Consider the following 239120-nt stretch of genomic DNA (forward strand, 5'->3'; position numbering starts at 1 on the left):
TCCTCCCCCGAAAAAAAAAGAAAAAAGAAAAAAAACTACAAATCCCCTGCTTTCCTGGGCAGAGTCATCTTACTGACTGATCACCTTCTTCCTCTTGGTGTGAGAGTCTTCTGGAAACTACCTCAAGCACAAAAGCTGGGATCTGGAGCAGGGGAGGGGGCGGGTAGGAGGCTGGAAGCGGGGAGACCAGCACCCCTTTTCCTCAGGTCTTGCCTGCCTCACCAGGCACCCCTCACCCAGGTCACAGGCTGTCGGCCACACCACCAGGAGCGACACTCACAATTTGTCAGCTAACTCCTGCATTCCTCGTGGGGTTCCTTCGATCTGGTGACAAATGGGAGGACAGAGGCGGTGACACCGGGCTGGCGCCGCGGCTCCGATAACCCAGGGGGCCCGCACGCGGAGACTTCACACAGGGCTGCAGCAGCAGGAAGGCCCCTTTTAACTTCAGACACTGGCCACCAGCACAAATGCAGGGGGGTGGGGTGGGGGGAAGATGATGTATTTTGGGAAGGGGATCGGCTGCAATCCCTAAGCTTCCTTCAGTTCCAAACAAAGTTCCACATACGACTTCAATTACCACCAATCATTTCTAGATCCCCTCCCCCAACACAAACTAACACACAACCCCGAGGAAGAGTTCCAACTTTCTCCCTTGTCCCAAAGACAACCAACCAGGGGTGGTAAGGCCCCCGCGGTCCGTCTGCCCATCATGCCCTCCCCCCAGCCCCCACTCCAGCCATTCAGTCTAAAATTGCAAGAACTCAAAAAAAAAAAAAAAAGCTGGGAACCTTCCTGCACCCCACCCCCAACCCAGGAAGCCAGGGGGAGACAGAGGAGGTGATGTGGTTTGGTTAAACTAATAAAACATTACAACCCCGTTAAATACAATTAAAGGGCTAGATCTCTGGAAGATAATTAAATGCACTTTATTACGATGATTATTAGCTTTTAATTTGCACTATCGTCAAGAAACAGGAGAGGGTGAAAATTGAGTTTTCTGGCGGACTTGATTCCACCCCACCCTCCTTGGTCTTCAAATCAATCCTTTGGAATTAAAATTCTAAAATATTCCAAATAGTTGAGGGAAGTGATGTGTACTGGAAAGCGGAATTCTCATACCAGCGTCAAAGATACTTTAAGAAAAGTCCTCGCTTTTATTTGTGGGGGGTAGGATGAAGATAAGAAACATCTGTTATAAACATTCTATCAATCTTGTGATATAGAATGTCATGTAAACACTCAACCCCACCCCCACAGCCACAAAGAGGCTGCCCAGAGCCTCTTCCATTTCCCCCACCCCTTTCTGGACAAGTTTGAAAAGGAACCAGTCTTTTGTCAGAGGAAAAAGAAAAAAAAAAATTCCACCAGCCCATCCCTGCCCTCCTTTCCCCCCCAATCCATTTTTATTGCTTTTTGAAAATAAACCCAAACAGCAAGAGCCCACATGTAACACACAAACCAGCCCGCAAACTACAAACCTGAAGACCACCTACATTATTTGGTTAGGGACCCCAACCTGGGGCAGACGCCAGGGGAAAGAAGGGAGGGGCGGGGGAGGCCCCGGGCATTTCCAAACCCCAACTCTGTGAATAAATATGCAAAGGCTAGTGCTCCCCCTAAAAATGAAGGCAGCGAGGATCAGGGTTCAAGGTAAGATGGCATGGCATGGCGGGCAAGGGTGCAAAGCACACTTCCCCAGGACTTTCTGCCCCCTCGCCCGGGGAGTGAGTTGAGTAGGGGAATGGACAGAAGTTTGGGACTGTTTCCCCGCAAGCTCCCCCGCCCCCGCCCTTCTCCCAATCCCAGGTCGAGGATGGTGGTTTTTAATCTTGCGTTTTCCAGTCCTCATCTCAGTTGGGAGGTTCAGAGATCTAATATTGGAGGCAGGACAGGCAGGGAAAGAAACTGGGAAAGGGGAAGAAAACCAACAACAAGAAAATCAATCTTGCCCCAAACCCTGGCAGCTTACAGGCCCCAGCCATAGATTTGGCTTCAGATGTGGCACCCCACGACCCTCCTGGCCCTCCCAGCCAGCTCTTCCAAAGGGCGTAGCCCTGCCCAGTCACCCCAAATTTCCAACTAGGGGGCCACCAAAGCCCAGAGAGCCCCACGGCTACCCATCCTTCTTCGGCCCTGGGGACTCTCTAGGTTTTCCCCGGTTTTTCTTTTCTAAATAGAAAATAAATCATTAAATTTACAAAGACTATTTACAGTTTTAATTACAAACCTGATGGGGGTGTGTTTGTGTGTGTGTGTGTGTGTGTGCAGAGTTCCCTTTAGAAAGCAACCTTAAAAAAAAAAGAAATGGTTTCGATTGTTCTTTATTTAAAAAAATAAAAGAGTCTGTTGGAGCCCCCCATCCCGGGCAGGGGGCGCCCCTCGCTCACACCGTGGTCTCGCCGTGCCGACTGTTGGTGAGGCGCGTGTAGAACTTACGCCACGAGTGCAGCGTCTTGCCGGACCAGATCCAGAAGCCCGACGTGATGCCCACGATGAGCGTCATGAGGTATTTGATCATGTAGACGGTGAAGTCGGGCGACATGCGCGGCGTGTAGTGTGCCGGGCAGGGGATGGCCAGGCTCTTGCAGTGCTGACTCACCCACGAGCGCTCCCAGTGCTCGCGGAAGGCCTGCTCGTAGAAGTAGCAGGCGATGACGATGGTGGCGGGCACCGTGTAGAGCACCGAGAAGACGCCGATGCGCACCATCAGCCGCTCCAGCTTCTCCGTCTTGGTGCCGTCGTGCTTCATGATGGTGCGGATGCGGAAGAGCGACACGAAGCCGGCCAGCAGGAAGGACGTGCCGATGAACAGGTAGACGAACAGCGGCGCCAGCACGAAGCCCCGCAGCGGGTCCAGGCTGTTGAGGCCCACGAAGCACACGCCACTCAGCAGGTCGCCGTCGATCTGGCCCATGGCCAGGATGGTGATGGTCTTGACGGCCGGCACGGCCCAGGCCGCCAGGTGGAAGTACTGCGAGTTGGCCTCGATGGCCTCGTGGCCCCACTTCATGCCGGCTGCCAGGAACCAGGTGAGCGACAGGATGACCCACCAGATGGAGCTGGCCATGCTGAAGAAGTAGAGCATCATGAAGAGGATGGTGCAGCCCTCCTTCTTGGTGCCCTGCACCACCGTGCGGTAGCCGTCCTCGGAGAAGCGCTCGTTGCACACCACGCGCTCCTGGAGCACGAAGCCGGCGATGTAAGCCACCGACACCATGGTGTAGCAGCCCGACAGGAAGATGATGGGCCGCTCGGGGTAGCGGAAGCGCTGCATGTCCACCAGATACGTGGTGACGGTGAAGAAGGTGGAGGCGCAGCACAGCACCGACCAGGTGAGGATCCACAGGCGCGCAAAGCGCGTCTCCTCCTGCGAGAAGAACATGGAGCCGTCGGGGCGCGCTGGCTCGCAGGGCGCCGCGCAATCGCGCTCGCCCAGGAACTTGTAGCTGAGATAGGACGGCACCTTGAGCACGCGCGGGCAGTGGAACGGGTGCTCCAGCGTGGCGTAGCGCGGGGGCGAGCCGCCGCCGCCACCGCCGCCGCCCGGGCCGCCCGGCGTGCCCCCGGCCCCCGGCTGCAGGCCCGGCGGCGGCGCGGTGGTGAGCAGCGCGGGCGCGCCGTCCTCCGAGTGGTTCTGACCCACGCAGATCTGCTCGGCGCCGTGGCGCGGGAAGTGCTCGCAGCGCAGGCGCTCGGGCCACTGGAAGCCGAACTTGTTCATGAGCGCCTCGCAGCCCTGGCGCGCGCGCTCGCAGATGGAGCGGCACGGCGGGATGGCCTGCTCCAGCACGGTGCACACGGGCGCGTACATGGAGCACAAGAAGAAGCGCAGCTCGGGCGAGCACTGCACCTTCACCAGCGGGTAGAACTGGTGCACCTCCAGGCCCGCGTCCTCCTGGTTCGTGTGCCCCAAAAGGTTGGGCATGATGGTCTGGTTGTAGGCGATGTCCGTGCACAGCGGGATGGAGATGGGCTGGCAGAAGCCGTGGTCCGGGATGGAGATGCCCTTCTCCCCGTGGAACTGGGCCGGCCCGGCGGCGGGCAGCAGCAGCAGCGGCAGCAGCAGGCGGGGCAGGGCGCTACGGGGCCGCATGCTGGCCGCCGCCCCCCACCCGGCTCCCGGGCGCCCCCCCGCCCCCGCCCCCAACCCCCAGCCCCCAGCCCCGAGACCGCGCGCCTTCCCCCGCTGCCGCCTCGCCGCGGCCGCCGCCACCCGCGCCGCTTTGCAAACTTTGCTCGCCGCCTCGGAGTCCGGGAGGCCGGGCGGGGGAGGGGGCGGCGCGCGGGCCGCTCGCTCGCTGCAGTCGGACTGAGCCGCCGGAGTGGCCGCGCGCCGCGGGCCCTCGCTCCTCTTCCTCCTCCTCTCGCCTCTCCCCTCCCTTCTCCTCCCAGCGACTCCTTTGTGCCTTCCTCCAGCCCTCACCTCGGCCTCTCCGATCCCAATTAGTCGGTTTCAAGGGGGCCCCCGCCGGTGGCCCCGCCCACTCCTCAGCCCCCCAAAAAAGGGATCCTTGAAACCTCCCCGTCGAGCTCTAAGCACCGGCCCCAAAATGTGCTCGCGGCCAATCAGATTTGAACTCGGGGACCAGCCCCGAGAGCGGGATTGGTCGGCCGCAGCATAATGAGATCAGAAACCCGATGCCAACAGGACTTTCCCCGCCTCCTTTTGCTTTTTAAAGAGACAAGCTGCTATTATGTTAAGGGCTGCCGTCCCCTCGCTGCGTTTTGCCCGGGCCGTGCGGCCACACCCGGAGACACACTTTCCCCAGCGACTCAGTCCCGGTCACTCTTCTTCTGGGGTCCAAGATGGGCCTCTTCAAATCTTCGCCTCCGCCCTGCTCCTCGAACCCCTTCTAGTCCAGTACGATCTCTCAGTTGAAGTGGAAACTCACAAGTTGAACGATTTTAAAAGAGACTTTAAAAAAAAAAAGTTTTCTAAGACTTTGTTTTCTCAGCCCCCTTCCCGGAGGTCGGACAAGTTTCTTTTCCCCCCTCTAAGTCGACCCCTTAGGAGTTGGCCCCGCCCCTCCCCCTACACATTCCCTTCAAGAACCCTCTGAAAAATGAAAGCCTGTCTCTTTAAGAGGCTCTTAAAGGGGCCGGGACTCCGGGGCGTAATTGCCCCGTAGCGAGCACAAAGGAGCCCATTATGGTGCTTTGTGTTCGGTGGCACCTCAAAGTGCGAAAACTCAGGAACTCGGAGGCCCAGGGCTGGAGAGTTAGGGCGGGGGTAGGAGGGGGCGAGGTGAAGGAGAATGGCCTGAAGCTGCGGCTTCTCCCTCCCACTTTCTTCCGAGGCAAATCTTAATTATGCAAAGTATAGTTGCCGTAACGAGGAGGTCTTAATCGAAGGTTAATGGTGGGGGGTGGGGGTGGTGAGCGGCTGGGGTGGAGAGGAGACTCTCTTAGGCTGTTCGCGGGAAGGTCCCTCCTCTCCCCACCTCGGCTTCAGCCTTCTGAAAGCTTCCAGACGGGGTCGAGAGAGAGAGTGGAGTTTTCCCCAAACTTAAGTGATTCCACGGCAGAGGGTGGGGGGAGAGGGGAGGCTGGGGGATTGTGGAGTGGCGCCCTCCCCCCAGTCCTCCCCGCTCCCCTTACCTGGCTGCGGGTGGGCGGCTGTGCCCGCCACGCGAGAAAGGTTTTCCCTCGCCGGTTTCCCCTTCTAGGAGTTTACGTTTTGAGCGGGGCTTCTGGGACAGTGAGGGAGAACGAGCATTTAAATCCCCTGGGCCTGGCTGGTACTGGATGACGGATCAATTATTTCTGTTGTCTCTCTGGAGGGAAGGGGCATAAGAAGAGGAAAAATGAAATTTAGAAAGCGCCTTGGCTTCTTGGTATGAACTACATCTTCCCAGCCTGCGGCCCTTTTTCCTGCGCCCAGTTCGAAAACGATTGTTTGCAAAGTGATACCAGCACCAGAAAGAAATATAGAAAGAAGAAAAAAACGTGTGTGGGGGAGGTAGGGGGGAAATAAAATTGTAAAGGGACAGTGAACAGTGAATTGGGCTGTCCAGGTGGGGCAGGTCTCTGGAGTATGTTTCCGGAATGAATGAAAGACTTTCATATTATTAGCAACTTAAAATGTGTTACGGGTGTCTTGGAGAAGTTGTTTTTCACAGCTTTAGCCCTCAGACTTCTTCCCGGGCTGATTCTTTACCCTTCTATAACTTCCCACCCCAAGTCAAGGCTGGGAGAATGGGGGCGGGAAGAGGGGAGGCTGGAGGTGGGCAAATCAATCGGGGTGTGCTACCAGGATTTCTTACCTTAATTAAGCCTCAAGTGCTACTGCTCTTGGGGGCCCCTCCTAGTCAGCCCAGGGGGGGGGCTTTAGAACTGGCACCCAGACTTGACTCAGGACTGAACTCTGCAAACAAATGAGTGAAATGGGCGCCTCCTAGCCTCTGGGAAGTTCACAGTCCCATCAATCTGCAATGGAGAGCCAATTTCTCTTGCAAATGCTGCATTTTCAGTTTCCTTCCACGATACTGATTCCTTCCCTACCCACCCCAAGGCAGAGAAAGAGCTGGAACTGGGGGAATATTCAAGACATTCTCCCATTTCCTCCGTCTCCTTTTCTTCCTTCAATACACTTTTTGCTCACTCTTGTCATCCCTGGCCTATGCTGGAGTCGGGCAATCAGTGAGGGAAGCGGCAGCACCCCTGCCCTTTGGGGTTGAGGTTCCCCCACTTCCAGAGGGGTTCTAGGAAGCTTTTATTTTTGCGATCTCCTGGAAGTCATGGAAATGGATTTCTTCTCTGCAGACAGTAGAGTGCTGGCTTGCAAAGGTGAAACTAATTCGAATCCCCAGTCCCAGCACTGCCCACAGACCCACGACTCAAGTGTGTGATCCCTGGCAAGCAGGCGTGCAAGCTCCCAGCTAATGTGACCTCTATTATTGCAACAGGAGGAGGAGGGAAGGGAGAGCTAGTACTGGAGGAGGTAAGGCTCTTGCAGGCAGCTGACCCTCTGACCCTGGTTAGATCCCCAGCACCACATATGGTCCCCTGAGCACGTGACCAGAGGTCACTCCTGAGCACTGCAGGGTATGATACACTCCCTAAGGAAAGGGAAGGAAACCCCTCCGAGGCAGAACTCGGCCAGTCTTTGGCCTGCCAGCCCTCAGTGCCCACCCCTCTTTCTACTGCCAGAGATGCTCTGTGACGTCACCTGATAAAGCACTTGGCTGTGATTTTGTTTGCTTCAGGGCCATACCTGGTGGTGATGATGCCCTGTCCACACACTGTGCTCGGAGGTTCCCCTACAGCAATGCTTGGGGTTCTAACCAGTCCCTTCCAGCACCTGGAATTCTCTCTCCTCTTTTTTTTTGGGGCGGGATCACACCTGGCAATGCACAGGGGTTACTCCTGGCTCTGCACTCAGGAGCTCAGGGGACCATATGGGGTGCTGGGAATCGAACCGGGGTCAGCCGCATGCAAGGCAAATGCCCTATCTGCTGTGCTATCATTCCAGCCCCAATATCTCTCCTCTTTTTTTTTTTCTTTGCTTTTTTGGGTCACACCCGGCGATGCTCAGGGATTATTTCTGGCTCATGCACTCAGGAATTACTCCTGGTGGTGCTCGGGGGACCATATGGGATGCTGGGAATCGAACCCAGGTCAGCTGCGTGCAAGGCAAATGCCCTACTCGCTGTGCTATAGCTCCAGCCCCCTCTCCTCTTTTTTTTTTTAAAAAAAAATATATATATTGTTTAGGTTTTGACCCATACCCCCACAGTACTGGGGGTTGCTCCCAGCGGGGTGCTCAGGGGGTCAGTGGTATCAGGGATCTAACCCAGGCCACTGACATGCAGAGTGTGTGTTCACCCCTTTGAGGTTCGAGCTGTGTGCTTTGATTTAACAATATCGCTGTCAGACAGATGGTACAGGGGGTAGGTGCAGCCAACCCTAGCTTGACGACAGAAGCACCACCAGGGCTCGCTCCTGAGCCCAGAGCCAGGAATAACTCCTGAGAACCTCCAGGTGTGACCCCCCCAAACCACACCCAGTTCCTTTGGGGCAGCCCTGTGGCAGACACTCATGTCCCATAGTCACTTGAAGGGATAGAAAATGGCCAGAGGGGCTGGAGCGATAGCATAGCGGGTAGGCCGTTTGCCTTGCACGCAGCCGACCCAGGTTCGAATCCTAGCATCCCATATGGTCCCCTGAGCACCGCCAGGGGTGATTCCTGAGTGCATGAGCCAGGAGTGACCCCTGTGCATCGCCAGGTGTGACCCAAAAAGAAAAAAAAATGGCCAGAGAAGTTAGTGTTCGGCAGGGACGGTCCAGGCGCTGGGAGCGCCTGACGGGCAGGAAGGCGAGAGGGTGGGCAGCGGCGACCCAAGTCGGGGAAAGTCAGGAGAGGCCTCTGGGATCAGCTCTGGAGGCTATGACGACCTTGTGTAGGTGCTGGGAGCAGAAACAGGAACCCCACAACCTCGCAGGGGAACCAGACATGTGAGCAGGCCTGGAGAGAGCACCCAGACAGGAGGACCAGGGTGCCCTGCAGGGTGCTGAGTCCAGGGAGCACCCGGCAAGTGTTTGGGTGACCGATGGTGGAGGAGGAGTCACAGCAGCCTGGCAGCCAGATGCCTGCTGGCTCCCTGTGGGATGGGGCTGGTCACAGCGACACCTTCAGTTGGGGCATCTGCACAGCTGTGAAGAGCGTAGCTGGGCAGGAGTCAGAGATCTCTGTGAGGAATGGATGGTAAGAGACCAGGAGAGACATGGTGAGGGCATGGTCCCAGCTCAGGGCGATGCGATGAAGAGCGGAGAGTAAGTGACAGGGGAAACCCAAGTGTCTAACCTCAGTGCCCTAATGAGCCTAACAGGAACCGTCAGGAGAGGGTGGAGAATGAGCCCAGGCAAAGCAGGGTGGACCGATGCTCCATCCAAGGGAAGAATCCAGGAAAAAGAGGTGGATTTTCTTTTCTAACGGGATATTCAGGCAAGAGTTAGATCTGGCACCCTTAGGCCAGGGCCGGAGCTGTGGGACTGGCCTGCGGGGTCGCCCAAGGATACGTGGAAGCTTCAGGGATGCTCTGGTTAAGGAGCAGGGGTGAGGAGTGCTGGGCAGAAACTGGGGAAAGCAAAAGATGAGGAGGGGAGGGGAGGGGAGGGGAGGGGAGGGCAGGAAGGTTGCCTGAGGCTCCACCCCCCCAGCCCTTTCCCCTTCCCGCACTTGGCTTCCCTGTCTGTATGGGGGAACACAGAGGCCCAGAGGATGGATGGTGGAGGCTGGCTCCTGACTGACTCCACCGTCTACCCAGGGAGAGGGGCTTCACAGGGTGGGAGACGGGCAGGGAGCCCCTTCCTTCCGGTTGGTTCCCAGCTTGGGGTGAGGCTCCTCTGCCAGGGTTCTCACTCTCCTTTTGTTTGTTTTGTTTTTGTGCTACATCCAGAGTAAGCTCAGGGCTTACTCCTGGCTCTGTGTGCAGGGATTACTCCTGGCAGGGCTCAGGGGACAGTCCTGGCTGGGTTCAGGGGACTCTGTATGGGGTCCTGGGCATCAAACCCGGGTCGGCCATGTGCAAAGCAAGCACCTTCCCGCTGTACTGTCTTTCCTGCCCTGGGTCTCCATCTTGCACAAAACCCCTCTGATCTTTCACTGCACCATGGGAGGAGGTCAGGGGTGTCCTGTGTCCTATCTCCTCCCCAGGCTGGTTCCCGATCATGCCTGATGAGATGCCCCTCCAGGGAAGCCTTTTTTCCCAAGGAGCCCCAGGAGAGGTCCAGCTCACCATTTTGCTCCGTTGGTCTCAGCAGGTCCTCCCCTGCCATTGCCCCTTGGTGGGAGGTTCAGATTCAGGTGTATCTGTCTCTGTGGAGGCAGATGAAGAAGAGGTCATTCTTTTTTTTGGTCACAGCCGGCAATGCACAGGGGTTACTCCTGGTGGTGCTCAGGGGACCGTATGGGATGCTGGAAATCGAACCTGGGTCAGCAGCGCGTGCAAGGCAAACCTGCTGTGCACAGGGGTTACTTCTGGCTCTGCACTCAGGAATTACCCCTGGCGGTGCTCAGGGGACCATACAGGATGCTGGGAATCGAACCCTGGTCGGCTGTGTGCAAGACAAACTCCCTACCCGCTGTGTTATTGCTCCAGCACCCCCCATCCCCGCCCCAGGCTGTTCTGTTTGTTCTTAAGGCCATTCTCATTTTGGAGCTTTTGAGGTCTTTTTTTTTGGGGGGGAGGGGAGTTGGGTGGTGCTCAGAGCTTACTCCTGGCTCTCTGCTTGGGGGACTCGATGAGGTATTGGGGATCGAACCTAGGTTGCTCGCGTGCAAGGCAAGCGCCCTACCTGCTGTACTATTGCTCCGGCCCCAGCTTTGAGGTCTTGATTACCTAAGGACAAACACTTTAAATGGGCAGGTCCCGAGCCCTGGGGAATGTTTTGAGCCTTCAGAGAGCCGGCTTGGCTTCTTGCTTTCCTGTCCACAAGGAAACCTCTACTTGGGGAGAGTCTCTTTCCCTGAGTCCCTGCCACCAAAACCCCGAATCCCGCGCTAGGGGATTCCCTCTCCTTGCCCTGTAGTGCTAAGGGATCCACCCTTAGACACAGAGCTGAGCTGGGGCTCAGGGGTACACACGTGCCTTGCGTGTGTGAGGCCCTGGGCCCATCCCCTGCAAGGAAAGACATTGTTGTTGTTGTTGTTTTAATGTAGAAATAAATCGTCAGCAGAATAATCAGGGGGTCTAGGACTCCTGAATCCCCTGCTTTCTGCCCACTTGGAGGCCCCCTGCAGACCCTCCTGCCAAATTCCAAGACTGGCTTTGAGGACAGAGGAGGGGCCTTGGCGGGGGAGAGCTGTTATCTCTGCGGCAGCCTACCCCTAGGTGTCTGGCTGGCAAAACGGGCCGTAAAAGGATTAAGCAGCTACAACAGATGATGTGTTCATTAAGGTCCTTGATTCCCTCGGGCCTGCGAGGTGTGGGCTGCCCAGAACAGACCCAAGGAAGCCAACCTGAGTTTGATTAGTGAGGTTCTCGGGGCTGATTCTGATTTCATGGCCCAGAGGGGGAGAAAAAAAGAAAACAACATCTTTGGGAATGAATGAGTCAGATGTTTTGTCTCCAGGAATCTTCTAGAACCTAATGCCAAGAGGCGAGAGGAGTGGGAGAGTCTGAATCATAGACGCAGAGACATGGAGGGCTCGTCCAGGGTGGTGTGAGAGGTGCTCCCCGGGGGAATGCTCCCCTACATTCCCGGCTGCACCCCCACCGCCTAACGTGCCCTTGGGTTTCCCTCTTTCTTTCCAGTCTGCCGGGTCCCCTTCGCTTCTCCCAGAATTTCTCTCCTCTCCTCCAGGCTGGCCCACCCCCCACCCCCCCTTTCCTGTAACTTAAGCTGTTGTTGGGAGTTGGAGGCGCAGGGCTGGTTTGAAAGGAGGCCCCTCTGTCGTGGAGGGACGGATTGAAACCAGGGAGCCGGGGTGAGGGGAGGCCGAGGGGGAGGGGGCCGCCGGCCACTGCAGCTCCATCTGGAACTAGCTTTGATTTACTAGCAAGGACCCTGCTCCCAGCCCTGCCCGCTCCCCACCCCCTCACCCTCCCCTTCCCTGGACTGTGCTTTGTGCTAGCAGATAACTGGGGAACTGGGGTTGGGGCTGGCCGGGAGAACCAGCTCACCAGAGGGCCTGGAGCGCCAGCTGAGCGGACTGCAAATGCTTCCAGAGGGCCCCCCACCACCCGGGGCCGAGTAGAAGGGGGAGCCCTTAGAAGGAAGAGCTTTGCGTAGGACTGGCAGTCTGGCTTCACCAGCTTGGCTAGATTTGCTGCCACAGCTTCCAGAGAGAGTCCCTGGCAGGCTAGGCTGGGGGTGCCGGTGGCGGAGGCCAGGATTGGGGGGTGCCCAAGGAGTGCTCAGGGCTGGGGCCACAGATGGAGGCCAGGACTTTTTCAGCTACCTTTGGCTTTTTCCTGGGAACTGGTGGGGTTGGGGTAGAAAAGCCAAGCAGAGGACTCAATAATAGAAGGAAATCTTTAATTTTTTTTGCCCCTGGGGGGTGGGGTGGGGAGGTTGGGGCTCAGCCTCCTCCAGGTCCAGTACTCAGGACTTCTCCTGGCTCTGCTCAGTGGTCACTCCTGGTGGTGCTCAAGGGACCATAGTTTGGCCATGGGCAAGGCAAACACCTTGACTCCTTTATTATCTCCAGCCCAGCCCAGTATAAAGGAACTCTTTATGTTTTTATTCATTTATTTTTGGTGTTTGGGCCACACCCGGCGGTGCTCAGGGCTTACTCCTGGCTCTGCGCTGAGGGATCACTCCTGGTGAGGCCTCGAGAACCATCTGGGGTACAAAGGATCGAATCCGGGTCGGCTGCTTATAAGGCAAGCTCCCTACTCACTGTGCTAGTGCTCTGGCCCAGGAAAAGGAAAAACTCGAACTTGAAGTTAAAATAACACCTGAATTCGACCCTTTGACATCTGTCTCTCTCTCTTTTTTTTTATTTTTTTATTTTTTGGGTCACACCCAGCGATGCACAAGGATTACCCCTAGCTCGGGGGACCATATGGGATGCTGGGATTCAAACCCGGGTTGGCTGCATGCAAGGCAAACACCCTACCCGCTGTGCTATCGCTCCAGCCCCTGTCTCGTATTTTAGACTGATACTTTGTTCAATGGCTAGAGCGATAGCACAGCAGGTAGGGTGTTTGCCTTGCACACGGCCAACTCACGTTTGATTCCTCCGTCCCTCTTGGAGAGCCCGGCAAGCTACCGAGAGTATCCCACCCCCATGGCAGAGCCTGGCAAGCTACCCATGGCGTATCTGATATGCCAAAAACAGTAACAAGTCTCACAATGGAGACGTTACTGGTGCCCGCTCAAGTAAACCGATGAACAATGGGATGACAGTGCTACAGAAGTTTGTTGTGGAGGGAGACGGATATGGGGATTCTGGGGTGTCAGTGTGGTTCCAGTGACTTCCAGTGCATTCTGGATGGCATCACCACTTCTGCCCTCCCTTGGTCACCATCCCCTGTTTGGGCTTCCCCTTGTCCCTTCTCTGTCAAACCCTTGAACGCCTCCTCCAGGTCAAAGTGCTCGCTGATGGAGCTGGGTGAAGAATGGGGTCCCCAAGTATTGTGGCAGCCAGAGCCACAGCTGGAGGCCACGCAGTGCACATCATGACACACACAAGGCCCTCAGCACGCATGTGCAGGCCCTTCCAGGGTTCCTAGCAGGGCCCCCTCTCCTCTAGCATTTTTCAGGGTTCAAGTGTTTGACCTCAGGACTTGCTCTCAGGAAGGAGGGGAAGGGGCTGCTTCAGCAGTGTTCCCCAACTCAAACCTCAGCTCGCACTGCACTGTACTGTCCCCCAGGGGGTGTCACCGAAGCTCCTGCCCTAGGATAATGGCCTGAACGCCTCATGCCCACATGCATCCGAGGCCAGGGGCTCACCTCCTAGGAATCCTGATTCCTGGGCCCGCCTACTATTGAGAGCTATAATCCCCAGGTGATTCTCATGTGGGCTCTGGAGCTTTCTGCTTTGCAGACCCCCACTCTGAGCTTTCTCAGAGCTGGGGTCCACCATGGCAGCTGCCCAGTCCTGCTCCATGTCCCAGCCCCTCATTCATTCAACCCCTCTCCAGAGGCTGACCCCCGTGATTCTTCCCAGCAGGCACCTTCCTCATTGTGGTAGATGGGGGGGTTGACGCCCGGCACCCATTCTCATCACTCTCTTGAGTCTTCCTGATCTCAGTCTAATACTTTCCTGGCCTGCAGAGATTGGAACCAAAACCTCATCTCCTGATCTCTCTGGTAGCTGGAGTTTTGGGTGCAAAACACCTTCATCTGAGACCTGAAAGGTGAATTCTGCTCCTCCCGTAGCTTCTCAGCTGGCCAGCAAGGTCCTGAAGCTGGGTTTGCCCTCCGACTGCCCCCAGGACCGTCTTTGACCACCCCGCCAGCCTGGTACTGCTTCCTACGGGCTGTGGAACTTTGAGGTGGCATCCTTGAACATGGTGCAGCCTCCTGGTTCTTTAGACTCGATTGTGACAGCGAGGGAAGAACACTTCTGTGACTTCATTGCCAAACTTGCTTCGCCAGCCTGCCCAGCAAGTTTGCAAGCACCCGCTTCCCCATTGTCTGGGTCTGCTCGGCTGGGCTGATATAACAACACTATAGTCCAAAGAGAAGAGAAAGAGACGAAAACACAAACATACAAAAATACGCTAGACCATAAGTTGAAGCAGCGGGAATGTATGGTCTCAGCTCTGGGGGCTGGAAAGCCAAGAGCAAGGTGCCAGGAAGGCGGGGTTCTGGCAAGGGCTCCCTTCCGGGCTCCCACACGGTCGCCTCCTCCCTGTGGACTCACAGCCCTCCTTTGGTGCCTGCATGTAGGAGAAGAGAGAAACTTCGGGGCTGGAGCGAGAGTACAGCAGGTAGGGCGTTTGCCTTGCACGCCGACCCGGGTTCAGTCTCTGGCATCCCATATGGTCCCCCACCAGGAGTAACCCCTGAGCATCGCTGGGTGTGGCCCAAAAAGAAAGAGAGAGAGAGAGAGAGAGAGGAAACTTCTTTCTGTTTTCTTTGAAGATCTACCCTTGGGCTGCAGAGATTGCAGAGATTGTACAGGAGGTGAGGTGCTTGCCTTGCATGTAGTCGATTCATCCATCCCTGACACAGCATATGGTCTGTGAGGCCCCAGAGCATTACCAGTAGTTGCTCCTGAATCCAAAGGTAGGAATAGCCCCTGAGCATCACCAGGTATGGCACCTCCCTCCTCTACACACACACACACACACATACACACACACACGCGCGCGCACATGCACGGACGCACACGCACATACACACAAGACCCACTTTTGGGACCTAATTTCACATTCATAGACACCCCTCTTTTTTGGGGGGGCTTTTGGGTCACACCCAGTTGTGCTTAGGACTTACTCCTGGCTCTGTGCTCAGGGATCATTCCTGGTGTGCTCTGGGGACACTATGGGGTGCAGGGGAACAAAACCAGGTAAGCCATGTGCAAGTCAAGCGTCCCATCCGCTGTCTATCACTCCGCCCTAACCTTTGTATCCTTTGAAAAACTCTGTCTCCAAATAGATTTACACTCGGATCAAAGCTTTAACTTGCAGATTTGGGGCAGGGGACACAATTTAGTCCAAGTCTATAAGATATAAAGTAGCCAGGATTGGGGGGGGGGGTGGCCAGGATTGTAGAACACAAAGGCAGCCTCTGTCACTGCGCTGAGTATCCTTCTGCACTGAGCAGAACTAAATGGAGCAGAGCTTGGGTCTCAGTGCTCCCAGCCCTTGCCCTGAAGGGTTTGTTTCAGAGGCTCTAGCAACACTGCAAAACCTCTAGGCTCTTTGCTCTGGCGCTTCCCTGAAACTATTCTCACACTCCTTTCTCTGCCTTCAGGCTTATCTTACACTGATCATTTGATTTTTTCCCCCATTTGTTTTTGGGCTTGAGGGCAGGGCCACACTCAGTGATGTTCGGGTTATTCCTGGCTCTGTTCTTGGGAGTAAGTTCTCACAGTGCTCAGGGTGCTGGGTTCAAACCAGGCTCTGAGTCCCTGCAGCCCCGAGGCAAGGCAAAGGCCTTCAGAGTGTGGCATCGTAGCCATCCAATGAATCTTCATTCTCAACGAGATGGTCCTGAGGCAGGGGGTGCCTCCCTGTTTGTGCACACTCCAGGGCTTGTGGTCCATACTAGGGCCACCGGGTAAGTAAACCACAGCCTCCCGGGACTAGGACAGAGCCTGACCACCTTCCCTGGACCCCACCCCCACCCCACTGTCATATCCTGCGGGCTTTGTGTGCCCCTCTAGAACCCACACTTAGGAATAGGAAAGGCTGTTTCTTTTTTTTGGGGGGAGCACACCTAGCAGTGCTCAGGAACCACTTCTGGTGGGCTCAGTGGGTGAGGGACCAAATGGGATGCCAGGAATCAAACCCAGATCAGCCTCATGCAAGGCAAATGCCCTAGGCGCCGTGCTGTGGCCCCAGGGCTAAACTCCTTCCCCTGCATCCAGGTTATTCCCATCTCCAGGGTGCTCGGGTCTCTGCAGCCTCCCAGTAATCCAGTTCCTTACAGTTCTGGACCCCAATCTGAGAAGAGAAAGGAGAAAACAACTTTTTTTTAAAAATTAATTAATTTTTTTATTGAATCACCATGAAAAAAGTTACAAAGCTTTCAAGTTTAAGTTTCAATCATACAATGATCAAACCCCAATCCCTTCACCAGTGCACATGTTCCACCACCAAGAACCCCAGTTCTTTTCCTCTTTTAAATCTTATTTATTTATTTATTTATTTATTTTTTAATTAGTGAATCACCATGAGGGTACAGTTAACAGATTTATACATTTTTGTGCTCATGTTTCCCTCATACAATGTTCGAGAACCCATCCCTTCACCAGTGCCCATTCTTTACCACCAATAAACCCAGCATCCCTCCCACCCCCCGAGAAAACAACTATTTTTTTTTTTGCTTTTTGGGTCATACCCGGTGATGCACAAGGGTTACTCCTGGCTCTGCACTCAGGAATCACTCCTGGCGGTGCTCAGGGGACCCTATGGGATGCTGGGAATCCAACCCGGGTCGGCTGTGTGCAAGGCAAACGCCCTACCCGCTGTGCTATTGCTCCAGCCCCGAGAAAACAACTTTTGACATCCTGGAAGTAGACCCAGAAGACTCAAGTGCTCAGGCCTGGGCACTGTATCACCGTGGTTCTCTCTGACCTTTCATGCGTCCTTTTGCTCTGCGCCGGTTTCTCCATCCATCGACAGGATGGACGCAGTAAACTCTGCGGGTCCAATCTTGTTCCTTTCCAGGTGAAAGCAGGTTTAATGTGCCCCTTGTGCAGATGGGCAGAGTAAAGGATTGAGAAAGCCGATAGATACACTTGTGTTGAGAAGGGAGGCCCGTGGGGGGGGGGCGGGGGGCATGACTCTGCGGCCTGGCCTGAAGAGGAAGCCCCACCCAGGTTGGCACCCAGGCTGGCACCCAGGCTGGCGAGGCGGAGAATGGCTCACTCTCTGCTTCCTGCTGTGCCCAGGTAGATGGGAAGGAGGAGAGCGGCTCCTGGCCTCACTGAACCCATGTACCCCACTTCTGTTAGGGCCATATTTGCTTCTCCTCCTCTCCCGGATCAGGCAGAGGAGGTTTGCCAGGAAACCTCGGGCAGGTGTCAGCTGTTTAAGAGCAAGGGGTGTCAGACTGATGGTCCCCCAGCCCAGGCCACAGTGCTTAACCCTGGAGGAATCCTGTGGCGGGGGCGGGCTGCATAGATAGATCTGCCAATGCAGGCGGTTCAAGCCCACATCCACAGGGGCCTTGAGCTGGGGGGACAGGAGCAGGCCACTCACTCCCTGGTGACCCCCTCTTTGGACACCCTGCTTTCTCAGCCCCCGTGAGCACCATAAAGGGATAGCTACAGCTCAATGGGGAGCAGAGGGCTGGAGCAATAGCACAGCGGGTAGGACGTTTGCCTTGTACCCAGCCGACCTGGGTTCGATTCCCAGCATCCCATATGGTCCCCTGAGCACTGCCAGGAGTAATTCCTGAGTGCAGAGCCAGGAGTAATCCCTGTGCATCACTGGGTGTGACTCAAAAAAGCAATAAATAAATAAATAAATAAATAAGGGAGCAGAGAGCTCAGGGAGGCCCTTCACAGGCACCTCCTTTCGCTGGAAGGTTCTCTAAGGTAAGGCAGCTCCTGGGGGGACCCCAAGGATGGAAAGGGGGACAGGCGGCTCCTACCTTGTGTCTGGGAGGAAGAGGAAAGCCCGCACCTCTCATCTCTCCAGGAAGCTTTCCTTCCCTGCAGCTGGTGCCCCAAGACCCCCCCACCACGTCCCCCAATCCCAGGCCTTTCCCTTAGAGGGAGCCTGCTGGGCCTGGAATGAGAAGAATCTGAACTACAAACAGACCTCCCAGCGGCCCCCAGCTCGCTGAACCCTCCGGGGCGGGGCAGAGTGAGGGGCTGAGCCGGTCTGGGGCTCCCCACCCGGCTCAGGGGCCAGGCTGGGGGAGATGAGGAAGGCGGGCAGGGGTGGGCCCAGGCCGTACCCGGCTCTCCCAAGCCCCGAACCAGGCAGAGTATCTGCACAGGGGCCGGGGACTGGAGTTTGCAATCCAGCCCGACCTAGAAACATCTTAACTGTGAGTTCCCCCTGCCCCCAGGAGAGGATTTACCACCCCGCAAATACAACCCAGAGCGACAGTACAGCAGGGAGGCCGCTAGCCTTGCACGCAGCACCCAGGTTTGATCACCAGCATCCCATATGGTCCTCCCCGCTGCCTGCCCTCTCCTTTGGGTACATGGGGTCTTAGAGTTCTGCCTCCATACCCCGCCCAGGCCCCTGACCTGGGTAGGTCCCTTCTGAAAAGACTGTGACCACGGGGTGGGGGGGCCTGGAATGAGAAAGGTGAAATCAGCCAAAGGAAGAGGGGAGGGGAGCAGAGCGCCACCAGAGACTCCTGGCCCCACCGCCGGCCACGCTTCCCCGTGGCCTCCCTCTCCGGTCCGCCAGCCCACTGCACCCCTGCTGGCCCCAGCGGAGGCTCTGTAGTGAGCTGACCAGCACTGTCTGCGCCAGGGTGCCCCGGCAGTGTTTCGGGGCGGGCAGGCTCAGGGCAGGACCAGGCCGGAGAGGCAGCGAGCTGGAAGCCGCCCTGGGTGCCGTGACCTCTTGGCGGGGGCCACTCTCCCCAGCTTGTAGAACACAGCTCCTGCCAAGGGTGGTATAGAAAGGCTCAGCGCCCGCAGCAGGCTGGGGAGGCTGCTGAAAAGGCAGCTTAAGGGCTTCCTGCTGCGTGAGATGGATTAGGCGGTTGTGGGGAGGGAGCCGGGAGGAAGGCCGGGCCCGCAGCCAGAGCCCCCGGGCCCCGAGTCTGACCGCCCGGGTCACCCTCCACCTGGCCGAGGGGCTGCGAGACCAGCCAGGGCAGCAGCACACCGGGAGGGGAAGACCCCGTGCAGTCCCCCAAATAGACGGGAGGGAAGGACGGAAGGACGCGTTCCTGGAGGCTTCAGGGGGCTTAGAGGAGGAAAAGGGGGAGGAAGGAAGCGAGTTAGCGGGGTTCACCCGTGTCTCCAGCTGCCTCCCAGACCAGAGTGTGCAAGGTGCTTCTCAGGATGCTCTCAGCCAGCCCAAATTGGAAACCAAGGAAAGGAACAGCCCCCCCTCCTCCCCCCAACCCCACGGTCTTAATTTAACATTTGAAAGGGAGCATTAGTTCAAGGGATGGGTTCAGGTGACTACCAGGACGTGAGATGCAGCTGAGGAAGCCAGGTGTGTCAGAGGAGGGGGCCACCCGAGGGGGGCTGGGGGCCCGGCGCCATCATCAGAGGCGTGAGAGGGTGGCGAGAGGGTGGCCTGAGCTCTGGGCGACAACCCCTGGGGATCACATCTGGGGAAAACCAGCAGGGGGTACCTCATGACCACTGAGCAGCACGCATGTATGAGCAGACATGAATGTGTCCAAGGACAGGCATTGGTGGGGGGAGGGAACACGCGAGAATAAGGCACACCTGCGTCCCCTTCAGGACCGCTCACGCTGAGAAAGGGAGAACCAAGAGGTTAGGGACTTCTTGTCTGAGTCGAGAGATTTTTTTCTTCAATTTATTTATTTAATTAACTTATTTGGGTTGGGGGGGCCAGACCCGGCGGTGCTCAGGAGCCACACCCGGGAGAGCTCCGGGAACCATACGGTGCTGGGGTCAAACCTGCGACTCCTACATGCAAAGCCTCTGCCTCAGCCCCTCGAGCCGTCACTTTGGTCCCAAGTTGACAGATGTTTTTAAAAATGGAGCATCTGGGGGGCTGGAACAATAGCACAGCGGGTAGAGCATTTGCCTTGCACGCGGCCGACCCGGGTTCAATTCCCAACATCCCATATGATCCCCTGAGCACTGCCTGGGGTGATTCCTGAGTGCAGAGCCAGGAGTAACCCCTGTGTATCGCCAGGTGTGACTCAAAAAAGCAAAAAAAAAAAAAAAAAGCATCTGGGGCCGAGAGAGAGAGAGAGAGAGAGAGAGAGAGAGAGAGAGAGAGAGAGAGAGAGTACCCTGGGTATATATGCTTTGCTTTGTACGTAGCCGACCAGGGTTTGAATCCCTGGCACCCCAGAGGATCCCCCTGTACTGCCAGGAGTGATTCCTGAGTGCAGAGCCAGGAGTAACCTCTGAGCATCGCCCAGTGTGACCCGGAAACAAAACAAAATAAAATAAATAAATAAGACGGAGCATCTGATAGTAGTTCAGGGTTGACCCTCGCCTGCACACGTGGGGCACCGTTTATGGTTGGTTCCCCCCAGCAGCACCGCACTGCCAGGGGTCACTCCGGAGCACAGCAGCCCCTGAGCACCATGAGGTCCCTGCCCCCCCCCACCCCATAAGAGGAAAAATCACCGAGAATCTGAATTAGAAGGCAAGGCTCTGAAGTCCTTTCAAGTTTCTGTGGCTCGAGGTTCTGGCCGCCTTCTCCTCTCCTCTTCCGCGCTGGCGGGCTGGCGGGTCCGGGAGGGAAGGGAGCTCCCTCTCTCAACACTGCCACCCTCCCGAGTTCCAGCTGCGCCGGGGGTTGGCATCGTGGAAAAGGGCACCTACTAAGCGCTCCGGGTAAGCCCCGCGCCCCGCGGGGACCGTGTCTGCGGGAGGGGAGGCGGCAGGGGTGGGTGCTCGCGGCTCGGGGACCCTTGGAGCGGCGCCACCGGCTCCCAGCTCGGCAGGGCCAGCCCCGGCTTTGTGCCTGGTTTTTTCCCACAGCCCCGCCAGGGGGGGTGGCGCGCTGGGATCCCAGGCTCCCCCTCCCACTGGGCAGCACCCTATCAAGTCCCACCATAAAAAGCTGGAGCGTGGAGGAGGAGGGGGCTGTCCTCACTCCCAGGAGGCCTCGGCACCCTTCTTCCTTTCTGGGGAACAAGAAGCTTGCTAAGGGCTTGGGCCCCTTCCCCAGCCCCTGGCCCCAGCTTCGGCTCCCCCAGACAAAAAAGCTGCTTTACATGAGAAGAGCTGGCTGGCCCGGCCTTACCCCGCGCTCAAAGAGGCGGTCGGAGGCGGTACCCCCGCCGCAGCCCCCCCCCCCACCCTACCCGCAGCCCCGCGCCTCCCCCTCCCCCACGCCGGGGCCTCGTTTAGTTGCAATTAACGATTCTTTGCAACCCACGGGGCTGAGGGGGACCAGCGCCCGGCCTCCAGCCCCCGCCAGCCCCCTCCTTCCGCCTCTCCCCCACCCCCACGGCCTCCATGCCTCCTTGCAGTTCCCAAATGAAGGAAGGACCCAGAGGGGCCAACCCCCCCCCACCCCCGCCGCTGGAGGTCTGGGAGGGAGGGGAGGCCAGGGGCCGTCCAGGCTGGAGGAACCGGCCACTTCACTCCCCCGTGTTTATTTATTTATTCATTTATTCCTGTTTGTGGGGCCACAACCGGTGGTGCTCAGGGCTCAAGGTCACTTTTGGAGAAGCGGGTCCCAGGACCTAGGCTTCGTGAAAGGCAAGCACCCTCCCCACGGTACTGGACGTCCTCTCTGCCCCCAGCTCCCCGGGCCCCCCTTACTGGCCACCTCCACACTTCTCCAAGCAGGCTTTGGGGGCCTTAGGACGGGTGAGAGAGGGGGAGGCTTTAGGGTGAAGGATGGGGAAGGACAGGGGGAGTTGGTGGTTGGGGCACAGGGCAGGGAGGAAGCTCCATCACTATTTTTTTGCTTTTTTTTTGGGTCACACCCAGGGACGTACAGGGGTTACTCCTGGCTCTGCACTCAGGAATTAAGTCCTGGCGGTGCTCAGGGGACCATATGGGATGCTGGGGATTGATCCGAGTCGGCCACGTGCAAGGCAAACACCCTACCCGCTGTGCTGTCGCTCCAGCCCTTCCATCCCATTTTAAGTTGGGGGCTCACCCCTTCTCCCCTGGCAGGCCTGACCTTTAATGCCATAACCTGAGTCACCTTTGGGGTCTAGAGACTGATGCTCTGCCAGCCAGGCAGTGGGGGTGGGGCGCAGATTGCAGAAAGGGACGACAGAATTCCTGAGCCCCTTTTCTGCCCACATAAAGCCCCCCTCTTGTGTCTGATCCCCTTTCCACCCCCCCCCCCCACCGCCCGCAAGGGTGAGTTGGAGGTCCCGGGTCGAGAGGAGGAGAGGCGGGGCGGAGGGTCTGGCCCCACGCCCTTCCACCCCAAGGCAGGCGTTTCCCGCCGCCGCTAGAGGGCGCCCTCGCCACAAGGGAGGTGGGCGCAGGCAGGGATGAGGGCTCCAGGGGTCTGCGCCTGCTTCCACCCCGGCTGAGACTGAGCAGCTCTGGAAGTGAAGCCCGCTTCCTGTAGACGAACTGTGCCCTGACTTGGAAAGATGGGGGGGTGGGGGCGGGAGAGATAGCACAGGACCAGGCTCTGCATCCCATAGGTTCCCCCAGGCCCCCGAGGAGTGGTCCCCGCAGGCAGAGCCAGAAGGAAGCCCAGGGCACGGCCTGGTGAAGCCCCCCAGCCCCCAGTGAAAGCAGAAAAATCAAAGTAAAGGCCTGTGGGCGTGCATGAGGCGTCAAAGCTGATCCAGCAACTTGGTTGTAATAAAGGGCCGCCTTCCTGCCTTCCCCCACCTTTACAGCTTCCTTCGGGGACAGGACACAGGGATTCCTGGTGGGTAGGATGGTGATGGGTAAACGTCCTGGGGGGGGGGTCCCCAGGGTTTTTGAGAAGAACAGGACAGACCTGGACAAGGGGGATGCTGCACCAGAGTAAAAAACTCACAATCTGGGGCTGGAGCAATAGCACAGCGGGTAGGGCGTTTGCCTTGCACGCGGCCAACCCGGGTTTGACTCCCAGCATCCCATATGGTCCCCTGAGCACCGCCAGGAGTGATTCCTGAGTGCAGAGCCAGGAGTAACCCCTGTGCATCGCTGGGTGTGACTCAAAAAGCAAAAAAAAAAAAAAAAAAAAAAAAAAAAACTCACAATGAAGCCGAGATGAACTCGCTGCCTTGGGGATGTCTGCTCCCATTTCATATTAAATGTAAAAATAAATGTTTATATTTTATTAAAAAAATAAATAGAAAATCAAACATCAAATATATATGGTTTTGAGCCACACCCAGTGATTCTCAGGGCTTACTCCTGGCTCTGTGCTCAGGGATCACTCCAGGCCAGGTTCAGGGGGGAGCAAATGGAGTGCAGGGTGTGGGGAGCGGGGGTTCAAACCCACATCAGACACAAGCCAGGCAAGCGCCCTACCCACTGTACTCTCCGACCTGCCCCCTTTGTAATGTTGCTGTTACACTCGCCCTGCAGATAGGGTGGGTCTGGTTGGCCTTTGGGAGTGAGATGACCTGAATTCTTCACCCCCCCACCCCTTAAGTAGCTTCTTTGTTGACTGAGGGGTCGGGGTCCACGCACTGGGACAGAGGGGGTGGAGACTGAAGGACCCCCAGAGCTGGATCCTGCCCCCACGATGCTGAGCATCATCTCTGAATGAATTCCCATCCCTGGAGAAGCCGTGTGGCTTGGAGGGAGGTTCAAGCCGGGGTGAGGGAAGGAATCTTGGAATCTGTCCCTCGTCACCCCTCTGCTCCTCTCCCTTCAGAACCCCCTAAGCTGATGGGGGGGGGGGCAGAAACGAAGACAAGTAGAAAAAGAGTTCCTGTGCCTGCCAGCCACGCTTGTCCTGGGGACTCTGCCGGGGAGGCTCTGGGGAGGCCCCCCAGCCCCCCCATCTCCCCTGGGAGGAAGGCTTTTAATGGGGGTCAAGTGCTTGGAGCTAGGGCGGAAGCAGTTGTGAGCCAAAGGCAGGAAACGCTCCTGGGGCGTCCTCCCCCCTACCCCCCAGCTGGCGACCCCAGGGCTTGTTCACGCCTCCTCACTCCTCACGGCCCAGGAGCAGCGCTGCAGGGGGTGCGGGAGGCATGGTCTGAATGCCCCCAGCCTCGGTGTCTGAGCTCCTTCCTGCCACGAGCCTGGAGCCTTAGGCCCCACAGTTGGGGAGTTGGGGGGGGGGCGCAGGGAGCCTGGTCCCCCCTCCCCCTGCGGGCCCCCTGCGCCTCTCTGCAGGATCCCGCTCCACAGCAGCCTTGGTTCTCCTTTCTCAGAACCCAAACCACATGCCCGCGCCTGACATGGTCTTTTGTGCGTGTGTGTGTGTGTATGTGTGTGTGTGTGTGTGTTTTCTTTTTTGGGTCACACCCAGGGATGCTCAGGGGTTACTCCTGGCTCTGCACTCAGGAATTACTTCTGTCAGTGCTTGGGAGACCATATGCGATGTTGGGGGTTGAGAGCAGGTCAGCTGCTTGCAAGGCAAACGCCCTCCCCGCTGTACTGTCCCTCCGGCCCCGTCCATGACAGGGTCTTTCTCCCGAGCCGGCGCCTCTAAACTCCGTGCCGGTGGGAGGAACCAGCGGAACCCCAGCGGCCAGGTTAGGAAGAGTAGGAAAGAACCAGGTGAAACGGATTTGGACAATATTTGTTTGTTTGTTTCCTTTGGGGGCCGCCACCCAGTGGTGCTCAGGGGCTGTCCCAGGCTCTCAGCTTCAGGAGTCTAAACGTTGAGGGACCACATGTGGTGCCCCGGGATTAGAACCCAGAGCTGAATGCAAAGCAAGAGCTGAACTCCTTACTAGCTCTCTTCCCAAACAATGTGTTTTGTTGAATTCAGTATAGCCAAAGTAGTTTCACTTCCACATGTAATCAGTAGAGAAATTATGAATAATATTGTATAGTATGTGCTTCTCTCCCCAACACCCCTGCAACGAAATGGCGCTCCAGATTCCTCTTATAAGTCCTCTAGCATCTGAAGAAGCCCAGTTGTGGGGGGCAGAGCAATAGTACAGCGGTCAGGGTGTTTGCCTTGCATGCAGTCAACCCGGGTTCAATCCCCAGCATCCCCTAGGGTCCCTTGAGCACCACCGGGAGTAATTCCTGAGTGCAGAATGTTAGGGTGCGGATCAAGATCTCCCTATAACGACAAAGAGACTCCAGAAACTGCAAACAGCAAGCAGGGTTTATTGTAAGACTGGCTAGCCAGGGTCCAGCCGCCTATGCGGACACGCAGGTCCAGCAGGTTGGGCAAAGACCCCGAGCTTCTCCAAAGGAGATCTATATAGGCCTTCCCCGGCCGTTACAGCAGAGCCCGCGCATTTCATAGCCAATAGATTTGTAATATTACAAACTTTCTTAACCAATCCATTTAAAAGGACTTCACTCCTTAGCCTATGGCTTTAGAGATCAGTATTCGCGTCAATATTCAGGAATGTCCCAGTTCTGGGGGCAGTCCTGGGTCTTGTGATATGGGTCGTGTGATATGGGTCTGGTTATCTGCTCTGACCACCACCCTTCTTGCGACCCAGGGTGCCTGTATCCAAATTCCTTGCTCAGGGACAGATAGACAAGTTATTCTAGAATGCGGGCTCCTGTAAAAAGAGTCTTAAGAAAGCTAAATAGATTCCTGTGGTCTGTCCTGAGCCAGTTCCTCACACAGCACTGTAGCACTGTCGTCCCGTTGTTCATCGATTTGCTCGAGTGGGCACCAGTAATGTCTCCATTGTGAGACTTATTACTGTTTTTTGGGCATATCGAATACGCCACGGGTAGCTTGCCAGGCTCTGCCGTGCAGGTGGGATCCTCTCAGTAGCTTGCCAGGCTCTTTGAGATGGACGGAGGAATTGAACCCAGGTCGGCCACATGCAAGGCAAATGCCCTACCTGTTGTGCTATCGCTCCTGCCTGAGTGCAGAGCCAGGAGTAATCCCTTAGCATCCCCTGGTGTGAACCCCCAAAGAGCCAAAAACAAACAATAAAAAGAAGTCTGGTTGTTCGACACGAATTGCTCTGGTCTAGCCCAACCATTAGCTGCAGGATGTGTGTTCTTAGCCCCTCTGTGCCTTTACTGTGTCATCTGTAAAATGGGTTTTGCAGCGCCTCCCCCCAAGGGGGTTTTAGGGAGGAGCTGTTTAGACTGGCTGGCACACACCATGGGTGTTCCATAAAGCCTGGCTGCCTTTAGGCCTGTGCCAGGCTAAGCTTGGTCCCATCGGCAGCTGGCTAAAGGAGTGAATCAAAGCCGCCCGCAGCCTTGCAGCAGGCTGAGGCAGAAGGAAACCGGGTGGGGTGAGAACGTCTTGTCTGGGGAAGTTGGAACAGGAATGAAGAGTGAAAGGCTGTGGGTGGCTGGCAGAAGGCTCCTGCGAAGGCCAAACCGAGGTTTGCAGCTGTGCCGCGGCGGAATTTGGAAACAGTCACAGAGCCGCCTAAGACTGGGATGATTCATTGCTGAAATGAAGCCTCTGGGTTCAAAGAAGAGAGGGTCTGGCGCGCTGGAGCCTTCACAAAACGCTTCCCAGAGCTTGGAGACCAGCTGGCAGCGGGCGATCGCGTGTGCATGGCGAGAAAGGGTGTAGTGGGGACGCCCGGGCTGGTTGGAGTCCCACGGGGCGCTCGCTGCACGCAGGTATGCATCCTCCCAGCCCGCGCCCTGCAAGCCTCCGCATTTTGAGGCCACAGCGCCCTCTGCTGGACTCGGGGGAGCTGGGGCGGCAGCAAGAGTAAGTAACGGAGGAGGAGTTGAGATGGGGAGGCAGGGGCGGGACAAAATCCTGGGCAGGAGAAATTTAGGGTCCTTCCCAACCCCGAAGCTCGCGAGGGGTCATAAATATGGTCACATAATCAGAATCCCTTGACAAGATTAAAGAAAAATTCTGGGGTCAGAGAGATCGTACAGCAGGTTGGGCGTTTGCCTCGCACGCAGCGGGCGGAGTTTGATCCCCAGCAAAGCCTATTGTCGCCCACACATCACCAGGACTGATCCCTGACGGCCCATCCAAGAGTAAGCCATCAGCAGGCCAGGTGTGGCCCCAAAGCAGGAGACAAACATAGAAAACTCTTTTCTCCTTTCTGCACCGAATATAGGAAACTTCTGCAAAATAAGGGACCTCTGACATGTGGTTGCCTGTTTGCTCATCTTTATTTGCTTTGTTGGGATAGGAACTAAACTAAGTTTACCTCTCCTTTAGATGGATAGGGCGACAAACTGTAGCACTGTAGCGCTGTCGTCCCATTGTTCATCGATTTGCTCGAGCGGGCACCAGTAACATCTCCATTGAGAGACTTGTTACTGTTTTTGGCATATGGAATACGTCACGGGTAGCTTGCCCGGCTCTGCTGTGTGGGTGGGATACTCTTGGTAACTTGTCAGGCTCTCCGAGAGGGACGGAGGAATCAAACCTGGGTTGGCTGCGTGCAAGGCAAATGCCCTACCCGCTGTGCTATCGCTGGAGTCCAACATTTAAGGGTCCAACATTTAAGGCTACAAACTAGAATATAAATAATAATAGTAGTAGTAATGATAACAATAATAGTAATAAACCCTTCTATGGCCTACCACTTGCCATGTGCTACTCTGTTCTTTAGTCATTTTACATTTTATTCCAGATGAGGAAACCAAGGCACAGTGAAGCTTAAGTTCCTGCCCAGTGTGACAGCTGACAGATGGCAGAGAGGGGCTGCAATGGGCAATGTGGCTCCACCATGTATGACTGCCTGCTTCCTCCTGCTTCCCTGAAACCATCCAGACTTTTCCCTGTGAGGGGAGACTTGAGCCTGGGTGCCTTCATGTTTTACCTTTTGACTGTTTCTGATTTTCTGACCATTGTGCAAATTTGAGAACATCAGGGCTAACAAGTATTACTGCTTGTGCTTGAGATACAGACCAGCCTGGCACATGCTGAGTATCTTTTAAAAATCTTTTTGTCACACCCAGTGGTGCTCAAGAGTTACTCCTGGCTCTGAGCTCAGGAATCCCTCCTGGTGGCGCACAGGGGTTGAACCCTGGTTGGCTGCATGCAAGGCAAGTGTCATACCCGCTGTTTTCTCTCTCTCTCTGGCCCTGGATGTCTTTCTGGAGCCAAATGAGTTGACCACTCATTCCCAGGGGAGCGGCTATTCACTTCTGTTTCTGCGAATGGCCACAGACTTCACTGCGATGGCCAAAGACACTGCCCAGATAGTCGCTCACTGTGCTGTGGGTTGGTGAAGTCCAGGCCTGGTTTAGCCAGGTCTCTGGGGTCTCACGAGGCTGCCATCAGGGTGACGATGAGACTGCTCCCTCCCACAGCTCAACTGGGAAGGGTGTTTCCGAGCAGACTGTTGGCAAAGTCAACTTTCTGGACCATCTGGACCGAGAGGGTCAGCGCCTCCCTCCCGTTACTTGTGGGCTGATGGCAGTCCCATCCTCATGGGCTTGGTGTGTGAGAATGTGTTTATATGTGTGCATGCGAGCATATGTGTTTGTGTGTGTGTGAGTGGGTTTGTACATGTGTGTCTGTGGTATATGATAGTTTGCATTTTTGGCTTTGGGGCTGTATTTGGTGATGCTCAGGGCTTTCTCTTGTCTCTGCACTCAGGGATCACTCCTGGCAGGGCTTGGGGGACCATATGTGGTGCCGAGGATCAAACCTGGGCCAGCCATGTGCAAGGCAAGTACCCTACCAGCTGTGCTATCACTTGGGCCTGGAGGTTTGTATTTATACTTGTGTGTTGCTTGTGCATGTGTGTGAGTATGTTTGCATTTGGGCGTATGTTATGTGTATTTGTGTGTATTTGCGCATGAGTTTTGTGTGAAAGCGCATGTGTGTGCACACACACACGCGTATTTGTGTGTTTTGTACATATGAGTGTATGTGTGTCTATGTGTTTGTATGTTCGCACGTTTGTATGTGTGTGCCTGTATGTGCACGTGTGCTGACTAGTGTGAAATGCACATTGTAGGCTGGCACTGGAAACTCAGACAGGAGATGTTATGTCATTGTGAGGTAGATTTCTACTTTCTGCTTTAGGAAAACGTCCATTTGTTCTTTTGCTCTCTCTTTTTTCTTAATAGCAGGAACCACGCCCCATAGTGTTTAGAGGGGCGCCAGGGACACGCCCAACACCAGCAGCGCAGGTGGGGAGCATGTGGTACTGGGGATTGGATCTAGGGCCACACCCACTCTATCCCATAGGGCCTTATTGGTTTGTTTGGGGGTCAATGCAGTGGTGTTGGGGGCTACCCCGGCTCTGTATCAGGGGTCATTCTGGCAGCGCTCAGGGGACCATGGGGGACCAGAAATAGAACTTGGGCCTCCTGCTTGCAAAGCCCGTGCTGAGCCCTTGAGCTCTCTCCCTGCCCTCTCGGGCCTTCTGGTGACATGAACAGTGTCCACTGCATCACCAAGAATGATCTCCTTCCTTTAGAGTCAACTGATGATAAACATTAACGTCCACAAATCCCCCCAGAGCCATGCTATCTAAGGGCACGACTAGCTGAGTGTGCAGCCTGGCCAGGTTGGCATGCAGCGATCACCACTCTGAGTGTGGCCCCTTGCTTCACCAGGCCAGCCAGCAGCGTCGGCCAAGGGCTCTGGCTAGCAGGAAGGAGCCTCCCACAGCAGGGAGTGTGTGTGTGTGTGTGTGTGTGTGTGTGTGTGTGTGTGTGTGTGAGAGAGAGAGAGAGAGAGATACAGAGACAGAGACAGAGAGAAGAGAGACAGAGAGAAGAGAGACAGAGAGACAGAGAGAAGAGAGAGAGAGGAGAGAGAGACAGAGAGAAGGGAGACAAAGAGAGACAGAGACAGAGACAGAGAGAGAGAAGAGAGAGAGAAGAGAGAGACAGAGAGAGACAGAGAGAGAGAAGAGAGAGAGACAGAGAGAGACAGAGAGAGAGAGCTCATGCTTCCATCCCCTTTGCCATCTCCCACTGGCTGGCACCAAGCTGTGGTTTTGTCCCTGAGAGGATGCTAAGGAAGGGGATCACTCAGTGGTGTGAGCACCGGGAGGCGGGATGTCCTAGCCTATCCCCCACAGAGAAAAAGTTAAGGTTCCCAGAGGTTCGGAGGGGCCCAGGTTGGCACACTGGCTGGGCTTGTGGCTTGTTCCCGGCTAGGCGGCAAACTCCCTCTGCTGCCCCCTGTCGGTTCTGCTTCCAGGTGCCACCAAGGTTCCCATCTTTACCTCTGCCATCCTCTGGAACTTGGCCTCTCAAGGGTCACCTCCCCGCCTCCCACTCCAGACTGCCTGGACCCCTACTCCAGTGACTGCCAGTCACCAGCATAGGGTGGTCTCGGCCTGGCTCAGTCTGGGACCGCTGCTTCTCATGCTGACCCCTCTGCTCACCGCCCGGGTCCAGCCTCCCACTGTGCCCCTTCCCGCCCGCCCGCAGCAGCCTTGCTGTCCTTCATGGGGCTCCGTCCAGCCCTTCCGGTACCACTGAGGCAGCCACTACACCATCTTCCCCTGAGTACTGGGTAGTGACTTCCCAGCGTTCCTGACTCAAGAGAGACCCTGTGCGTCTGGGTTCTGCTCCATCTCAGCCTCCTCGCCTGGACTTCAGGCCTGGAAATGAATCCGAGCACCACGGGAGGGGGGCAGGGAGATCGGAGGCAGCACCCAGAAATCTGCCTGACCGCTGGAAGACGCCAACACAGGCTTGATGTGGAAGGGGGCCGAGTCGGGTCACCCAGGGGCTCCTACTGGGACCCCTGTCATCTCTGCTTCATTCTGTAACTGGGCCAAGGTGAGTGCCGTGAATAGCCTTCACTGGTTCCTAAATGGTCCTCTCTAGGCCTGGTGGCCATTTGATTTTTTGCTTCTTGCTTTTTGCTTTTTGGGCCACACCAGTGGTGCTCAGGGATTACTTTTGACTCTGGACTCAGAATTACTCCTGGCAGTGTTTGATGCCAGGATTGGACCAGGGCAATCACATTGAGGCAAGTTCCCTACCTGTTGTACTGTCACTCTGGCCCCCTGGTAGCCATTTTCATGCCTTTGTTTCTCTTCTTTTTGTTATTTATTTATTTTTATTTTTTAAAAAAATTATTGATTCATCATGAGATATAGTTACAAGCTTTCACATCTAAGTTAAAATCACATAATGATCAAACACCCATCCCTCCACCAGTGCACATTCCCCACCACCAATATCCCGGGAATACCCCCCTTTCCCACCCTACCCCTGCCTCTATGGCAGACAATATTCCCCATACTCTCTCTCTCTACTTTTGGGCATTATGGTTTTCAGTGCAGATACTGAGAGGTTATCATGTTTGGTCCTTTATCTACTTTCGGCACAGATCTCCAATACTGACCTATTCCTCCAACCATCTTTTTTTTTTTTTTTTGCTTTTTGGGTCACACCCGGTGATGCACAAGGGTTACTCCTGGCTCATGCACTCAGGAATTACTCCTGGCGGTGCTCAGGGGACCATATGGGATGCTGGCATTTGAACCCGGGTCGGCCGCGTGCAAGGCAAACACCCTACCCGCTGTGCTATCACTCCAGCCCCTCCAACCATCATTTTATTATCTTCTTTTTGTTATTATCCAACAATCAATACCCTTAGTTACATGAAGGCATATTATTTAGTCCATTTCTAGGAGCTACAAAGTTCCTCAAAGCTAAAGTTTCTAAATTCCTCTGCTTCCCTTTCTCCTGGATCATGCATAAGTTTGACTTTATGATTTTTCTCTTTTTAAATAGAATCCCCCCTTCACCCACCACTGTCTCTCTCTCTCTTTCTCTCTCTCTCTCTCTCATGGCTCACACCCAGGGTGCTCAGGGCTTAATTCTGGCACTGTAATCAGAGATTACTCATTGTGGGGCTTGGGGCACCATATGGGGTGCCAAGGATTTAACTGACTCAGCTGCATGCAAGGCAAGCTCCTTGCCTGCTATACTGTCTCTCAGACCCTGCTTAGTATATATCCCTCCTTCCCTGTCACCCCAAATTGGAACATCCTTGAGTTCTGGATGTTCCACTTTTTTTTTTCTCTTTGGGTCACACCCAGTGATGCGCAGGGGTTACTCCTGGCTCGGCACTCAGGAATAACTCCTGACAGTGCTTGGGGGACCATATGGGATGCCAGGGATTGAACCCAGGTTGGCTGCGTGCGAGGCAAACACACCCTACCTGTTGTACAATCGCTCCGGCCTCGCTGCCTCCACTTTTACCTCTCACACCACCCCTTCCGTCTTGCCCAGAACCAGAATTGATGATCTCCCCCTGAGTGACAGCACCTTGGAGCTTTTCTTGCATTATTTACTTATCAAATCATTTAGATTGATTTATTATCTCTTGTACTACATGATGAGCTCAGGGAAAGCCAGCCCAGCCCTGAGCGGTGGGGCATAAATCAATCCTGGCAAGCCTCAGCGATCAGCAGAACAAGGGAGATTCAAGTCTGGCAGGTTGGAGGCAGTTTTTGCTGTGTGGCCAGGCGTGGATTGCTCAGTGCTGCCCGGTCCCCGGACCGGCCCCAGCGGACCTGCTCACCCAGTGGACGCCACAACCAGAGGTTGCTTCTGGCCTGCAAACTCCACGGGGGCCTGGCCCCCGCCTCCCTGGGAGGGGCCTGGGGCCTGTGTACTGCCTCGACATGACGGTAGGGGGCAGCACACACATTCCCATTGCCCTGTGGCTGTTCCTGCACAAGTGTGGCCTCCCTCACTGACACTACCTACCTTTCAATCCCTTCTAACCAGTCCCAGCCCCAGCCCCGAAATGTCACCTGATTGTCGCTGAATTTCAAGCAGCCTCACCCAGTTCCTCTCTGTCTTACTGCCCTCTGGCATGTCTCCTGTAGTTCTCTTTGCAGCACTTGGCCTTCTCTGAAAAGATCTCCTCATTTGTTTACTTGGGTATCATCTCTCCCTCGCTCTTGCTCTTTCTCCGCCCCCCCCCCTTGTTCTCCCAAAGCTCACCCCCAGAACATAAATCTGATAAAGGAGTTTTCTTTTTTTTTTTTTTTGCTTTTTGGGTCACACCCAGCGATGCTCAGGGGTTACTCCTGGCTTTGCACTCAGGAATTACTCCTGGCAGTGCTTGGGGGACCATATGGGATGCCGGGGATCGAACCTGGGTCGGCCGCGTGCAAGGCAAATGCCCTACCCGCTGTGCTATTGCTCCGGCCCCCAAGGAGTTTTCTTACCATGCTCCCTGGACCACCTCCAGCTCCTATGGTGGCCTGCTCAGACCAGCCCTGCTAGGCAGTCCTCAAAGAGTAACACTGTGTTCGAAGAGGTCAAACAGTGAGTGAAGCCTCGCATGTACCATGTGATCTCTGAGTACCACCAGGAGTGATCCCTGAGCATAGAGACACGAATAAGTCTGGAGCATCACCAGACGGGCCCCCCAAAGAAGTCATAAGATGGTCAACACATAGATGAAGAAATGTTCTGCATCACTTACCCTCAGGGAAATACAAGTCAGAGCCCTGCGTTGTCACTCACACTAGAGACTGGACCGTGGGGCCACAGAGGTAGTTTATAGGGGTTGAGGTGTTTGCCTTACATGTGGCTAATCCTGGTTCAATCCCTGGTGACATGTATTTCCCTGAGTACTTTAGGGAGTGATCCCTGAGCACAGAGCTAGGAGTACTCTGTGAGTACTACTGGGTGTGGTCCAAGCTCCCCACAAATTAAAGGCTTCCCTGGCACTGCATTACCTCCTGAGCACTGCCAGGAACAACCCACAAGCCCAGAGCCAGGAGAAAGCTCCATGCATCTCCATGTGCGGCACAGTTCTTCCCCTACAAAGTAAAGGCCTGGCATTTGGTTCAAAAGCTTGGGGCGTATGCTTCACATCGGGGGTCTTGGGTGTGGCCCCAGCAGTGCAGGCTCTCCTGGGCTCCACCAACTGTGGCTCACCCTGTCCCCGCCAGTGAAAAGCACATCTCCTCTTGGGGCTAGAGCGATAGCACAGCAGGTAGGACGTTTGCCTTGCATGCAGCCAACCTGGGTTCAATTCCCAGCATCCTGTATGGTCCCCTGAGAACCGCCAGGAGTAATTCCTGAGTGCAAAGCCAGGAGTAACCCCTGTGTATTGCCATTTCACTCTTGGGAACATGTCCCATGGAAATCAGTGCTGGCGCCGGGGGAGCTGGGCACCAGGATCTTCATTAGATACAAGACACTTGTATCTATGGTTAGACACTAGGGACACTAGGGACAGTGAGTGCCCATCCGTTATGGGTGAAAGATAGCGGTACACAATGAGATTTTTCACTACTGGGAAAGGAGGGTGGGAGCTGTACCAGGTCTTGCAGGCATTTTCATGAGCTATTTCTGAGCAAGAGAAGCAAATGCACACAAATGTGAATAATATGTTTTGTAAAACTAAGACTGGCAAAAAAAATTTCATGCACATGTATGTGTGCATACAATTATATACAATTGGATGATCGTTTTAAACATCTGAGGAGCTGGAGAGGTAGTATAGCAGATAGTGTGCTTATGGTCAACCTGGGTTCGACTGATCACCAGCACCACATAAATCACTTATATCCCACCAGGAGTGACCCCTGAGCATAGCCAGCAGGAAGCCCTAAATACTGCCAGCGTGGCTCAAAAACAAAAACAGAAACAAAAAAAAAGATGACTACAAATTGCACTGTGGATGTATTACCCATTTGGGGGTGAAGAAGAAGGAAAGCCAAGTATGAAAGAAAAAAAGAACATTGCTTTGGGAGGTACATCTCGGAGAGCCCGGCAAGCTACTGAGAGTATCCCACCCGCACGGCAAAGCCTGGCAAGCTACCCGTGGCGTATTTGATATGCCAAAAACAGTAACAAGTCTCACAATGGAGATGTTACTGGTGCCCGCTCGAGCAAATTGATGAACTGGATGATAGTGCTACAGTACTACAGGGTTCTTGGCCGGGGGGAGGGTGGGGAGAGGGGGGGGTGAGGGGAAGGACTGGAGATACAGTATAGAAAGTAAGGCACTTGCCTGGCATGCAGCTGGCCTTGGTTCAAATTCCTGGCACTGCATGTGGTCCCCGAGTGCAGAGCCAGGAGGAGCCTCTGAGCTCTGCCAGGTGTGACCCAACCCAAATTTGATTCAGACTTCATTATCTTCTATTTTGTCGTTGTTGTTGTTGTTGGATTTGGGGGTTACACCCTTCTAGTCTCTGGGGCTATTCCTGGCTCTGTACTGGGTTTGAACATAATCACTGCCCACCACTTATACTATCTTTCCACCCCCTCCCACTTTTTCCATTTTTTACTGTTTCTACCCTACACATGTGTAGTAATGGAAGTAATGGATCGCTTGAAAATGTGAATAGGGGGACCAGAGTGTGGGCTTTGCATGCAGGAGATCTGAGTTCAGTCCTGGCAACCTACAGTACTCTGAGTAGCGCTGACTGAGAGTGACCTCTGGGCACCAGGGGCCAGGAGTAGCGCCTGAGCCTCTAGGCGAACAGCACCGCATTGCTGCTGATCAGTCACTCTTCCTTCAGGTGTACTAAGCTTACTTCTCTCCGCTGGGTCCCCCATTTTTCTCCTTTTATCTCTCCATTCTTTTCTCGAGTGTCCTTCAATCTCCTGCCAGAACTGCTCCAGAAGATGCAGGACGGATCCAACCAGGTGAAAAATGAAAATGTGGGCCCTTTGTTCAAAAATTGTGGGGATGAAGCGATAGTACAGTGGGTAGGGCATTTGCCTTGCATATGGCCGCCCGGGATTCAATCCCTAGCATCCCATATGGTCCCCCAAGCACCGCCAGGAGTAATTCCTGAGTGCAGAGCCAGGAGTAACCCCTGAGTATTGCTGGGTGTGACCTAAAACAAAAAGAAAAAATAATTGTGAAGAGGGTCCGGAGCAATGGTACAGAAAAAGGGAGGGCACTTGCCTTGCATGCAGTCAACCTGGGTTTGATTTCCGGCATCCCATATGGTTCTCCCAAGCACTACTAGGAGTGAATTCTGAGTGTAGAGCCAGGAATAACCCTTGAACAAGTCAGGTGTGGCCCCCAAACAAAAACCAAAAAAAAAAAATCATGAAGAATTTCAAGAAGTAGCATGCATGGAGTCCTTCTGAAAACAGGCCCTCCCATTAGCACTCTGTGTCTCCATCTGGAACTTTCTGCCCCAGTTTATAATATCCAGCTCTCAGTTCAAATGGCACCTTGTCGGGAGGTGTCACCTCATTGTCGCTGAATTTCAAGCAGCCTCACCCAGTTCCTCTCTGTCCTGTTGCCTTCTAGCCTGTCCCCTGTAATTCTCTTTGCAGCACTTGGCCTTCTCTGAAAGGATCTCATTTGTTTACTTGGGTATCATCTCTCCCTCGCTCTTGCTCTTTCTCCCTCCCCCTCTTGTCCTCCCAAAGCTCACCCCCAGAACATAAACCTGATAAAGGAGTTTTCTTACCAGGCTCCCTGGACCACCTCCAGCTCCTATGGTGGCCTGCTCAGACCAGCCCTGCCAGCTCTGTGAGGAGCTGAAAAATGAACACACTGACGGGCTGGTCCCTCACCTTCAACAGTGCAGTCCTAGGGCCAGCAGCATTTTCTTGGTTTCCATTTCAGTGCCCACAGCCAAATTCTGTCCCCACGCACACACCTGAGTTCCCCTCTTTCCTCTCCAGAAGCAGGAATGGAAGGCCACTTTGGAATCTTATTAGGTGTGTGACCAGGAATTCTTTGACCCACTGGAGTATTGTCTCATTGTTTGCCCAGGAAAATCATACTATAAGTTACTTGAATTATTTTGAAGCTAAATGAAGTGATACCCATACACTGTGTTTTAGTAAAAGGGTGTTTTGTGTGTGTTGGGGGAGGGGGGGCCCAGGGGGAGCCACACCCACTAGTTCTCAGCTTACTCCTGGCTCTGGGTTCATGGATCACTCCTGGCCAGGCCTGTATACGGTGCGGAACCCAGCCTGAGTCAGCCGTGTGCAAAGCAAGTGTCTGACCTGCTGTATGATTGCTTGCTCTGGCCCCTCGTCTATTTAGTTCAAGAGAGTTCCCTTCGAGGACCCAGTGTGATAGTACAGTGGGTTGGGCACTTGCCTTGCACGTGGCTGATCTGGGTCTGATCCCTGGCACCCTGTATGGTTCCCTGAGCCTGACCAGGAGTAAGCACTGAGCATAGACAGACAAGCGTGGCCCCGAAACAACAAAGAAAAGTTTCCTTTTTTGGTAATCGCTAGCTCTTTATTCATACCTGAACTCTGTGGCAGCTCTGAGCATCAGAACCTTCCTAAACGAAGGAACTCAGGGCCCCTACGTTGTGGTGGGGATTGAACCAGTGTCAGCCTCATACAGCACAAGCACTCTAGCCCTGTCCTAATTACCCTCGTTTCTTTACGATGTTTAAATTCCGTGTGTTTTGCCCCTCCTTAGCTAAAATACACTGTTCTCTTCACTGCCTGGAACTTCATTCTGCTTGAAACTGGGGGTCAGTGACGCAGAAGGTAACAAAATAGAAGGACCACAACCTTCCACCAAAAGAATCAGTTTTGAACCTCCCAGGGGTTGGGTTAGGACCATTTTCCGATTTGGCAGTGTCCCCCAGCCAAGGGACACTCTGGCTGGTAGGACCGATGTAGTTACAGGGGTGGAAGGTGCCCTCCCTGCAAAACTAGCTCCCAGGTCCCTGTCCACTTCTTAACAGAAGGATAGACTCGCGGGCCCTGCAGTATTTTATGTACTTTGGCCAAGGGAGCTGGAAGATTGGGTGGGGTCCTCAGGAAGGTCCTAGGATGGAAAAATATGATTCACGGCCCACACAAAATCAGCTCTGGGTAGGGGCATTGGAGATTACCGAGTTCAAGTTCCTTTACAAAGAGGAAACTGAAACCCAGAGAGTTTGGGCTGATAGGAATCAACTTTGGCCCTGTGAGCAATACTTCGTTCCAACTGCTCGGAAAATGCCAGGATCTTTTCTTTTTTTTTCCTTTTGATTATTGTTTTTGGCTCATACTCTGCGGTGCTGAATAGGGGGTGGGGTGGGTGTGGGTGTCCTCCCTGAGATGTTGGACCAGTAGGAACCAGGGCGAAGAACACCCCGTGTTCTCTCTTCTTCCTGAAAATGCCCAGTACTGGGCAATCACAAGACCTTTGGTCTCACCGGTCCGTTTTTCAAAGTTGCAGGTGCATGAGGGTTTCTGAGGTCAGGTCAGGTCATTTCAAAGGTCAATTTTTCCTCACCCCCTTTCAACTTTTATCTAACACTCGACTCCCACCATGGAAAAACCTCCAATGGGGGGCGGGGGGGGGCATTTTTCCACTCAGCCGCCGCTGAATGTGTGGGCGAAAGCAGCTATCAAAGCTTCGCGGGGTGGGGGGGGGAGGGAACTGGAGCGACAGCACAGTGGGTAGGGCGTTTGCCTTGCACACGGCCGACCCGCGTTCGATTCCCAGCATCCCATATGGTCCCCCGAGCACTGCCAGGAGTAATTCCTGAGTGCATGAGCCAGGAGTAACCCCTGTGCATCGCCGGGTGTGACCCAAAAACCAAAAAAAAAAAGCTGCGCGGCCTAACTCCACCACCCGCGCTGTTGTTTGCCTTTTTTTTTTTTTTCTTTTTTTTGCTTTTTGGGTCACACCCAGCGATGCTCAGGGGTTACTCCTGTGGGCTTTGCACTCAGGAACTACTCCTGGCGGTGCTTGGGGGACCATATGGGATGCCGGGGATCGAACCCAGGTCGGCCGCGTGCAAGGCAAACGCCCTACCCGCTGTGCTATCGCTCCGGCCCCCTGTTGTTTGCCTTTTTGTCTTGCTTTTCTTAGGCCACACCCAGCGATGCTCGGGCATACTCCGGACTCTGCGGTGGTCTCCGGGACGTCACGTTAGGGAGCTGGGGACCGAACCCCGCCGGACTAGCTCTCCGACATGCTACTTCCACGCGCGATACGATGCTGCCATTTGGCACATTTCAAACAGAGGCTAGGCCTCGGGGGGCCACGGGAACCTGGAGAAGGAAACAGGCCGGCGCGCTCACGAGGGCCGGCAGGTGCGCCAGGCGTCCCGCCAGCCTGGCGACCTTTGCCTCCGGAAGCGCTCGCCGCGCTCGGGCGCCCGTGCGCACGCGCGGCCGCCGGGGTCGCTCCGGGCCGCGGCGCTGAGCCCCGGCCGCGAGGGGGCGGCGCCGGCTTCCAGGGCCGCAGGGCGCGTGCGCGGGCCGCGCGCTCTCGCCCCCGCCCCCCCGCGCCGGCGCGCGCCGGGTGGGCGTGGGAGTGGGCGGGGACGCGGGGCGGGGAGCGAGGGGGCGGGTGTCGCGGGAGGGCCCGAGCGAACCCGAGCGCGTCGTCCTGAGAGGAGTGAAGGCGGCAAAATGGCGGACCGCTTCTCCCGCTTCAACGAGTACCGAGACTTTCAGGTAAACACGGGCGGCGCCGCGCCCGCCGCCCTCCCGCCCGCGGGGCCCCTCGGGCGGGGGGCCGAGGCCGCACCCGCGCCCCCTGCCGCCGCCCGCCGCCCCGTTCCCACTTGGCGCTTCGGGCCGCGCGTCCCGCGTCGCCCTTCGCGCCGCGGGTGTCGGGGCCCCGGACACGGCCGCTGCGTGTGGGGGTGGGGTGGGAGGGTGCGCGCCCCCCGTGGGGTCCGCCCGGCCCGGGGGGCACGGGCCCGCACCCGGTCCCCAAGCTCCCCCCACAACCCCCCGGGCCGAGGGCGGGCCTTCGGAAGCCCGGGGGTCTCGCCGGCCCCCGCGCGCTGTCAGACACAAACCCCTGCATTGTCTCGGCGCCCGCAGGGCCGGGGGCAGGGACCCGAGCCCGGGCCCGCCTTCCTCGGCCCCGGGGGGCTGCGGGCGCCGAGAGCCGAGCCCCCCGCCTCGCCTCGCCTCCCCGGCGGGTGTCTCGCGCGCGGCGGGGTGGTCGGGGGCGCTTTCCCGTGCCTGCTCCAGCCGCCGGGAGTGGGGCGGCTGGGGGCAGTGCTCGATCGTCCCTCTCCGGGCGCAGGATGTCGTCCGGGCGCACGGCCTGGCGACGGCCATCGCTCCCGGGCCCCGGAGGGCCGGCGCAGCTGCAGAGTCGCCCGTCCTTGGGCTCTCTTCCGGGCCGCCGCAGGCTCTGGAATGGGCCGGGGCCCGGCGGCGCTGGGGACGCGGTTTTCTCGGACCCGGTGCGCGCCCCGCCGCCAGCCCCCGCAGTGCCAGCGCTCCCCTGGCAGGGGCCATGCGCGCGGGGTGGGGGGTGGGGGCGGGGCGGGGGCGCCGCCCGGAGACCCGCATCCGAGCTCCTGACTGGCCCCTTGCGCGGGGCAGCGGCTGGGGGGCTTCTGGGTCCCGGGATTGTGAGGCAGTTGGTGTCCGGGCCGGGAGAGCGAGCAGTGCTGGCCCCGGCTGTGATGCGCAGGACGCCCCCGCATCTGGGATCTTGGGGCTGTTGAAAAGCCCTCGTGATCCCGCGTCTATTGTAGAGCCGCAGCCTAGCACAGGATCTCGGGATGTCTAAGAAGATAAATCCGGGGAAGTTTGGATCCGTTCGTGTTTGCCATTTGAGCCCGGAGAAGGTCTATTTTAGCGTGCACGAAGCGATTGCAAGCCGTGTGGGCTTTATGGCTATTTTTTTTCAGGGAAATCATGACACCCTCCCCCCCCCAAAAAAAATCCAAAAACCAAACAAACAAGAAACCAAAACCTCAAGGCTTGCCAGAGGAGAGAATTTCAAGGTGACCTAATAAAATTGAAAACAGAGCATGTGAATAATTAAGTTTTGAGGGAAAAGGATTCACAGCCACTGAAAATCAGTGGGCTATAATAGCATTTGCGGAGCCTTGAAAGAAGGTTTTGAACGTGGGTGAGCCGATATGAATGGTGTCCCTTGAAAAAATTGAGAAAGTTATCCTCTATCTTTTAAAGTAAGATGACCTTTCCAGTGTTTTAGCTGTTCATGTAGAACTACTTTGTGTTACTCGGTAGTCCGTTGGAAATACTACATATTTTATGCCTTTATTTTCTCGGCATCATATTGGAATAGCAAATTCCTGCTGCATTGGGCCAGCCAGGAAAATGTTTTTGTTCTTAAAAATTCAGCTGTTGGCCTGAGCGCATCACTGTGCTAAATGTTGAGTGTACAGAGGCAGGAAAAAAGTTGAAAACTATAGACCATAAATAAGGTGAAAACATTTCTCTTTATACTGGGATAGTGTGTAAAATCCAGAAAAGAATTAGAAATATAGGAGCTGTAGAGATAGTATTGTAGGTAAAGTGGCTGAACCCCCATATCCCAGGCACTGCCAGGAGTGCTTCCTGAGGGCAGTCAGGAGTAACCCCCCCAAGCATTGCTGAGTGTGACCCAAAGACCAAAAAAGTAAAAAAGAAATATAAGAGAGTAGTTTTTTAAAGCAGTGTTCCAAAGGATCTGTGAAATGTTACCATTTCTCACTAAAGTAGAAAGCTGTCTTAAGCAGATGTAAATTCTCTTTTTCTTTTCTTTCTTTTTTTTTTGTTTGGACCATACTCGGCAATGCTCATGGTTTTCTCCTGGCTCTGCACTCAGTAATTACTCTTGGTGGTGCTGGGGGGACCATATGAGATGCCAGGAATCAAACCTAGGTCAGTTGCATGCAAGGCAAATGCTCTACCTCCTGTACTGTCGTTCTGGCCTCAGATTTTTCTTTTCCTTTTTTTTCCCCCCAGTAAAGCGAGATAGTTTTTATCAAAAGAAACTTGCTTAGAAAGATTTGAGAGGAGAGAAAGAGAGAAAATACATGTTCAAGAGAGAACATGGGCTCTCCACAGTGAAAAATGCAGGCCGAGATGCAGAGACAAGCAAGCAGAAAACATGGGCTTGAAGAGCAAGTCAAAGATTTTTCTAAGGTTAACTAGGTTATGGTAGCAGGATACAGGAAGTCAATTACCAGAAAATAGCAGAGGTGAGGAGTATCTGAGTTTAAAAGGCCAAAAACAAACACAGTTTTTGGAAGACCATCCAGATATTCTGAACATTTTTTTTTCCTGACCATCCAAATATTCTGAACATTTTTTTGAGTTTTGGGCCATAGCCAACTGTGTTCAGGGCTTACTTCCGGCTCTGCACTTGGTGGTGGTCTCTCCTGGTGAGCTTGGGGGATCATATTGGAAGCCAGTGTTTGAACCTGGGTTGGCTGTGTGCAAGCCGTGCACCCCCACACTGTGCTATTGCTCCTGCCTCTGAACAATCTTAGTAAGCAAAAATGGTTCCCAGGAAAATAACATCCACAGTGGTACCTCTGATCTAAAAATTTTCCCTCATGGCTGAAAAGACCGACTCCAGTTTGAAACCGGCACCACGTAAGTTCCCTAGATGGCCAGTAGTGATCCCTTGTTGCTAGAGTCCTCAAACCCAAAATATAAAATGTAATTCAGTTAAACATCTGAAATAGATAAATACGGTATTTGGAATGAAAACCTTTTTATTAAGACTATTGAAAATTGTTGTTTCAGTATTTCTAAGAGGCATTCACTTAAAATTGTATGAATGATAGTACAACTGGTAGGGTGCTTCCCTTGCATTTAGCCAACCTGGGTTTGTTTTTTGGCATTTCCTATGATCCCTCGAGCCCCTCCAGGAGTGATCCCTGAGTACAAAGTGAGGAATAAACCCTGAGCACCCTGGGTGTGACCCAAAGACAAAAACAGAAACCAAAATAGGATAAAACAAAAGGTCATTTAAAAGCATTGGAGAGAAAATGTAATAGAATGTCAGTGTATCTCATACATTTTCAAGGTCTGGGTTAGGGAGATATAATACAGTAGGTAAGGTGCTTACTTGAAGAGCCAGGACTAACCCCTGAGCATCACCGGTGTGGACCCTCCGGAAAAAAAAGTTTTCTAGGTCAGGTATTCAGAATTAAATGTGACCTTGTTTTAAGTGATAAGTGGTGAAGCCAGAGAATACATCTGAAAACAAATCCAGTGTGGGCTTCCAAACACAGTACACTGATCCTGTTGCTTTAAACAGATCATATAGCTCTGGAAAGTTTTCTGCGCTGCTTCTCTTATTCTAGATGAATATTGTTTTGTCTCTGGTAGGTAGTTAGGAAATGTAAACTTTGACTTTTTGCCAATTTACCATGAAATACCAGTTTCAGAGAGCTTAAATGTTGTCTTGAACTTTTTACAGAGGCAGGTTCACTAATAGGTTTTGTGAAATTTTATTTATTTATTTATCTACTTATTTATTGGGGGGGGGGCACATCTGGTGATGCTCAGGATTACTCCAGGCTCTACACTCAGGAATTACTCCTGGTGGGGATGGGAGGACCATATGGGTTCCTGGGAATTGAATTCAGGTTGGCTGCTGTAAGGCCTTACCCACTGTATTATCTCTCTGACCCCTGAAATTTTACTAATTTTGTTTTTGGAGTCACACTCAGCAGTGCTCAGGGCTTACTATTGGATCTGCATGTAGGGGATTACCTCTGGTGGGGTCAGGCGACCATATGGGGTCCTGGGGATTGAACCTGGGTTGGCTGTGTGCAAGGCAAGTGTCTTTATTATCTCTCTAACTTTATTATTTCAGCCCCAAATAGCTGAAATTCTAAGCGCTTTTGTATAGTGTAGAGCAATGTTAACTGGTGTGTTATGTGAGGCTTTTAGAAATTATATAGAGTAATTTAATCATTGTTGTGGACATGTTAAATATATTTTAAAAACTTGATAACTGTAAGCAGGTATTCATCTATAGACTTTACGAGTATTGTCCAATAACTTTCACAATCCTTTGAGGTAGGTACTGTTTATTTCTTCCATATTCAGCTAGGGCATAGAGACTTAAACAACTCTGCCAAGTATACCCAGTTAACAGAGCCTGCCAGCTAATGCTAGAACCTGAGCCTGAATATAGACTCTGGCTTTTTGACTCCTGAACCTGTGTTCAGGACCATTATCATAACTTCAATTATGTATTTGATAGAACTGTAGTTGAGTCATTAAATATGGACTGGAGCGATAGCTCAGTGGGTAGGGTGTTTGCCTTGCATGAGGCCTACCTGGGTTCGATTCTTCGTCCCTCTTGGAGAGCCCAACAAGCTACCGAGAGTATCCTGCCCATACGGCAGAGCCTGGCAAGCTACCCGTGGTGTATTCGATATGCTGAAAACAGTAACAACAAATCTCACAGTGAAGACGTTACTGGTGCCCGATAGAGCAAATCAGTGAGCTAAGGGAAGACAGTGCCACAGTGACAGTGCTAATACAGATTACAAAGAATAACTGAAACTTTTAGAATGGTTATTGTATCATAAGTTTTATCCTACTTTTTTTGTCTTATGTGTTCTTGCCTTTAAGGTTATAGTTACATTGTATCATAGAGGATATAGTGTTAACTATTGTGTTAGCTTAGACTTTCTGTTTGTCTTTTGGGCCACACCCAGCTGCTGAGGGTTTACTCCTGACTGCTCTCAGGAATCATTCCTGGTGGTGTGTGAAGGACTGTAAGGGATCGACTATGTGGGATGCCACGGACCAAACTAAGGGAAGCATCCACCTGCTGTACTGTCTCTCCAGCCCCTAGTTTAGACATTCTTTTTCCTTTTTTTTTTTTTTTTTTTTTCTTTTTGGGTCACACCCAGCAATGCTCAGGGGTTACTCCTGGCTCTGCACTCAGGAATTGCTCCTGGCAGTGCTTGGGGGACCATATGGGATGCCAGGGATCGAATCCGGGTCGGCCGCGTGCAAGGCAAACGCCCTACCCTCTGTGCTATCGCTCCGGCCCCTAGTTTAGACATTCTTGAGTATAATTTTTTTCCCTGTGGGCCCTCCCCAGCAGTGCTGGGGGTGGGAGCAAATAACCACAATGTACTGGTTGTGTATCGTCTGTGTGCAAGGCAAGAGCTATACCTGCTGTACTATCTCTACAGCCCCTTTATTCTGCCAAGTATACCCAGATTTTTGGCTTTTTGGGTCACACCTGGCAATGATCGGGTTACTCCTCACTTTGCACTTCGGAATTACTCCTGGTGGTGCTCAGGGGACCATATGGAATGAATGCCGGGGATCGAACCCTGGTCAGCCATGTGCAAGGCATACCCTAACTGCTGTACTATCACTCTGGTCAGCCATGTGCAAGGCATACCCTAACTGCTGTACTATCACTCTGGCCCTCCTAAAATTTTTAAGGGGCTGGGGAGATAGTTCAAAGGTCTGGAGTGCATGCGGTCCATATGGGAGCTGAAAATTTGATTCCTGGCACCATATGGTTCCCTGAGTGTAGCCAGGAGTAACCTAGGAGCACTGCTAGCTGTAGCCCAGAAACAAACCAAAAATAAAGGAGGGATGGGAGACCCAGGAAAGACTAGAACACTTAGCCCTTGTGTAATCTCTGGGATACCTGCATAGAATGCACATTCTGCTATGTGTTACCACATAGAAAAGATGCTAATATGCTTTGTGATCTTGGTTTCATGACACTAGAAACATCTAACTTAAAAGTCTTCACCAAGATTTGAAGGTTGGGGCCTGAGCAATAGTATAGTGGGTAGAGTGCTTGCTTTGCATATGGCCAGCCTGGGTTCAATCCCCAGTATGCCATATGGTTTTCTGAGCCTGCAAGAGTGATCTCTGAGCAAAGAGCCCTTAGCATCGCTGGGTGTGACCCCCAAAACAGAAAAGAAAAAATTAATTATTTTAAGGTCATATCCTGGTATACATCAAATCCGAACAGGAATTTTACTGTTATTACAGTAAAATTTACTACATAAAAGTGAATACATGATTTGCTTCTGGCATTCACCATGATTATACATTATTACCGTTCACTTTTGTTTTATCACTTGTTCTAGTTATCTTAACTCCTCATAAGAAATTAAATGAAGGGGTTGGAGTCATAGCACAGCAGGTAGGGCATTTGCCTTGCATACGGCCAACTCGGGTTCGAGTCCCACCATCCCATATGGTCCCTTGAACACTGCCAGGAGTGGTTCCTGAGTGCAGAGCCAGGAGTAACCCCTGTGCATCGCCAGGTGTGACCCTGCCCCCCCAAAAAAAGAAAGCAAATGAAGGAGATTGGAGAGATGGTACAGCCTGTAGGGGGCTTGCCTATCACGTGGCCTATCCAGGTTTGCTCCCTGGAACCCCATATGGTCCCCTGTGCTTGCCAGGAATAATTTCTGAGCCCAGAGCCAGGAGTAAGTCCTGAGCACTGCTGGTTGTGGCCTAAAAACCTAAAAAAAAAAAAAAAAAAGAAAGAAAGAAAAAGAAATTGAGAATACCTTCAGAATAAGAAAGAATCAGGCTTGGGGCTGGAGTGATAGCACAGCGGGTAGGGCATTTGCCTTGCACGCGGCTGACCCGGGTTCGAATCCCAGCATCCCATATGGTCCCCTGAGCACCGCCAGGGGTGATTCCTGAGTGCATGAGCCAGGAGTGACCCCTGTGCATCACCGGATGTGACCCAAAAAGAAAAAAAAAAAAAGAAAGAAAGAATCAGGCTACTTTAAATCACCTGATTTAAAGTACACAAACTGAACATCCTTTCACTAGCGTTCAGTTGTAACACCTCTAATTACCACACCACCACTGATGCTATGCATTGTGTCTTAATACCTTACAGCTGTACATCACTATGCAAATAACTTTATTTAGTAAACCTGTAATTCAAAATGTTGAAGGCATCTAAATTATCTTTAGTTTGTATGACATTTCTACAGCATTTCTGTGCTGTAAGCTGGTCAGTGTAGGCAGAAAATAAATGTTTCATTCAGTTACTGAAGTTAGGTTTTTTTTTTTTTTTAATGGCTTTTGACTCAGGGAACACTCCTGATAGTACTCAGGGCCATATGGAATTCTGGGGATTGAACCCTGGTCAGCCACCTTGCAAGCCAAGTCCCCTATTCCTTTACAGCCCCTCTAGGTCCTCTCATTTAAGAGATGCCACTAGCTATCAGTGAAAATTATTGTCAGAGGTGTCTAGAGATACAATTGGGTTCTGGCCTCAGCACCACACATGGTTGTTCCCTGAGCACCCCAGACTCATCCTTGAGTGTAGAGCTAGGAGTAAGCCCACACACTGCTGGGTGTGACCTCAAAACAGAACAAAATTCAGTATCAGCTTTGCTTGGGATGCTGAAATGTATGGAAAAGCATTACTTGTTTTCCCCACATTATGTTACGATAGGTAGAAAGATTTGGAACCAAGATGTACACATTTCAACATATGAATGACATACTGACATTATTTTTTTCTCTCCCATTTTTATTGAGGTACTATGATTTTTTAAAATTTATTCTTTTATTAAATCACCATGTGGAAAGTTACAAAGCTTTCGGGTTTAAGTCTCAGTTATACAATGCTTGAACAGCCATCCCGTCACCAGTGCACATAATCCACAACCAAGAATCACAGTATACCTCCCCCACTCCCCCCCACCACCCCAGCCCCCCACCTTGCATGTGTAACTGGTAAATTTCACCTTACTTTCACTTTACTTTGATTACATTCAATATTTCAACAAAGAACTCACTATTATTGATTTGGAGTTTCTCCCCCCTAAAGTCAACCTGCTCAAATGAGGTACTATGATTTATACTACTGTTAATGATAGTTTTCTGTGCATACATGGTTCCAACACCACACCCACCACCAGAGTGTCTGCTTCCCACCAACCAATGTCCCAGATACCCTCCCCATTTATCCATTCCTCTAGACTGGCATTCTTTTTTTTTTTTGCCCTTTGGGTTACATTTGGCGATGCACTCAGGAATTACTCCTGGTGGTGCTCAGGGGACCATATGGGAATCTGGGAATTGGACCCAGGTCGGCTGCGTGCAAGGCAAATGACCTTCCTGCTGTGCTATTGCTTCAGCCCCTATAATGGCTTTTTTTTTTTTTTGCTTTATGGGTCACACCTGGCAATGTACAGGGGTTACTTCTGGCTCTGCACTCAGGAATCACCCCTGGCTGTGCTCAGAAGACCATATGGGATGCTGGGAATCGAACCCGGTTCGGCTGTGTGCAAGGCAAACGCTCTACCCGCTGTGCTATTGCTTCAGCCCCTATATTGGCATTCTTAATAGAGTATTTTTTTTTTTTTTAATTTTGGGCCATACCCAGCAGTACTCAGGGGTTACTGCTGGCACTCAGGAATTATTTCTCGTGGTGTTCAGGGGACCATATGGAATGCTGGGGAGTGAACCCAGATTGTCCTCTTGGAAGGCAAGTGCCCTCCCTGCTGTACCATCCAGAAAATAAAAAAGTCATTGATTAGGATTCTCACACCACTCCACCTGATGCTCAGGGCTTGCACCAAGCTCTGCCCTTAGGGATCACTTCTGGTACTATAAACGAGTGTTGGAGATCAAATTTGGGTTGGCCATGTGCAAGGCAAGCATCTTACCCGATCTACTCTCTCTCTCCAGCCCCAGGGGAGGGTGTGTGTGTGAGTGTGTGTGTGTCCCCTGGCTCTGTGCTCAGGAATCAAACCTGGTTAATATATTTGTGTGTGTGGCTCTGTGCTCAGGACTTCCTCCTGGGTCTGTGCTTAGAAATCAAAACTGGCAGTGCTAAGGGAGCTGTATGGAATGTTGGGGATTGAACCTTGATTGGCTGCGTGCAAGGCAGATATCCTTGCACTACACGTTGCTTTGCTCCCGTAGGATTATTATTTATTTATTTATTTGCTTTTTGGGTCACACCCGGAGTTGCACAGGGGTTACTCCTGGCTCATGCACTCAGGAAAAACTCCTGGCTGTGCTCAGAGGACCGTGTGGGATGCTGGGAATCAAACCCGGGTCGGCCATGTGCAAGGCAAACGCTCTACCTGCTGTGCTACCACTCCAGCCTCCCTCCTCCCCAGGATATTCTTATGGGATCTAGAGTGACCAAAGTAAGGTGGGCAGTAAGACTCCCTACTAGTGACTTGAAGGGCAAAGGATATATATATTTAAGGCAAAAGGCAGTTTAAATGCAGGGATATGCTAACGGGATAATATCTCAAAAACAATTACAAGTTACACTGGAGGGAGAATGGGTTGACATGAACTTTGATCATATGGCTCTTCTTAGAGGTTGTATACTCTTTTCAGTGTAAGCATGGGGATTAAGAAGAAACCCTTGGTCCAGAGAGAATATGACAGGGATTAAGGTGCCTACCTCATTTGTGTCTGATCCTGGTACTACTAAAGGTCCCCAAGCACTGCCAGGAATGACCCTTGTGCACCGAGCCAGAGTATTGAACTTAATATGGTGCCAGAGGCAGTTCATGGGCGTGACTGCCAGGCTTCCAAAAGAAAAGGGAGATGGAACACTGAGCTAGGGTAGCCCTGAGTATGACCCAGTGTGGACCCCCGCCCCCTCAATAAAAATCTCTGTATTACTGTCATCCTGTTGCTCATCGATTTGCTTGAGCTGGCACCAGTAATGTCTCCATTGTGAGACTTGCTGTTACTGTTTTTGTCATATCGAATATGCCATGGGTAGCTTGCCAGGCTCTGCCGTGCAGGCGAGATACTCTCAGTAGCTTGCCAGGCTCTCCAAGTATCAAACTGGGTTGGCTGCGTGCAAGGTTACATTGTTTTTTCTTTGGAATTTAACAACTGCATATATTTACATCTAATTAGGAGTGTATGAGAGAAGAAGTAGTTTAAGTTGTACATAGATTAACTGAAATTCTATAGTGTTTTAGTACGTACTATAGAATTGAAATTGGGTCCCAAAATGGGGAATTTTCATTTTTGTTACTGTTTTTTGTCTTTACTTTTTTTTTGTTTGTTTGTTTTGTCTTAGGTTTTTGGGTCACATCTGGCATAGCTCAGGAATTACTCCTGGCAGTCGTTGGGGGACCATATTTAACACTGGGGATTGAACCCTGGTTGGCCATATGCAAGGCAAGAGCCCTATCTGCTGTACTATGGCTCCTCCTTATCTCCTCTTTAATAGCTTCCTTGATTGCAGTTACAAATAACTTGTTTGTTTTGTTTTTGGACCACAACCAGTGGTGCTCAGGGCTTACTCCTGGTTCTGTGCTTAGGGGTCATTCCTGGTGGACTTGGGACCATATGTGGTGTCAGGGATGGAACCTGGTTTGGCTGTGTACAAGGCAAGCACCCTACCTGCTGTACTGTCTGTCTGGCTCCCTCAAATGTAGCTTTATACAGGCATATTTTATTTCTCTTGATGGATCATTGAGGAATAACTGCTTTTGGAATTCGATGTGAAGAATGCCTCATTGTGTTCTTTAATCCTTTGAAACTTGATTTAAAGTGGATTGATTTAATTATTGGTTTTAAATATTATGAGCACTGAACAATATTATAATAAAGTTTTTGTTTGCTTTTTATCATGAATTATCCTCTTTAGTGTAAAAATTTAATACAAGATTTTATGAGAAGTAAGCATAGTACAACTCATTGTTTTTAATGTTCTGAAGTCTTCCTAGGAAGATTTGCTTTCCCAAATGATTGATAATTTGTTTATTTTTTGGGACCACACCCTGTGTTCCTGATTTTGTGCTCTGGTATCACTGGAGGGGCTTGGGGGCCATATGGGTGCCAGGGGTGGAATCTGGACCTCTGCTGTGTGCAAGGAAATTGCCCTACTAGATGTATCATCACTCCAATTGTTGATAATGTTTTATAGTTCGCTTGTCAGAGGAAGAATTTACATTACTAAGCCTATGTTCTAGTAAATTGTTTCTATGGATTTTTAAAAATCTGAATTTGTGGCACAGTTTTGGTTGTTCATTGAAAAAAGAATGGAAAGAAAATAATAACCCCTAGTTTAGTTAGGTTATTAATAATTTCAGCATTCACTACTTTCGAAAAGTAATTGTGGGGCTGGAGTGATAGCATAGCGGGTAGAGCGTTTGCCTTGCACGTGGTGGAGCTAGGTTTGATTCTCAGCATCCCATATGGTCCCCTGAACACTGCCAGGAGTAATTCCTGAGTGCAGAGCCAGGAGTAACCCCTGTGCATCTCTGGGTGTGACCCAAAAAGCAAAAAAGAAAGAAAAGTAATTGTAATCTTGTTTTTACAGGGTAATCACTTTGATCAGTATGAAGAAGGACACTTGGAAATTGAACAAGCATCACTTGACAAGCCTATAGAATCGGTAAGATGATCAGTGCTTAATTTTGGGACACAGCTAGTTAGTTAGGTAGTGTTCGTGTGACACTTGATGTGAGTGAAGTTAAACTTATTAATAACTTAAAATACAGGTTAGAGATGTTTTCTTGCATGCACTACAGTAAAGGTTGGGATATAACCTAATACAGTTTGGGAAATCAGTTTTTTTCAAAAATTTAGAAACAGTTTAGAATTAAGTGGAAAATATGTTGGCCCTTACTGATGCTTTGTTAAAGATAGCAAGTAAAGTTTAGTGTTTTTGTAAATTGAAAAAGGGAGTAAAATGTATTTTGATCCTTTAAAAAAAACTTCTTGGCAACACAATTGCATTTGAAATGTTCCATAAGAACAATTAATGACTCACATTTATTTACCAGACTCTGGTGTGACATGGCAAATTTGATTTCTGTAGCTTCAGATATGTCTGGTTTTTGGTAAAAATTGATACTGTTTCTTCTTATGGCTAAGCTTTATATACTAATACAAACCAATAAAACAAGATTGTTTTCCTGACTTGATTTTTTTCAATCAAAATTTTATAACCTTATATTTTGGAGAGTCTTTCTTTGAAATACAGTTTATTATTAAAATGTCTAAACTTGTTGATATTGTCAGTATTAAATATTTGTGCTTAAATGTAAATATTCATCAAGGGTTTCAGTAAATTATTGGTAAATAAGTGAAAAACGATGTTAAGAGGGAATCTTAGTCTTTATAGCAAAGACCCTTCCCTACTTAAGAAACACTAGCTGTTTCTGTCTGTGGAAAAGAAGGCAGTTTAGAGAAGATAGATGTTGTAACTCTAGCCCTTATTTTAAAAAACTTAATATAGTAAAGGATCAACATATATTTATGTTCCTAATTAGGTTGGTGTTGTGTGTTTGTGTGTGTGTTTAGATGTTTACAGAAATTTACACAACTTGGGGTGTTCGACATTTTTCTTCCACAGCAGTTGGCCCATATTAGCTAAGCAGCCATGATCTGGTTTGTATTGCACGGTCTGCCTTTTTTTAATTTCTTCTCTAGGGTTTCTTTCTCCCTATTTCCCCTTCTTATTTCTGTTCTTCTGGTCCAGTGAACACTGCATATAGTACCTTCTGTCTTAATGTGCTGGCATGATGCTAGACTTAGGCATGGCAGTAATTGATGACGCATGTGATAATGCTGCAGAGGGAGAATTCACATCTTACCTTGTGCTAAAAGTCCAGTCTTGTTTTGTCACAAACACCAAGCCCATTTTTCTAAGTTAAAAATAACTGGGTTTTTCTCATGTTTTTTTTTTATAATTATTATTGGGAATTAAGTTATCACAAGGCAGGATTTTATAGTACGATCACTAGGCTAGATATTGTCAATATTTTGATGCTTGAAAAATTTTTTCAGTTTAAATGTTTCTTTGGGTTAGAACAGAACTGTCAGAGCAAGGTTCAAAGACCATAGTCTATGAGGTATGTTGGTTTTATTCTTACATAAGCTTTACTTCTACATGTACTCTGCCTCAGTAGCATGGGATTTAATCTAAATTTGCATCCCAAATTTTCATCATTACTATACTCAATTCAGATTTGGGAGCCAGGGATGTGGCTCACTGGTAGATCACATGCTTTGAGTGTATGAGGCCCTAGGTTTTACCCTCAGCCCTGGTAAATAAAATTTTAAGATGACAAATTAAATGAAGCTAAACTTTTTTTTTCTTTTTGGATCACACCCAGCGATGCCCAGGGGTTTACTCCTGGCTCTGCACTCAGGAATTTCTCTTGGCGTTGCTTGGGGGACCGTATGGGATGCCGGGGATCGAACCTGGGTCGGCTGCGTGCAAAGTAGTGCCCTACCTGCTGTGCTGCTCTGGCCCTGAAACTAAACATTTTTAAGATTTCTTTTAGAATTACATCTTAAGGTTTTGTATTTTTATAATTCATTTCTTTGGCATGTGAGACAAATAATACGATTTTAAATTCTCACAGTGTCCATGATTTCTTTCAGGACATGTAGATATAACACTATTAGAAGAAAGTTTGAGTAATCAACTATTTACAAATCTGTGGGTAAGAGTGGAATTGATACATGCCTTATTTATTTAAAAGTATTATCTTCTCCACTTAAAATAGTAAATGATACAGCACTCAGATATTATTTTTATAAATATGTGTACAGAGCTATGTATTTTTATAAATAAGTATATGTACAGAGCTATGTATTGATTATACTTCTAATGAAATTTACTCTTGAAATAATAAAATATTTACATTGTGATGTGGTAGTTTAGGTAGTGGTAGGAGCTTCATAATCTACATTTTGTTAGATTTTAAATGGGGTACATGAGATGGGAAGGATTTTATTTATGTTTTCTAATTATTTAGATAAGCATTTAAAGTTAAAAAAATTATAAGGAAATTCCTAAAATTGGCATCAGAGTAGATACTATACCCATCTCTATTAAATTCCCCCTGAAAAATTCACTGTCACTTAAGGAATTCCCAGCAAAATACATAAATGGTAGTTAAATGACTGGCTGTCTATATTGAACTATCTTGTTCTAAGGGGAAACTGGTGTTGCTTCTTAAACACATAGTCTCTGCTGAACTAAAATCTTTCTCTGCAGCAATATCTAATGAGAGGTGCTGACTGTTTTGCTACAGCATGCAACTCAAGTGGCTGGAAATAATGCAGCTTTGGGAGTCTACAGATCATTGCAGGAGCTAAAGGTTTAGTTTTTTGTTTTTTTGTTTTTAACAAAGGTAATCTGCAACAGCTGGTAATCCTTGGAAGTGTCTGCATAGGTTTGTGCCAAGAATATGCCTGTTTGAGGGTTATTGTGAGTATAGGATTAAGTCTTTTTATTTTTCAGTAGGGTTATTTTGTTGCAAACTGACAATATGGAAATGAGATGCAAAGATAGAATAATATATAAAACTTTTAGTAAACTTCAGAGGTAGGTGTAGATTAGTTAGGAGATGGTAAAAATATTTCTATTTCACTTAGCAAATGTTAACACGTTTAAGCATTTGTAAAATATTTTATAATTGTTATAAAATTTTATTTCCCTCTTCTTTCAACTAACCAAATAACTTTAAATTTCTGATTAAGAAAACACTGTTCAGGGGCCAGAAAGATAAGAGTATAGCGGGTAAGGCTCATTCAGATCCTACGCATCTCATGTGATTCTCTGAGCAACTGCCAGGAGTGATCCCTGAGCAACCCCAATACCGCCCTCAAAACAAAAACAAAGCACTGTTCTGGGACCAGAGAGACAGTGGGTAAGACACTTGCTTGCCTTGGAGGTGACTGACTTGGTACCCCGTATGAAGTGCCCTGAGCACAGAGCCAGGAGTATGCCCTGAGCACTGCTAGTGTCTGAAAAACCAGAAGGAAAAAAAAAAAAAACAGGGGCTGGAGCAATAGCACAGCGGGTAGTGCGTTTGCCTTGCACTCGGCCAACCCGGGTTCGATTCCCAGCATCCCATATGGTCCCCTGAGCACCGCCAGGAGTAACTCCTAAGTGCAAAGCCAGGAGGTAACCCCTGTGCATTGCCGGGTGTGACCCAAAAAGCAAAAAAAAAACCCAGATTTTTAAGAAAACTTTTATAAGAATTGCCAGGCAGTTTGACTACTGAATTCAAGAGGAGAAAACTTAAATTTTAAGTTACTGCTTTATGAGATTTTTAGGCCCTAGATTTTTTGTTGTGACCTTTCCATATATGTAAAGATAAAATATTTATCAAATGAGGGACCAGAGAGATAGTGCAGCAGGTAAAGTGTTTGTTCCCTGGAGCCTCTCCAGCAGTGATCTCTGTGTACAGAGCTGGAAGTAAGCCCTGAATAATGCTGGGTGTAACCTAAAAATCTAAAAACAGTGATCTGATCCAGACTAGTATTCTCTTATAGTTCCAAGAATGACATGTGATTTAGGATATATGATCATTTATGATCTTTACTGTAGGAAGACAAAAAAATCAGATGGGAGAGTAAACGATATTGAGGACAGATTCCTATATCATAGACTTAAAACATTTTGTCAGTGTTGCAGTTGGAAGTATAACTAACTACTCGTCAGTCCTTAGTTGTTCTTTGTTCTACCTGACTCATTAAAATCCTGCCTTTATAGTTGTCGGGTTGACTGAACTTTAAAAATTAAGCTTTCCAAACTTCAGTTGCTGATGTTTAGTTTTTACTCATTTAAGGATTTAAATATGTATGTATAATTGGGTTTTGTCACGTTGCATATCTGTTTAGATCTGTGGACTCCACTAGTTCCAAACTGTAACTGTTAAGACTGCTGATTTGACACTCCGCAGTGACCACATGTGTACTGCACTATAAATACTGTGCTTCTTGGAGCTGAATGGTGTAGCATTACTATGTGGCTTTTCTCTAGTCTTCATTGTGTCATCTGTAGTGAGCTTAGATTTTTGTTTTGGGAATTTTTACAACTTGTTTGCATGGGTTCACCTGGTAGCATTTGGTTTTTGCTTATCAAGTCTCTTAATACACAGTCAGCAAAGCTTACAATCCACTCAAGAGACTTAACATTTTTTCACTGTGGATATGGGTCAAATTAAGTGTGGCTGTCAGCTAAAAGAAAATTCCGTGTGGAATTCATATTAATCCAATTACTGGCATAAGTGTATCTTGTTTTCTCAACATGTTTTATTTCCTCGTATAAAAGCTTGAAATTGGTCCTAAGAGATAGTTCAATGGGCAGAGAGCATGCTTTGCATGTTAGATCCCTGGCACCACACATTCCCCCAGTTTTGACCAGGAGTGCCCTCGGACACAGAGCCAGGAGGAACCTCTTGGCACTATTGGGTATGGTCTAACGAGATAAAATAAGAAGCCCTATTCAATAAAGTAGATTTTTATCTATGTTTTGGCAGGCTCCAGTCTGTGTCTGAAATACAGGTTGATAGTGCTATTGCCAAAATGATACATTGTTACTGTGATAGAGCAAAGTTTCTGTGCAAGTTTACTACTGGATATTAATGAATAAAAACGTTGAGGCATTAAGCAATTTTTATGAAGTTTTTTTTTCATGATGATAATGTGCTTTCAGTATATTGATATTTGTTTATAAATACACATTTCTTATTTTTAAAGGTACTCCATTTATATTTTTACTTTTGGGGGTTGGGGATTGAACCCAGTGCCACAGCTGTTTGTTTATTTATTTACTTAAATGGAGGAGTACTGCTGTTTATTCAGCCATTGATTAAGCTGATTGAATTGGGCATGAACTCCACATTACTTTTTTTCTTAATTGGATATCCGTGAGATAGACCATTATAAAGTGCCACAGATGTTTAAAGCATGCACCCTCAGTCCCTCAAAGATTTTTTTCCAATTTGAAAATTATATCCTTTCTCACACATATAGTAGAGGGAAACAAAGGATAAAATGTGGTCCTTAAATTATCACTGAAGTTTAAACATAGGAAAAAAGGAACTACCATCTGAAGTAAAATAGTTGAAAAAAGTTTGGGTTTTCAGCTGTTTCATGGTTAACCAGAATTTCATGCTCAAAGAGAATGTCACACCATTTTAGACTCTAAAACAGTAGGTTGTGTTTTTGCTACCTTTCTTAGGCAAAGATTAATAGTTTTAGTAATTTTACTTATTTTTTATTTTGGGGTCACACTCAGTGGTGGTCAGGACTTACTCCAGGCCATGTGCTCAGGGATCACTCCTGGCAAGGCTCAGGAAACCATATGTGGTGCCAGGAATCAAACTGGGGTTGGACACGTGCAAGGCAAGCATCCTACCTGATGTACAATATCTCTAGCCCCTAATAATTATTTTAAAAATTAGTATTTTTATGTGCATTTAAACTATAGTCTCTATCATGCCTCCTTATTCATGAATCAAACTGGACAAAAGGGACTTTATCTAGGCCTCCCAAATAGTCCTTGGCTGTGTTTGGGGGCTCTGTGCCGTGCTGGGGGTTGAACTCAGTGCCTCATGCAAGCCGGGGATACATCCCAGCCTTTGAGCTATTTACCCAGCCCCCCTTTTTAACTATTTTTTTTGTTCTGTGAGATTATAAGCTCCATTTGTATGTTTTATTTAAAAATAAATTATTTTTTAGTCCTTAAAGTAGTTGTGAAGCAAGATAGGACTTTTTTGTCTTGGGGCCATACCTGGCATGCTCATGGGTTATTCCTGGCTCTCAGGAATTACTCCTGATGGTGCTTGGGGGGGCCATATGGAATGCTGGGGATTGAACCCAGCTTGGCTGTGCAAGGCAAGCACCCTTACCTGCTGCATTATTTCTCTGGCCCCATGGTAGTTTTTGTATTTTTTTTAAATGAAGCTTAGATGTGAGGGAAGAGGAAGAGAGAATGTACATGTTGAAGGGAGAATGCAGGCTTGAAAAACAAGCCAGTAGTTACTATTTTAAAAATAAATTTAATTTTTATTTCTTTCTATGTGGAGATTACCTGTTTAGTATATAAATTATGCCAATTCACTGCTTTCTAAATGATAGCCATAGAAAGAATTGGCAAAGTCACAGACCTACACAGAGAATATATTTCTTGAATGGGTTGGCTGTTTTGTATTTGTTCTTTCACAAGTCTAAGTTTAATAAAGTTTTTTTTTTTTATCATTTTAGAGTCAAAGGCTGCTTTCTTTCTTCTACTTACATGTTATAAGGTATTTTGGTGTGCCTTTCTTGTTGTGCCCATTATCCTTAAACCTTTTGGAATTTTGACCAGTGTTGATAAAATATTCTTTTTCCAGTAGGAAAGGGGAGCAGAGCACACTAGCTTTCTGCAGTCATCGCACTGCCTTTTCCCTTCCAGAACACGCTGTCTGAAATAATGGGGAAGGGCCACGTTTTCTGTATGAGTCATTCACATAATTTAGGAAGTTGGTGAGCAAAAGGGGTTCTAGAAAATACATCCTTTTTTTTAAAAAAAAAATAGAATGACAGGGACACAAAATGGCATTATTTTAATGTATGGATGGGGCTAGAGATAGAGTAAGGAGGTAAGGCCTTGCATGTGGCCCTGGTGACTGTGACCCTGGGTCAGAAAATCCTCAGCGCCACACTGACACTGCAGGCTGTGGCCTGAAGGCCCCACTCTCCACAACAACAATTTTAGTGTACTCTCTTTCATACTTGGAAATACATTCCCTACTCATACTTGGAAAAGTATATTTAAGGAATTATTTTCACCTTGGTTTTAGAGAACCAATGTTCACCATCACTTTGAATCAAAAGTATTTTTGCAGTGACAGCCGGCCATCTTGAGTGGTTTTGTAAAAGTGGTGCTAATGTGTATGATTCTGAAATTTTCTTTTCCTCCCTCTCCCTTTAACATTTGCTTTATCTTTCACTGTTGTCAGTCATAACACACTGCTCTTGAATCTCTCAGCTGGTCTTGACTCATGAATTTACTTATGCTTTCACTCTTCTTTAATAAATACATTAATTGCAAGCAGTGAATTGAAAACAAGACAAAAGAAATCGACCATTAGTGATTGGACAGTTTCTTACTTTGTGTTACATTTAACTGTTCTTTTGACAGCCCAGTTTTTAAAGCCAGGTTCGTATGGAAATGCTTCACTCCACTTGCACTGCTTTTGGAAATAGCGTACTGCTTCATCTGTCTGTTTATTTTAGTGCATTCATAATGTAACAGTCAGCATAATGTCTCATCTCCACTTAACCAAAGATTGAGTGTTAATCAAATTAAAGGGGGCAACAATTTTTGTCAGCATAGTGTACTGCCCCAAATCTGTGGCAAGTATACTCGTAACATTTGTCTATGAATAAAGATTATAAATAATAATTTACATATCTTAGAGTTATGCTGCTGTCCTTGTCCTTTCTCTAGTTATTTAGGTTGTAAGGAGTTTTAAGAATTTTATATACAGGTAAGTTAATTTTCTTAGTAGTATAATAAAGGCCTCTTTACTGTTTTGTTTTCTGTATATAAATACTGTAAATAACTAATGTTATTTGTATTAATACCGTAATTTAAAAAAATGAAACTTATGGCTAGGTACTAAGTTAAGACAATGCTTTTATGAGGGCCAGAGCGATAGAGTAGAAGGTAGGTTATTTGCTTTGCTTGCAGCCTACCTGGGTTCGATCTCCAGCAACCCTTATGGTTCGCTGAACCCACCAAAGTGATCCTCAAGCACTGCCAGATGTGGCCCCAGAACAAAACAAAAGATAATACTTTTACAGACCATGTAATTGGGAGAAAAAATTGGGAAGAAGAGCCAAAGTGGAGGGTGGTGTTTGTTTTTGTTGTTATTGTTGTTTTGGCTTTTTGGGTCACACCCAGCGATGCACAGGGGTCACTCCTGGCTTTGCACTTCTGGTGGTGCTCTGGGGACCATGTGGGATGCTGGGAATTGAACCTGGGTCGGCCGCGTGCAAGGCAAATGCCCTACCCGCTGTGCTATCACTCTAGCTCCAAGGTGGAGTTTTTGAGATACTGAAAGTCATAATAGAGGATCACACATAAGCATAGCCCTCTAATCCATTTTCTAGCAAAAAATAATTTCTACCGACCTATAACCGAAGTTCTGGTGCTATCTCTCCACCAAAACGACCCCTCTACTGTTCGCCTCTGTGTGTGTGTGTGTGTGTGTGTGTGTGTGTGTGTGTGTGTGTGAGAGAGAGAGAGAGAGAGAGAGAGAGAGAGAGAGAGAGAGAGAGAGAGAGAGAGAGAGAGAGAGAGAGAGAGAGTGTGAGAGAGTGTGAGAGTGTGTGTGTTAGTGAGGATCTAAAAGGGTGTGTGGTAGACTGTACCCTAGTCACATTTCCAGGGATTTCCTACCCTTTTTGTTTATTTTTGTTGTTGTTTTGGGGCCATACCTAGATATGCTCAAGGATGACTTATGGCTCTGCACTCACTCAGGAATCACTCCTGGCAGTGCTCGGGACCATCTAGAGTGCTGGGTACCAAACCTGGGTCAGCGGCGTACAGAGCAAGTGCCGTACCTGCTGTATTCTCTCTCTGGCCCCTCTCCCTACCCTGTTCAACTAAGCCAGAACATAGGAGACCTCTGACCTTACACTGTCAGAAAATAAACTTTTGGAGGCTGAGAGATAGCATAATGGGTAAAACCCTTGCCTTACACACAGCTGACCTTACACACAGCCAACCAGGATTCAATCCTCAGCATCCCATATGTTCACCAAGCACTACCAGGAGTGGTTCCTGAGTGCAGAGCCAAGAGTAAACCCTGAGCATCGCTGGATGTGGCTCCCAAACAAAACAACAGAAAAAATGTCAATTTTTTCTTTTTCTATAACTCCAAAGAGCATTTAAATATGGAACTGAAAGACAGATAGTTTAATTTTAGATAGTTTAATTCAGAGATTTATAGCTCTCTCTGAGTGTAACAAGATAGTTTTATTTAATGACTTAAGGGGAAAGAAAGGGAATATTGTGTGTTCAAGAGAGCACAGACTTCAGAGTGGGAAAAGCTAGCAGAGACAAATGAGCAAGCGAGATATGTGTTCAAGGGAGAGCGTGGGCTTGAAGAGCAACCTCTTTTTTTTTAAATAGATTTCAGCAGATAGATTTTGGTGGTGTCAGGCTAATACTATAAATTATGTTACAGTATCTGTAGAACACCTTGTTATAATTTTTAAATATTTTCCTTTGGACAGGAAATCATTTTATCTGATAATAGTTCTTTTAACTGTGTCTCAGTACTTCACAGCATTTGTAAACATCAAAGAACTGGACAAAGGTCTGCAGAGGCTTCTAAGATGCTGAACTTTTATAAAAAAGCTGACATTTAATTGTTGTCTCTGGTGTCTTTTCATACAACTTACATTGAATACCTTTTCCAATGTGCTCCTAGGAAGATGAGACATTATGTATATTGGTTTTTTCTTCCCTACATGCACTAATGGTTCTTTACTGTTAACTTATTGCTAGGCCTGTTTCATTCTAACATTTTAGCATTTTTGTTAGATTACATGTTGAAATGCATCACTCAGTCTGTGCTTGAGCTCATTTTATTTTTCTGTTTAATCAGTTTAATTTCTTGTTTTTACTAACCTCACTGTTTTTTCAGTTTAATATTGGCTGCATGCTAGTTAAATATTTTTATTATATATGTATATATTTTTTAAACCAATCAAGTCTAGCCTGGATTTTGCTCTGATTGTGTTTTCATTTGTAGGGGTGGGGGGAGCAATCTTACACTTATAACTTAATTTGTATCATGAAAACCTGACACATAAATAAGATAACACTATGTAGATTTTCTTTTTAAAAAATCTTTTAGTGCTGTCTAGGTGGTGATGATTGTATAAAAATCTTGATTTTATGCTTTTTAAACTTCATAAATGTATTCTACCCCCTTTCCCCTTAGTTTTTTTTCTTCTTTTAAAAGTGTTATATACAAAAGTTGCCCAGCACACCATCGGAAAGGGCCCTTTCACTCCCTTATAAAATGATAGCTAGCATTTCCTTTTACCTTAATGTCCCGTTTATTATTAGACACATTGACCCTATTGCACCTTTTGCATGCATATATGTAGAATTATCTCTTGTTCATCACATGTTTAAATGTCACTAGGAAGGGAAGAATATATTATTGGAATATTTTTGGTTTCTCTCTGTTCTGTCTGTCAGGATAATATTGGACATCGCTTACTCCAGAAACATGGGTGGAAGCTGGGCCAGGGATTGGGGAAATCTCTACAGGGTAAGTTTTTCACATGTTTCCCCCCCCCCAAAAAAAAAAAAGGAAAGAAAAAGAAAACTGTTTCTGATGAAGATCTTGTGCCTAAATGTTTGTTGTCTTTTTAAAAAAACCTGGTTTCCCCCTGCTTTCCCTACCCTACCCTAGAATAGTCTATTTTCCTATAACTGTATTTTAAATCACTCTTAAGCTAATAATTTGCAAGAGTAAGCTGCTGTGTGTGTCATCAAAACATATAACATGTGGGTCGACCTGTTTACATTTTTTTCATGGAGGTGAATGGTGGGTGGAATAAAAGAAATATATAGTATCAGGACATGCTTTCCTTGTCATTTCAGTATTACGAAGCGAATCATTCAATGGCAGAATTTAATTTTTGCCTTCCCAAATTCTCCTTTAACTTAGTGATTGTCTTACATTTTTCTCTGTAGTCAGAATCCATATAATACTAGAGAGAAAAATGAGCCCATCTGAAACATAATGGAAGCAGGGATTCCCTCCTGCTCACTGAGCAGAGACCATTTTCAGGTTCCGACCAGACTATGGAAAACGAATGGTTTAAGCTGTTCCTGCTGCATTTATTTTTTTTTATATTAATCATTTGCATAAAAGCAATTGCTAATACACCTGCTTTGTAATTCTTATTTGTTGGAAACCAGCCAACTCCATTCACCTTTTTGCTTCCTTGCATTCAAGAGCTACTGTTTTTTCTTTTGAAGATATTAACTCAGAAGTGGGAGCTTGTCTGCTTCTGGTCATGGACAGATCTTACCATATCCAGGGATCTTTGGGCAAGAATTGTTCTTTTATTGACTAGTTCTTTGAATTTTGGAAGAGGATTTCTACAATTTGGGAAATCCATTCATTCAAGTCAAATGTTTGTGTATGTTAAGGAACACAGATAGAACAAGAAGCAGGGTGTTTCAGTCTTTGAAATCTTTGCTTTTTAAAATTATACTTCTGTAATTGTATTCAGTGGTGACATAAGAAGGTGCCAAATGCATTTACTTCAGATTGATTATTACTAAGTATTAGTCTGTTCTTGGAGAGAGTTTGATTTGATTACATGTAAATTTGTTCTCTAGTGGCACAAAGAGTGAAACAACACAGAGACTATAATAATACAACAATTAAGAGCAGTTTGTTTTGTTTAGACCAGAGGTTGCCAGACATTTGACCTACTCCACCTTTTCAGAAAAGAAGTTGGTGTTCCTCAGTTATACCCAAGGCTACTACTATCTCCCTATCTTCAATAATTTATTTACACTGGAAACTTTAGACCTTAGATTTTATAGGTCCAGAAAAGAATTAGATAGGTACTCAGGACTGAAAAAGAATCTTGAGAGTTTGTTCCAGCAGTTTGTTTACATAGACATAAATGTTTGCTTGAAATGAAATGAAATGAAATGGAAGCGCTAGCTCAGAGGAAGGTCGAAAGCCTGGATCTGACCTTTGACTATGATCTGAAACATATCTCTGCTCAGACTCCAGGGGTCTATTGATCATCTCTTTGGTCCTTCACAGAAGGAAGTAAAACTTTAGGGCATTTTCTGCTTTTTTTTGGGGGGGTCACACCCGGCGATGCACAGGGGTCACTCCTGGCTCTGCACTCAGGAATTACCCCTGGCAGTGCTCAGGGGACCATATGGGATGCTGGGAATCCAACCCGGGTTGGCCGAGTGTAAGGGAATCCTACCCGCTCTGCTATCTCTCCAGCCCCTTTAGGGCATTTTCTAATGGCTAGAAAATGTATTTGAATCTAAGAAGTTTCCACTGTAAGCATGTGAGATGTTCAGATAAAGAGAGTGCCTATGTCTGCTTCAAAAAAGAGAGAAATGGATATGGAGTGATGGGACGTATTTTGGTCTGAGAATATTTAAGCATTTTAGGGTTTTGTTTTGTTTTTTTCATTTATTTGCCTTTTACCTACCCCTGTCCTCCTTGTGAAGAAGACTGGCTGCAGTGAGCAGTGGTCACACATACTTGCTGCGTGCCTGCATATTTTGGTGGCACTGCTTTCACACAATAAAGTGCACTGGAGACCACACATTCTTTTGGAGTACCGGGGATCCCAGGCGTCACTGGCATCTGTAGTCACAGTCTTGCATATGGGATGGTACAGGCACCTGACTTGGGGCCTCTCACTGGCAAAGCTGGTCCCCTTCTATCCGTGGGTCCTTAGACTATTGTCCTTTTAAATCTGAGATTCTTGAAAAGAGAAGACTCATAAATACATTATTTTAAATACAAGGGAAATTTGCGACCCAGTTCCAGCATCCATCCCCCACTTGATTTAAGTAAGAACATAAAAACACAGATCAACCATCTTAAAATTTATTTGGCTCCGTAAAAAAATTTTTTGTTTTTATATCACACCCAATTGTCTCAGGGGTAACTTTTAACTGAATTGGGCAAATGCCCTACCCGCTGTGCTATCACTCCAGCCCCTGTCCTTAATAACTTCTTTTGTTTGTCTGTTTGTTTGGATCACACCTGGCGATGCTCAGGGGCTTTTACTACTGGCTCTGTGTTCCGGAATTACTTTTGGTGGTGCTTGGGGATCATATGGGATGCTGGGGATCAAAAGTGGGTTAGCAGCTTGCAATATGTAATATACCATAGCTTCTGTATTATTGCCACAGTCCATTAACTGTGTGTGTGTGTGTTGTATTATTGCCACAGTCCATTAACTGTGTGTGTGTGTTGTATTATAGCCACAGTCCATTAACTGTGTGTGTGTGTATGTGTGCAGCAAGATAGGTTTTATTAAAACTTAAAATGATATGAGGGGAGAGAACACAGGCTTCTTTAGAGTGGAAATAGGCATGCAAAGAAACATCGAGAATCAAGAAATAGGTATTCAAGGAGAATACTGGCTTGAAGAGCAAGTCCCTAATTAACTATTTTTAAGTGTATAATTTAGTATTGTGCAAATCTTGCCTGTTTGAACTGCTAAGTACAGTTTGTTTTTAATTTAATCACTGTGATTGCTAAGTTAGTCATGATTGGATTTCAGGTTCCAACCAGCCCCATCCACCAGTGTCCACTTCCCCCTACCAATGACCCCAGTTTTCCCTCCTGCCCCCAGCCTACCTCTATATCAGGCACTTTTTTTTTCCCTCTTAAAAATAGGGTATCATACATATCATAATATCACTTTTCCTCCTTAGAGCACATAGTCCTCTGAGTAAGCCCTTCTTCTGTTGCAGTGGTACCTTCCCTGACCTCCTCTCGCCCCCACCACAGTGCCAAGATTCCTACTTATAACCAGTTGTCCTGATGTTCCTTTGTATTGTCATTGGGAATTAATTATTCCCCTACTATATTAATGTCCTGCATATGAGGGAGATCACTGGAAGTACAGTGTTTTTTATCTTTTTTTTTTTTTCCTTCTTTTTGGGTCACACCTGGATGCACAGGGGTTACTCCTGGCTCTGTACTCAGGAATTACCCCTGGCCATGTTCAGGGGACCATATGGGATGCTGGGATTTGAACCCGGGTCGGCCGCGTGCAAGGCAAACGCCCTACCCGCTGTGCTATCTCTCCAGCCCCAGTACAGTGTTTTTTAACCTTTACAAAGACGGGAACTTTATTGCCAAAGCCAACTTCAGTTGCCTTATAAATAGCTACTTTATTTTTTAGTTTCAGGTTCAACAGTGTGCCAGTGATATCCTGGTTTCTCTTAGATAGCTTTTTTCTTAATAACCACATAATTTGTCATAAATATAGTCACTTTTACGGCACAGAGATGTAATTCATAACATTTTTTTCATTGTACCAAACTTTTGCTATAAATAACCACTAAAGAATGCCCTAGTAAATGTTGTAACTACTCCTTGTATTGCGTAGATTAGTCACTACGTGCAGCTTCTGGCCTTTGTAAATTTTGTATTTGCTAGTTCATTCTTAACTTTCATTCCTTGATTATAGATTTATTTATTTTTTATTTTTTATTTATTTATTTTTTGCTTTTTGGGTCACACCCGGCGATGCACAGGGGTTACTCCTGGCTTTGCACTCAGGAATTACCCCTGGCCGTGCTCAGGGGACCATATGGGATGCTGGGATTTGAACCCGGGTCGACCGCGTGCAAGTCAAACGCCTTACCCGCTGTGCTATCTCTCCAGCCCCCCTTGATTATAGATTTAACATAAAAGTTAATCTTAATAGTCTCTTCCGGATTTTTGGTGGAAGTTTAAAATCTATTTTTGGTTCTTGCTAGATTTTTACAAATAGTGCCAGTCCTTGGGACTTTCACATATCTTTGTACTGGATAGATGAGGGAATAGGGCATCCTGATTCTGAAGCAGAATTGTCTTTGACAGAATATAACATTGTAAGGTAGGTTTATTTTTGTACTTGGATTTACTTAGTATTTTTAAAAATAGTTCAGAAGTTAAAAATATAGGGACTGGAGAGAGAGCAGACTGTGTGTGCATTTGCCTTTGCACTCAGCCATCCTAGTTTCATTCCCCAGCATCCCTTGGTAGTCCCCCAAGCACTACCAAGGGTGATCCCTGAATGCAGAGCCAGGAGTAAGTCCTGAGCACCACAAAGTACAGCCAAAACTAGTATGTTATTTATATGTGTATACATAATTTATGTATCTGTGTATAAATATGTGTATATATACATGTATGTATATGTATGACTTTTATTGTATGTGCAGATAAGTGACTTGATGTTTTTGAAAAAGAAAAAAATGGGGGCTGGAGTGATAGTACAGCAGGTAGACCATATACACGGCTCACCTGGGTTCAGTTCCCAGCACCTCATATGGAACCCCAGTACTGCCAGGAGTGATTCCTGAATGCAGGGCCAGGAATAACTCTTGAGCATCACAAAGTCTGACTCAAAGCCCTCCTTCCCTCTAAAAGTGACAAAAAATACAGTTCTGTGAAAATATATAGATGAGACAGGAAGGAAAACAAACTGGAAAAATAGCAGCAATAAAAGACCTATAGAAAAGATGGCTGACCAGGTCCCTGAAAAATATAAAGACAGGCCAGTAGATAAGAAATAGTGTGGACAGTTACTTGCTTTAGGGGCAGTCCATATACTGCACAGTGAATGAGAGTGGTGTTTTGTTTTGTTTTGGGGCCACACCTGGCAGTCTTCAGGGTTTACTCTTTTTTTTTTTTTGCTTTTTTGGGTCACACCCAGCGATGCTCAGGGGTTACTCCTGGCTTTGCACTCAGGAATTACTCCTGGCGGTGCTTGGGGGACCATATGGGATGCCGGGGATCGAACCCGGGTCGGCCGCGTGCAAGGCAAACGCCCTACCCGCTGTGCTATCGCTCCGGCCCCTTCAGGGTTTACTCTTGGCTGTGCACTCAGGGATCACTCTTGGTCAGGTTTGAAGGCCCATGTGGGGTACTGGGAATTTAACCCTTGTAGACCACATGCAAGGCAAGAGCTCTATCCTGTGTACTATCCTACCAAGGATTGTGCTCTTTTATGGCAATTGAATAAAACATCACTATCACTGTTACTGTCATCCTGTTGTTCGGGCACCAGTAACATCTCTATTCCTCCCAGCCCTGAGATTTTAGCAGCCTCTCCTTACACGTCTTTCCCAACGATTGGAGGCTCTTTCAGGGTCAGGGGAATGAGACCTATCATTACTGTTTTTGGCATATCAAATACGCCATGGGTAGCTTGCCAGGCTCTGCCCATGTGTGCAGGATATTCTCGGTAGCTTGCTGGGCTCTCCCAGAGAGGGTGTGTGTGTGTGTGTGTGTGTGTGTGTGTGTGTGTGTGTGTGTGTGTGTGTGTGTGTGTGTGTGTGTGTATACATATATATATATGTATATATATGTATATGTAAAACTCTGATTTGTTGCCTACTGTCTGAACTCCATCAAATATGGTGTGGTAATTATGGAAAATGGGTAGGAAGTGTCTTATAATGTGTTGTGCGGCTGAGAAGTGGCCTTGTAGTCTGGAAAGCAGCCTGGAGCTTGGTGGTGGTTGGGTAGTGGAGGTAGGCTTCCGGGGTTGGGTCCCTTGTGGCAGGGAGGGTTCTCACCTCACCCCCTCTGGGACATCCCGAGTGGAGTTAAATAAAACATACTTAAAGAAATTTTTTTGTAAATTAAAAAAATTTTTTTTTTAAGGGGCTGGGTCAATAGTACAGCAGGTAGGGTGTTTGCCTTGGATGCGACCGATCTGGGTTCAATTCCCAGCATCCCATATGGTCCCCCAAGCACCGCTAGGAGTGATTCCAGGAGTGCCTGAGCCAGGAGTGACCTCTGTGCATCGCCGGGTGTGACCCAAAACACCCCCACAAATTTTTTTTTTTAATGATTTTTTTTCTTTTTTATTTGGGTACCATACCTACTGGTGCTCAGGGACAACTCCTGGCATTGTACTTGTGGTCATTCCTGGCAGTGCTTGGGGGGGACCATGTATTGTCAGAATGAACCCAGAGCTCTAGAGCTTTTACTTCTCTCCCTTGCCATTTAAAATGGTTATAAGCGTTTGACAGCTTTGAAATGAAATTGACTGTAACCCAAAATCTGTTTTGCTATGGAATATATTTAGTCAGTAAGCATAGTCCAGAACTGGTCCCTGAGTTTTCGTTAATATAGTTTATGAGCTATTTGATTATTTGACAGATTTGATACGTTGCAAACAAAAGTTAAGCTCTGTGAAAAATGGAGTCTGATAACTGTTTAATATTTCACCCTATCTTTGAGGTTTAATCAGTAAGACAACCAGTAAATATTAATGTATCCTAATTATACCAGACACTGTATCACTGTCATCTCGTTGATCATCGATTTGCTTGAGCGGGCCCAGTAATGTCTCCATTCATCCTAGCCCTGAGATTTTTAGCAGCCTCTCTTTACTTGTTCTTCACAGTGGTGCTGCATTAGAGGCTCTTCAGGGTCAGGGGAATGAGCCCCATCATTGTTACTGTATTTGGCATATGAATACGCCATGGGGAGCTTGCCAGGCTCTCCCCCGTGCGGGCAGTAAACTCTTGGTAGCTTGCCAAGTTCTCCAAGAGGGAGAATTAGGCTATGCAGCCGTGTGGTGTGCTTCCGGGAGCTTGGTTTTATAGTCTCTGGATGTTGACTGTTGATGGGATTACACGGCTCTGGGGGCAGTTTCTGGGTGTGTCTGCCTAGCTACTGGAAATGGGGAATCTGGTAGAAGAGGCCCAGTCCCGATCCGAGTAGCCTTGGAGATCTCGGCCCCAGGTCCCGCACACCTGGGTTTCTCTGCCTGTTCCTTCATGCATGAGGCTTGTCTGAACGTGTGGAGAGTGGCCGTGAGCATGGCTGTGGCTGGGTTCCGGAGGTCTTCAACTGCCGGGGCTCTGCTTGGGACGAGGAGGAAAACTCAACCCACCCCCTCCAAGGGACCCCAGTGAAAACAGCCAGGCATGGGGGCAAGAGACTCTGCGTCTCTCTCTTCTGGACAGTAAATATAAAAATTGATTGGACATTGTTCTGTTAGTTAGGTATCTTTTCCAATCCCCAAAGCATTGTTTTTAAAATCAAAGAAAATACCTCAGACCTTGTAATTATTCCCCCTATGCCCTTTGTTGTCATATTTGTCATAGTGACTAGGAGTTGCACACACTTGATTTTGATGCTTGTGCGCACACACTTTTAGTGTTCATTAGGTGTTGCACATTTGGTTGGGGGGTATTAGTTGCACATCTTGCTTGTGGTGCTTAGTGCTGGGGCTCACTTAGTTGCAGAGCTCAAAAAGCAGTGTGACAGTGGGGCCAGAGAGATAGTACAGTTGGTAGGGCTCTTGATTGCACAGGTTCTACCTAGATTCCATCCCCGGCCTCTTGTAAGCCCCCCTGAGCCTGCCAGGAGTGATTCCTGAGCACAAAGCCAGGAGTGAGCCCTGAGCATTGCTGGGTATACCCCCAAAAACAAGCAAGCAGAGTAATATAACTAGCATTTGAAAACTTAAGGTTTGGGTTTGGCTTTACCACTTAGCCTTTGGAGCTTCTCAAGTAGTGCTCAGGGAGTGTGGGGACATTCCCAGTGATACATGGCCAATCATTCTGGATGGTTCAATGCAAGGGTTCGAGAAGCAGCAACCCTGAAAGCTACAAGGGCCACTTTAGTAGTACTTTGGGGGTGGGGGTGATATATGGTGCTGGGGTTGAACATGGGCCCTTCACCTCGGACTCCTGCGCTAGCTCTTTGTCCCCCTGCCACTTTAACTAAAGGGATGTATTACTGTCAGTGAATTGCTTGTCTCAGCAATAAATGGGAATTTAAATAACTCCCTATCTTTACATAGAATGTTCTGAAAGATGATAAGTTATATAATCGAAGCCATTTTATAAAACTGCAAAATACTATATAACAGATTATTGTCAACACCTCTGTTGTATGGCATATTTATAGGTATTTAGATGGGTTGGGGATAATCATCTTCAGGTCTTAATCAGAAACTTAAAGGCATAAAAATCAAATAGAGCTAGGTCAGAGAGTACAGGAGGTAAGGCTCTTCCCTCGACTGAAACTGACCTGTTTGAATCCCCAGCACTACATATGGTCCCTTGAGAACTGCCAGGTGTGGACCCAAAAAAAAAAAAAAACACAACACAAAAAATCAAATAGAGAAACCATTTCCTGGCCAATGTTTATTAGAATTTACAAGTTGAAGTGCCTAATATGTCTAATATGTGCTAGGTATCTGATGCCAAGATCTGGGCTTTTTTAAAATTTTTGTTTTCAATTAAAGATGTTTTTGGTTTTGTGTTTGAGGAAGGAATATTTGGCTCTGCGCTCAGAAATCACTCCTTGTGAGCTTGGAGGATCATATGGGATGCCGGGCATCAAACCCAGGTCAGCCACATGCAAGGCAAATGCACTACCCGCTGAACTGTCGCTCCAGTTCCACATTTCACCATTTGAAAGATCATTGTCTGGAACAGAGAGATAGGATGGTGGGTAAGATGGTCTAGCACCATGCGAGGAGCTGACCTGGGTTTGATCCCCAGCACCTCATTTAAGTCCTCTGAGCCTTTTCAAGAGTGATCCTGAGCTAGGTGCGGCCAACCCTCCCTCCCTGCAAGACCTCCCCCGAATATAAAAAATAATTTACCGACAAATTATTCAGAGATATAAACCAGTGTGACATATTGAAAGGATTCTTTTGTAGGGAATGCCTGCATATTTATATTTGTATTTGTATTTATTCTCTGATACAGACAATCATAAGGTAATTCTAAAGGCAGACTCCTTGTTTTGCTTTGAAGAGGGAGAGTGACTTGGTTTTGTATCACCTCTGACAGTGCTGGGGACGGGGGGCGTGCTACTCCAGCTGTGCTTGGAGGTCTCTACGGGCAGTTCTTGGGGTAGACCAAGAGGTACTGGGTTTTGAAACCAGGCACCTCCTCTATGCAAAAGCATGCGTTCTTGAGCTGTTTCTCAACTTCAGTCATAAAACATTTTATTGAAGGCCTGGAGAGAGAATACGGTGGGCAGGGTGCTTGCATTGGATGTGGCTGACACAGCACCCCATTTGGTCCCTGAGGCCCACCAGGAGTGATTACTGAGTGCAGAGCCAGGAGTAAGCCCTGAGCACCAACAATTGTGACCCCCCAAAATTTCCTGAATATCTTTTATTGGATATTTTGGAATATAACCAAGTATTTGTTTAAAACAATGAAGTGAAAGCCATCTAATTGATAATTGTATCCCAACATTCCCCTCCAATTTTACCCAAAACAAGTTAACTGCCTTAATGCATTAATATAAGGAGGTTCCATGGATCTGCACAAAATCACCAGAAAGAAGGCTTTCTTTTGGGCTTTGTTCTTTTAAACTTGAGGGATTAGGGAGATGGTTCAAAAGGCTAGAACAAGTACATTGCATGTGGGATGTCAGTGTTTGATCTGAAGTAACCCGTCGTGTTCCCCCCCCCCCCCCCCGCAGCATCACTGGGAGTGATCCCTGTGCACTTTCAGATGTGGCCCCTCTCCCACCCACTGTTCCTCTTCCCCCTCCCCCCCAAAAAAGAAAAAGGAATGAAAAGTGGGGCCAGAGAGACAGAACAGTGGGCAGGGCGCTGGCCTTGCATGCAGCTGACCCAGGTTTGATCCCTTGCACCCCATAGGGTCCCTGGAACCATGGCAAGATTGATCTCTGAGCAGAGTATAGCTGGCTTGCGCCTCCTCCCCCCAAAAAGAGTTTTGGTTAAAGAAATTAAACTTGCCTTTAATATTTTTTTGGTGGGGTGGGTCATACTGAACAGTGCTTGGGGAAGCTATTTCTGGCACTGCTTAGGAGACCAAGTGTGCTAGGTATCAGACTCATAGCTTTCCTTTATAATAGTGACATAGGTTTTTGTGGAGGAGGGGTTTGGCCACGCTTAGCTTTGGGAGACCGTATGTGTGGTGCAGGAGATAAAACCAGAGTTAATCACATGCAAGGTAAATGCCATAATCCCTGCATTCCTTTTCAACCCCATAGACACATTTTTGATATCTTATAACCTGCTTCTCCCTCTGGGAGAAACTGGCAAGCTACTGAGAGTTTCCTGCCCACATGGGAGAGCCTCGCAAGCTTCCCATGGTGTATTCATGTGCCAAAGCCAGTAACAAGCTGGGTCTCATTCCCCTGACCCTGAAAGAGCCTCCAATGCGGCATCGTTGGGAAGGCTGAGTAGAGAGAAGCTACTAAAATCTCAGGGATAGGACGAATGGAGAGATAGCTGATACAGCTCGAGGAATTTGACGATCAACGGGATGATGAATGAATGAATGAATGAATGAATGAATGAATGAATGAATGAATCCAGGGCTAAGTAGAGCAGGTAAGGCTGTTTGCTTTTCTCTTAGCTGACTTGGATTCAATCCTCAATATGCTGTATGGTTCCCTCGATTCCACCAAGAGTGGAATCCCTAAGCACAGGTCAGAAGTAAAGACTGAGTGGGACTAGAGAGATAGCACAGCGGGTAGGGCGTTTGCCTTGCATGTGGCCGACCCGGGTTCGATTCCCAGCATCCCATATGGCCCCCTGAGCACTGCCAGGAGTAATTCATGAGTGCAGAGCCAGGAGGAACCCCTCTGTGCAATGCCAGGTGTGACCCAAAAAGCAAAAAAAAAAAAAGTAAAGACTGAGCACTGCCAGGTATGACCCCCAAAACAAAAGGAAGTCATACCAAGTAGAATGTGAATTTTTGGAGGGGCCAGAAGGCTCCTTTTCAGAGGTGCTGGGGGCCACCAGCACTGTATTGGTGGTGCTTGAGAAGCATCTGGTTCTGTACCCTGTGAATACTGTGGATACAAGTGCATTTTTAAGAATTGTTTCAGGTGGTGGAGCAATAGTAGAGCAGGTTGGGAGCCTGCCTTACATGCAGCAGTCCTGGGTTTGCTTCCCAGCAGCCGATATGGTCCCCTGAGCACCACCAGGAGTGATCCCTAGGTGCAAAACCAGGAGTAACCCCTGAGCATCTCCAGGTGTGGCCCCAAGACAAAACCACCAAAATAATATTTTAGTACCTTTTATACTAAGAAAGAGTGAAGCAGTTATAGGAGTACATTGAATATTGTCAAGGTATAAATAAGAGTGAACAAATTATAGAAGCAAATTATGTTGTGAAGATTTAGATAACTTTTTTTTTTTTTTTTTTTTTTTTTTTTGCTTTTTTTTTTGGGTCACACCCAGCGATGCTCAGGGGTTACTCCTGGCTTTGCACTCAGGAATTACTCCTGGCGGTGCTTGGGGGACCATATGGGATGCCGGGGATCGAACCCGGGTCGGCCGCGTGCAAGGCAAACGCCCTACCCGCTGTGCTATCGCTCCGGCCCAGATTTAGATAACTTTTAAAAAGACTTCCAGAGTGCCAGGAAAGTGGCTTTAAATATGGAACTCATGCATTTCATGGGGAAGTCCTGAGTTCTGTCCCTGTTATCCAAGCACTGAGCCAGGAGTAGGCCCTGAGAACCACTGGTGTGGGCTCCTCCACCCCCACTCAAAAACGAGACCTTCACTTGGTGAAAAAACATACAAAGCTATTTGCACATTTGGTAAATTCTTAAATTTGAGGCCATGGCAAGAAATATATCACTGTATCACCATTGTCTTGTTGCTCATCGATTTGCTCGAGTGGGCATCAGTAACGTCTCCAAGTGAGACTTGTTACTGTTTTTGGCATATCGAATACGCCACCAGTAGATTGCCAGGCTCTGCCATGTGGGCGAGATACTGTCGGTAGCTTGAGATTATATAACATACTGCCCTTATTCTCATGGAGTTGTTGATTATTTGATACAGTGAGGTGAGAAGAACCTTGGAATATGTGTGATAAGGACTCAGAGAACGAATGACTAGGGAAGTCAAGTTTCTCCACTGTGAAGTCTTGAGGGAAAATAGGTGTTATTAAAGAGGGGTGGGTGTGGGGGCTGGAGCGATAGCACGGCGGGTAGGGCATTTGCCTTGCATGCGGCCGACCCGGGTTCGATTCCCAGCATCCTATAGGGTTCCCTGAGCACCACCAGGAGTAACTCCTGTGCATCACCAGGTGTGACCCAAAAAAGCAAAACAAAAAACAAAACAGAGGGGTGTGGGGGGGGTGTGCACGCGTGTGAGCAGTTATCAAAGATTTTAGTATTGAATCTTAGTATATAAAGGAGAGTGGGGGCCAGAAAGATAAATAGTACAGGGAGTAAGATGCTTGGGTTGGCTTCAGCATCATATCAGCACTGTCAGGAGTCAGTCTGTAGCACAGAGCCAGGAGTAACCTTTGAGCCCTGCCAGTTGTAGGCTGAAGAACAAAAAGTAAGTAGATAAAGGCAGACACAGTATTTATTGCATTATAGGTCTCTGGAAGCAGTTGGAAATCATAACTATGAGGAGTAAAGCAAATTTGGTTAGCATATGTATAAATTTAACAGTGAGCATTTATGGTAACACTAAACAAACGTCTCTCTTCTTTTGGGGGAGTGTCATACAGAGCAGTCTCAGGGCTTACTCTTGTACTCAGGAACCAGTCCTGGCAGTGCTCTGGGGATGATACATGGTGCCAGGGATCTAACCTGGGTCAACCTTGTACGCAAGGCAAGTGCCCTACCGCTTCGCCCTACCATTCCAGCCCCACAAATATCTTATTTTTTAATTAATTTTTACAGTTTTATTTTGGGGGGCCACTGTGTGGTATACAGGCCCTGGAAGTGCTGTTTGGGACCCTTGGACCTAGAACATTTGAGCATGTGTTCTACCACTTGAGCTACATCCTTGTCCCCTCATTTAATTCTTATAATAGAGCTATAAGACAGTAACATTTACTCCCATTTTGCAAAAGAAACCAAGGTTTCTTGTTTAGCAAGTTAGCAAGTTGCCCAAGAATAAACTGTCAGTAAATGAGTGTCACTATCCAAACCTTGATTTCCCTGCTGCCCCCCAAACCCTCAAAACTAGCACACGAAGTGAGGAAGCTTCAGTGCTGACTGCTTGCGAATGGGATCAGTGCTCCCTTGAGGAAGATAGGATTTCCGTTTTATAGGTAGACACAGTCAAGCTCCTTTCTTGTGTCTCATACTTCTTGGGCTTCAGCCCTGCTCATTGTGGCCAAGTAGGAATTCTCAGTGTAGCCAGAGCTTTTGATTTTTTTTTTTAAAGCAGATATTTAGGTGAATTTTTTTTTTTTTCTTTTTGGGTCACACCCAGCGATGCACAGGGGTTATTCTTGGCTCTGCACTCAGGAGTTACCCCTGGCCGTCCTCAGGGGACCATATGGGATGCTGGGATTCGAACCCGAGTCGGCCGTGTGCAAGGCAAACGCCGTACCTGCTGTGCTATCGCTCCAGCCCCCGTGTTGCTCAAAGTTTAAGATAATCTGGAATAAACAACAAAATGCAGGACCCACAGTTTTCCACTTTGTAACCTTATTTGAAAAGTGACACCTAGGTTTAAATTCAAGCTCCACAGCTAGAAATCACTACTTTGCTGTGACATAGCTCAGTATAACCATGATTTAAAAGGACTTGGGGGTTGTTTTGAGGATTCAGGTGATATGTAAGTTATTTTTTGTTTTTCGGTATTTGGCCATGCCTGGTGGTGCTCAGTTGGCTTATTCCTGGCTCTGTTCAGGCATCACTACTGGTGGGGCTCCGGGGATCCTTTGCAGTGCTAGGGATAGAACTGAGGTTGCCTGTGTGCAAGGCCAGCGCCTTAATCTCTGCACTACTTCTTTTGCCCTAGTAGTATGTGTATGATCTCGTTTCCTCTCTTACATAGAGTGGGAGATCAACCCACTTAATAAACAGAAGATGATTATCCATAGTTAAACTGCTAATAATAGGAACTGTATTAACAGCACAAGTCTGAACTCATAACTCTGAACTTTTTCTCTTTGTCCTGAGTTCTTAAACTGATGAGTAGTGGAATTTCCTTGTGTGCTTGTTAAAAATGTAGATTCTGGGGACCAGGTTTATGCCATTGGATAGCACCTACCTTGTAGGTATGTGTTCAATTCCCGGCACGACCCCATGCTGAGGGCGATCTCAATGGCACGGCCATTGGGTTCCCCAGTGGCCTGACAGAGTGTGTGATCTCTGGCACATCACAACCAAGTGTTGAGTGAATTCCACAACTGAATGTGTGGTGTCTGGCAAGCACCACAGCAAGGTATGGGGGAATCTGTGAGCGCTGTGACAAGTAGCTTTCTGGAATCATAACTATGTACATGACCACAGCATATACTGCGCCCAGACTGTGAGCAAATACCAACTGAAAAATACAGTCCTAAAGAGCATGTAACCAAGTGTGAGCTCTTTGAAAAAGTATGTGACTATTGTGTTGTTGGAACAGGGAAGGAAAAGAAGAAAGGATTCCCATTCAGCATGATTCAGCAGTAGGCGTGGGGTTTAGGAAATTACTCTATTTTGGGGTAGGGTACCAGGTTCTAACCCATGGAGGCCCTCACACATTTAAAAAAACATTTTCTATGACGTTGAGTTAACATAGGCTTCTAAGTAAATTGTTTTCATAAAACAAGTAGGATTGATAAGAGAGGTTCTTTCAGGGGCCAGAGAAATAGTGATAGTACAGTAATTAAGTCAATTCCTTGTGCGAGTTTGACCCAGGTTCTATACCTGATAGGGTCCCCTGAGCCCACCAGACTGGTTCCTGAGCACAGCAAGGTGTGGCCCCAAATTTGCTTCACCTCCTCTGGCCCTAGCTCCCAACCAGTATAAAATTTTAAACTAGGAAAAGCAGAGGCCCAAGGAGATAGCTTAGGGATCAGGGGTGCATTTGTTGCATACTCAGAGACCTGGGCTCATTCCCCAGGGTAGCTTGGCTCCATTAGCACTACCGGTATAACTGTTGGAGGCCCCATCCTGGTATTGTACTGGAAGCTCAGAAAACTACAGAGCAGGAGTCCTTGGTAGCTCTTAGAACCCCCGTGGTGCTGTTTCTAGCACTGAGCAGTTTGGCCATTGAGCAGTTTAGGCATTGTCAGGAATGGCTCAGGGGTCCCTTGAGCATTGCTTGGAAAGCCTCTTCCTCAAAAAAAAAAAAAAAGAAAAACCAAAAACAACAACAACAACAAAAAACTAGGAAACAAATAATTTCCCCTCTGATCTTCATATTCTTAAGTATTTTACCTTGAAATTACATTATTTTTTTTTTAATTTAAATTGATCAAAGCCAGAGAAATAGTACAGCAAGTAAGATACCCATATATCCCCTGAGCATAGGGTGAGGTGAGGTCCAGGACAGTTCTCTCCCCCAAACAAATAAATTCATATGGGCTCAGGGAGTTTACTCAAGTGATACAGGAATGCCTGACATGCTCACCCTGGGATTGACTCTCAGGTACTGCATGGCCTCCCTGAGCCTGCCAGAGCTGAACCACATTGCCAAGACCATCTCTAAGAATGGCTCTGGAATCCTTAACACTGCAGTTTTAGAGCCAATTAAAAAATTAATTTATCATAAAATAACAGATTGGTGCACATTGTTAGCATGTGATTTCCTTCCATGAGTCAGTAGTTGTGGTTTAAAAAAAAAGTTCTATTCAAGTGAGAGTATGATTTCCTTTGGGTGAATTAATTTTTTTCTGGTGCAGAAAGAACCTCATGAGCTCCCAAAGGCTTATCTAATACCGTCTTTGGGTGAGATCCTTTGAAGGCTTAACATTTTATTAAAGTCTTTATTTTTTTTGCCTCTTCTCTGTTCCTGTTTATTAATGTTAGGGTATAAAAATAAAGTATTTTATATTATATGGAAGTATGGAGAGTCTTTTATGTCATGTTTAAACTTTTGTGCTCTTAGGAAATAGTGAATTTAGGGGCCAGAGCAATAGTATAGCAGGTAAGGCTTGCCTTGCATGCAGTTGACCTGAGTTTGATCCCCCCACCCGTTATGGTCCCCCGAGCACTGCTCAGAGTGATCCTTTAGTATAGATCCAGAAATAAACCCTGAGCACTACAAGATGTGGCCCAAAAACAAAAGTTGTGAATTTAAATACTGAGTTAGTCTAACTATTGTACAGGTCATGAAACTGGTGACGAATATAGCTTATGGCTGTCATTTTTTTTTGTTTGTTTCGTGGTTTTTTTTTTTTTTTTGCTTTTTGGGTCACACCCAGCAATGCTCAGGGGTTACTCCTGGCTCTGCACTCAGGAATCACTCTTGGCGGTGCTCGGGAGACCATATGGGATGCTGGGAATCGAACCCAGATTGGCTGTGTGCAATGCAAACGCCCTACCTGCTGTGCTGTTGTTCCAGCCCCATGGCTGTCATATTAAGTGCTGCAATGAACAGAGATGTGCATATATACTTTCATATTAATGTTTTTTTGTTTGAGATATTGATGTTCAGAGTGTTATTGTTGGGGCTGGAGCAATAGTAGGTAGGGTGCTCACCTTGCATGTTACCCACCTGGGTTTGATCCCCAGTATCCCATAGGGTTCCCTGAGTCCCTACAGTAGTAAAGGAGTAATTCCTGAGAGCAGAGCCAGGAGTAGCCCCTGAGCATTGCTGGGTGTGTTCTCCCACCTCCCACCCCGGAAGTGATATCACTGGGTCATGTTGGAGATTACTAGTGTTTTTGGATTTTGGGGTCATACCGGATTGTGCTCAGGACTCCAGGGTCCAAGTTGGGTTCTGGGGATTGAACCCAGATTGGCTATGAGTAAGGCAGTCCCCCAACTCACTGTACTATTTCTCTGGCCCCTCTTCAGTATTTTGAGAGGTCCATTATTGCTTTCCAGAGAAGTTGAACTGATAACATTCCCACCGGCAGCAAATGAGGATTCCTTTCTCACTGCCCTTCTGCCAAACACTTGCCAGGCTATTCTCACTGGTGTGAGATGACAGCTGATTTTTACTTTGATCTGCATTTCCCTAATTATAAGTGATGAGTACCTTTTTGCATACCAATTGGCCATCTGTGTGTCTTACTTGGGCAAGTACCTGCTCATCTTCTTTTTTACCCATGTCAAACCATGGGTGACTGGGTCAAGAAGTTGTGGTACTATGCACAGTGGAGTACTATGCAGTTGTAAGAAAGGATAAAACCATGCAGTTTGCCACAACAAGGGTGGATCTACGAGGTATCATGCTAAGTGAATTTATAAGGGAAGGGATAGATACTGAATGCTCTTTCTGATTTAAAGATACACAATAAACCAGCACCAAATGGCCAGAGGTAACATAACTGGAGAATTGATTCACCAAACCAAGTTCAGTTTGGCAGGCAGGGTTAAAAGGGGAGGGGCCGGGGCTGGAGCGATAGCCCAGCAGGTAGGGCGTTTGCCTTGCACGCGGCCAACCTGGGTTCGATTCCCAGCATCCCATAGTGTCCCCTGAGCACCGGCAGGGGTAATTCCTGAGTGTAGAGCCAGGAGTGACCCCTTAGCATCGCTGGGTGTGACCCAAAAAGCAAAAAAAAAAGGGGGGGGAGGGCCTTTGGGATTCTGATGGAGAGACGTTGTTACTGCTGGTGGGTGTGATGTTGGAATGATTCATGAAACCATGATGAACAGTATTGTAGGGCACAATGCCTCAATTCAGATTTTTTTTTTTTAAAGAACATTGTTTTTGTAGCAATGAAGAATATGTATTTTATTTGGAGTAGGAAGTGCTTGTGGTTTTTAGAGGATTTGTTTGTGGCTACACCCAGTGATGCATGGGGGCCTGCTCCAGGGATCAAACCTGGGTTGGCTGCAGGCAAGGCGCTGTTATCTTTCTGATCTGTTTCTTTCTTTCTTTTTTTTTTAATCTTTTGTCTTCGGGTCACATCTTCTTGGCTCTGCATTCAGGAATCACTCCTGGAGATGCTCGAGAGACCATATGGGGTGCCAGGGATCAAACCCCGGTCAGCTGTGTGGTTGCTGCAAGCTCCCTGCCCACTGTACTATCTCCCCAGCCTTCTGATCTGGTTTTGGTTTTAACTCAGAAACTCTTTGTAGGAAATAAATAATATGCTTCATGTTGCCAGTTAGTGATTCTTGAGAGTAGTAAGCATATTTATAAGTTGGCAAGAATAACATCTAAATCATGCTGAAAGGAATCATTTTCAGTGATTTTATTTTACTGAAGACTCATTTTCAGGAGAACTTTGCACAACTGAACTTCTGGTTTGGAAATACTATGTACCAATTTTAACCAGTATTTCTAAAAGTTATGTGGTAATTTTTTAAATTAATTAATTTATTTATTTTGCTTTTTGGGTCACACCCAGCAATGCTCAGGGGTTACACCTTTGCACTCAGGAATTACTCCTGGCGGTGCTTGGGGGACCATATGGGATGCTGGGGATTGAACCCGGGTCAGCCGCGTGCAAGGTGAACGCCCTACCCGCTGTGCTATCTTTATTTTTTAATTCCCCACCCTTTCCCTTTTTGCTTTTTTGCTCTTTTGGTCAGTGTAGTCACACGAACACGTTGGTTGTGATGGTGGCATCTTTAGCTGTGGTGCTCTGCAGGAGCTGCTCACTTGGTTGAGGGTATACATGTCGTCAGCTGCAGTGCTCTCTGGGTTGCACTCCAGCGGTGTGGTACTGTGGTCTGCCTAGGATGTGCTGAAGATGGAATGCTTTGTTGGCGATCCTGGGGGCTGGGGTTGGACTCAGGCAGCAGAACTGCTAGAACTGTGCTCAGTACGCATGGGGCAGTGCGAAGGTTCGAACAGGAAGTCTCTTGCAGGGCAGGCATTTTGGCCACTGAGTCACCACTACTTTACTGTATATCAGACATCAGTGCCAGCCCTTTGAACCGCCTCCCCAACCCCTTTCCCTGTGTTGCTGTGGCAACTGGGGATAGCACATAGACCTGGTGGTGATGCTTACACACTTGGTGGTGGTGCTTTCTGGAGACTGTGCACTGGTTTGTGCTTGGACGTGTGCTCCCTGTGGGGCAGAGCTTTGGTTGTGGTACACCCACACCTGCCTATGATGTGCTGAAGATAGAATGCCTTGTTGGCCATGTTGGAGGGCAGGGTGCATCCAGATGACATGCTTTTGTGTTCCCTGGGGTCCCAGACAGTGTAGCTTCTGTAATTTTTCTGGGTGCAGGTCAGCAGCTCTAGGGGTCAAATCTGAGCAGGTGCTTTTGCCACTGAGCCATCCCCAGAGGACCCCCGCCCCAATGATTTAGTTCCATAACCCAAACAGCACCACATAGTCAGGCCCAAGCTAGAGCCATTTGGTCCCTACTATCAGACCAAGTATCACAGCAAATGGCTTTCAGGTGGCCCTGAGCCTTTAGGGAGGCATCTCCCCCAGAATGAACTGATAACATGAAACTAGTGATAAGTTTCAAATACATGATTTGCGTGTATGAGGCTGAGTCAGTCCTCTGCACTATATCTGCAACAAGCATTCTCAGGTATGGCACCAGTAACAGTTAAAAAAAAATTCAGGAGAGTTTGTTCTAAAAACTAAGGGTATATTTAGGCAATCAATTCCCTCTCCCCCCCCCATATTTCGCCTTACTCTTCAGTGATGGTAGCCATAGTATCTTCACATTTTATTATTTTTAAAATTGATTTTAGGCATCCTGGTTTATAATATTTTAACTTTTTTTTTTCTTTTTGGGTCACACCCAGTGGTGCCCAGGGGTTACTCCTGGCTCTGCACTCAGGAATTACTCTTGGCGGTGCTCGGGAGACTATACATGGGATGCTGGGAATCGAATCCAGGTCGGCTGCGTGCAAGGCAAATGCCCTACCCGCTGTGCTATCGCTCCAGCCCCAATATTTTATTTATTTTTCTAATACTTTAAGTGCTATGGTTTACAAAGTTGTTCAAAATATAGTTACAGGCTTTTGATATTTAAGCAGCAGCCCTCCCCCTCAGAGCTACCTTCCCTCCACCATTGTCCCCGTTTTTCCAGCCATCCCTGGCAAACCCTACCCTTCTCGCAGAGACACGGTAATTTGTTTTATATTGCTTGTTGCAACTAAATGATTAATGGAATTATCAAAAATAATTCAATAAAAGAAAATTTGTGAAAACTGTCTCATTATGGGGTTAAATCCTCGTCTGATGATGTCCTAAGTTGTTTGTTACTAGATGAGTCTTCTGTGTTACTATTTTTGTTGAGTTTAGTTGGTTTCTACTTTTTTTTTTTTTTTTTTTTTGGTTTCTACGTTTTTTTACCCATCTAATTTGGTCCACTCCTACTGGAATTTTAATATTGTGAAATTTGGACTTGTCAAACAGTCCTCGAACAGTCCAGAAACATCAGGATCTGTAGAGCTGTGTCAGTGAGTCAACACTGGAGGCTGGGGGAGCAGAGGGATGCTTACTATCCCCACTCCGAGAAGACACCAGAGTTCTCAACCTGAACACCAGAGTACCTGGAATTTCTGCTGTTGGGCATCTGCAGAGATTATTGGTGAAGCAGTGGAGTTGGACCATTGGTGTGGCTGCAGCTGCCAAGGTTTCAGCAGCCCAGGGACTTGGCCGGCTCCCCGCCCAGAGGGCGCCCCAGAGTTTCCATCCGGGAGACTTGTGTGTTCATGAATTTTAGCAGCTTGGCTTCCATCTCCCGGGAGATTTGGTCATGAATCTGAAGAGCAGGGCGAGTGGGTGAGTCGACATGGCAGCGGCTGTGGGAGATAGGCCAGGGCTTCTGGAATGGGGGAGAGAGATGTTCACGACTTTTATATGAGCATTTTAGCACATTTGTTGTTGTTGAGGTAAACATATCTTAGGTACAGAAAATCTAATGTAGTTCTTTAATATAACACTAGTGTTTTGATTTAGAAAGGACAGAATTCCCCCCCTATCACATAAATACATTGACACATTCCAGATGTTTCCTTTTCTCTATATTGCTAGGTTGTAGTGATGATTTATTTCAAGGAAAGGCTTATGATTTTGTTTTTGTTTTTGTTTTTGTTTTGGAGTAGGGGAGCCACTCCCATAAATGCTGGGGTTCAATAGAATTATTCTTGGTTGTGTTGAGACAGGGAGTGCTGGGGAGTGGACCCCAGTTCCTTGCACATGCAGGACATATATGGCCTCCCATTGAGCTACTTGACAGATCTGATAAAAGTATTTATGAGCTTTGGTTGAAGCTGCTCGTTTCTAATTGTGAAGTAAACAGTGGGGAGGTCCTTAATTTCATGGATTTCAGGAAATATTTGCCTCCTTTATAAGAAACCAAGGAACAGTGAGCCTGGATTTAGTTCAGTTTATTTTACAAAAATTAAACCTTCTTAGAAAATACATTAGCAAACACTGTTGCTTACCTTTGTTTTTAAAAAAAATTCACTGTAAGCGGTTATCCAGATTTTCTATAGTAGTGCTCTTTAATAGGACTTATCATTTGATGGCAAGTTAATACATTGAGGGGATTTCATAATGCTGCAGCCTTTTTATTATTGTTCGTTATTTTTCCATTGGGATTTTGGGAGTCTGGAGCCCCTTTAGTGGGAGGAAATTACTGCATAGCTAGCAGTTGTATCACCTTCAAGTTGCTTTGAAAACCAGAGTTCTGTGAGTTACCCTTTAGTAAACTAATTATAAATGTGACCCTTTTGATGTCACTTTGTTTGCAGTTAGTTCCTGGTCTCCTTCAAAGCTTGAGTTTGTTGTGGATAGAAGAAAAGATGTGGTGGGCCTGGGAAGACTTCATTAAAAGGAAACAAAGTTCTAAGGAAAGCTGTTACCAGTTTTATTTATTCATAACAAAACTTGAATGCAGTTTCCCAGTTACTGAAAATCTAAGATTATTTCCAAACCTTTTATTTGTTCTTTTTTTCTTTAATCAAGAATTTGAGGATTATTTTTATACCCAAATCCTCTTAGTTCTTTCATTAAAACATATGACTTGATCACTCTCCAGTTGATCTGCCTTTGATGTTACTTTTTCAAAGAAAAGTTCCACCTTGGACCCTGAATACTGATTTACTATAATGAATAGTTAAATGAGAAATTGGAAATTAGAACTTGTTTTCTCATTTTAAACTTTCCCCATAGTCCCCCAGCCTGGCGTTGTTAAAGAGGAGGTTGTTCACTTTCTTACGCAGTAACAAAAACATCTCAGGACTTGAACAGTACAATTTGAAAATAACCACTGTAGCACAGAGTGTCCTTCCTCTGTCCCCAGTTGAAATTGGGGGAGGGACAAAGCCCAGTTGTTACATTAACATCCCATCTGCCTGCTAGAAGGCCTGTTTCCTACCCTAATGGTTTCTGCCTAACAAATGGTGTTTCTTTTTTACAGCATTTTGATCCTGGACTTGTTGTGGTGATGGTAAACTTAGCAGTGGTAATTTTTTATTTTCAGACTGAATTACTCCTTTTGTCATCAGTGCACCAATATGTTAGGCTTACTTTCTCTGTTGTAGCCTTCATCCTTCTGCTTGGTCTTTTTCATTTTCCTTTCCTTTCCTTATGCAACTTGTCTGATCCTTGTTCATTAAAGGGTAATGTTAAGAAGGGATGTATCTGTTTATGTTAGAACTGCCAAAAAAAAAAATCAGTTAAAACATTAAATTCTAATACTGTCAAAAAACTTGATTTCCCCACAATGTAATGGGCACTAGCACTTGCTACTGCAATTTATAAATAAAACAAACTTTGACTGCCTTAGAAGGCAAAAGTACTAATGCAGAGTTTATGCACAGGGGTTTACAGAGGTAATGAATTTGTACCAAAACTTTAATGATTCTTGCAAAACAAAATCTGACATATCAAAAATGATACCAAAACAAAAATTTTTTTCTTTGATGTTTCTTTTCAATTATTTTATTGGGCCTTTTGTTTTTACCAGTAAATCCCTGACTGAGACGTTATGAAAGTGATATTGCACCTAGGAAGTCATTTTTATAACCTGTCTTTAATTTGGTCCTTTTGCTAAAGATTGCAGTCACTGCTTATTTATTATACCATTGGGCATAAGGTACTACTGCTTTTTTCATTTTCCTTAACTGGCAATCTTTGATAGTATATGTTAGAACAACTGTGTCAGAATTTTCCCCCCTTTTTTTTCTGGCATAAGATGTTCTTTATTTACTTAAGCGTTTTTCCACTGATTACTTTTAATTATTTCCTTATTGTTAAAAACAATAATGGGATATTGATATGTAGTTAAACTTGTAAATTTTTTACAACTTTTTTAAAAACAAAAGTTAATCCCATTTATTGAGCAACTGTATACACTGGTTTCTGGTTGCTTTGAAGTTTCCTTTTTCTTTAGGAGCTAACTGAAGTCATGATTGTGACTTTTTTTTTCTTCTTTTTTAATTGTTTTTTTGAAATACCTCAGATTTAGCCTAACAAAGCCCAGCTTCTAGCCCAAAGGTATAATATATATGTGTATATAACAACAACAAAAAACAATTGTTTACACCAGCCTGAGTGAAATGATGAGGGAAGTAAACATTGTGTTTTTTCACTAAAGGTGTACAACGGATAAGGTAAGTCCTCTTTCAGTGGGCTTACATCACAATAAACAGCGCAAGTTGTGATGTAAAACAGCTGTGGTAGTAAAGTGCTTGTCTGCCCCATTTTGCTTTGTTTGGCTGGTTATGAGTGGATTAAATATACATTTAAAAAAAATTCTCCAGCATAGATCAATTAGTTTAAAGTCAATTTTCTTCGCAACTAGTCCTTTTCACAGCTTACCAGTTGTCACAGCCAGTATTAAATCCATTCTGGAAAATGGGACCTTAGAGCACCAGTTTAAAAGTAAAAACTGTTATTTAAAATTCTTAAAAGTAATTAACTGCTAATTTTTTGTGTGTGTGAAATTTTTTATAGCCCCATTTAATTTTCAACCATGAAAACAAGATACTATTAAACATACAGAATTGCAGTAACACTTTTCCTGCATCATATTGTATGGAAACTTTTTTTCTGTTTAAACATGCCCATTTGAGATCTTTATTACCTGTTTCTAAAATGTCTGGAAAGATGTTAGTAAAAATGAAGTGATTCTTAATAGGTCACTTGGGGTCTTTCAAAAAATTAATTTCTAAAGCTTTTTTTCTCTTAACCTGCTGGTGCCAGTGTTTAGAAGTGCTTTGCATTATTTATGACTTTAGTTTTGTCGTAATTACCTGGAATTATCCCCAACTGGAAGATCAACCATGATGATAAGTTGGGTGTAAACTGGGAGAGGTAGGTTGGTTGTAAGCTGTGAGAATGGCTTGTGTTTGGTTCACTGTAGCTTTCTGGTCTCTGCACTCCAAGGCAAGATCTCTAACCACCCAAACCCAATGTGTAAAGTGAGCTGTTGGCTTAGCCCTGTCTCTTACCTTGGTAATGTGTTCCTGTTACAGGGAGAACAGATCCCATTCCAATTGTTGTCAAGTATGATGTCATGGGCATGGGCCGCATGGAAATGGAGGTAAATTGCTCTCTTAGATATTTATATTGATATTCCAAATTCAGATGCTAATGCAAAATATATTTCTATTGCATATGATTTTAATTTAAAGTAATTTTTTTTAAGAGAGAGCCCATGTTCAGAGAATGTGAGAACTTTTTTTTGTCGTTTTGTTTTGTTTTTTGGTTTTTAGGGGACACACAGTGATTCCCAGGGGTTACTCCTGGCTCTGCACTCAGCATTTATGAACTACTTCTGGCAGTGCTTGGGGGACCATATGGGATGCTGGGGGTCGAACTCAGGTTTGATGTTTGCAAGACAAATGCCTTACCCACCTATATCATTACTTCAGCCCTGGCTTTAATATTTTTCTTTGAAGATTAAAAAATAATTAGGGGACCTTGAACCCACCACCCTTGGTGATAATCAGCCAGCCGGGCAAGCAATTTGGTGCAAGGGTTGTCTGATACGTTTACTACTTGGGCTGCTGCAGTCCACCAAGGCTACATCTAATGATGCTCAGGATCCTCTAGGGCCTGGGAGATGCTTGGGAGACTGTGATGTCAGGGGTCAAAACTGGGTTGAGTTGGTACATGCTTTGCCTAAACTTGGATCATCTTGGCTTTAAAAAAAATGTTTTTTTACATTACCACTTAATGCTCCCTTTCAGAAAGATAGGCAGTAAATAATGCCATAGTTGACCCTGTATTCCCTGCATTCATTTTTGTAGGTAGTATTGTTTAGCTCTTAAAGTATTTGTTATGTGGGTCCTGGGAAATACCTTGGTTGGTGTGCACTGAGCCCTGAGTTTTATCCTCACTTGGCACTGTGGGTAGTGGCACCTAATGGTCAGGCCTAGCATGCAGGGCTGAGCATCATTGGGATGCGTCCCAAGCTCCTAAGTGCTACTGAGGAGACACTTACATGTAAGTATATATGCTGTGGTAGAAGTTCTGCCCTTGGAGATCTCTGCGTATTTGTCACCTGACACCTGCTTTTCAAGTCTAAAATATTTTATTCTAATTTATATAAATATAAATATTTATCTAAATATATCTAATTTGGGGGCATTGAATATAGAATAAAGTTCAGTATTTTCCTTTGAATATTAAACTAAAATGAACAAGCCCCAACAAGTACACCCATTAAAATCACGAGCACACAGCATATTTTGTAAATTGGTATTTTCCCCGTGGGTTGACAATAGAGCTACAGGGAGCTTAACAGACCACAATGTTTATTTTATTTCCATACAATATTTTAGTTGTGGGAATGAGTGTTTTTGTTTCTTTTTCCCCCTGTTTGGGGACATATCTGGCCGAGCTCAGGGTTTACTTCTGGTTCTGCACTTCTGGCAGTTGCTCAAGGGACCATATATGGGCCAGAGATGAAACCCAGGTCAATTGCATGCAAGGCAAGCACCTACCCATTGTTCTATTTCTCTGGCCCATGCAATTAGTTTTTAGGATTTTTTTTTAATAGCTACTTGGGTTTGCTTGGGAATTAAGACTAATTATATCTATTTTTGTTCAGCTCGATTATGCCGAAGATGCTACCGAACGGCGCCGTGTCCTAGAAGTGGAAAAAGAAGACACAGAAGAGTTGAGACAAAAGTACAAGGTACTCAGATCAAGTCACTCTTGCATGTGGGATATTTACACTGAAGGAGGGGCTTATTTTTATTTATTTATTTATTTTTTCCGCTTTTTGGGTCACACCCGGCGATGCACAGGGGTTACTCCTGGCTCTGCACTCAGGAATTACTCCTGGCGGTGCTCAGGGAACCATATGGGATGCTGGGAATTGAACCCGGGTCGGCCGTGTGCAAGGCAAATGCCCTACCCGCTGTGCTATCACTCCAGCCCCGGAGGGGTTTATTTTTGATAAAAAGTACTCTTTTGATGAAGGAATTTCTTTGACATTGGTGATGATATGTATATGATACGTATTTGATTTAGAATTTCTGTTAATGTTCCTATTTATTGCCTCTATAAAAGCAGTAGTGTTTATATTTCATAAATTTGTCAGCAAGATTAAATTCATATTTGAAAGTACAATGCTCGGGACAGAGTAGGTTTAACAATAAAGTTTTTATTCTTAGAGAGCTTGAGACCTATTGGATTCATTGGGGAGGGTGTTACTGGGAATAGTTTTTTTTCTCTTTTAAGAATTTAGGACAGAGGATTACTTAATGGGATGGAGTGCATATTTTATAGGCAGGAGGCCTGGGTTAAGTCCCCAGCACTGCGTCCTTCCCCAAGTACTGCCAGAAGCAGCCCCTGAGCACCAAGGCATAAGTACCTCTGAGCACTGAGTGTGGCATAACAAGAGGATCAAGGCTGGAGATAGTACAAGTGGATAAGACATTGGCCTTGCATGCAACTGACTTACGTTTGATACCCAGCACCGAATATTATGATTCCCCAAATATACCAGGAGTGATCCCTGAGTACAGAGCCAGGAATAAGCCCTGATTCTAGCTGTGTGCAAAATCACTCTGCCCCCTCCCCCATCCCCAAATGAAGTGAGAGGTTCTAACTACAGGGTGAGTTAGAGAAAAATTGTAATTCAGAACATGGTCTACATTAACCTTGAGAAATTACTAAGGAATATGGTTTTTGAAGATATTCCTATCTTTAACTCAAAATAGGTAAATTTGAAGATAATAAATTGGGATTAGTTAAGATTATATATTTTGTTGTTTTGTTTTGGGGCCACACTCGGCAGTACTCAGGCCTTCTGGCAGTGCTCTGGGGACCATATGGTGTGCCAGGCATCAAACCCAGGTTGACTGTGTGCAAGGCAAGTGCCCTTCTACTTGTACTATCTCTCCAGTCCCAGTTAAGATTATTTTAAGAAATTAACTTAGTTAAAAATCTTACTTTGCTCATGATACCAGTGATGACAGAAAAGGAATTTTTTTTTTTTCCCCAAATAGAAATCTGTTCTACTAGAGACAGACATAGTTACAGGGGTTAGAGCCAATCCTACCAATCCTGATTCAAGTCCTTACACCACATATGGTTCGCTGATTGTCACCAGAGATCACTTTTGTGCAGTCAGCAGTTGCACCAGCTCATCCCTGAATATGGACCAAAATCCTTCCCTCCCAAGTTAATTCTGCCCTGAATTATGCATAAAGTGGAAACTAGTAGAACTGCAAGGAGAGATGTTAAACCTGCCAGAGCATCTGCAGATACTAATGTACTCCAGAGGACTGATAGAAACAGCAGAGAAAAACAAATCAACACTACTTGGAAATTTTTTTTTTTTTTTTTTGCTTTTTGGGTCACACCCGGCGATGCACAGGGATCACTCCTGGCTCATGCACTCAGGAATCACCCCTGGCGGTGCTCAGGGGACCATATGGGATGCTGGGATTCGAACCCGGGTCGGCTGCGTGCAAGGCAAACGCCCTACCCGCTGTGCTATCGCTCCAGCCCCACTACTTGGAAATTTTGAACAACATTTTTTGTTTGCTTTTGGGTCACACCTGGTGGTGCTCAAGGGTTGCTCCTGCCTCTGCACTCAGGATCACTCCAGGGGCTCCGTGGACCATATGGGATGCCAGGGATTGAACCTGGGCTGGCCGCGTGCAAGGCCAGCACCCTACCTGCTATACTATTGCTGCAGCCCTTTGAATATAAACAAATCTCACCGAATGGTTTTATAGGACTCTGTACCTAAACATTTGTGGGATATTTAAACAAAAGATATTGCGATATCCTGGATTGTAAACCAGATATCAACATATTTAAGTGAAATAATTCAAAAGCAGCCTACGTACATCTTTTTGGGAGCTTGGGGGATATGCCTGGCAGTGCTTAAAGCTTTCTGGTTCTGTGCTCATGTGTGACCCCTGGTGGCTGTATTTGGTTCTAAAGATCGACCTGAATCTGGCTGCATGGCGACGCTCAAGGCAAGCACCTTAACTGCTGTACTCTCTCTCCAGAGGAGTCTGGAAAAAAGAAATCTTTTTGAGGGTTGGTGGGATAATAAAGGAATTAAGGCTATTTCCCTGCATGCAGCCATGAAACTTGATCCCCAGCACAACATAAGGGTCCTCAAGAACAACCAGATGTGGCGCAGAAACCAAGGGGAGAGGGTAAATAGCCACATTGTAGTCATACTTAATACTGAACAAGGGGCTGGAGCGATAGCACAGCAGGGAGGGCGTTTGCCTTGCACACGGCCAACCCGGGTTTGATTCCCAGCATCCCATATGGTCCCCTGAGCACATTGCCAGGAGTAATTCCTTAGTGCAGAGCCAGGAGTAACCCCTGTGCATAGCTAGGTGTGACCCAAAAAGAAAAAAAGTTGCATGCTTTCTTTTTTGAGGTTTGGAGACATAACAGGGACATCTGGTGCTTTTATTATTTTGCTGGCTATCCTAAGTAGAATAAGGTGATAAGCAGAAACATAGTGATATGAGATAAAACTTTCTGTAGGTATAATCATGTACATAGTATTAAATGTATAACAAGTTAGGGAGGATGCCAAATAGAAAGTCATAAATTTATATATTTCTTTTAGGAGGCATATGCCCAGTGGTGCTCAGGGCCCATTCCTGGTGCAGTATTCAGAGGACCGTGTCTTGCTCGAGATCAAATCCAAGACTCTTGAATGCGAAGCATATCTCTCCAACCCACTAAGCCATAGATTTAAATCTTTATATGTCAACAACAAAAGTTAGAAAATTAACCTCCCAGGGGCTGGAGCAGTAGTACATATGGGTCTGCTCCGTAGAAATTCATCTCCCCCTAAAGCCAGGATAAGAGAAACTTCCACAGAAAATAAAGAAATCAGGGGCCGGAAAGATAGTACAGCATCTAGGATATTTGCCTGTGTGCAGCCAACCTGATTTTGATCCCCAGTACCCTCACATGGTTCTTTACCTGTCAGGAGTGATCCCAGCTCCCAGAGCCAGGAGAAAACCCTAGCACCAGCACTGCCTGGGGTACCCAACCCCCCCCCAAAAAAAAACAACAACTAAGAAACCAAAAAAATATTAAAATGACTAAAAATTAAAACTGCAGAATACATAAGGAGACAGACCATTGAGAGAAGATTGGGAGAAGCCATAAACTATAAAAACATGTAAAGTTTTTGGGATGCTGGGAATCGAACCCAGGTCGGGTGCATGCAAGACAAACGCCCTACCTGCTGTGCCATCTCTCTAGCCCTCCCCCCTTTTTTAATGTTTTTGTTTTGGGGCTACACCCCATTGTGCTCAGTGCTTGCTCCTGGCTCTGCATTCAGGGATCACTCCTAGCAGGACTTGGGACCATCTGGGATTCCGAGCATCAAGCCCAGTCAGCTGTGTGCAAGCAAGCCCCCTACTCAAGTGTACTCTTTCCAGCCCCGTGACTGCTCATTTTTAGATATTTTTCCCCCTTTTTTTTAGACTTCACTTTCTTAGGTTCTTTTTTTCAAGCTTGCTACTTTTGTATAGATAACTTTGTTGACCCCATTTTTGACTTTGACCAGTTTTCACCCTTTCTGTCTACACACTATCCTTAAACATGGTAATAATGATGATACAGGGGCCAGAGTGATAGTATAGCGGGTAGGGCATTTAACTTGCATGCGGCCAACCCGGGTTCAATCCCCGGCATCCCATATGGTTCCTGAAACACGGCCAGGAGTAATCCCTGAATTCAGAGCCAGACATAACCCCTGAGCATTGCCAGATGTGACCCAAAAAGCAATAATAATTATTATTATGATACAAGATTTTACCCATTATGCCTTAGTTTAAATATTTCTCTCTCATTAGAAACCACCTTTCCTATTTTCCAGTTTAAATAAATATTGTATTTGTTTTAACTTTTGCCATACTCTTCAATAGAAATTTAAAGATTTGTATAAAGATTTATTTTAAAAAATACTATAAATTGTTCATCTGTCTGACTACGATAATGATAAAAAAGGAACCTTGAGGGAAGAAAGACTTTGTATTATTGTATTTAGCACATGCTTGGCACATAAAAACTCAGGAAGTATGAGTTGAGCACATCCTTAGAAGTAATGGGAAAAAACAGATTTAGTTGATAATACTGTGGAAATATCCTCTTGGAGCATGGAGGGAAGTGCTCATGATTGAAAACATATGAAGCGTGAACTCTGCCTCTCGATCTACATCTCTGACTCCTGGAAATAAAAACATTTAAAAGAATGCATTTTAATTCTTTTTCAAGTTAAAATTTACCATAGAATGACAAATTAAATGGCTAAACAATTTACAGCCTCATATGATTATATAACATTTTGAAGTTCTTTTCCCTCCCTGAAATTATATCCCATTTGAACGTTCTGATTTAGAACTTTCTATGGCCACCTGATCTCCTCCAGGAGTGATCCCTGAGTGCAGAGCCAGATGTCAGCCCTGAGCAAGTGTAGCACCTCCAAAAAGTCCTGTTTTAACAATGCTTACTGAAATAAGAAAAGCAATTACCAAAATGAAAATGTTAAGGTTAGAGAAAATACAAAAACATTTCATATAGTTTGCTTCTCAGTGACCACTGGGTTAATGACATTAAATCAGCATTTAATAATACTTGGAGATGGGGCACTTGCCTTGCTTGCAACTGACCAGGGTTCAATCCCCGGTACCCCATATGGTCCCCCCAGGAGTGATCCCTGAACGCAGAGCTAGTAGTAAGCCCTGACACTGCTTGGTTTGGGCCAAAATACAACAGCTATCAAAAGAGGGGCCAAAAAGATAGTTTAGGGCTGAGGATGCTTACCTTTCACGTGGTCAGCATCTTAGGTAGGATGTTTGCTTTGCACGTATGGTGTTTTTTTGTTTCTTCAGATCAAGTTTTGTAGAAAGGGTAGGGCCTTGCAAGGACCCTGAGGGGGCTGATTGCACAGTCAACCCTGCTGTGCTGGGGACCTCTAGGTAGGGCATGAGTCATCTCTCTGGTGTCTCATGTGGGTGCCAGAGCCATGACCAAGGTCAGTCATGTGCAGGGCATGCATCTTAACCCTTGTGCTTTTCTCTCTGTTCCCTAAGGTATTGGAAGCGTTTTGGTTTTGTTTCTTGGGTGTATGTGCGGGGGGTATACCAAGCAGTGCTCAGGGGTTACTCCTGGCTCTGCTCTCAGAATTTACTCCTGGTGTTGTTCGGGAGAGCATATGGGATGCCGGGGATTGAACCTGGGCCAGCCACATACAAGGAAATGTCCTACCCACTGTACTTTCTCTCTAGCCCCAGATCCCTAAGTTCTATACCTTATTAAATATGATCCTAAGAGCTTCATTTTCTAACTTTTGCGAGGTTTTTTTGGTTTGTTTTTGTTTGTGTTGGTGCCACACTTGGTGACAGGATTAATTCCTGGGTCTGTGATCAAGAGGTACTCCTGGTGGGACTTGGGGGGCCATATGGAAGCTGGGGATCACACCCAGGTTGGGTGTCTGCAAGGCGAGTGCCTTCCCTGCTGCACTCTTTCTGCTCCTAATTTTTGTGAGTTTTAGATATTGATCTTATATCCTAAGGTCTTTGCTAAACTTAATAGTGCAAATAATGTATAAGAATTCTTTAAGGTTTATTACATACATTATCAGTAAATAAAAAGTTTTTCATTCTGTATCTCTTCTGGGGGAGGGATTTGGTCCACACCCTTCCATGCTCTGCAGCTGCTCCTAGATGTATGCTTGGGTGGGCACCCCCATGCTCAAGGGACCGTGCAGTGCAGGAGATTAAACCTGGTCAGCCACATGGAAGGCAGCTTAATTCCCGTCTCCCCAAGACCCTTATCTCTATCTTTTTTTGGAGGGCAATACCCAGGGTGCACCCAGAATTAAATCTTACATTCTAGTCCTGTAACTCATCTCCTTAATCCCGTAACCTTTCTATTTTCCATCTAATCCCACAGACAAGAAGTAGAGTGTTGAATGGATGTGATGGGAAAAGAACCCTTATGCTAGAGTAGGGAAGACATCTGTTTGTTTTTTTTTCTCCCCTCTCCTCCCCTCCTTTTGGGAATCAAACCCAGAATGACATCTGTTTCAGATCTTAATGGGATAAGTTTTCAGGCTTGCTTTGTTGCCAGGGACTTGGGAGAGGGAGGAATGAGGAGTTAGTGTTTGTTATTGTTGTTTTGCCTGTAGTATCAGGAAGCCAGGAGTTGAATTTTGTTGTCACAGAGGTTCACACATATAAAGCACGTATTCTCAGGGCCAGAGCGATAGCACAGTGGAGAGGGTTACTGGAGTGACCAAGGAGTGGTCCTTAAGCACAGCCAGCTGGAACCCCCCCAAATCCTAAATGAATGAGAATATTCCTAGTGCAACATAACTGAAACCAAAGATTATACTGACTTTACTTGGTCTAATAGGAAGTGAGAAGAGGAAAGGATATTTTACATAGTGACAGATGACCTATGAAACTTTGGGGGAGAGGGGCGGGGGGGGGGTGGAGGTTTTGGCTACACTCAGCGATGCTCAGATATACTTCTGGCTTTGCACTCAGGAATTATTCCTGTGTTGCTTGGGGAACCAAGAGTACACTTAATGTTTGATCTCTGACACAGAGCCAAGTCTGTGCCAGCACCACCACTAAAGAGAGTGACCTCCAGCAAGCATGTGCACATATACTGCAACCAAATGTGTGACCCCAGATACTGCAACAGTAAAAAAGCAAAAAAGGGAGGGAGGGCGCAAAGTGATGAAATGACATATCTCAATTCATAAGATAGAACTGAAATGACAATGAAAAGAAAATTATAGTTTGCAATGATTGTTTTTTAAAAAGTGACAATGTGTTGACATTTAAGTATGTAACTTAAGAAATTAGAAAAAGGACCAGAGAGTTAGTACAGTGGGTAAGGCGCATGCCTTGCTGGAGGCTGACCCTGGGTTCAAACAGCATCCCATATGGTCCTCGCCACCCCCCAAGCACCACTAGGAGTAATTCCTGAGTGCAGAGCCAGGACTAACCCCTGAGCATCACTGAGTGTGACCCAAAAAGCCCCCCTCCACACACAAAAAGAGTGATTCCTAAGTGCAAAGCCAGGCATAACCCCTGAGCATCACCAAGAACTATCCCTGATTACCACCAGCTGGTTCTAACACACAGACACACACATGAAAAATAAATTAGGAGCCGGAGCAATCGTACAGCGGGTAGTACTGTGTTTGCCTTGCACACAGCTGACCCGGGTTTGATCCTTGGCATCCCATATGATCCCCCGAGCATCACCAGGATTAATTCCTGCATGCAGAGCCAGGAGTAACTCCTGAGCATCACTAGGTGTGGCCCCAAAAGCCAACCCCCCCAAAAAAAAATTAGAGGGGATCGGAGATAGTACAGCAGGTAGGGCATTTGCCTTGCACGCAGATGACTTGGGTTCTATCTCTGGCATCCCGTATGGTCCCCAGAGCACTGCCAGGAATGAGCCCTGAGTTCAGAGCCAGGAGGAATCTCTGAGCACTGCAAGGTGTGATCCAAAAAGCACAAAATTAAATAAATAAATTAGCAAAGAGAAAATAAAACAGTAAAAAGCAGTAATTAATAATGAAAACAAATTCAAAGAATAGGCTCAACCAAAAAAAGTTCTTTGAAAATAAAAATGAAAAATCTCATGGAGGGAAGGTATGAATGCAAAAACTTTTAGAAATAGAGGTGGAGTGATGCATAATAAAGTTAAAAGGTAAGGAAGCAATATGCAGTATTATGCTAATAAAATTTGCTAACTCACAAACATAATAAAACCAAGGTCTATAATTAATTCAATTTCTTGCATCTGGAGGCAACAAATTATTATATAAAATTTAAAAAAATACTTGTACGATGATGGAAGGGAATTTTAAAGACCTCCAACAAAAACTAATTCTGTATGTGTACAAATCATTGTACAGTTGAAAAAAGAAAAGAAATCGGATTAGAGAGGGGCCAAAGTGAAAGTATAGCATAGCAGGTAGGGTATGTGCCTTACTCTCAGCCGAGCAGGGTTTGATCATGGCATCCCATATGGTCTCCCAAGCACCAGCAGAAGTAATTCCTGAGCATTACCAGAACAAAACAAAACGAAAAAAAAAGCGGGGAAGTCAGCGAGAGATGGTAACAGTCTGTGAAGCCTTTCACATAGTCAATGTAGATTTAATCCCCACCACCACATTATGATTCCCTAGAGTACTAACAGGTATGGCCCAAAAACAAACAAAAAGGAAAGAGCACCAAATTTATTTTTAGCTACATGGCCATTGCTTAGGGTTTACTCCTGATTCTGTGCTCAGGGGAGGTATCAGGGATGGAGCTGTAAGGTAAGTGGCCACTGGCCACATGCAAGGCAAGTGCTTTACCCACTGGCCTATCTCTCCAGTCCCCTCCAGTGCAATACTGATATTAAAACCTGGCAAGAATTAAGTAGCAGGCACTCTAACTCATGAATATGAATTCAGGTCATGAACAAAATACTAATAATCAAAAGCAGAACAAATCACTTCAAACTGGTATTAAAACATGAATACAAGAATGATCTAATATTATAAAATGTATCAGTAAAATTTACCTAATGAGTAAAATTTACCTAAAGAGAAAAATTTACTGAGAAAAAGCAGTATGGTAACATTTAATCATTCGTTAACAATTCAACCCTACAATAGAACAAGTTACCTTAACTTGATTTAAGAAATATATATATATAACATATATATAGATATTAAATACATACACATACACACCCACACCCACAGTATAATGGATAGGACGTTTGTCTTGCATGCAGATCTGAGTTTGATCCCCAGCACCCTATACAGTTCCCTGGAGTGGTCATTCCTGGTGAGCCCACCCAAGAGTGATCTGAGTGCAGAGCCACAAGTAAAGCCATGAGTACTGCCAGGTGTGGACCCCCCCCAAAAAAAAATATATATATATATATGGGGGCTGGCCCTCTCGGAGAGCCCGGCAAGCTACCGAGAGTATCACGCCCGCACGGCAGAGCCTGGCAAGCTACCTGTGGCGTATTGGATATGCCAAAAGCAGTAACAATAAGTCTCACATTGAGAGACGTTAATGGTGCCCGCTGGAGCAGATCGATGAGCAACAGGATGACAGTGACAGTGACAGTGATGGGGGCTGGAGTGATAGCACAGCGGGTAGGGCATTTGCCTTGCACTCAGCCAACCCGAGTTCAAATCCCAGCATCCCATATTGTCCCCTGAGCACCGCCAGGGGTGATTCCTGAGTGCATGAGCCAGTAGTGACCCCTGTGCATCGCCGGGTGTGACCCAAAAGGCAAAAATACATATGTGTATGCATATATATATATGTATATATATATATACACACACACACATATATATATATGTACATATATCACTGTATCCCTGTCATCCATTTGCTCGAGCGGGCACCAGTAATGTCTCCATCGTGAGACTTGTTACTGTTTTTGGCATATTGAATACACCACAGGTAGCTTACCAGGATCTCCGAGAGGGGCAGAGGAATTGAACCCGGATCGGCCTCATACAAGGCAAATGCCCTACCTGCTTCAGCCCTCAAGGGGACTCTAACCCCCTGTATATTGGCCTTTACTTTGGCCTCTCTTGAGGGGACTCTAAGCCTCCATATATTGGTCAATTGGCTATATGACAGCACACACACACACATATATATATATGTTTTTAATATATATAAATTTCACAAAGCACACATGAGCATTCTCTCTGAGAACATGACATGGTTACTCATTAGACCTTTTGAAACTCAACATGAGAGGTATAACCAGCAGAGTAAAAGGAATGGAGATGAGAAGGGGAGGAGAGGGAGAAGGTGAGAGATAAGCTGCATGCTCAGGCATGGGAAGACCACAAGGGAAGCTGCCAAACTGGACCGCGATGCAGGACTTCACCCTAGAATTCCTGAACCTGAGTTACAACAGGTAACTGACAATAAAAAGAAAGGGCTCATGGCTCCAGGGTGCCTGTGATGCTGGCAGCTTATGTGGTTCCGAATTACTGTCCAGTTAACTCATTCACATGTACACAGTGTGAAGAAAGACCTAATGTCGAGGGCACACTCAGCCTTTCTGACTGATCTTTGCCTAGGACAAGTTCAGATCCCAACTGAAAATAACAACCCATGAAAGAATGGTTTGAAAAAAATCAAAAGCTGCAGCTGAGAAACCTTAATATTTGTATACCAGGAAATATAATTCTTTACAAAGTTCAGAAACATGTAAAACTAAGCAATATACTTTTAGGGATACAAAACACACTGTAAATCCATCACTCTTTTTGTTTTTGGGCCACATGCAGCAGTGCTTAGGGCTTACTCCTGGTTCTGTGCAGAGATAGCTTCTGGCGGAGCTGAGTGGACCACATAGTAGACCAGAGATCAAATCGAGTGAGCTGCGTGCAAGGCAAGCATCTTACCTTCTGTGCTATCTGTCGAGCCGCTGTAAAACCATTTGTAAAAAAGGAAAATAGGGGCTGGAGCAACAGTACAGTGGGTAGGGTACTTGCCTTGTGCACAGCCAACCTAGGTTCAATCACCTGGCATCTCATATGGCCCCTGAGCACTGCACTCAGAATAATTCCTGAGTGCAAAGTCAGGAGTGAGTCTGAACATGACTGGTTCAGGTTCCAAAATAAGAACAAATAAGCCCTTATAATAACAATAGGCAAAATAAAGGAGTAGACAGTACTAATTCATTCTGAGTCAAGTATCACCCTGGTACAAAGAAAAGAAAATTAGTCTCTCTTAAAATGCAAAAAAATCGGGAGATATCATTAACAAAATGTTAACTAATCAAAGCATGTAAAAGCAATGTAAAAACATAATCATGATTAAGCAGGAATTATCATTGGAATGAAAAATCCAGCATACAAAGATGAGTAGATGTAATGTCCAACATACAAAGATGAGTAGATGTAATGTGTGTGTAGAATAAAGGGTAAAGACCTACAAATTATCTTTTTCTTTTTTTGGCTTTTGAGTACCTGATGATGCTCTTGGGTTACTCCTGGCTCTACACTCAAGAATTATTCCTGGAGGTGCTCAGGGGACCATATGGGATGCCCAGGATTGATCTTGGGTTGGCCACATGCAAGGCAAACGCCCTGCCCGCTGCACTATTGCTCTAGCCACAGATAACAGATTTAAAACTAAACAAAAAGATTAGACAGTAATCGGGCTGGGGATGTAGATCAGTGAGAGAATGCACACTTTTTTTTTTTTTGGAGGGGGGGGGGCTTTTTGGGTCACTCAGCGCTGCTCAGGGGTTACTCCTGGATCTGCACTCAGGAATTACTCCTGGCAGTGCCTGGGGGGACCATATGGGATCCCGGGAATTGAACCCAGGTTGGCCGCTTGCAAGACAAATGCTCTACCTGCAGTACTCACTCCCGTCCCTATGAATCACTCTTTATTGTGCTCAGAGGACCATATGGAATACTGTTTGAAACCAGGGTCAGCCTCCAGCAAGGCAAGTGCCTTACCCACTGTACTAACTCTGTGGTCCTTTTTCTAATTTCTTGTTTCTTTTTTATTTTATTTTATTTTATTTTATTTTATTTTTTATTGAATCACCATGTGGAAAGTACAAAGTTCTCAGGCTTATGTCTCAGTTATACAATATTCGAACACCCATCCCTTCACCAGTGCCCATATTCCACCACCAAAAACCCCAGTATACCTCCCGCCCCCGCCTCCCCACCCCCAACTGCATAACTGATGAATTTCACTTCATTTTCTCTTTACTTTGATTACATTCCATATTTCAACACAAAACTCACTATTGTTGTTGGAGTTTCCCCCCAAGAAAGACAGCCCTACTACCAAGGAAGCATTTGATAATTAGTTTTCCATTGCTAAGAATGAAGAGATATGTAGACCCACTGCTCCAAGTACATAACTCTTTTTTATTTCTCTTTATCCTTTTCCTTTTTTGTTTTTTCCCCCCTCACCCCCTTCCCGCGCCTCATAGTGTGGTGGACGCCACGCCGCATTTCTTCCCGAAAATGGGAAACAACCGGGAAAGAGGGATATTTCCTCTTCTCGGCCAGCATGGGGCTGTTGCTTAGTTCACAGTCCAGAAAAATGGCTACTACTTTGATTACCTTCAATATTTCAACAAAAAACTCACTGTTATTATTTGGAGTTTCCCCCCCAAGTCAGACCTGCTAAAAAGTAATCGTTTCACATTGCTGACAATTAAGAGATGTTAAGTCGTGCGGATGCAGCAGCATCCGCACGGTTTTGGATTCTGTATAAAGTCCAGGGAAAATTCTGCCAGAAATTGCATAGCCCATCTCACAGTCCCAGTGCATTGCTGTAAGAAGTTGCGCTGGATGCCAAAATGTGTTAGAAGGTCTCTGGAATCAAAGTCTTTAGGCGCAGAGGGTCTGTTTTGCTCTCAGCAGCTCCAGATTTATCTGGGCCGAGGGCGTGCTGGTTACACCCACTTCCCATGATTCCCTAGGAACCCCAAGTGTAAAAACTGTATACCTCTAGGTTAGGAGTCTTAGAAGGTGGCTCCTGCCATGTGGAAGTTGCTGCCACCGCCATTTTACATGCAGAAAGACAGGGTGGAAAGGAAAGATCCATCCCCGGGCATCGTGAAGTTGTAACCCAGCTCACAGTCCCAGTGCATTGCTCTAAGAAGCTGCACTGGATGCCAAAATGTGTTAGAAGGTCTCTGGAATCAAAGTCTTTAGGCGCAGAGGGTCCCTTTTTCTAATTTCTTTTTTTTTTTTTTTTTTTGGTTTTTGGGTCACACCCGGAGATGCACAGGGGTTACTCCTGGCTCTTCACTCAGGAATTACCCCTGGCGGTGCTCAGGGGACCATATGGGATGCTGTTTGAACCCAGGGTCAGCCTCCAGCAAGGCATGCGCCTTACCCACTGTACTAACTCTCTGGTCCTTTTTCTAATTTCTTAAGTTACATACTTAAATGTCAACACATTGTCACTTTTTAAAAAACAATCATTGCAAACTATAATTTTCTTTTCATTGTCATTTCAGTTCTATCTTATGAATTGAGATATGTCATTTCATCACTTTGCGCCCTCCCTCCCTTTTTTGCTGCTGTTGCAATACCTGGGGTCACACATTTGGTTGCAGGGTATGTGCACATGCTTGCTGGAGGTCACCCTCTTTAATGGTGATGCTGGCACAGACTTGGCTCTGTGTCAGAGATCAAACATTAAGTGTATCCTTGGTTCCCCAAGCAACACAGGAGTAATTCCTGAGTGCAGAGCCAGAAGTATATCTGAGCATCGCTGAGTGTAGCCAAAACCTCCACCCCCCCCACCCTCTAACCCCACCCAAAGTTTCATAGGTCATCTGTCGCTATGTAAAATATCCTTTCCTCTTCTCACTTCCTATTAGACCAAGTAAAATCAATATAATCTTTGGTTTCATTTATGTTGCATTAGGAAGATTCTCATTTATTTAGGATTTGGGGGATCACAGTTGGCTGTGCTTAGGGATCACTCCTTGGTCACTCCAGTAGTTCTCTGGGGACCTTACATATTTCCAGGGGATCAAACCAGGATTGGCTCTGTGCAAGGCGAGAGCCTTAACCTCTGTACTATCTGTGTAGCCCAAAATACTCTTTTAGAAAATCTGTAAGTGGTAAACTCTTTACCTGGAAATGCCTTTTCATTTTTTCTGAAAAACATTTTATTATATATATGAGGGAAATTAATTTTCTCTTAACATTCTGTTTTTTTACCATTTTTAAATTTTATTTTTGGTGAAGCAGGGTGGACTGGAGCAATAACACAGCAGGTAGGGTGTTTGCCTTGCATGCGACTGACCCAGGTTCGATTCCTTCGTCCCTCTTGGAGAGCCCTGCAAGCTTCCAAGAGTATCCCCCCATGGCAGGCTCCCCGTGTCGTATTCGATGTGCCAAAAACAGTAACAACGAGTCTCACAATGGAGACATTACTGGTGCCTGCTCAAGCAAATCGATGAACAACGGGACAACAGTGCTACAGAGCAGGGTAGTTTTAATTGAAACGTAATTAGAAAGATGTGAGGAGAGAAAAAGGGAGAAGTACATGTTTGAGAGAATGCAGGTGTCTCTCGAGGGAAGTAAGCAAGCAAAGAAATGGAGAGACAAGCAAATGGAGACAGCGTGTTCAAGAGAGAAGCCAGATTTTATCTTCTATTGATTTAGTCTGGTAGTCTTGTCATAAATCTTTAATTATTTTCTAGAGAACTTTATTTCATTATCTCCAGTCTTTTGCAGAATTTATATAGGCACATTTCTATTTAGCCTCTGTAGTGTACTTTTTAATTTATCTATCTATCTATTTATTTATTTATTTATTTATTTTTAGTCACACCCAGCCATGCACAGGAGTCACTCCTGGCTCTGCAATCAGGAATTACTCCTGGCAGTGCTCAGGGAACCATATGGGATGCTGGGAATCGAACCCGGGTTGGCCGCATGCAAGGCTAACGCCCTACCCGCTGTGCTATCTCTCCAGCCCCTGTAGTGTACTTTGTAGCTCGTGTCTGTGAGTCATCATTTATCAGTTTGGCAAAATTCTTAGTCATTATATAAAAAATATCCTCCATCTCTATGTCACGTTGTAGTACAGCCATTGCTATCATTTAATTCTAGAAATTTTGGGTCAGTGTTTGAGAGGCATATGTGATGCAGGACATTTGAAACAGATCTTCTGCATGTTCTATCTCCAGCTCTGAATTCTAGAGCACTTTTGTCAATCTATTATGTATTTCTCTATAGTTATTGAACCCGTCCTCTGAACCATTGAATGTTTTACAATTTTTATTAGGATTTAAATTTTTCCTTTGTGAAAGTCTCACTTGAATCTGCAGTGACTAGGTTTTTTTGTTTTAAATAGCATTTTTGTGTTTGTTCAGTTTCATAACTCCCATTTTTTATTTCATTAGGGGGTGGGGACAACCAGTATTGCTCAGAGGGTACCTAGCTCAGGGCCACAGGGTCAGTCCCAGTGGTGCTCAGGAACTATGCAATCAATGCCAGGGATTGAACCAGAGCTTCCGAAAGCAAAGCATGCTTTTCAGCCCTTGGATGCCCAGCAAATGTTCCCTGAGCAACACTGGGAACTGCTCATTAAGCACTAAATAGAATTAGCCCCAAAACAAAATTAACAAAAAAATGTGTTTGGGGTAGGAGAGATAGTATACGGGGCTGAAGGCACTTGCTTTGCATGTGACCCCAATTCGATCCCCAGTACTGCATGGGTCCCTATGCATTGCCAAGTGCAGCCCTGCAGGCCCTTATGACCCTGTAGGCCCAGGATGACTCAGGTGGTCCCTGGCATAACTCATCCTCAGGTCTTCCATTGACCTGCCAACCCAGTGACCTGAGAATTCCTAGGAGGGACTTCTGGGTCTCCTGAATACTGCTGGGTGTCCCCAGCTTCCCTGATTTGTGTTTTAAGGCCAGAGCAATAGATAGCACAAGAGTTAGGTAGGGTGCTCACTTTGTACGTGGCCGAGCTCAGACACAAATATAGTTCCCTGAACACCACCAGGAGTGATCGCTGAGCACAAAGCCAAGGAGTAATCCTGAGTAGCACTGTATGTGGACCTCCACTCCCTCCCGCCCTTGAAAAAAAGTAAAACTCGATTGCTCTCTCTCTCTCTTTTTTTTTTTTAATAATTGTATTTTGTGGGGCTGGAGAGATAGCACAGCGGGTAGGGCGTTTGCCTTGCACGCGGCCGACCCGGGTTCAAATCCCAGCATCCCATATGGTCCCCTGAGCACGGCCAGGGGTAATTCCTGAGTGCAGAGCCAGGAGTAACCCCTGTGCATCGCCAGGTGTGACCCAAAAAGCAAAAAAAAAAAATTGTATTTTGTGTACCTGATTGGTTAGGGTTTGGTTCATTATTTTTTGACCAGAGATATCTATATCACCTAAAAAAATTAAACTCTAACTATGAATTTTCTTTTTATTTGATGACTAGCACAATCATATAAAGTTCTACCGAGGGGCTGGAGAGATAGCACAGCGGGTGGGGCGTTTGCCTTGCACGCGGCCGACCCGGGTTCAAATCCCAGCATCCCATATGGTCCCCTGAGCATGGCCAGGGGTAATTCCTGAGTACAGAGCCAGGAGTGACCCCTGTGCATCGCCGGGTGTGACCCAAAAAGCAAAAAAAAAAGTTCTACCGAGTCTGTTTTTTAAAAAGTTCTACCAAGCCCATCTCTAATTTCTATTTTGTATTTCTCACAGGATTATGTTGACAAGGAGAAGGCAATTGCCAAAGCATTAGAAGACCTCAGAGCGAACTTTTACTGTGAACTGTGTGATAAACAGTATCAGAAACATCAGGAATTTGACAACCATATCAACTCCTATGATCATGCACACAAACAGGTGAGGAATAGCTACTTGCTAACAAAGAACAAGTTGCTTGTTGTTATTTCTGTTAAGTTTTGTGAGTGTACCCAAAAAACTTGACTGTGGTTTCTTATACCTGCCTGTCTTTCTTTATCTGCTAACATCTGACTGAGTTGGTATTTACAGTGCCAAAGGTACTGACTAAGACTTCTCCCTGTAAGATTTGATGTAGAGTGAGTGGAGAATCGTGAACTTAATAAAACTTAAAAATTTTGTCTTTGAATGATTTTTTCCTGTTTGTTTTTTTTTCCCCTTTTAACTCTGTGCTAGGGTAGAACAGGCTACCTCAGTAAGATCTGAAGTTGGTCTGTTTCTATCACTGCTGTCACTTTAGCACAAACCTGGTTCCCCTCACATCTGCGACATACTGCAGTTAGTGATAGAGTTTGAGACTCGTGCTGAAAGATTTCTGAATTACTATTTAATTTGGTGGTTTGACTAAGGCTCACTAGAAGGTTGTTTGTTTTACTCCCTTTCTTAACATGCTGAACTTCAAAATAGTATTCCACACCGAGGACATTTCATCTTGTCTATATAATTTATTGCTTAATTGGCTGCTTTCTGTCATTGAATCATTTTGTTATCTATTATTTCCAAAACCTTGGAAAGGTAGGAAAATCTTAAGAAAAATATGAGAAGAGATTGTAACTTGAACAAAAACTTCTGGTACGGCATGTTGAAGAGCTTCCTTAAAAAAAAAAAACAAAACTGAATTACCTTTCTTCATTAGTTTGGAAAAGAAGCTTTTACCTAAGTAGCTACTGCTGTTTTGAAGCCCTTAACAATTCCCCAGGGAGGATTTTAGAAGAAAATTAGTTTGTAAATCTATAGAACAGATTTTGCTCACCAAGAATTTCAGGCCATTTGCTCTTGGATGACTTAGCAGAATTTACTAGATCTTCCCAGGCGGGGAGGGACAATGGCTTTATTTGTCAAATTTGTAAGATTTATGGGCATTACTGAAGTGCTCACTTGAGATGGATCTGTGGGACAACGTTTCTTTAATCTTTGCTTCATCTTCCCAGCAAGCCTTAAGATTTCAGAGCACAGGTAAAAGGCGTGTATTGACTAAATTTTACTTTTACTAACAAGGATTGTTTGTAAACTGGTTATGGTGTTATTCTTTTTGTAATAATCTCTTCCACATTTAACCACACCTAACCAATTTAGAGGTCAAGATAGCTTTTTAAAAATTTATTTATTTGTTTATTTATTTTTGGTGAAGCAAGATCTTTTTATTGAAACTTATTTAGAAAAATTTAAGTGGAGAGGAGGTATGTTCAAGAGAAATATGGACTTCTCAGGAGTGGAAATAAGCAAGCAAAGAAATGTAGAGACATGAGAAACATATTTAAAGAACCTTCTAAATCTATTTGAATATTGTTTATACTGTCAGCTCTATTTAATTTGGAAAAAAAATTAGACAGTATATGGACAAGAAGATGTATTGGTAATTACTCCTTCAAAGAGTAACTTGTCAAGAAAGAAAAATACAAAAGTTTATTGTATTATACTGCTTATCTAATAATTTTTCCACTTTTTTAAAAAAATAATTTCCCCTACTCAACTGTTTTAGTTTCATTTAATTTTTTTGGATTGGGCCACAAACAGCAGTTCTCAGGGCTTAGTCCTGTCTCTGTGCTCAGGTCATTCCTAGTGGGGCTTGGGGAACCATACGGGGTCTGGGGAATCAAACTTGGCTGCCACCTGCAAAGCAAATAAATGCCTTACCTGCCGTGCTCTCTCTCCAGTCTCGATCGTTCCACTCTTAAGAGTTTCATAGTTCTGTTACAGAATTAATTAATAAAGCTAAACAAAAACATTTACCATCCAAAAATACCCACCTTTTGGGGATATTAAGATTTTTTTTTTTTAAAGAATTACGTGTGGCAAGCCAGAGAGCTCTTTCCTTGCACACAGCCAACCCACATTCAGTCCCTTGTGCCACATACGGTTCCCTGAGCTCACCAGGAGTGATCCCTGACCACACTGCCAGCTGTTGATCCCCGCCGTGCACCCCAACCCACCAAAAAAGAATTGTCTATGGACTTGGGGGTGATTTTTTTTCTTTGATAGGGCTTAAGCATTTACTTTGTATGTAGGAAATGAGCACTGCATGGTCCTGTGGCCCTGAAACACAGAACCAGAAGTAGCCCCTAAGTGTGACTCCACCACCACCAAACATAAAATAAAATAAAATCATCTGCGGCAAATGACTCATTAAGAAACTTCAAGCACTAAAAACTTAGAATTTTAATACTTAGATTATTTAAAATACTGGGGCTGGAGCAATAGTGCAGTGGGTAGGGCGTTTGCTTTGCATGTAGCCAACCCAGGTTCGATTCCCAGCATCCCATATGGTCTCCTGAACACTGCCAGGAGTAATTCATGAGTGCATGAGCCAGGAGCAACCCCTCTGCATTGCTAGGTGTTACCCAAAAAAGCAAAAAAAAAAAATATATATATATATATACATATATATATATACATATATATTTATTTAAAATACTTAGAAAAGTTACCGTTTTATTTGATAACTTGTTTTTTGAGTAGAAAGAAATATAAAATGTATCTCAAGCTTGAATAATATATAATTCAGTGAGCATTTGGGGTAGTACCCAGAGATGTTCAGGGGCTGTTCCTGGTTCTGGGTTCAGAAGTGATCCCTGATGGTATTTGGGGGACCATGTGTGGTGTTGAGAATCAGACTAGGTTAAGCCTCATGCTACTGTGACCTCATATCTCTGTAATATCTTTCCAGCTTTTGAAAGGAAAAGGCTAACCCCAAAGTAGAAAAGATTTAGATAGTAAATCTGGGCAGAAGTCTAGAACCGAGATCCACATTGACAGCATTAATGTGATGGATAATAGAGTTTTCGCGTTCTCGGTGTTAGAGTGTGGCAGTTGTTACAGCTGTAATTCATTTAAGTTGGACCTATTTATTCCCCAGTGCCCTTGAGTCTCAGTTGGAAGTGACTTAGTCTCACCACTTTCCTCTGTTGTAGTGAGTGGTTTCTACCTGGAAAGATTTTCCCTTCCGGGGGACACTTGACAATGTGCAGTAACATTTTAAGTATGACAGCCAGAAGGATAGTGAGTGCTGCTGTCCTTCAGAGCACAGAAAAGGCCCTTGTAGCATAGCATTTTTGAACCAAAATCTCAAGAATGGGGCCAGAGAGATAGCACAGCATGTAGGGCTTTTGCCTTGAATGCAGCCGACCAGATTTGATTCCCCGCACTCCATATGGTCCCCTGAGCAGACCAGGAGTGACCCCTCAGCACAGAGACACAGTAGGTCCTGAGTACTACCAGGTGTCACCCACACCCCAGCCCCCAGAAAATGTCAATAATGTTGAGGTGGAGAGACCCTGTTCTATTAGAATACTGTAAAATTTTATTACATACAACATTGTGGTATTATTTAACTTCTGTTTAGTACAGCTTACTAGCTAACACTTAAGTTCGGATTATATTATAAACATTTATGAAGTATTCATTCAGATGATCCCAGGTGTTTATTACTTTTTTAGATTTCCGACAAGAAATTAAGAATTTCTTACAGAGCTCATTGTCCTGAACATGGAACGTAGCTGTAGGCTGGAGACATGGCTAAAGGGCTTATGGGATACCATCGCCGATAGCCTGGACAGCTCCCTGATGACAGAGCTGGAAGTAGCCCCAAGAACCACTAGGTGTGAACCCCCTTCTCCCCCACATTTTGTGTTTTTTTTTTTAAAGGAAGAAAGAATATATATCTATAATCCCTGATTAAGGGAAAAGAAATATCTTGCTGATGCTAATAGATGAATAATCGTATTATTCACCTTGATCCAAAATACATTTTCAGGGGCCAGAGCGATAGTACAGTGGGTGGGTGCGTTTGCTTTGCATGCAGCAGACCTGGGTTCGATCCCCAGCATCTCATACTGTCCCCTGTGCACAACAGGAGTGAAACACTGAGCCAGGAGTAAACCCTGCGTACTGCTAGGTGTAACCCCTCACCTCTCCTTCCAAAAATACATCTTCAGTATTAAGAAAAAAAAGAGATTGGGGCTGGAAAGAGATAGTACAGTGAAGTAGGGCACTTTTTTTTGGTGGAGTATCTTTTATTTGGTTGGATTGTAGGCTGTCTCTTATATGTATATCTCTTACATGGCTGTCCAAAAGTAAGTGATAGAATCTTGAGACAGAATACTTCTAGAAAATAAAAGAACACATAGTGGACCACAGTGGTAGTACAAAGTGCTTGCCTTGCACACAACTAACCTGGGATCCCCAGCATCCCATCTGGTCACCCCGAGCCCTGCTAAGTAATTCCTGTGTGCAGAGCCAGGAGTAACCCCTGAGCATTGCTGGGTGTGGGTCCCCCAAAATAAAAATACATAGCTAGCACTAAATACAAATACTTTATAGTTCAACTTCCCCAGAACTTCGATTTTCTTTTTTTTTTTTTTTAATTTGGGGCCAGGTGAGAACTTAGAACTTCTAAAGAACCTTTAATTGACCCTGATATAACACAGATAAATAACTCCCCAGTGGAGATGAAACCTGTTCTTCATCCCTCTCTGGACATGAACATATCATACAATCGGACCTTCCATCTTCCAAATTTATGTTCTAAAATCATAAAGAGACACCCTGTCTTGTCTTCCAGGAAGGCACATAGGATTATTATGAATCTGAGATAATAGGTAAGTACATTCAATCCTGCATTAGTAAGTCCTAGTTTGCATCTTCAGATTGTCACCACTAAAATTTTCCAGAAGAAATACTTATTATGTAGTGGTAAATTAGTATAGGTGAGCATAGGCAGGATTCAAAACATACCCTTATCTTTATTAAAATAAGTAATGTCTCAAAGAGAAGATACATATTACATATTCACCCTCATTTGTGTTCTTTTTTGTTTTTTTTTTTTTTTTTTGTATAGGTTTTTTGGGAGGGAGGTGTTACATGCCTCTCGCTGTTTGATCTTCAAAAATGAAAAAGCTAATTAGACATTTTGGCTCTTTCTGCAGATTAACCCTAGTTTATGGTAACTTCAGTACATTTTGAAATCTCCAAAGGTAGTCCTTGCCATTCCTCAAGAGGTAACCAAATCTATAATTTGCTTTTATGTAAGTTCTGATATGCCTGGGTGCTCAGTGAACATTAGTATCTACCTTCTTTTGTTGCTTTAGTTATAAGTTAAAGGTAAAATTGAAACTTAATTTTTTCCCATTATTAACTTTTTAATTTGTATCTCTTACTAAATTTTTTCTGCTAGTGGATATGACCTTGGAAATAATTTTCTTTAGCTTTCCAGGGAATCTAAAATTTTAAACTCAGAAGAACATGCTTTTCCCCAGAGGTAAATTTGTAGTCATATAAATTTGTGCACTTATTTTAGCCTTTTTTTTTTTTTTTGGTGCCTTCAAATTGATTCTTTTTTGTGTTTTGGGTGGTTTGATTTTGGGGGTTTTTTTGGGACAAATTTTTGTTTTGGTTTTTTTTTGATTAGGTTTTTGGACCACATCAGGCAGTGTTCCAGAAGTACTACTGGCTTGGCACTCATAGATAAATCCTGGTAGTGCTGGGGGAATCATATAGGGTGCCAAGGATTGAGCCCTGGTCTACCCACTATGCTATCTTCTCAGCCAACTCTGGGTTCTTCTAATCGATTTTATATATGGCAATAAGAATCCTTCACTAACCTGTAGTATGTAAAATAGATTATACAGATTGTGGTTCGAAAGATAGTATTTGCCTTGCATGAAGCTGATCCGGGCTTCTTTCCCTGATACTGTTTATAGTCCACTGAGCATAGGGTTAGAAGTAGGCCCTGAGTACCACTTGGTATGGCCCAGACTATGCCCCTCCCCCAGCCCAAGCCCACAAAAAAGGCAATTTGTGGGGCTGGAGAGATAGTACTGTGGGTAGGGTGCTTGCCTTGCATATGGCTGACCCAAGTTCAGTCCTCAGCACACTATATGGTCCCTCAAGCCCTGCCAGAAGTACGCCCTGAGCACCACTGGGTGCAGTCCTCATAAAAACAAAAGAACAGTCCCACAGATTTATTTTGTCTGACCTTCATGGTATTTTCCTCCCTTCAGTTTCACTTGTTTCCCAATTTCTTTTTCTTTTGCATATTTTTTTTTTCTTTTTGGGTCACACCCGGCCAGGCACAGGAATTACTCCTGGCGGTGCTCAGGGGACCATATGGGATGCTGGGAACTGAACCCAGGTCGGCCACGTGCAAGGCAAACGCCCTACCCACTGTGCTATCGCTCCAGCCCTTCCCAGTTTCTTTTTAAATGGGGAGATTTTAACATAACTCAGTCAGGCTTGCAAAATTGAAATATCTGAGAGAAAACTGGACTTCTTATTTTAACCTAATAATTCTCTAAAACTGAAGAGTTTCGAGTTTCGTAAAGAGTTTAGCTCCTTAGAAAGCTAAATATTCCTCAGCTGTGATCTCTGCTTCATATTGTCCCTTATACCCACTTTTCTGGTATATCTCCAAACCTGACTAAATATTTGCATTTGTAACCCAGTTAGAGCTCCCCCACAAACACACACACATCCTCACAGGTTCTGATTGACACTGAAGAAGTTGCTTAGTGATTAACAGCCTCATTATTCATTTAGTATTGGGCCCAACTTCTTGCAGTTTCAGAATTATCAGGGTAGTCTAATCCAGTTAGGAAAATCCGGTGCTGTAAAGCAGCTTTGTGAAACTTCTTTAATCTCTGTCTTGATTAGAGGAAAGAATAGTTTCAACCTGCCTCTTTCTTTTTCTAAAATAGTTCAGTATGAAATCCCCTGTAATTACAGGGGACCAGGGTTACTCACTGCCATACTGATCCCAGCAGTATGGACCTAAGAGCTACCCAGTAGTATGGACCTAAAGACTCAGGCTTGACCCAGCAGTGCTCAGGGATCACCAGTGCCACTTTTGGTGGCACTTAGGAGACTGTTCAATGCTCGGGATTGAACCTGGTGCCTCTGCTTGCCAGCCATGAATTCCAGCCTTTTGAGCTTCCCTTATCCCCATTTTTTATATTCTTGGAAACAATTAGAGCCTCATTTAATACCAAGGCCTGTGTAGTTGGGGAGATAACTGCAGTAGTCAGAAGTATCTGCCTGGTGTACAGTGGACCGTGCACTGGTCACGTGGCTTCCAAGCATCACCAGGTAGGTATAGCCCTGCTGGCACCCAGTGGGGTGGAATATCTGGCAAACCCTTTGCAGATTTTGACAGAAAACCAGTTAGGGTCCTTTTTCATTCTTCAGTACAGGAGATGTAAGCGAAAGTAGGCATGGTTCAGAGATGATTCTAGAACTGAATATGAATCTGGAAGGTTCTAAGTATAACCTTTCTAAGAAGTGAAATCACCACTATCAAATACCAATGAGGTCACTCCATAGTTATTCTTTATTTTGTGTGCTTTTAGGATGCTTACCCAAAGAAAACCATAAGTTGATTATTGTGCAGATGTGAAGTAGGCTTGGGAAATCATAGATTACTTATGAATCCCCAAACTTGGTAAATATAAAATGGCAGTTTCCTTTCAAAGAGATGATTCCTTAAGAGAAATAAAGCAGCTGTAAAGAGAAGAGTGTAGTGTTCAATAGAGTGAGGAAGCCCCTCAGGGGCAGAGAGGAGAGCTCAGGGGTTGGGGTGCGGGCCTTGAGTGCCCCCTACCTGGCTTGGAGCCGGAAACACAGCACGGGCCTGGACTGACTGTGCTGTTGGCTGTTTCACAAGAAACCTCTGAGCCCCTAGAACACTGGTAAAGAGGCTCTCCAAAAAAATAATGCATCTCGGACTTCAGCGTACTTTAGCTTTAGTAATCTCTAGCAGAGAGGGTTTTTTTTTTTTCTTTTTGGATTACACCCAGTGATGTTCAGGGGTTACTCCTGGCTCTGCACTCAGGACTTACTCCTGGTGGTGCTTGGGGAACCATATATGGGCTGCCGGGGATTTAACCTGGGTCAACTGCTTGCAAAGCAAATGCCCTACCCGCTGTACTATTGCTCCGGCCCTGAGAGGGGATTTTTTGTTTTATTTTTGGAGGGATTAACCCTGGCAGAGTTTGGGAGACCATATGGGGTGACAAAGATTGAGCCCAGGTCTGATATACTCGGGACAAATGCCCTACACTATGGTAAGGGAAATATTTATATTCAGAGATACCACTGTGAAAAGGAACCCCTGTTTCTGGGGGACATTTTTGCTTAATATGGCTATTCGGGGGCTGGAGCAATAGTTCAGGTATGGCCTAAAAAACAAAAAGAGAAAAAAAGATTGTTCAGAATATTTAGATGGTCTCTATACTCACCACTTCTACTCTTGTATCCAGCTTTCATAACTTAGTTAACCTTAGAAAAATCTTTGCCTTGCTCTTCAGGCCCATGTTCTCCCTCAAACACGGATCCTGCTTGCTTGTCTCTGCTTCTTTAAGAACTTGCATTTTTCACTCTGAAGAGTTCGAGTATGTTATTTAGAACATAGGATTTTTTTTCTTTATCTTCTGCATCTTTCTAAGCAAGTTGGTTTTTTTTGTTTGTTTGTTTTTGTTTTTAGCTTTTTGGGTCACACCTGGCGATGCACAGGGGTTACTCCTGGCTGTGCACTCAGGAATTACTCCTGGTGGTGCTCAGGGGACCATATGGGATGCTGGGATTCGAACCAGGGTTGGCCGCGTGCAAGGCAAACGCCCTACCCGCTGTGCTATCGCTCCAGCCCCTCTAAGCAAGTTTTATTCCATAAAAACTATGTTCACAAAAAAAGAAAAGGAAAAATCTACATCTGCTTAACGTAGCCTTCTGCTTTAGTGAGAAGTGGTGACCTTTAACAGATCCCTTGAGAACTAGCATTGCTTTAAAACCCTTCATTCTCTTTCATTTCTCTTTTTTCTTAGTTTTTTGGGCAGCGCTCAGCGATCCTCAGCAGGGGTTAGTTACTCCTGACTGCACACTCATGGATCTCTCCTGACAGTGCTCAGGGGGGCCATATGGGATGCCGGGGATTAAACCTGTGTCACCCCATGCAAGGTACCACCCTAGCACTTTACTCTCTCTCCAGCCCCTGTATTTCTAACTCTTTTGTTGATTTTATACACTGCCCCAGTATAAAGAGAAGTATTTTTACCTTATTTATGTTCTACAGTTTTCAGCTTGTTTTCTGCTTCTATACATTCGGCACAGAAATGCTCTGTGGTAGAGATTCTATAATGTAGCTGCTGTGATTTACTGTAGTTTGAAAAGACAGAGCAACCTAAGGAATAATGATACGTTGGTGAGTGACAGTACTGCAAGTTTTGTTCGAACCGGCATGTTCCTGGTTCCTTTGCATGTCCTAAGCATCTGTTATGAATTATGCTTCTTCATATTGAGCAGACTGGAGCGATAGCACAACAGGTAGGGCGTTTGCCTTGCACGTGGCTGACCCAGGTTCGATTCCTCCATTCCTCTTGGAGAGCCCGGCAAGCTACCGAGAGTATCCTGCCCGCATGGCAGAGCCTGGCAAGCTACCCGTGGTGTGTTCGATATGCCAAAAACAGTAACAACAAGTCTCACAATGGAGACGTTACTGGTGCTCGCTCAAGCAAATCAATGAACAATGGGACGACAGTGCTACATATTTATATAGCAAGCAAATCTTGCCTACAGATACCATCTGGGGGCTTTGAAGATATACTTAAAAACTCATTATCCTCGGTCAGAGCAGTAGTACAATGGGTAAGGTGTTTGTCTTGTGCGTGGCTTAACCCAGGTTTGATCCCCAACACCCCTTCTGGTTCCCCCCAGAACTGCCTGGAGTAATTTCAAAGTGCGGAGCCAGGAGTAAGCCCTGAATATCACTGGGTGTGACCTAAAACAAAAACAAAAAGCTTACTATCCTCAAAACCAGTGGCATATCATTTCACATCCTGTAAGGTGGCTAAAATAGTGAAAACAGTAGCAAATATTGGAGAGAATATGGGAAATTGGGATTATCCTGCATTAACTAAGGGAGTTATAAAATGGTAGAGCCTGTCTGGAAAAGGGAGCTGGTTGTTCCTCAGAATGTGAATTGTAGATTTACTATGTGGCCAGTTTCATTCCAAAAGATGAAAATATGTGTCCACCAAAAATTATACAAGATTAATCATAGAGGCAGGAGAGATAGTCCAGCAGATAAGGCACTTGCCTTGCACCAGCTGACTCGGATACAATCCCCACAACCATGCAAGCACTGCTAGGTGTGACCCAAAAACAAATTTTAAAAGATTATTCATAGCATTATTCATAATAAAAGTGGAAACAGCCCAAATTCCAGTCTGTTGATTGGATAACTGAAGTATGATACGTCTATTCAGTTGTATATTTGATACTATTAAGAAATGACTTATTGAAAAAATAAGCAAGAAATTTGAATACTAAAAAAAGGGAAGGAAATGTCTTTTTTTTTTTTCTTTTTGGGTCACACCCGGCGATGCACAGGGGTTACTCCTGGCTCTCCACTCAGGAATTACTCCTGGCAGTGCTCAGGGGACCATATGGGATGCTGGGAATCGAACAACCCGGGTCGGCTGCGTGCAAGGCAAACGCCCTACCCGCTGTGCTATCGATCCAGCCCCCAAGAAAGAAATGTCTTGCTGTGGCCGGAGAAATAGTACAGCAGGTAAGGCCCTTGCCTTGCACGCAGCCAGTCCAGTTTCGATTCCCAGCATCCCATACGGTGCCACAGGCACCTCCAGGTGTGATTCCTGAGTGCAGAGCCAGGAGTGACCCCTGAGCATAGTAGGGTGTGGCTCAAAAAAACACAAGAACAACAAATGACTTACTGATAGAGGCCTGCACTTGCCTGGCATGCAGCTGACCCAGGTTCAATTCCAGACATCTGGTATGGTCCTCCAGGCACTGCCAGGAGTAATTCTCAAGTAAAGAGCCAGGAGTAAACCCTGAGCATCACCAGGTATAGCCCCCAAACAAAGAAAATCTATGGTCTACTTTTACTGAATAAGATATATTTTTATCACTTATCAAGGCAGGTGCTAAACGTCTAATATCCAGTCACTTGGATGTCCTTAACCCATTCACCTCTAATCTTCTTTCCCTGGGTAGTTTAATCCTGAGGCTTTCTCTCCGATACAATATTTTTCCTCCCTTACCCATGATGATGTCTGGAATGGTCTCATCCAGAAGCAGCAAATAGCTAGAGCATGATCACTTCATTTCGGAAAGAGAGAAGCACACTAATGTTATTTTGTAAGACTGAGACAGGAGTGATCCCTGAGTGCAGAGCCAGGAGTAAGCCCAAGTACTGCCAGGTGTTGCTCCCCAAAAAAAGTGTTTTGTTTTTTTTTTTAAGAATTCATTTTCCTTTTCCTTGAATCAGATGTTTTCCAGCTAAAAATGTGTTGTGTTGTGTGTCTTAACTTAAAAATTAGTCATTCAGAAAATTAGTAAATGTATTAACACTTTTTAGAGAATAAAGACGTGGTCTTCTTGACATCAGCTTAAATGATTTACTAACACCACATACACTGCATCCCGTGTTGGAGTCTAACTTGAAGTTCTGTGTTCACTGAATTTGCTCAACCTTTGAAAAAGAGTTTTTGAATTCATGATAGATTCGTAATTTTTTTTTTTTTGTCTCCTTACATGATCTCTGTTTCTTCTCTTATACTACAGCCAGGTAGGTTGTTTCTCTCGTCTCACCTCGAGGAAATTATCTGAAGTTGTATTTTTCTTAAGCATTTAAGTGGCTTGGTAGTTTTTTGTATATCATAATCTGTCACTCATCTCGTTGCTCATCGATTTGCTCAAGCGGGCACCAGTAACATCTCATCGTGAGACTTGTTGTTACTGTTTTTGGCATATTGAATACACCACGGGTAGCTTGCCAGGCTCTGCCGTGCGGGCGGAAAACTCTCGGTAGTTTGCCGGGCTCTCCGAGAGGGCCGAAGGAATCAAACATGGGTTGGCTGCATGCAAGGCGAATGCCCTACCGCTGTGCTATAGCTCCAGCCCATATCATAATCTATTTTTTTTTTAAAAATCTGACTGAAAATAAAGCCTTAACCTCCTTGGGGGGCGAGGGGAACGTAGTGGTGTAGGCAGAAGCACACCGGGATCACTCTTGGTGGGTTCATAGGGCCATATGTGGTGCCAGTGACCAAACCTGGATCGGCTGCATGCCTACTCCCAGCGGTGCCGGGTCTTTGCTGCAGACTTGACAGTTCCGTGGTAGCCCAGTGACACTGTGCTCTTCAAGCCTGCGGTGCTGGGGCAGGGCCATGCCGTGTGGTACCGAGACTGAGCTCTGGGCCTCTTGCCTGAAAGCATGCACCCCACAGCCCCAAGGCCTTTATTAAAATTACTTTTTAGAGGGGCAGAAACAGGACAGGGGGTTAGGAGCTTGCCTTGCAAGCAGATGACCTGGGACCACATGATTTATGATTCCTTGAGCACACAGTCAGGAGTAATCCTTAGCATAGCTATGTGTGAGCCCCTCCCCTCCCCCCTTGTCTCTCTCTCTCTCTCTCTCTCTCTCTCTCTCTCTCTCTCTCTCTCTCTCTCTCTCTTTGAGCCAAAGAGATACCGCCAAGGTATGAGCTTAAGCTCATGGTTTGCATGTGGAGCAACTCACAGTCACTGTCACTGTCATCCCGTTGCTCATCGATTTGTTCGAGTGGGCACCAGTAACGTCTCTCATTGTGAGACTTATTTGTTACTGTTTTTGGCATATCCAATACGCCACGGGTAGCTTGCCAGACTCTGCCATGCTGGCTTCATACTCTCAGTAGCTTGCCGGGCTCTCCGAGAGGGGCGGAGGATTCAAACACGGGTCGGCCGCGTGAAAGTCGAACGCCCTACCGCTGTGTTATCGCTCCAGCCCTCTCACAGCAGCACCCGAGTATTGCTCAGCTTCCCTCAGAAACTAACTTTGGGACATGAAATTGATGGTCTGGTCAGTAACTTTTTTCTATTTGAATCAATTTGACCACAAGCAAGGGGCATAATAGTTTAGGCTTGGAGGCAGAGAAATAGTATCGTGGGTTAGGTGCTTGCCTTGTACACAGCTGATCCAGGTTCAATCTCTGGCACACATATGGTCCCCTGAACACAGAGCCAGGAATAAATAAGCCCTAGGCACCACTGAGTGTACTGAAAAGGGGAAAAAAGGAAGACCTAGACTTTGATTTTTTATTATTATTATTATTATTTTTTTTTTTTTGCTTCTTGGGTCACACCTGGCGATGCACAAGGGTTACTCCTGGCTCTACACTCAGGAATCAACCCTGTCAGTGCTCAGGAGACCATATGGGATGCTGGGAATCGAACCTGAGTCGGCCTCATACAAGGCAAACGCCCCACCCGCTATGCTATTGCTCTAGCCCTTAGACTTTAATTTTCTAAAAAATGGAACTTCTGGATCAGAGAGACAGTACAGGGTTAAGGCACTTGCCTTGCATGCACCCAGTCCCATTTCAGTCCCCAGCACTACGCAGGGTCCTCAGGCACTGCCAGGAGTGAGTGCTGAGCACAGCTAGGAATAACCCCTGAACACTGCCAGGTACGTCCTAAAAATCCAAATCAAGAAAGAAAAGCAATTTTCCCTTAGTATATAAGAGTATAAACTAGGAAAATCTTAAGTAAATGTGTGTGTGAGAAGATCCATTTTCTAAGCCAGATTTTTTACCAATGATGTTTCAGGCAACTTTATAGATTTAAATATAGCTCTGTGCTCTTGAGGTTTGATTATAGAAATAAGCCATAGCCCATCATGAACAGATTCATAACTGTGTATCTCACGTGATTCAGTTAAAAAGAAGAAGCCAAAGTTCCACCCCAAAAAGGGGAAGGAGAGTTGCTATTCAACAAAAGTGGTTTTCCAGGGGCTGGAGCAATAGCACAGCGGGTAGGGCGTTTGCCTTGCACGCAGTCGACCCAGCATCCCATATGATCCCCTGAGCATTGCCAGGAGTAACCCCTGTGCATCGTCCAGTGTGACCCCCCCAAAAAAAAGTGATTTTCCATTTATTTTGACACAATTTCATAAATATATTGTTTTTTTGGTTTTTTTTTTTTTTTTTTAGTGAGGTAACTGGAGCTCAAAATTTGGCTTAGCCTTCTAACTCTGGGACTTAGCACATACTCCCTTTCTGAAACACAGGAATAATTCAGTGGTAGTCCAATATGATTACTAGGAAAGAACTATGACAAAGTGAACTAGACAGTTCAAAAGAAGTTCATGGGGTCAGAGAGATAGTACAGAGGTTAAGGCACTTGCCTTGTCTCCTTTGCACCGCCAGGGGTCACTCCTGAACACAGCTCAACGTCACCCAAAACCTCTTTTTTTAAAAAAAAAAAAAAGAGAGAGAGAAAGAGAAGTTACTTCTTTTGAAGGGTACGCTGCTCTTTAGTTTGTTTTTGTTTTTTTTTTCGCTTTTTGGGTCACACCCAGCGATGCTCAGGGGTCACACCTGGCTCTGCACTCAGGAATTACCCCTGGCCGTGCTTAGGGGACCATATGGGATGCTGGGAATCGAACCCAGGTTGGCCTCGTGCCAGGCAAACGCCCTACCCACTGTGCTATCACTCCAGCTCCTGCTCTTTAGTTTTTTGAGGGGAAATTTAGTTTTGCGTTTAGGTCTTAAGAAGGTAAGACATGGACATGGAATTGGGGGTCCATCCTGGCTCCACTGAGTGATAAAACCCAGGTCGTTGGCATGCAAGGCCAGCATGTTACCCACTGTACTGTTATTACCCACTCTTCATATTAGAGACCTCAAGTACATGTTTTAGATTTTTAAAAGTGCCAGTCCCTGTCTCTTAAGGTTTGGGTTAGAATTTGGGGGTTTCCAGTTCTACTTTTGAGATCCAAGATTTGACTAAGTTTTTAAAGGTGATGCAGGAATGTGCCTCTGTGGTAACAGGGATGCTTGTCCTCTGGTGCCTAGACGAGATTATAATTCGGATGCATTGTTTCTAACATCACATTTTCTTTCCTCCTTCCCTCCAATTATATTAAGATAGGAATTTGAAATCTGATCTATTCAAGGTGAGGCAGACAAAATCCTTTTCCTTCAGCTTTAACCATGCACCAAGTTGCTTCGGAATTGGAGAAGCTTAATCTTCAACTCTACCTAACAGTTTTAGTAAAATTACTGTTTTGCACAGTGTTCGTATAGTTACAGGGTTGTCAGAGGAGATGAAATGACTGGACATGGAGAAATTTATTTGTTAGGGCTATGGATCAACTGAAAGTGATAAATAGCACTGAAGAGATAGTACTGTGGACAGCGTGCTTGCCTTGTGCGCTCAACAAAGTTGGGTTCTGCCCTTGGCACCGCATGTGATTCCTCAAACCCCATGAAAGGTGATCCCTGAGTGCAGGGCCAGGAGCAAACCCTGGGCACTGCCACTGCTGGGTATGTTGTTTTTGTTTTTGTTTTTAAATAGAATTAATTTTTGTTTTGTTTTGGGGCCACATTTGGCAATGCTCAGGGTTTTACTCCTGGCTCTGTACTCAGGAATTAACTCTTGGCAGCACTCAGGGGACCGTATGGGATGCCAGGAACTGAACCTGGGTCAGCCACATGCAAGACAAACGCCCTCCCCCACTGTACATTGGTCCGGCCCTATCATTCTCTCTCTTAAGCGGTTGATTGGGCCATCATTGTCCAGGGCACCTTTCAATCTCTTTGCTTGTGTCTTGCTCCCAGAAATGCTAGAGGATTTTATGATGCTAGAGATCAAATCCAGGCCTCCTTCATGCAGAACACATGCTCAGCCCGCTGAACTATCACCTTGAACTTCTATATTTATGTGTGTGTGTAATATATATAAAAATCTTAATTTGGGTATTCAACTACATCGGGGAAAAATTGTCAGCTGTTGGTTAGTTGAACTTTTCAAAATTAAAGGTAAATGAGAGGCTAACTGACTTGAGGCAGTCTTTCCTAAAGTTCTGGAATCATTTTTCCTGAAGAAATGAGTAATTCTATTTCTCTAGGAGTCTTACTGCGCTGTCAGTCTGTGTGTATGTACACATGTGTGTGTTGTACAGGTGCTGCCCTTCCCCCGCCCTCTTAGAGTTGATGGCTTTGTCCCTGACTGCTCAGTGTAATAGAGTCACTAAAAAGAGCTTGTGTAGTAATGCTTGCTTTATTTTTTTTCTCTTCCAATCTTGTTTTATTTTTTACTTTTTTTTTCTTTGTGGTGTGACATTTTCAGCTGATGTTTTGAAAGCAAATCCTTCTAAATTGGGAGCCCAGATCACAAGAGTGAGTTTTTCTTCTAGTGTCTTTAGCTGTATATCTTTTTTTTGTGTGTCTTTCCACCCTTTTCCCCCTCCCGTTCAAAATTACTCAAGTACATTTCATAAATATTAGATAAGAAAATTCCTCTGTCTGTGAACATCATGCCTTTTCACAAAGCAATGTCCACTTTATATTGGGTCAAATTCCTTTTCCCGGTGCTGTTGTAAACCCATAGGCTGGTATGTTTCATTGTATTTCTTTTGTTTATTTCTTATCAAGTGTGTTGACTATGAGATTTCAGTTTTGTCTTCATTGCCGATAGATATGTCTGAACTCTGTCCCCAGTGTGTCCGCGCACTGTTCTTTTTTTGTCATTGTTTTGTTCTAAGGAAAAATTAATAGCTTCTGAGAATAAAATACCCTTTCTTTTATCAGGATTTTCAGTCCTAAATTCTCTAACTTGTCTCTATTCTCCCTCCTCACTTCCTGGCTGTCCCTCTGAGGGCCGTGAAAAGTGAAATGCTGTACCTAAGTGCTCTTAATTCCAGCAGACTGGCCAGGTGAGGGGTCAGACTGGTGAGCTCTGAACGTGCCAGCACTGGAAGATGGTCTGTAGTTACAGGGAAAGTCACACCTTTTTATCGTGAAAGAAAAGGGCAATTTGTTAGTTCTGATTCAATAACTTTCCCATGTAAGCTGTACATTGCTTTTTAAAATCTTACACCTGGGTAATTTTTGTACTAGCTTAACCCTTTTCTGTTCTCTTTGACTTGTGCTATTAGAATTTATCTCATGTTCTGTTTGTCTAGTTTTGCATCCAGGAAGAGCAGATGGTTAAATAGTATTTTTTTTCTCCTGTTGTTCTAAAATTTACTTACTGCTTCTGAAATCATTTTATTTTGCCCAACAAAGCAAATGGTATGTTGTCCTAAATAAGTATGCAGATACTCCAAGTGTTTTATCCCAAATAATCAGCCATTGTGTTTTCAGTTAATCCTAAGAGTATAACAATATATTCTACACTAGCACTGTAACCATTAATTGAGGGTAAATACTCCAGAGGCCTTGCCTTTAGGATCCCTAAGTTACTCTAAATCACCCACCCTTGTTTCTTTTTCTTTTGCCTCAGAGATTGAAAGATCTCAAGCAGAGAGAGTTTGCTCGAAATGTTTCATCAAGATCCCGTAAAGATGAGAAGAAACAGGAAAAAGCCCTTCGACGACTTCATGAGTTGGCAGAGCAAAGAAAACAAGCTGAATGGTAAAGATACCTTCTCCCAGGGTTCTACAGATAATTATAATCCTTAGCATTAAATATTTTTAAGATTATAATTTTAAGATTCTAGACATGTAGTCCTTATATTTGTAATAGATCCTTCTTTCAAACAAAGTATATTTATACTTGGATTATAATATACTGATAACGATAGACAGATAAGGAGGGTAGATCCTACTCTCTCTATGACCTTAGCTAAACACTGTCTCAGTGTCCTTATCTTTAAGCTGAAGATGATAGTAACAATTGTTTTTCCTTTGTTTTGTTTTGGACCATACCCAAGTATGTTCAGGAGCTCCTTCTGGAGAGGTACCCAGACCTCCTACACACAAAGCAGAATACTCTGAACTCTCTCCCCAGCCCCAACAGTCATACATCTTACTGTAAATAAGTTAGTATGTCAAAAAAGCTGAGCTGGAGAGATGGTACCAGCAGGTAGATCACTTGCCTTACAAGTGATTAAACCCTAGATTCAATTCCTGGGCACTCCCTATGGTTCCTTGGGCCCCTCCAAAAGTGATCCCTGAATTCAGAGCCAGGAGTAAGTCCTGAGCATACCCTGGTTTGGTCCAAAAACAAACCAGAATAATGTAGCTAGGAAATAGAAGATACCCAATAAAGTACTCAACTATTATTACCTTTATTTCAGCATTTTTTTCTCCTGGCTCATGCACTCAGGAATTACTCCTGGCAGTGCTCGGGGGACCATATGGGATGCTGAGAATCAACTCGGGTCGGCTGCGTGCAAGGCAAACGCCCTCCCCGCTGTGCTGTTGCTCCAGCCCCTCTTTCAGTAGTCTTCTGTAGGAAAGCACATAGAGCATTTCAGAGCCAGAATCTACTGGAGCACAGGCTCTCATGACTTTTTGGGTGTTATTTGGCATTTCCAAGTAGCACTCAGGTTTTATGCATGCAAGGCATGAGCTTTTACCATTAAGCTATAATCTCCAGCCCCCAGATTTAAGTGTATTTTTGTGAGGGTTTTTTGGGGGAAGGGGGGCTTTGATTTCTGGTTTGGGGGCCACAGACAGCAGTGTTCAGGACTTGATCCTGGCTCTGGGTTCAGGGACTATTCCTAGTGACTAAACACAGTGCTGGGGATCACTTATTGGTGTACTTACCTGCTTTTTGTACTGTCCCCTGGGCCCCATACTCAGGCTTTTTGACTACCTTTTAAGTACTCTCCAGTTCTGAACAGTCTAAAACCCGGGGAATTCTGTTTCTCGGTTATGACCCTGATGTGGAGCCAGGGTGCTCCAAGTTTTTGGTTGGTTGTTATATTTTCTTTTTGTCTGTGTTAGTCTGGTGCTTTTTGGTCAGGAGACCCTGGCAGTGCTGGGGATGAAATCTGGGCCTCCTGCATGCAGCTCAAGCACTTCAGCCCATGGAGCCGCCCGCAGTCCTGCAATGTTCTTCTTAATACTCGTTCATAGTTCTTGCTGATCTGGGAGCTTGCTGCATCTAGGACTGACTTACAAGGCCACTAGACTTTGGGGACCTAATCTTTGAGCACCTCAGAAATCATGAGGTCAACACCTCACGTAGCTCAGGCACAAGAATATGGGCTCTCATGATTGTTTTTACATGGGCTAAAGAAACTAAAGGAACTTGACACAGAAAGAAGAAAAACTGATGATGACTTTGAAAAGTTTATCATTGAGTTGGGACCAGAGTTTTCAAGTTCCTGGACATAGTAGGTTTATTTTTGTCTGTGGATCCATACTTGTTTATCTACATATTTATTGTACTTCCAGGGACCAGCCACAGCTCCAGCTCCAGTGTGTCTCCTTTTTAATTTACTTTTCATGTGTTTTGGAGAAAGAAAAGGAGAAAACAGATCCCAGGATGTAGTTCAGCAGTAAAATGTGCATGTATGAGCCCTTGGTTTGATCCCCAGCACTGGCATCAGCCCTGAGTACTGCTAGGTGTGGGCCAAAAACAGAATGAGAAGTAAAGCCCTGAGCACCACAAGATATGACCCAAAACCAAACAAAACAAAAAACTCAAAAACTAAAGTACAGGGGCCAGAGCAATAGCACAGCAGGTAGGGCATTTGCCTTGCATGCGGCCAACCCAGATGCGATTCCTGGTATCCCATATGGTCCCCCAAGCACTGCCGGGAGTAACCCCTGAGCATTGCTGGGTGTGACCCAAAAAGCAAAAAAAAAAAAATTAAAGTACAAAGGACAGAGCCAAAGTACAGCGCAGGTAGGGCACTTGCTTTTTGTACACAGCCGACTTAGATCACCTGTACTCCATTGTCCCCTGAGCCTCACGAGGAGTAAGCCCTGATGTTGCCCAACAACAAAAAAGAGTAAGGAATAAGGGCTAGAGAAAGAATTTTTTTTTTCTTTTTGGGTCACACCCAGCAATGCACACAGGGGTCACTCCTGGCTAATGCACTCAGGAATCACCCCTGGCGGTGCTCAGGGGACCATATGGGATGCTGGGATTTGAACCCCGGTTGGCCGCGTGCAAGGCAAACGCCCTACCCGCTGTGCTATCACTCCAGCCCTAGAGAAAAAATTTAGTGGACTGTGAGCACATGTTTTTGCATGTAGGAGACTTGGGTTTCATCTCTTGGCACTTTCATGATCCTCCCAAGCATTGCTTATGTTCACTGTACTAGGAACAATAGTACAGTGGGGAGGGTGTTTACCTTGCATTCAGCCAACCCAGGTTTCATTCCTGGCATCCCTTATGGTCCACTGAGTGCTGCCAGGAATAAACCCTGAGCACTGCCACGTGTGAAAACCCTCCTCCCAAAAAAAGAGGGGGGTAAGAAATGAGAATGGATACAAAACTGACAGACTGTACTAGAGAGTAGTAATTATTTGAATTGCAAAATAAGTTTTTTTTTTTCTGGTTTGTTTTAGAATTTTGGGAGGGATTTTTTTTTTTTGGGGGGGTGCCACACTCTGCAATGTATATTCAGGGAATACTTCTGGCTCTGCATTTAGGAATTATTCCTGTTATTGCTCAGGAGACTATATGGGATGCTGGGGATCAAACCCAGGTCAGCTGTCTTTAAGGCAAATACCTACCCATTATACTATCACGCCAGCCCCTGTACTTTATTTTTGGGGTTTAGTTTGGTTTTGGGTCACATCCTGCAGTGCTCAGGGCTTATTTTTGGTTCTGCACAAAGGACCATATAGGGTGGTGGGGATTGAACCTAGGATGTCAATGTGCGTAGTAAGTACCTTACCTGCTGCACCCTCTAGCCCTTCACTTTTAAAAAAATTTTATTTTATTATTAATTTTTCCTTGGTTAAGGATTTTTTTTGAGGGCAGAGGTGGGCAGGGGCTGGTCAAATCCAATGGTGCTTAAGTGTTAGTTACTCCTGGCTCTGTGCTCAGGGATCATTTCTGGGGCCTATATGCAAGACAGGGGCCCTACCTGCTGTACTGTCTATTCTAGCCCCTCACTTTCATATTTTAGACATCATAGGAAGAAAAGCAGTAAGTGGCTAACCCTAGGAATTTAGCTAAGTATATTATTAACAGTAAAAAAGGCTTTTTCTAGCTGCCACTGAGGAATTCAGTATTTTGAATGATCATAAAAATAAAATATACCTATAAATTTGTGTTCTTTTTTTTTTTTTATCAATATCTAGTGCACCAGGAAGTGGGCCCATGTTCAGACCAACAACAGTGGCTGTAGATGAAGAAGGTGGAGAAGATGATAAAGATGAATCAGCTACGAACAGTGGTACAGGTGCCGCTGCCACTTGTGGTCTGGGATCTGAATTCTCCACAGATAAAGGAGGCCCTTTCACAGCAGTACAAGTCACTAATACCCCAGGACTGGCACCGGCTCCTGGCTTAGCCTCCCAGGGTATCAGCTTTGGCATTAAGAATAATCAAGGAACACCGCTGCAAAAGTTGGGAGTGTCATTTTCCTTTGCCAAGAAGGCGCCCGTCAAACTTGAATCAATAGCATCAGTTTTCAAAGACCATGCAGAGGAAGGAACCTCTGAAGATGGAACAAAAGCCGATGAGAAAGGTTCTGATCAAGGAGTGCAGAAGGTAGGAGATTCTGATGGAAGCAGTAATCTTGATGGAAAAAAAGAGGATGAAGATCCTCAGGATGGAGGGTCCCTTGCCTCAACATTATCTAAGTTAAAAAAAATGAAGCGAGAAGAAGGAGCTGGAGCTACAGAGCCAGAGTATTACCACTACATCCCTCCAGCTCACTGCAAGGTGAAGCCTAATTTCCCCTTCCTGCTTTTTATGAGAGCTAGCGAACAGATGGAAGGTGATAATGGTACACATCCAAAGAGTGCCCCAGAGAGCAAGAAAAGCAGTTCTCCCAAACCTAAAGGCTGCGGCAAGGTGGCCCCGAGCCAAGGAGCAGAGAAGGCGGTTAGTGAGGCCGCTGAGCAGCAGGCAGAAGCCAGTGTGGCTGAGCCTTCAGGGCCGGGGAGCAAAGGTGAGCCAGAGTCAGCAGAGCAGGTGCACGAGCACAGTTTGGAGAGTCAGACTCAGAAGGCTCCAGAAACCCCGGTGTGTGACTCAGACCCTTCTAAAGAAGCCCCTCAGGCCACCTCAGCAGGGAAAGAAAGCCAGGAGGGACCCAAACATCCCACCGGCCCCTTCTTCCCAGTTTTGAGCAAAGATGAAAGCACTGCCCTCCAGTGGCCGTCGGAACTGTTGATTTTCACCAAGGCAGAACCCTCCATTTCATACAGTTGTAACCCGTTGTATTTTGACTTTAAACTTTCAAGAAACAAAGATAACAGAGCAAAAGGGACAGAAAAGCCAAGAGATGTAGGCAGCTGTTCAAAGGACCATCTCCAAGGCCTTGACGCTGACCCTGGTGAGCCAAATACCAGCAAGGAGGGCGGCGAGAATGTGGAACACAGCTCAGGAGGCAAAGTGGATGCACCTGCTTCAGCATCTGCCTGTAGCATCCCGAGGAAGGAGGAGCCTGGGGGCAGCCACGGGTCCGAGACAGAGGACACCGGGAAAAGCCTTCCTGGCAAGAAGGAACGATCCGGCAAGTCTCACCGACACAAAAAGAAAAAGAAACACAAAAAATCCAGCAAACACAAACGGAAACACAAGGCTGACCCAGAGGAGAAAAGTTCGAAGGCAGAGTCTGGGGAGAAGTCTAAGAAGCGCAAAAAAAGAAAACGGAAGAAGAATAAGTCATCAGCCCCTGCAGATTCCGAACGGGGACCCAAACCAGAACCTCCTGGAAGTGGTAGCCCCGCACCCCCAAGGCGACGGCGAAGGGCCCAGGATGATTCGCAGCGGAGATCCCTCCCCGCTGACGACGGGAGCAGCGGCAAGAAGGAGGAGGGGGGTGGGGGCAGCTCGCAGGGTCACGGCGGGAGGAAGCACAAGGGTGAGCCTCCAGCTTCGTCCTGCCAGCGGAGAGTGAGCACCAGACGCGGCAGCAGATCCAGCCGCCGGAGTCGCCCGAGCAGTGGGGATGAGGATAGCGATGAGGCTTCCCTGCACCAGAAGTCTCCGTCCCAGTACAGTGAGGAAGAGGAGGAGGAAGACTCGGGGAGTGAGCAGTCCCGCAGCCGCTCCCGCTCTGCGCGGCGGCACCCCTCACACCGGTCCTCCCGGCGCTCCTACTCCAGCAGCTCCGACGCCTCCTCAGACCAGAGCTGCTACAGTAGAGAGCACAGCTACTCAGATGACAGTTACAGTGACTACAGCGACCGCTCACGGAGACACTCCAAGCGCTCCCATGATTCGGATGACTCCGACTACGCCAGCTCCAAGCACCGGTCCAAACGGCACAAATACTCGTCGTCCGAGGATGACTATAGCCTCAGTTGCAGTCAGTCCCGAAGCCGGTCTCGCAGCCACACCAGGGAGCGTTCAAGGTCCAGGGGCCGAAGCCGCAGCAGCAGCTGCAGTCGCAGCCGGAGCAAGCGGAGGAGTCGCAGCACCACTGCGCACAGCTGGCAGCGAGGCAGGAGCTACAGCAGGGACCGCAGCCGCAGCACCAGGAGTCCTTCCCAGAGGTCAGGCTCCAGAAAGGGGTCGTGGGGTCATGAGAGCCCCGAGGAGAGGCGTTCGGGTCGACGTGACTTCATCCGCTCGAAAATTTACCGTTCCCAGTCTCCCCACTACTTCCGATCAGGCCGGGGAGAAGGTTCTGGAAAGAAAGAAGATCTCAGAGGAGACGATGGTAAAGGGACCATCCTCCCCGCTCAGAACAACATTGGCGCAGGAAGGGCATTAGAAGGGGATTGCAGCCCTGAAGACAAGAACTCCATTACCGCCAAACTGCTGCTGGAGAAGATCCAGTCAAGGAAGGTAGAAAGGAAATCCAGCGTGAGTGAGGAGGTGCTGGCCACCCCTGGCAAAGCTGGGCTTAAGCTCAAGGACCCCCCACAAGGTTACTTTGGGCCCAAGCTCCCCCCTTCTCTCGGCAGTAAGCCTGTCCTGCCACTGATAGGGAAGCTGCCAGCTACCCGGAAGCCCAGCACCAAGAAATGTGAAGAGTCTGGCCTGGAGAGGGCGGAAGAGCAGGACCAGTCGGAGACGGAGGAAGGGCTGCCAGGGAACAGCGAGCCCCCGTTTGGCCATCAGTTCCCCTCAGAGGAAACAGTTGGCCCCTTATCAGACCCACCCCCAGAAGAGCCAAAGCCTGAAGACGCTACTGCTGAGCATCCTGTGGCTCCCCTTGGCACCCCCGTGCACTCTGACTGCTATTCTGGGGACCCAGTTATCTCCCATAACTACCTCCCTGACCCCAGTGACGGGGACACCCTGGAGTCCTTGGATAGTGGTAGTCAGCCGGGACCTGTGGAATCCAGCTTGCTGCCCCTCGCCCCAGACCTCGAACACTTCCCTGGTTACGCACCTCCCAGTGGGGAGCCGAGTATTGAGTCGGCGGACGGGGCCGAGGACGCGTCCCTGGCGCCCCTGGAGAGCCAGCCCATCACCTTCACTCCCGAGGAGATGGAGAAGTACAGCAAGCTGCAGCAGGCCGCGCAGCAGCACATCCAGCAGCAGCTCCTGGCCAAGCAGGTGAAGGTCTTCCCGGCCTCCGCCGCCCTGGCCCCGGCAGCCCCGGCCCTGCCGCCCCTCCACATTCAGCAGCCAGCCACCGCCTCCGCCACCTCCATCACGACGGTGCAGCATGCCATCCTGCAGCACCACGCGGCCGCCGCCGCCGCCGCCATCGGCATCCACCCCCACCCTCATCCCCAGCCGCTCGCCCAAGTGCATCACATCCCCCAGCCGCACCTGACCCCCATCTCCCTGTCCCACCTCACCCACTCCATCATCCCCGGCCACCCTGCCACCTTCCTGGCGAGCCATCCGATCCACATCATTCCCGCCTCCGCCATCCACCCGGGGCCCTTCACCTTCCACCCCGTGCCACATGCCGCGCTCTACCCAACTCTCCTGGCCCCGCGGCCCGCTGCAGCAGCTGCCACTGCTCTCCACCTTCACCCTCTGCTCCACCCCATCTTCTCAGGTCAGGACCTGCAGCACCCCCCTAGCCATGGCACATGAACCTGGGGGGCGGGAGCCCAGGTGGGGCCCATGAGATGGCCCGTACCTCCCCTTGAGGGGCGTGGGGCCATTGATACCAGCAGGTAGAAGCTGGACGGGCAGCGGCTGACAGCCAAAGAATCTCTGAGTTTTGGCTTGTGGCGGTGGATCAGATTTTGAGGTTTGCTTTCGGTTGATTATCAGGGATTTTTTTTTTCCCCCTCCCCCTTTCTCTCTGTCCCTCCCTCTCCTGGGTTTCTAAGCTTGGGTACATATCGGCAAGTGCTGCCCGCCCTCTGCAGCAACACCTCCAACCCCCCAGGTTAGATGCTCCCCGTCCTGCCTCCGCTTGGCCACCGTCCCCTTCCGTAAAGCTGAGCACGTCGGCCTTCTCCCTGGCTGGCAGGTTGTCCATCTGGTCCTGCCTTCTCGGTGTCTTTGACCGCCCCTTGGTGGAGCTTATGGGATCCCCGGTGAGGTGGAGAGGGAGGCAGGCCTGGATTCAGATGCTCCTCGGGCCATCAGCCAGTCGGCCCACTTCCCACAGAGAGCCACGCGTTGGCACTCTCGTCCCACGTCCCAGAAGAGACACGTGCATATCTCAGAGAAGATCTATCATGAATGGGAGCTGTGGGGCTGCCCGCGTGCTTCCCCGGGGAGGAGCTCATGTGTCTGAGGGTGTATTTTCTTCTGTCATGTTGTCGTTTTCCTTAATTTATAGGATTTTTTTAATGTAAAAAAAAAATTGCACTGAACTCTATAAACGTAAATGCTGCTTTTTGTAGCTCATATTAAAAAGTTGCATATTTGTAGTATACTGCAATAATATTTTTTACATCCAGCTCTTTAAGTGATCCTTGTTCTGGTGGCTTTGTGTAAATATGTTTGCCCTAGTTGAATTAAGAAACTTTAAAGGTTATAAAATAAAAACAAAAAATAAAAAGTATTTGTTTTCTGCTAGATGCAAAAATGACTAAGCATGTATATTTTATCAAGCTCATGTATTTTTGAAGTTATGAACTATAAAAATGTTAAAAAGAGAAATCCTGTTTAACATTTTTTTTTTTTTTGCTGGGACAAAATGTTTAATAATTTGCAGTAAGTGGAGCCCCCAGCACTGGGAACTTGGAACTAATGGGCAACAGTCAGCTGGGGTGTCAGAGGGATACTCAGTTCCCCGAGTCTCATGCATGTGTTTTGCTGTTTCACAGAGAAACAGGCGGGCCCCACAGAGGAGGGAGAGACCGGGAGTGTGGTTCTCTGGCAGCAGTGGGACGTGACGGTTAGGGAGTCCTGGGGTTCCGGGTGCCTTGCTCTGGGCAGTGTATTTGCCTACCTACTACTACTTAGTCCCCTCCAACAACTTTTTTTTTTTTAATGTGCCTTTTGGGTTGGCTAGAAACTGAAGATGAAAGTTGGAATAATTTTAAGTCCTATGAGTTCCTATGCTTCGTTGTTTCCATGCCTTCTGCCCACCTTTGTTTAAGCAGTGACTTTTTTTTTCCTCTCCCCTTTTCTCCCACGACACCTACCAGAGGAAGTATCACCTCAGTCCCTCCTCCTCGTCCTCACCTTTAGCCCAGGTCCTCAGTTCTAATACGCACAATGACCCAGAGGGAATAGAACATGACAGATCTCGCCTGTGCTCGGTTCCCCATGCAGCCTTTCCTTACCCATCCCTGTGGCTAGCCTGGGGCGGGGGGGGGGGGGGTCATCTGACAGCAAAAACAAACCCTGCTTACCTGGGCCAGGACTCTGCCTTCTCAGCTTCCCAAAAGACAAAGGTTCTGAGCTGGAGAGAAGCAAGTGCCGGACAGACGGACAGACGAGGCTCCGGCAGTTGGGAACGACACTTTGTAGATACTAGCACTGGAACAAGGAAACCAGCAGTTCAAAGTGAAGGGACTCCCCCCCCCCCTTTAGCTCATGTAAATATTTAAATAATACAGTATTAACATTTTTTGTGCTGCTTCCCATTAGCTTGCTAGATCGAGCCATACTCTGGCTGCCTCTCTGCCTCCTGGGCTCAGTTTTAATTACAGAATAGTGGTTTTAAAACCTTTTTTTTATTTAAAAAAAAAAAGGACAGCAAAATAACCTATCCTTACAAGCAAAACAGAGTGTATTTAACTTTATCACATATGATAGATATATATGCTGTAAAATTAGGAAAGGAACTTTCTAATAAACCAATGATTTGTGGAAACTTAGAGGAGTCTGTCATGATTATCCCCTCCACTCAGTTTGGTAAGGGGTGGAGCTAAGAGTTCAGTAACAACCTTGATTGGGAACCCAGAAGATATGTAATACATGAGTTAAGGGGCTTGCTTGCAGTGTGTGTGGCCCCAAAACCCAAATTTAAAAATAAGGCATCATTTGTTTGAAGTGATTAAATAATTCTGTGAACCAGTTGGTTTTGATCTTCGTAATTGTGTTTTCAAAGCCCAGGATACTTTCCCAAGTAGAAGGGAAAGAATATGTATGGCTCTGGGAGGAAATATTAAATTTATCTCCATCAAAAATATGTTTATGGGGCTGGAGCGATTGCACAACAGGTAGGGCGTTTGCCTTGTACGGAGCCGACCCAGGTTCGATTCCCAGCATCCCATATGGTCCTCTGAGCACCGTCAGAAGTAATTTCCTGAGTGCAAAGCCAGGAGTAACTCCTGTGTGTCGCTGGGTGTGACCCAAAAAGAAAAAAAAAAAACCAAAAGTGTAAGTTTTTAAGTATATACCTTCTTTCCATTCTCTCCCAAGAGACTGCTCTGTGTCTATCTTTTACATCGTGTGTGTGTGTGTGTGTGTGTGTGTGTGTGTGTGTGTACCTTTTACATCATCTGTGTGTTAACAGCCTGGCAAGCTACCCGTGGCATATTTGATATGCCAAAAAATTAACAAATCTCACAATTAAGACATTACTGGTGCCCGCTCAAGCAAATCTGAACAACGGAACAACAGTGCTATATACAGTATGTTAATAGAATGAATGGCACATAGTTCTCGATAAATGGAATTTCTAGCTTTGATTTTTAGGATACTGGATGAACCTCAGGGCAATGGGATTATAAGAGCCACAGTGGAATCCTTTATGCCGGAACCAATATTGAACTAGTCTCTGTAACTCCTTGTTATCTGGAGGTAGCGTGGGGGAGTTGCACCTAAATGCTGCTGGGCCAGTCTGTCCCAATGTTACGGCTCATAGCTGGGGCCACAGCAATGGTAGAGCGGGCAGTTGGCTTGCATTGAATGGAGCCAGTGCAGGGTCGATCCCTGGCACTCTGTATGGTGCCCCAAGTCCTGCCAGGAGTGATTGATCCTTGAGCGCAGAGCCGCCAGATATGGCCCAGCCCCCCAACCCCCAAAAAATAAGGATTTGAGGAGCCATGTGTTGCTGGGGATAGAACCATGTGCCTTCAGCTTCCTCCTGGGCCTTCTTAATCCTCTAATTCCTTCACAGTGATGCAGTCAATAATCACTACAATGCCCAGTAAAGGAAATAGGCCTTAACTGTTAGTGAGCTGATGAAACAAAAAAAGGGCAGGGAAAATTGAGTATTGAAGCTAATGATAGGTGTGGTCCAGAGGAATGGCTACACACGGCTTTGCATGCTGGAGGCCTGGGTTCAATCCCCAGCACAGCACAGTCCCCTAGGCATCGCCAGGAGCACAGCCAGGAGTAGCTCCCAAGCGTCTTCAGGTGTAGAACAACAAGTTAGATCTGTAGCACTAAGTGGGTTTCTTCCTTTCAGCCCTTCAAAGAGCTGTGAGGAGGCAGAGCAATAGCATAGTGGGGAGGGCGCTTGCCTTGCACACAACTGACCTGGGTTTGATTCCCAGAGCCCCATATGGTACCCTGAGCACTACCAGGAGTGTAGCACTACCTGGGTGCAGAGTTGTAAATGGGAGGACAGTCCGGCTGCATGTCTTGTCATCCCATTGATCACCAGAGTGATTTGGTTGATCCCGTGACTATCTGGGTACCCCTTTCCTCTGCCGTTCCATGTGCATCTCTCCCAAAGCTCAGCCGAAGAGACACAGCCCGTTGTATGAGCAGCTGTGCTCCCCTGCCAGAACCTCCAACCAAGTGCACAAGATAGTCAAACGCGGTAGTACAGTGGTCAGAGCACTTGCTTTGCACATAACCAACCCAGGTTCCATCCCTGAACCTCCATATGGTGCCCCAACCCCCACTAGGAGTGATTGCTGAGTACAGAGCCAGGAGTAAGTCCTGAGCTCCACTGGGCGTGACACAAAATAAAAAACAAAAAGACATGACCTGAGACAGAGAGTTATGCCAATATGGTTGACTGATGCCTAAGCCCTTAAGGAGGACATGGACGAAAGTGCCTTTCTCGAAGCGATATTGCAGCCTCGGGCCTTATCACAGAGTAGCAGTTTCCTTACTGCATCCTCCGCCTCTGACCAAGTCATAGTGTCAGCCGCTCCTCCAGATGGGCGAGGAGAGGCATCCAGACCCGTTAGCTCACGGCTGTCCCCAGTCACATTGGCCCAGACTAGCCAGGTGCGGTGGGAATGGGGAGAAGACAATGAAGCAGAACTAACAGAACCAGAGGATCTGGTGGCAAGTAACCCGAGGAAAAGGAAGTCCTGACAGTCACCAGTGTTCGTCCCCGTGGGGGCCTATCCCCTTCCTGGCAGCCCGAGAACCTGCCAGAGTCCAGGCCTTGTCACTCACTTCTGCGCCCACTGCTCAGCCCGTGGGTTTCAGTTTGATAAGACAGAACTTCCTGTGGCAGAAACTGAAAGGAAGAGCGGGCCCATTCTCGCCGGGAGACTGGGAGAAGGAAGATGGCCAGAACTTTGAGTCCCCTTCAGACCCCCTGGCTTCTGGCGTGCTTGCAGCTGCTCTTGGGACTCAGAGTAACGCCTCCAGCCTGGGCCTTGAACCTGGATGCAGGACGACTTACCATCTATACAGGCCCCAATGGCAGCCACTTTGGGTTTGCACTGGACTTCAACAAGGACAGCCATGGGCGGTGAGCTGGGGGGAGTTTGGGTGTTGGGAGATTGAAGGGTTCCCCTGTCATCACTGCTTCTGTGAACCTCGAGATCCAGTGGTGAAGCCAAGTGACCTCTAGGGCCTCTTGAAGGGGTGCTCTTGTTAAAAAGACTTGGGAAGGGCTGATTCAGCGAGAGCTGTGGGGAGGGCCCCATGGTGGGGATGGGAGGTGAACACTGAGACACCATCAAGAACAAGCGGGAGGGGCTGGAGCGATAGCACAGCGGGTAGGGCGTTTGCCTTGCACGCGGCCAACCCGGGTTCGAATCCCAGCATCCCATATGGTCCCCTGAGCACTGCCAAGGGTAATTCCTGAGTGCAGAGCCAGGAGTAACCCTTGTGCATTGCCGGATGTGACCCAAAAAGAAAAAAAAAAAAGCGGGAGACAAAAATCAAGGCTTTTTCCCCAAAGGTGAACTGTATAACCCACTCCACCTTTATTTCCTAGAAATAGGGAGGCGTGTGTGCCTTAAATTAATCCTCAAAATCTAAAATCAGGGGCTTGGGCAGAGAAATAGTACTGCTGGTAAGATGCTTGCCTTTAAAAAAAAAAAAGTATAAAAAGTTGGGGTTGGAGTGACAGTACAGCGGGAGGGCATTTGCCTTGCACATGGGCAACCCGGGTTCCATCTCTAGCATCCCATATGATCCCCAAGCACTGCCAGGGGTGATTCCTGAGTGCAGAGCTAGGGGTAACCCCTGAGCATTGCTGGGTGTCACCTGGGATTGGCATCAAAATTATATTTGAAAAGAAGCATATATATTTGAAAAGAAACTTGAAGCTTCTGGTGAGACTGATCAGGCTACAAAATTAGATGGCTGTTACTAGTCCTGGTTCTTTTTATTTGTTTTTGTTTTGGGGGGCCCACAACCGGCAATGCTCAGAGCTTACTCCTGGCTCTGTGCTCAGGAATCACTCCTGGTGGTGGTCAGGGGACTATATTTGGTGCCAGAGATCAAACTCAGGATGGCCATGTGCAAGGCAAACACCCTGCTCACTGTACTATCACTCTAGCCCCAGGGTGCTACTTTTAATAAACCTCCTGTGAGAGTAAACAACAACAAAACCATTTTTGAAACATCTGTTATATTTGGCTAGCACCATTAGCATCGCATTTCAATTTTTTGTTTTTATTTCTCCTGAGAGCACTGAAGGATTTGTATTGTCCCATTGTGATGGCAGAACTGGGATTTGAACCCAGGGTGTTTGAGATAACACTTCCTCCTGACATTAGAGATGTCCTCTAGCCCCCAGATTCTTCACATCAACTAGTTGTACAGGAGGGATCTGGTGACATTCGCTGTTGTCAGATAGTCCTTCTGGGGGCTTTGAGAGGTTGGAGGGGACCAAATACAGACGCTTTACAGAACTTAAGTGCTTTCAGCAAGATGCCGCACTCTCTGTCCCCTTGTATTCAAATCAAACCAGCCTGCTAGGGCCGGTCTTTACCCTTGCCTCACGGGTTGCCTTGCCCCTGTGCTGTCTCTTTCCGAGTCAGTTTCGACCATCCATCCCTGTGAGGTCTTGCTGGTCTGTGAGGTCTTGAGAAAAAGGGCATCCAAAGTACCCAAACCGGCGCTAGGACACAGGTACCCTGGAACTTTCCTCTGGTTCATTCTGCTTTCCTACTCAGTGTGACCATAGTGGTGGGTGCCCCGAGGACCTTGGGCCGCAACCAGGAGGAGATGGGTGGCGTGTTCCTGTGCCCTTGGAGGGCAGAGGGCGACCAGTGCACCTCGCTACACTTCGACCTAAGTGAGTCCCGCACAGAGGGGGAGAGAGGCCAAGGGGACCTGGGCCTTCCGACGTCATCACCTCACCCCTTCTGTGCTCCCAGATGATGAGACCCGGAAAGTCGGCTCCCAAACTTTCCAAACCTTCAAGGCCCAGCAAGGACTGGGGGCGACGATCGCCAGCTGGAGAGACAACGTTGTGGTGGGCGCCGCGGGACAGGGACGGGGGAGGAAGGAGACGCCTGGGGAGAGGTACCGATTTTCCCCTTCCCCACCTCCCGTGGCCCTGCTCCAGGCCTGCGCTCCCTGGCAGCACTGGAACGTACTAGACGGGGCCGACGAAGCCGAGAAGACGCCCGTGGGAGGCTGCTTCGTGGCGCAGCTCTGGAACAGCAGCCGCGCTGAGTACTCGCCCTGTCGAGCCAACACCATGAGCCGGGTTTACGTGAAAAACGAATTCAGTGAGCTCTGCAGGCCCTCTTACCCCGCCGACCCGCAGCCGCTTAGTTTGGTTCTTACCCAACCCTTCTCGCATCCTCCCAAGACCGGGCTTTCAATCTAGCATCTCTCAAGGTCCCCGCCTCCTAGCGGCCACGCACCTACAGGCCCGCCCACGCGTCATGCTCCCGCCCCGCCCCTCCTCACTGAGGCCCCGCCCCCACAAGACCACGACCCTGTCTGCGGCCCCGCCCCTAAAGGCGGCCCCCTCCCCAATTGGCCCTGCTCCCGCTCCTCCTATCCTCTCTGCGGCCCCGCCCCACGCGTCCCTGCTCCCTCTCCTCCCAGGCCACGCCCACGGTCTCTCCTGTCTCTCGCCCCCCAAAGGCCCCACCTCCAGATTGCTTCTGGCCCCGCCCCCACGGGTTCCCGCTCCGCCCCCTTCATGCTTCCTCGTCCCCACGTGGGTACGCCCCCACGGCCTCTCTTGCCCTGCCCCACGCCACCCCTCCGCGCCTCCTCGATGACCAGCTCACACGGGCCGGCCGCGGCCCCGCCCTTTGGAGCGCGGCCCTGGACGGACCCTGTGGCTGAGCCGCCTCCGTCCCCTGCAGACGGAGACAAGCGCTACTGCGAAGCCGGCTTCAGCGCGGTGGTCACTCAGGCGAGTAGCGGGCAGAAGCGACCGCGGTGGGAGGCGCTCTCCTACCCGGCCCCTCTCACCTCGCGCCTTTCCTCGCAGGCTGGAGAGTTGGTGCTCGGGGCCCCCGGCGGTTATTTTTTCTTAGGTACGTGCCCATCTTGCTCCCTTGGTCCAGGCGGCCTGGGAAGACCAGGGCGTCTCGCCCCCATAACCCACTGCTCCTCGCGCTCTAGGTCTTCTGACGCGTGTCCCAATTGCCAAAGTCGTCTCGAGTTACCGCCCGGGCACCCTGTTATGGCACGTGCCCAATCAACGTTTCACCTACGACTCCAGCAACCCGGAGCACTTCGACAGCTACCGGGGTAACCCTGGCACCCCGCGAGGCTTATCAGCACGCAGTCGCCGCCCAGCCGCGTGCCAGCCAGCCCCCGCGCCCAGCCCTGCACCACCCACCGCCCAATTCCCCGGCCGGGAGTAGCCCAAGAGGGCGTGGACAGAGCGGTTCCTGCGCCCCGCCTATTTGCCCCCTTCCTCCCAGAAGACTAATCAGTCCCGTACTTTCAGGGTACTCGGTGGCCGTCGGCGAGTTTGACGGGGATCCCAGCACTACAGGCAAGAAATATTTGAGTCTGGGGTGGTTAGTGGGAGAGAGCCGAGCCCTGGGGGAGCCCCTGCACGTCCCACCGCAGGGTCTCGGCGGGAGCAAGAACGCGGATGGGGTGGCGAGGGACTGGGCGGGCTGCAAGCCATTGTCCTCTGCCTCGGCTCTCCAGAGTATGTCTTCGGCGCCCCCACCTGGAGCTGGACGCGGGGAGCGGTGAGTGTCGCTGGACCCTAGCCGTCGGCCCGACGCCCCCCCCCCACGCTCCCCAAGCCTCCGGCCCACTCGCGTGGGTCTGGGTCTCGGTGCCCCCGGAGCAGGAATGACGCGCGCCCGGGCCTTGTGTGCAGGTGGAGATTTTCAGCATGCACTACCAGTCTCTGTACCAGCTGCGTGGAGAGCAGGTGGGCCCGCGCCGGGTGGGCGGCCACGGCGGGGCGACGGGCCGAGTCTGTTGGGGCAGAAGGTGGCAATTAGGGGGTTCCGGGTCTTCCTGCAGATGGCTTCGTATTTCGGACACTCGGTGGCTGTCACTGATGTCAACGGGGACGGGTGAGCAAGGGTGTGCCCCACTTGTGCCCGCTTGGGTCCCCACTTGCAACCCTTGGACTTCCCCTTTCCTAGCCCTCACTCCACGTGACTGTGGAGGGACGCGGGTGGGCCAGCGAGTGCACCTGGGAGAGATCTGGCCCTGGTCCACCCCGCACCACCGCGCATCTGGCCTGCAGGAGGGACGACCTGCTGGTGGGCGCGCCCCTGTACATGGAGAGCCGCGCTGGCCGCAAGCTGGCCGAGGTGGGGCGCGTGTACTTGTTCCTGCAGTCTCGGGGTACCCAAGCGCTCGGCGCCCCCAGCCTCCTGCTGACCGGCACGCAGCTCTACGGCCGGTTTGGTTCGGCCATTGCACCCCTGGGCGACCTCAACCGGGACGGCTACAATGGTGAGGAGGAGGCGCGCGTCCCCTGGCGGCAGGGCGGGTAACAGCAACAAAGAGGTGGGATTTGGTGGTGGGAACCAGGATTTTTGTTGTTTGTTTGTTTGTTATTGGGTCACACCCAGCGATGCACAGGGGTTACTCCTGGCTCTGCACTCAGGAATTACTCCTGGCGGTGCTCAGGGGACCATATGGGATGCTGGGATTTGAACCCGGGTCAGCCGTGTGCTATCGCTCCAGCCCCGGGAACCAGGATCTTTAACAGCCATAACCTCAATATCATCATCATCCCGTTGATTGTTGATTTTCTCGAGGGACCTCAGTAACGTCTCCATTCGTCCTAGCCCTGAGATTTTATTTATTTTTTTTTTTATTTTTTTTTTAAATTTATTTATTTTTAATTAGAGAATCACCGTGAGGGTACAGTTACAGATTTATACACTTTTGTGCTTATACTTCCCTCATACAAAGTTTGGAACCCATCCCTTCACCAGTGCCCATTCTCCACCACCCGTAAACCCAGTGTCCCTCCCACCCTCCCCAATCCCATCTCCCCCCCACCCCACCCTGCCACTGTGGCAAGGCATTCCCTTCTGTTTTCTCTCTCTAATTAGCTGTTGTGCTTTGCAATAAAGGTGTTGAGTGGCCGCTGTGCTCAGTCTCTAGCCCTCATTCAGCCCGCAACTCCCTTCCCCCACGTGGCCTTCGACTACAATGTAGTTGGTGATCGCTTCTCTGAGTTGACCTTTCCCCGGAACGTGAGGCCAGCCTCCAAGCCATGGAGTCAACCTCCTGGTACTTATTTCTACAGTTCTTGAGTGTTAGTCTCCCACTCTGTTATTCTATATACCATAGATGAGTGCAATCTTTCTATGTCTGTCTCTCTCTTTCTGACTCATTTCACTCAGCATGAAACTTTTCATGCCCATCCACTTGACTACAAAATTCTTGACCTCCTTTTTTCTAACAGCTGCATAGTATTCCATTGTATAGATGTACCAAAGTTTCCTCAACCAGTCATCCGTTCTGGGGCATTCGGGTTTTTTCCAGATTCTGGCTATTGTAAACAGTGCTGCGATGAACATACATGTGCAGATGTTGTTTCGATTGTACTTTTTTGCCTCTCTGGGATATATTCCCAGCAGTGGTATTGCTGGGTCAAATGGGAATTCAATATCTAATTTTTTGAGAGTCGTCCAAATTGTTTTCCAGAAGGGCTGAACCAGTCGGCATTCCCACCAGCAGTGAAGAAGGGTCCCTTTCTCCCCACATCCTCTCCAACAGCGGTTGCTTTTGTTCTTTTGGATGTGTAGCCCTGAGATTTTAGAAGGCTCTCTTCACTCGTTTTTCCCAATGGTGCCTCATTGAAGGCTCTTTCAGGGTCAGGGGCATGAGACCCATCATTATATGACCTCAATATAATGCGATTTAAGCCCTAGGTTGGAAAACGGGTGAGAGATGTTCAAGGAGGTCTCGTAGGGCTTATTTTCAGGAGTCCAGGCAGAAGGTGGGCGTGGATGTATGTGTGGGTCAGGGCATTAGAGATGAGGGCAAATTCACAGATAATTTTTTTTGGGGGGTCACACCAGGCGATGCACAGGGGTTACTCCTGGCTCATGCACTCAGGAATTACTCCTGGCAGCGCTCAGGGGACCATAAGGGATGCTGGGAATTGAACCCGGGTCGGCTGTGGGCAAGGCAAACACCCTACCTGCTGTGCTATTGCTCCAGCCCCTTCACAGATAATTTTTGCACCTGGACAATTAGGGCCAGGTGGCAGGCGTAGAGTGGGGTGAGTTGGGGAAAATCCCCATCAAGTTTGAAGGATTTGGGACATTAGATGGCTGGGTGAGCTTCCTTCACACCCTCCAGGGATCTGAGGGGAGATAGGGACATGGGTTAGAAACGCTCAGGCCCAGGAGGTGAAAAGAGTCCCGGGACAGCCCTGGGGAGCAGGAGCAGAGAGGGCTCACCCAGAGGAAGATTCGGGAAGCAGACAGGAGTGTCTAGCACAGAAGGGACCCAGGACTCAGCCAGGCTGAGCCGAGTGGGATGAAGAGAGGCCAGTGTCTCCAAGGGACCCAACAAGGGGCGAGACAAGGCCAGTCCCTGGGGCTGGAGAAGTGACCCCGGGCTCCAGCAAGGAGGCCAGAAATGACTGTGACATGAACCCACTTAGAACTGGGTGCGACAGAAGCCGGAAGGCTGTGACCATATGAGCCTAGAAGAACAACGGGGCACAGCTGTGTTGGCAGGTCTCGGGAACACTCCCCAGAGGGAGAGATGTCAGGAGAAGATCATCTTCATTTGGGAACTTGTGGATTAGGCTCCGCTTGGAGGAAAATAAGCTTGGGGCTGGGGTGAGCTGGAGGAGTCTGCAAGGCCTGGGAGCACGGAAAGGGCGACTGGAGTGAAAAGAGGTGGAGCAAGGGGGTGGTTTAATATTTCAGCAGTTGGGTTGCTTCCCTCTGTGGGGGTCTTTCTTGGGGGCTGGCAGCAGCCTGCAAGAGGAGATTGAGCAGGAGCTTAGAGGCTCGGGGCAGGCCTCCATGATGGACCATGAACTCGCCACAGGGCCAGAGGACTGAGGGTCAACCCTAACGTGACCAGTGGTCAGGAAGTGAGTGTGGGGACGAGAGAGCCACAGATCAGGAGACAGGGGTCCAAACTGTGGGTCTGAGAGATGGTGGTCACAGCGGTCTTTTTAGAAAGTTTCTTGTGTGACTCGATCAAGAAACTTAATAAAGGGGCTGGAGCGATAGCACAGCGGGTAGGGCGTTTGCCTTGCACGCGGCCGACCCGGGTTCGAATCCCAGCATCCCATATGGTCCCCTGAGCACCGCCAGGGGTAATTCCTGAGTGCAGAGCCAGGAGTCACCCCTGTGCATCGCCAGGTGTGACCCAAAAAGCAAAAAAAAAAAAGAAACTTAATAAAGATTTTGTTTTTGTTTTGTTTGGGAGCCATACTCGACGATGCTCAGGGGTACTACGCCTAGCTCTGTGCTCAGGACTCACTTCTGGCAGTGCTCAGGGAACCATATGGGATGCTGGGGATCGAACCCAGGTCATCCACATGATAGACAAGTGCCCTACCCACTGTACTGTCTCTCCAGCCCCAAAATCTAATAAAGTTTTTGAGGGTTGGCCAATAAAGGAGTTTTGGGGGGCACACCCAGTGCTGTTTGGAGGACCACGCAGTGCCAGTAATAGGACCCAGGCCTTGCGCGTGCAAAGCATGCACTCACCCCTCTGAGTCATCTGCCCAGCCCCTTTATAAAAATTTTCTTTTGGTTTGTTTTTGTGGGCCACACCCTGTGTGCTCAGGAGTGACCCCAGTGATACTTGAAGGACCATATATGGTGCCTGAGGCTCAGACTGGGGCAAGCCCTGTACAAGGGTTACCTCCTAGCCCCCCGCCCCCCAGTGCTGTTTTGGTTTTACTATCTCAGGGCTTACTAGCTATCCAGTAAAAATTTTTGAGAAAAAGGGGGCTGGAGCAATAGCACAGCGGGTAGGGCGTTTGTCTTGCACGCAGCCAACCCGGGTTCGATTTCCAGCATCCCATATGGTCCCCTGAGCACCGCCAGGAGTGATTCCTGAGTGCAGAGCCAGGAGTAACCCCTGTGCATTGCCAGATGTGACCCAGAAAGCAAAAAAAAAAAAAAAAAAAAAAAGTCTACTTCCTGGATCTCTCTCCTCTACCTCCACCTCTGAAGGCCGCAAGGCTGAGCCCCCCCCCCCCCCCCCGTCTGCTCCTGTCCCCTGCAGTCTGCCCAGAGGAGCTCAGGCAAGCTTGCCAAGAGCCCTGAGGAGACTGAGTGACCCACTGTCCTTCCCTTTCCCTTGCTCCCTCCAGATGTCGCCGTGGGGGCGCCCTACGGGGGTCTCAGCGGTCGGGGCCAAGTGCTGGTGTATCTGGGCGGGAGTGAGGGGCTTAGCTCCAGGCCCTCCCAGGTCCTGGACAGCCCCTTTCCCACGGGCTCTGCCTTCGGCTTCTCCCTGCGTGGTGCTGTGGACATCGACGACAATGGATATCCAGGTGCCCTGGGCTCCCCCGCCTGGGCCATGAGGGACTTTGGGCACGGCTGCAGTGCTGAGCTGGCCAAGAGCCTGGTCTGGTGTCCCACGGGGCCATGGGTGTTGGGGGGGGGAGGCTGGGCCATGAGGGGGGCCAGGTGAGACCTCCATCAGGGGCCATGTGAGGGGAACACCTTGGTGGATGAGGTGGGGACCCCCTAACCTCTCCAAGCGCCAGTTCTAACCCCCATCTCTGTGTCCCTAGACCTGCTAGTGGGAGCTTACGGGGACAGCAAGGTGGCTGTGTACAGGTGACTACTGGTTCCAGGGCTAGGGCTGGGGGTGGAGGTGGGGGCTCCCCCCGCACCCCCCCCACCAGAGGAGATTAGGCAGCAAAGTGACAGGTGCCCTGGGCCCCACCAGGGCTCAGCCGGTAGTGACAGCTGCCCTCCAGCTGCTGGTACAAGACTCACTGAACCCCGCTGTCAAGAACTGTGTCCTGAGCCAGACCAACACCCCAGTGAGCTGGTGAGGACGTGGACGGCACAGCCAGGCCACTCGGGGGGCCAGGGTGGGAGCAGGGGCCTGGCTCTGAGCACCCCCCCCCCTTCGCAGCTTCAACGTGCAGCTGTGTGTGAGCATCAGCGGGCACAACATGCCGCCCAAGCTGCGTGAGTGGCCTGGGGTGGGGCCCAGGGAGGGGGCGCCTGGGCTCCCCAGAGGCCCGCGGGGGACCCTGAGCTCCCTGCCTGCTTGCCCGGCCAGGCCTGGACGCCGAGCTGCAGCTGGACCGCCAGAAACCCCGCCAGGGCCGCCGTGCGCTGCTGCTGGACTCGCAGCAGGCGGGCACCACCCTGGGCCTGAACCTGGGCAGGGCGGACAGCCACGTGTGCCACTCCGTCACGGCCTTCCTCCGGGTATGTCCGGCTGTTGCTGGCCAGGGCTGGGGATGTGCCACTTGTTCCTGACACCCTGGGGTGGGCAGGAGCGGGTCAGCCTGACCAACCCTCTCGGCTGGGTTCTTGTCCCAGGATGAGGCCGACTTCCGGGACAAGCTGAGCCCCATCGTGCTGAGCTTCAACGTGTCCCTGCACCCTGAGAAGGATGGACGAGCCCCCGCGCTGGTGCTGCATGGGGACACCCACGTCCAGGAGCAGGTGGGGGCGGGCCTGGACCCCTGCCAGCAGTCAGGGTCAGGGTTAGGGTCCGAGTCATAACCCGAACACCAAAGCCGGGATGTCCTCTGGATATCGTCCACAGTGTCACTCTAAACCCAAAAGGAACCCCCAAATAGTCATATCCCTCAAGCACTGCCATCAACTCCGGTGCTGACATCACCTCTAAACTCTGCTATTAATCCATGAACTCCGACTGTCAACACTGAAACCCCAACTTTGGGTTTTTTTTGTTTTTTTTTTCTTTTTTGCTTTTTGGGTCACACCCGGCGATGCACAGGGGTTACTCCTGGCTCATGCACTCAGGAATTACTCCTGGCGGTGCTCAGGGGACCATATGGGATGCTGGGAATCGAACCTGGGTCAGCCGCGTGCAAGGCAAACACCCTACCCGCTGTGCTATTGCTCCAGCCTCGAAACCCCAACTTTGTCCCAAACCCTGGGGCCAGCCCCAAAGCCGTGGTAGAGTCTCCAACTTCCTGCTGCTCAGGCCCCCTCCCCGTCCTCCAGGCCCTGAGGTGACCCCGCGCCCCAGCTCACCCATTCCTCCTGCCTTGCCTTCTCTAGACCCAAATCATCCTGGACTGTGGCGACGATGACGTCTGTGTGCCCCAGCTTGAGGTCACGGCCAACGTGTGAGGCCCTATCCGCTCAGCCCCTGCCGGAGCCTCTCCCTGCTGCCAGGCCCCCAGCGTCACCGCCCTCTCCCCCTTACCCCCCCCCAGGACAACAGGCTCCCCGCTCCTGATCGGGGCTGACAACGTGCTGGAGCTGCAGTTGCAGGCAGCCAACAAGGGCGAGGGGGCCTACGAGGCAGAGCTGGCCGTGCACCTGCCCCCGGGTGCCCACTACATGCGGGCCCTCAGTAATATGAAGGTAAGTCCCCCGGAGGCGTCAGCGTCTTGATCCTCCGCTCACCCCAAGAGTTCCCCCTTCCATTATGCTTGGCTAAGCAACATTGTGATTTCCGTTTTGGTGTGTTTTTTTTGGGGGGAGGGCACACCCAGCGATGCTCAGGTGTTATTCCTGCCTCTGCACTCAGAAATTACTCCTGGTGGTGCTTGGGGGACCATATGGGATACCGGGGATCGAACCCAGGTCAGCTGCTTGCAAGGCAAACACCTCACCCACTATACTATCACTTCGGCCCCTTGGTGGGTTTTTGTTTTTTTCTTTTTTTTTTTGGCTTTTGGGTCACACCCGGTGATGCACAGGTTTTACTCCTGGCGGTGCTCGGGGGACCATATGGGATGCTGGGAATTGAACCTGGGTCAGCCGTGTGCAAGGCAAACTCCCTACCCGTTGTGCTATCGCTCCAGCCCCCTTGCTGTGTTTTTTTGAGGGATGGTACTTTACTTGTTTTGGGGGTCACACTGGCCATTCTCAGGGAGTACTCCTGGCTCTGTGCTCAGGAATTACTCCTGTTAATACTCGGGGGACAATATGTGATGCTGGAGATTGGATTCAGGTAGGCTACTTGCAAGGCGGTACCTTACCTGCTGTGCTACCTCTCCAGCACCTGTAATTTTCGGCAGGGGTTCTTTTAGTTTGTTTTTTGTTTTTGGCGATGTGCTCGGCTGTCTCCTGGCTCTGCACTTAGGAATCACTCCTGGTGGTGCTCAGTGTCACTCACACAGTGCAACACACCGTAGGGGATGCCAGGACAAGCACCCTATCTGCTGTACTATCGCTCCAGCCCCTAATTTAGTGTTTTGTTTTTGTTTTGTTTTGTTTTGTTTTTTTGCTTTTTGGGTCACACCCGGTGATGCTCAGGGGTTACTCCTGCCTCTGCATTCAGGAATTACTCCTGGCAGTGCTCAGGGGTACCATATGGATGCTGGGGATCGAACCCAGGTCAGCTACATGCAAGGCAAACGCCCTCTCCACTGTGCTATCACTCTGCCCCCCCCGCAATTTATTTTTTTAATTTGGAGAAGTCCTTGATAATGGCAAGAATCCATGAAAGCCACGCCCCAAATGTCTCATGGTCTAAAGGTTGCAGGACCTTCTGTTAATATTTGATGTTCTTCCTCATCTTTTCTCGAACTCAGTGACATGTCTCTATTTATTCTCCTCTTTTTGGATTATTTGGTATGTGTATTTGGGTTAGGGGTTTGCTTCTAGGTGGCATTCAAGAGGCCTAGAAACCCCCAGCGACTTGTGGCAGTGCTTAGGGGAAGTGCCCACAGTTCGGGGGGTGGAGAGTTTAGAGGACAGTGTGGTGCTATGGAATGAATGAACCTAGTGGCCACGGTCAAGCAACCCCTCACTGCTACTGCTCCGACTCCTAGAGTTCTTTTTTTATGTGCTGGGGGGGAGGCTATACCCAGTGCTGCTCAGGGATCACCCCTGGCTTTGCTGGGACTATATGTGGTGCCAGGGATTGAACCCAGGTCCGCCGCATTGCAAGGCAAGCACCCTATCCACTGTACTATCTCTCCAGCTCTGTTATTCTTTCCCTTTTTCCTCCTTGGTTTTGGGGCCACATCTAGCAGTGCTCAGGGCTTACTGCTGGCTCTGATCTCAGATCACTCCTGACAGTGTTTGGAGAACCATGTGCAGTGTCGGGGGTCAAACCCGAGTTGGCTGCGTACAAGGCAAGCACCTTATCCACGTGCTATCACTCCAGGCTCTCCTGGAAGTTACTCTTGTTGATGCCATGTTTATCAATAGGATCATACCTCATATAATGTTTATGGGCTTTAAAAAAACATTAATAATAATAATGAGTCCAGAAAGATAGTTCAGTGGACTGAGTGCACACTTTGCATGCTAGCAGCCTGGGTTCAATCCTGGTACCTCATGGTCCCTAGAACAATGCCAGAAGTTAGAGCAGGGAGCAGCCCCCAGCATCACCATTGTAGATCCAAAATGGAAAGTAAAAAAAACTGAAGCAATAACTAATAATAAGGGGCAGAGGAAGTGGCTCAGTGAGATAGTACATGCCTTATGCATGTGAGGGCCTGACTTCTATCTCTGGCTCCAGGACTGCAGGCTGTGGCCCTCAGGGGACCCCTAAGCACCACCAGGAGTGGTCCCTATAAAATAGGGATAGTAATTTAGGCTATCACGGCAGAGCCTGGCAAGCTCCCTGTGGCTTATTAATGTGCCAAAACCAGTAACAATGATGGGTCTCATTCCCCTGACCCTGAAAAAGCCTCCAATATGACACCGTTGGGAAGGACGAGTAAAGAGAGGCTGCCAAAATCTCAGGGCTGGATGAATGGAGATGTTACTGGTGCCCGCTTGATCAAATCGATGAACAACGGGATGACAGTGATACAGTGAATTTAGGCTAGAGAGCTAGTCCATCAGAGCGGGAGCTTGCCTTGCATGCAGCTGACCCTGGTTCAACCCCCAAAACTCCATATGCTCCCTAAGTCTCACCAGGAGTGATTCTTGAGCACAGACCCAGGAGTAAGCCCTGAGCACTGCCAGGTATGGTCCAGAAAATAGGAAAAAATAAATAAAATACAGTAGGGGCTGGAGTGATAGTACAGCAGTTAGGGCGTTTGCCTTGCACATGGCTGACCAGAGTTCAATCCCCGGCATCCCATCGGGTCCCCCAAGCACTGCCAGGAGTAATTCCTGAGTGCAGAGCCAGGAGTAACCCCTGAGCATCGCTGGGTGTCACCCCAAAAGCAAACAATTAAAAAATACAGTAGTAATAATAAAACGACACTGTGACATAACGTGCAACACGCTCAGCCTGAGGAATGCAGTGTCCACCCTGCGTAACTTTTTTCCTGACTGTCCAAGAGGCTTTAGGCACATAGAGAGGGGTCGGGGTGGGGAGGGGGCTGTCACTCTGTCACTGTCTCTCTCACATGGCCTCCTCAAAGGGCTCCGAGAGGCTTATCTGTAACCAGAAGAAGGAGAATGAGACCAAGGTGGTGCTGTGCGAGCTGGGCAACCCCATGAGGAAGAATGCCCAGGTGAGGTGCTGTTTCCTGGGGGCCAGGGCAGGGCAGCAGCTCGGGCGCGGGGAGGTGACTTGGCCTCCCCCTCTCTCAGGTAGGAATCATGATGCTGGTGAGTGTGGGTCACCTGGAAGAGGCCGGGGAGCACGTGTCCTTCCGGCTGCAGATCAGGAGGTACTGGGTTGGGCAACTTTCCCGCCCCCGTAGCCCCCCACCCCAGCTAAGGCTCCTCAGACTGTGGGGTCGTGAAGTTTGCCCCTGAAATCGGGACCCCCACCCCAGAAAGTCCCAAGGCTCACTGGACCAGTATCCCCTGCCTGCTTCTCCCCCTCCACCCCCCACCCCTGCAGCAAGAACAGCCAGAACCCCAAAAGCGCCGTGGAGCTGCTGGAGGTGCCAGTCCGGGCAGGTGCCCGCTTGGAGCTGCGAGGGTGAGAGGAGAGGAATGTCTGGAGTCCTGGGGGAAGCCCGCGTACACCCCTCCCCCCCATCCTCCCGCAAGCCAGGGCAGCACGCTCACCCTGGGGGCGGGGGAGGGGTCCCTACAGAAACTCCTTCCCAGCCTCGCTGGTGGTGGCCGCGGAAGAAGGCAGCAGGGACAACAGCTCCGACAGCTGGGGCCCCAAAGTGGAGCACACTTACGAGGTGGGGAGCAGCCTCTAGCCCCGGCTGGGTGCGAGGGGCACAGGAGCTGCGGCCCGGGTGGTACCCCCCTAACGCCCTGCCCGCCCTCGTCTCCCAGCTGTATAACAATGGTCCTGGGTCTGTAAGTGGCCTCCAGCTAGAACTCCAGCTCCCCGGCCAGTCGGGGCCCTCTGACCTGCTCTACATCCTCAACGTACAGCCGCACGGGGGGCTGCAGTGCTCCCCACAGCCTTCTCCCAACCCCCTGAAGGTGAGGGCGGGGGGGAGCAGGGAGCGTGGCTCTGAGGCCGTGACTCTGAGGTTGGGGAGACGGGCAGGGCAGGGCGTGGCGCTGAGGACCTGACTGAGGTTTGCTTCTTTCCTCTGCAGCTCGACTGGAGGCTGCCCACCCCCAGCCCTTCCCCCGTGCCCTCGGCCCATCACAAGCGGGAGCGCAGGAGCTTGCTCCAGGCCAAGCAGCCGTCCAAGCTTCAGGACCCTGCACTGGTGGTGAGCGGGCATTGCCAGCCTCCCAGGGGACAGAGGCCTGGGCCTGGCGGGGGCTGGCTGCTTGCTGCGGGCCTGGTGTGGGCCACTAGGGGGCCCCTGAGTTACTCCAGATGCCTCTGAGAGCTTGCGCTGGTTCTGGGCTGTTGGTCCCAGGCAGATGCGGGGCCTGGGACCGGGGACGTTTTGTCTTCTTGTGCTGCCACTGAGCCACCTCCTCGGCCCCCACCTGCATTCCAGGGTCTGTTAAAGAAAGTGGGTGGGGCTGGAGCAATAGCACAGCGGGGAGGGCGTTTGCCTTGCACAAGGCCGACCCAGGTTCAATTCCCAGCATCCCATATGATCCCCTGAGCACCGCCAGGAGTAAACCCTGTGCATCACCGGGTGTGACCCAAAAAGCAAAAAAAAAAAAAAAAAAAAAAAAAACCAACCAAAAACACCAAGGGGCCGAAGTGATAGTACAGTGGGTGAGGCGTTTGCCTTGCACGCAGCCAACCTGGGTTCGAATCCCAGCCTCGGTCCCCTGAGGACCGCCAGGGGTAAGTCCTGAGTGCAGAGCCAGGAGTAACCCGTGTGCATCGCCTGGTGTGACCCAAAAAGAAAAAAAAAAAAAAAGTAAACGCCGAAGCGGGGTCACAGAAATTCTGGGTATTGAAGTGATGAGTTCCCCGCGCTCTGCCTGTCCTTGTGCGTCTGTGTGCACGAAGAGGCCGCGAGGCTTGCCTGAGGCCCTTCCCCAGGGGAGACCCGAGCTCCGTGATGCGGGCCGTCCGGGTGAATGGGTGGAGGAGTCCGAGGGGCCGGGACTCCTGACGTGTCCCCGCAGAGCTGCGACTCGGTGGCGCCCTGTACAGTGGTGCAGTGTGAGCTGCAGGAGATGGCGCGAGGGCAGCGAGTCATGGTCACGGTGCTGGCGCTGCTGTGGTTGCCCAGCTTCCGGCAGGTGCGGCGGGGAAGGGGGTGTGGTGGTAGTGGTGGTGGGAATCAGGCTGTAAGTGGGCGTGGTTAACATGATGTGGGCGTGGTTGGGGCGGGGCCGCAGAGAGTACAGAGTAGGGCGCTGGTCTTGCAAGCGGTTTGCAGTCACCCATGAGATCTGGGTTCTACCCGCGGCATCCCATATGAACCCTCGAGCACCGCCAGGTGTAATTCCTGAGTTCGGAGCCAGGAATAAGCCCTGAGCATCGCTGGGTGTGATCCGCACAACAACAACAACAAAAAGAATCTGGGTGAAGCCAGGAGTCTGAGAGCAGGCCTCCTTGGCTGGGGGGCTCTTAGGCCTCCTGCAGGCCTCACCAGCATGGCTCTCACCCCACCCTCTCCAGAAGCCCCTAGAGCAGTTTGTGCTGCAGTCGCGCGCTTGGTTCAACGTGTCCTCCCTGCCCTACGCAGTGCCCGCTCTCAGCCTGCCCAGTGGGGAAGCTCGGGTGAGTAGGCAGCAGTGGTGGCCCGCAGAAGGTCTCCCCTGCATCCCTGTCCTGTGGGGCGGCGGCAGGGCCTACAAGGGTCTGTGGGGTGGGGCAGCCAGGGGCTCTGAGAGGGGGGTCCCCATGATGTAGGAGGCTGTGGGTTTGCACGCAGGTCGAGACACAGCTGCTGCGGGTCCTGGAGGAAAGGGACGTCCCCATCTGGTGGGTGCTGGTCGGCGGGCTGGGCGGCCTGCTGCTCCTCACTCTCCTCATCCTCGCCATGTGGAAGGTGAGGCACCAAGACTCAAGGGGGCCCTGTGTAAGCAGCGCCAGGGCCAGAGAGCACTGTGTCCCCTGTGACTGGGGGCTCCATGGTTCCCTATTAGAATAATCCTTCCTGGACCAGACCAATAGTGCAGCACGTAGGGTATTTGCCTTACATGTGGCCAACACGGGTTTGATTTCCGGTACCCCATATGGTCCCCCCAACTCTGCCAGGTGTAATCCCAGAGAGCAGAGCCAGGAGTAAGCCCTGAGCACCACTAGGTGCACTTCCCCCACCCCCCAACAAAAAGTCACCCTCCAGAGGTCCTTTTCTGGGCATCGACCCCAGGGGATGTTGGTAACCCCCAGGCCTTTAGGCGTTTTCTCTCTGCGAGGGAGGGTCCCAGGCATCGAGGCCTCCTTGGAGCTTGCCCTGCTCCGGGCTCTGTCCTTCCCTCTGAGGTTTGGGATCTAGCCTGCTCCAAGGGCTTGTTCCTTCTGAGGCCTGGCTGGGTCACTCTCCCCTCGGGACTTGGTTAAGTGCCCCCGGCTCTAGGGAAGCTGACACCAAGTCAGCCTCAAACCCATCCTCATGCCTTTGGGCCCTGTGGAGACATAAAAGTAGTTAAGAAAAGCTAAAGCCACAACAACTTATGGTACGTGCAGTGGGGGGGTCCCTGCTCTGTGGAGGAGGCCCGGGCTGGCTGCTTTTAGCCCGCTTCCTCCCTGGCTGCTCTGGGGCCAAAGGAGTAACCCTGAGACCTTCGCCCTGGGCACCCCCAGCTCGGTTTCTTCAAGCGTAACCGGCCACCCCTGGAAGAAGATGATGACGACGAGGAGTAATGGAGTGGCATGCCTCCCAGGAAGGGCGTTCTGTTCCTGCTTCTCCAATGAGTGCCCCCCAATAACCCTGCTCACCCCCAGAGTGTTCCATATATACCTCCTGATTGCCTGCCCTCCAACATGTCTGGGTAGCCCCCTAACATCCTGCTGCCTAATAAAGAGGCTGATCCCCACCTCCCACTCACAGCTTCCTTTGGAGGTCAGAGGAAGAGAAGGGACGGGGCGGAGATGAGCCAGGGGCCTTCCTGCACAAGTTGAAGTGACCGTGGGCATGGGTGGGGGTGGAATAAGCAACAAAGGGTGGTGGGGTCTCCAGGTGAGACCGGAGGAAGTTGGGGGGTAGTCTGAGGACAAAAAGGTGAGAAGGGGTTTGGGAACATCAGAGAAAGCATCCTGGATGCCCAAGGGCAGCTTTGAACAGTATTTTTTCCTTCATGATTACTGGAGGGTGAACTTCAGGATAACCTGAGCTCCCCATAAATAACTTGACAAATGAATCGGAGGCCTCCTGTGTTTGAGGAGGACCAGAGGGAGTCTGGCGGAGCCTTCAGCCTCCCCAAGTGTGTGTGGCAGCAGGCAGAAGGGAGTGAGCGGGCTCTGCTGCCCGGCTCCCCCGCTGCTCGTCCTTCTGCTCCACCAAGAAGAATCTCTGATCTGGAAAGAGGGCACTGAGCAGGGAGCTCACACCAGGGCTAGGAGTGGGAAAAGATCTCCCGCAGCTGAGACGGGAGAGAGGCAGGGGGCCCACCTGAAGTCTTGGGAGATTTGTTGATTCGTGTAGTTATATTTCTGGAGTGCCTCACCAGTGCCTGGGTCTGTCACTCAGAAAGGAAGGAAGGAGGGCCCAGAGAATCAAGACCTCCAGCCGTGCCTCATTTACATCTGCTAGTCTATTGGTCGGTCACATGCTCTTATTTGCATAGGGCATTTGTGACTTGGTTGGTCAGCGCCACACACCATCATTTACATAAAGGAGCAACCAATCGGAGAGCAAGGCGGGGAGCACTTTCTGTATGAGAGCAGATCTTTGGGCTTCTGGGTTGTTTTGGTTTATTTTCTGGCCTGTTCTGGTCTTCCTTCTGGGTCCTCTGGGGAAAAAGGTATGTGGTGTGGTTGCTATGGCCGCTGCCTCAGTTGTACTGCGTGTGAGCAGTAAAGAGCTGCTGCTCTGAGGATCTCTGACGCTAGTTGTGCTGATCTTACTCATCGTGCACGAGGACAAGAAGAAGTCAAGTCCTGGTCAACAATCCTATCCAGTGCTGGGATGGCACCTTGAACAAAACCCCAGGCACTTCACATTCAACCAGGAGCGAATGAAGGAAGAAATATACAGTCAGGGGGCCGGAGTGAGAGTACAGTGGGTAGGGCCTTTGCTTTGCACGCAACCCGGGTTGGATCCGCATCCCATATGATCCCCCGAGCACTGCCACGAGTAAATTCCTGAGTGCAGATCCAGGAATAAACTCTGAGCATCACTGGGTCTGACCTGATGATGATCAGAGGTTACAAAAAGAAAAGGAAGAGGAGGAGGAGGGGGAGGAGGAGAAGAAGAAAAAGAAGGAGGAGGAAGGAGGAGAGGAGGAGGAGGAGGCAGAGGAGGAGAAGAAGAAAAAGAAGGAGGAGGAAGGAGGAGAGGAGGAGGAGGAGGCGGAGAAGGAGAAGAATAAATATATAGTCAGGGCCAAAGTATGTGGGAGTCCTGGATTCAACCCCTAATTAACCCCTAAACACCGCCTGGAGTGACTCCCAAACACAGCCAGAAGTGGCCCCTGAACAGAGCAGAGTTTGGCCACACACACACACACACACACACACACACACACACTATTAAAGAAAATATATCGTCAGGGGCCAGAGTAATAATACAATGGGTAGGGCACTCATTTTGCATGTGGCCAGCCAGCCTGGGTTCAATTGTCAGTACCACATATGGTTCCCTGAGCACTTCCAGAAGAGACCCCTGAATGCAGAGCCAGAAATAATTTCTAAGGGAGGGAGATAGTGATGGGATGACAGGCTCCGAGGGTGCTGAGCGAGGGTTGGTGTCCTGGTGGAGCGGCCGGGGAAGGCCTCTCCCCTAAGCTGAGGTAATAGGCAGATGAACAGCCCGGGAAGAAAGTGCTGCAGACAGAAGAGTAGTGGGTGAAAGGTCTTAGGCCAGTGAGGGATGTGACGTATTTAAGTAAAAGCAAGAGGCCCAGTGCCTGAGGCAGGCATAGGAGGGGGCTTGGGGCAGTGGGGAGGTCAGGCAGCAGCTCTGGCCACAGGGAAGGCTTTGAGATTAACACAGAGAGTTGGGGAGACACCAATACTTGAACCTCACCCAGCTGCTGGCGACTCGACTGCCTTTGCTCAAAGAAGAGAACCATTTGATATCCATGCATGGCAAGTTCCAGAACAGGTTCCTTGTGTGGTGATTAGGAACATTTAGGAAAAGATTAACCTGTAATCCTAGAACACCAGCCAAATTCCTCCCCTCTCCTCTACCATTGCAGGTGGGTTGCATCAGAAAATCATCTTTTTTGTTGCTTTGTTTTCATTTGGGGGCCGCACTGGCAATGCTCAGGGATCGTTCCTCGTTGTGCTCAGGGGACCATATGTGGTGCTTGGGATCAAACTGGGGTCAGCCCCATTCAAGGCAAGTGCCCAACCTGTTTTACTAACTCTCCAGCCCCTCAAATTGTCTTTAGGGATATAACAATCTTTATTTATCTTTTTTCTTTTTTGAGTTTTTGGGTCACACCCGATAATGCACAGGGGTCACTCCTGGCTCTGCACCCAGGAATTACCCCTGGCGGTACTCAGGGGATGAACACATATAGGATGCTGGGAATTGAACCTGGGTCGGCTGCGTGCAAGGCAAACACCCTACCTGCTGTGCTATCGCTCAGCAAATAGTCTTTATCTTGATACAGCAAAGCACTTGGCATTTGTGTGCTAACAAAAGGTGTGTTGGATGATAGAGCTGCAGATTGGAACCTGCCCTGCCCAATTTGGATAAAGCTGAAGATCTCTGTGGGCATGGGGTAGTGTCCCAAAGCTCCAGCCTGGCCATCAGAAACCTGGTAGGATTATGGTCCCTTGAATGGAGGCAGAGGAAACTGCTCTTCAACCGGAGATGACAGTTACTGGCAGGAAACACCCTACAACGGGTGACAGAAGCAGATTCCCGGCAGCCTTAACAGATTGTAAAGTTGGGTTGAAACCAACAAGACAAAATTCACCAGGGAAGAGTGCTAAATCCTGTGATGAGGTTCCAAAATATGGTTACATAAGAACTGAACTGGGAAATCTAGTTAGATAGAAATTTTTAAGAAAGGAAAAAGAGAGGGATAGAGAGAAGGAAAGAGAGAGAGAAAGAGAGAAAAGGAAGAAAGGAAGGGAGAAAAAGAAAAGGAAGGAAGGAAAGGAAAGGAAGGAAGAAAGAAAGGAAAGAAGAAAGGAAAGGAAAGAGAAAAAAGGAAGGAAAGAAAGAAAGGAGAAGAAAGAGAGGACAGGGGCTGGAGCAATAGCACATCGGGTAGGGCGTTTGCCTTGCATGTGGCCGACCCGGGTTCAATTCCCAGCATCCCATATGGTCCCCCGAGCACTGCCATGAGTAATTCCTGAGTGCAGAGCCAGGAGTAACCCCTGAGCATCGCCGGGTGTGACCCAAAAAGCAAAAAAAAAAAAAAAAGAGAGAAGAGAGAAAGAAAAGCAAGAAAGAGGAGGCCTCAGTGATAGTACAATGGGTAAGATGCTTGCCTTGCATGAGGCCAACTGAGATTCAATTCCTGGCATCCCATATGGTCCTCTGAACATGGCCAGAAGTAATTTCTGAGTGTAGAGCCAGGAGTTACCCCTGAGCACTGCCAGATGTGACCCAAAAACCAAAAAGAAGAAGAGAGAGCGAGAGAGAGAAAGGAGGGAAGGAGGAGGGGAGGGAGGAAGGTGGTCTTATTAACAAATCTATGGGGGCGGGTTGGAAAGGGGGGTATACTGGGGACATTGGTGGTGGAGAATGTGCACTGGTGGAGGGATGGGCGTTTGATTATTGTATGACTGAAACTCAAACATGAAAGTTTTGTAACTGTATCTCATGGTGATACAATGAAAATAAATAGGGGCTGGAACAATAGCACAGCGGGTAGGTTGTTTGTCTTGCACCGGCGACCCAGGTTCGATTCCCAGCAGCCCATATGGTCCCCTGAGGACCGCCATGGGTAATTCCTGAGAGCAGAGCTAGAAGTAACCCCTGTGCATCGCCGGGTGTGACCCAAAAAGAAAAAAAAATCAATTTAAATAAATAAATAAATAAACCTATCATACCGTCCTGTTAATCAGAAGACACTACCAGAGAGATACTTACTGTCCTTTGGGGACAAGGTCATTGTCCTAGGTTTTCAGTTTTTCTGTCACACCATACTGTGAGAGGAGGTGACAAATTTGATAGGTCCTGGCAGGGACTAGCCAATTGTATGGGATTTAGCCATCCTGGGTGATACTGACGACCAGAAATGGGAAGGAAGGAGCTTGGCAAGGGCGGGGACACACCACTGACTCCAACCGTGGGTCTCTCGGGCTGAAGACAAAGGAAAGACTCAGGTTCCAACATGAACTAGAACAGCTAGAGCCAGGGGTCCTTCTCAGTGCTGCTCCAACTCTACAAAGCCTCCTGAACACCCAGACTGCCCCGCCACTGACCTGTCACCAAGACCAACCATGGTGCTGTTTATTGTGCCCTGATCCTGCCAGGCCTAAATCCCTAAATCATCACCATTTTCTCATTACAGCTACCCTTGACAGAGAATGACTACCATTCTCACTTTAATGTCAGGCTTTACTCATGACAGGGTGCGACGGACCAGGTTGCTATAGTTCAACTCTCCCTTTATTTCTTGGTTTGGAGCCATACCTGGCCGTGCTCCAGGGCTTACTCTGAGTTCAGGGAATCACTCTTGGAGACGCTCAGGGGACCATAAGGGGTGCCAGGATCGATCAAACCCAGGTCAATCACATGCAAGGTGTAAATGTCTTGTGCCCATATTATCTCTTGCAGCCCCTCAATTCCTGTTCGAATTTAACTAATTAATTTTTTTGTTTTGGCCACACCCAGTGATGTTCAGGGGTTACAGGAGTAACCTGTAACTGGAGCGGAGCTCTGAGCTCACTCCTGGAGGGGCCAAAGCGATAGTATAACAGGTAGGGCATTGCAAGCAGCCAAGGCTAATGCGGGGTTCATTCCCCAGCATCCCATATGATTCCCCAAGCACCGCCAGGAGTAATTCCTTAGTGCACAGCCACTAGTAACTCCTGAGCATCGCGGGGTGTGACCAAGAAAAAAAAAGAAAAGAAAAGAAATTACTCCTGGCGGTTCCTGGGCAACCATATGGGATGCTGGTGATAGACTCTGGGCCAGTCGCATACAAGGCAAATGCTCTCCCCACTGTCCTAGCACTCCGGCGCCTCAATTCCCTCTTTTTTTTTTTTTTTTTTTTGCTTTTTGGGTCACACCCAGCGATGCTCAGGGGTCACTCCTGGCTCTGTACTCAGGAATTACCCCTGGCCGTGCTCAGGGGACCATATGGGATGCTGGGAATTGAACCCGGGTCGGCCACATGCAAGGCAAACGCCCTACCCGCTGTGCTATTGCTCCAGCCCCGCAATTCCCTCTGTAAAGGAAGACCTGCAAGCTACACAGTGACGGTTTCCTGGACAGGGCGAGTCAAGGACCAATTCACAGGTTCCTACGGGGTCACTTTGTATCTCTGAAAGCCCCTGTGGATGTTGATGCAGCTCATAGACTTTCTTCTTTGTTAGTTTGTATTTGGGCCACAGCTGGCGGTGCTCAGGGGTCACTCCTGGAGGTGCTCGGGAGATCCTGTGGGGTGCCGGGGATCGAACCCGGATCGCCTGCGTGCGAGGCAAGATCCCTCCCGCTGTAGTCTGGTTCTGGCCGCTCTTAGACTTCCTGAGCCATCCCCCGCCCCCCAACCCCAGTCCTTGCACGGTTTGGAGATACGACCCTGCCGCACGGCACCTCTAGACGGGGGCTGGAAGCAGCGGTCGTTTCCACTCCCCCACATTTTTTGGCACACCAGGTCCGGGGGCCCTGGAACCCCAACGACCCTGATGATCGGACCCTCCCCGCTCCACTCCCCGGCACGCCAGGGTCTGACAGCGCGAGGAGGGGGCGGCGGGGTGGGCCCCGGGCGCCAGTGCGGGCGGCCGTGAGGGGGCGGCGCCGGGAGACCCCGGGCCGGGGCGCCGCCTGCAGGGGGCGCTGGCGGCGGCTCCACGGGCGGAGACAATCGCGCCGAGCGGCCGCCGCAGCCAGAGCGGGAGCGCGAGCAGCGCGGAGCGGCGCCGAGCCGGGGCGGAGCGGGGCCGGCCGAGCGCGGCCGGGCGGGGGCCTGGGCCGCTGGGGCCGGGCCGCGCCCCGCGATGCCGCCGCCGAGTGGCCCCGGCGTCCTCGCGCGGCTGCTGCCGCTGCTGGGGCTGCTGCTCGGCGGCGCCTCCCGGGCTCCCGGCAAGTCGCCTCCGGAGCCCCCCAGCCCGCAGGGTGAGTCTGGGCGGGGCGGGGCGGCGACGGGGGGTCCCCGACACCCCCCCTCCGCCCGCGACCCCCTCCCCGCGGCGCTCGGGGTCCGGGGGTGAGGGGGTGCTCGGCGACCTGGGGTCCGCGCTGGAGCGGGGCCGGGAAGGCGGGAGGGGCAGAGCTTGGGGCGGGGGTCTCGGGGAGACACAATGGGGAGGGAGGGACCCCGGGGCTCCGCGCCGCCGCCCCCTCCCGCCTTGTTTTTCTCCCTGCGGGTCCGCGAGGCGCTGCTGCCGGAGCCATTGTCTAGCCGAGACACCCGCCCAGGGGCGGGCTGGGGCGGGCGCCCGCTCCGCAGCCCCCCGCGGGGTCCGCGCTCCCGGCCGCGGCGAGGCGGGGGCGCAGCGGCGGCCGCCACCCGGGGCCCCACGGCGCTGGGCGCCTGCAGCGGGCGGGGAGGGGGAGGGGACGGGGAGTGGGTGAGGCTGTGGGCGGGTGGCTTCTCGCCGCGAGCCTGACAGCCTCCAGCCAGCCCTTCCCCCCCGCCCCCGCTCAGAATTTGGGGTGCACCAAGGTGATGCTCATGACGGTGGAGGGGATGGCAGTGGAGGGACCCTGGGAAGACGGGTACATTGTGCTTCCCTACCCAGGGCGCGTGGCAGGCCGGGGTGCCTGGGCCAGGCAGTGCAGGGGGTGGGGGGCAGGTGCAGGGTCCCCATCTCGCAGGCCCCTGGCCAGCCCCTCCCCAGACCACCCCCTCCTCATCACAGATTCCCACAGCACTGGGGAGCCCCAGCCCTCACCCCAAGCAGGTGGGTGTGTGAGGCCAGGCGGGGTGGTTCCTGCATCAGGAGCGTAGCTGGGCGGTGAGACGCCCCCCTTCAGCCCTGTGCCCACCTCCCAGGCTCCGGGCCCAGCCTCTCCCTGCCTGGAACCCCTGCGCTCCCCCTCCCCCCTCCCAAGGAGCTGGCAGGAAAAGCAAGGTGAGGGGGGTCTGGATGAGGGAAGTGGGGTCCGGAAGAAGGGGGGGGCTCGGATTTCCTCCTGGACAGCGGCAGGCTCAAGCCAGGAGAGCCGGAAACCCCAAGGGGTCAGGCTTCCGGAGCCTTTGGGCGCCCGGGACAAGCTCCCGGTGCCTCAGTCTCCCCTGCTTGCTTTGCCGAGGAGGAATAGGCCTCATTTCCCAGAAGCCTCTCTCCACGCCTGCACCCCGGGGTGGGGGTTGGAGGAGCCCCGGAAACTGACTGGAATGGAGCCAGGAGAGGAGGTCTCCTGAGCTGCTGGCTGGAAACCCAGGCTGAGGGGAAGGAAGGTGGGTCTGTCAGGGCCCGGCTTGTCACCCTGTGTGTTCCTTGCCCTCTCCCCCCTTCAGTCGTGTGGCGAGCGCAGCATTCTCTCACCCGCGCTCAGGGTCTCGGAGTCCCCTCTTCCCAGCTGCCCCCATCCAGCTGCTTCTAGACCCGCAGCTTCTCAGGATTCCTGGTGCATGGGGGTGTGGGTGGGTGGGGGACCCATCGAGGGAGGGGCTGGGTGTGTGCCCACCCCACAGAGCTGGGCCCCGGCCTGGGAAGAGGCGCAGGCCAACAGCTGGATGGGATGCCAGGGGCAGGCGTGGTGCCGGCCTGGGCTGGAGGGCGGAGAGGGGGCACCTGTCACTGCTGAGGGCCTGGGTGCGCCTGGGGCGCTCCCTGCCCTCCCCCGCCCCGCCCCATGCCTGTGGATTCCCCAGGCTCCTCCTTCTGTACCTGGACCCTCCTTGGCCATGCCAGCTTCCCCCTCACTGAGGCCACTGGGCCTTCCCAGGCATGACCCTGCCAGCAGGGGTGAGGCATGGGGCCAACGTGGTTTGGGTTTGGTTTTTGTCTTTGAGCCACACTCTGGTTCAGGGATCACTCCTGGTGGGCTTGGAGGACCAGGTGGGAGGCCAGGGATCGAACCCGGGTCAGCTGCATGTGAGATAAGCACCCTAGCCACTGTACTGTCTCTCCTGCCCCCCGGTAGTTGGAATCAGGGGTGTGGCCCCGGGAATCCAAAGAGAAACTTTGGGGTCCTCCAGGCTGGCTGTCCGGGCTCAGGGGCAGAAGTGGCTGGAAAGCAGTGACCCTGGACTCTGTCCTGCACCCTCCGTGTTTCCCTTGGGCCTGGGCTGCCCCCTCCCCCCTGTCTCCTTCCTTTTGCCAGGGCCCCAGCTCCCTGCCCGAGGGAATGAGGGCATTGCCATGGGGACTGGCTCTAGCTGACCAGCAGGGAGGGGTGGGCAGCGTATGTGAGCAGGACGGTGGAGGTGCTTGTTTGTGCTCAGGGCTGTGGTGAGAAAACTGAAGGCATCCAGGCTCGTACGAGGCTGTATGCGGGGGGACCTGTCCCCTGCACCTCTTTCTCACATTTCTCCTGGGAACTCAAAATAACTCCGCTCTTTCCAATGGCTGCACCCTGCCGTGTCTTGCCCTGACAGCAGCCCCATAGGGCTCAGCGGAGAGGTGGTTTGGAGCCCAGATCTCCCCCTGATCTGGTGCATTCTAGTGCAGGTATCAAAGCTCATGGCACCTCAGTTTCTTCATCTGTAAAATGGGCTAAGAGCATATTTTTACCATGTCTAATACATCATGGGCTTTTGTGTACCCATGGAAAGGACAAAATGCTGCCAAATATAATCATGGTATCATTAATCAGAGGCACAGCTAGCTTCAGAAATGTGAGAACGTGGGAAAACACATGTGCTAGAGTTGGGGAATATGGTGGCTGTTCCACCATATTCTCTCCGGCTGTTCTGACTTTCAGATGTTCAGACTCGTTGGGTCTCATAATACTGGTGTGGGGGCCTAAGAGATAGTACAGTGGTTAGGGCACTTGGGGCCTTGCATGCAGCTGACCCTGGTTCGATCCCCAGCATCCCCTGAGTAGCACCAGAGCCAGAAGTGACCCCTGAGTGTCGCTGGGTATGACCCAAAAAATAAAAGCCAAAAACCTAGTGTGGTCTGGACAGCCCCAAAGCCACTCCCCTCACACTGCTCCCCTGTCTCCCCTCAGAGATCCTGATCAAGGTGCAGGTGTACGTGAGCGGGGAGCTGGTGCCCTTGGCCCAGGCCTCAGTGGACGTGTTTGGAAACCGGATGCTGCTGGCCGCTGGCACCACTGACTCGGAGGGCGTGGCCACACTGCCCCTCAGTTACCGCCTGGGCACCTGGGTGCTGGTCACTGCCGCCCGCCCGGGCTTCCTCACCAACTCCGTGCCCTGGCGCGTTGACAAGCTGCCCTGTGAGTCAGGGGCAGGTGGAGGGGGGGGCAGCAGCTGACCCCCTCAGCCCCTTCCCAGAATAGCCCGGGAGGGCGGAGGGGGCAGTGCTCCGGCAGCTGCTGCCCGGGCTGGGGTATGCAGAGGGGCTGAGGCGGGGGAGGTCACTGGGACTCGGGCGGCGTCGGGGGCAGGTGGTTGGAGCTGACCGGGTCCCCCTCCCACAGTGTATGCGTCCGTCAGCCTCTACCTGCTCCCCGAGCGGCCGGCCACCCTCATCCTGTACGAGGACCTGGTCCACATCCTCCTGGGCTCCCCTGGTAAGGCTCCCGCCCGTCCACCCCTGCCCTCCTCGGGCGGGATCTGCTCTCTTCCCCGCGCCCGCTGGGTGCCCTCGGGCTAGACACTTAACCTCTCTGATTCCTGCAGGGAGAGGCCGGTGTGACACGCTGAGGTCAGGACTGGGTCAGCACAAGGCTGCAAGACCCAGCGCAGCGGGGGGGTCAGTAGGGGCCCAGAGCAATAGTACAGCGGACAGGGCTCCCTGGCACCCCCTATGGCCCCCTGAGCCTCACCACGAGTGATCCCCTGAGCACAGAGCCAGGAGTAAGCCCTGCGTCCCGCCAGGCATGACCCAACAACAAAAACAAAGAAGGTGCTGAGTAAGTGTTTCTTAGAGCCGGGGCTGCCCTTGGTCTCTCCCCTCCCTCCACACACACACACGCGCTGGGTCCACGGGCCAGCGCAGAGTGGCATGTTCTGTGGCAGTGGGCCACCAATCTGGCGCCCGGCGGCACAGGCTTGGCAGCGGGTCTGTGTTGTGCCAGCACTGCCGGGCGCTGGGCAGGACAGAGCGTGGGCAGACAGACCCCCTGGCCACAGCCGGAGGCAGCAGCCGAGACGCTCTCCCCTGCCAGGGCGCCCTGGGTCCACCAGGGAGCCAAGGCACCGTCCCAGGGGGAATCAGGAGGCGGCGGCGGCAGGGCCCCAGGGGCCTGGGGGTGCTCTGGGGCGCCTCGGCCTGTGGTGGCAGAAGGAGGCTCCGTCTGGCTCGTGGCAGGGAGCACCTGGGGCCGTGCGGTGGGAACATGCCCTTCCCGAGCGACACTTCGCTGGCGGCCTTGTTCCCGCTTGACTCCTGGGCTCTTCTGCGGCTCTGGGAGCCTGAGTCAGAGGCTTCTGAAATGTCTTTGCAGGTTTCTGCACCCGCAGACGAGCCCTTTGTTGCCCCCTAGCTTCAAGCCCTCCCACGGCTCCGCTGCTGGAAGGCTGAGCCCAGACTCCTTGGCCCCCGCAAAGGGAGGCACTGCAGGGCCGCCCTCCGGCGCAAGACCCCCCAGGGCCGCCCACCACACACACAGTCAGCACAGGGGAGCCGGGGAGACGCCTGGCTGGCTGCAGTGCCAATTCACTCCTTGCGGCACTCGGGGGACCATATGGGAAAAAGATGTCCAGGGTCCTGGGAAGATATCCCAGAGGACCAGGGTCCAGGCTCTGAATGCAGGATACCCGGCTTCAGTTGGGCCCGAGACTATGACCTGGGACAAGTGACAGCTTCTGCCTCCTTCTCTGCCTCCGTCACAGGGGGACATAGAACGGCAGCGGCTTCAGGGGCTGCTGTGCCATTTATAGGGTGACAGAGGACACCTGCGCAGAGCAATGACCCGCATGCCTTAAAGCTGACCCTGTGTAGCCATGACGCCTCGGTGCTTGAATTCTTTTGTTTTTTTTGGCCGTACCCAGCAGTGCTCAGGATCACTCCTGGCAGGGCCCAGGGGTCCTCTCCACCCCCAGACAGACAGAGAGGCCACACACATGCATGTGTGCACCATACACACATGCACACACAGGCTGCCTACTGCAGTGACGATTGTCACTGAAATACATGAGGTCGGAGTGACAGGACAACGGGGAGGGCGCTTGCCTTGCACGCGGCTGACCTGGGTTTGATCTCCGGCACTCGATATGGTCCCCTGAGCACTGACAGGAGTGGTCTCTGAGCACAAAGCCAGGAGTAAGCCCTGAGCACCGCCAGGTGTAGTCCCAAAACAAAACCAAACACAAAAATACAAGCAAATGTAAATATATTTTGAACCACTTTTTTTTTTTTTTGCTTTTTTGGGTCACACCTGGTGATGCTCAGGGGTTACTCCTGGCTCTGCACTCAGGAATTACTCCTGGCGGTGCTCAGGGGACCATATGGTTATGCCGGGGATCGAACCTGGGTCAGCCGCATGGAAGGCAAACGCCCTAGGTGCTGCACTATCGCTCCGGCCCTGTAAATAGAATTTAAAATCACTAACTTTGGAGTGTGGGGGCCCTCCCAAGCAGTGCTCTGGGGTTAGGCGTCATTTCCAGTAACACTCAGCCAGCCACACCCTGTGGTTCGGTGCTGGGGCCTGGTGCCACGGCACTATCCAGTCCAATGGCGTGTGTGCCGGGTCACCTGGGTGACACCAGTGGGGCGCAGGGGCCTCCGGGGCGACACCTGGCTGCTCAGGGTGGGTCACCTGGTGCCAGGAATGGGACTTGGATACTTGCAGGTGCGAAGCCTGAGCCCTCTCTGCAGCCAGCTCCCTGGTCACTCTGTAACTTTTTGTTTTGTTATTGTGGGCAGTGCTCAGGGGCTAGCCCTAACTTTGTGTTCAGAAGTGACCCTGGTGGTGTACTCAGGGAACCACATACCGTGCCAGGGATGGAGTCAGCCGAACTGCCAGGCAAGGGCCTTCGCCCCTGTTCTCTCTCTCCAGCCCCACGAAGGGGTGAAGGTGCCTGCCCTGGTGGCGCGGCCAGCACGGGGCTCTGCCAGGGCTACTGTCCGCACCGCCGGGCATGCCCCCACCCAATGAGCATTCACTTTTTAAAAATTATTTATTCATTCTGCATATTTTGGGTCACACCCAGTGATACTCGGGGGTCACACCTGGCTCTGCACTCCGGAATCACTCCTTGCGGTGCTCGGGGGACCATATGGGAAAAAGATGTCCAGGGTCCTGGGAAGATATCCCAGAGGACCAGGGTCCAGGCTCTGCCTGCAGGATACCCTGGTTTGATCCCCCTGGCCACCCATGCACTGCTGAGAGAGACCCCCTGAGCACTGAGCCCAGAATAGCACCTAACTAGAGCTCAGTGCCAGACATCCCCCCCCCCCCGCCCTTCCCACTCAGCTCTGAGATTCACGTAGCTCTCGCCACGGCCGCCCCCGCTGCCTCCCCAAGTGTCCCCACTTTCCTCCTCCTCACACGCGTGCTCTTCAACCTGGTCCAGCAACCCTGGCCCGGCCAGGCCACGGCAGCCCTCTCTCCCCGCAGGCTCCCGCTCTCAGCCCTGGGTGCAGTTCCAGCGCCGGGCAGCCCGCCTGCCCGTCAGCTCCACCTACAGCCAGCTCTGGGCCTCGCTCACCCTGGCCAGCACCCAGCAGGAGATGCGTGCCTTCCCCGCCTTCCTGGGCACTGAGGCGTCCGGCTCAGGTATGTGGGTGGGGGGGGAGGGCGGGCAGGGAGGGCTGCGACCCCTCCCGGAGTCAGTCCTCAGCTCCAATGTCCCCTGCCCTCAGGCAACGGCTCCTGGCTGGAGCTGATGCCCCTGGCGGCCGTGAGTGTCCACCTGCTGACTGGCAATGGCACGGAGGTGCCTCTCTCAGGCCCCATCCACCTGTCCCTGCCCGTGTCCTCGGAGCCACGCGCTCTCAGCGTGGGCACCAGCATTCCTGCCTGGAGGTTCGACCCCAAGAGTGGTGAGTGCCTGGGGCCTCGGGGGCCGCAGTTCTGGGTGGGGACGAGGGGGGCCCGGTGAGGGAGCCGGGAGCCTGACGAGCCCCCTCCTCAGGACTGTGGGTGCGCAATGGCACTGGAGTCATCCGGAAGGAAGGCCGGCAGCTCTGCTGGACCTTCGTGTCCCCCCAGCTGGGGTACTGGGCAGCGGCCACGGCCTCGCCCACCACTGGTGAGTAGAGGAAGGAGGAAGAGACTGGGAGACAGGAAGGAGGGGACCCCAGGAAGTCAGGTCACCCCCACCTGGGCTACTCTCCCCTTGCCTGGCACAGGGCTGGTCACCATCACATCGGGCATCCAGGACATCGGCACCTACCACACCATCTTCCTGCTCACCATCCTGGCGGCCCTGGCGCTGCTGGTGCTCATTCTGCTGTGTCTGCTCATCTACTACTGCCGGTGAGTGCCGGGCCCAGTGACCCCCCGCATGCACAGAGCCGGGGTCCGGGACACCCTCAGAGGCTGCTCCATGCACAGAGCTGGGGTCGGGGGCACGCCCCCACATCCATCCCCTAACCACTGAGGCTGCTCCATGCCTGGTGTCCAGCACAGAGTTCAGGCCCGGGGGGCCCCCTCGGCCACTCCCTAAACCCACAAGATTGCTCCATGCCGGGTTCCAGCAGAGCTGGGCTCCAGGTTACCCCTCCCGCCGCCATGCACCCCCTCCCAGGCTGTCTCATGCCTGGTTCCAGCTGGACCCCAGGATGCGCCCCTGCATCTGACTCTCCCAGCTGGTTGCACAGCCCTGTGCCAGGCTCTGCCAGGCTGGTGGAGGAAGCGCAGACGGTGTGTGGTGTGTGGGGTGCGTGCGTGTATGTGTGTGGGGGTGTGCGTGTGTGTGTTGGGACAGCCTGCTCTCACTACCCCGGGGTCTAGACAGGACCTACCCTTGGCTGGGGCGCCCTCTGGAACCCCACTTTAGCTGAGGTTCTAGCCCACAGAGGGGCTGACCTGAGGGGGCGCACCTGGACACCTCCCCAAACCTCTCCCAGACCCACCTGGGCTCCGCAGCCCCTTCCCGAGCCCCAGGTTTCTCCGCAGTACATCCACCCCCTTTGCCCAGTCCTGAGCGCCCCCCGCTCTGCTCCTCCCCCGCAGGAGGCGCTGTCTGAAGCCGCGACAGCAGCACCGCAAACTGCAGCTCTCCGGCCCCTCGGACGGCAACAAACGCGACCAGGCCACCTCGATGTCGCAGCTGCACCTCATCTGCGGGGGCCCCCTGGAGTCCGCGCCCCCGGGGGACCCCGAGGCCCCGCCCCCGGGCCCCCTGCACTCGGCCTTCTCCAGCTCCCGGGACTTGGCCTCCTCGCGGGATGACTTCTTCCGCGCCAAGCCGCGCTCTGCCAGCCGCCCGGGCGCCGAAGGCGCGGGCGCGCGCGGGGCCGAGGGCGCGGGGCTCAAGGGCGCGCGCTCGGTGGACGGCCCCGGCGGGCTGGAGGCCGGCCTGGAGGAGTACCGGCGGGGCCCGGCGGGGGCCGCGGCCTTCCTGCACGAGCCGCCCTCGCCGCCGCCGCCCTTCGAGCACTACCTGGGCCACAAGGGCGCGGCCGAGAGCAAGACCCCCGACTTCCTGCTGTCGCAGTCGGTGGACCAGCTGTCGCGGCCGCCGTCGCTCAGCCAGCCGGGCCAGCTCATCTTCTGCGGCTCCATCGACCACCTCAAGGACAGCGTGTACCGCAACGTCATGCCCACGCTGGTCATCCCCGCGCACTACGTGCGCCTGGGCGGCGAGGCGGGCGCGGCGGGCGCGGGCGAGGAGGCGGCCCCGGCCGAGGGCGCGGCTCCGGGCCCCGCGCGCCCCTTCCCCGCGCCCGACGCCCAGCGCCCGCTGATGCCCGGCCACGCGGGCGCGGGGGGCGACGGCGCCGGCGGGGGCGGCGGCGGCGGCGGCGGCAGCGAGAGCTGGGCCGGCGGGCGCTCGGCGCCGGTCAGCGGCTCGGTCACCATCCCCGTGCTGTTCAACGAGTCCACCATGGCGCAGCTCAACGGGGAGCTGCAGGCGCTGACCGAGAAGAAGCTGCTGGAACTGGGCGTGAAGCCGCACCCGCGCGCCTGGTTCGTGTCGCTCGACGGGCGCTCCAACTCGCAGGTGCGCCACTCCTACATCGACCTGCAGGCGGGGGGCGGCGGCCGCAGCACCGACGCCAGCCTGGACTCGGGCGTCGACGTGCACGAGGCGCGGCCCGCGCGCCGGCGCCCACTGCGGGAGGAGCGCGAGCGGGTCCCCGCGGCCGCGCCGCCGCCGCCCCCGCCGCCGCCGCCCGCGCCGCCGCGCCTGGCGCTCAGCGAGGACACGGAGCCGAGCAGCAGCGAGAGCCGCACGGGCCTCTGCTCCCCCGAGGACAACTCGCTGACCCCGCTGCTGGACGAGGTGGCGGCGCCCGAGGGTCGGGCGGCCACGGTGCCCCGGGGCCGGGGCCGCAGCCGCGGGGACAGTTCCCGCAGCAGTGCCAGCGAGCTGCGCCGCGACTCGCTCACCAGCCCCGAGGACGAGCTGGGGGTGGAGGTGGGCGACGAGGCGGGCGACAAGAAGAGCCCGTGGCAGCGGCGCGAGGAGCGGCCGCTGATGGTGTTCAACGTCAAGTAGCGCCGCGCCCGCCCCGGAACCCAGTCCTCCCCTGCCCCCCGCCCCCGCAGAGCTACCCAGGGCCCCGTGGTATGTGCTGGGTGATGTTTTGGGAGGGACCCCGCGTCTGCCTCCGTAAGGGAGGTGGGAGGGGTGCAGGCCCCCGTTGGGAGGTGCGGGAGGAGGGCAGGGTGGGGGGCGCGTGCCCGCGCAAGCACGGCTGTACATAGAACGCTCTTATCGTGGGGGAGCTGGAGGGGACAGTCCGGCCTCAGCTGCTAGTGTGAGGGCCGGGAGGGAGGGGCGTTCTGGGGCCCCCTGGGAGGGGAGGGGTGCTGCTTGCTGAGTCTCCTCTGAGCTGAGGCGCCCCAGGCCTGGTGGCTGGGGCTGCTCTGGGGACGGGGGGAACGTGATGGGACTGACACAGCGAATATATGACTGGCGACGAGCTGGCTCCGTGTGTCTTTCAGGGGGCGGGTGGGGTTGCTCCCCGAGCAGCAGAAGCAAGGAGCCAACGAGAGCCCTTAGGAAAGTGTACAAACTTTACTGGGCACACGCGCCCGCGAAGAGCACCTGGCCAGCGCTGCAGGAGGCTCCACTGAGGTCTGGGCCGGGAGGCCCTCCGTGGGGGCCTCAGGGGCCCATGGGGGCGGGGGGTCCCCGCAGGGGAGGGTCCAGAAGAGTCAGGAGGGTGCCGGGGAGGCCTGAGCAGTGGGCACCCCCTGGGCAAGGCTGCAGGTGGCAGTGTCTCGGGTGTGGTCCCTCATAGCAGCTGCCTGGGGGTGTCAGTCCTCCGAGGGCTGTCCCAGCGCGGGGTCTCCTTGCTCACACACTTGGCGCCCCTGGACGAGCAGCGGAAGCCAGAGGGACAGCAGTGGCGCTGATCCGGGCAGCAGGTGCCCTGCGGAGGAGAGAGGGGGTGAGTGGCACGGCGGCCGGCTCTGCCCGGTGGGTGGCCTGCCCGCGGCAGGTGGTGACACTGACCTGGGGGTAGGGGCAGCAGGCCCAGCTCCCGCCGCGGGCCTTGCAGCAGGTCTGCTGGTCGCGGCAGAAGCGTCCCTCGCCGCACGCCACGCTCCCCACCGCCACCGGGGGGCCAAGGGCCAAGTGTGCGGCGGGGGCTGCCCGGGGGGCCGGAGCTGCCTGCTTCTCGCAGGTTCGGGCCTTCACGTTGCAGGTGTAGCCCGCGGGGCAGCAGTGCTGGCGGTCCTCACAGCACACGGCCTGGGGGCAGAGGGGCGCTGACACGCGGCCCCCACCCCCACCCCCACCCCCACCCCGCTCCCCTCGGCGGGCAGGCGGGCACTCACGTGTGGCAACTGGCAGCACGCCCAGCCCCCCCGGAGGCTGGGGCAGCAGGTCTGGCCCTCGGGGCAGCTGGTGTGCTGGTCACAGCTGGTGTTGCGGTGTGCTGGCGTCTTCTGCAGGCCAGCCACCACCCTGCGCTCCTTCTCGCACTCGCCCTCCTCCGTGCACTGGTAGCCCTTGGGACAGCAGTGCTGCCCATCGGCACAGCACACAGCCTGCAGGGCACAGAGAAGTGGGGGGGGCTGAGCTCAGGGGTGGGGCCACCCCTCAAAGGCCCCCCCTCCCCTCACTGCGCCTGACCAAAGGGGTCCCACACACCTCCGGGGCGGGACAGCAGCCCCAGTCCCCTGACAGCAGCCGGCAGCAGGTCGTGGCTTCAGGGCACCTGGTGAAGTTGTCGCAGGGAACATCGCCCCCGGTGACGCGGGGGCTGGGCGGGCTGGGGCGGGCGGGCACCTTCTCCATCCAGGGCACCTGACGGACGCCCTGCTCACAGGTCCCCTTCTTGGTGTCACAGCGGTAGCCGTTGGGGCAGCAGTGCACCAGGTCGTCACAGCACACGGCCTAGAGGGAGGGCACGGTGGGCCTGGGGCTGAGCCGGCCACCCCCTCCAGGCAGGCCGGGTTCCCCCCACTCCTGGGTACCTGGACGAAGGGACAACAGCCCCAGGCCCCTGTCTGGAGACGGCAGCAGGTCGAGTCTTCCGGGCAGCTGACCTCTGTGTCACACTTCACGTCCCGCACTGAAGACAGGACAGGCAGGAGACACGGTCAGCGGGGCTGGGGCTTGGGGCTGGCAGTGGACGCTGAGGGTGGAGGGGTCTGCTGACGCCACCCTGGCCGAGGCCCTGAGGCCCAGTGTGTGGGGGTGGGGGGGAGGGGAGAGGGGTCGGCCCCTGTGCCTCTGCCGTACCCGGGTGTGCAGGGAGCTTGGCAAGCAGGTCTGTGGCCTTGTCCCCGGAGAAGCACTTGCTGTGGGCCAGGTCGCAGGTGGTGTTCTCGGGACAGCAGTGCACGTGGTCAGAGCAGCAGATGGCCTGGGTGGGCAGGGAGGGGACTTGGTGCATTTTGGCTGGCACTGCCCCTGCTGTCCACTAGGGGGCAGCATGAGTCCCGAGCGGCCAGGCTTGGGGGCCACCAGCAGGCCTGTCCCGCCTGGCAGTGCCAGCAACTGGGAGTATCCAGGCCAGTACCCTTGGGCTACCCGCTCTGGTCCTTCACTCACGTTGGGCATCGGGCAGCAGCCATATGTCCCGTTAGGCAGCTGACAGCATGTAGTAGCATCAGGACACTGGGACCGACCGTCCGGGCAAATGATTCCTAGAAGGTTCGAGAGGCCTGAAGGCAGCCCCGGGGGTGTGGGAGGCGGGCAAGCCCTCTCCTCACTCCCCTCCCTGAGCCCAGGCTCCCCCACCACCTCACCTGCCCTGTTGACCCTCTGGGCAGGGACCTTCACTGCCAGGGGCTGGGGGCCCGTGTGCAACAGGCAGCGGCCGTGAGCCAGGTCACAGGTGGAGCCCTGGGGGCAGCAGTGCACCTTGTCCTCACAGCACAGCGCCTAGGAGAGGGCTCGATCAGTCCCTCGCTCTGCCCCTGGGCTCCCCCCCCTCGCTCTGCCCCTGGGCTCCCCCCCCCAGCTCCCCACGCCCCTACCTGGGGCATGGGGCAGCACCCCCAGGAGCCGTCTGTCATAGGGCAGCACGTGGAAGAGTCGGGGCACTCGACGTGGCTGTCGGGGCACTGGATGGCGCCCAGAAGGCTGGGACCTGCGGACAGGACCCGGGGTCCCATCAGCCCTCCACGGCCGCACCACATTCACTCCAGGAGCTGCAGGCCCGGGGGCTCCTGCGAGGTCACGGGCTTGGCTCGGGCACCCCAACCCGCTTTCCCCACCGGCCAGTGTCTGCCCAGTTCTCCAGCTTGGAGTCCCCCCTGCCCTCCCCGCACCCGGGGTCCCGGGGTCACCGCTTCTCTCCTGCCAGCCTCCCCTCCACTTGGAGCCGGGAGATTGCTTAGGACAGATGCCGCCGGAGTAAGGCCCGGGGGGGCGGGGGAGGCGGGGACACCACTGAGGCACCCCCAGCACACCTGGTGTCCGGATGCACGAGCGCCCGTCGGCGCTGCAGTGAAAGCCCCGGGGGCAGCAATGCTGGCTGTTTGCGCAGGCCAAGGCCTGGAGGAGGGAGAGGCCGGTGTCAGGAGGCCCCTTGTCTGGAGGGGGTGGGGGGCGTGCAGGAGACATGCAGACGCAGCCCGAACCCCCATGAGCTCATGGGCACCTCACCTCTGGGAATGGGCAGCACCTGGAGGCCCCTGACACGGTGAGGACGCAGGAGGAGCCGGCGGCACAGTGGCCACTGTCCCCACATGGTATGTCCAGATGCCGGCTCGGTGCCAGGTTCCTTGTGTCCTGGGGAGAGAAGGAGGCCTGAGCTGAGGGGGCCCAGAAGACCACCCACCCTCGGGGGCGCCCCAGGCACGCAGCCTTGGCCGGGTGACGGCCACTCACCGGAAGTGGGTTACAGCAGCTATAGCGAGTGTCTCCTGGCTCCCGGCAGCAGGCCACAGGGCAGTGCTGCCCATCTGGGCACTGTGTAGCGGTAACCAGCCCCGCCACAAAGGCCACCAAGCTCACCAGGGTCCACATAGTCCACCTGCAGAATCCCAAGAGGCCCTGGGCCACTAGCTCCTGGCCAAACCACAGAGCACAGAGTCCAGGGCCCAGTCACCACCACCCCGCCCCCCACCACACGGGGGGGGGGGTCTCCAACTCGGTACCCAGGGGGGGCCCTAAGAGGCAGTCCCCTCCACACGCAGCGGGAGCACAGACCCAGGGTCCCTATGCCAATCTCAGTCCCGGCCGCCAGCCCCACACCCTGCCTGCCTCTAGAGTGAGTGTCGAAATGAAGGAGTGTGTAAATCAGAAGGACTTGTGGGTTTTGTGGCCACCACGGGGGAACCAGGGCACCGAGCAGTCTTGGCACGACAGGGTGAGGTGTAAGAAGGGGTTCCTCTCCCCTAGCCAGCCCCTCCAGACTGCCTCAGCCTCGGGGATTCACACCTGCTCCCCGCTGAGAGGCCACACGGTGGCCGAGAAACCACGGGGTTGAGAAAGTGATAAAAGGGGAAGTGTGGCCAGCAGAGCTTCCCCAGGGGCCACTGCCGGGACACCTGTGCACTCAGGGCCCCGACGGATCTTTAGATGCCCAAGGCACCACCCCCTTACGCTGGAGCGAAGCTTGGCCGTGGGAACAGACCCATACCACCACCAGATGCCAATCTGTGAGTGGGGGGCACCCTCAGCCGGGGGAAGGCAGCCTCTCACTTCATCTTCACCACCTCGAGGGGACAACAGCCTACAGCTCGGTGTCTTGGGACAACGAACCTGCTACTATCCCCCGCCACTGTCTTCTTGCTTCTTTCGAACACCGATCCACGCCGTGACTATTACCTATCCTTTTCAGAGGAGGAAACTGAGGCTCAGGGACGTCAGTCACATGTCTCTGTCGCACAGCGAATCGGGGAGAGGTGACCATCTGATGGCCCCCCAGGCACAGGACCCCTTCCCTTCCCCGGTGGCGGGCCCCCAAGCCCAGGAGGACAGAAGCCTGGTGTTTAAGTAGAACAGAGGGTCCCAAGCTTACTGGGCTAACGCCCCACTTTCAGAAAAATAAATACCTCAGTATCCTCCCCCCCCCCCCCCCCGAAGCGGGGAAATCCACCTTAATGTTTGAAAGAACAAACAGCGCCCCCCAGCTGCACACCAGGCTACTGCAGTCTCCCATCATTCCAGCACCCCTCAAGGGGCAGTGTCCCCTCTTTGGGGAAAACACTGCTACTGTGCTGGGGTCGCATCTCTGCACCCCCTGACCGTGAGTCTCGAGAGCCACGCCCCGGGCTCTGGCCCCAGGGCGGGGGAGTGTCTCCTGAGTTCAGCCTGCGTGCACAAGCAGCCACCCCGCCTTCATCAGGACCCAGCCTCGACTCCGCGGGCTGGCTGGCTACCTGCCACGGGCCACAGGGCAGCTTGCCGGCCGCCCCGCTAGTCATTTATGAAACACGACTTCCCTTCCCGGCATCCCCATTAGGGAAATGCAAACACGGGCCACTGAAGGACGCGCCAACTGAAAGTGCTCCGCGCGGCCACCGAAAGCGATGCGCGGGCAGCTGGGGCGGGGTGGGGTGGGGGGAGCCAAATTCCTCTGTCGGGTGCAGAGCACGCTCCCAGTCCCACCCCGCCTCCACTGTCCCTGCAGACAGGGATGTCGGGAGTCTTTCCGAGCCCCCAACTCCGCCCTCTCCCACTAGGTGGCAACCCCCAACTCCGAACGCCAGAGGGGAAGGGGATTCCCCCAAAGGTGAGTCCGGCCGCAGAAAGCGGAGAGGAAAAAGTGGCGGGGCGCAGCGGAAGTTGGCTGGGTCCACCCCCCGCAAGAGGAAGTAAGGCAGAGCCAGGGGCAGCAGGGGTGCAGTCCGCACCCCCGGGTCCCCGCCAGCTCTGGGGGAGCCCAGGCTCCAGCCCACTCCGCATGCCCCTCTGCTCCCGGCCGACCGGGTCCTCCCAGCACTTTCTCCACGGCCGGAGCCCGATGGGGGCGTGCGGGGGGGCGGAACCGACCCAAGAACCCCGCGGCCCGGGGCGGGGGGGAGCTGATTGCAAGTTCCAGGGGTGCCGGAGGCAGAGCCCCTTCCAGTGCGGGCGACTGCGCCCTCCGCTCGCCCCCACCGCCTCTGCCTCCGTCCAGGGCAGCAGAAATCCGCCAAGGAATTGCTCTAAGCGAGTCTTAGCTCCCGGTTGAGACTGCAAAGGAACCTTCAACCTCCCCCCACCCCCCAGGCTGACGCCTCCGGGAAGCAGTGAGCGAGGAGTTGGCGTGGACGCCGCTTACCTTTGCCGGGGTCCAAGTTCGCTGACCAGCAGCAGCCCGGCGGCTCGCAGACTGGGGCCTCCCAGACCCGTGGCCCGCCCACCTCGGTCCCCATTGGCCAGATGTCCGGGGCGTCGCGTTCCCATAGGCTACCGGTAGACACGGGGGCGGGGCCATCGTGGAATTATTACTTCTTTCCTACTCGGTTCAATCTCCTCCCTCCCGGCTTCTACGCCCCGTTTCTAAGGATCATGTGATTAGAGAACCATGTGACAGACAACCTGGCCAGCTCTGCCCGGGTCCGCGTGCCTGCCTTGCTGCCAGCCCCCACTCCCGCGGGCACCTGCTAGAGTTTGCCAGAGTGAGACAGCGCCTCCGCGAGCACACTGGAACCCGGGGGGCTGCCCCTTGAGGGCGTGCGCGAGAGCGTTTGTGTTCACCAGTTTGGCATGTGGGAAATGTCTGCTGTTTCTGTTCTGAGCAAACCCACAGGAAACGCCAGGCAGCCAGACTCCCAAAGGGCATTGATAGGAGGTTGTGAGGGCAAGAATAGAGCCCTTAGCCCTGTCCTCAAGCGCTCACGGAGGAGAGGGGCTGTTAGAAAGGTGGAGAAGGAGATATGGGTTCAAACGAAGACTAATTTTAAGGAAGCTCATTGGGCTGGAGCACCTGTTTTGCACGTGGGAGCTGCAATTTGCTCCCTGGCACTGCATAGGATACCCGAGAAATATCAGGAGTGAACCCCCCAGCCCCCCCAGCAATGAGCCTGAGCACCACCGGGTGTGACCCAAATGTTTAAGAAGTAAAACTGATGTCAGGTATCGTGTCATGTGCTCTGGATCAACTCTAGGGCCAGAGACAGTACAGAGGCTTGCACGCAGCTGACCAGGCTCAGTCCTGGGCACTGCATGGTCCCTGGAGTGACCATGACCAGCTGAGTTAGAAATAGCACCACCCCGCCCCCAACCCCAGAACCACTGGCTGTGGCCCAAACATCTTCTCTCCCCTGGAATAAAAGGGAAACTACCAAGTAAATGAGATACTAAATTCCTCTTTGGGAGCAACTTTTTGAGCTGGAGCTTGTTGGATAACATTGGTTTCTCCTTGGCCCTCCCACAGGGAGCCTAGGTTTATTGAGTTGCACCCATCACAGTGCTCCTGAGACACACCCAATTTCATCAGGCACTCCTTTTTTTTTTAAGTTTTATTTATTTTCTTTTTTGGTCACACCCGGCAATGCACAGGGGTTAGTCCTGGCTCTGCACTCAGGAATTACTCCTGGCGGTGCTCGGGGGACCATATGGGATGCTGGGAATCGAACCCTGGTCTGCCGAGTGCAAGACAAATGCCCTACCCGCTGTGCTATCGTTCCAGCCCCCATCATCAGGCACTCCTAATCCTACATTGCTTTTCTCTTTCCTTTATGTCCTTTGCATGGTTTAGCAATGTCCTTTTTGTTTAGACAGGAAGACAGTTGATACTATGCTTTTGTAACATGGGCGTTGATTCGAATAACATTTACTCCTGGGCACCCATCATATTTACTTGACTTAATTCTCAGTTGCCCTTACTTCTTTTTTTTTTTTTTTTTCTTTTTGGGTCACACCTGGCGATGCACAGGGGTTACTCCTGGCTCTGCACTCAGGAATTATCCCTGGCGGTGCTCAGGGGACCATATGGGATGCTGGGATTTGAACCCGGGTCGGCCGCATGCAAGGCAAACGCCCTACCCGCTGTGCTATCTCTCCAGCCCCCGCCCTTACTTCTTAACACCCCCCAAAACAGGATCCTGGTGAGGAACTTGGATGAACACAGAGCAAGCCATAAGCTACCCTGGAATCGGAAAGGGACCAGTAAAGTGTCATAAGTATAATAAGTTAAGAGCATGGATATGGAACAAACTCTGTCATGACCCAAAAAGAAATAACTGAATAAGGACCCTGCTGGGGTTAGGAAAGACTAACCTGGCCTGAGGACTGTAGTCTGTGATATATAGTGAGATGTCTGTACAAAGAGTTACTTTTTAAGCTTAATATATCTCTTACTGTGTTCATACAAAATGACTAGAAATAAATGCATTACTAGCTAAGAAAAGAAGAACACAATATGCCCTTAGATGGAATCCCGCCCTTGAACGGATCTTCTAGTAATCTTCTAGAGTGCTGAACCCCTAGATGGGATTTTGTCCTTGAATTAATCTCCTAGAAGAACTTTCCCTAAGAAAAAGGGCTTAATATCTGTTTATTGTTTCAATCACAACCATGTGTAACCCCACCCTTCATGATTTCCCTATAACTAACGCTGTGAGACTGGCATAAATGGTCACTGGTTACCAACCAGCCTGTGGCCCCCTTCCTTCATTCAGCCATCCCAGTCGGCCAGCCTGGGGAGGCAGTTGTTTATTATTATTATTATTATTATTATTATTATTATGCTTTTTGGGTCACACCCGGAGATGCACAGGGGTTACTACTGAGTGCAGAGCCACCCCTGGCAGTGCTCAGGAGAGCATATGGGATGTTGGGAATCGAACCGGGTTGGCCACGTGCAAGGCAAATGCCCTACCCACAATGCTATCGCTCCAGCCCCGGAAGGCAGTTTTTAGATGCTGAACATACTCACGCTTGAACTCACAGGGGTCTGGGAAGGTTTTAATTTTTTTAATTAAAGCCCCATGATGTGTAAAGTATTCATAGTTGGGTTTTAGACGAACTATGTCCCAGCACCAATCCCGCCACCACTGTCTTCTTCCTTCCACCAGGATTCCCAGGTCCCCCCCATCCCCCACCCTCCCGCATCTCCAGCCTGCCATCTTGTCATTGACTCTGTGTGGGAGAGTATTTAACTGGCAGGAGAGGAGTGGCCGAACAGGGGGTTCTAGGAAACCAAATACGAGGGCAGCAGTGGTGGGTGGGGGTGGGTGGGAGGAGACTTAGTGCCAGGCTGAGGCTGGAGAGGGACCAGATGGTTCAAGTTGGTGGCAGGGGAGCTCAGCCTGGGGCTGAAAGTGTCTTGGGCACCGGCAAGAAGGTGAACCCGCCCGCATGCGGGTACAGAGATGCGCATGCTCCTTTCCCGTGCATGCGGGGGCACCAGGGTGCTTGTACGGACAGCACACTCATGTGATTTTCATGACGTGTCCAGCAAATCAAGACTGAGACTCTTAATCACAGCTGCGATGAACCCGGGAAAAGGCAGGTGAGGGACAAAAGCTTGAGGGACTGAAGTCCACTGCACAGGAGCCTTAAAGCAGCGGCCCTCAGGTGGTGACGTGTCCTGGGACGTCAGGCAGCATCTGCACATTTTTGGGGTTGTCACAACGGGGGGAGGGCCCCTGGCGTTTAGAGGGTGGAGCTTCTCCACATCCTACAATGCAAGCATGGGGTAGCCCCCCAAACAAAGGCTATTCTGCAGGTGCGACAGTACTGAGGGTTGGGCACTTGCCTTGCACCCTGCCCGCCCAGCTTCCATTCCTGACACCACCTTTGGTCCCCCAAGTCCTGCCAGGAGTGTCCCTGAGTGCAGAGCCCAGAGTAATCCCTGAGCACAGCTGAGTGTCACCCCCAAACCAAACCAGCCTTCCAGAGTGCTGGCGTTGGGCAGCCCTGCGCTGGGCCCCTCCTCCGAGCCTGAACAAGTCCAGACTCCTCTCGTGCAGCCTCTTCTCCCCTTTCATATGTACTTTGCTTTGGTTTTAGTTGAGGCATGGGGGGTGGGGCGGTCACACCAGGCGGTGCACTCAGGATCGTATGTAAAAGGCTGCCCAGCATCCCCGGGACTTTGGGCTCAGGGGACAGACAGTCCTGGGCAGCTGGACGGGCCCCTGAGGAATTCATCTGAAGGGACAGCACTTGGGGAGATTCAGATGTGGTCACTCCGAGCATAGTGGCCGGCCACATGTGTAGATGGACTTACTGAAGCTTAGCAGGCTCGGACCCATCCCTGCTTGTGGGGAGAGGGAGCCAGGGCACAGGGGAGCAACCGCCCGCCTCCATGTCCTTCATCCCCCCACTCAGGGGTGAAGCAGGGGCTCAGGGTCACTCCTGATTCTGTGGGGCTGAGGGGACCTTCAGGGGTCAGCCATGGCAAGGCAAGAGCTGAAACCCCTGTACTAGCCCTGTGGTGCTGCTTTTGGCTTTTGTTCATTTGCCCAGCTCTGCACTCGGGAATTAGATCCTGGTGGTGCTCAGGGGGGCATATGGGAGGCAAGTCACGCTGGGCCCTGGTGTTGGCTTTTATTTTTGTTTGTATATTTGGGGGCCACACCCAGCTCAAGGGCTGCTCAGGGGTTACTCCTGGCTTTGCATTGAGGAATTACTCCTGGTGGTGCTCAGGGAACCACACGGGACACTGGAAATCAAACCCGGGTCGGCTGCGTGCAAAGTAAGTACCCTACCCACTGTGCTATTTCTCGGTCCTGCTTTTTTTTTTTAACCTCCCCTTTTTTTTAGTTTATTATTTTTTTATTAGCGAATCACCGTGAGGGTACAGTTACAGATTTACACATTTTCATGCTTGTGTTTCCATCATACAATGTTCGAGAATCCATCCCTCCACCAGTGCCCATTCTCCACCACCGATGAATCCAGTATCCCTCCCACCCCCTCCTGCTTTTGTCTTTTAAGGTCAGAGGCTGTTTTTGTGGGCAGGGAAGACTGAAGAAAGCGCTGCTGAGAATCTGGCGTTTGTGTGTTCGTCTCCATTTGCCAGTTCCCTGAGCCCTTCCAGGCCCCTTTGGCAAGGCCCCGAGATTTTTAATTTTGATAAAGGCCAGTGGCCTGGAAGTGTGAAGGTTTCCCCAAGGTCCCCACTTTAATTCTGTCAGCCCCGAGGACTGCCCGTACCCAAGAGCCACAGCGTCTCCGTCACGGCCCTGTGCTGGCCAGCTTTCTAAGCCAAAGAAGTGGTAGCTCTCCAGCTGCCTTTTCAAGATTGTTCTGGCTCCCTGCGTTCTTGGAACTTCCAAGAACAAGTGAGTTTTAGTATCAGTTTCTGCAAGGAAGCCAACTAAGGGTTTTTGGCTGGGGAACACACTAAACTCTAGGTCATTCTGGTGTCTGTTGCCATCTAATTGTTGAGAACAGGGAGACGTGAGCATTGCCAGGTGTGACCCAAAACACACACACACACACACACAATAATATTAAATCTTGGGCTGGAGATGCGGTGCAGTGGCAGAGTGCGTGCCAGGCCCTGGTTCGATCTTTGACAGACACCCCCAAACTATAATGTACAAGTAAGTCTTCTTATCCATCATGGGGAGTGTTTCTTTTTTTTACTTGCCAGTTTCTTTATGATAGTTGCAAGTATTCCACAGATATTACAGTATTCATCTAACCCTTCCCACTCATATATTTCCTCAGGGTTTTTGGTTTGTTTTCTGTGGCGAGCCAAATCAGCAAAGCTCAGGGGTGACTCTTGGCTCTGCACACAAGGATCATTTCCAGCGGGACACAGGGGCCACTATATGGGGTGCTGGGGATCGAAACCAGGCCAGCCGCATCCATGGCAAGCAACTTACCCACTGTACTATCTCTCTGAACTCCCATATTCCAGTTTTGTAGCTACAAGTAACTGTGCCATTTCTCTGAGGGCACGTGTGCAGGTTAAATTCTCAGGCACGAGCCAGGGCAGGAAAGGCACTTGCCTTGCACACGACTGACCCAGGCTTGGCTCCCCGAGCCCCGAGCCAGGAGCAAGCCCTGAGCACCTCTGGGCATGACCCACAATCCAAACATTAAAAAGATAAAAGAATAATTCTGAAGTATGATGTTTCTGGGAAGAGGCATGTGCATTTGCAATGGCAGTGCCTGGCCAGCTGGCGCTCAAGATAGAGCACAGCACATGCTTCGTGTGTGAGGCATGTTTGGTCCCTGGCAATGCACATACACACACACACACAGAGAAATGTTGATGCAAATTGCTTTACATCTTCCCAATATAAATTGTATAGTATTCGGGGCAGTCACAGTATTGGGGGCACTTATTTCCCACATGCTCACTGACATTAAATACATGGTCTAAGCATCTTTTGCCAACCAAATGACAAGACACTTCATGGATATTTTTCAGTCCGCATTTCCTTAATTTTAGTGAGGCTGAGTGGTTTGGAGTGTGCTGATGTATCTGTGCGTTTCTTCTGTTGATCATCAGGTGGGTCGCATTTGAGATTTATTTTTGGGGTGTATGTGTGTGCACACGCGCATGTGTATACGTGTATGTGTGTGTGTGTGCATGTGTGTGGACCAGGGCATTAGATTCAGGGCCTCACACATGCAAGGTCTGCACTTCTCCACTGAGTCACTTCCCCATGATGCAAAACTGTCTGGTCTTTTCTGTGTCAAAGCTCTCCAGAAAAAAACAGAACCAATGGGTGAGTTTATAGGAAGAGACTTATTTCAAGAAATTTAACTCATGTGATTATGAAAACTGGCAAGTTAGAACCTTGCACCAGGGGCCGGCAGGCTGGGACCCAGTGGAGTCAGCAGTGCCAAGGAAGTGCAAAGGCAGTTGCTGGAAAATCTTCTCATTTCTCTCCAGGACTTCACTAATTGGAGGAGCGTGCATTACGGAGGCCCATTTGCTTCGGCCCATATTCACCGAGACACAGCCCAGCCGCTAATGCACCTGCCTTACAAGCTCGAGGCCATGAGTTGGATCCCCGTGACTGTCTGCATGCGCCCAGTGCCTCCTGACATGCTGCCCTTGTGCCTGGGAGCTCGTTTGTGATCCCGGGGACACAAGCAGTTCCTCCTGGAGGGCACCCTCTGACTGAGCCTGCGTGGGTCTTTCACTGCAGGGCATTTAACTGCCCTTTGTGACCACATACAACAGAGAGTGGGGACAGAGATATGGTGCCAGGCTGAGGCTGGAGAGAGGCCAGATGTCCCCACTGTAGGGCCATTTGGTTTCTGTTTGCTCGTTTTTGTTTGGGGGCACACCCAGCAGTGCCCAGGGTTTACTCCTGGCTTTTTGCTGAGGGATCACTCCTGGAGGACTCAGGGAACCATCTGGGGTGCCAGGGATCGAACCAGGTTGGCTGCGTTCAAGGCAAGCATCCTACCTTACTATGCTGCTGCTCCAGTTCTCATGTGCTGACTTTTTACTTTTAGTTTTTTGGGCCACACCCAGCTGTGTTCAGGGTTTCTTCTTCTTCTTTTTTTTCTTTTAGGGTCACACCTGGCAATGCACAGGGGTTACTCCTGGCTCTGCACTCAGGGATTACTCCTGGCGGTGCTCTGGGGACCATATGGGATGCTGGGAATCAATCAAACCCAGGTCGGCCATGTGCAAGGCAAACGCCCTACACGCTGTGCTGTCACTCCAGCCCCCAGGGCTTATTCTTGGCTCTGTGCTGTGGGATCGTTCCTGGAATGACTCGAGGGAACATATGGGGTGCTGGGAAGCGAACCTAGGTTGGCTGCACGCAAGGCAAGTTGTCCTCCCCACTGTGCCATGGCTCCAGCCCCACAGGCTATAGGACTGTGACAGGGGCTCAGCCGCAGTTCCAGAAAGCCCTCTGCTGGGGATTATCCCGGTGGGAGCCCTGGGTGGGTTCCTCTGGCCAAGGGGCTCCTCCAACTCAGCCCTGACCGCCCCCACAGACGGTGGGCTCCCTGTGCCCCACCTCCACTCCACTCAGCCCCACCCCAATTTTTCCTGTTGCCTCTCAGCGCTTTCCTTCTCCAGACTTAAAATTATTCTGCACCTCCAGTGGACCTGGGTTCGAGCCCTGGCACCACACACGGTGCCCCGAACATAGCCTGGAATGACGCCAGAGCACAGAGCCAGGAGTAAGCCCTGAGCACCACTGGGCGATTCTCCCCACACACACAAAATCAAATCACATAAAAAGGCAGGAGTAACACTGTAGCTTCCACTTCCTTGGCAGGAAAACCAACGACAGATTGACTGTTGCACGGGGCTGAGGAGTCCCGCCCCGGGGCCTCGGGGCTCTGGCACTGCCACAGGGAAGAGCTGCTTTGAGAGAAGGGTGTCCCGTGCAACACTGGAGTGGATTCGATTTAAAAACCATGCACGGCCGCCCAGAGGAACATGACATCGCATTGTTTCCACTTGCTGGGCCTGGCGGGAGCGCGAGCACGGCCCCCTCGGGCCCCGCGGTTCCCCTTCCTGAGTCACCTCGGCGTGAGCCACTGGCGCCGGTTCCTGAGGCTCCTGCCTGCTCCCCGGGCCTGGCGCCTGCATGCAGAAGGCCCTGCAGGGTGTGGGTGTGGGGCAGAGGTGCAGAGGCCGTGAAGGGTCACCTGGCCCCAGAGACGCCAGACAAAGCTGAACATTGGCAGGATCTGCCCAAAACCAGTGGGCCAACTCTCCCTTTGTTTTCTTTCTTTCTTTCTTTCTTTTTTTTTTTTTTTTTGCTTTTTGGGTCACTCCCGGTAATGCTTAGGGGTTACTCCTGGCTCTTCACTCAGGAATCACTCCGGGTGGTGCTCGGGAGACCATATGGGATGCTGGGAATCGAACCCGGGTCGGCCATGTACAAGGCAAATGCCCTACCCGCCGTGCTATTGCTCCAGCCCCTGTTTTGTTTTCTTTTTTCTGATCCTTTTTGGGTCACACCTAGAGCTTCTCAGGGTTGACTCCTGGCTCTGTGCTCAGAAATCACCCAGGGGACCATGTGGGTGCTGGGGATGGATCCTGGATGGCCACGTGTAAGGCAAGCGCCTGCCCCTGCCCCGTCTCTCTGGCAAGTGTCTCTTCAACTTCCTGCCCAGAAGACGCCTCCACCAGCTTCCCAGGCTTGGCTGAGTCTGGGGTCATGAGCAGATCTTCCACTTGCCTTTGCCCTCAGTGTGCCAGCCTAAACAGTGGGCACGCGTCGCCCGGCTCTGGATCAGCTGCTGGAAATCAGAGTGCAGCAAGCAGCTCCGCCTGGCCCTGGGCATTCCCTGTCCCTGCGGCAAGCCCAGGGGGATCTTTAAATCCAGCTGTGGGTCACCGGCTGGGGGCAGGAAGGAAGGGCGGGAAGGGAGGAGAGGCCTTGTCTTAGCTCCAAGGGGGGCCGTGCCTGGAGCAGCCTTCAGGATCCTCTGACTCTGCTTGTTTGTTCTGTTTGGGGGCCACACCCAGTGGTTCTTAGGGCTCACCCCTGGCTCTGCACTCAGGAATCACTCCCGGTGGGTGTGAGGTACCCCAGGGGGTGCTGGGGATCGAGGCAGGAGCCCTCTCTGCTGTCTGGTCGCTCTGGCCCCTGGCTTTGCTTCTTGAGCCCCAGCTGCCTGCTGGGAACTCAGTGGGGCTTGGCGGCTGTCAAGGACAAGCAGGTCTGGGGCCCCTCGTCCAGCTCGGCCCCCACTTCCCAGTCGAGAGCACAGCAGAAAGGACGCTCGCCTTGCAGGAGGCGGGACGGGCTGACTCCTGGCATTCCGTGACATCCCCAAGCACAGCCAGGCGTGGCCCCAGAAAACACAGGAAAAAAGAAATGCCTCTTCCCCGTCGCCCTTGGTTATAGTTTATTTATTTTGGTTTGGGGGCCATCACCTGGCCGTGCTCAGGGCTTATTCTTGACACTGGGCTCAGAGATTGCTCCTGGCGGGGTTTTGGGGACCCTGGGGGCGAGGGGGATCAAACCCACCTCGGCCGCGTTCCAGGCAAGCGCCCTGCTGGCTGTACTCTCTCTCAGGCCCTGGCCCGCGGTTTAACAGGTCCATGTGGCCTGATGTGTGCAGCGGAGACGCAGGGGAGGGGCAGCTCCCGTGGGGCTGGATGAGGGGAGGCCTCAGGGGCCATCCTGAGCCAGGTTCACCCTCCCCCTTTCCCCCCCCCCAGCCCAAGACAAGTCGTTCCTCTGAGCAACCCACCCTGATCCCCCCTTCCCCCCACTGGACACCCATGCGAATCCTGAGTCCCATGCAGGGAACCCCTGGCCTAGTGAAGGTGACAGGTGACAGAGCTCAGTCCCTCCGGGCCTGGGAGTGACTTGCAGCGGGGGAGGGGGCATGAGTCAGCATGTGCCTCCTGGGGGGGGCTGTCCCCGAGAAAGTTTCGATTTCTTACTAGTGGATTGCCGGGGCTGACCTGGAGAAGGATTTCCTGCAAGGGCTGGGCCAAACCCGCGGCTCCAGGAAGCCAGCGCGGCCCCTGGGCGGAGGCAGGAACCGGCTTCCCAGCCAAAGCCAGGGCGCTGCTGCGGCAGCTTGACCTCCCCTGGCTGGGACCTTGACCTCCCCTGCCTCCCCGCAGCCCGTGACTCTGGCTCATGCCCGTAACCCTAATCGAATGCATCTGCAAACCAATTAGCTGGAGTAGCCAAACGGCTGGGCTCGCAGCGCTGGGGCGAGGCTGGAAGCACCAGTCAGAGCCCTGCCCCACTGGCCTGCCCGGCCCGACCTCCCCCAAGGAACCACCTCCGGTGCCTTCCTGCCTTTGTTAGGGCTAAGGCACTTCTCCACTTGACAAACTGAGAGAGCTCAAGGGGCCGGAGCTGGGGGCTGGATAGTACGGGCGGGTAAGGTGCTTCCCTTGAACGGGACCAGCCTGGCTTGTTTGCTTCAGTTTATTCCTTTGTCTGGCTTTGGGGGCCACAATTACTAGTGGCAGTGCTCGGGGGATCAGATGGATGCTGGGGACCAAGCCCTGGGTTGGCTGCGCGCAAGGCAAACGCCCTCCCCACTGTACTGTCACTCTGGCTCCAACTAACCTGGTTTTGATCCCCGGCATCCCATATGTTCCCCCGAACACCACCAGGAGTGATTCCTGAGCACAGAGCCAGGAGTAACCCCTGAGCATTGTCATGTGTGGCCCCAAAACAGACCAAAATTGATCACATAAAATCTAATGCCATTAGGATGAGAAAAAATAATATCCAAACCCAAATGGGAGTGGGGTACCCAAAACTCTTCCTGCACCCCTCCAGGTTCTGGCTTGCACCGACCCTGAGACACCCTGTCCCTCCTCGGGCCTGAGAGGGGCTGGGCCCTGTCTCCCGCCCAACTGGGACTGTTACTTTCCTGGTCCCAAGGAGCCCCTTTGGGTAGCCAGTGGTCAGAGGGGTCATGGAAAGGGAAGGATGGGGGGGCAGGGGGCACCATGGCCTCACTAGCCCTTAGCACTAGGGAATTAGTGGAGCTTATGGGGGGGGGAGTGCCACAGAATAGCCAGAAGAATCACTTTTGGTTTTGGTTTTGGCGCTATACCCGGCAATGCTCGGGGGTTATTCCCGGCTCTGCACTCAGGGATCACTCCTGCTGGTACTCCATATGGGATGCCGGAGATGGAACCGGGTCAGCCGCACACAAAGCAAGTGCCGTACCCATATACTATCGCTCCAGCCCCCGAACGGCCCACATTTTGTAGGCAGACCCTGCACCACAAACCCCCAAGTTTTTCCAACAAGAACATCCCCCGTCTCCCCCATTTCGAAGAGGAAGGCAATTTCAGGCTGTCAGGCAGCGGGGTGGTGCAATGGCATCTGAGTTTCAGTCCTCTGACCCTGAGCCTCTCTGGGTGTCTCCAGTCTCCTCCGGGAGCTGACGCCAGCCTCAGCCCACCTGGGCTCTCCAGATCCTTCTTCAGGATGGGGGCCCCCAGGGGTGGCTGGCCTCTCAGCACTGGGATGGAACATGTCCACGCCAGGAGACTCAGCTTCCTCATCTGCAGAATGGGCACGGCCGAGGTTCCATGTGCCCTCCGCCCAGTCAGGCGGGTCCGAATGAGATGATGGGTGTGCAGAGACCTCATAAAACATCAAAGGGCGGAGGCTTCTGTTTTTAAGACATCAGAGAAGTCCCTCTTGTTAATCCGATGATCTGTCTCTGAGGCACGAGTTGGTCGGGAAGCTGCTGTCAGACAGCACCAAGATGGCAGAAGGGAGGCGGCTGAGGGAGGGGGCGGGGACTGCCCCCCCCCCCCGGCCCTCACTATCTCTGCATCAGAACTTCTCAGCAGCTGTGCCAAGGAAGTGGGGCAAATTTTAATCTTCTGTTTCCCTTTTATTTTTTTTTTAATTTTTTTTTGCGTCACACCCAGCGATGCTTAGGGGTTACTCCTGGCTCTGCACTCAGGAATTACTCCTGGCAGTGCTTGAGGGACCATATGGGATGCCGGGGATAGAACCTGGGTCGGGCGCGTGCAAGGCAAACGCCCTACCCGATGTACTATCGCTCCAGCCCCTCCCTTTTATTTTTTTAAGGCTTTTCTTTTATTTATTTGTTTTGTTTTGGGGTCCCACCTGGCAATGCTCAGGGGTCACTCCTGGCTCTGCACTCAGGAATTACTCCTGGTGGTGCTCGAGGTACCATGTGGGATGCCCAGGGATCAAACCCAAGTTGGCTTCCAGCAAGTCCAATGCCCTCCCTACCTGCCAAACTATCCCTCCAGCCCAGAGGGTTTTTATTTTTAAAGATGAAGACACAGGGCTGGAGTGACAGTACAGTGGGTAGGGCATCTGCTTTGCATGCAGCTGAACCTGAGTTTGATCCCTGGCATTCCATCTGTCCCCCGAGCATTGCCAAGAGTAATTCCTGAGTGCAGAGCCAGGAGTAACCCCTGAGCATCGCTGGGTGCGACCCAAAACCCAAAATAAATAAAATAAAGATGAAGACACGGAGGAGGCTGGAACCGTAACACGGTGGGTAGGGTGCTGGCTGGCCTTGCGTGCGTGCGGCCGACAGGGTCTGACCCCCAGAACCATATGTAGGTCCCCCCAGCCCAGCTCTGAGCCCAGAGCCAGGAGAGATCACAGCCAGATGTGGCCCCCAAACAAACAAACAAAAAACACTAGGAAACACACCAGGGACTTAGCTCCATCTCCTGTAGGGCTGTTGCTGCTCGGATGGCCTCAGTATGAGAGGGGCCTGCGCCGAGATGGGTCGGGAGAGACGGCTGTCGGCCCTGCAGGCAGCGGCTCACCAGGCCGTGGCGCTGGGAATGGCGAAGGTCTGGCTTGGCGCTGGCCTAGCCCCGGCCTCGTGGCCACGCAGTGTTCCGGTTTGGTGCTGGGCTTCCTGCCGCAGCCCTGCTCTGCACCCCCTCCTACAGCCCTCACCCTGCAAGTCTCTCTCTCCCTGCTCCTCTCGGTCGTGTGGCTGTCTTTTATTGCCTGCCCTGGTGTCCTGAGTACTCATCACACGGAAACAGACTCAAAAAGAAGAGGGTTTGGGGAGGGGTTACCTTGCACGGCGGCCGGGTCCACCCCGTATCGTCCCCTGAGCACAGCCAGGAGTAGGTCCCAGAAGAAAACAATAACATGAATGAATCCAACCTCTGTCTAGGGCGGGACAGGTGGCTTAAAGGACTGAGCACATGCTTTACGTGTAGGGGCGCAGGGCTCGATCCCGACAGGGCACGGTCTGGGAGCAGCCCCCGAACACTAAGTAGGGGAGCAGCAGGCCCTGTGCAGCACTGGCTGTGGCCAGAAAAACACAGAGAAAGTTCATCCGTAGAAGCTTCAAGCTGCAATACAGCGGAGGGGATAAAGAAGGAAAGCAAGATGGCCCGGAGGGGGGGGGGGGGCTGGAGCGATAGCACAGCGGGTAGAGCGTTTGCCTTGCATGCGGCCAACCCGGGTTCGATTCCCAGCATCCCATATAGTCCCCTGAGCACCACCAGGAGGAGTAATTTCTATGTGCAGAGCCAGGAGTAACACCTGTGTGACCGCCCTCCCCCCCAAAAAAAAGGTAGGCTGGAGGGTTAGCCCAGGGCTTCAGGCTGGGTGCCTTGCCTATGACAGACCCCGAATGGGTCCCTGGCACTGCATAGGGTCCCCCAAGTTCCACCAGGAGTGAGTCCTGAGCCTGGAGTGGCCCCTGAGTGCCTCGGGAACTGGCCCACCCCCAACCCCAGAAAAATAGACTAAAATCTAGCTCAGTATGAGAAAGTTCAGACTCCCAGAGAGAGCAGGATCTTGCACCCACACACGATCCACGCACCGTTGGGGGACTGGAATGGAAACGTGGACGTGGTGAGGGGCCTCTCAGCGACTCAGGTCACACAGCCTGGGGCAATGCCACTCTGGGAAAAATCCGCATCTCTGCACTGAGCCACAGCAGGACCGAGAGGGTGAAAGAGCCGACGTCCGGGACTGCGAAGGCTTCCCCGTGTAGGAGGCTGAGAGGTGTAAGGGTCAGTTCCCTGTTGAGTCAAGCAACGAACTCGGCGGCCCTGACAGATCCTAGCCTTGAGACAACCCTAAACGGCCTCATAAATTCCAAACGTGTCCCCTAGGGGGCGGTAGCGCTCCAGAGAGAAACACCGCCCGGCGCGTTCTGCAGCTAAATCTCACTGGGTCACTTATTTTAGAGGGTGATGCCTAGAACTGCGGCCTCTCCAGACTGCGTGGCATCGGTGCTGGGGAGTGACTGACGGACACTGCCAGGACCTTCTGAGGGTGTTCTCTCTTACCAGCCTGGCTGCTGTGGCATCGTGCGGACTCAAGCCCCTTGCAGAGAAGCTATGGGGCTGGGTCACCAGGTCGGCACCTGGTTTTGATATTTTTGCCCCAACTCCCTTCCCGGGGAAGAGGACTAAATACTCTCCACAGATCTGGAGCCAGCCTGTCCTCAGAGCCCCGGCGGGGGGACTCTAGAAGGGCTTAGCCAGGACCCTTCTCAATGGGGGTCTTCCCAGACCACACCCAGAGGCCTCCCAAGAAGTTTTGGTGCCCAGATTCTCCCAACCCCCTTTCTGAGGCTATGGGGATGGTGAGAGGGAGGTAGAGGGTATACCTCATACCCCAGGCAGCCAACCTTGGCTATTACATTTATAATTTTTTTTTGGTTTTTTTTTTTTGGGGGGGTCACACCCGGCAATGCACAGGGGTTACTCCTGGCTCTTCAGGAATTACCCCTGGCGGTGCTCAGGGGACCATATGGGATGCTGGGATTCGAACCCGGGTCGGCCGGGTGCAAGACAAACACCCTACCCGCTGTGCTATCGCTCCAGCCCCTATAATTTGTTTTAACCTGGAAAATAACAAAAAAACACAGCCAGGGATGTAGCTCTGTTACATCGCTTTTTTTTTTTTTTTTTTTGCTCTTTGGTCACACCCAACAATGCTCAGGGGTTTACTCCTGGCTCTACACTCAGGAATTACTCCTGGTAGTACTCAGGGAACCATATGGGACACCGGGGATTGAACCGGGATCGGCTGCATGCAAGGCAAATGCCCTACCCGCTGTGCTATTGCTCTGGCCCTCACATCATTTCTTGTCTTGCCTGTGTGAGGCCCTAAGTTTGATTCTAGGCACCACTAAAAATAAAAGAAAAAAGAAAAAAACAGAAAAAGAAGAGGGGGCAGAGATATAAAACAGTGGACATGGCGCTGTCTTGCATGTGGCAAACCCAGGTTTAAATTCCTGGCATCCCACATGGTCCCCTGAACCCTGCCAGAAGTGGTCCCTAACATAGGAGTCAGACCTGAGCACGACCTGACAGAGTTTCCCTGACCTCACCAATTGCTTTTAGGAGGCTGAGGCCACACTTGGCGGTGGTTAGGGGCCACCATGGGCTTAAGGGTCACTGCCGTTGGTGGTCAGGTCACTGTCCACAGAGCTGATGATCTGACTGGGATCTGCTGTGTGCTAAACAATTGCCTGAACCCCCATCCCCATCCCTCCAACCCCCACATTAAAAACAAACAAACAAACAAAAAAACAGGGGCTGGAGCGGATAGAACAGCGGGTAGGGCGTTTGCCTTGCAGGCGGCCGACCTGGGTTCGATTCCCAGCATCCCATATTGTCCCCTGAGCACCACTAGGAGTAATTCCTGAGTGCAGAGCCAGGAGTAACTCCTGTGCATTGCCGGGTGTGACCCAAAAAGAAAAAAGAACATTAAAAAAAAAAAACACTTATAAAAACTTTAAGGGCAGAGCGAGCGCTCAGAGAGTTGGAACACAAGCTTTGCATGAGGGTTTGATGCCCCCCAACCACGGCCGGGAGCAACCCCAGCACTGCTGGGACTGATCTGAAGTAACATCACACATGGCCCAAAACCCAACCAACATGGCTAGGAAGGGCCAGTGAGCGCCCCGGGAGTTGCTCTGGCTTTCCTCTCTCTTTGGATCTCTCTGAGGGGGCCCCGCACGCCTTGGTGTGCATTTCCCCAGAACAGGGCTGTTCTCCTGTGAAGCCATAGCCTGGCCTCCACAGTCCAGAAACAGCACTGACGCGGTCTTCTTGGCTGCCCGCCAGTTTCCTCCGGCGGCCCCAGGAACGGTCTCCGTTGCTCCAGCCTTTCCTCTGAAGAGCTGACCCTCGGGCCCGGGGCTCTGCTCCTGAGACCCCGGAGGAGTGGGTGGTTGCCAGCCCCCAGGCTTGTCCTCGCAAAATTCAGCTTCTCTGTTTTTCTCCCCCCTTCCCTCCCGTCTGTGGCTGCTGGGACAAGCCACAGATGGCTGCTGTGGCCTTAGCACGGGCCGGGCCGCCGCAGGCCAGAGGCTGCCCTCAGGCATGTGGGCAACGCCAGGGGCAAGACTCACCCTGGAGGCCCTTTGGTGACTGAGCCTGAACCCCGCACAGTTCTCTTTACCTTGCTCTTCCCCCAGGCTCCTCCGCTGGGCCGGGCAAGGAGGCTGGCCATGGCCACACGAGGCCACCTGCTGCTTCTGGAAGGACTGTGGGTGCCTGAACCCGGGCGGATCAGCCAGGACGGAGGCCACCTCCTCCGCAGGCCTCCAGGCTTGCTCCTCTATGCAGGCAAGTTGAGTCAGGTCCCAGACTCCCGTGAGGTGGCCTGGGGTAGAGCGGGGGCCATGGAGGATCTCTCCCACTGGCACTGCCCGCACTTTGGTCACACCAACGTCACTCCAAGGTTTTCTTTCTTGCGGGTGCGGGACAGGCGATACTCAGAACTTACTCTTGATGATGCACTCGGGGGCCCCTTCCCTTCCCTTCTCCCCCTCCCCTTCCCTCCCCTTCTCCCCCTCCCCTCCCCTCCCCTTCCCTTAGGTTACTCCTGGCTCTGCACTCAGGAATTACCCCTGGCGGTGCTCGGGGGACCATATGGGATGCTGGGAATCGAATCCCGGTCGGCCACATGCAAGGCAAACACCCACTCTGCTGTACTGTAGGGTGCTCCAGCTGCCCCCCCCACCCAATGTTTTCTAAGCCTGGGGCCTCCAGGCCTCTCACAGAGGGGACTTTAACCGGCTCTGGAACCTGGACAGTGACATCCTCCTGCTCTTGAGCTGAGGAAAGTGAGGTGTAGCGACAAACCTCTTGTTTGTTTGCTTCTTAGCCTTTTTTTAGGGGGCTCACACCGAGTAGTGCCTGGTGCTGGGATGGAACCCAGGGCCCCTACATGCAACACACATGCTCCAGCCTCTCCAGCCATGTCTTCAGCTTACTGTGACTGTGACACATTTTTTTTTCTTTTTTTTAAGTATAACAGATTTGGAAGTTGCTAAGGAGGCGCAGAAGAGAAAGGCGAGTAATGCATTCAAGAGGAAACACGGGCTTTTCCAAAGGCGGAGGGAACCCCAATACACAGCCCAGAACTAGGTATACAAGTATTAAAGTCCACATCTCAAGAGGGTCTGAGATGTGGGCCACACATATGTTCACATGCCCTTGGCGGGCAGCTTATGTGCCTACAGTGACAGATCTTAAAGGCCTGCTACTGTAAGAAGGAACCGGAACCCAAGTTTAAGCTCCATATTCTACTGTTGGGGAAACTGAGGCACGAGGTGACCACGTTTGCTACCTGGCTGAGCTACTCAAGCACAGTGTGATCTTGGCTCTGGGAAGGAAAAGGTGTAAAGGGTTATCAGACCTACCTGCACTTAGAGGCAAAAGGAAGACAGAGCAAGTCACTCTCTGCAGGCCTTTTTAAAAACTTTGCCCCCACCTCCCCCCGCCACACACAATGTGCCTACAATTACTACGAGTACGAGGGCCAGGCGGGGGTCTGAGCACCTGACTGCTGTGAACTCACTAAATCCTCAGGTAATGAATTCACGTAAAGGTTGGTGCAGCAGTAACACCATGGGCTTATGCTCTAAACAGGGCAACTAAGGCTGAGACCCTTCCCCTCCCGGTGCGGGGGTGGGGTTTGAGCTCAGAGCTGGTCCCAGGTGAGCAGGCCACTCCAGGGGGGCGGAGTGTCCCAGTATGGATGGGTGGGAGAGAAACCTGTCCCAAGGTGATGAGGAGCTGAACCACCAGCAGCTTTTTTTTTTTGGGGGGGGGTCACACCCAGCAGTGCTCAGGGGTTGCTCCTGGCTCTGCACACAGGAATCACCTCTGGCAGTGCTCCGGAACCATATGGGACTGAACCCAGGTCGGCTGCCTTCAAGGCAAACGCCCTACCCGCTGTACTATGGCTCTGGCCTCACACCAGCAGCTTTTGGAGGCGAAACAGTTGTCTACATCTTGTCCCATTTCCCCAAAGCCTGTTTCTTACTTCGCTAAGGTTTGCATTAAAAATAGTGGAACTGCTGTTTATTCTGGGGCCACCGGAACCTGCTTCTCTTTTCCTAAAAAATTTTCCACTTCTTACGGCCAGGCTGGCCACATGGTTACTTTGAGGACAGGCGTCAGCCACCGCTTATTGCTAGTGAAGGTCTTTCTCCAGCTGTGGCCTTGACCTGGCCCTAGCGGGAGGTGAAGGAGCTTTCAGGGGCGGCCAGGGGGGCGGGGGCCTTCGCGTTCAGATCCTTTCTTTTGCGTGACCTTGGAGCGATTTGTCTGGGGAGAGAAGTCTGGGTCCTGCCGCACTCCAGGGGAGCCTTGACTCACCAGGACCCCAGCGTCCTCCTCTGAACGGAGACCGGGCTTTGCACGGGGAGCCCGGAGCGCGATCCTAGGACCACGTGGTCCTCCAGGTCCTACAAGCACCGCTGCAGGGCTCCCAAGCAGGGAGCAACCCCCAGCCCCGCAAAAGTAAATAACTACATAAAATGGAAAGAATCATCTCTTGGCTGTTGGCTGTGAAACCTTTCGCGTAAACTACCTATAATTTTGAGGTTGCTGGAAGACCTTAACAGAGGCCGGCTAATCGCCAGAAGACAATCAGAAAAGCGATTTGTGTCATTTCAGACCTCACCTTGAGAAGGAACGGGAAAATACGCCTACTCGAGCCTGAAGACCAGCGCCCCAGTAAGCCCCGCACAGCTCGCACCCTCCCAGCCCCGCCAGTTTGCCCGCGGGGAGCCGCGCCGACCCTTTCTCCGGGAAAGCCGACAGTCGGCCCCTGGGCACCCACGTGCTCACTCGGCATGCGCCGGCAGGCGGGGCGGCTCCGGGCCCAGAGCGACCAGTGGGGGCGGAGGGGCGGGGCATCGGTGACGCAAAGTCCCCGCCTACTCTTCTTAAAGGCACAGGCCCGCACCCCAGGGTTTTTTTTTTTTTCTGTATTAGGACAAATAACCCCGAGGCACATTAGCCTAAAAGGTGACACTGATGGTGGGGATCTCGGTGCGGAGGTGACCCAGGAGAGAAATGCATCTCCCTACGGTGCTCAATCTGAGAGGTCACCCCCGGTCACCCCAGGAAGCATCCTGGAGAAGGGAGCCTCAGTCTTATGTTCCGTGAAATGGGGTTAGTAGTGGCCTACGCCTTTAAGTTCCGAGACTAAGTTAACCAGGAGCGCCTCCAACACACGCGTGCAGGTTCCTTCTCCCCTCCCCAGTCCTCTGGATGATGGTGGTGGTGTCCCTGGCCCAAGGTCGCCAGCCAGGTGGACTGGGGGGTGGGAGGCCTGGTCTCTGCCCAGCCCGCCGGGCCGCAGCGGACGCCAGGAGCTGCACGGTGCCCCACAGACTTGTCAAGTGGGTTTAGACGCGACGGCCCCCTCCATCGCCTACGCCACGGGGAGGGTGTTGCACAGTCGCCCATGAGTCAGAAGCCCGGCGGGGCGCGGCGGCGGGCAGGCCGCGGCCTCGGACGGAGACCACGCGGGGGCAGGCCCGCCTGCTCCGAGCGCAGGGCCGGGGCTGGGAGCCGGGCGTGGGCGGGCGGGAACACGCGGCCAGGCTCGCGGCGGGGCCGCAGTCCGGCGCCTCGCGGGGGCGGGGCCGCGGCGGCGCGCGGGGGGCGGGGCCCGCGCGGCCTCGGGCGGGCGGCCGGGCGGCCCGGGGGGCGGGGCCTCGCGGCGTCGTCCGCGGGCGGGGCGGGACGGGGCGGGGCGGGCGCCGCGGCTTCCCGAGTCGGCCTCGCTGCCCGGCGGCCGCGCGGACCCTGCACCGGCCGCGGAGCGGCTATGGGCCCGCTGGGCCCCCGGCGCCGCGCCGCGCGAGCACCCGCCTAGAGCCAGGTGGGCGGGACGAGAGCGGGACCGGGGACGGACGCGGGGTGCGGGGTCTGGGGCGGGGGTCTGGGATCCGGGAGGCCGGGGTCGCCCCTTGGGCCTCCGCGCCGGTCCCCGCGGGCGAAGCGGGATCCGGCCGCCTCTCCCGCCGGCCACTGTCGCCTGGCCCCGCGCCTCCGCCCGGAGCCGTATTTCCAGCCGCCGGGCTTGGGGGGGCAGCCGAGATTGCCCGGCCCCGGGCCCCAAGCCTGGCGCTTCCGGCCTCGGGAGACGGGGGCGAGAGGCCGGGCCGGCCGGGTGACCCCGTCCCTGCCGCCGGGGTGGTGGCCGGCCTGCCGCGCGCTCCGGAGAGGGCGGATCCGAGGCTTGATCTTCGACCTCCCGGGCCTAGGCGGGCCGTGGAGGCCGGGGGCGCGGCCAGGGGGGAGGCGCGGGGACCCACGCGGCCGGCGCGCTGGCCCCGCCGCCTTCCCGCCCCCCGCAGTGACCTTGGCCGGGTCACCTCCCTGCCCCGGCCTCAGTTTCCCCAGTGGCAAGGGTCGTGGGGAGGATCGCCGGAAGCTGTGCCCCCTGAGTGGGGCGGGGGGGGGGAGGGCCGGTGCGGGACCCCGCCGAGGCCGCGACCGCGAGTGACCGGGCCTCTGCTTTACAGAACTGAAGCGCCCAGATGGCAGACGGGCACCCCGGGGGCATCAGCCCCCTTCAGCAGATGGTGGCGTCTGGCGCTGGGGCTGTGGTGACCTCCCTGTTCAGTAAGATGGGGGAGGGGCTGGGGCAGTGGGCTGCGGGTTGGAGGCAGCGGGTCCTGGGGGGAGTTGGGGATCTGGGCTCGAGAGGCAGCTCAGGCCTGTTCTCTGACCCCTCCCCCTCCCCCAGTGACACCCCTGGATGTGGTGAAGGTTCGCTTGCAGTCTCAGCGCCCTGCCCATGTCAGCGGTGAGTGCCCACTCTGGGGTCCCTGGGGAAACTGGTATGTTCCCCCAGGCAGGGGCTCCGGTGCCAGTGGGGCACATCTGAGCCCAGGGCTCCTTTGTGTTGTAGAGACGACGCCCCCCTTCAGGCTCTGGAGCCTCTTGGATGCCAGACGTGAGTGCCCCATACCCCAAGCAAGGGACGCGCGTTGGCCCCCGGGGGAGGTGGGCCCCAGCGGCTGCCCCTCACAGATGTGTGGGTCTCTCTCACTGCACCCCTCTCCTCTCTTCCCCCTCGCAGGGAAGTGCCTTCTGTACTGCAGTGGGGTGCTGGAGCCCCTGTACCTGTGCCCACACGGCCCGCGCTGTGCCACCTGGTTCCAGGACCCTGCCCGCTTCACTGGCACCATGGTAAGGGCCAGCCTCGTGGGCGTAGACATTTTAGCTGGGAAGGGCAGTGCCCGAATAAGGTTTTGTTGCTTTTTTTAAAATTTTTTGGCTTTGGGGCCACTCCTGGCAGCGCTCTGAATGCCATGGGGTGTAGGGATTGAACCCAGGTCAGCCAGGTGCAGGGCACGTTCCCTACCCGCTGTACTGCCGCTCCCACACGAGTCTTGAAGGGTGAATAGGAGTCCGCTCGGAGCTGGTTGGGGTATCCCGGGGGGCGCAGGGTGAGTGGGGGCATTGGAGCTGTGCCCGTCACAGCCAGCTCACGCTGTCTTCTCCCTCTGCTGTCCGTGTGGCCAGGACGCGTTTGTAAAGATTGTGAGGCACGAGGGGACCAGGACCCTGTGGAGCGGCCTCCCCGCCACGCTGTGAGTGTCCCACTGCCACCTGCCTCAGTCCTCAAACGTGCCTCGTCCCCCGCTGCCCCGGCTCCTCCCTCACTCCTGTTCCCGCCCCAGGGTGATGACCGTGCCGGCCACTGCCATCTACTTCACCGCCTATGACCAGCTGAAGGCCTTCCTGTGTGACCGAGCCCTGACCTCTGACCTCTTTGCGCCCATGGTGGCCGGCGTGCTGGCCCGTTGTGAGCAAGGCGGGGGCTGCCCTGCCGGTGCCTGCGGGGGTGGGGCGGGCCCGGCCCCCCTCGGCTGATCTCGCCCGTTCCTCACAGTGGGCACGGTGACAGTGGTCAGTCCCCTGGAGCTGGTGCGGACGAAGCTGCAGGCCCAGCAGGTGTCCTACCGGGAGCTGGGCAGGTGCGTCCGCGCAGCCGTGGCGCAGGGCGGCTGGCGCTCGCTGTGGCTGGGCTGGGGCCCCACAGCCCTGCGGGACGTGCCCTTCTCAGGTAGGCACTCGCGCGGGCGGGCGGGGTGGGCGCGGGCACCTCCCGCTCCCCCCAGGCCTCACGTGCGCCCCGTCCCACAGCCCTGTACTGGTTCAACTACGAGCTGATGAAGAGCTGGCTCAGCAGGCACAGGCCCAGCGACCAGGCCTCTGTGGGCATCAGCTTCATGGCCGGTGGCATCTCAGGAACTGTGAGTAAATAGGGTTGGGGTCAGGCCTGCCAAGGGATCCTTGGGCCTGAGGGTAGTGGGGGTGCCGGGGGGGGTTGCGGGGAGCAGGGTCCCTGGATACCCCTTGAGTCCTGTGTCCCCGCAGGTGGCGGCCACCCTGACCCTCCCCTTTGACGTGGTGAAGACGCAGCGGCAGGTGGCGCTGGGAGCGCTGGAGGCAGTGAGAGGTAGGAGGGTGAGGGCCTGGGGGCTGTCCCCCCCCCCCCGTGGGGTTGGGGTCTCACCCAGCCCCCGCCTTGCAGTGAAGCCCCCGAGAGTTGACTCCACCTGGCTGCTGCTACGGAGAATCCGGGCTGAGTCTGGCACCAGGGGCCTCTTTGCAGGTGAGCCCCCCGGGGCTGCGTCCACACGGGTGGTGGGGGCGCCGGCCCGGGACCTCTGGCTCAGCCGCCTCCTCCCCACAGGCTTCCTCCCGAGGGTCATCAAGGCCGCCCCGTCCTGTGCCATCATGATCAGCACTTACGAGTTCAGCAAGAGTTTCTTCCAGAGGCTCAACCACGAGCGGCCCCTGGGCTCCTGAGAGGACGAGCACCCACCTCTCCCGGGAGGGCCGCACAGGCGGCGACCGAGCCAAGTGCCTTGTCCTCAGCACTGATGGGAGGGGCCCCAATCCGCCCTCCCTTCGCCACTCTGAGCCCCAGGAATAGGGGGGCTGTTGTTCTCTGGGCCCACACAGATTTCCGCCTGCTGCTCCCCAGTCCCGAACCTCAAGAATCATCACTCTTCTGTCCCCCGCCAAATTGAAGACCAAATCTGCTGACCACACTCCCCCCCAGCCCCATTTCCCCTCTGTGCTTGTTGTTGATGGCCTGCCCGGAGCCCCATGCCCTGGCGGGGCGTTGTCTGCACCCCGAGTCTAAAGCTGATGAACTTCTCTGTGTGCCTGTGCCTGTGGGGCCTGGGGAGGCCAGGATGGGGGGGCTGGGAATGCGGGAGAGGCGGTCAGGCCGAGGGCCCCCCTGCTCAGATCCAGGTGGGGTGCTGACCCCTGCCGGAGTGGGTGTGGTGCCGGGCTGACCTGGCCTGATGGGGCGGCCCATGACCTTCGTCTCCCACTGCTTGCCCTGGCATCGGCCACATCCTGCGCAGTGTGCATAGGGCACAGCGTCCTTGGCGGGCACCCTGTACTGAGCCCCAGCTCCCCAGGTTAGGCGGCCCCTTTATCCCGCTGGGCCAGTACCGCCGCCTTCTAGCCAGGCTCAGAATCGGGCCCCTGTGCCCACCCCACAGACAAGGCCACCCTGAGTCCGGGCGGGGGTTTTATTGGCCTAGGCCCCTTGGAACCTGCCTTCCCTGGCACTGAGGAAGGAAAGCGCCTGGGGTACATGGGAACGGAGGGAGAGGCGTGGGAGGAGGGCACGAGCCGAGGAGAGTCCAGGGGGGAGCCAGATGGACATCAGGGTCACCAGGAGCACGAGCCTCAACTCCCCTCATGGCGTCCTTGGAGCCCCGCCCAAGCAGTGCCTCTGCTTGGCAGGCGAGCTAGAGGGCCAGGAGGCCCCTGGCTGGGGCAGCCTTCCCGGAGGGCCTGCACTGGCCACTGGCCACGCGCTCCTCAGCTGGGACTCAGGGCCGGGCTGCCCTCGGGACTGTCGCTCACCAGGCACTCGTTGGATTTGAAGCTCGCCAGGGACTTGCAGCTGGGGATGGAGGCCAGGGAGCCGCAGAGGCCCAGCATGGAGGGCGTGGGGTCCTTCCCTGGGGAGAGAGGGTGGGTGAGGTGCGCCAACCGCTCTGCGGTGTGTGCGGGGGGAGGGATAGTGATGGATCTTGGCCCCCCCCCCCCGTGTTGCCCCCCAGCCAGACTCCTGTCTCCCAAGCAGGGAAATCCTGCTACGCCCCCAGCCCTCCTGCCATGCATGGTGCCAAGACACCAGATTGTCATCGTCACTTCCTGGCTGTCTCCCCCCAGCTCCATCCGCTCCTTTATTAAGACACACTGAGCACTTGCTCCGTTCCAAGCACTGGGGGTACAGAGAAGGGACGAAACACGGGCCCTGCCCTCATGGAGCTCACAGTCTGGTGGGGGGAGACACGGACAGTCACAAACAGTGTGGCAGGGTCACATGTCCACAGCCTGCCTTGTCCTGGGGGATCTGGGGCCATCCGGTACAGTGGGGGTTAAAAACGAGGAGAAGGAAAAAAAAAAAAAAAGGAAATCCAGGCACCAGGAAAACTCAGGAGGGGACACAGGATGAAGCCAGGGGGCGGTCAACACAAAATGCATGCGTTGAAGTCCTGGGCATTCGCTTGCAGGGAGCCACACTAATTAGGCTCTGAGCTTCCTGGCAGCCAAAGGAAAAGGGGAAACAACGGTCAGGAGTGGTTCACAGTGCATGAGAAAACAGACTGCAAAGCTCCCTGGGAATTAGGGGGCCCCCCTAGGGATGTCTAACAAGCCACTGAGCCCTCTTCACCCTCTGCTCCCATAGCACCCCACTTCACAGAAGGATTGCAAGGTGTGATGACCTGCACTGAGGTCTGTCTGCATCCCCCAATCTGCTTCTAAGCGCTCTGAAAGGGGCTGGGGCCCACTCAGGCCCCTGGGCCCTGCCTCAGCCCTCCCTGGGACGGTGGTGGGATGGAGGGGCGGCTCTCACCGATGGGGCCCCAGGGCTCCTCATCCCGCTTGTTCTCTCCCAGGCGCTGGGAGTCCGAGCTGAGACTGGCTTCAGCCGACAGAGGCTCCGGGCTCATGAAGCTGTGTCTGTGACAGAGCAAAGAGCTGGGGGCAGGTCTCACGGGAGGCGGGGCGCAGGCCCACGCCCAGATGGTCGGGGCTTACCTGCGGTAGAGTTTGGGGTTGTTGGTCCCCTCCGCTCCACTGAGCGTTCCCAGTGAAGGCCACTGGTTGACCAGGGGCGTGACCAGCTCCTTGGAAGCCTGGGCCAGGGGGGCGTGGTCACCGGGGATCAGACCTGTCCTGGGAGGGGGCGGGGGAGTTAGGTGGGGCGGGGAGCCGGGGAGGGGGGGCTGCAAAGGGGGCGGGGACGGGGAAGGCCCGGGTGGCGGAAGGTGTCCTCGGGAGCCACATCCGTTGAACGGTCTCGAAGCCCCTTGTTTACCGGCTCGGGAGAACCCCTCACGAACCACGGGGGCTGGGGCCGGAGCGATAGCACAGCGGGTAGGGCGTTTGCCTTGCACGCGGTCGACCCGGGTACGATCCCCGGCAACCCATATGGCCGCCCCAGCACCAATAGGAATAATTCCTGAGTGCGGAGCTAGGAGTAACCCCTGTGCATCGCTGGGTGTGACCCAAAAAGCAAAAAAATAATAATAAAAAGGGGGGGCTCAGTGACGCAGTTCCTTGGGGCCTGTGGCGGGAGGTGGGGTGCGACTGACGAGTGTGGGAGCAGCCAGCAGAGAGCAGGGGTGGGGTCCTGAAGAGCAGAACATGGGCGGGGGTGGGGGCGGGCGACGAGACGGTGCTGGGAGGTCACCGGGTGCAGCTGAACAGGGTAGTATTAGAGGGAGGGGCCTGGGAGACGGTGCCGATGAGGGGGGGGTGCTGCGTGGAGTGCACCGTGAGTCAGGCTGCGGGGGTCATGCTGAGTGTGGAGAGTGGGTTGTGGGGGTGTCCCCGGATCTGCTGCTGCATCCCCCAAAGACAGTGTGGGGGCTATTGAGTCCCCTCCCCTGCGGGATCGGTGGGGCCGCGCCTCTCACAGCTGCTCCTGCAGCTCCAGGATCACGCCTTCCAGCTCCCGCTTCTCGCGCTGGTTCTGCGCCGCCGCTTCCTCCAGCTGCAGCTGCAGCCGCCGGTTCTCCGCCTCCAGGTCCTTCAGCTGCGACTCGCGCAGGCGCACCAGCTCTTCCAGGTAGCCCTGCGGGACGCCGGCTCAGCTGCCAGGCGCCCCGCAACCCCGGGGCCCGCCGCCTGCGGGTCCCGTACCCGCCGCCTGTGGGTCCCGTACCCGCCGCCCCGTACCCGCCGCCCCGCGCCCGCCGCGCCCCGCGCCCGCCGCGCCCCGCAGCCCCCGCCCCGCAGCCTCGCCGTGCCCGCCGCGTCCCGCAGCCCTGTCCGCCTTGTCCAGCACCCCTCGGCCCGCGCCCGCCGCGTCCGTCACCCCCCCCCGGCCAGTGTCTGCTGCGCCCCGCACCCTTCGCCGCCTCCCCGGCCCGCAATCCCCCCTCGCCACGCGCCCGCAGCATCCCGCACTCCGCGCCGCGTCCAGTATCCCCCACACCCCCTCGCCGGGCGCCCGGCCCGCGCGCGTCTTGTCAGGCACACCCGGGCCCGCGCCCACCGCCTCCCGCCCCCTTCGCCACGCCCCCCGCCGCGTCCCGCCTCTCGGCCCGCCTCTCGGACCGGTCCGCTCCGGCTGCAGCCCGCACCCTGGCGGTCCGCACCCCTCGCTGCGCCCCCCGCCGCGCCCCTCGCCGCGCCCCTCGCCGCGCGCACCTTCTGTGCATAGACGATGCGGAACTTCTGTTCCATTTTGTGCCACTTGCTGTACCAGCTGTCCTCGTCGGTGACAAGTGGCAGGTAGGGGTGCTCAGGCGAGTTGTCCTCGCTGGTGCTGCTCTCAGCGCTGTGCCGCTCCTCCTCGTCCGTCAGGTAGTCGTAGCTTTGGGGAGGAGAGGGGGCAGTGGGCACCCGCGCCCGGACCCCGTGCCCCACGCCCCGCGACCCCCCGCCGCCTCGTGGGGCTGCCTCACCTCTGGGTGAACTTCAGGTAGGGCGTGTAGTCGATGACCACCGGGGTCTTCCCGTCCAGCACTTCGCCCTTGAGGCAGAAGCTGGAGCAGAGGAACCCAGGGTTGGAGGTGGCGGGGGGAGGAGGGATGTTGGGGTCGCAACCCTGGTCCCCGCCCCGCCCACACCTGAAGTCGATGGCGCTGAGTCCGATGAGCATCCCCGTGAGCACCGTGGCCTCCTCCCGCAGCATGATGGCGCCTGAGTCGTAGAAACGTCTGTGGGGGGTGTGGGGCGGGGAGGGGCTGGTGGGCAGCAGCATCCTCCCAGGACCACCCCGACTTTTTCCCCAGACCAAGGAAGGCCCCCCTTTCCTGCTCCCCACCCCCTAGGATCCTGCCTCCTGGTCAGGCTGGGGCTCACTGAGAATAGCCATGGCTCCCTCTCCTCTAAGGGTCCCCTGAGAATGACCCTTCCCCAGTGACTTTTTTTTTTTTTTTTGCTTTTTTTGGGTCACACCTGGCAATGCACAGGGCTTACTCCTGGCTCTTCACTCAGGAATCACTCCTGGCGGTGCTCAGAGGACCATATGGGATGCTGGAAATCGAACCTGGGTTGGCCGCGTGCAAGACAAACGCCCTACCTGCTGTACTATTGCTCCAGCCCCCTCCCCAGTGACTCTTATTTTATTTTTTGCTTTAGGGGCCACACCCAGCAGTGTTCATTCCTGGTGGTGCTCAGGGAAGGACTTGAACCCAGGCCTCCTGCATGCAACACCTGTGCCCTAGTCCCTGAGCCATCATATCACTGCCTCTTCCCTACCACATCCTGGGTCACCCAGTTCCGTAAGCAAGAAACCAGTTCTCACGGGCATGCACTAGTGCCGAGGAACAGCTGGGGAGAGCTGTGCTCGAGGAGGGGCACACACATGCCCGGGGTGGCACGGGAGAAAGCCAGGACAGGGGTGGCACCTGGCTTGAGGCAGGAGCCTACCCCACGGAGCTCCGCTCCAAATCCACTTCGCTCCTTGGGCACCTTCCATCCTGCGGCCCTGCCCCGGAGACTCATCTCTGCCCACTGGGGCTGGGCAGGTGGGGACTTGCCCCACGGGTAGCACAGAGCGTGCCGCCAAGTGTGGGCAGAGTGGGAGCCTGTGCATTGCCAGTCACAGAACAAGGCCAGTGAGGTGTGGCCTCGGGCCGGGCCATGCTGGGATGGCACTAGAGGCAGAGGGGGTTGATGAGTTGGGCCTCGGGGTGATCGTGGTGCTGCCCCGGGGCCTGGCAAACACTGTTCCTACGGGGACTTCTGCCCTGGCACTGCGCAGGCTGCAGGAATGGAGGGAACCAGTGTGGTGGGCTGGGGCATGTGCCCCCTGGCGCTGAGGGCGGGGTCTGACCTGGTGGTCCGGGTGTCACGCAGAGCCGTGGTGATGTACTCGGACATGCGCTTCTCCATCAGCGCCACGCGGATCCATGCCCGGCCCTGGGAAAGCAGGCCAGCCTTGTCATGCAGCCCTGGGCGAGGGCGTGCGGTTGAATCCGGACTCCCGGCGGCCCCTCTCCCAGGTCCCACGGGCAGCAGGTGACCTGGGAGGAGGCGGCCCCCGGACACTGGTCCTGGTCCTCACCTTGGCTCTGGCGGTGCTGATGTTCTCCATATTCTCGATGCTGCTCACGCAGTTGTTGGGCACTTTGCCGCAGGCCAGCCGGATGTAGTCCCAGAAGCCTCGCTGCCCGTCTGAGCTGAACCAGCTCACTGGACCTGCTGGGGCACAGGCTGAGCCAGGGCAGGGACGGGGCTCAGCAAGGCCCGGACGGGTGTCGAGGGGCCGTGTAAGAGGGCACACGCATGCCCGTAGAGAAGCAGCCCCAGCCCCCCCCGCCGCGTGTGACTGTCCTTGTACACGCCTCCCATGTGGGTCAGCACCACCTCCGCACACCCAGAGCTGTGCTCACCCGCTGGGCTCGACCCAAAACACCCTTCCCCGCCCCCTGGCTCTGTGCCCAGAACCGGGGTCTGGGTCAGTGAGGTTGGCTTCAGAGAGCCATGGAGAAGATGAGGGGAGGGGTGCTGCTGGGAGGCTGGGCATTGGGGGGGGTCTGGAACCGAGGCCCACCTTTGAAACGGTGGCTGAGGATCTGCTCGAGAATGGCTGCGAAATTCACGAACTCCTCGGAGGAGTCATCTATGGGCTCGGCCGTGTATTTCTCCAGCAGGGTTTTCACAGAGAACCTGTGCGCGCGGGAGAAGGGACGGCGGCCGTGTCAGGCGAGAAGGCGGGCGAGGGCCAGGGCAGAGGAGGGACGGGGCAGGGGCGAGCAGAGTGGCCAGACAGGTGTCGTGTTGTGTGGGGGCACCGGGCTGCCAACAGGAGACTGGCAAGAGGCGGGTGACAGCAGGGAAAGGAAGGTTTGGGGTTGCAACAGTAGGCAGAGAGATGAGGCGCCCAGAGTGGGGGGCACTGGCCAGAGCCCCCTTCCTCCATGCCCAGCTTTGGGAGCTGCATCATCTGGGAAAAGCAGGGGTGGGAGGTCACCTTGTGCCCCGGCCTGAGCAGACTGCGGTTCGTGCCGGGGCCACCTCTCGTCCCTTCTGAGGTGGGGGTGTCTCCTCTACTAGGGCACTTGGACTGGCAGCAGCGCAGGGAACGTGGGCATGCCCAGTGGCCAGGTGGGCTCTGGGCACACCGATGCCCCCCTTTCCCTTTTTCTTTCTTGGTTTGGCCGCCCACACACCAGCTGCCCAGGGCCCAGGCAGTGCCAGGCTGGCGGGGAGGTGCTGGGCGTGGGTCTGACACAGTCGGGGGGCGGGGAGGGGCCTTGGCAGCAGGGCTTTGGGGGACAATGGGGGCACAGACACCAGGGGGACCCCCTGAGAAGGAGGCTGAGGTCTGGAGCCAGGCAGTCGCCTTCCCTCTCTCCAAGCCTGCCCAAAGCCTCAGCTCTCCCTGCACGCCCCAACTGCCTGGGCTGTGCAGGGGAGCGGCGGGAGGGAGCATAGAACTCCCAAGCTGACCATTATGAACCCAGAATGAGGAGCGGAGCAGGGCTGGGCACTGCTGTCCCGAAGCATCTCGAGCGCTGGCTTATGCCAGGCACTAGATTTCACGGTGGTCACCTCTCTTTCCTGGCCGTGGCCCTGGGAAGCAGGGCTGGTGACTATCTCTGACACTCCCATTCTATGGAGGGGGCAGCTGGGGGTCCCAGGGTTGGGGGATCTGTGCAGTCGCATGACTGGTGAGAAGTCAGGCAGGTATGTCAGATCTCAAAGCCCTTCCCGCTCTCCTTGTTGCCTCCTGGGGACTGTCCTGACTGCCAGGTCCACAGTTCCTAAGTTCTCTGTCCACCCCTTAGAGCCTGGCCCTTGGCCTGTAGGCTAGAGGCACCGCCATGTCCACACACCTGCTACTCTTCCCTTTGCACTGAGAGTTGGTGTGGCCAAAGCCCACCAGGTGACCATGGGGGCCTCACAGGGGTAGGGGGCAGCCCTGTTTCTGGTGACACCTCTGTGGGGCGGGCAAGTCACGGTGTCCCTCTCTGTCCCCTGCAGTCCCTTCGCACAACACTGGGCCCGCCCTCTGTCCTTTGGTTGGGATTTTGGGACTGGGAGGAGGTGCGCGGGCCCGGGGGCAGGGGTGGGGAGCTGGTGCTTAGGACACTCCAGGTTCCACTGTGCAGCTCCCCGTATGCTGGGTCAGACCTCAGGCTGGGACTGGCTCAGGGTGGGAACCATCTGCTCTCTGTCCCCAGGCGTGCTGAGGGGCTGGCCATCACCCCAGGAGCCGCATGGCCAGCTCCCTATTAGGAGGTGTGGTGGCTGCTGTGGGTTACCATGGAGACAGAGAGCCCAGGGCCCTGGAGAGCCCGGGGCCTGCTCGAGGGAACTGTTCTGGGAGCTGGGGGCCAGGCACGTGACAGCGACAAGGCAGCCAGGGCCGAGGGGGTTCTGAGCCTCTGTCATGCCCCCGACCCCCAAACTACCTCTCACAGCCCAGCTCAGTCCTCTGCTTCTGTCTGGGTTCTGGGGTCTGCTCCTTTTTCCATACCAGGAGACCCAACCCTCCTGACGAGGAAGCTGGGATGGCCAGAGGGGAGAGGGGCCTGGGGGGGGCTCTCGGAGGCACCAATTTGAGGGGCACGCACCTACGTGGATCACTCCTGTTCACTCCTTGGAGTGACAGTCACAGCTACAGTGGGGAGGGGGAGGTAGTGAGGGCCCAGAGTGATTAGGAGACTTCCCCAAGGCTGCGCGGCTGAGCACTGAGTTTGTGCCTAGGATCTTCCTGTCTCAGAGGCAGGGCGCTTGGCCTCACCCCACATCAGCAGGGTTCGAGGTGGCGGGGAGGGCTGGGCGGTGGCCGCACTCACTCCTTCCCTGTATAACATTTCCAGCACGGAGACTGCTGACGGCACCCCTGAGCCGGGCACCGGGAGCTCACGGGGCGATGAGCAGTGGGGCTGGGTATGTGCCAAGAACCTGGAAGGAGCTAGAGCAGCTCAGAGCCAAGGCAGCAAGTGGGCACCAGAGAGCCCGGCCAGGGCCTATTAGCAGGCAGGTGGGTCTGGTGAAGAAGCCGGGCAGCTCCCCTGCGCCCCCTCTGCCCAGGGGAGGGGGCAGAGAAGAGAAGGCAGCTGGCCTGGGGAGCCTAGAGGGGCAGTGGCGAGCGGGTGAGGCTGGGCAGGGCCGTGAGTCACTGCAGCGGAGAGCGAGCTCCTTCCCCTCCTGACACCAGGAAACCGGAGGCCCAGAGAGGATGAGCACAGCCCCACAGGGGCGCTGGGGCCCGCCCCGCCTTGTCTCACTGCTCAGGGGAGCCCAGGTGAGCCTCTGGTGTCAAGCTCGCAGCCCTCCGGCCCTTCCTTGCAAGGATGCTGGGGTGCCACGGGACCTCGACGGGACCTCGGCTCTCCAGAACCTAGGCGGCCCCATCCTGGCCCTGCGCAGTGGAGAATCTCTCCCACCCCACAGCCAGTCGCACCCCAGGGTGCCAGGGGAGGGTGTGCAAGAGGGAGGGCCATGGGCTCTCTCCACAGGCGTCCTCTGCCCACCCTGCCCAGCCCCCAACGGAGGAGCCAGCCTCCCGCCCCCCACATGTCACTTCCTGGCTGTCACAGGAAGCTGCAGTGCCAATTGAACACCCCCACCCCCAGGCCTGGGTTGGGCCTGGCTCGGCCGGCAGCGGCCAGAGCACCCCCGGCCCCTCGGCTGGGCCCCGGGGCAAGTTGCTCAGCCCGCGCCTCTCGGGCCTGGCACCCGCAGCCGCGCCTGGCACCGCCCGGCACCCCGCCGCCCGCCCGCGGGCTCACCTGCACACGGTGATCAGGTTTCGCCGCTCCACGGCCACGTTGCGGGAGGACGCTTTCTTGGAGGACAGCCCCAGAGCCATGGTGGTCTGGACAAAGCTCGCTTCCATCCAGATGTGCGGCCACTGCTGCCGCCGCCAGCTGCCCCCCACCTCGCCGGGAGCCCCGGCACCCCCGCGGGATCACGGCCGCGCCCTCTGCCCCCCGGGGCCCCGCGACCCCTCTGCGGCCATCCTGCGGCGGCGGCGGCGGCGGTGCGCCCGGTGCCCGGCCCCCTGGCTCCCTCCCCCGGCGGCCGCGCCGGTGCAAAACAAGGCCGGGGAGGGAGCTCTCCGAGGTGCTGAACCGGGGCCCGCCGCCCTCCCCCTACCGCCCGCCCCCCTCGGCCCGTGACGTCAGGGACAGGCCCCGCCCCCGCGGCCGGGGACCAATCCGCCGAGGGTGCGGGATCGGACGGGGAGGGGTGAGGCCCGAGACCCCAGGGGGTCCCCGGAAGCCGCGGCGATTCGGAGGGGGAAGAGCGGGCCTCCGGCGCGTCCTCCATCCCGCAGGCTGGCCCCGGGGCCCGTGGCCGTGGCCGGAGTCCCTGAGCTCGGGCATCTGAACGTCTGGGCTGTCTCCGGCGCCCCGCTCCCGCCGCCGACCCCCACCCATACCCCGCAGCTTTCCAGGGCCGGATCTGCGTCCCTCCCAAGGCCCCCCCCAGCGTGGGAGGCTGCGCCGCTGGCCCCAAAGGTCCGGGAGCGTTTGTCCTTCTGCTTCACTGGTCTGCAGCAGCCGGTGGAGGCAGCCGCTGCCCCGTGGGGGATGGGAGCCCAGACTTAAAGCCCAGTGCGGCAGCCGCGCGGCGGCACAGCCCGCCAGCGCCCGGGCACCCGTGCAGATTCCCAGCAGCAGAGCCGCTGCCCCGGGCAACTGCCGCTAATGCGTTTCCTCCCGCACAGCCGCGCCCCGTGCCGTCCAGCCGCCGGCTCTGCTGGAGGCCCTGCAAACGGGCAGAATCTCTTCCAGGAAGGAGGGGGTGGGGGGGGGCGAGTTCCTGGCCGTGAGGCTGGTGAGGAAGCCCAGCAGCATCAGGTGTGACCCCAAAACAAAACAAAAGAGAGAGAGATAGTTCGAGAAATGAGGAGCCAGAGAGATAGTACAGTGGGTAACCAGTTTACCTTGCGCGCGGCATCCCAGATTCAGTCTCAGCACCCTGTATGCTGGGCGCGGGGCATTGAATCTGAAGGCAGGCGTCCTCGCCATGCTATGGCTCGGGCCCCCATTCCTCAAACTCTGGCCTTTGCCTCCTTGACGAAGATTCTGCTTGTTGTGGGAATCGGGCAGCGCAGGTGGCTCTGCATTGGGCCTGGGAAGGAGAGCCTGGGGTCCACGGTGGGATCTAGAACTGGGTCTCACATCTCCTAGCCGGCAAGATAGGCTTCACTGCAGGGTGACTGAGGAGCTGCTCCCAGTAGGATGCTGTGCTATCATGAGTCCTAAAACTCCTACCCTGGTTACTCAGGGGAGCCCTGCCTCTGCGTGTCTCTAGCACTGAGATCCATTGGAGAGAAGTGCCCAGGGCCCAGAAGTGCCCAGTGGCTATTAAATACCATCAAAGGGGCTGGAGCGATAGTGGGGAGGGCGTTTATGTGCCTTGCATGCGGCAGATATGGGTTCTATCTTCAGCCTCCTATATGGTCCCCCGAGTACCACTGGTAGTGATTCCTGAGTGCAGAGCCAGGAGTAACCCAAGTCTTGGGCTTTTTGGTCGTACCGTACCCGGCGATGCTCAGGGGTTACTCCTGGCTCTGCACTCAGGAATTACCCCTGGCGGTGCTCAGGGGACCATATGGGATGCTGGGAATCAAACCTGGGTCGGCCGCGTGCAAGGCAAATGCCCTACCCACCATGCTATCACTCCAGCCCCCAAATATATATATTTTTAAATGCCATCAAAGTGCGGGGATTGGGTTCAGCTGAGAGACAGGCGTTATGTCACTTGCCTTCATGGGCCAATCTTGCTCCTAGCCCCAGCACTGCAAGATCTCCCAGTACCTCAGGGTGTGCCCCCAAACCAAAACAAAGGGAGAATGCTGGGGGAAATGACTGGAGGGCTGGAGAACTGGCTGGAGGAGCTCCTGCGCACATTATGCCTGTGGGAGGCCTGAGCTTGCTCCCCGTCACAACAGGGCCCTGGCCGGAAACATCCCAGGGCGCCTCTGAGCACTGAGGAAGGAGTACCTCTGAGTACCTCCAGGTCTGACTCCCAAACAAAAGAAAACAAAACGAAACAAAACCCAGAGGATGTTTGTCTGATTGTATTGCATTCAGATCTGCCTGGGTTTGCGGTGTGCGGGGACACCCTGACAGTCACCCTGACAGTGTCAAGTTTGCAGTGACATGAGGAATACCTCCTCTGACCTACGGCAGAAAGCTCAGAGGTGAACAGACAGACAGGAGGGAACTGAGAACAGAGTATTCCAGAACACTGGCAGCCCATGCACGAGCGCTGCTGTTCACGTTCCTGGTGGAGTCCCAGCAGGGCTCAGGGCCTCGCCCTGTGCTCTGGAACAGTGCTCATTGAGCTAAACAGTGCGCATCCTGCAAAGACCCCTCTGAGAATGCCGAGCACGGCTTCTGCTGCATTAAGTCAAAGAGTAAGTCAAACCATCCTGTCTACCATTTGATTTCTACTTCCATTTTTGGACCACACCTGGTGATGTCCAGGAACTACTCCCAGTTCAGTGCTCAGGGGACCATGTTGTGGGTAGGGCTGGAGCCACGGCATTCCAGTGCATGGTGCTCGCTCTCTCTTTCTAGTTCATGTCTGTGTATTTAAAGCTTCAGCAAGTCAGGGCCCTCTCAGCTGGGTGCGGGGGGGGGGGGGGACCCTGAGATCAGGTAGGGGAGCTCTGGAACCCTGGGGCCAGCAGCTGGAGCCTCTCCCCTTTTTGCCTTGCCTCTCCTGGGGAAGACGGGCAGAGACACCATCTGCGGCAGACAACCCACAAGGGAATAATAACTCATCCCATCAAGGTCTGCCTGTCTCCACGACTCTAGGCCAGAAACTATGGTCAAGTCGCATTTTGGACCAGGTGTCCTCAGGGAAAGTTCTGTCCCAGCTCCTCGAGAAAGGGGTGACTCACCAAGGAGCCCTAGGGTGCAGTAGGCAGGCACAGGAGGAATGGGAACCAGGAGGGCGGGGAGCGGGGGATACTGTCAGTTTGGCTAATACAGGGTTCACTGAGCCAGGATCCTCTGCTATAACGAAGGCCTGGGGTATTTCTTGACTTTGTCCTTCGCCCCCCGCCTCCTCCACCAAAGCAAGGCAGGGTGAGAGGGCAGAGGGCGCAGCCTCAGGACAGTGGAAAGGAGAAAGTGAGGCACCACCCAGATGTAGAAATTCAAGGTCCCACCCAGAGACTGGTGGACCCCCTCAGAAAAAGAAAAGCTACAGAAGAATCTATGAGGTTATGAGAAGACCATCAACAGTACAAGACTTTCTGAAGTTTGGGCCGGAGTGATAGTACAGTGGGGAGGGCATTTGTCTTACATGTAGCTCACCTGGATTCATCCCCCAGCATACCATATGGTCCCCTGAGCACCACCACCAGGCTTAATTCCTGAGTGCAGAGCCAGGAGAAACCCCTGAGCATCCTGGTGTGACCCCAAAAGAAAATAAACAAATATATAAATATAAACATATTTATATAAATACATAAAATATATAAATATATCATCATCACCATCCTGTTGATCTTCAAATTTCTTGAATGATCTCAGTAATGTCTCCATTCGTCCTAGCCCTGAGATTTTAGAAGCCTCTCTCTGCTCGTCCTTCCCAATGATGCTGCATTGGAGGCTCTTTCAGGGTTAGGGGAATGAGACCCAGCTTGTTACTGGTTTTGGCATATTAATACACCATAAGGACCTTGCAAGGTTCTCCCATGTGGGCAGGAAAGTCCCGGTAGTTTGCAAGGTTCTCCCAAAGGAAGAAGTAGGCTATAAGATATCCGGGAGCTGGCTTTTAAGTCTCTGGATGCTGGATGTTGATGGGATTACATGGAGCCAGGGGCAGTCCCTGAGTGTGACTGCCTAGCTACTGGGAAATGAGAAATCTGGGATGAGGAGGCCCAGCCCCGATCCCCGCAGGCTTGGAGGTCTCAGCCCCGGGTCCCACACACCTGGGTTCCTCTGCTGGTTCCTTCATGCATGAGGCTCATCTGAACGTGTGGAGAGGGGCCTTGAGCATGGCTGTGACTAGGCTCCAGAGGTCTTCGGCCATCGGGAACTCTGCTCGTTTCAGGGAGGGAAGCTGGAGCCCATCCCCTCCGAGGGGCCCCAGGGAAGACAGCCAGGTGCGCGGGCAAGAGACTGTTTATGTATATAAATCTTTATATATATAAATATATAAATAAAACCCAGATCACCTAGAGGTCTAGAGCTTCATGTCCTGGCCATTACTCATTATTTTGACTTTAAAATGTTAGTTCTTACACTGGGAGTGTGGTGGCAAGAGTGTGATTTCCTTCTTTCCTTCCTCTCCCTCCCTCCAAACCAGCAGAAGTAGCAGCAACCTCTGATCTCATTTCTAGCATCATAGAACTGTATTGCCTGTTTGAGAATTCATATAAATGGAATCATATAATCAATACTGTCTGGTGCTGGGGTGAGAGTATAGCAGGTAGAGTGCTTGACTTCATGCGGCTGACCTGGGTTCCATCCCTGGTACACCATGTGATGGTCTCTTGTGCCTACCAGGAGTGAGCCCTGAGTTGGGAGTAAGCCCTGAGCATTGCTGGGTATGTCCCCATCCCCCCCCACACACACAAAAAAAGTAAATATTTTGTTTTTTGCTTTTTTGGGTCACACCCGGCGATGCACAGTGGTTACTCCTGGCTCTGCACTCAGGAATTACTCCTGGCAGTGCTCAGGGGACCATATGGGATGCTGGGAATCGAACCCGGGTCAACCACATGCAAGGCAAATGCCCTACCCGCTGTGCTATTGCTCCAGCCCCAAAAGTAATTTCTTGTACAGATTTCATTCTGCACAAAGCTTTTGAGATTTATTAATCTTGAGTCATGTATAAATAATTTGGTTTTGGTGGGGTAAAACGGTGTCACATCTATTTATTCTCTGTTGGTAAACAGTTGAACTATTTCCAGGTTAGGGGTAATATGAATAAAATGAACATGAATGTTTTAGGCTTTTGTTTTATTTATTTTTTTGCTTTTTGGGTCGCACCTGGCGATGCACAGGGATTACTCCTGGCTGTGCACTCAGGAACCACCCCTGGCGGTGCTCAGGGGACCATATGGGATGCTGGGGATTCAAACCCGGGTCAGCCGCGTGCAAGGCAAATGCCCTACCTGCTGTGCTATCACTCCAGCCCCAAGCGTTTGTTTTATTTTATCACACACCCTTCGTGCTCAGTGCTCCCTCTAGCTTGGTGCTCAGGGAGCCAGGGGGGCTGGGGAGGGATCCTTGGTCTCATGCTTGTGAAGCCTGTGTTTCAACTCACTGCGTTCTTTGTGAAAGCCTAAATTTATTTTTGTTTCTAGGCTCCACCTGCCTGTGTTGGGGGTACTCCTGAATCTGTGCTCAGGGATCATTCCTGGTAGGCTTGGAGGGCCATATGTGGTGCCAGAGATTGTACCAGGGTTGGCCGTGTGCAAGGCAAGTGCCCAACTGAATACTATTGCTCCAGTCCATCAAGCGTGAAATTAAAAAAAAATAATTATTTTGAGAGGGTTGGTTCTGCAGTGCTCAGGACTTACTCCTGGCTCTGTGCTCAGGGATCACTTCTGGTGGCTCAGGGGACTTTATGGGGCACCATATCTCTTTATCCCCCCCATCAAGCCTCAATATTTAAGATTTCAGTGAACATGCATGTGTGTTTTCTTGGATAAATTGTCTAGGCATGAATGAATGAATCATCAAATAAGTACATAATTAGCTGTTTTGTTTTGGGGCCACACCCAGAGGTGCCCATGGGCTACTCCCTGCTGGGTGCTGGTGCTGGGGTGAGTGTGGGAATGGCGGGCGGGACCTGAGGTGTGGAGATCAAACCCAAGCCTCTGGCGTGCAGAGCCTGTCTCACCCTACGAGCTCGGTCTCAGGTGATTAACTTTTTATTTTAAAAAGTTTTGTTGTCCAGGGGTTAAGACACTTCCTGCGTGAGGCTGATGCTGGTTCTAGTCCCCCAGTCTCACACAGTCCGTGAGCACCACTCAAAATGACCTTTGAACACCGAGCCAGGGATAATTCCTGAACACCACCAGGTGTGGCATGACCCAAAGTTCTCCCACACACACAGCAAAACTTTATTTTGTTATTGTTTGCTGTTCTGGGGATCAAATTTGTGGCTTCATACATCAAGGCGTGCACCTTACCACTGAACTGTCTCCCTGGTCCCATGACTAGTTTTTTTCAGAAACTGCTAAACTGTTTTCCAAAGTATTTATATAATCTATGAATGCGTAAGCTATGTCTCTGACAATAAAAATTGTCAATATTTTTTTATTTGGGTCATTGATGGGTATTCAGTGGTACCTAACTGTGGACTTAATTCTCACTTCTCTAATGATTAGCGATTCTGAGGCTTTTCATGAGCTGCTTAAGTTTTTTTACCAATGCTTGTATTGAGTTCTCGTATCTTAAATTTAGTTTTCTATTTCTTTAGTATAGCTCAGGTATTATGGTTTGCAATAGTGTGAGCTGTTTGTAGTACTGAGGACGCAGAGTGGGTAGGCACTTGCCTTGCACGTAGCTGACCTGGATTCCATCCCAGCACCTCATATGGTCCCCTGAGCCCCTCTAGGAGTGATCCCTGAGCTCAGAGCCAGGAGTAAGCCCTGACCACCACCCGCTGGGTATGACCCCCAGACAGATCAGAACAAGTGTATAGTGTTTTTGATTTTGGGGTGCCACACCCAGCATTTCTCAGGGCTTACTCTCACTCAGGGGTCACTCCTGGCTGGTGGGATCAGAGGATCATACAGTGCCAGGGATTGAACTGGGTGGGCCCCATGCAAGGCAAGCGCCCTGCCCCCTGTACAATCTACTCATTTACTCAGCCCCAAAGTTTAGAGTACAGATGTACAACATTACTGCTCCCTCCTGTTGGTGTTTGTTGTTATTGAATTGTAGAAGTTCTTCATTTTTTCTAGATACAAGTAATTTGTCACATGTTGCAGTCACTTATTTCCTCTGGGACTGGTTTATTTAAGTTTTTTCCAGTGTTGCGGATTAAATCCAAGTCTCCTGAGGGCACTACCCTGAGTCATATCTTTTGCATGTTTACTCTTTTTTACTGAGGCCATTGAGTTAAACACAAGTTTGAAACATCTTACAAGGTTTGTTTTAGCAATTTTTTTCTTTTATAGTTGATCCATTTGGGGACTTCCATAAATACTTACTGTTCCCAGGGATAGAGATAGTACAGTGTGTCGGGTGTTTGCCGTGCATGTGGCTGACCTGAGGTTGATCCCTGGCCCCCATGTGGTTCCCTGAGCCTGCCAGGAGTGATCCCTGAGTAGGAGGAAGTCCTGAGCACTGCCAGGTGTGACCCCAATGCTCCTTCCTCCCTTCCTCCCCCAAAAAGAAAGAAAGAATGACTGCTACTCCAGAGTGTAAACACTGCTCTGTTTTCTTTCAAATGATTTGAACTATTCACTGCTCTAGCTTTTATGCTGAGTATCTGACCCATGTTAAATTCACTCCTGTGAGTTGAGGTTCAAAGATCCCTCTGTGGAGCTGGAGTGATAGTACAGCAGGTAGGGCGTTTGCCTTGCACACCACTGACCAGAGTCCAATCCCCAGCACCCCATAATGGGCCCACGAGAACTGCCAGGAGTGATCCCTGAGCACGAGCCAGGAGTCAGCCCTGAGCACTGCAGGTTTGTTTGTTTGTTTGGGGGCCCTGGGCTGCAGATTTGGCCCCAAAATAAACACAAACAAACAAATAAAAAATCCTTCTGTTCCAACAGCATTTGTTAGAATAAATGTTTCTTTCCCCATTTAGTTACCTTTGTATCATTGTTGAAACTCACTGGGGTATATGTATGGAGGGTTACATCTGGATTTACTATTTTGTCTGTTCTATGGACCTATTGATACAATTTTTTTTAATTGTGTAGGACATACAAAACACAGCATTTAGCACTTTAAGCATTTTCTTTTTTTGGGGCGGAGGGTCACACCGGCCTTACACAGGGGTTACTCATGCACTCAGGAATTACTCCTGTTGGTGCTCAGGGACCATATGGGATGCTGCGATTCGAACCCAGGTAACCCAGGTCGACCACGTGCAAGGCAAATGCCCTACCCGCTGTGCTATTGCTCCAGCCCCAGCACGTTAAGCATTATCTTGGCTTCTATTCTGGGACACTACCGCTATTCCCCTTGTTACACAACCACCACCACCATAGAGCCAAGCTTTTTCATCTTCCCAAGATGAAACTCTGATGCCATTCAATAACTTCCACCTCCTGCCCGGAGTCCCTGGCAAGTCTGCTTTCACTCTGTGAATTTCACTACTCAACGTACTTAATAAGGGAGACTGGAACAATGAACAGTGTCCTCAAGGTCAGTCCTGATGTGGCAGGTGTTTGAACTTTATTTCTTCTTGAGGCTGAATAATGATCTATTGCATATGCAGACCAGCATTGGATTAGGTTGGGTTTAGTCTTTCCCTAATAACGAACGCTATTGCAAAGAAAAGCACCTTACTCGCTGTACTGTCACTCTGGCCCCTCAATTCTATTTTTGTGTACATACACATAATTTCATATATCATCACCATCATCATCATCATCATCATCATCATCATCATCATCATCCTGTTGATCATCGATTTTCTCGAGCAGTCTCAGTAACGTCTTCATTTGTCCTAGCCCTGAGATTTTAGCAGCCTCTCTTTATTTGTCCTTCCCAATGGTGCCACATTGGAGGCTCTTTCAGGGTCAGGGGAATGAGACTCATCATTGTTACTGGTTTTGGCATATGGATATGGCACGGGGTGTGGGGGGTGCTTTCCAGGCTCTCTCATGTGGGCAGGAAACTCTCGGTAGCTAGCCAAGTTCTCCGAAAGGGAGAACTAGGCTATTAACTTCTGGGATCTTAGTTTTATAGTCTCTGGATGTTGGCCATTGATGGGATTACACGGCACTGGGGGCAGTTTCTGGGTGTGACCGCCTAGCTACTGGAAAATGGGGGATCTGGGCGGAAGAGGCCTAGTCCCGATCTGAGCAGGCCTAGAGATCTCAGTCCCGGGTCCTGCACACCTTGGGGGTTCCTTTACCGGTTACTTCATGCGTGAGGCTCATCCGAATGTGTGGAGAGGGGCCTTGAGCATGGCTGTGGCTGGGTTCTGGAGGTCTTCAGCTGCCAGGACTCTCTGCTCAGGGCGGGGAGGAAACTCAATGAACCCCCTCCAAGGGGCCCCGGTGAAGACAGGCAGGCGTGGGGGCTAGAGACTCTGCCATATATATATATACATATATATGTATATATACATATATATATGGATTGGAGCCATAACACAGAGAGTAGGGCGTTTGCCTTGCACGAGGCCGACTTGGGTTCAATTCTTCTGTCCCTCTCAGAGAGCCTGGCAAGCTACTGAGAGTATCCCACCCGCATGGCAGAACCTGGCAGGCTACCCATGGCGTATTTGATATGCCAAAAACAGTAACAACAAGTCTCACAATGGAGATGTTACTGGTGCCTGCTCCAGCAAATCGATGAACAATGGGATGACCATGCTACAGTGCTATATATATAGTGCTATATATAGTGCTATAGTGCTATATATATATATATATACATATATATAATCATCATGATCATCCCATTGATCGTTGATTTTCTCGAGTGGTCTCAGTAACATCTCCATTTGTCCTAGCCTGAGATTTTAGAAGTCTCTCTTTACTCGTCCTTCCCAACAGTGCCACATTGGAGGCTCTTTTAGGTTCAGGAGAATGAGACCCATCATTGTTACTGGTTTTGGCATATGAATATGCCACAGGGAGCTTGCCAGGCTCTCCCATGCAGGCAGGAAACTATGTATGAGTATTTTCTATGTGCAAAAATTATTTTGCTTTTACTACTGATGATATAAATTTTATTCAAATAATACTGCTAGAAACTTTGCTTCATTCATCAAGAGCTCAGACTAATTGTATGACTGAAACCCAACCATGAACAACTTTTAACTGTGTATCTCAGGTGATTCAACAAAAAAATTTTTTTTATATATCTCTATCTATCTATTTATCTTTCTATCTATCTATCTATATGAGCTCAGACTAAGAATTGGGTTGTGACTCAGAGGTAGAGCACTTGTCTTGCATGTGTGAGGCCCTAGATGTGATCTTCACACAAACACCAAGAAAATAAACTTTACAGAACATAAAATCTTATGTGACTATTAAAGTCAAAGTAATCATAAATCTCTCCCTAAAAAGTCTAAATTTCTAAGGAAAAGTGAGTGGTAGAACCTTTTTTTCCCCCCAGTTTTTGGACAATACTTAGTAGTAATTTGGGGCTACACCCAACTGTGTACTCTGGTCACTACCAGTTGTGCTAAGGGAACCTGCCACATGCAAGTCAAGTGCCTTAACCCTGGTACTATCTCTCTAATCCTAAAACAACTTTCTAAAGTTCTTCAAGTCTCAGGCTCATGTGGGTTTAGCAACACATTCTCTTTTTTTTTTTTTCCTTTTAGGTCGCACCTGGTGATGCACAGGGATTACTCCTGGCCGTGCACTCAGGAACTACCCCTGGCAGTACTCAGGGGACCATATGGGATGCTGGAATTCAAACCCGGGTTAGCCGCGTGCAAGGCAAACGCCCTACCCACTGTGCTATCACTCCAGCCCCAGCAACACATTATCTTATCCATTCATTCTTTTGCCTTTTATCAATTTGATTCATAAATATGACCCCTTCCTTCTAATTTGTAATTATTTTTGTATAGCTATTGCAATAAGTAACATTTTAAAAATGCAAATAGAAAAAAGGTAGATTACTCAAGTTAAATAACTGAACTCTGGAACATTTTAAAAGTTCTCACCCATATAAATCAGATTAAAAGGTTATCCAAGAATGATTTTAATTTACTTTGAAATGAAGACTTTCCCTTTCACACACTTGGATAAAACAGATAAGCTCTCCAAAGCATTATACAGTGAGGATTTAACACCAGAGAAGACAATTCTTTATCTCACAGACATTCTGTGCATTGAAGAATGGGGGGCTTGCTACTCTCTTTGACCACCTACTAATGCCAATGGCATCCCTCCAGCCTCTGTGACAACCTAAATATGCCAAATCATTCCCAAAGACTTCAAGGAGTAAGTATTAGTCCAGATGAAACCCACTGTACCGAAATTTTCCAGAGACCTGTATCCTAAATATAGTTGCATATTAAGAGAACCTTGAGCATGGCTGTGGCTAGGCTCCAGAGGTCTTCGGCCGCCAGGAGCTCTGCTCGGGGCGGGGAGGGAAGCTGGAGCCCATCCCCTCCAAGGGGCCCCGGGGAAGACAGCCAGGCGCGCGGACCAGAGACGCTCAGCCATACTCAAGGCCCCTCTCCACATGTTCGGACAAGCCTCACACATGAAGGTACTGGCAGAGGAACCCAGGTGTGTGGGACCTGGGGCTGAGACCTCCAAGCCTGCTTGGATCAGGACTGGGCCTCCTCTGCCCAGATTTCGGAGGCTGCATGATATTTTATAGCCTACTTCTCCTCTGGGAGAACCTGAAAAACTACTGGGAGTTTCCAGCCCACATGGGAGAGCCTCGCAAGGTCCCATGGAGTACTAATATGCCAAAACCAGTAGCAAGCTGGGGCTCATTCCCCTGCCCCTGAAAGAGCCTCCAATGCAGTATCATTAGGAAGGATGTGTAGAGAGGCTTCTAAAATCTCGGCTAGGACGAACGGAGACGTTACTGAGACCGCTCGAGAAAATTGACGATCAACGGAATGATGATGATGATGATGATGATGATGATTAAGAGAACCTAAGGGGCCGGAGCGATAGCACAGCGGGTAGGGCGTTTGCCTTGCATGCGGCCGACCCAGGTTCGATCCCCGGCATCCCATATGGTTCCCCAAGCATCGCCAGGAGTAACTCCTGAGTGCAAAGCCAGGAGTAACCCCTGAGCATCGCTGGGTGTGACCCAAAAAGCCAAAAAAAAAAAAAAAAGAAAGTGAAATAAATATAAATTTAAAAAAAAAAAAGAGAACCTAAAAAAAGGTAAATTTAATTGTAGCACTGTAGCACTGTCATCTCGTTGTTCATCGATTTGCTCGAGCAGGCATCAGTAACGTCTCCATTGTGAGACTCGTTGTCACTGTTTTGGCATATCGAAAGGTAGTTTTTTCCAATCAGTACTGTGGAACTTTAGTATGCTGGAAGTCTTTCACGTGGATGGCCTTAGTTTGGGTCATTATATTAAATATATACACAATTATGAGTTATCTTGTCGTTATTGAAGAAAGCCATAGTGGCATCCTGTCCAGCATGAGGAAGTGGGTGTGGCAGACAGTGGAGAGTAGAGTCCAGGTTTTTGCCCTAAGATGAAAGGTTTGGCAACGGTAAACTTGTCACAGTGAAAATGGTTTTCCTGAAATATGCAAGATTTCTGCTTTGTTGGTGTGGCACAGCTAAGGCTGTAGACCTTCAATGGTCATTTCAGGGGCTGGAGTGACAGCACAGCAGGTAGGGCATTTGCCTTGCACACGGCAGACCCAGGTTCAATTCCCAGCATCCCATATGGTCCCCTGAGCACGGCCAGGGGTAATTCCTGAGTTCAGAGCCAGGAATAACCCCTGTGCATCGCCGGGTGTGACCCAAAAAGCAAAAAAAAAAAAAAAAAAAAAAGTCATTTCAGCCTGAGGATTCTCCATATGGAGATTGATGGAACAGATACTTTGAAACACTATGAACCAGTACATCATTGTAGTTTGATTACTGAAAGTTCTGGTAATAAAATATGCCGTTCAGTTAGCAGATATATATATTATATATATATAAGTATATATTTATATGCTTTTTAGGTTATACCCGGCAATGCTCAGGGATCACTTACTCCTGGCTCTACACTCAGCAATTACTCCTAGAAGTGCTCGGGGGACCATATGGGGTGCCGGGATTGAACCTGTGTTGGCCATGTGCAAGGCAAATGCCCTACCTGCTGTACTATTGCTCTGGCCCCACTCTGTTGAATATTAGCATGTTTATTATTGCCCATTTGTAAATCTTTGGAGAAATGTTTATTCCAGTCATTCATCCATCAGTGGGCATTTGGGTTGTCTCCACGCTGAGCTGTTGTGAATAAAATCACTATAAATATAAGTGTACTGTTGGAGTATTTGCCTTCTGTTTGATTATATGTTTGAGTACTTGCTTTCAAGGTATTTGAGTTTGTACACAGAAATAGAATTAAGGGGCCAGAGTGAGTATAGCAGGTAAGGTGCTTTCCTTGCATGCAGCCAACCCGGGTTCGATCCCCAGCATCCCATATGTCCGCCCCACCCCCCAGCACCACCAGGAGTAATTCCCGAATGCAGAGCCAGGAGAAATCCCTGAGCACCACTGGGTTTGGTCCAACACCCCCCTCCCCCAGAAAAAAAGAAATAAAATTAAAGATCACATGGTAATTCTGTTTTTATTTGGTAATCACACATGACAATTTCATTTTCTGAGGGACTGCCTTGCTATTTATCGCCCAAACCTATGGCAGCCCTTAGTTAATTATTTCTTTATGGTAAATCTTAGAATTCAGATCAAGGTATTCAACTTTGTCCGTTCTGAAAATAATCAGAACTATTCTATGTTGTTTGCATTCCTATTAAGATATGAGATTCGGGGCTGGAGCAATAGTACAGTGGGTAGGGCGTTTGCCTTGCACGCGGCTGATCCAGGTTCGATTCCCAGCAACCCATATGGTCCTCTGAGCACTGCCAGTGGTGATTCCTGAGTGCAGAGCCAGGAGTAACCTCTGTGCATTGCCAGGTGTGACCCATAAAGCAAAAAAAAAAAATAAGCAAAAAGATATGAGATTCACCTTGGCCTGGTAGATAGCTTGGTGGGCTGAAGTGAGTGAGGGTAGGAGCCCTCCGCGTGGTCCCTGGCACCAGACTCTCTGCCTGTCCCACCCATCCCCATTCCTCCCCACTCCCCTTCCCAGCTCTCAGAAGGCCCCTGACTGAGCATGCTGGGTATGGGTATGACCCTAAAATGAACAACAACAAAAATTTGGGTTGGGGACACACCTGGCTGTGATTAGGGTTTACTTACTTCTGGTGGCTCTGGACTCAGGGATTAATCCTCCCTACCTCTTCAGCCCACAAAACACATTTTTAAGTTCACCTTGTTAATTTCTACATTTCTCACACTCCCCTACCCCAGAATATCCCCTGAGTGTTTTGGAGGGATCCATACCCAGCTATGTTCAAGGGTAACTCCTGGCTCTGAACTCAGGAATTACTCCTGGTGGTGCTGGGGGACCATATGGGGTGCTGGGGATCGAACCCAGGTCTGCCGTGTGCAAGGCAAACTCCCTACTGACTGTACTATCGCTCCAGCCCAACCTCTGTGTGTTTCGACTGGATTCCATTGCATGAGTCACAGATCAGTTTAGAGACTGTCCTCCTTCACCTCATTGCTCTTCTAGCACACAAGCACGGTATGTGCCAATCTCTTGACAGTTCTTCCAGGGATATTCTATATTTTCAGTGTACAACCTTATATGTAATTGTTAAATGTGCCTGAATATACACACACATTTTGGGTGGCATTATCAATGGCATTACTAACCTTTTTGTTTTTCCATCTCTACCAGTACGTAGAAATATTACTGATTTTTCTCTGTTAACTGTATTTCCTGAGACTAATTTACTTGAGGGCATTTCTGTAGATTCCTTGTGATTTTCTGTTATATTATCAAATGCAGAACTTAAAACTGGTACAATTATTTATTTATTTATTTTTATTTTTTATTTATTTAATTTTTTTTGCTTTTTGGGTCATACCTGGTGATGCACAGGGGTTACTCCTGGCTCTACACTCAGGAATTACCCCTGGCCGTGCTCAGGGGACCATATGGGATGCTGGGAATCGAACCCGGGCTGGCCACGTGCAAGGCAAACGCCCTACCTGCCCCACAATTTTTTTTTAATTTGGACTATACTTGGGGCTGGAGCAATAGCACAGTGGGTAGGGTGTTTGCCTTGCATGCGGCCGACCAGAGTTCTCTTCCCAGCCCCATATGGTTCCCTGAGCACAGACAGGGGTAATTCCTGAGTGCAGAGCCAGGAATAACCCCGGTGCATTGCCAGGTGTGACCCAAAAAGCAAAAAAAAAAAATTTGGACTATACCTGCCAGTGCTCGGGGCTTACTTCTGGCTCTGTGCTCTGGGATCTTCCTGGCTGGTTCAGGGAATCGTATGGGATGCTGGGGATCAAACCCAGGTCAGGCATGTGTTCAAGGCAAATGCCCTGTCCACTGTACTATCACTCAGCCTCCAAAATTAGCACAATTTGCTTCAATCTCTTCCATTTGTAAGCTTTTATTTCTTTTCCTTGCCTTACTGCCCTGGCTACTGGCAACAGAAAATTGTTGAATAGAAATGATTAGAGCAAATTGTTAAAGAGAAAGTGATTGTCTCCTTGTCTTGTTCTGAATCTTTAGGGGAAAGCATTTCATTTTCACCTTGAAGTATAATGTTAGTATTGCTTTTCAGATGCTTTTTATGGTTTGAAAACATTTCCTACTATACCTGGGTTCCTGAGCATTTTTATTATGAATGGATTTTGTTGTGGGATTTTTTTTTGCATTTATTGAAGTAGCAATTTTCAATCTGTTAAAATAGGTAGTTACAATGATGCAATATTTGGGGATGGAGCATAGTACAGAGGGTAGGGCATTTGCCTTGCATGTGGCTGACCCGGTTCGATTCCCAGCATCCCATATGGTCCCCTGAGCACCGCCAGGGGTAATTCCTGAGTGCAGAGCCAGGAGTAACCCCTGTGGATTGCCGGGTGTGACCCTCCCCCCCAACAAGAACCCCCAATGATACAACATCTACTGAAATAACATTTTTAATCTGTTAAAATAGGTAGTAACGGGGCTGGAGTGATAGCACAGCGGGTAGGGTGTTTGCCTTGCACTCGGCCAACCCGGGTTCGATTCCCAGCATCCCATATGGTCCTCTGAGCACCACCAGGGGTGATTCCTGAGTGCAGAGCCAGGAGTAACCCCTGTGCATTGCCAAGTGTGACCCAAAAAGCAAAAAAATAAAAATAAAATAGGTAGTAACTCCTGGCTCTGCACTCAGAGATTACGGTCTTGGGGGACCATATGGGATACCAGGGATTAAACCCATGCCAGCCGTGTGCAAGGCAAGTGCTTTAGGGGCTGGAGCGATAGCACAGTGGGTAGGGCGTTTGCCTTGCACGCGGCCGACCCGGGTTCGAATCCCAGCATCCCATATGGTCCCCTGAGCACCGCCAGGAGTAATTCCTGAGTGTAGAACCAGGAGTAACTCCTGTGCATCGCCGGGTGTGACCCAAAAAGCAAAAAAAAAAAAAAAAAAAAAAAAAAAAGGCAAGTGCTTTACCCCCTGTGCTATTTCTCCAGCCTCCTATTTGCTTTTTTTTTCCCATTTTTGGGTCACACCCAGCGATGCCCAGGGGTTACTCCTGGCTCTGCACTCAGGAATTATTCCTGGCAGTGCTCGGGAACCGTATAGGATGCTGGGGATCGAACCCGGCTCGGCCGTGTGCAAGGCAAGCGCCCTACCCCCTGTGCTATTGCTCCTTCCCTCCATTTGTTATTTTGCAGGGGGCACACCCTAGGGTGCTTAGGGCTTACTCCTGGCTCTGTGTTCAGGGGTCAGTCCTGGTGGGGCTCAGGGAACTATACATGGTGCCAGGGATAGAACCTGGATGAGCTGCAGGCAAGGCAAATGACCTACCTCCAATACTATCTCTCCAGTCCCCCATTTGCTACTTTTTTTTTCTTTTACTGAATCACCATGTGGAAAGTTACAAAGTTTTCAGGTTTAAGTCTCAGTTATACAATGCTCGAACACCCATCCCTTCACCAATGCACATATTCCATCACCAAGAATCACAGTATAGCTCCACCCTGCCCCCCCACATCCCCAGCCCCCCACCCCGCCTGTGTAACTGATAAATTTCACTTTACTTTCACTTTACTTTGATTACATTCAATATTTCAACACAAAACTCAATATTATTTATTTATTTATTTTTTTGCTTTTTGGGTCACACCTGCGATGCACAGGGAATCACCCCTGGCCATGCTCAGGGGACCATATGGGATGCTGGGATTTGAACCCGGGTCGGCCGCGTGCAAGGCAAACGCCCTACCCGCTGTGCTATCTCTCCAGCCCCAAAACTCAATATTATTGTTTGGAGTTTCTCCCCCCTAAAGTCGGACCTGCTGAAAAGGAAGCATTTGATAATTTGTTTTCCATTACAGAGAATGAAGAGATATGAGGTCAAGTGGCCGCACTAGTGGCCGCATGGTTTTGGATTTCTGTATTTTAGTATTTTAGTAACTAAGTCCAGAGAAATATCTGCCAGAAATTGCATCATTGCAAACTTGTACTTCTCGGCTATTTTATAGTCCACATATGAGTGCCATTTTTCTATATCTGTCTCTTTCTTTCTGACTCATTTCACTCAACATGATACTTTCCATGTTGATCCACTTATATGCAAATTTCATGACTTCATGTTTTCTGGCAGCTACATAGTATTCCATTGTGTAGATGTACCAGAGTTTCTTTAACCAGTCATCTGTTTTTGGGCACTCTGTTTTTTTCCAGATTGTGGCTATTGTAAACAGTGCTGCAATGAACATAGAAATGCAGATGTCATCTCTACTATACCTTTTTGCCTCTCCAGGATATATTCCCAGGAGTGGTATTGCTGGGTCAAATGGAAGCTCAATTTCTAATCTTTTTGTTTGTTTTTTGGGTCACACCCAGCGATGCACAGGGGTTACTCCTGGCTCATGCACTCAGGAAGTACTCCTGGCGGTGCTTGGGGGACCATATGGGATGCTGGGATTTGAACCCGGGTCAGCTGCGTGCAAGGCAGACGACCTACCTGCTATGCTATTGCTCCAGCCCCATCAATTTCTAATTTTTTGAGAATCATCCATATTGTTTTCCAAAAGGGCTGAACCAGTCGGCATTCCCACCAGCAGTGAAGGAGAGTCCCTTTCTCCCCACATCTATGCCAATACCGGTTGCTTTTGTTTTTTGGGATGTGGGCCAGTCTCTGTGGTGTGAGATGATATCTCATTTGCTACTTTTAAAGCTTTCTTGGGTAGCATGTTTTTGTTTGTTTCTGCAGTGTCTGGGATGGTGTGCAAGGCAAGTGCTCTGCTGAGCTAGTCTTTGGCCGAGTCACTCAACTTATTCCATCCCGAGCCACTGGCACCGCTGCATTAGATCTTTTCTCATCTTCTGATGTTTGTTTGTCAGCTTGTCCTGTGCTAACCACACATGGTCTATGTGTCGTTTATTATCAACGTGGAGAGGGGAGGAAATGAAGGGGAAGGAAGAACACTTGAGGTTGGGCAAAAGCTGCTGGATATTGGCGTTTATTATCGTGAGGGAGGAACAGGTTCTGATTTGGGCTTAAGACGCCAGTGGAGGCTCCCTGGCGGGTGGCCAGATAAGAGATGTTGCCATCACTCCCTCTCAGGACGCGACGGGGGCAGTGGGCAGAATGGGTGTATCTGGCTGAGATAGAGCAGCTGGGAAGCCGGCCGAGTTACCAGAGTGTGCAGGGTGGAGGGAAAAGATAGCTCAGGAAAGACCAACTTTGAGGAGGCCCCCGGGGAGGTGATAGGAAGGAGAACCTGCCAAGAAGATAGGGAAGCAACCATCAAGGGGGGGGGGGGGCGGAGAATGAAGTATCGCCATGTTGACAAATGCTACAGGGTCATGGGGGTGGCAGTTCCTTCAGATTTGGTGTCACTGTCACTGTCATCCCGTTGCTCATCGATTTGCTCGTGCGGGCACCAGTAACGTCTCCATTGTGAGACTTGTTGTTACTGTTTTTGGCATATCAAATACACCACGGGTAGCTTGCCAGGCTCTGCCATGTGGGCGAGATAGTCTCGGTAGCTTGCCGGGCTCTCCGAGAGGGGAGGAGGAATCGAACCCGGGTCGGCCATGTGCAAGGCAAACGCCCTACCCGCTGTGCTATTGCTCTAGCCCTACTTACTTACTTACTTACAGATTTGGTGACCAAATAAATTATCTTTTGGGTTGGGGGCCACACCCAGGGATGCTCAGGAGTTACTCCTGGCTCAGCACTCAGGAATCACTCTTGGTGGGGCTCTGTGGACCAAATGGGATGCCGGGGATCAAACAAACCCGAGTTGGCTGCATGCCAGACAATCGCCCGCCTGGCCCTGCTATTGCTCCAGCCTCAGTGGGGAGAAGATTAGTGGGGAGGGGACACGGGAGGAAGCTGAGCGGCCTTGGGCAGGGGCGGGGCTGCGAGGTGAGGAGGAGCTAATCAGCACCGGGTGAGGAGCTGAGCAGTGAATGGAAGGAGAGCAACAGGGGAGGCGGGCAATGGGATCACTGCTGCTGCCGTCAGGAGAAGATACTCAGTTATTTATAGACTCCCGGCTTCTGGAGGGCTTCAGGGAAGGAGCTGGTGGCGGGAGAGCGTTGGGGAGTCCAGGAGGGAGGGGGGAGCAGACGGAGGAGGTCTGTGTTCTGGGTGGGCCTGGGCTCACTGGAGGCAGGGAGGCGCCTGCAACGCCCTGAGCCCCCTGGAGGACAGGTGGTGCTACTACAGGCACATTTACAAGCGCCGGGAAGGATCTTTCTTTTCCCGCCCTGGTGGGTGCCACACTCAGCAGTACTCAGGGGCTACTCCCGGCTGGGTGTTTGGGGGTCGCACCCTGCAGTGCTTGAGGTGCCATGTGGTGCTGGGTGCTCTCCTGCCTGCGAGGCAGGCACTCAGCCCTTTGAGCGGTCTTCCTTACCCCCAAGAGGTTATTTTGGGGGCTTGGGGCCATACTCAGCAGCACTCAGGGATTACTTCTAGCAGGGTTTGGGGGACCATATGGGGTGGCAGGGAGCAAGCCTGGGTTGGCTGCATGCAAGGCAAAGCGCCTTACCCGCTATAGTATCTCTCTAGTCCTTTAAGAAAGGTTATTTATTGAATTCTTTAGTACTTCTTGAAACTGGCTTGATGTCCACTCTATTTTTTTTTCTTTTTGGGTCACACCTGACAATGCACAGGGGTTACTCCTGGCTCATGCACTCAGGAATTCCTCCTGGCGGTGCTCAGAGAACCATATGGGATGCTGGGAATCGAACCCGGGTCATCTGCGGGCAAGGCAAATGCCCTACCCGCTGTGCTATTGTTGCTCTAGCACAGCGGGTAGGGCATTTGCCTTGCCCGCAGATGACCTGGGTTCGATTAACCTTATGAATTTGTTGAAGAATTGGGAGAACGGGGGCAGAAAGGTGGGTAAAATTAATTTGTTGTAGAACTGAAATTAAGTAACCGGGGGCTGGGGGTGTAGCTCGGAGGCAGAGCACCTGCCTTGCACACATGAGGCCCTGGGTTCAAGATCCAAAAGCAAACAAATAATCCACACTTATTTACGGTTCACCCAAGGTAACCCAAAAGTGAAGACCTAGAGTATGATAAATTAAGTCTCCCTAAACCTTTTTCCTGGTGAGTGGCAGTAGAGTGGAGGTGTCGGGGTTCCCGCACATGAGGGCTTGCTCCAGCCCTGGAACCATCTCCCCTCCCTAAACATTTAAAAAAATGAGTTACCAAAACAATGACACTAAAAATCGGTGACTTTGATTATTTTGCTTGTTTTCTTTTGGGGGGGGCCTGTACCTGGCAATGCTCAGGGCTTACTCCTGGCTCTGTGCTCACTCCTGACAGGGCTCAGGGACCATATAGGTACCAGGGATCAAACCCAGGTCAGACACCAGCAAGGTAAGCACCGCTGTACTATCGCCCTGGCCCCACACCACGTCTAATAGAGATCAAGTAAAAGCCACACCGAGGGGGTCTCTCAGCTTTTTGTCCTTGTTTTATGCCCCTGAGCACAGGACCGCCCCACCAGTAGAAATTGGTCCACACTCAGACCCCCTGGGCATCCTTCCCTGTCTTCACTTAGCACAATCGCTTCTTTCTCTTTCTTTTCTTTCTTTTTTTTTTTTTTTTGTTGGGGTGTGTGCACACCAGCGATGCTTGGGGTTACTCGCGGCTCTGACTCAGTAATCACTCTCGGCAGATGTGGGGGACCATATGGGATGTGGGAGAGGGAACCCAGGTCGACTGCATGCAAGGCCAGGTCCTACAGCGGTGCTATTGCTCGGTGGTTCTATCGCTCTGGCCTGGACCCCCTCCTCTTTCTGATGCCCAATGGCCCTCCTCCCATCTGGGGGGTGCGCAGCTCTCAGGGACAAGCCCGCTTCCACCCTCAGAGCGCTTGCCCATACCCCGCCCCCCCCCTCCCCCCCGCTCATGGCTGGAAGATGCTGGTCCCTGGCACTTTCCGGAGCCAATGGGCGTGGCTTGGGGGTGCAGTGGGCTGTGGGGGTTTATGCCCTCTCCCCTCGACCGGGAGGGTTCCACGCCCCTCAGCTGGGGTTTCAGGCTTCTTCCACACCTAACATGACCCCTGACACATCAGTGAGTGCAAAATAAATGCCGATGCATCCTTGGAGGAAGACACAAACGCCCTCATCTCTCCATGTTGCGGGGATGAAAAGCCATTTCCTCTATTTATTCCAAAGATAAATTGAGGCACAGACTGGAAGCGCCCCCTCAGCCCCCACCCCCACCCCCCCAGCCACCGCCTCCTGGGCCAGTATCAGGCTGTTTTTTTGGTTTGTTTTCCCCAAGGCCAGATGGGTTAACGCTGTCCCCTCCCAAGTCTCCCAGCTGACAGCTCTGCATCCCCAGATAGGAACCTGCCCCGCCCCCCTCCAGCTGCAGAGTCTGTCCCCCCCCCTTACCACACAGACCCCAGCGCAGCTGGTCTGGCGCCAGCTGAAAGTAACCAGTGCCTTGGGCGCTCATTGGCTACTCCGGGTCTTTTCAAAAAGAAACAAGGAACCAGTAGAAAAGGAAGGCTTGGACCAGATACACACACACACACACCCACACACACATGCCCAGCTCGCGCTCTCTCTCACTCTCTGTCTCTCTCTGTCTCTCTTTCTCACACACACACACACACACACACACACACACACACACACACACAAATTGGCCCATCCACCAGCAGGAGCTACTAGCAGGGCTGTTTATTTATTTATTTTTTTCCAGTTCTTTTTGTTTGGGGACAACATCTGGTCCAAGCATGCTCTGGGCTACACCTGGTGGGTGCCCCTACCTCAGGGCCAACCCCCCGAGCAGACCTGGGCTGCAGCCTGGGGCGTGCTCGCCCAAACCCCTGTCTTTGGGTGCCAGCTTTGGGATCTTCTTTGTTTGGTCTGGTTTTCTGTCCACGTTCGGCAGTGCTCAGGGGTTACTCCTGCCTGGCTCTGTGCTCAGAGATCACTTCTGGTGGGGCTCAGGGGAATATATCAGGTCACAGGGATGGAACCCTGCTCGGCCCAGTGGAGAGCAAGCAGCCTGCCCCATGCGCATCGCTCCAGCCAGGGGAGACCCCTATGTCCATTGGAGTTTTTGCCCGATCCATGACAACCCTCTCTCTCTCCTTTCTTCCTTTCTTCTTTCTCCTTTCTTTCTTTTTATTTCTTCTTCCTTCTTGTCTTCATATGTTTGTTTGTTTTGGGGCCATACCCAGCGATGCTCAGGGGTTACTCCTGGCCCTGCACTCAGAAACCACAAACCCCTCCTGGCAGTACTTGGGGGACCCTATGGGATGCTGGGGATAGAACCTGGGTCGGCTATGTGCAAGGCAAGTGTCCTGCCTGCCATACTACTGTTCAGGCCCTCTTCCTGTCATTTGGGCCACATCCTGTGGTGTTCAGGGCTTATTCCTGGCTTTGGCTCTGTGCTGAGGGATCACTCCTGACAGGGCTCAGGGGACCATATGGGGTGCCGGGTCTCAAACTCAGGTCAGCTTCGTGCAAGGCAAGTGTCCTACCTGCTGCCCGTCTCCAGCCCCAAACTTCTTTCCTTTCCTCCAACTTCCCTGTCGGCCTGGAGTTGCGGGACAGACTCTCAGTGCACTATCTCGTCTCCCTCTGTGGGAGGCTGGACATTAAGAAGGATCTGAGACTCTGGGAAACTGGGAGACATCTGGGGACTTGGTCAAGGCCACACGCTAGCAAGGGGCCAGCCATGGGCTTAGCCGCTGCCTGGGCTCCCCACCCTCCTGGGGGACACGCCCATGCACCCAGACATGTGGCTCAGCAGATAGGAGGGCAGAGGGGGCAGCGCTGCCAGGGAGCAGGTGAGCCCGCCCTCTCCCGGGCAGCCCTATGTCCCCTCCTCTCCGGAGGAAGGCAGCTCAGGGGGCCGGAGAGGAGAACTCGAGGGCAGGAAATTCCCCCTGCCTGAGGAGGGCTGGCAGCACAGGGAGAACCTGGGATGTGCACAAGAGTCAGACTGGGGGGGCTGGAGCGATAGCACAGCGGGTAGGGAGTTTGCCTTGCACATGGCCGACCTGGGTTCCATCTCCGGCATCCCACAGGGTCCCCCGAGCACTGCCAGGAGTAATTCCTGAGTGCATGAGCCAGGAGTAACCTCTGTGCATTGCCGTGTGTGACCCAAAAAGAAAAAAAAAAAAGAATCAACAGGCAAAGATGGACGCTGTGGCCCCTCTCCCCCCAGGTGGCCTGCAGCTGTCCGGCCGCAGCCACTCACTAGGGAGCTGAGCGTGTATCACACTCCGGAAGCATCCCCGCCTCCCCCCTCGCCTGCCTTCTTCCCTCTGTCACCAGCCGGCCCTGCCCAGCAGTTGCAGGTGCTAGAATGAGGGGTTTTGGTTTTGGTTTAGTTTTGGGGCCACGCCTGGCGGTGCTCAGGGCTTACTCCTGGCTCTGCACTCAGGGGTCACTCCTGGCGGTGCTCAGGGAACAGTATGGGCTGCTTTGTGTCGAGGCTGGGTCGGCTGCATAACAAGGCTCGTGCCCTACCTGCTGTAGGGTCGCTCGAGCCACCGCAGTGTCATTTTGAGAACATTTTCCCGTTTACCAGTCCTCCACCCCACACCCCATACGCAGGCCTGGGCCGTGAGTGGGCAGAGCGGGGTCCCCGGGAGCTGGGGCTGGGAAGCGGAACCTCTGCCCCTCATGCCCAGTGCACCCTCCAGGCCAGTCACCTCCCCCCCCACCATGGTTTTGTGGTTTCTGGTCTCCCCCATTCCAGTCAGGGGCGGGGGGGGGGGTGCAGTGGTGTGGCAGGATCACTGGCTTCCTGCCAGCTGCGACTTCCAACTTACACTGATGCAAAAGAATTCGTTTATGGGTTTTATTATTTTTTTGGGAGGGGTCACACCCAGCGATGCTCAGGGGTTCCTCCTGGCTCTGCACTCAGGAATCACTCCTGGATCCCTCCTGGTGGTGTTCAGGGGACCATATGGGATGCTGGAAATCGAACCCGGGTTGGCCGCCTACAAGGCAAACCCCCTACCCGCTGTGCTATCGATCTGGCCCCAGTTCAGGCAGGTTTGACGTCTCATAAGCTGATCATCAGCAACACCCACACCCTCGCTCCCGGACCCCTCGTTACTCATATCTATCCACAAGGCTCTTTCTCCTGGGGTCGGGCTGCTTCCGGGCACTTAATTCAAACTCTGGAGTTTCGAGCAGCGAAGGTATAAAGAATAAGCAGAGGCGCTTTGCAAGAGGGAGGTCGGGGTTCACGCCCCAGCACTGCACGGTCTCCTGGCCGCTGCTGGACGTGACCCTCGAGCACTGAGCTGGGAGAAGCCCCTGACCACTGCCAGGTGAAGTCCTTCCCCTCAAAAAAAAAAAAGAAAAAAGAAAAAGATAATCTGGTCCCAGGGCTTCATTACAGGAGGAATTGACGGTGGGTTCCCTGCAGCCTCCTCAGCGGGTGGTGGCAGAAATTGTATAGACACTCGTCTCAAACAACCATTATCCACTATTCAAAAAATGAGTCCATTTTTGTTGTGTGATATTGTGCCAGTTCCTTTATTGCATTATTGTGCTTTACAGTGCGGCTCATATTCTTTGATACTTGCAGTGCGTCAGCAGCCGCGCCTTTTGCTGATCCCATTCCAGGCTCTAGTCACCATTTGTGATCCCAGAGGGGCATTTCCCAGAGGACCGTGGCAGGGGGGGCAGTGCCCAGGCTCTTACTCGCTCCAGGTCAGGCGAGGGCCTTGGAGAAACCAGAGGGCGGCATGGACATGCTGACAGAGCATGGAGGGAGGCCCAGATATCGGGGGCAGCACCGGACCCCTCTGCCTGTGGTGTGAGCACAGGGAGTTATCCTCTCTCTCTCTCTCTCTCTCTCTCTCTTTCTTCCTGCCTCTCCCCTCTCCCCTCTCCCCTCTCTCTCTCTCTGCCTCTCCTCTCTCTCTCTTTCTCTCTGCCTCTCCCTTCTTTCTCTCTGCCTCTCCTCTCTCTCTTTCTCTATGCCTCTCCCTTCTTTCTCTCTGCCTCTCCTCTCTCTTTCTCTCTGCCTCTCCCTTCTTTCTCTCTCTGCCTCTCCTCTCTCTCTGCCTCTCCTCTCTGCCTCTCCTCTATCTCTCTCCTCTCTCTCTGCCTTTCCTCTCTGCCTCTCCTCTCTCTCTGCCTCTCCTGTCTCTCTCCTCTCTCTCTGCCTCTCCTCTCTCTCTGCCTCCCCTCTCTCTCTCTCTCCTCTCTCTCTGCCTCTCCTCTCTCTGCCTCTCCTCTCTCTCTCTCCTCTCTCTCTGCCTCTCCCCTCTCTGCCTCTCCTCTCTCTCTCTCCTCTCTCTCTGCCTCTCCCCTCTCTCTCTCTTCCTCCCTCCCCCCTTCCATCCCATCTCTCTTTCTCTTTTGGGCCACACTCAGCAGTGCTCAGGGATTACTCCTGTCTCTGAGCAGGAATTGCTCCTGGTGGTACTTGGGGGGACTGTGTGGGATGCTGGGAATCGAACCTGGGTCGGCAGCATGCACAGCAAGTGCCCTCCCCCCTGTACTGCCCATCCAGCCTGGGGTGGGGTGGGGGTTAATCTCTGAATTTCCTTTTCCTCATCTGTGACATGGGGTGAGAATGCATTCTTCGTCAAGTACTCACTCATTCAGAAAAATGCAGCCTTTCCTGAGGCAGGCAGGGAGGGAGGCTTCAGAGGGAGGCCGGGGGTGGCCGAGCAAAGGCTCTGTGCCAGTGGACAGAGGAAACAAAGAGCCAGGAGGGGCCCGGGCTCAGCTGCTGGGAAGCAGCGTGGTGCTTCTATGAGGCCCTAGGTTCGATCCCTGGTTCTGCAGAAAAAAACTGTTTTCTATTTTCTTTTTTTTGCTTTTTGAGTCACACCTGGCAATGCACATGAGTTACTCCTGGCTCTGCACTCAGAAATTGCTCCTGGCGGTGCTCAGGAGACCATATGGGATGCTGAAAATCGAACCCAGGTCAGCTACGTGCAAGGCAAACGCCCTACCCACTGTGCTATCACTCCAGTGCCTGGAAAAAATGCTTAATAAGAATAACCAGTGAGGGTCTGGAGTGATAGCACAGCGGGTAGGGCGTTTGCCTTGCACGCGGCCGACCCGGGTTCCATTCCCAGCATCCCATATGGTCCCCTGAGCACCGCCAGGGGTAATTTCTGAGTGCAGAGCCAGGAGTAACCCCTGTGCATCTCCGGGTGTGACCCAAAAAGCAAAAAAAAAAAAGAAGAAGAATAAACAGTGAAAGGGGGCTGGAGCAATAGCACAGTGGGTAGGGCGTTTGCCTTGCACACGGCCAACCCGGGTTCGATTCCCAGCATCCCATATGGTCCCCTGAGCACCACCAGGGGTAATTCCTGAGTGCATGACCCAGGAGTAAACCCTGTGCATCGCCAGGTGTGACCCAAAAAGAAAATAAAATAAGAATGAACAGTGAAGCAGGAAAGTATCCCGTGGTAAGAGACGAGAGGCCGGCAGGTGGTGTGAGTCCGGCTGCGATGACAAAGGGCCATTCCCCTTCTCTTCCTGTGTCTCGGCTCCCAGGCTTCAGACTCCCTGGCCCAGGCTCCTGGGGCAGAGCCCCGTGACTCAGTTTCAGCGTGACAGGCCCCTGGACAGGGCCCAGAAGGGAGGCTTAGCTCATTCTGGTGTTGTTGTTGTTGTTGTTGTTGTTGTTGTTGTTGTTTTTCCCAGTGGCTGGGGTCTGGTTGGTTCGGGACTTGAACCCAAGACCGGGAGGAGGATCTCCTGCCTGCCAGTCCGGCCTCGGCGCACAGGCCGTTGGTGTGTGCGGGGCCTGCCCAGCCGGCCGGGGGCCCGGACACAGCCCCTCGCCTTCCTGGCTGCAGCTCTCCCGCTGCCTCTGACCTTTGCCATGATTCTCCCTAGGTGGATTGGCGCATCCTTGGTGACCGTCCCCCCCTGCCCGCACCTCTCTGGCCTGTCTCCTGCCCCAGCTTATCTCCTTCTGCCCCTCCTGCCACGTGTTGCCTCCGCTGATGCTCCAGCAGCCAGAAGGGACCAGGAAGAGAAAACGCCCAAGGAAGGTGACCTCAGTCAGCAGGTCCTGGGGCGGGGGTGGGGGGTTCCTGGACCTGGGGACCCCCATCCTGCCTGGGGGGGCCTCTCACCTCCTGGCTTGGACCAGTGAGGAATAAACTCTATCTGGTGTACTGAGACTTGTTTTTTTTGTTTGTTTGTTTATTTGGTTTGGGTTGGGGGGGCCACACCTGACAGTGCTCAGGGCTTACTCCTGGCTCTGTGCCCAGGGATTACTTCTGACTTGGGGACCATATGGGGTGCCGGGGATTGAACCCAGGTCTGCTGCATGCCAGGCCAGTGCTTTCCCCCTTGGGTTTTCTTTTCTTTTCTTTTTTTTTCTTCTTTTGGTTTATGGGCCACACCTGGCAATACTCATGGGTTACTTTTTTTTTTTTAAGTGAATCACTGTGAGGTACAGTTACAGACTTACAAACTTCCATGCTTACATTTCAGTCATACAATGGTCAAAGATCTATCCCTCCACCAGTGCCCATTTTCCACCACCAATGGTCCCAGCATCCCTCCCACCATCCCCATCCCATCCCCTCCGCCCAGCCCGCCTCTGTGGCAGGGCATTCCCTTTTGCTCTCTCTCTCCTTTTGGGTGTTGCACCAGAGGCATGAGTGGCCATCGTGTTCGGCCTATCGTCTGCTTTCAGGGCGCGTCTCCCATCTCATGGGCTACTTCTTTTTTTTTTTTTTTTTTCAGGAGTAGACAAGCAGTGAAGTAAATAGATTTTATTCAGAAGTTGCTGAGGGAGGGAGGAAGGGATAAGTGGGAGAGAGAATAGTAAGAATAACGCGCTCAAGAGAGAACGCGGGCTTCTCCAAGGGTGGAGAGAGCTCTACACACATCCTAGCACTGGACACGAAAGCATGAAAGTACACATCTCAAGGGGGGAGATGCGGGCGACACATGTGCTCGGCCACATGGCACAAGCAGCACATGGGCTCAGGCAGCATATGCGCTCATGGGCTACTTCTAATGCTGTGCTCCTAGCTCTGAATTACTCTGGTTGGTGCTCAGGGGACCATATGGGATGCTGAGGATTGAACCTGGGCCAGCCACATGCAAGCCACGACACACTCTATCTGCTGTACCATCTCTCCAGCACCCACCCTGGGATTTTCTTAGAAACACAGCCCACCCTGATTTTCGTGGACAGTGGGGTGGGTCCCCTAAGTGGGCCTGGTGGCAGGAGTGACATTTGGTCTGAAACCTGAATGATGAGAAGGAACTGGTCAGGGGAGTGGAGGGAGGAGAAGGGGAATAGGAAAAAGGGAATGGGGAGGAGAGGAGGGGGGAGGGAGATGAGGAGGGGAGGGGTGAAGGGGAGAGGAGCTCCTGGCTTATCTTTTTGCCATTGGTGTTTAGGGAAAAGAACCAGAACTAACGATACTCTGCCCGGGCCCTGCATATTGCCTTGGTCAGAGGGTGGAGGCTGGTCTGGGCTTGTCGGGGTGGGGTAAGGCCCTGGGGTCACTGACCCCTCTCCCATCCCTCGACACACAGATGCCACCTCCAGGCAGGGCCACGGGCTAGTGGGGATGGGCAGACTGTGGCCCCTGTCCCTCAGGGGCCGTGGGGGATGGACAGGACACAGATCGGTGCTGACCCGTGGCTGGGGCAGGGGAGATTGGGGGGGGGGTCTGCGGCAGGGAAGACTTCAGAGGGGCTGGTCCAGGGCAGCAGGTGTTGAAGGAAGGAAGGGTGTCTGGGGAAAGGGAACAGTTGGGGGAGACCCAGAGGCCACGAGAGCCCAGAGCTTCCTGAGAAGGGCAACACTGAAACTCCGAAAGTTCCGGCTGGCCTTGAGTGACCACCCCAGCTGTCCTGGGGTGCGTTGGGCCCAGCACTCCCACCCCAGGGCCTGGCTGTGACCTGCTACCCAGGCTCATCCAGTCTGAGCCAGGGGGTAGGAAGGACCAGAAGGGCCATCGGGAGCCTCTCCAGTTCCCGGCCCCCCTTGCCGTGAAGACGGGACCCTGGTGTGCTTCCCCCTCCCCCCACCCTAGCTGCCTCTGCACCCCCAACTCACCCTCACGTCTCTGCCTCCTCCTCCCTGGGGACACCCACTCCCCCAGGCCCTCGGCCCTCAGCTCTTGTTGTTTAGTCAACATGCCCTGCAGTACCTCTGCTCCCCACTGGACGTGAGGTCCTGGGGTTCAGGGTGACCCCCCAACCCTGCCTCCTCCCCCCACGTATACCCCTCAGCTCTCACCTGTGTCCCGAGAAGGTCTGATTCTCATACTCCGTCCTGTGGGGTCCCCAAGGTGCCCAGAGAGGAAAGCCAAGGTCAGGGAGAGGTTGCGGCAGCCCAGGTCACACGGCCACGTGACGGTGAAGTGGTAAAGTGCCTCCCCCCAGCCCGTGTAGCGGGGTGTGTGTGTGTGTGTGTGTGTGTGTGTGTGTGTGTGTGTGTGTGTGTGTGTGTGTGTGGAGGGGGGGTGACTTCCCATGAACACCAGATCCCAGGGATCTGAGCCAGCCCAGAGGGAGGGCCCAGGAAGCTGTCTCCTCACCCAGGACCCCCGGGACCCCACACCTGCACAGCCCCCCGCATGCCTCTGCCCGCTGCTCAGTGCTGCAGGCCGCTCTCTGCCCTGCCAGCTGCACTCAGACCCCTCAGTGCCCGGGATGGGGGGGGCGCCCTTGGGGTGAGGGCGCCGAGCTTGACTCCCTTTGCCAGGCTGTGCCACCCCAGACTGCGGGGGACACGGGACAGGCGTCTGCTCAGGTGGCCCCAGCCCAGGCGGCTCCTCTCAACGCCCTGTTCCCAAGCCCGGGGCAAGCCCAGCTCACCAGGACACCCCTCACCGCCTCTTCCCCAGGGGTCCCCCAGGCTGAGAGGAAGGAGCCCCTCCCCCACGAGACCTGTCCACTGGCTCCTTCAGGGACAACCCCGGGTCTGCCGGGCATGTGGGCTGACAACAAGGGTGGGCAGGAAAGACCCTGTCGGAGCCCAGACGGATCCCGGCTGCAGGACCAGCCTGGCGCCCCTCAGCTCACCTGCGCCTGCTGGCACAGCCTCCTGCCAGCACAACCTTGGGCAAGGACGTGCGGACCAGGGGAGGAGGACGCCTCCTCCTGCTGGCCAGTCCCTGGGGGCCTGAGGGACAGTGGGGGTGAGGCAGCAAGCAGGACTGGGAGGGCTCTCCCATCAGCCCCCGAGTCACCGTCTCCACCCAGCCCAGGGGCCACTAGGAGCAGGTTTCCAGCCCTGGACCCCGTGTGCATCTGGAAAAGAGTGAGCAGAGATGGGAGAAGGTTCGACGGGCTGAGGGCGGGCCTGGCATGCAGGACCCCCCAAACAGGAGTGACCACCCAGGAAGCACAGGATGAAGCCCCAAAGATATAACACAAAATAAAACACTTCTTTTTTTGCTTTTTGGGGTCACACCTGGCAGTGCACAGGGGTTACTCCTGGCTCTGCACTTCAGGAATCACCCCTGGCGGTGCTCAGGGGACCATATGGGATGCTGGGAATCAAACCCAGGTCGGCCGTGTGCAAGGCAAACGCCCTCCCCACTGTGCTACGGCTCCAGCCCCAATAAAACACATTTTAGAAAGCTTGACGAGTGAAGCGGCCTTGGTGGCAGATTTGGGAGAACAACCGCATTCAGTCAGCCCAAGAAGGACCCAGGATAGTGGGGGTACTGGAGGGGTTGAGCGAGGCCCCTCTGTTGTGGCTTGGGTGTGGGGGGCTGCCAAGGGAGGCTGAATGGAGACAGGCTGGCCGCTGTGCCCCCTCCTAAGTCAGCAGTTCTCAGGGCACCCCCACATCCTGCAAGCTCCTCCTGGCGGGCCAGGGGCAGTGGGCAGGGCGGGAGGCATCGCCCCGGCTGACCAGGCTGGGGGCACAAGGCCCTGCCTGGCTGGAGAGCGAGCACGGCGTCTGGAGAGGACTCCCAGTTACGAGGGCCGGAGACCGGCCCGTCCAGGCGGGGGTGAGGTCCAGGCCATGGGGGGCAGCACAAAACGAGCCCCATCCACCAGCCCGGGGCCCGTGGCCAGCCTGCCCCTGTCTCCCATCTGAGCTTCCTGGTCTATGAAATGGAATAGCAGCAACAATCAACAGTGTTTCCTCGGAGGGGCTCGAGGGGCAGAGATAAGAGCTGGGCACCGTGCCCAGCCTTGGGCTGGTCTTCCTAGAGGGAAGACACTTTAGTTCTCCGGTTTGCTAACTTGCTTTTCCCTTCGTGGGGGGGGGGGGGAGGCAGGGGACGCAGATCCCCCACGAGGCCCTGTGAAGCTGGGGACTGAAACAGGCTCTTGTGAGGGACAGATGGAGAATAATTGCACTCACCTGTGGGACATCAAAACACACGGTAGGAGACTAATGTCCAGGGACAGTAGAAACAAGGCCCCAGAGGACTGGTCCGCTGTTGGATGCTTGCCACAGGGAGAGGCGGTCAGTTAGGACAGAGCAGGGACCACGATGACAATGACAGTTGGAAATGTCCAGAGAACTAAGTGCTGAGAGTAGGTAAGAGGATGTTCATGATAGCCTTCCAGTGTTTGTACTGCAAACCACAGTGCCCAGAAGAAGGGAGAGACAGACAGACAGACAGACAGAGACAGACAGACAGACAGAGACAGAGACAGACAGAGACAGAGACAGAGAAACAGAGAGAGACAGAAAAACAAGAGGGAGAAAGAGACAAAGGAGAGAGACAGAGACAGAGAAACAGAGACAGAAAGACAAGAGGGAGAAAGACAGAGACAAAGGAGAGAGACAGACAGACAGACAGACAGAGACAGAGACAGACAGATAGAGACAGAGATAGAGAAACAGAGAGTGACAGAAAGACAAGAGGGAGAAAGACAGAGACAAAGGAGAGAGACAGACAGATGGAGACAGAGACAGACAGACAGAGAGACAGAGACAGAGAAACAGAGAGAGACAGAAAGACAAGAGGGAGAAAGACAGAGACAAAGGAGAGAGAGAGAGAAAGAGAGAGAGAGAGAGAGAGAGAGAGAGAGAGAGAGAGAGAGAGAGAGAGAGA

General features: G+C 51.6%; 7 protein-coding genes and 1 non-coding gene across 27 annotated transcripts; 4 read left to right on the forward strand and 4 right to left on the reverse strand.

Annotated features, from left to right (window-relative positions):
* Positions 1 to 1399: 1399 nt before the first annotated feature.
* FZD2 (frizzled class receptor 2) lies at positions 1400 to 4120 on the reverse strand. Of its 2 annotated transcripts, XM_055132313.1 has the most exons (2): positions 3467 to 4120; positions 1400 to 3370 (listed from the first exon to the last, which is right to left on the reverse strand). In XM_055132313.1, exons 1-2 carry the CDS (start codon positions 4094 to 4096, stop codon positions 2387 to 2389), a joined length of 1614 nt encoding a protein of 537 aa, XP_054988288.1. In that variant the 5' UTR covers positions 4097 to 4120; the 3' UTR covers positions 1400 to 2386. The 2 variants fall into 2 exon arrangements, with proteins under 2 accessions (XP_054988288.1, XP_004621062.2); XM_004621005.2 differs by having other exon boundaries at positions 1400 to 4120.
* A 34803-nt stretch (positions 4121 to 38923) lies between these two features.
* GPATCH8 (G-patch domain containing 8) lies at positions 38924 to 131713 on the forward strand. Of its 11 annotated transcripts, none has more exons than XM_055131797.1 (11): positions 39015 to 39073; positions 50652 to 50726; positions 51690 to 51724; positions 58174 to 58280; positions 61341 to 61413; positions 84076 to 84120; positions 86135 to 86202; positions 87715 to 87801; positions 104363 to 104506; positions 121895 to 122025; positions 125658 to 131713. In XM_055131797.1, the coding sequence occupies exons 7-11, from the start codon at positions 86176 to 86178 to the stop codon at positions 129526 to 129528; spliced, it is 4260 nt and encodes a 1419-aa protein (XP_054987772.1). In that variant the 5' UTR covers positions 39015 to 39073; positions 50652 to 50726; positions 51690 to 51724; positions 58174 to 58280; positions 61341 to 61413; positions 84076 to 84120; positions 86135 to 86175; the 3' UTR covers positions 129529 to 131713. The 11 variants fall into 11 exon arrangements, with proteins under 11 accessions (XP_054987768.1, XP_054987772.1, XP_054987771.1 ...); XM_055131796.1 differs by having other exon boundaries at positions 58177 to 58280; XM_055131795.1 differs by having other exon boundaries at positions 58263 to 58280.
* On the reverse strand, positions 104790 to 104922 carry LOC129403942 (small nucleolar RNA SNORA66). Its single transcript, XR_008629574.1, has one exon. It is a non-coding gene; the product is annotated as a small nucleolar RNA SNORA66 (small nucleolar RNA).
* Positions 131714 to 134315: 2602 nt separating the features above from the next.
* Positions 134316 to 151771, forward strand: ITGA2B (integrin subunit alpha 2b). The gene is made up of 30 exons (XM_004621028.2): positions 134316 to 134503; positions 136161 to 136282; positions 136365 to 136462; positions 136556 to 136721; positions 137313 to 137362; positions 137441 to 137486; positions 137575 to 137703; positions 137906 to 137953; positions 138115 to 138158; positions 138293 to 138346; positions 138442 to 138494; positions 138671 to 138882; positions 142733 to 142915; positions 143159 to 143204; positions 143317 to 143421; positions 143509 to 143564; positions 143659 to 143810; positions 143925 to 144050; positions 144636 to 144703; positions 144794 to 144944; positions 147911 to 148003; positions 148083 to 148162; positions 148339 to 148419; positions 148537 to 148633; positions 148731 to 148883; positions 149003 to 149122; positions 149946 to 150062; positions 150445 to 150546; positions 150701 to 150817; positions 151576 to 151771. Exons 1-30 carry the CDS (start codon positions 134316 to 134318, stop codon positions 151633 to 151635), a joined length of 3117 nt encoding a protein of 1038 aa, XP_004621085.2. The 3' UTR covers positions 151636 to 151771.
* Positions 151772 to 157978: 6207 nt separating this feature from the next.
* FAM171A2 (family with sequence similarity 171 member A2) lies at positions 157979 to 168098 on the forward strand. Its single transcript, XM_055132211.1, has 8 exons — positions 157979 to 158176; positions 161183 to 161410; positions 161615 to 161707; positions 164699 to 164857; positions 164944 to 165123; positions 165216 to 165332; positions 165433 to 165559; positions 166259 to 168098. Exons 1-8 carry the CDS (start codon positions 158059 to 158061, stop codon positions 167745 to 167747), a joined length of 2511 nt encoding a protein of 836 aa, XP_054988186.1. The 5' UTR covers positions 157979 to 158058; the 3' UTR covers positions 167748 to 168098.
* A 156-nt stretch (positions 168099 to 168254) lies between these two features.
* GRN (granulin precursor) lies at positions 168255 to 173993 on the reverse strand. 2 transcript variants are annotated; one of them, XM_012935587.2, is made up of 13 exons: positions 173923 to 173993; positions 171543 to 171687; positions 171318 to 171443; positions 171122 to 171206; positions 170687 to 170799; positions 170456 to 170591; positions 170259 to 170353; positions 169947 to 170070; positions 169679 to 169776; positions 169353 to 169598; positions 169037 to 169249; positions 168711 to 168950; positions 168255 to 168627 (listed from the first exon to the last, which is right to left on the reverse strand). In XM_012935587.2, exons 2-13 carry the CDS (start codon positions 171678 to 171680, stop codon positions 168490 to 168492), a joined length of 1752 nt encoding a protein of 583 aa, XP_012791041.1. In that variant the 5' UTR covers positions 171681 to 171687; positions 173923 to 173993; the 3' UTR covers positions 168255 to 168489. The 2 variants fall into 2 exon arrangements, with proteins under 2 accessions (XP_012791041.1, XP_054988187.1); XM_055132212.1 differs by lacking the exon at positions 173923 to 173993 and adding an exon at positions 172419 to 172442.
* Positions 173994 to 193486: 19493 nt separating this feature from the next.
* Positions 193487 to 197412, forward strand: SLC25A39 (solute carrier family 25 member 39). 2 transcript variants are annotated; one of them, XM_055131700.1, is made up of 12 exons: positions 193487 to 193628; positions 194760 to 194859; positions 194984 to 195043; positions 195149 to 195193; positions 195320 to 195429; positions 195766 to 195833; positions 195924 to 196048; positions 196136 to 196309; positions 196390 to 196499; positions 196624 to 196705; positions 196781 to 196861; positions 196943 to 197412. In XM_055131700.1, the coding sequence occupies exons 2-12, from the start codon at positions 194775 to 194777 to the stop codon at positions 197056 to 197058; spliced, it is 1056 nt and encodes a 351-aa protein (XP_054987675.1). In that variant the 5' UTR covers positions 193487 to 193628; positions 194760 to 194774; the 3' UTR covers positions 197059 to 197412. The 2 variants fall into 2 exon arrangements, with proteins under 2 accessions (XP_054987675.1, XP_054987674.1); XM_055131699.1 differs by lacking the exon at positions 193487 to 193628 and adding an exon at positions 193976 to 194113.
* Positions 197413 to 197784: 372 nt separating this feature from the next.
* On the reverse strand, positions 197785 to 206855 carry RUNDC3A (RUN domain containing 3A). 7 transcript variants are annotated; one of them, XM_055132914.1, is made up of 11 exons: positions 206484 to 206855; positions 203294 to 203409; positions 202805 to 202941; positions 202574 to 202659; positions 201363 to 201452; positions 201198 to 201278; positions 200941 to 201106; positions 200205 to 200362; positions 199324 to 199461; positions 199139 to 199263; positions 197785 to 198236 (listed from the first exon to the last, which is right to left on the reverse strand). In XM_055132914.1, exons 1-11 carry the CDS (start codon positions 206588 to 206590, stop codon positions 198094 to 198096), a joined length of 1347 nt encoding a protein of 448 aa, XP_054988889.1. In that variant the 5' UTR covers positions 206591 to 206855; the 3' UTR covers positions 197785 to 198093. The 7 variants fall into 7 exon arrangements, with proteins under 7 accessions (XP_054988889.1, XP_054988888.1, XP_054988890.1 ...); XM_055132913.1 differs by having other exon boundaries at positions 202805 to 202953; XM_055132915.1 differs by having other exon boundaries at positions 202805 to 202938; positions 206484 to 206854.
* Positions 206856 to 239120: the final 32265 nt, after the last annotated feature.

Source organism: Sorex araneus, chromosome 3, assembly GCF_027595985.1.
Source record: "Sorex araneus isolate mSorAra2 chromosome 3, mSorAra2.pri, whole genome shotgun sequence".
In the NCBI taxonomy this organism is placed as follows: domain Eukaryota; kingdom Metazoa; phylum Chordata; class Mammalia; order Eulipotyphla; family Soricidae; genus Sorex; species Sorex araneus.

Excerpts from the sequence above, each read along its gene's own strand:
- GRN (XM_012935587.2), bottom strand. The coding sequence starts at position 171,680 with ATGTGGACCCTGGTGAGCTTGGTGGCCTTTGTGGCGGGGCTGGTTACC. Across the intron at positions 169,777-169,946 it reads CAAGCTCCCTGCACACCCGG|TGCGGGACGTGAAGTGTGAC; the intron begins GTACGGCAGAGG and ends TCCTGTCTTCAG. Across the intron at positions 168,628-168,710 it reads CCTGCTGCCCCTACCCCCAG|GGCACCTGCTGCCCGGATCA; the intron begins GTCAGTGTCACC and ends TCTCCTCCGCAG.
- RUNDC3A (XM_055132913.1), bottom strand. The coding sequence starts at position 206,590 with ATGGAAGCGAGCTTTGTCCAGACCACCATGGCTCTGGGGCTGTCCTCC. Across the intron at positions 201,453-202,573 it reads CGTGACACCCGGACCACCAG|ACGTTTCTACGACTCAGGCG; the intron begins GTCAGACCCCGC and ends CACCCCCCACAG. Across the intron at positions 201,279-201,362 it reads CTCAGCGCCATCGACTTCAG|CTTCTGCCTCAAGGGCGAAG; the intron begins GTGTGGGCGGGG and ends CCTCTGCTCCAG.
- SLC25A39 (XM_055131700.1), top strand. The coding sequence starts at position 194,775 with ATGGCAGACGGGCACCCCGGGGGCATCAGCCCCCTTCAGCAGATGGTG. Across the intron at positions 196,500-196,623 it reads CCGGTGGCATCTCAGGAACT|GTGGCGGCCACCCTGACCCT; the intron begins GTGAGTAAATAG and ends GTGTCCCCGCAG. Across the intron at positions 196,706-196,780 it reads AGCGCTGGAGGCAGTGAGAG|TGAAGCCCCCGAGAGTTGAC; the intron begins GTAGGAGGGTGA and ends CCCGCCTTGCAG.
- GPATCH8 (XM_055131793.1), top strand. The coding sequence starts at position 39,029 with ATGGCGGACCGCTTCTCCCGCTTCAACGAGTACCGAGACTTTCAG. Across the intron at positions 39,074-50,651 it reads ACGAGTACCGAGACTTTCAG|GGTAATCACTTTGATCAGTA; the intron begins GTAAACACGGGC and ends TTGTTTTTACAG. Across the intron at positions 61,414-86,134 it reads ATTGGGGAAATCTCTACAGG|GGAGAACAGATCCCATTCCA; the intron begins GTAAGTTTTTCA and ends TTCCTGTTACAG.
- FZD2 (XM_004621005.2), bottom strand. The coding sequence starts at position 4,096 with ATGCGGCCCCGTAGCGCCCTGCCCCGCCTGCTGCTGCCGCTGCTGCTG.
- ITGA2B (XM_004621028.2), top strand. The coding sequence starts at position 134,316 with ATGGCCAGAACTTTGAGTCCCCTTCAGACCCCCTGGCTTCTGGCGTGC. Across the intron at positions 144,051-144,635 it reads ACACCCACGTCCAGGAGCAG|ACCCAAATCATCCTGGACTG; the intron begins GTGGGGGCGGGC and ends TGCCTTCTCTAG. Across the intron at positions 150,063-150,444 it reads GGTTGCCCAGCTTCCGGCAG|AAGCCCCTAGAGCAGTTTGT; the intron begins GTGCGGCGGGGA and ends CACCCTCTCCAG.
- FAM171A2 (XM_055132211.1), top strand. The coding sequence starts at position 158,059 with ATGCCGCCGCCGAGTGGCCCCGGCGTCCTCGCGCGGCTGCTGCCGCTG. Across the intron at positions 161,708-164,698 it reads CATCCTCCTGGGCTCCCCTG|GCTCCCGCTCTCAGCCCTGG; the intron begins GTAAGGCTCCCG and ends CTCTCCCCGCAG. Across the intron at positions 164,858-164,943 it reads CACTGAGGCGTCCGGCTCAG|GCAACGGCTCCTGGCTGGAG; the intron begins GTATGTGGGTGG and ends CCCTGCCCTCAG.